The 208175-nt window shown below is 48.0% G+C and overlaps 15 protein-coding genes, 1 long non-coding RNA gene and 1 other non-coding gene across 39 annotated transcripts; 5 read left to right on the top strand and 12 right to left on the bottom strand.

The window, feature by feature from the left end:
* Positions 1 to 1659: 1659 nt before the first annotated feature.
* clcn2c (chloride channel 2c) lies at positions 1660 to 50983 on the top strand. Of its 5 annotated transcripts, none has more exons than XM_072701732.1 (25): positions 1660 to 2078; positions 19789 to 19942; positions 22566 to 22610; positions 26918 to 27049; positions 28618 to 28746; positions 29008 to 29141; positions 30021 to 30098; positions 31954 to 32032; positions 32129 to 32254; positions 33375 to 33459; positions 34626 to 34727; positions 35739 to 35823; positions 36686 to 36841; positions 37572 to 37641; positions 37723 to 37833; positions 37919 to 38132; positions 40386 to 40519; positions 40968 to 41140; positions 41472 to 41586; positions 41668 to 41738; positions 42038 to 42100; positions 43938 to 43976; positions 44480 to 44584; positions 44776 to 44862; positions 46105 to 50983. In XM_072701732.1, exons 2-25 carry the CDS (start codon positions 19789 to 19791, stop codon positions 46297 to 46299), a joined length of 2682 nt encoding a protein of 893 aa, XP_072557833.1. In that variant the 5' UTR covers positions 1660 to 2078; the 3' UTR covers positions 46300 to 50983. The 5 variants fall into 5 exon arrangements, with proteins under 5 accessions (XP_072557833.1, XP_023677948.1, XP_023677979.1 ...); XM_023822180.2 differs by lacking the exon at positions 1660 to 2078 and adding an exon at positions 9881 to 10188; XM_023822211.2 differs by lacking the exons at positions 1660 to 2078; positions 22566 to 22610 and adding an exon at positions 9882 to 10188.
* A 1451-nt stretch (positions 50984 to 52434) lies between these two features.
* On the bottom strand, positions 52435 to 54194 carry LOC111849077 (protein lethal(2)essential for life-like). The gene is made up of 3 exons (XM_023821630.2): positions 53898 to 54194; positions 52796 to 52893; positions 52435 to 52693 (listed from the first exon to the last, which is right to left on the bottom strand). Exons 1-3 carry the CDS (start codon positions 54172 to 54174, stop codon positions 52499 to 52501), a joined length of 570 nt encoding a protein of 189 aa, XP_023677398.1. The 5' UTR covers positions 54175 to 54194; the 3' UTR covers positions 52435 to 52498.
* Positions 54195 to 54749: 555 nt separating this feature from the next.
* On the bottom strand, positions 54750 to 70670 carry fam131ab (family with sequence similarity 131 member Ab). 5 transcript variants are annotated; one of them, XM_072701181.1, is made up of 7 exons: positions 70147 to 70670; positions 69959 to 70004; positions 68619 to 68859; positions 62348 to 62441; positions 62068 to 62250; positions 60634 to 60765; positions 54750 to 59097 (listed from the first exon to the last, which is right to left on the bottom strand). In XM_072701181.1, exons 3-7 carry the CDS (start codon positions 68622 to 68624, stop codon positions 58640 to 58642), a joined length of 873 nt encoding a protein of 290 aa, XP_072557282.1. In that variant the 5' UTR covers positions 68625 to 68859; positions 69959 to 70004; positions 70147 to 70670; the 3' UTR covers positions 54750 to 58639. The 5 variants fall into 5 exon arrangements, with proteins under 5 accessions (XP_072557282.1, XP_072557284.1, XP_072557281.1 ...); XM_072701183.1 differs by lacking the exon at positions 68619 to 68859; XM_072701180.1 differs by lacking the exon at positions 69959 to 70004.
* A 2637-nt stretch (positions 70671 to 73307) lies between these two features.
* On the bottom strand, positions 73308 to 78176 carry alp3 (alkaline phosphatase 3). Of its 2 annotated transcripts, none has more exons than XM_072701607.1 (11): positions 78047 to 78176; positions 77618 to 77734; positions 77398 to 77513; positions 76487 to 76661; positions 75721 to 75893; positions 75483 to 75623; positions 75225 to 75297; positions 74994 to 75128; positions 74376 to 74567; positions 73839 to 73955; positions 73308 to 73750 (listed from the first exon to the last, which is right to left on the bottom strand). In XM_072701607.1, exons 1-11 carry the CDS (start codon positions 78153 to 78155, stop codon positions 73476 to 73478), a joined length of 1623 nt encoding a protein of 540 aa, XP_072557708.1. In that variant the 5' UTR covers positions 78156 to 78176; the 3' UTR covers positions 73308 to 73475. The 2 variants fall into 2 exon arrangements, with proteins under 2 accessions (XP_072557708.1, XP_023677268.2); XM_023821500.2 differs by having other exon boundaries at positions 75225 to 75294.
* A 1253-nt stretch (positions 78177 to 79429) lies between these two features.
* eif4g1a (eukaryotic translation initiation factor 4 gamma, 1a) lies at positions 79430 to 98087 on the bottom strand. Of its 8 annotated transcripts, XM_072701178.1 has the most exons (32): positions 97799 to 98087; positions 97396 to 97592; positions 93166 to 93281; positions 93004 to 93084; positions 92292 to 92312; positions 91987 to 92172; positions 91576 to 91675; positions 90058 to 90200; positions 88945 to 89034; positions 88768 to 88849; positions 87923 to 88666; positions 87722 to 87807; positions 87387 to 87573; positions 87167 to 87300; positions 86967 to 87083; positions 86430 to 86819; positions 86097 to 86243; positions 85758 to 85994; positions 85572 to 85676; positions 84552 to 84860; positions 84326 to 84440; positions 84130 to 84238; positions 83776 to 84032; positions 83519 to 83640; positions 83244 to 83416; positions 81763 to 81892; positions 81594 to 81671; positions 81419 to 81517; positions 81172 to 81306; positions 81016 to 81097; positions 80790 to 80930; positions 79430 to 80711 (listed from the first exon to the last, which is right to left on the bottom strand). In XM_072701178.1, the coding sequence occupies exons 3-32, from the start codon at positions 93238 to 93240 to the stop codon at positions 80530 to 80532; spliced, it is 4857 nt and encodes a 1618-aa protein (XP_072557279.1). In that variant the 5' UTR covers positions 93241 to 93281; positions 97396 to 97592; positions 97799 to 98087; the 3' UTR covers positions 79430 to 80529. The 8 variants fall into 8 exon arrangements, with proteins under 8 accessions (XP_072557279.1, XP_072557280.1, XP_072557278.1 ...); XM_072701179.1 differs by lacking the exon at positions 97396 to 97592; XM_072701177.1 differs by lacking the exon at positions 97799 to 98087 and having other exon boundaries at positions 97396 to 97792.
* LOC111849954 (small nucleolar RNA SNORD66) lies at positions 86327 to 86403 on the bottom strand. Its single transcript, XR_002839671.1, has one exon. It is a non-coding gene; the product is annotated as a small nucleolar RNA SNORD66 (small nucleolar RNA).
* A 389-nt stretch (positions 98088 to 98476) lies between the features above and the next one.
* Positions 98477 to 109126, bottom strand: LOC111849487 (26S proteasome non-ATPase regulatory subunit 2). The gene is made up of 21 exons (XM_023822400.2): positions 108951 to 109126; positions 108453 to 108509; positions 108141 to 108305; positions 105816 to 105937; positions 105267 to 105491; positions 105007 to 105165; positions 104569 to 104713; positions 104411 to 104471; positions 104184 to 104330; positions 103988 to 104094; positions 103766 to 103893; positions 103521 to 103608; positions 103239 to 103401; positions 102682 to 102783; positions 102425 to 102576; positions 101934 to 102017; positions 101655 to 101823; positions 101355 to 101449; positions 99630 to 99756; positions 99422 to 99540; positions 98477 to 99196 (listed from the first exon to the last, which is right to left on the bottom strand). The coding sequence occupies exons 1-21, from the start codon at positions 109050 to 109052 to the stop codon at positions 99014 to 99016; spliced, it is 2700 nt and encodes an 899-aa protein (XP_023678168.1). The 5' UTR covers positions 109053 to 109126; the 3' UTR covers positions 98477 to 99013.
* A 631-nt stretch (positions 109127 to 109757) lies between these two features.
* On the top strand, positions 109758 to 112499 carry srprb (SRP receptor subunit beta). The gene is made up of 7 exons (XM_023822415.2): positions 109758 to 110000; positions 110195 to 110289; positions 110506 to 110583; positions 110777 to 110859; positions 110939 to 111075; positions 111170 to 111224; positions 111316 to 112499. Exons 1-7 carry the CDS (start codon positions 109871 to 109873, stop codon positions 111530 to 111532), a joined length of 795 nt encoding a protein of 264 aa, XP_023678183.1. The 5' UTR covers positions 109758 to 109870; the 3' UTR covers positions 111533 to 112499.
* A 43-nt stretch (positions 112500 to 112542) lies between these two features.
* On the bottom strand, positions 112543 to 120699 carry LOC111849492 (serotransferrin-1-like). Its single transcript, XM_023822406.2, has 17 exons — positions 120442 to 120699; positions 120019 to 120194; positions 119808 to 119910; positions 119523 to 119714; positions 119124 to 119253; positions 118416 to 118471; positions 118167 to 118330; positions 117924 to 118074; positions 116840 to 116997; positions 115592 to 115688; positions 115452 to 115472; positions 115197 to 115361; positions 114732 to 114867; positions 114062 to 114129; positions 113745 to 113932; positions 113463 to 113652; positions 112543 to 112671 (listed from the first exon to the last, which is right to left on the bottom strand). The coding sequence occupies exons 1-17, from the start codon at positions 120479 to 120481 to the stop codon at positions 112628 to 112630; spliced, it is 2079 nt and encodes a 692-aa protein (XP_023678174.1). The 5' UTR covers positions 120482 to 120699; the 3' UTR covers positions 112543 to 112627.
* Positions 120700 to 124746: 4047 nt separating this feature from the next.
* On the bottom strand, positions 124747 to 128029 carry wdr53 (WD repeat domain 53). Of its 3 annotated transcripts, none has more exons than XM_072701492.1 (4): positions 127944 to 128023; positions 127736 to 127836; positions 126592 to 127078; positions 124747 to 125691 (listed from the first exon to the last, which is right to left on the bottom strand). In XM_072701492.1, the coding sequence occupies exons 3-4, from the start codon at positions 127075 to 127077 to the stop codon at positions 125041 to 125043; spliced, it is 1137 nt and encodes a 378-aa protein (XP_072557593.1). In that variant the 5' UTR covers position 127078; positions 127736 to 127836; positions 127944 to 128023; the 3' UTR covers positions 124747 to 125040. The 3 variants fall into 3 exon arrangements, with proteins under 3 accessions (XP_072557593.1, XP_072557592.1, XP_023677121.2); XM_072701491.1 differs by having other exon boundaries at positions 127780 to 127836; XM_023821353.2 differs by lacking the exon at positions 127736 to 127836 and having other exon boundaries at positions 127944 to 128029.
* Positions 128025 to 131813, top strand: neu4 (sialidase 4). Of its 2 annotated transcripts, XM_023821344.2 has the most exons (5): positions 128025 to 128934; positions 129347 to 129567; positions 129957 to 130003; positions 130142 to 130212; positions 130933 to 131813. In XM_023821344.2, the coding sequence occupies exons 2-5, from the start codon at positions 129367 to 129369 to the stop codon at positions 131730 to 131732; spliced, it is 1119 nt and encodes a 372-aa protein (XP_023677112.2). In that variant the 5' UTR covers positions 128025 to 128934; positions 129347 to 129366; the 3' UTR covers positions 131733 to 131813. The 2 variants fall into 2 exon arrangements, with proteins under 2 accessions (XP_023677112.2, XP_072557591.1); XM_072701490.1 differs by having other exon boundaries at positions 129957 to 130212.
* Positions 131814 to 133561: 1748 nt separating this feature from the next.
* LOC111848990 (G-protein coupled receptor 87-like) lies at positions 133562 to 137380 on the bottom strand. Of its 2 annotated transcripts, XM_023821435.2 has the most exons (3): positions 137295 to 137359; positions 136862 to 136920; positions 133562 to 135329 (listed from the first exon to the last, which is right to left on the bottom strand). In XM_023821435.2, exon 3 carries the CDS (start codon positions 135325 to 135327, stop codon positions 134308 to 134310), a length of 1020 nt encoding a protein of 339 aa, XP_023677203.1. In that variant the 5' UTR covers positions 135328 to 135329; positions 136862 to 136920; positions 137295 to 137359; the 3' UTR covers positions 133562 to 134307. The 2 variants fall into 2 exon arrangements, with proteins under 2 accessions (XP_023677203.1, XP_023677194.1); XM_023821426.2 differs by lacking the exon at positions 136862 to 136920 and having other exon boundaries at positions 137295 to 137380.
* A 1902-nt stretch (positions 137381 to 139282) lies between these two features.
* LOC111849415 (P2Y purinoceptor 13-like) lies at positions 139283 to 144513 on the bottom strand. Its single transcript, XM_023822262.2, has 2 exons — positions 144412 to 144513; positions 139283 to 140753 (listed from the first exon to the last, which is right to left on the bottom strand). The coding sequence occupies exon 2, from the start codon at positions 140748 to 140750 to the stop codon at positions 139743 to 139745; it is 1008 nt and encodes a 335-aa protein (XP_023678030.1). The 5' UTR covers positions 140751 to 140753; positions 144412 to 144513; the 3' UTR covers positions 139283 to 139742.
* Positions 144514 to 144606: 93 nt separating this feature from the next.
* LOC140578925 (uncharacterized) lies at positions 144607 to 149007 on the top strand. Its single transcript, XR_011983196.1, has 2 exons — positions 144607 to 144679; positions 148740 to 149007. It is a non-coding gene; the product is annotated as an uncharacterized lncRNA (long non-coding RNA).
* On the bottom strand, positions 145822 to 147647 carry p2ry12 (purinergic receptor P2Y12). The gene is made up of 2 exons (XM_023822250.2): positions 147399 to 147647; positions 145822 to 147165 (listed from the first exon to the last, which is right to left on the bottom strand). The coding sequence occupies exons 1-2, from the start codon at positions 147412 to 147414 to the stop codon at positions 146150 to 146152; spliced, it is 1032 nt and encodes a 343-aa protein (XP_023678018.1). The 5' UTR covers positions 147415 to 147647; the 3' UTR covers positions 145822 to 146149.
* A 5476-nt stretch (positions 149008 to 154483) lies between the features above and the next one.
* On the bottom strand, positions 154484 to 170771 carry igsf10 (immunoglobulin superfamily, member 10). Of its 2 annotated transcripts, none has more exons than XM_023822224.2 (8): positions 170563 to 170771; positions 170021 to 170120; positions 165269 to 165505; positions 164793 to 164922; positions 164281 to 164671; positions 159776 to 164068; positions 158625 to 159525; positions 154484 to 157020 (listed from the first exon to the last, which is right to left on the bottom strand). In XM_023822224.2, exons 3-8 carry the CDS (start codon positions 165478 to 165480, stop codon positions 155112 to 155114), a joined length of 7836 nt encoding a protein of 2611 aa, XP_023677992.2. In that variant the 5' UTR covers positions 165481 to 165505; positions 170021 to 170120; positions 170563 to 170771; the 3' UTR covers positions 154484 to 155111. The 2 variants fall into 2 exon arrangements, with proteins under 2 accessions (XP_023677992.2, XP_023678009.2); XM_023822241.2 differs by having other exon boundaries at positions 170021 to 170057.
* Positions 170772 to 186790: 16019 nt separating this feature from the next.
* Positions 186791 to 192743, top strand: aadac (arylacetamide deacetylase). Of its 2 annotated transcripts, XM_023821404.2 has the most exons (6): positions 186791 to 187761; positions 188020 to 188072; positions 189080 to 189308; positions 189631 to 189700; positions 190861 to 191032; positions 191187 to 192743. In XM_023821404.2, exons 2-6 carry the CDS (start codon positions 188034 to 188036, stop codon positions 191793 to 191795), a joined length of 1119 nt encoding a protein of 372 aa, XP_023677172.2. In that variant the 5' UTR covers positions 186791 to 187761; positions 188020 to 188033; the 3' UTR covers positions 191796 to 192743. The 2 variants fall into 2 exon arrangements, with proteins under 2 accessions (XP_023677172.2, XP_023677163.2); XM_023821395.2 differs by having other exon boundaries at positions 186791 to 188072.
* Positions 192744 to 208175: the final 15432 nt, after the last annotated feature.

Below are 208175 nucleotides of genomic sequence, written 5' to 3'. Positions count from 1 at the left end.
AGGGTGGCGAGGATTGTGTGAAAACTGCACTCCATCACTGTTTGTCGGGTTTCTTCATTTCCACAACTCTGCAGTGAAGCCGAAGAATATTGGCAAAGTGGTGATTTGTCTCCGCCCGTTGGAATTTATCAGAACTACAAGCAGAGTCAATACGTCTCTCGCGGCAGGTAAAATGGGTTTCACGCTGGGTCGGGATATAAACATGTGAAAGTATAAAAATGCTCCCCAGAATTTGATTTGAAGATCAGGAGGAATTGGATTTATTTCGTTGCAAATTATACACTCATTTCTCTTCAGATGTGTGGAGGTTACATTTCGCTTTAATATTTTAAATGAAGTTCAACTGTTGCAAATATAAAGCATCCGTCCATCCGCTTATCCGCTTCAAGGTCACGCAATGCAACCATATACTCAAGCACATAAATTAATTCTAACTACAAGATAGACCTAAAGATAATGGTCAGTCGGCAAAGGTTTAAAAAGCCCGCAAACACTAAAAGATAATCACACGCGCTGTTTGTGTAATATGAGTGTTAGCTTCTACATTCACCTTTAGGGTTTCAGTCATTTCAAAACGTATCTTTGCCTGGTGCCGCTACATTCTACTGCATTTACTCATTCAAAATGAGTGAACTAAAACAGAAAATGACAAAACTAAACATCGAAGATAAATTTTGAGGAGAACTTAAAAATAGCACTGAGACAGAAAAAAATGCTTTGTGCGGGTTCTATCCAGTCAAAAAGCAATTGGGGTAATCCAATAGTTTTGCTTTGCCAGTAGATGGCGTAGTGAGTAAGGAACTGGATTTTAACTGAAACGTTTTTTTAGGAGAGACGTTATATATCGTTGTGTGTGACATGTAATGCTGGTTTTCGCTCATCCATAAATTTAGTCTAACAATCAGTCTAAAATTCAGTCTGGGTTTTCATTTAGTCCTGAATGACTTTGTTCTGTACAGGTGAATAAAGTTTAATAATCGCGCACAAAGCAGCACAATTGCAATGCAATTAATTAATAAGATAGGTTATAAAAAGCTACTCGTATGAGGAGGTAATAGCCCACGTGCCCTTCATTTGACCGCATGTCACCTTGTTTTCAGTAGTGAAACGACCATAGGAAGCCTACGGCTCGGTCCTGGCTCGTCAAGCCGGCATCCCGAACTTTATGCCAGATCTGCCCGGGATTCACACAACAGCCACATTCAAATTCCAGCTCTGCACGCATCCTGCTACTGCGCTACGGGCAATTCGGTGCTCAGGGACGCGGTTCCAGCCCACACTCAAGCATCACGGAGCGACCATATTCTGCTGGTCTCTTTCCTTAAGCTTTGTCATGACACATACATAGGAATTAAAGTTAACTATGCACATCGCATCTGTATGATCAGGAGGCGTAAGACAACGGAAAACGTCCGACACACAGCATCTCCTACTTTGATTTTTCTCCTGGGCGAGCAAGGTAGGAGGCAGCTGTTGACTATATTTAGCGCAAACTTAACAGGCGTGCAACATGCATTCCCAAATTGTGCTACGGACACATTATTTTATTTTCTAAAATCAGAGAGGTAATGGAACAGTGACAGACTGCGACAGAGCCCGCATTGCAACACTGAATCGATACTCCAATGTAGCTCCAGGCTGCCTCTGAGAGTCTCTCACTTTCCAAAGAGACGCCGGTCATTGCGCTTTTTCCACACGTTTCGCCCGCAAAGACGCGCCTGCGACTTCACCTCCAGGATGTCATGATCCGTCTGGGAAAACTCAGTCCGTTAGCCGGGGAAGCGGCATCAGCAGCAACAGGGAGCCACTGATTGAAATTTAGACCAACATCAAGATGGTTGCTGTCTCATACACTGCTATGTTTTACGGGGATCCCGGGGAGATCTGACCTAACTTTGCCTTACGGTGTCTACACGTCATTTGCGTCTTTTTTCCTGCGGCATCGACGTGATTTTCGTCTTCGTCCATCATATTCCACCCGTGCGGGACAGAGATGGACCGTCTAAGGTGACGGGAGTGACGCGTCCACCGGGCATCGCAATTCGGACTATTAGACGCCAATAGCCGGAGGAGAAAATGTAAGTAAGCGTGTGCATACTTATAGCCCCGTTTCGGCTCTCTCCATCTGTACCACCTGCCGCGTCTTCATCTCGGTGGCATAAATACAAGCACTGCATGCAGGGTTAGTGCCATTGAGATCTGGGCTGCAAATCGTCAGTAAGATACTTTTAAGTAGAGCAACAGTTTCAAAATAGGAACTGGGCTGCGTGATACGTGACAAGACTGGACTAAGCGGTGCGAAATGGTTATTTAGGACTGGAATGTGTTCAGAGAGGGAGTGGGAGAGCTGCTTGAGACAACTGAAGAGGTCAATGTTCAAACAGGCACTGTAGAGTGAAATGACATTGATACACCGGTCGCTGTCAACTGTAGTAGAGTAATATTTGCATGTCACCTGCATACATGTCTCAGAGGGTCCTGCTAGATACCAGTTCACAGTTGACTGTAGCCCCTGCAGAATGCAGCGATGCGTGTGTGGTGTGTATATTTGTGTGATGTATATATAGCTTAATGGCAGGTCGTAGCCCTGCGCTAATTCACATGGTATTTCCCCTCATGCGGCTAAGTGGACATGATTTGTTTGATCCACTCAGGGCATAGGAGGCGTTGCGATGGATGATAGCTCTGACTTGTTGGGGGGGGGGGGGAGAGCTCCCACACACCTCTGCTGCTTCTCCGCCGTGACACATCCACAGCCTGCCTAGCAGAACACCTGGAGGAGCAGAACTTCTTCCATAAAATAGGCAGGAGGTCGCGAGTGAAATCTGTCCAGATGGAGAGCGCGAGGAATGAAACGGCGATGAGTGTCGGTTTGCAGAGTCCCTGGGCTGCACGGCGGACTTCTGGAATGTTCTGGACCATGAGGAGTTAACTGGGTCAGTGTGTCAGTGCTATTGGCTGTGCGGGACGGTTCTGGAAAGATCTGGCTCCATAGAAACAAACTGGGCCAAGGAATGAATTGGCAAAAGAATGACAGAGATGTGGGCAGTAAGATGTGGTGCACGCAGCAGTGAAGGCAAGCGGACAGGTGCATTGTGTGTGTGTGTGTGTGTGTGTGTGTGTGAGAGAGAGAGAGAGAGAGAGAGAGAGAAGAGATAGACATAGACACCTCAGTGTGTCTTCTCGAAACTAAAGTGTGCTTTGCGGCTAAAGCTCTGTAACCTGAATTCTCTGTGAGGGTGTTTGTAGAAGGTTCCCATCCGTCCATCCATCCAACCATCCATCCATCCGAGGGTCATGGATCACATTAAAATACATCAGGATAACATGACCACAACAACAATATGTACAGGCTATAGATAAGTGGTCACCAACTCATCGATTGTGATCAACAGGTGAGTCTTATAGACATTTCTAGTCAATTGTGATGATCAGGCCATTCATTCACACACACACCCCCCACCCCCAGCAAAATATACCATCAGTAGCTCCCTAGGTATTTTATTTGAAAGTTGACATTGTGAAAAAGGTTGGAGACTGCTGCTATAGATCTAGTCCCAAGCAAGAAAACGTGATTATCATTCAGTCCTAGCGATGCTGTTGCCTCCTTCAGGATCTGTCACGCTGACTCTGTCGTGCCCCCCAAATCTGGACTTTGCGCCCTGACTGCTGTTTGCAAACACTCCATGTTCCAGAGAACGCCGCTGAGAAGCGGTGCAGCATTACATCACCCATCTGGGTTCCCATGCAGTTATTAAGCTAGAACGTCTCCACAGCAGAGAGACACGCGGTTGGGGAGAGGGCTGATTGGGACGGTCGTTGCCAGTACGTGTGAGCGTGGTGCCGTCGTTGCCCTGCATGTGATGCGGCTGCTTTGCATGTGGCCGGGTGACAGGGTCTGCGCACAACATGGGGACTGGCAGAGCCGGGAGACGGAGTCGGTGGGAGGGCACACCTAACAAGGAGATGGGGCTTCTCTTCCAAGCCAATTAAAATGCATCCAAGAGCTTCCTCCGGCTCGAAACAGCACGTTCTAGTGACTGTTCATGGTGACGCCTCTGAGGTTCAGGCGGCCTGGGCATTCCCGCGGTAAACACTCGCTTCCATTAGTACATCGTCCTCTGAAAAGATCCGTCTGCTCTCGTCTCGGGCCCCCGGAAATATCAGCTTGCACTGCGGCACATGGCCAGCGAACGCGCTTTAAATACCCGATTCTCTTGGCTTTGGCGGAATGACCACTCTGCCGGCAAGATATTCACAATCGGCTCACGGTTTCTGTGGTTAGCAGTGCCACTGGTTCGGCCCGTGCCGCCGTGCAGCGGTTAGCTTCCTTGAGGTACATAACTCATGGAATTTTGGCATTTACAACAGTGCAAAGCACTTCTAACTGGAAAAAAAACTGCAAATGACTTTTCAAGCTACCTGTTACATATCTGGAGAATTAAAGGTCCCAGAATTAAAGGCCGAGCCTTAAAATGGGGACTTTTTGTGAATTATTAGTCCTGGTTTTCTCCAAGACTGCATATGTAAACTTAGAGTAATGTTTAAAGTAACGCATTGCTTTGAATGCAGTGGTAATCAGCTGAGGCTGCAGTGAGGATTAACTTGATGGCTTCTGTGCGCGTCTTGGGGTTGGTGCCAGTAGCTGCTTGTGTGTAGGAATATGGAGCAGTTCGTCTCCGTGGAGCCCAGAGGTACAGTGCAAGCGGCTTTGTCATCGACTTCCCGCCCACGGCGCTCTTCCCTCCCACGAGAGCCATCAGCCCGGCAGGCCTCCTTCGAAAGGCAGCTTTGGTCAGAGATGTTATGTTTGGTGTCACGCTAGTCAGCTAAAAGCACGACGCTCCTGCTGCTCTCTCTCCTTCAGGCTCAGCTCTTTCTGAGATGTCTGATTTATGATTATTTGACATGACAAGGGGGAGGAACTAACGTTAGCGCCAATACGTTTGTGTCTCTGTGAGGTTACAGCACAGATTACGGAGCTTTGTGATGTCACAATGCTGCTCAGTCACATTGAGAGCCAATGTACAGTTTTGTCATATTTTAAACACCTCCAGTTGAATTCCAGTAGGGCATAAATGCATTAACATTTGGATTTTGGTACTCAGCCACCTACAGGTGTCCAGTATTGGTATACCTGCCTCCAATTGGACGTTGGCAGGGAATGGTTTGATCCAAATGACCTTAGAAAAGGTAGACAGGCCAGTCCAGCTGGAAATATCCTGCCTGTCCAATCAGCAATCAGATCATTACTGCCAATCAGCATCTCTGTATCCGGCCAAGGCACCAGCCCACCATGCCTTCAAGGTTAAATCATCGTAAAAAACTAGTTTCTATTTATAGGAATCTGTCATGTTTGCCAGTGTGATGTAACACGTTAATGCATGCGTGCTTTTGCTTTGTTTGTCTTCTGTCTCCTTTCCTCCAGAGCTGGGTAATCTAGAGTGACCAGATTCAAAAGTTACAGTCTAAGCAGAAATCATTTGTGCCCCGACTGTAGTGCATAAGCGCCAACAGGGGGCAGTGTTGCACTCAGCATCTTCCAGCATGTCAAGTGGTTAGTGCTTGTGTCACTTTTTGCCTAATACAGTATCTCATGATCTCTTCTCAGAAGTGTCTGTTTTCTGAAGCAGGTGATAGGTATTGTTAAATGTGCTGGGAAAATGTGCTCTTTTTCCCAGTCAATTTAGTTACATTGCCGCAGTTAATGTTGACATAACATCTTAAACAGTCAGAAATATAGACAAAGCAGCTCTGACGATGACACTGTTATTTCCCCCAAAATAAATCCAGCCCAGGAAAGTGAAGAGAGGCTTTATTAAGATGTTTCCTCAGTTACTGAATACTTATTCCCTGCACAAATTTGCCCAACATTGCCTTGCTGGACAAACACACCTTGACAAGCTGAGTCAGCACTGACCGTGGACTGACTGGTGGGTTATCTCTCAGTGGTCCTTTAAGACCCTGTTTGAGCAGGGAAGCAAGACACTTTTCACATGGAATCTCGTTCTGCAAATCATTTAAACTATGTAAACATTCTGGATCTAAAGACCACCTGAATGTGAGTGTGTGCTTGTTCTTTTAATGGTATGAGGATGTTTTCGTGGGAACAATTTAAAATTCCTGTTGTATTGCGGGGGGGGGGGGGATTATGAAACATACATACCATTCAAATGAGAGTTATTGTGAAATCACATAGCAACAGGTAGAGTAGTACGGTGTTTCCCAATCCGGTCCTTGGGGACCCACAGACAGTCCATGTTTTATCTCCCTCCCAGCTCCCGAATATGTGGACTGTCTGGTAGGGAGCTGGGAGGGAGCAAAAACATGGACCAGTGATCTTAACTGCGTGGCCCGTGACTGAGTAAAAAATAAGCAAATTATCCTGACCATCCTCATTTTTTTATTATTATTATTATTTTTATGTTTTTCAAATTATTTTTTTAATCTAGACACAGTACAACTTCCCCAGTAATGTCCAGCTATGTAGTTAACAAACAATCAAGTGGCTAGCCAGCTTTTAAAAAGTAAATGGTGGCCCCCAGCCCACCCGCCACACTGGTAAGCGTGGCCCTCGGCTGAATTTCAGTGAAGAACACTGGCATAGACGACTGTGGGCCCCCCCCTGGGAAACACTGGAGTAGTGTGTAACTCTACAAGGGTGCGTGTGAGTGTGCATGCATGCTTTATCCACCCTGTTAGTGATGGGCTGCTCGCTCCACGGGCCCCTCGTTCATCACCCTCCCCCGTCCCCGTGCACCGCCTCATCCACAAAATCTGGGCCCAAAGAGTGCCCCTCAGAGCTGAAGTGGCCCCCTCCCTTTCACGGAGCACGGAGCGAGTTGCCGATTTACTGAGAGCGAGGCTCCCGCTGCTGTTAGCCGGCGCTGATTAGCACACCAAGCACAACGCCACTGTGAAAAACAGGAAGTGCCGATGCAGAGCCTTGGGTTGGACAAGGCCTGGCATGAGCGCACTCAAACGCAGCCAAGGGACACATACTGACAGGCATTTTACTCACTGGCTCCCCCCGCCCAGCATGGAGTTCATTACAGGGCCACCTGTGCGCTCGTTCTGCACTACAGCCACAAAGAACTCCCTCTGAGGCATCACACTGCCTTTAGTTTACATGTGTTTACCTTCCCGAGGACCCTGGGGCTGCCCTTTTGAATGCCTGCCTTCCCAAAAGCTCTATTTGGTTATTGTGTAAATTCGGGCCAAAAGCACCAAGCAATAGACACTGTGCATGTTTTAAAACAAGCTGCCTTGTCCTTTTATGGGGGCAAAGGTTCGGTTTTTAAATTCTGCGCCCACTTCACACTAAAACACCTGCAGCAGCAGCAGCAGCAGAGAGTCTGTTAGGAAAACAGATTTTACACAACATTCGTAGGAAGATGGCGTAATGTGAACTTAATCTGCTACGCACGTTAGCATTTTAATTACCAAGCACTCGTCACTGGCATTTTGTTAATAGGCCGGTGGTTTGGTTAATCTTGACATTCCTCACAGCGTCGATTTCCACGGCCAAAATGGATCTGCTCATTCAAGCGTCACTGAACATTGAGGAGGATTCTTAAGGGTCGCAGGAATTCATGGACACGAACGATTTGACAGCCAGTGAACTGGAACAAGAACCCGAGAAAATGTCCGGTTCAAAGCTCAGGTAGGAGGTTCGTGACTTTTAGGCAGATAGACCAGTACAAATGCAGGCTGGCACAATGGGAACTTGAAAATTAACCAATTATATAGGAGAATGATAATGAGATGGCCTTGTGTGTGAGGTGTCTTTGAGGGTCTGTTTGTTGTCGAATTCTAGTACCTTCAGTAATGATTTGAACCACAATCTATTTGTACAACATCACGCCTCACTGACCATCGAAACAAAAATACTCAACAGTCAAACATGCAGGCAAGAGATCATCCACACCCAGCGGAGTTGGGCAGGGATATTGGAGTCCAAAATTCCTGGGTGGAAATGAGCTGCAGGAGACATGTTCACTAGCTGGATCATGGTGGCCAATGTCATCATTGTCCTTCAGGGACCCCGAGATGCCTGTCTCCCTTGTTCTTCAGGGATTCGGTGACAGACACTCTGCTTTGCTACAAGCAGTAAGATGTGGTCACCGGACACAGTAACCGGCTGCCTTTCTGGCTCAGAGCTGGCGGCTGTGATCTCCCAGCCTCGTGATTGACACAGTACTTACACCTTACCTAACAAGAAACTATGATCACAGGGGAAAAAAAACAAAACAATCATACTCAAATAAGATTCTGGGCCTCCTGGTGCTTCAGAAAGCAATGATCATTAAAAAAATAACCTTCTTTATGAATGTTTACATCAAAGATTATCAATTGTTCATGGCTGTCACTTTTTGTAAATTATTCTCATATGCTTTGTTGGCCTGAATTTCTTCTCTTTGTGTTTCCCCTGTATTTTATCCAAACATTCTCCATTACAAATCATCCAGTACAGAGTCATAATGAGAGGGGCACTGGCCCCAGCTGAAAGCTGATTGGCACCCGGAGTGTCCCCTCCGCTATCAATCACTGAGTCAAAGCATATCATTGGTTAAATACATGGTTGGCTCCTCAGTATGAATTATAGTCCCTCTTGTGACTCTTTCCCTATAAAGTCCGATAATTGGCCCAACACAATGGTCCTGGAGTCAGTGGTGTCATGGAGCATGAGGCAGTGGACAGTTTGGACATGAAAACACGCATAATCCACACAACCCAGGAGACAGAGGCCACAGCGGAACCTGTTCAGCCATTGTAGCAGCTCAAACTATATTATAACTGGGGCCAAAACCAATGGTCATTTGAACCCACTGAACGGTACTGTAACATGATTAAAACACGGCTAAGCAAATTATAAAGCAAAACTCAGGAGGGGAGTTTTCAGACAGCCCCTTAGCTTTATCCACGTCAAGATTAACCGGTTTTATCCAGAAACATAAAAGCCTGCAAAGCATGTCGTTCCCACTTAAGCTGTTCACAGCATCAAACTCCAGCCCGTGATGATCTGTTTCCTTCTGTTGATCTTTTAATAAGGGATCAGAAATCACCCCAAAGGAGCGGCACGAAATCTGCAGAGAAACGAAATTTCCGAACACAATCAAGAAATTCATTAACACCGCCTCAAGCATTCCGGAGGTTTTAAGCGCAATATGCAGATATTCGTTATTTCTGCTAGAATAAAAGAGAACTGACTCAAGTTACAAGTGTCAAGTTTCAACTTTTGTTTATCTTGTGTCACAGTTGCACGGGTCCTTGAGGGGATAAGTGAAACATCAGTGGAAGGCAGGACAAGACAACGCAATATAAGAATAAATACATTGTAATTAATAATACGTAAGTAGTGTCATATGAGGATGAGGTAGGTATGGCATATACCACCTGGCAAATTGACAACTATAAAGTGTTGAACAAGTACAGGAAGTACATTGAACAATAAAATATTGTGTAATGCAGGGTGGACAGGTACCTTGTGACTTGTAGCGCAAACAATAAAAGTGGGGAATGTGGAGCTTTGCAGGGGGAGGTGGCATCGGGTTTGATTCGCGTTGGATGTGCCACATTGTAAGCGGGACGTCAACAGCGCCGCGCACCGGCAGGCACGTTACCCTGCCGGTCCCAGCTGCCGCTCACCTGTTTCACTGCCTGTGACTGACTTTCACTGATGTCGGTAAAAACATTTAGAAAAAGTTGCGAATTACGAGGCACTGTTGCATAACCCTGCTAGCAGGCACGCCCACACGATATACAACCAGCTAAATATACACTTAACAAGTTATATTTTTTTTGTAGCAAACTTCCCCACCCCTCCGCCGAGCCGATTGAACTCTGCTCCTCAACAGGCGCTCAAGCGCGGACTGTACCATTTTCCCGGTGGGCGGGGGGGGGACGCCGCTCACACAAGTCACCAAGTCCCGCCTCAGCACGGAGCGATTAAAAAATGTGAGGATATAAAATGTAGGACCAGGACAGGTAACCGTATCGCACGGGAGCCTGGTCGCAAAGCATCGGCTGTTCTGGGCTGGCTTGTCAGGTGTGCGTCCTGCTGTCATTCGAAGCGCCGATCCGGACTGTCCAGGCGTTCAGAACCACGTCGGTGCCGGGCGGGAGCTCAGTGCAGCCATGGCTGGGGACGGGGCGGAGCAGCGCGCTCTACAGTACGAGCAGACTTTGGTAAGTGCGCCGAGGCTCCGACGCCCAGCGTGCCGAGACTGGGAGTCCTGGTGCCCGAAGTGTGTGGGACTGTATGTCGGCACCTAGATCCCTTCCGTTCGGAACCGAATCGGCGGCGTATGTCCGGACGATCGCTCTCTGCACTGCACTGCGTGCAACGGGGCGTGAGGTCCGACGTGCGGCACTTTCATTCTCCATTTAAAACTTTGGACGCAGGAGGAGGAAAGCGCAATGGCGCTGAGCAGACAGGACCACCCGAGGCGGCGTGGTTCATAGCGCCCGAACCGGACCGAGCCGAGCCGAGCCGGAGAATCTCGCTCCGGCCGCGCGGACGTGGGATCGGAGCGGCCGCCCCCATTCTCCCTTATGAAGGGCACTGTTGCTCTTTACCTGCGCCCTAATGAGCCGCTTTCTCCCGCTATTCTCCGGAATAGTAACTTCATTTTTGTACAGATATGAATGTGGAGATATTGACTCCAGAGGCGCAACAAGTTTCCCCCTCTTTATTCGGATCTTCTTAGAGACAAAAATGATGACTTTCTACGTGGGGTGACTTTTTTACGACTATATATGTAAAAAAAACAAACAAAACAAAACATTTTAACAGTGTTACAGTGTTAAAACCCTACATGCGGTTTCAATAATAATAAAAACTGAGCTCCCATTGTTACTTTTGCTCCTTGTTAATAATAGAAAAAAAACCTCTATTAGGAAATAATAGCTACCCAAAACCCAAAAAATTAAAAAGGCAGAAATACAGTGTTATGCATAAGCGATGGGATCCGTGAAGTGTAGGTCTACATCCTTTCCGGAAGCTGTCATATAAAATATAAAGATCCTGCTTAATAATAGCTATAGTTGTAAGAATAGCTTCTTGATGTTTGTGAGAGGGCTTTTTGAGTCCAAATCTAACTTTGATTGCTTTGTAGTCCCAGCTGTTGCACATCCTGGCTGTCTTTTGCAGCATCAGCTGCGCAATAGAGTAAGCTGAATTAAGCAAAAGTAACCAGTATCTCCAGGTTCTAGTCCGGTGGAGGGACCTTCCCTGTGTCTGTTTGGGTCAGGCTTTCGTGCTGCTCAGGGCTCTGTTTACATCTGCTTATTGGCTGTTGTGGTTAGACCTTGCCATCACCTTGTTGAATCATACACCTTGGGAGTCATATGATCCTCTCTGCCAGTCTTTCAGCCGTATCATTCATCTGTTACAGTTTGGTTGGAGGCGGTCTGCCTGCCTTTCACTCTCCCTTAACTTCATCCTTCTTCATCATCATGGATGCAGGTTCTGCTGCTGAGCAACAGCGAGCCCTTGATGGAAGCAGAATGTTCCGGAAGAGACTGTTTGGGATTTATATCATGTCTGAAGTAGCAAAATGCCTTGCTTCACTCTGTTTACCATACTGGGAGACGGAGCGCTGTTATCTAGGTACACTGAGCCCACACCTGTGTCACACCCATATCACACCCATGACCCGCCCACTTGGTCCTCATTGGACAGTGAAGGAGTCACCTCCAAGTTCAGCAGTAACATGTCAGGTTTCCTTCCTTCCTGGTCTTGTGAGTGTTTCCTGCTGCAGAGGTTGACACTCCTGCCCCATAACATTATGGGCTGCTAACTTAGCGACCCTTCAGGCCTGCAGTATGAGCACGTGCCTGACCATGTCCTCAGAGAGACCACAGACTTGCTCTTTAAGATCATCTCTGGGGACACTGGAAGCACCTGAAGAAATTAGAGACTGGATCTACACACCCTAAGTCAACTTTGCCGCAGGCTAAAGGTTTTAGGTTCCTAATCTTCTTGGTATAGAAGCTCTTTCAGGCCAGGACTGTGACACTGCCAGGACCAGTCTGCTTGTTAGGTGCCCGGAGGTCTGTGTTTAGTGCCCTGACCTGACACCCTCTGAGGTTCAGCTCTGACTCAACACGCTGTCCTCAGGCTGTCATGTTTCTACAGGCTTCCGGGTGCCGTCAAGCCCGCCGAAGGCTTTCCGCTTTGACGGTGATCTTGCTGCGAGTCTTGTTTTCGACTTTCCTAGGTGTTTAGGGTGTTTAACGTGTCGTCATTACTGTTCTTTGCTGTTTTGCAACTACGGATAAGTGCTTGTTTTGACATCTCTGTGAAGGGACAGTGGGAGGACCACATGATCTTGTGTCATTGTTCTGGAAAGTGGGTACAAGAAGACCTCGCGGTTTCACAAAAGCCCCTCCCACCAGGTTTTTGTAAGTGTCTGGACATGTGGGTGTGAGCAAGCCCTTGGGGGCGTCTCATGGTGACAATTTAAGAATTGAGACGACTAGAGTCAGCTCTGGTTTCCCTTTGATGGCCATCAAAGCAGAGATGGAATATCATATCTGGATGATTGACTCCTTTGAGATGTTAGGATGTGCTGCAGTACATCCAGATTCTTTGAACTTCTCAGATTATCATTAAGTGACTACAGTAGATAGTTCCTTCTGTCACATTTCACTCTTAAACAGGGTGGTGATTTCATGACTGTCTGTGATGAAACAAAGGCTGTTGGATACCAACGACATTCAGGTCGCCAAATGTGAAACTGAGAATCTCAAAGCGTTTGATTCACCTTGAATAGTATGCATGGATGTGCATGGATGTGTGTGTCTGTGTGTGTGTGTGTGTGTGTGTGTGTGTGCGTGCGCGTTCCTCTTGTGTAAGGAAATTCACGTGCTTAGTCAATTAAAACTTATCAGTAACACACAGTTGTCCCTGAGCATTGATATGGATACCGGTCATGTCCGAAAGCGGCTGTTTTGTGCGGGCAGCTGTCAGAGATCTGATAAGTGCTGCTGAACGCCTGAACTGGCTCGTGGCGGATAACGCAAGGCAGGAGCGTCCATTAGCCTGTTCTCAAGCATCTCAAGCATATCTCAGCTGCTTAAAAGCCTCGCCGAAGCTCTTGCACAATCAGTTTGACTTTCTGATTTAATAGGTGAGGTGCTGACTAATGAGTAACGGCACAGAGTGTCCAGAATAGCGGGGAGGGGGGGCTGGGCGACTGAGGACCTTTGCCCTGGGATAGGCTAGGCTAGGTCCATTGACCAGTAGTGCAGGTACTGTGGAGTGTAAGTTTGCCCCCTGCTGGTGAGCATCCCTTTATAGCTCCAGTGCTCTCTGGATCTCAGAGTTGGGGTATTCGGATAAGAGCTGTGACTTTTTAGTAAATAGTTTGGGGAGGTAATTATAATGATGCAGAGCTGTGCACTGACCGAGGACTGGGCCGAGGACTGGGCCGAGTAGCACACCGACCAAACCGCTGCGGTCCACAGAGGGATGTGCTGTGTCTCTCTGAGAATCGGTGTCAGATACAGAAGGCTGGTGGGGGTGGGTGGGGTGGAGGGGGTGCAGGGACACTGTACTCTCTGAGGGGTCACAATCCCCCCTCTGTGTCCATCGAAGCTACACTCAGACCAATATGAGCCAGCATGAGGACGTTCTGTGTGCAACTGGGAAGATCGTACAGTGGCCTGAAATTTTTCCTCTATGGGGAGTTTCTGCAGATAAACAGCAGGGGGCGTGTTTACATGGGGGGTGCGAACCATAGCATGTGATGGCTACTCCCCTCTTGCAGCTGGACTGATAACTCAGTCAGTACTCATTAATCGTAATTGAGTTGAACGGTTCAATCTTCCTGTTTCGTCCCACTCTGTACTTGGTACTGGACCTGATCATGTGACTGTTTCATACTCAAGCCCCCCCACTCTCATTTTCCCTCTTAAGAGATTTCCAGGCAGCAGTGGCGGTGGTGAAGGATAGATTCCTTTGATAGTATCCCACCTGGAGTGTCCGTAGTAGTTTCCCTGACAACGGGAGCTTTGAAAGCTAATCATAATTCTGGCTGAGTTTGTCTGTGGCTTTTGGAGGGAAGGAGTAGATGTCGATTTCTTTAGCCTCGCGTGAAACGTCAGTCACGTGCTCCTGCAGAAACCTTCAGGCAAGGGAGGCTGCTGATTTCAGCGTCTGGGTGATGCGACGTCCTCAGGATGTGTGGTGCCGGGGGGGCGCCTGCCAAACCACTGCGCTGGCCCCCCTCCAGAACTGGCCCATAAATCAGTGGGTTGCTCCAGAACCCCCTAAGAAGAACCGGGACCCCCCTGAATGGGACCCGTGTGGGGCTTCGAGCCCCCTTGGTTACCAGTGAATGTGTTGGGTTGCTCTGTGAGTCCATTGTGGCCCGTATCCCAGCGGCCCGTACTGTACTCCCGGCCCGGCACTGCAGCCAATAGCAGCTCGTGGGAAAACTCTGTCGGGCCGCCCCTGCTGTCTATGTTGATGATGATGATGATGATGATGATGATGATGACAGAGAATGGGCCGTTACACAGGAACGCTTCACATTGATGTGGGTCCCTGTAGACTGCTCCTAGACTCGTGTACAGCTGAAGGTGGGAGAGTAAACACCTTTATTGACGTTTGAAGCTGTAGGTTAAGCTGCCTCACTTGACGAAGCTGTTCTGTGCCCAGTCACCGGCTTCTAGTTGGACTCTTTCCTGTTGAGCATGGAAATGAAGACCCCTGCACCACACTTGCCCCCCCACCCCAGTGCCCTTTGCCCCCCCGCTCTGGCTAGGGTTAACCTTTTAATTGTATGAATTTGGACCTAACACTCAGGCAGGGGTGGTGACCGACTCTGTGCGGACGCAGGCATTAGACCATAAACTTACCGGAAGAATGGGGGCTCTGTGCTGCTCTTGGCTGCCTCAACACCACCCCCCTCCCCCCAACCTTCAAATTCAGTCCAGTTCAGAAGTCCATTGTTAATACATGTGGAGTTTGCTTTCAGTTTTCTCCGTAGAATTAGTACGCTGACTAAAAGTATGGATTTGAGGAAGATTGGGGTTGATTCGGTTGATTAGCCGCTTGCTGGAAGCTCAATAGCGTCGTGGCTACATCAGGATTTTAGCTTCCCCAGACTCGGGGTCCTTGAGTGACTGAGTTAGATCCGTCACCCAGTGGAGGCTGAAGTTAACAGTCATGAAATAGACGCGTAAAAATGAACCTTTGGTCTTTCTTGGGTTGGTTGAATTGTTGGTCATTAATGGCTCTATATACGGTTTTTCTAGGAATCTGTGTGTCTTATGAAGTGGCTTCCGGCACATTTGAAGGACAAAGTACTCCATACTTTCTAATATAAACAGCAGCCCCAGCCCTAACCTCAGCCGCAGCACCCAGAGGCCTACCAAAGTCCACCCTGATAAGCTGCCACTTGTTAGGTGGGCTTCCCGGACCACAGCTGAGACACATCCTGAAGGGGCAGTTGACCGCTACCCACAGAGAAGTGCTGTGGCTATAACTGACTTAGAGGAGGTGTAGAGGAAGCTTTCCTCAGCGGACAAGCTGAGTAAACCACAAGGCGTTGTCTTGACTTCCTGAGCACCGCAGCCTGGGGTATTGGTAAGAAGGGCTGTGAGATCTCATTACCTCTAGATGAGGGTTACTTTGTGCTGGCTCTTGGCTCCAGTCTCAAGGGCCCTGGTTCTGTTGTGGCTTAAAGCCATGTTTGGGTGTTGGACAGTGCATCTCCAAAGATGAACTCTGTGGCCTCTGAGTTGTGCAACCTGCCTGTTGCTGTTCCCACACTGAGGGGTGTAAGGTCACGGTCATGTGACCACCCGAGCATGCAGCTGGTCACCCTTGACCCTCTGGGTGGTTCTGTTGTCAGCTTGTTTGGTGACTGAGCCCGGTTTGGTCTACCCTGTGCTGGCTTATTGCCTTGGTGCTTGCACCTGTATTGCTCGCTATGGTTCCTCTGCTCTGCGACTGTTTCTGATTGGCTCATTTGTACCATGTGACGTTCCATGTGACATTAAGAGGGCCCTCAGTGGCTGTGCACCTGTGCCGTCAGCTTAGCCACTTGCGTAATCAGCTGAGTGCAAACTAAGGTGGCTTGATTCCATTGGCTGCGTGATGAAAGGCTCGGTCAGCTGCAGACCCCTGTGGTCGGAAAGGCATGACCCCCGGCCCCCGGCTCCCCGTTGGGGGCCGGCTGAAACGTTAACCTGTGCAAACAGCCCCAGCTCCAGGGGTCTTGTGAGCCGTGGTCTGACTGAGCTAGTGGAGGATTTGCTGCCGCTGCTAATTGTATGAATCGAACTCAAGACTAAGAGACTGTTATAAGGAGAAATGTTGCTTCTGTGGTCACATGGTACCTGCATGTCAGTCTGGGGTCAGCTGACCCGCTGATCACCAATCACATGATTAGCCCACTGCCCATGAAAAGGGTGACTGCAACGCTGCTCTCATCGCGGTGAGGAAGTATTTGTTCTGCTTTTGTGGTTACATACAGAGATGAGCTGTCACACACCAAGCCCCGCCCCCATGCAGCGGGTCACACACCAAGCCCCGCCCCCATCAGCGGGTCACACACCCAGCACGCCCCGGGATCTGTCCTCGTGTCTATGCCCCGCCCACTCACTTCCCATCCAGAGATCTTGCTCTGGACTGCCGCCGTACTACCTGGGACGCGATCCCGCGACCTCGTGGCTGCCGCCTTCGCCCTTGCTCTGCATTCCCAGGACACTGTGAATCATCCCCCCTCACAAGAGGCCTTTGTGTGCCCCACGTCCCCTTACAGTGTGACATAACGGCCCTTTCACAGGAGGAGGCTGTAGGTGACGGGGGGCAGGAATCGCTGTGTGGGGCTGCCTGAGCTCAGATTCACTTACTGGCACTGAACCGGCATTGTCTCCACGTGTGTGTGTGTGTGTGTGTGTGTCTCCCCCTTACTGTCCTGTTTATCATTCCCGTATAAGACATTGCTGGACTTTGGTCTCTCACATCAGCCTTGGGAGGGAGAATCATTAATTATGAGTGATTTTAATTCTGAGAAGCACACCAGCTTTCATCAATGTTTTTGTGTGTGTGTGATCCAGGTAACCTTACGTTATGAGGACCAGGATAAAAATCTATTATCTTGACGTTGTGGGGACCATTTTTCTGGTTCCCATAAGCATAACTTCAATTTTATAAAAATAATAATAATAAAAATGCCAAAAGACTTGTGTTTTGTTTGGTTACTTATGGTTAAGGTTAGGGCTGGGAAGGGTTTAAGGTTGTCATTGTTGGGATTAGGGTTTTGCCCATAGAAATGAATGGAGAGTCCCCACAAAGGTGTGTGTGTGTGTGTGTGTGTGTGTGTGCGCGCTGTAGCAGGGAGCACTAAGGTACCTTTGGGAATCCCCGTGGAGCAATGGTGTTGTCTGGGAAGCCCTCCGCATCTCTATGTCCTGGTGCCTTCACCCCTGACTAGCTCTCCCTGCCCCACTGCTCTCGTGTGGTGTTGGGGGGGGGGGGGCGGGGCTGTGGGGTCACTATCATTCTGTAAGCGGCTCCCTGCCGCCGGCTGATTTGGGATCAGCTGGTCTGCTCTGCTCTCGTGGGGTTTGTGAAGTGACACGGACTGTTTCTGTCCTCTGAAGCGAGCTTAAAGAACACACATCCTGCATGCCTCTTTCCCTCCACCACATCTGTGTTCCTTTCCTCTTCATTCCCTTCTGCATCCTCCTTTTCCTCTGTGTCCCCCCACCTTGGACAGGCTCAAGCCCTCTTGCCAGCCTGTACTCGCATGCCTGCAGTTCCGTGCCTTCTGGTCCATGACGGCAAACCACAGCAATGGTGATATAATCCTGGGGTAATGAGGTGTACCTGAGAGGGTGTGGGGGTGGGGGGGGCTCTTAATTATGCCTTACTTGCTGCCCCTGACCACAGGGCTGCTCTGCAAATGTGCACCTCTCTTCTCTGGGGGCTGTGTGGTTATGATGCCAGGCCTGCCTTGGGCAGTGGGCGGGGCCTATGCAGCAGAACGTGTGGGCGGGGCCTATGCAGCAGAACGTGTGGGCGGGGCCTGGGGTGTGGGATTAGGGTGGGGCGGGGTGAAGTGAAATGTAGACCAGTCAGGATTAGGGGAGAGGCCAGGTGAGAGGAGTAGTAGAAGGTGTGAACAAGGGGGGAGAGGAGTAAGGAGAGGGGGTAGAGTAGAGATAGAGAGGGGATACAAGGGGCCCTAGTTAGGTTGTCATAGTTAGTGTTAGCATTTTTCCCATTGAAATGAATGAGCGGTCCCCATAAGGATATGTTTACCCTACATGTGCGCGCGCGTGTGTGTGTGTGTGTGCGCGCATGCGCTGCACGTGTTTGTGTGTCTGTGTATTCGTGGTCCTGCCTCACACACAGTCCCGCTTTGTGTCTCTGAATTCTTGCCTGCATCCCACATCCTCCACTGGCTGCGCACACACACACACACACACACACACACACACACACACACACTCACACACACACACACACACACACACACTCACACGCACACACACAGACACACACACTCACACAGACTGACACGCAGACACATCCAGCTCTTACACAATACAAGCGCAAACACCTCCCACCGCCGCTGTTCCTCACCAAGGGGGCAGTGTGAACCGTCATGTGAACCGTCACATGTCAGGCCTGAAGGCCTGCCTCCCGGCGCTTCGTGCTTCTGTGGGGGAACGCCCCCCCGTCCGGGGTCCCCCTGGGCTGTCGGGTGGGGAGCCCCAGCTGTGCTTACGCTCATTCCACTGCAAACCGGATTGTCTGTATTAGGGAAGCAGGATCGAGCTGCTTTGTCACCTCAGCCTGTGATGTAATTTCAGCTCCATGGGGGAGTGCTATGTATCCAGTCCCCCCCCCCTCACTCAACATCAATCCCAGGTCTGTCCTACCTGTGTGTATGTGTGTGTGTGTATGGCTGTGATGAACTGGGTGTGTGTGTGTGTGTGTGTGTATGGCTGTGATGAACTGGGTGTGTGTGTGTGTGTGTGTGTGTGTGTGTGTGTATGGCTGTGATGAACTGGGTGTGTGTGTGTGGCTGTGTGTGTGTGGCTGTGTGTGTGTGTGTGTGTATGGCTGTGATGAACTGGGTGTGTGTGTGTGTGTGTGTGTGTGTATGTGTATATGTGTGTGTGTGTGTGTGTATGTGTATATGTGTGTGTGTGTGTGTATGTGTATATGTGTGTGTGTGTGTGTATGGCTGTGATGAACTGTGTGTGTGTGTGTGTGTGTGTGTATGGCTGTGATGAACTGTGTGTGTGTGTGTGTGTATGGCTGTGATGAACTGTGTGTGTGTGTGTGTGTGTATGGTGGGCCTCGGAGCAGTGTGTAAGTGCAGATTCCCCCCCTGAAATGCGACCTGCAGCACAAGTCTTAGGATTTCCCACGAATCACAGCCTGGTGACACTATCGTATGATTTGGGCAAAAGCGTTTGTGACGCAGTTCGATCCAGGTAGCGGCTGCTTTTCTGGGGACGACGTGTCTCCCAGCCCTGTGAAATGCTCGTGTTCTGTCTGAGAGCTTTCGTCTTCCACGCAGAACAGGTTCCCGACTCCCGGCATCCCCAGTCTCTCCCATGCTGGAAGGCTCTAATTGGACGAGCTGGTTAAAATAGCAGTGTCCCCGCACCCCTCCCCTCCCTTGAACTGTAAATATTTTCACTCTTTTCCCGATGCGGAACACCAAGTCAAATAGACGTGTGGAGGGCTGCCGTGGTGTCCGTGTGCTGTGCTGTCACCCCTCTGACCTTTGACCTCGTTCTCTCCCCCTCGGCCAGATGTATGGCAGGTACACGCAGGAGCTGGGCGTGTACGCCAAAGAGGAGGCAGCACGTCTGCGGGACGAGGGGGGCCTCCGGCGCTCCGTCAGCGAGAGGAGCCGTTCTATCGAGCTGCTGGAGTACGACAAGGGCCACTGTGCTAAGTGCAGAAGTGAGTGTGGGTGGGGCCTCGCTCTGGGGGTGGGGCCTCGCTCTGGGGGTGGGGCGAGTGGACCCTGGTAACCCGGCACGTCTGCTTGTCACTGTGGCCTCTTTCCCTACATCTTCATTCTTCCTCCCTCCTTGCCCCTATGGCCCCCATCTCTCTCTTATCCCCTATGGCCTCCCCCCCCCCTTGGGTATTAAGGCCTCTTCCTGGTCTGGCAGCTAAGTTAGGCTGCAACCTGCAGAGTTGACCACCAATGTTGTAGAGAACGAGCATGATATTCTACCTCCCATCCTGTAGGGGGCGCTGCTGCTCCTACCTTAGTGCCATTAGTTGTCAGTTTTCCTTTGATTTAACTGGTGATTGAGTGACTCAAAAAATGCAACTTGAGGATGTATCTGTGAATCTGAACATTTTTACCTAATAATAGTGTTAATTGATGCTTACCTGTTCAAGAGAATGAACAATAAAAAAGATTACTTTAACATTTGGTGGTCTGAAGGAACTTCAAAGTCATTCTGAATATTTTCAGAACATGAATCCAGGAACGAGAGAACATTTAACAGTGGGTGCAATAGTTTGTTTTCAAAGTCATGAATTTTTGCAGAAAGGTTAGTATCCGTGACATTAATACATGGGAACAGTAAACTGAAGTAAGGGGACAGTAAACGTGTGGCCTGTGTTTTCCGGCTGACTGCTCAGTGGTCCGTTTGATCCGTAAGGATCCCGCAAAGCCAGGGTCTGGTCTCTGCGCCCTCAGGCTTGCTGCTCACCTGCCCATTTCTTCCCTATTACGGTTCATCCCACATATGGCTCATTTCAAAGCTTTCTCTACATGTCCTTGGTTTTGATTGCCGTTTCAGTATGGATTGAGTGCCCTCTAGTGGCCGTCTCTTTTCTTGCGCCTCTTCCGCCCACACTCTGCGGACCTGTCTCTCCCTGCCGCTGCTCCATAAGCCCGCTGTCACGTCTGCTAAATCCGTGTCCTCCTCCTCACATGAGCTGGCCACAGCTAGCGGGGGGGCCATGTGACCGCGGAGATGCAGGGCCCCACTGTTGGCGCTCTGTGGGCTGACGGCAGGACTCACAGCATCAGGACGAGATGAAGGCGAAGCCGCTGGGGGGGGCTGCCCGTGAGTCTGATAGGAGGTGGCGGAGCTGGACGCGCTGCCTGCCCCTTATTGGGAGGGGGGGGGGAGTTGACTTGATGCTAAATTTGAAGCTTCTCTTGGCTGCTGCGGCTCTGAGTCATTCTGCTGTTTATGGCTTTGCCTCAAAAGAAGCGCCATTGTACATGGAAACCAGAGCTGCTCAAAGGGGATGATTTGATTGAGTCCGACATGCTGGGAACTCGTTGACGTCTGACCTGCAGCGGTTCTGGGGGATTCAGTCAACCTGGTTACTTGACCACTTTTCTCCTCTGCAGTATTGCGAGCTGACCAGCAGGGGGAGCAGTGTTCCTCGAGAAAAGAGGGGAGAACGGCTAAGGGGGCGGCCTGCACTGGCCTGGTGTGTGACTCTGCAGTCTTGGTTCTTCTCTCTGAGTGCAGTGGGTGGGGCGCAGGTGGGGATCCCCTTGCCTGTCTGCGGGGGCTGCATTCTGCCAGTGTGATCAGACGGATAACATGCCGCACTCAGATTGCATGGTACTGCCCGGAGTCTCATGACCCTTCCAGTCTCTGGCTCCTGTATGACGGACTACATCTCTGCTTTGCTGGGGCGGTGTTTGAATAACTCACGGTTTTGAGGGGGGTGGAGACCATGACATGCGTGATGTCAGAGGACGTGTCACGTGGGACCAGCCGTCGCCATGGAAACGTGCTCGCGTCCAGACATGGTGCTGCTCCGGCCCCTACGTTTGCCTCCGGCGCCTTGTGGATTGCTGGAGGAGTTGTCATGGCAACAGGTCTGTCCCGGCGAACGGGTGCCTTCGACACGGTCGCCCCGGGTGAGACGGCCGGCCTCGCTGGACAGCCATGCGGTGACGCTGACCGCTCCAGTAATACAATGTGTGTCCCTTCCTGGACAGAAGTGAGCTGGGTGTGTGGGTGGGTGGGTTTGGAAATCGCTGTACGAGCACATTGTCAGCTTACGGTCAAACATCACCGTGTGTAGGGATGCTCAGATACCTCATTCATTCTGCAAACGGGTGACCTGGCCCTCACCCCTCAAACCTGCAAGACGGCACATCCCTCCTCACACACTCCATCCGCCAACCTGAGCTCATTACCTAACCCTTCTCAGGGCTTTTCCTCCCTTCCCGGCAGGCGGCTACTGTCACCACTGTGTCCTCTGCATCGTGGTCTGTCACCTCAGCCACCCGAATCCATCTTCCTTTCAGTCTCTGTTTTGGCTTCTCTGCCCACAATCATACATATCCTCGCGCGCGCGCACACACACACACACACAGGATGCAGCCAATCACACTGCAGCAGGCAACCTTGTGTAAGTGCTGCTGCAGAACCAGCCCCTCCATGCCTGCATTAAGAACATGGTGAGAGGTGGGGGCGTGGCTTAATGATGTGGGTGGGCGTGGCCTGTGCAAACCAGCCTCGCCCCTCCATATGGGGGCATGGCCCCACTGAAAGGCATGTAAATTGCGCTAACTGTCCTTGTTTATTCTCCTCAGGGTTTCCCTACATCCTGGAGCCTCCGCCTCAGGACTTTATCTCTGGTAAAACCTTTGCTGAATAAATTAAACTCACTAAACGCTTTCCCCCTTCCTCCACCGTTAACATCTCCATCTACTGAGAAGGGTCACCCCGTCTATGGGAGCAGCTGTGGTTAAACCCCCGTTCCCCCCCCCCCACCAGCAAGACCAACCGCGTGCACCATGCTAGCATCACATTGGCTAGGCGAGCGGCTTTTCTGTCCGTGCTGCGCTCTGATTGGCTAATGGAACATCACATGGGCTGTCCTGGTTAGGCACGGCTCTTTAAGAATTAAAGGAAAGGCTGCTCACCTTGATGTAAAACTTTTAGCTTCATCTCCCTCTGCTTTTCCTTAGCTCTCACACCTTAACTTACAGTAAACATGCCCCACCATCTGTGCACGTAGGGTAGACACACCCCCACGTCCTTGTTCCTACAGTGGATGGCCCCCATCTATGTCCAAATGAAGGATCAGCAGGTTTATAAGACCTTTCACCCTCTAACATGCCTCATCATTAATCCTGTTTAATAAAAAATAAACCTGGTAAAGAGGTATTGAGGTAATGGATGAGTGTGCCTTTGAAGAAGTGGGTGGAACTTTACTGGAGTGGGTGGGGTTTTGGGAGGTAAATAGTTCATTTGTTAACGGTGGGAGGAAGATGAAGGTGTTTGATTAGGAAGTATGGATTGCAGACTGACGGGCCGATCAGCGTGTACGCCGCTGGGGTCATGCCTTGATGTCGCTTGTCACTGGCCTGAGGCTCATCCAGTGTAGCTGCAGCCTTACAGGACGTGTGTGAGCGCCTTGCCGGACACCCCACGATCCATCCAGCTGCCATGATGTTCAGGCATCTGACGTCTTACTCTGCAGGCTGTCATAGAACTGAACAAGTGCTTAGAATTAGTTTTCATAATGTCAGGCTGGACTGAGAACCAGTCGATGTGCCACTGTGTCAGGTGTGTGAAAGTGAAGTTACTTATACCACAGAGAGCGCCTGGTGTAGCTGGTTAGCCAGTGGAGAGCGCCTGGTGTGGCTGGTTAGCCAGTGGAGAGCGCCTGGTGTGGCTGGTTAGCCAGTGGAGAGCGCCTGGTTTAGCTGGTTAGCCAGGGGAGAGCGCCTGGTGTAGCTGGTTAGCCAGTGGAGAGCGCCTGGTGTGGCTGGTTAGCCAGTGGAGAGCGCCTGGTGTAGCTGGTTAGCCAGTGGAGAGCGCCTGGTGTAGCAGGTTAGCCAGTGGAGAGCGCCTGGTGTAGCTGGTTAGCCAGTGGAGAGCGCCTGGTGTAGCTGGTTAGCCAGTGGAGAGCGCCTGGTGTAGCTGGTTAGCCAGTGGAGAGCGCCTGGTGTAGCTGGTTAGCCAGTGGAGAGCGCCTGGTTAGCCCGTCTGTGGCAGTGCGGTGTTAATGATGGAGAATAATGTGAGCAGCCTGTTGGCTCAGCGGAGTCGGCACTGGGGGGTCTCTGAGTCACAGGTACCAGACAGTGCCTGGGGTGCTGCCGCTTTTGTTCACAAAGGTTGTTGCCATGGCAACAAAATGTTTCCATCTATGACTCGGTAGATGTAGAGATCCCATTTGTGTGGCTGTAGCCTCGTGCCGGGTGACACTCACTCTCCACTCAGTGACCACACACGGTTGCTGTTTGGCGGGGGGGGGGGGGGGCATGTAGCCGCTGCCCAGCTCTCAGTACAGACCTCCCGGGCAGAAATGAGGTCTGTGTTGTGTCTGTAACCTGCAGACAGTTGCCGATGAGTGATAAGCGTGAACGAGGTACCATCGCGGTTAAGTTTGATTTGTGTGCTGGGTGTTTGGGGAGTTTGTGGGCTATGTGGGAGATAGCTGAGTGAGGCAGGGAGGCAGGGAGCGAGCGAGAGAGAGAGGGAAGGAGAGCTCTTTGTGAGTCAGTGATTTCTGCAGTACAGGAAAGCACTTACTGGGGAAATGTCAGTTACAGTGACACTCAGTAGGCAGAATTTCCCCCTGTCAGATTTCTTTGTGTGGGGCCTCTGTCAGCCGCTTTAGTTTCCTGTCGTCCATGAGGCTGGGATGAGTGTCACCACGCGGCCCTCTCTGTACTTTCCGACCAGCAGACTGCAATGCGTGGTCGGTGACAGATTATGCTGCAGTGAGCTGCTTGGTGCAGCAGGGGGCAGAGCTCCCCTACATTCCAGCAGGGTGCCGTTGTGCACAAGCAACAGATGCCCCATTGCAGTGTTAACAGTGTGTTTGGTGGGTGATGTCAGTCCGTGGTCTTTGTGAAGTCGTGTGTGTGTGTGTGTGTGTGTGTGTGTGTCTGTGTCTGCCAAGTACTACTGTGACTTTATACTGCAATGAGGAGGGTTAGGTCTGTGGGGGGGGGGGGTTACGGTGAGATATTTAATGGAGCCATTACTGGATCAGCATCCAAGTCTTACACTCACATGTTAGAACCTGCAATGAGATGCATTTTGTATCCAAGGCAACCTCTATTAGGGATAGACAACATCAGCACGAGAGAGAGAGAGGGAGAGAGAGAGGGAGAGAGAGAGAGAGAGAGAGAGAGAGGGAGAGGGAGAGGGAGAGGGAGAGAGAGAGGGAGAGAGGGGGAGTTAGAGAGAGGGGGAGAGAGAGAGAGAGAGAGGGAGAGAGAGAGGGAGAGAACCAGGCACAATGTTATTTGGATCAAGATCATCTCAGTTGGATGGAATAGGGGCACTGCAGAGCCCATCCCAGGGATCGTCCTGTACCCCCACGGCCCAGGGATCGTCCTGTACCCCCACGGCCCAGGGATCGTCCTGTACCCCCACGGCCCAGGGATCGTCCTGTACCCCCACGGCCCAGGGATCGTCCTGTACCCCCACGGCCCAGGGATCGTCCTGTACCCCCACTCAGAGCTAATTTCAGGGGTCATCATACAGCCTGCAGATTTCAGGAATTGTTGATGCTATAGAAATAAGAACTGTGTAAGTGTGTGAGAGGACCTTGGGTTCACCCAACGCTTACTGCACGCTTACTGGGAATCTGTGTTGCAGAAGAGGGTCATGGTTCCCCCCCCCCCTTTTTTTTTTTCCTGTGGCTCTCCATATTCTTCTGCTTGTGTGTGACACATGGACCTGGGGGGTTGGAGGTCGTCCGGCCTGACACTGCTGCCGGCGTGCGAGTGGCTTGGAAGGTGCCGGACTGCGCAGTGTGGGGGAGCCTCTCTCTCTCTCTCTCTCTCTCTCTCTCTCATGCCCCCTCAAGTGTCTCTCTCTCTCCCACAACTTTCTGCATCTCTCGCTCCCTCCCGCACCTCCTCCTTCTCCTGCTCCTTGCCTAGGCTCCTGGACAGATGGCCGCCGCTCACACGTCAATTAAACAAACCCGTGAGATGGAGGTATAGCCCTGCGGGGCGGCGGGTGTAGACCGCATGGCGTGGCTGATGGGTGGTGCAGATGCCTGCCGTAAGGTACACGTCACACAGGTACACCACAGGCCGCCTGTCTGGCACCCCGGGTTCGAGTTGAGGGGGGTGGCGTGTGGCTCAGCCGGTGTGAAGCCCGTAATTGGAAGGTTGCTGTGCCACACCCCCCCCCCCCCCCCAGTTGCTCCTGGGGCCCTGCACACTGGCTCACCCTGTGCTGTGACCCCCCCAAGCTTGCTCTCATCTGTATATGTGTCTCATGGAGAGAAAGATGGGATTTCCCCACGGGGGTCAGTGGCATACCTCAGTGTGTATAGTGGTGGCATGTGACAGGGCGCACAGGGTTTTTTAGTTACCTGTCTACCATCTGGGGGGGGGGGGAGCTTGGTGTGGAGTTCCCGCAGGCGGCTGAGGGCCGCTCCTTACTGCCGGAAGCCCGGTGTGATGTCGTCTGCCCGCATGATACACTCAGCTCCTGACTTCAGCTACTTACGTTTTGGTGGAAATCCAAATCCTTTGATTACACGATTAGAGCTTTGTGGACGTACTGAGATAAAGCCCGACTAACAGCATTTTTACAGTTCCTGTTATTTATTTTGTTATTGCTAAATCCCCAAGTGGTGAGTGGCCAGTGGCAGCTCATGTCTGGAGGGGCTTTGGTGGACGTTGCCATGGGGATGGTGTTTGTGCCACATGCCCGCCGGTCCGTCTGACTCACCGCTGGCTATTTTACTACTTCACATCCCCTTGTTTTATCACACTAATGATTCCGAGTGCTGGGATCAGGTGATTGCTGGGTTATGTAAACCCTCAAGGAGCAGACAAGCCAGTGGATTTTAGGTAATGCACTCCCACACTGACTAAACGCTGGGGATTATGGGTAACGCGGTTCACTATCAGGGCAGTCTAACGATGTCATTGTCGTCTCCCTCTGTTGTCGTCTGCTCCCGCAGTCTGCACTGTCCGTTGTCAGAAGTTCCTCATCTCACGTGTGGGCGAAGACTGGATCTTCCTCATCCTGCTCGGCCTTCTCATGGCGTTGGTCAGCTGGGTCATGGACTTCGCCATCGCCATGTGCCTTCAAGGTGAGCCTGGGGTCAGGAGGCTTCAGACCGAGGCTGAAAGAGGACCGCGGTCACACCTCTGCTTCAGCCATGATGTGACACGCTGAAGGTTGCAGGCTTAATGAACCGTGGAACCATCATTTTTACTGGAAATGATTTCTTTTCTAGAGAAGAGGTCTGGGGGATCCCTGGGGGTGGGGGCGATTTTAGGATTTTTAAGCAGAGCACAAGTGGGGCCATAATTCATTCAGAGAGGCCAACCTTATCCATCCTTGTTAGCCTATGATGCAGTGCTCACAGAAATTCTGGGGACTCTTGCTAAATTCTGTAAAAATACTGCAAATTTATTGGTTTCATAACAAAAGTCCATTAACATGCGGCGTGTAAGACATCCGCACATATCTTCTGCACAGACAGTTTCTTTTTATTAAGCGTCATTGTTTTTTGACAGACTTACTCAGTTCTGTTTTGCCATTTTTCTATTAATTGGCAGTCCGTGACTCACAAAGGGATACTAAACACAAATGTTTGGTATTTTAGGTTAATGCGAAGGTGTTGCTAATTAAAAAGCACCCAATGAGACTGCATGTCAATGAACTTTTTTAACTCGGAACAGCTCGTTTAGATCTACAATTTAGTTTTCAATTTATTACTACTCGAAATTAATGTTTTACTTAAAACTACTGTTTTTTATTTCTAATGTGACATGTATTTTTTTAAACAAATGAATGAAGTAATGATTTTGTTATAAAACCAATAAATATGCAATACTTTTAAGTGAGTTTTTAATTGGTGAGTAATGGGGGAGATGGCACCGGGGACCAATCATCTTTCAGCTAGGTCCATGGCCCCGCCCCTGCAAATGCCCCTGCTCAGGGGTCATTGTAGGTCATGAGTGGGGATAGCAGGGATGTGGTGGAGACTGTGGGCTGCCTGGGGGTGGGGTGTCCTGTAAGGTTCCTTCTCTCAGGAGATCCGGCCTGAAGCACCGGTCTGCATCTCTGCATCGGCCTCTCTGTTATGATAACATGTTCCTGTGGAAGCAATTTCCCCCCCATAATTACTGCTGTGGCCTGTTTGCTGCTCGCTTCTGGAGTTTAGCCTCCCCATGGAGGGGGGGAGGGTAAGATGGAGAGGGTGTCAAGCCAGCAGTGCAGGCAGTACCGGGAATGGAGGGTCTAATTCCCCGCAGTGAGTCATGTGACTGGGGCATTAGCAGAGCGAATGGGCTTCTTACGCAGTGTTTAAGTAGAGTTGGGGGGGGGGGGCAGTTAGTGGGTTTTTACGGTTTTGGAACCAAATCTGAGGCTCTGAAGAACCTGAACATCCATGAGAAGCATCAGCTGCTGATTTAAAGCCTAAAAACTGGTCTCTGAGTGGCTGTTTCACACATCCAGCTGGGGAGTGACTGATGAGTCACTGTGCCAACGGTGGGAGGGGGCAGGAAGGGTTAGGGTTAAGATGGCAAGGGCCAGTGAGAGAGTTTCTGAGAGTGTCCCTAAAAACCACTGGGTGTCACGCCAGTTGGAGAGTCTGACTGGCTGGTGCAGAGCTAACTGGTAGACCTGAATGTCTCTGCGCCCATGCAGCACAAAAGTGGATGTATGGAGGGCTGGATAGCAACGTGCTCCTGCAGTACCTGGCATGGGTCACCTACCCTGTGGTCCTCATCACATTCTCCGCTGGGTTCACACAGATCCTCGCGCCACAGGCTGTGGGTGAGTCACGCGCGGGCTAATGGGCTAGCGGGCTAATGGGCTAGCGGGCTAATGGACTAGCGGGCTAATGGACTAGCTGGCTAACGGGCTAGCGGGCTAACAGGCTAGCTGGCTAATGGGCTAGCGGGCTAATGGACTAGCTGGCTAACGGGCTAGTGGGCTAATGGGCTAGCTGGCTAATGGGCTAACGGGCTAGCGGGCTAATGGGCTAGCGGGCTGGCCATGTGGCATAATGGCTGCTCTGCTTCTGGGCCTCATCAGGTTCAGGGATCCCGGAGATGAAGACCATCCTCCGGGGTGTGGTCCTCAAAGAATACCTCACCTTCAAGACCTTCGTGGCCAAAGTCATTGGTCTGACGTGCGCGCTGGGCAGCGGGATGCCCCTGGGAAAAGAGGTGAGGGGGTCCGAAGGCTCGGCCCACAGGAAGGGGAGTGTGTGTGTGTGTGTGTGTGTGAGAGAGAGAGGTCATATATATTACATTGTGGGGACCTTGTATTTTGTTTGGTTAGTTATGGTTAAGGTTAGGGCTGGGTGGGGTTTAAGGTTGTCATTGTTGGGAATAGGGTTTTGCCCATAGAAATGAATGGAGAGTCCCTACAAAGATATTAATACAAAGTGTGTGTGTGTCTGTGTGTGTGTGTGCGCGCGCACGTAATGTGTGTAGGCTATGCTGGTGGGAGGTGAGAGGTTCATAACATCTAAAAATACCTGTGGAACAAAAGGAACCTGGAGCAGAGAGGAGCAGACGCACACACACACACACCCACACACACGCACCTCCATTAGCCGTTCCTCCTGCCTCCAGATGGACGTGACTGGTCCCCTGCCGGATCGGCGCCAGTGCCAGAAAAAGCAGGTCACTCCCGGTACCTCTGTGGCTCTCACACCTGAGTAGGCCACAGAACCTTGACCCCAAAGCCATGGGCAGTGTGCCAACTGGCCGGGAGGTCATGACCTTTCGCGACTGCCATTTTCAGCGGTTCTGTTTGAGGAGGAGCGCTGTCAGCCTGCTGGGGTCTGGGCAGCGTGTTTGTGGGTGTGAGGAAGGTTCGGCTGCTTGGTCAGTGGTTGCGGTTCTGTGGACTGGTCATGTCTCAGTCCCGGGTGCCTCTAATGGGTTATGGGCTCTAACCCCGGGCCGGACCCCTTGCACCTGCTCTCACACATCACGGCCCACCTCCAGGCTTCCTGTGGCTCTCCAAGCTTTTGGGGGTGTGAAGCATCAGGAAACTCCTCGTTTAAACTCACCCCCTCCCCATCTGTCCCTCCCCAGGGTCCGTTCGTCCACATCGCCAGTCTGTGTGCAGCCCTGCTGAGCAAGTTCATGTCGCTGTTCGGTGGGATCTATGAGGTAATGGGCCGCCCGTCCAGCTGACCGACACATCTGTACACCTGGTTTACCTGTAGAGAGAGGCTGACACTCACCTGATTAACAATGCAGCCTCTGGGAGGCGCTATAGAGGAATGAAGAAGGTTTCAATGGGCCTGGGTTCCGCAGATGTTAAGTCCCCCAGCCTCTAAGCACCTTACACAGACATGATAGTGACCCTCCCTGGTGTACTGCCCCCCCCAACCCCCCCAGAACATACACTTCCTGTTATTTCAGCCCAAGATTAGTGCTGGTTGGGGCTTGGGGGCTGTGCATGAATCTTCGCCTTAAAGATTTGTTTTCTACTCATCTATCATTGTCGGAGCTCGAGGCTACAAGCACGGATCTGTAGGTTAGCCACAAAGCATGTACCGCCTGTTCGGGGGTGTCTCACGCGTGAGGGATATCCATGTGCCTCAGTCTTCCTGCGGTCCCCGTGCTTCCACAGAGCCCCCCCACGCCTGAGCCCCCCCAGATCCTGAGCCTGCGGCCCGCCTGGGCCATCTGCAAAGCTTCCTGTAAAACAGAAGTTGTGCTCCTCCACTATTCCCTGTATAGGGAAATCTGTGTCGTTCACCATATACTGAATTGGTCTGTGCGACACAACGATGGTTTGAAATGCTCCATTGAAATTGCTACATTTTGGCTGTATCCTAGCAACCTTTGACAGCTGACATTTGCGTAATGTACAGTGCTATAATTAATTGATGCTTTATTCGCCGTTTGCACAAGTACATCAGAATGCTTCTTTTTGCAGATCCCATCTTGCTTTCCTTTCTCTCTGTCTCTCTCTCTCTCTCTCTCTCACACACACCGTCCCCAAAGTACAGCAAAATATAGTGAATACATAAAGAAAATGAAATAAACTAAAGTGAAAATGGATTTGTGAGGCTGTAATATATTAAAATGATTTCAATCATAATAAAATTACTACAAAAAAATTGAAAGCATCAACTTCAGTCTTTGCATAAGTCAAAGGTATCATTAAGATTTGCATGTTGGGTGTTTTGTAGTTCACTGTACAGTGAGCCAGGGTTTCTTTGGGAATTAAGACAAAATAGAGGCTCTCAAATAGTGCACATTTTAGCAATGGGGGGGATTTCAGGCACAGATCCTCCTACCAGCCGGGTTGTTTTACTTCCTCTGTCTCTCTCTACCTCACTTGCCGCCCAAAGGAGCAGACCGTCATAGGAAATAAGGTAATGGTGTGGAGGGCTTTGCCGCTCGCAGGTGTGCGAGGCTGTGTCCGGAACATTCCACCCCGCGCGCGCGACTAGGCCCGGCATCCCCATCCCTGCCTCCGCACACCGTACCCCCTGTTTGGGGAATCCCGCTCACATTCCATTTATAGATCACATCCTAGTGTTCCGGAATCCTGATCGGGAATTCCGTGGCGGGGTTCCCTCCGTATGTGTATGTTTTCATTACCCCCGCCACAGCCGTCCGCGGGGCCAGACACGTCGATCACATTTATTTTTATTTTTATTTAGCTATCACTTTTGCCGTACAATGTACGGCATGAACGTTCAAGTGAGACAAAAAGCACATTGCAAATATATGACTATGGAGGAGTCGACTAGGCTGAGCTTCCAGTCAAAGCCCAGGTACACGTGTAGGTCCTGCTTCAATACTGCTTACGCAACAACTTCCAACAAAGTAGGACCTAGTAAGACTACTGAAGGAGCAGAATTACAGCATAAGAACATTCTGGGTCATCGGGAGGCATCAGGCCAGTAGAGGGATTCCTGCAGCGGTTCTTTAACGTATGGAAGTCTGATGACCAGATGCAGTCGGGCAGCTCATCCTGAGAGATCATGGCTCGTCTTGGTCGTTTCAGAACGAGTCTCGGAACATCGAGATGCTGGCCGCCGCCTGCGCTGTGGGCGTGGGGTGCTGCTTCGCCGCGCCCATCGGAGGTGAGCCCCCCGCCGGCCGGGCGGGTGGGATGACCTCCGCCTCGGCTGCCACCATGCCCCCCCCCCCCCTCCTGAACCGCGCCCCTCCTTCCCCAGGCGTCCTCTTCAGCATCGAGGTCACGTCCACTTTCTTCGCTGTGAGGAACTACTGGAGAGGCTTCTTCGCTGCCACCTTCAGTGCCTTCATCTTCAGGGTGCTCGCCGTGTGGAACAGAGATGAAGGTGAGGCCTTCATCTTCAGGGTGCTCGCCGTGTGGAACAGAGATGAAGGTGAGGCCTTCATCTTCAGGGTGCTCGCCGTGTGGAACAGAGATGAGGGTGAGGTCGTCATCGCGCTCGTTGTGGCCACACGGCGCTTGCGATCGGTCACTTTCTGGTGCCTGTGCATGACCTGAGGCCTCTTCTGTATGTGCCGTACCTTTGTGTTCTTATAGTACTGCTTTGCTGTGCTACCAGAGCTCCATGTTAGTCACATATAGAGGGTATGCACTGACTTCACCTCCCTGCCAGAACACAACCACTCAGATGGACTGGGTGGCAAATCATCACTGCAAAATGGTTTATTTTAGGCGAAACCAGTAATTATTTGCATAAATTAAAAGCAGTTGGACTCTGTACATTTTACCAAAGAACCAGTCAACCATGGAGACTGATATATGGCCAGGAATCGCGTTTCCTGCCATTTATATGTGTACTGTGTACGTCCTCCTCATTAGGCACGTCACTGCACGCAGACTACAGTCTCTTTCCTGCTGCTTTGTTTATACTTCAAATTTACTGCATTTTTTTAAGTCGTTATTATTCTTTCTTTATCTATTAAATTCCATTCCTTTAATATGCTTGTTATATCTCCTGTGTTGTGTCCTGCACACCGGGACCCAAGGAATCACATTTCGTTCCTTTTTGTTAATGTGTAGAAATAATAAAACATTTGAAACTTTAAATTGAATTGAATTATATGTTCCTGATTTCAATGCCCAAAGAAAAGCCGCTTATTGACAAAATGAAAGTGACGACACCAGTGGATATTTTGGTCGTATGTGGGCTGGTTTGTACAAATGTTTTTATTTTATTGCAACTTTTATTTGGTCAGAAATGACAACCACAAATCCATGGTGCAGAGTCAGGATTCCAGTTGTTTCTCTTGATTTCCTCTTACATCGATGTGTAAAATCAGTCACACTTCAACTCTTTCCCATTTTAGATGTTTTTGCAGCGCTGATGCTGCCACTCAGTCTTTTGCCACTCAGAGGCTGTAATCGCAATAACTTCCGCCTGCGGTGATGTCACGTGCATACCCTCAATAGTAAACAACCGCCCCCCCCGCCACCTCTCTCAACAGAGACCATAACTGCTCTCTTCAAAACCCGCTTTCGGCTGGACTTCCCGTTTGACCTCCAAGAGCTCCCTGCCTTTGCTGTAATCGGGTAGGTCAGAGTCATGGGTACCGGCCTCTGGGTTTCTTTGGTGGTACCGGTCACCGAGTCCTGTGTGATGGTACCGGCACTAGGCCCTGGGTCCTGATTCATGGTACCAGCACTGAGCCCTGGGTCCTGTGTGATGGTACTGGTACCAGGCTTTGGGTCTCTGGCGACTAAGACCTAGCTAAAGCTGGAGCTGAGGGTGGGTATAGAGTGACCACTTAATCCATTAATAATCAGGAGGGACCCTGTGAGCTACTTCTGGTTTTAAAAACTTCTTTCAAACTGAAAGGCTCCTGTGCTCGGCTAAATAGTTCAGCTCTTCTTGGGCTTTTACTGGTTTTTTCATTGATAGACTCATCCAGCTGTTTCACATTAACAGTAACACCTGCATGATTATAGGAGACTGACCAATCGGCGCACAGCAGGAAGTCAGTGCTAAAGTGAAATTCAAGTTATTTTAAATCGATAGTTTGCAAATCTTGTCCAGGCTTAGTGTCTCTCCAGCATGGCTTAGGTGGTCACCCTGGGTGGGTAGGTGGGCCGGACCCGGCAGCTCAGAGAAAACCCTCCGCATTTCATTTGACCTTTTAATCTTGCAGAGTTTGATGGATGTGGAGGGTGGGGGGGGTTTCCCGAGTTTGACGTTCATCAGCACATCGGGGTCACAGTCGCAGAGACGGTCTCTCGATGACATCATCCTGAAGATGGATGGAGATGTGGTGCCCTACTTGTAGGATAGTGGTGATGTGCTGATGTCCACGTGCTGGAGAACACGGGCCTCGCTTGGACCTGGGGGGGGGCCCTGTGCCTCTGAGACGCCTTAATTAATGAGTGTTTGCTTAGGGTGTTGTGAGAGACATCCATATTACGCTGGCTTAGTAACATTAACAAGGTAAAAATTCTTTAAGCTGTGTGAATAGGCACGTTGTGCTGATATTTAAAATGCTTTACATTGATTCTCTGTGAACAAAATAGCCTCTATTATTCCCCACCAGTGTGGGCTGCAGATTGAAAGGATTAATTAATTAGGAGGTTAGCTGCAAGGAAGCTTCAGCCAGTGATCGACGGTCTCCGCAAACCTGCTGCTGTCTGTCACGTGTTGATGTTATGTCACTCATCAGTGGCAATATATTCACGGGGTCACTTCCCCCCCCCCCCGCACCCCCCAGGATTGCCAGTGGCTTTGGAGGTGCCCTGTTTGTCTACTTCAACCGGCTCATAGTCCAGTTCATCCGCAAGCAGAAAGCCATCAACAAGTTCCTGATGAAGAAGTGAGTGTGGGCGTGGCCTCTGTGTGGGATGGGTGTGGTCAGGATGTGATATGGGTGTGGCCTCTGTGTGGGATGGGTGTGACCAGGATATTATGTGGGCGTGGCCTCTGTGTGGGATGGGTGTGGTCAGGATGTGATATGGGCGTGGCCTCTGTGTGGGATGGATGTGACCAGGATATGATGTGGGCGTGGCCTCTGTGTGGGATGGGTGTTGTCAGGATGTGATATGGGCGTGGCCTCTGTGTGGGATGGATGTGACCAGGATATGATGTGGGCGTGGCCTCTGTGTGGGATGGGTGTTGTCAGGATGTGATATGGATGTGGTCAGGATGTGATGTGGCTGTGGTCAGGATGTGATATGGGTGTGGTCAGGATGTGATGTGGGCATGGCCTCTGGGTGGGATGGGTGTGGTCAGGATGTGATATGGGTGTGGTCAGGATGTGATGTGGGCATGGCCTCTGGGTGGGATGGGTGTGGTCAGGATGTGATATGGGTGTGGTCAGGATGTGATGTGGGCATGGCCTCTGGGTGGGATGGGTGTGGTCAGGATGTGATGTGGGTGTGGTCAGGATGTGATGTGGCTGTGGTCAGGATGTGATGTGGGCATGGCTTCTGGGTGGGATGGGTGTGGTCAGGATGTGATATGGGTGTGGTCAGGATGTGATGTGGGCATGGCCTCTGGGTGGGATGGGTGTGGTCAGGATGTGATATGAGTGTGGTCAGGATGTGATATGGGCATGGCCTCTGGGTGGGATGGGTGTGGTCAGGATGTGATATGAGTGTGGTCAGGATGTGATATGAGTGTGGTCAGGATGTGATGTGGGTGTGGCTATGCTTATCTTAATGAAGGCTACACACTGTCATTGATATTAATGTCTCTCTGTCACTCCCCCACTGGCTGTAAAGGCGATGTCACTCTCTTTCTCACCATAGTGGCAATGGCTCCTTTCCCTTTCCCTCTTCTTTCACCAGCCTCAGCGGTAACGTGTCTCTCTCTGTCCCTGTCCCAGGCGACTGCTGTACCCTGCCCTGGTCACTCTCCTTGTCTCCACTCTGACCTTTCCTCCTGGGTTTGGACAGTTTATGGCTGGGAAGGTAGGTTGTGTCTGTGTGTGTGTGTGTCTGTGTGTGTGTGTATGTATGTGTCATGTACAAATGGTGGCTAACAGTGATTATTATAGTGATTACTATATTGAAATGGCACAGAATGAGATGTGGGCAGGGCCTAAGGCTGTGGGAGGGGCCTGAGAATGACAGGCGAGCGTGGACCGTCTGGCACAGATGGAGGCCGTCACCTGGCCGCTCTTGGGGTTGTCATGGACACGGTGTCTGTCACGCCGGCTCCTTCCTCCATCCGGCTCGCGATCCATATTTAGCACAGCTCTGCGGGGCCACCAGCGATGAGGCATAAAGCGCCTGCAGGAGGAGTTGAGGTGGGGGTCTGGGGGGGGGGGAGGGGGCTGGATCGCCTGAGCTGTTGGCTTTTTGTGAGGGACAGACGCCAGCTTGGCGGCACCTTGTTTCCGCTCCATGTGTGTGTGTGTGTGTGTGTGTGTGTGTGTGTCTGCGCCTTTGTGTGAGTGTCTGTGCCCCCCTCCTCTTTGTGCCTGCTGCAGGTGCAGCTTTTTGAGCCCCCACCCCATCCAGCTAGTACCTGTGCTGTGAATGCCAGTGATGACAGGCGTGGTGCTCGACAGCGCCCCCTGTCTTTAGACCTGTGAGGCGCGGTGGTGAGCGGAAGGTTTGCAGGGTGCAGAACAGGCATGAATCAGCAACTGTCTGAGGGTTACAGACGCACTGTTATCATCTCGGTATTGTGAAAGTTTGTACAGGACTGGTTGAGGTGCAGGTCCTCTTCTTCTGGCCTGGTTTTCCTGGAAGTGGTACGAGACCCGTCATCCTGTAGGTCGACGACTCTGATGCACAAATGATCACCTAGTTGACCTTTCACCCACAGCTGACCCAGAAGGAGTCCCTAGTGACACTGCTGGACAACCGCACGTGGGCAAAGCAGGGCATCGCGGAGGAGTTCGACTACATGGGCCACTCGCAGGAATGGAAGCACCCGCAGGTCAATGTCTTCGTCACCCTGGTCCTCTTCATCGTGATGAAGGTATGCCATCTCGTATGTGGGTCTGCCTGCTCTGATAGTTTCTGGATTGTGATGGTTGTCCTTGTGTTATCAATCTCACCATCGAGTCGGCTCCTTTGGTCTTGCTTGCTCTACCGCAAGCTCAATAACAGTCTCTCACATAGAACTTTTCTGAACATCTTGAAAGGACCTTCTCAGTTTTGTCACTCCCTCGGTCTCCTGTATGGTGACAGTCCTCCTGTCAGTTATCATCATGACTCAACTCCAGGTCCACAACCGCCAGCCTGTCCTCTAACTTCATCTCTCCTCCACCCAGAAGCAGCCCGTCCCGTCTTTAACCCCCCCCCCTCCGTAACCTCATCGCTCCACCCTGCTGCAGAGCCCCGTTAATGACGCTCCCTTCTCTCTCTATCTGAACATCGCTGGTCGTCGGCACGGCGGATGATGTTACTCATCTGCCTCTGACCCTGTGCTCCCTCCTTGTGTCGGTGCTGAGGAGCTCACTGGCCCCTGAAAGGTTAAAGGTCTAAGGCATGCCCCACCCGGAGGGAGCCTTGCCCCTTTCAGAATTAGCCGAGAGCCGCCGCTGTGGTTAATTACCGCTAACTAGGGAGAGGGGTGTAATTAAAAGGTCTTCCTGGCTTCACATCTCAATCCCCAGCTGAGGGGGGGGGGGGGTGTGTGCTTCCGCATCTGCTCTCCATTCGCCGGAGGTGTGCAGAGTGACCAATGCTGTTCTCTCTCTCTTCAGTTCTGGATGTCTGCTCTCGCTACCACTATTCCCGTACCCTGTGGAGCCTTCATGCCGGTCTTTGTCATTGGTAAGATCGTCTTCCCTGATTGGTCAGTTAGAGCCCTGAACACGTGACCCCCCCCCAATTCACCATCGTGTGTGTATGTAGGTGCAGCATTTGGCCGGCTGGTCGGCGAGAGCATGGCCGCCTGGTTCCCCGACGGGATCCACACCGACGGAACCATCTACCCCATCGTGCCTGGCGGTTACGCGGTAGTGGGTGAGTTTGGGGGCGTCACCCTTCTGCTGCCTGCCGGCCTCTGGGCGTCGTCCTTGTCCCTAACCGTGTCTCGTTGCCGACACAGGTGCAGCGGCGCTGTCCGGCGCTGTCACACACACGGTGTCCACGGCGGTCATCGTGTTCGAGCTCACGGGCCAGATCTCGCACATCCTGCCGGTGATGATCGCCGTGATCCTGGCCAACGCTGTGGCGCAGAGCCTGCAGCCGTCGCTCTATGACTCCATCATCCGCATCAAGAAGCTGCCATACCTGCCTGAGCTTGGCTGGGGACACCACGAGTCAGTCCCTCTGTCACCATCTCTCCCTCCCTCCCTCCTCTTCCCGTAGTCCGTACTTCCTACAGAGGGGCTGACCTTATTAGCCAATGATGTGTTTTTAATCAGTCATTGAAAGGGGCGGAGCACCGGGGTGGCCAATCAGCTTTCAGTTGGGGCAGTACATGATGCATATGGGGGGTGGTTGTCACTCTCTTTATTACACACTGGACTCGCATTGATCGCCGCCCCACCCTGGCACATGCCCAGGGCAGTGGGTCACACAGACAGGTGGGTCCATTGAGGATCTGTAGGACTGTGCCCTTTAGCTTAGGCTGAGGTTTCGTGGTCCCTGTCCTGCCGCAGACGGACGGTGTTTGCTCGGCTTTAACCTTCCTCCCCGTTTTGCTCATTATCCTTCTCACCTTCATCCTCCTCTCCCTTTCCGCTTTTCCCAAATAGTGTCCTCTGTTCCGAGTCCCCCACAACCCCCTTTTTCCAAGGACGGCGGCCTGGATTTTCACGTCAGCGGCCCTCTGTGCGTACAGCAGATGGGTGACGTGGTCAGATTTGCCCTCAAGCGCTTTTCAGCGAATCAGTCTCATTTCTCCTTCACTGTCGGTCACCTGTTGCAGGTCACCTACTTTCCTGCCGTCTTGTTTATCCTCCGCCAGCTTCCTGCATCTTAGCCCATCTTTTCTTAGGCTGTCTGAACTCTGAAGCTGGCCCTGGAATCCTGCTTCACTCCGCTTCCCTTCTTAATGGCTGTGTGAATCAGGCGAGAGTTTTTCAGCTTCCTCGTATGCCCAATGGCTTTTCGTAGGTGCCCAGTCTTTCCCAAGATGCCCTGCGGCACTCCATAGGCTCTCGGTTTCCCCCAGCATGCCCCGCAGCTCTGTCGGTGCCCCCCGTCTTTCCCAGAATGCCCTGCGGCTTTCTGTAAGCACCATGACTTTCCTGGCGCGCCCTGTGGCGATCTATAGGCCCTTGGTCTCGCCACGTCTTTCCCCGCATGTCCCGCGGCTTTCTGCGGGCACCCCTCCCCCAGGGGGCTGAGTGTAAACTGCTGATCTGCTGCACGCGGTTGCCAGGTTCTGCGGATCATCAGTAAACAGGAGGTGTGTGTAGTAACGGGTTCCGGCAACACGAGCCTGCAGCGTGTATTAATGACCCGCTTTAATGCTCTGCTTTGCAGTAATAAATCATTCCAAGGGGTGTAGGGCTGCCTTTTACTGCTCTGGCTGTTACAGTGTGATTCTTTAGACCTGTTCAGATTTTCTCATCTCCTCTAATTTATTTTTAATATCACATGAATCTTTTAGTGTCGCTTGTTCCTGGATATTTAAGAGCTGTTATCTTTTTTTTTCCTGTGGCATGACAGAGTAAAGCGATGCCCCCTGCCTCATTGTCTGACTTCAGTCCTGCTTATCACTTGCATGCCTGAGATGTCTGTCTTCTTTCCTGTCTATCTGCATCTTTGTCTTCTTGTCAGTCTCCATGTCTTCCTGTCTGCCTGCCTCTCTCTGCCTGTCTGTCTGTCCTTCCTTCCTCCCTGCTTGTCTGTCTTCCTCTCTGTCTACCTCCCTGTCTGTCTCCTGGCCTCCCTGTCTGCCTTCCTGTGTGCGATGGTGTCCTGCTTCTCTCTTGGAACTTCCCATGTTGTTGGCTGTTTTGCCCCGTCTCTCCTGGGCTCCCCCTGCACCCCCTGTCACACATGAGCGGCCTACTGTGCCGGTGGCCCCAGGGGGCCCCGGGGCCATGTATCAGGGGTACAAACGGCACTGTGGGCACCGTAGCTCCGCTCGTTCGCATGGAGCATTTGACTTACTCCTCTGGCTCCCTTTTCATCCGTCCTTTTTTTTCCCTTTTCACAAAGCCATCTGGTTTGGAGTGGTATTTTTAACGGAGCGCCACGCAGAGCAGGAACGCTTATGTAATGTCAGGTGGAGCATTTCGGTGCAGACGTGGTGAAGACGCGGCATGTGCTGGGGGCAACGGTTCTGCCGGGGGAGGGGGGGCGGTGTGTAGGCGGGGGTCGGGGGGGTCAGGCTTCAGCTGGAAGCTGCTGTCTCTGCTTAGATGGCCAGTCAGCATTCAGCTTCACCGTCCTTGTAAGACGCTGCCCTGGATCTGTTCCTCTGCAGCTAATTTTATGGCCACTCATCCTTCAGCCCCAAGTTTCTTGGATGATGGTGTGTGTGTGTGTGTGTGTGTGTGTGTGTGCGCGTGTGTCGTCATCATATGGGACACTAATCTTCTCCTGCCCCCCCCCTACAGGAAGTACAACATCCGCGTAGAGGACATCATGGTGCGTGACGTGCGCTATATCACGCTTAACTGCTGCTACAGGGACCTTCATGAGGTCCTGCTGACAGGACAGCTGAAGACCTTGGCGTTGGTGGAGTCCGCAGGTGAGTTTGAGGACGATGGGGGGGAGATGCTGCCCCCCCCCCCCACCCCCCTCAGTCAGGGTGGGATCTAGAAATTCCTCACTATAGCAACCTGGTTGCGGTCAACCAGGCTGGTGAAGAAACGTCCAGCTCAGCAACCAGCTGCCACTAATGGCTGTGACAGGATAAGCAGAGCAGCCCGTCATCTTCTTGTGGTTGTCTTAAGCCCAAAGAGCCGTCAAAATCCACGTCATCTGCCTCGCGTCTCCATCTGTGGAGAAAAGGGGGGGAGAATATACTTTTTAATAAAGAATTAATTTAGTAGGGGAAGTGTAGGGAGTTTTTAAACCATCCTGGAACCCCCCCTCTTGTGTGACACGCTTCGGCCCCATGTTTGCCTGACCCTGAGTCGCACTGCCCCTCCGCTCTCCGCTTTCCGTGGTCTTCATCCCTAACCCCCTTCCCCCAGATTCCATGATCCTGCTGGGCTCCATCGAGCGTTCCCAGCTGCAGGCCCTCCTCTCCCAGCAGCTGGGCCGTCCGCGCAGGCTGGAGTTCCTGCGCCAGCGTTCCCTGTCTGCCAAGAAGAGCCAGGCGGTGGAGGAGCCCGTGCAGAAGGTCAACCAAGAGGTCCGCTTCCAGGTGAGGTTCGACTTGGCCCAGCCTGAGGGGGGTGCTGTCGGATTTCTGTGTGTGTCTGTTTGGCCCATTTTAAGGTGAGCTCTGCACTAACTTGCCATAAATACGTCCATTTCCAGACATCTAAGTCTGCTCTTATTGATTTTGATAGTGGTCCAGCCCGGAGCAGTCTGCATGTCCTAATTCCCTCCCCCTCCCATTTCTCGTTAGTTAAATTTTATTTTAATTGTGCTTCTGATAGTCCCCCAGTAGATTAATATTTAAATAGTCTAAAATTGGGCTGCGTGTGGCCATGATGACATGTTTTCTTGTCCATGTGATGACGTGCGTTCAGATCTCCACGGAAGAGTCATCCTTCAGCCCCTCGCACACCGCATCCCAGAAGCCGCTGAAACCGGCTCTGAAGAGGTCATCCGTGGTGGAGAGGAACAACGTGGAGACACCAGCCAGTAGGTTTTACGAGTGCATGTCCACATGATGGCGCTCTCACTGTTTACTGTCCTCAAGCCAGACGTCCCTCTGTCCCCCAGGTCCCCAGGAAAACACCGGCATGGCCCTGAAAAGCCTGTTCTGTGCTCACCCTGACGCCAACACCGCCGAGGTGAGGCTTAAGTCCGCCCCCTACGCCTGTGCTGAGGAAATGCACCTGTAAACACGCATTGGTCCTGTTCCTGGTTCTCCCCACTGCTATGCAGGCTATTGCGACTGTCAGCAATAGCGACAGCAGGGTGGTTCCTCAGTGCCAAAGGTGTGACCTGTGTTATCTGGTCTCCAGCATGCTCTCCACGCACCGCATCTGATGCTGGGCGAAGATGGGTAACCCCAGCGCGGCGTGAGCGTTGTGTGAACGTGGTGTTAATGCCGAATCTCCTGCGCTTGTCTGTTTTTTTTGCTGCGAAGAGTAATGATGGGGCAGTGGCTTCTGAGAACAGGAAGCCCAAACAAGTCAGGATCTCCGTTGTGGTAAGAACATACAGAACCAGAGCATATACACCAATCAGACGTCCGACCTGGCCACTTCTATCTGTCCATTAATCCGATGATCCACCAATGAGATGATCATCAATATCCATCAATCAAACGATTCATCGGTCAGGTGATTGGCCCATCCACCTATACCTGTCCATAAATCAGATGATCCACCAATCAGATGATCAGCCTGCCCACCGATACCCATCCATCAAACAATCCATCAGTCATGGCGATTGACCTGCCCATCTATACCTGTCCATAAATCAGATGATCCACCAATCAGATGATCAGCCTGCCCACCGATACCCATCCATCAAACAATCCATCAGTCATGGCGATTGACCTGCCCATCTATACCTGTCCATAAATCAGATGATGCACCAGTATGATGATGAGTCCACCCACCAACACCCATCCATCAAACAATCCTCCAATCAGATGATCAGCCCACCCACCGATACCCATTCATCAGTCAAATGATCCATCAATCAGTTGTTTGGCCCGCCCACTGATACTGATGTCCACCAATCAGATTCTCATTGGAATGGGCTGTCCAGTCAGTTCAGCATTCAGCATTTGCTTCCAAAGTGTCGTGAAACATGTACGATCTCCTCGCCATCGCTTTCATTGTGCCACTGTTCATCTGTCGTTGGTTTTCAGAGTGGAAGGTCCTCCCTCCCTCTATCTCTTTCACAACGGTTCATTGGCGTATATACAAGTTATATTGGCAAAATATTATAATTAATGTTTTAATAAATACTTAAGGCTCCAGACCCCTAGGACCCTGCATAGGACAAGTGGGTGTATGAAATGGATGGATAAGTAAATATTTTATAAGAAATATCACACGCGTGAAGCCTGGGCTCATCCCTGTGTGGTGTGTTGGCGTATCACACTCTATCAGTCGTACCATTTTGGGGAATGAAGTTTTAAAACCATTACAGGAAACAGTGCGGATAATCAGCGTCTCTGCTGGGCTGAAACGGGAGGGTGCTTCCAGGTCTTCCTCCCCCTTGAATCAAGGACAACAAAAAATCTGCAGAAATGACTGAGACAAAAGGCAGACAAGACAGGAAGTTGAATAGAATTTATTGGACTCCAGACAGGAAGTGATGTACACAAGCATCTTGCTTCTCGGCGTGTTAAACGTCTGCCTCTGACTGGACTTGCCTTTTCCTATGCCCTTTGGCTCTCGTTGCCCCCCCCCCCTTCAGCCAGCAACGGGCAGCCACCATCCACAGGCTACACCTGCATCGCTCAGCCGAAAAGTGAATAAAGATCTTGAGCCCTTTCTTCCGAGGATTCATTATTATTCACCACCCGCTCATTTGCTCATTGTGGCTTCTAAATCCGTGTGTGTGTCTGCGCTGTGTGTACGGTTTGGACCGGTGTCCCGGTGTCCCAGTGACCCACAAAGCGTTGCAGGCCGGAGCTGGGGCCCTCGGCGGACGCTGCGAGAGGGGCGTAGCCTGTCCTACAGTGAGTTTCTCCGTCACGCTGCACATCTGTGGGAAAAGCCCCAGCTGCAGCCCAGACGAGTCAGAGCATCCCTGATGCATCCTGACAGTTAATAACGCAGAGTGTCACTCCGGCTCTCTTTGGATCAGTGTTCGATTGGTTCTGTCTGTCCACTTTGCTGGACTTCACCCCTTCTTGTAACCACTCACAGTGTCCCCTGGTTATTCTGCCCAGTCCTCCAGACAAACTGGGAGTGAGGCCAGTTTTTTTTTTGTGTGTGTGTGAAAATGGCCTCAGCATGGAGTCCAGTCAGCTGTGTGATATCTGCCAAAATAATGTGTGTGCGCTCATTTTGCCGGTCTTCTTTCAGGATGACCTGGATTTGGAGGACGATATGACCCTCCGAGAGGTGAGAAATCATCTTCTGCTTTCAGAGTAGCCTATCCCCGTCTTGGGGTTGCCTCTGTGAGGGCTGGGTCTGACTGCCTGCAGCCCATTTGGGTTTAAAGTCTTAACGTGCAGCTCTTAGCTGCAGTGAATTACAACAAAGGATTGGCATCTCTGGGCGTGTTTCCCCCAAGGTCAAAATATATGTGTAACAGCACTTTGACAGGGAGGCATATTGATTTTCCTGTCTACAGGACATTTCGTTACAGTCTATGACACATACTCAGCTGATGGAGGTTGACAGCTTTCGAGTATGTGTATCACCTCTGGCGTCCACTGGGGGCGCTGTGGGCAATGTGAAAGAGCAGGATTCAATCCTGTCAGTATTGATTGTTGGCACAGGATGCCCTAGAAGAGGCAGGGATGTAAACAGCTGTGATGTGCAAGCTGTCATTTAACATTTAGCTTGAAGAGGAGAGCTTGTTCCCGCCTCCCTCAAAGAGAACCTATTGCATCCTACTGCAGATCACTGAATGGGAGGAGCAGCAGCTGGATGAGCGGGTTAACTTCAACAACTGCAAGATTGACCCCGCCCCTTTTCAGCTGGTGGAACGCACATCACTGCATAAGGTACCTGTCTTAGTCCCAAGGTCCATGACGTAAATGGCATTATCTCTGCAGGCTTCTACCGGAGTGCTTACAAAGAATCCCCTCTAATGGTATAACAGCCTTTTCCCTCATCTCTTGAGGAACGTTTTGAACTTTTCTGTTGGTTAGGCTGGAACTCTTCCTAACTTCTGACTGTTCTGCTCTTACCCTAGACCCACACCATCTTCTCACTGCTGGGTCTGGACCACGCCTATGTCACCAGCATCGGCCGGCTCATCGGGGTGGTCTCGCTGAAGGAGGTGAATATGACATCACACACATTACATCATTACTATGACATCACATCCTTGACATCCTTACTATGACATTGCGCCATGACATTACACCCATGACATCACAACCAAAGGTGATATGCGATTTTGTCTACGGCCTTCTTTTAGAAACCAAAGGGGAAATTCATACACATGCACACACACAAAAACTATGCAACACACACACACATTGTCACAGAAGCACACAATTCTGTTCAGACACCGAGACAAAAGGCTTTTAAATGGCAGCCCTATACTCTCATTAAACACAAAAGGGCAGAAAAGAATGAGGCAATTTGCCTTTTAATCGGATGAAAAATGGCAGTTATTGCTAAATGTAACATAGTCGGTTTCCGTGACATTTATAACTGAAAGAGAAAAGTCTGTGGGGAGAGAAGGTGAAGCGGCTGGTGTTGGCTGGTGTTGGCCGGCGCTGGCTGGCGTTGGCTGGCGGTGGCTGGTGGTGGCTGGCGGTGGCTGGCGTTGGCTGGCGGTGGCTGGCGTTGGCTGGCGCTGGCTGGCGTTGGCCGGCATTGGCTGGCGCTGGCCGGCGGTGGCCGGCGCTGGCCGGCGCTGGCCGGCGGTGGCCGGCGTTGGCCGGCGCTGGCCGGCGTTGGCCGGTATTGGCTGGCGCTGGCCGGTATTGGCTGGCGCTGGCTGGCGCTGGCCGGCGTTGGCCGGCGCTGGCCGGCGTTGGCCGGCGCTGGCCGGCGTTGGCCGGCGCTGGCCGGCGTTGGCTGGTATTGGCTGGCGCTGGCTGGTGTTGGCTGGTGTTGGCCGGCGCTGGCTGGCGGTGGCTGGCGCTGGCTGGTGTTGGCTGGTGTTGGCCGGCGCTGGCTGGCGGTGGCTGGCGTACGTGCCAGCAGGCCAGGAGAGCACCATCTTCTCCACATTAATGGCCCACGGGTCCGTCTTGGGGAGATGTGGTGTTTTGGGTTGGAGTGGGACTGGGCATCATCCTGTTAGAGGAGAGCTTGACACAAGCTCACGGTTGAAGGGCGATGTGAGAGCCTTTATCTTTGAGGATTACGTGACTGGTCTTCTGCAGAACAGTGATTTGTAGCTTCCCTTAGAGTCCCACAGTGACTGTTCCTCAGATCTGAGTTTAATCTGTCGCCGTCAGCAACTGGATTAATAAACAGCATCAGACGGCCCCCGCTAGCCACTGCTCCACCGGCCTGCCAGGCCTCCTCGTCACCCCACTCACCCCTGCTTCACCTCTGTCCACAGCTACGGAAAGCCATCGAGGGCTCGGTGACCGTGAAGGGGGTGAAGGTGCGCCCCCCACTGGCCAGTTTCCGGGACAGCGGTACCAGCAGCAGCGAGACCGAGGCCACGGAACTGCACAAGCTATGGGACCGGCACCGGAGCCTGACGCTTCCACGGGAGCATCACCCGTCGGATTCGGAGGACAAGTCGCAGTGAGGGGGACTGCGGTGGTGGGAGGGCTGGGAGGAGAACGTCAGCGCCATGGTCTCTCTGAACTCCGTAAGCTCTCTGCCGGCTCCTCCACTCAGAGCTTCCCCAAATCAGAATCCGATTCTGCTTCCACACTGACTGGACTTTCCTGCCCTGGGTGGGAATGGAGGGACCAGGCGAAAGAATAAGCCCATGTCTCAGAGTCGCTGCTCTGGAGTGTGTGTGTGTGTGTGTGTGTGTGTGTGTGTGTGAGGGAGTGACAGAGAGAGAGTGTGTCTACCTCTGTGTAGGTGGTAGAGTGGGGGAAACGATTTGCATGATGTCTGGAGTTTTATTTGCGTCAACAGTAGAAATGATTTATTTTTTAAACTACACTCTTCATGTTGAGAAGAGTGCATGATGAACATCTGGTCTTCTCACAGGAGGCTCTTCTCTGAACCTTGTCTTCCACATCCTGGGGTTCAGTGGTACTTCCAGCCAACATTCCTCTTCCTCTTCTTCACATGTATCCCACCCAGAATCCGTCTTTGCTCATCTCACACCCAGTTTTCCGTTGCGGTTCCTGCATTCTGTGCTCGTGTTTGTCGCAGGAGGGAGTCTTGCATAGTGCCACCTTGTGGCGTGGTAGGAGGCACGCAGTGCAGCCCTTTCTGTCACACACACACACACACACATGCATGCAGCCTTTCCTGTTTCTACAGGAAGCACAAGAGGGTGTCTGTTCAGCACGTTGGTGCTAAGAAGTTTTTTTTACCACTGATCTCTAGTTGTTTTGTGAAATTGGTGTAAGAACACAAAATTGGCCTCTGGCACTTTTTAACTTATTGTCGAAGCTGCCGTAGTCCAGGCAGAGCCTCCTTACCACCTGAAAGGTGAATTCTCTTCCGGGCTTAAGCTGCTGACACTCATTTTAATAAGACACTTCTCTATATTTAGCTTTTAATAACCAGGAGACAGAGAGAGCAGGAACCAACCATGTTAGGGGTCCTTCTTAGGTTCACTCAGTGTCTCTGCTAAACACACACACACACACACACACACACACTCTCACTGGTCATTACACTGTCTGTCTGGAACAGGGCTGTAATTAACACCTCTCTGTGTTCTCGACACATTTCTCTTGTGCTGCACACTGAAGGGGAGTAACCTAGGAACTCTATGGCAACTAGCACCTGGCTAGTGTAGCCTTGGGTCTGTCTGGTCTGGATTCGAGCAAGCCTGTTGAAACACAGCCAGCCAATAGAGGCAGGGATTGAAACACAGCCAGCCAATAGAGGCAGGGATTTAAACACAGCCAGCCAATAGAGGCAGGGATTTAAACACAGCCAGCCAATAGAGGCAGGGATTTAAACACAGCCAGCCAATAGAGGCAGGGATTTAAACACAGCCAGCCTATACAGACCAAACAATAGCTAATACAGCCAATAGATAACAAAAAAAAACAGAACTGAAGCTCAGCCAGCTTAAATATTTATAGATACCAGGACTGAAACGCTGCCCATCTATAGAGAGGGAAACTGAAATGTAGCCAGCCTATGGAGAGGGAGGCTGAAACACAGCCAGCCTATAGAGAGGGAGACTGAAACACAGCCAGCCTATAGAGAGGGAGGCTGAAACACAGCCAGCCTATAGAGAGGGAGACTGAAACACAGCCAGCCTATGGAGAGGGAGGCTGAAACGCAGCCAGCCTATGGAGAGGGAGGCTGAAACGCAGCCAGCCTATGGAGAGGGAGGCTGAAACGCAGCCAACCTATGGAGAGGGAGGCTGAAACACAGCCAGCCTATAGAGAGGGAGACTGAAACACAGCCAGCCTATGGAGAGGGAGACTGAAACACAGCCAGCCTATGGAGAGGGAGACTGAAACACAGCCAGCCTATGGAGAGGGAGGCTGAAACACAGCCAGCCTATGGAGAGGGAGACTGAAACGCAGCCAGCCTATAGAGAGGGAGACTGAAACACAGCCAGCCTATGGAGAGGGAGGCTGAAACACAGCCAGCCTATAGAGAGGGAGGCTGAAACACAGCCAGCCTATAGAGAGGGAGACTGAAACACAGCCAGCCTATGGAGAGGGAGGCTGAAACACAGCCAGCCTATGGAGAGGGAGGCTGAAACACAGCCAGCCTATGGAGAGGGAGGCTGAAACGCAGCCAGCCTATGGAGAGGGAGGCTGAAACGCAGCCAGCCTATGGAGAGGGAGGCTGAAACGCAGCCAGCCTATAGAGAGGGAGGCTGAAACGCAGCCAGCCTATGGAGAGGGAGGCTGAAACGCAGCCAGCCTATGGAGAGGGAGGCTGAAACGCAGCCAGCCTATGGAGAGGGAGGCTGAAACGCAGCCAGCCTATGGAGAGGGAGGCTGAAACACAGCCAGCCTATGGAGAGAGAGGCTGAAACGCAGCCAGCCTATAGAGAGGGAGACTGAAACACAGCCAGCCTATGGAGAGGGAGGCTGAAACGCAGCCAGCCTATGGAGAGGGAGGCTGAAACGCAGCCAGCCTATGGAGAGGGAGGCTGAAACGCAGCCAGCCTATGGAGAGGGAGACTGAGACGCAGCCAGCCTATGGAGAGGGAGGCTGAAACGCAGCCAGCCTATAGAGAGGGAGACTGAAACGTCAATATATTTTAAAAATCAGGAAGAAACTCAGTCAGCTGCTTGATACCATGACTGAGACATAAGCAGCCAGTCAAACAAACGACCCCTGACCCTGGGTAACTGGGTCATGCACAGGACCTGAACTGGGACCATTTCTTGGTACAACTCATTTTTTTTTTATAGTTTTTAATGCAGCACTTGGAAAGATGCAAATTTTGTCTAATTTAATTAACCCAGGTGTTTGAACGCTTTAGCTACGAGGAACTTTGGTACTAACTGATAATTATTCAATTACAGATCAGTAGGTTATGAACCAATTAAATTTGTGTGTAGTGGGTATATCCCCAATCTGTAAAAGAAACATTTCAATATTGACAATTCTTGACTTTTCACTACAGTTGCTGTGTATTTTAGACCCATATGGTGAGTTAATCATTACTTTGTGTATGATTTTATGGGGAGGGGGTTACTTAAATTTTTCCACCATCATAATCATCTACTCCATTGACCTCTGCTTGTATTTGTACCTTGTACACACACTTGAAAGTTTACACAGGCTTACAAGCTTGTACACCTCGCCTGTGCTCTAGGAAGACATGGCCTTTGTCTTTGTAACTTCATCCTCTGTTTTTCCATGACACCTGTCCATACATTAGATGGCACGGTGCTGTGTTACCATGACGCCCAGCCATACTAAAGAGGACTCCATGTTGCCGTGACGCCCAGCCATGTGCAAGGTGCCACAGTGTCGCGTTGCCATAACATCCAGCCATACTAAGGAAGACAGCCTTCGTGTTACCATGACGCCCAGCCATACTAAGGAGGACAGTCTTTGTGTTGCCATGACGCCCAGCCATACTAAGGAGGACAGTCTTTGTGTTGCCATGACGCCCAGCCATACTAAGGAGGACAGTTTTTGTGTTGCCATGACACCCAGCAATTCTGATTGCAACACTGACCTTCCTTAAGTGTGCCTAACTATGCCCTTACCATCTGTCTGACTAACTCGGATGAACAAATCTGTGGACCTGCCAGCCTGTGATCTTGCTATGCATGGACATAACTCCATGCTCTGCCCCTGCACATCCCTGCTCTGTCACATTACCGGGATTCCCGGTAAAGAATGTGTTCGAAAGAAATTCTTTGGGTGTAATATTACACCCACACAGAAACCACCTTCCAAGCTACAAACACGACCAAGAACCATTTTCCCTAGAGCATGCGATATTCAAAGTTGCCAGTTCCTTCGTTTGCAACCAAAAATATGGAATGAAAATGTTTTATAGTCTGTATTATGTTACATGTTCTGTAATCACTGTAACTGAATTATATTGTGGCGTTTTGCTTCCTTTTTACTGCGCTTCCTGCTGTTGGGCTCCACGTCACTTTGCAATTAGCACTGACCTCACATTTCCACGACGCGTGGCTTTCGTCGTTAAACGTCCCGATCTGCTGAGGAGTCGCCGGATGCCTTGACTCCTGACGCCTCACAGCGCAGCATGAATCCACATCTCAAAGATCTGCAGTATTTGTGCAAGATCCATTTCACCAAGTGCCCCGGGGTATAGCCAGGGTCTACCTGGGCATGCTTGGAATAAATGCAAGCCTTTTAATCTCCTCGCTGATACCCATCTGCCTCTGAATCATAGTGTTCTAACCGTTTTCTCCCTCCCTGTTATTCATACCTTTGCCCATCATACATTTCCTCACAAACTTAAAAAGGCAGGTGCATATTTATTAAAATGTATTAATCAGCAAGGGTAACATGGAGTTCTTATTTGATTTCTTAGGTAATAAATTTGTGCAATAATGATCGTTCATCTCACTTTATAACCAGATTTTAATCGATTACTTGACATGAACACAAGATAACCTTATTTTTGTAAAGAAATGGAATATATAATGTATGTGTATATATAAAATAAATGACTGCGGATGTTTTTTTTCCAGCCGTTTGTGTTAGTATTGTCTGCCTGGTTGTCTGTCGGGCTCTAACCCTGAACCTGTAAATACTGTACATGCCAACGTCGAACAGACGAGAGGTTGACTAATTTTATTTTTGTATATCGGGGATAAATAAAGCTTTAACAAACGTTGAACCTTTGTGTTGTGATGTTGTGTCCACATTGCGGTCATGTGTTTGCACCTCATTGGGGAATGTTTCAGGGAAATCACAGAGGCAGGTGCCTCCAGAGGAAGCAGGTTAGGAACTGGTAGCTGGTTCCTGGTGTTGAGTAGAGGCAGGTGCCTCCAGGGGAAGCAGGTTAGGGGCTGGTAGCTGGTTCCTGGTGTTGAATAGAGGCGGGTGGGTTTCCCGGGTTTGTGCCAGATGTCCAATCATAATCTAGCAGCCTGCGTGTGCAAGTCTGTCTGTCTTGGCCTCACCTTGCTCAATTAGTCGCATCTGTCCGTCCTCATTACAAGGTTGAGGAGGTTTCATGTTTCGGTGATTACTCACTTGCCAGGACGTGACCTCAAACGTACACTTCAGTGCAATTTATTTATGTAACGCTTTCCACACAGCGTACTGTCACGGAACACTTTACAGAGTCCCGGCCTCAAGGTCCCCAGAGAGTCAGCCTGAGGTAACAGTGGTAAGGACTCCCCAAGAGAGGGAGGAAGAAGCCTTGGGAGAAACCAGGCTCAAGGGGAACAATCGTCCTCCACTGCCACCAGGTACTGCAAGTTTACATACCTTAGTGCCGGCCGAATGCATAGACACCTTGCGTATACAGTATGCTGGGCTGAATAATGTTTTTAGGACTTATATGGGTCTTCATTTATTCAAAGTTCACAGGGGCAAACTTGTAGCTGGAAAATGAACAGCGGTAACATAAATAGCTCTTAAATTACACGAACAGCAGGAGGTCTTTCTGTGGAAGTTCGTTTGCAGACGCAGCTGCTTCTGCAGGCCGTCGTCCGCTTTGCAGTGACGGGGCTCGTGCAGAGGAAATGGGATTTGACAAGCATGGGATTTCGTTAGCTTCCTTCAAACCGGGGTGTCGTTCTGTCTCACCAGATCGGTGCACGCATCGATCTTGACAAGCGTGTCCTCATTACGAGCGCATTTTTATTTCTGTCTTGACTGACCAGCTGACTCACGCAGCTCCCCATTCCACTCTCCGCCGTTCATTGTGTTGGTCTTCAACAGGGTTCTGGCCTCGGGGTGGAGATGCTGTCGTTAGCTACCTTGAAAGTCCAACCCAGCCCGGCTCATGAGATCCCACATAACCTCAGAGGGCTCTGCTCCTTCCACCCAGATCAGATGTTTCTGTGGGATCCGACTGGCCAACCACAGCTACACCTACCAGCCAGAAGTCAGAATATTACGCACATTGTTTAGTGAAAACAGAGCTTGATTATCTTTGGCATTGCAGGCATCTAAGGATGACTGAGAAACTCCACGTCTTGGAGAAAAGGGCAAAACTGCAGCTGTTAGCTCACAAAAGGCCTTTGTGTTCCAATAGTTTGCCCAGCACTGATAGCTGTTTGGGATTAATGTCCATTAAATGAGTTTGTGGGTGTGGAAGCAAGAAGACATTGAGCTGAGAACATTTATAAATACTTTTAATGAAGTTTTTCCAAACACAGCTGTAGGAATGAGTGCAGGGGTGTTATACATGGCTGTGAGCACAGTAGGCTGGAGGGGGGAGGTCACGGTCATGTTCCTGTTGGCTGCTCCTCTTCCTCACGCTCACCACCAGAATCCCCTCGGCCGTTAAGGCACTGCTGACCGTCAGAGGGTCCATGTCCTCAGGAAGCTGGCTCCTGTGAGTGAAGGTGTCGCTGACACTACCATCATCTGCCACCTGGGGGCAGAGCAGAGCCAGGAGCAGGACAAGGTTGGACAGGGACATAGGAGGGAGGAAACACACAAGGCTGGGGTAATGGGGGTTACAGGCTGCCCCCACCTTTTCAGCATGGATGACCACACAGCAATTGAAGGCCAACACCACCACATCCCCAGGCTCAAACTGGCTGACGTCAGCTGACACACTGTAGGACGAGCCTGCGGGAGGGGGGGCGGGGGGGGACAGCTCAGCAATGTCCCATGCATGGAGGACATGGTGCACTGTGAAGGTGCACCCTAAACATACATCTTGAAGGTACATCCCAGTAGGCAAGATGAAGAATTCCCTCATACTCAGAAGACACTCATTTGCCAACAAGGTACCTCAGTGGTACTTTGCTGGGCAGGGATTCAAACCAACAACCTTTCGATCACAAGCATGTGTCCATAACCATTAGGCCACCGCTGCCCTCCCTCTTATGCTGGGCCCTTAAACCCCTGAAAAATGTTCCAGTGCTACTCTGTACTCTGACTCCAAGATTCACTCTCACTTGTACTTGTGTGTATTGGGCAAATTAAAACAATTCAATGCAAATGGAAAAATTAAGGATAATTTAATTTCATCCGTACTTCTGACTGTTTTCACCGTCAAAGCAGAGTTCTGCCTTTGGGAGACACGGTGCGGCAGCCAAAGCCAGTGTGGTCACCATCCCGAGTAACACTTCACCTCTGTCATCTCAGACATATTTCCACGTTCCTTTTCATCTTTCAGAAAGGCCACAGATTTGTTTATAATCAAACTTCATTAAACCTTTATTGAAGACGAACACAAGCAATATTCGTCTATCTCTATATTTGTATCTTTGTATCATGTCTGATAAAGAACATGAAATATTATGTGGAAAGTAGATATCAGTTTAAAGATATTGCTGCCACAGTAACCTATGCAGTTAGCGAAGAGGTTATACTACGATGTTGCTCAACTCAGCCCCCTGACAGTCCATGATTTTGCTTCCTCCCAGCTCCCAGCCAATCAAGAACCCCGAATACCTGCTATAGGCCTGTTGGGATATGTGAGGGAGCAAAAATGCGGACTGCTGAGAGTCCTCAAGGACTGGGCTGAGAAACACTGCTGTTTGACAGCTTAAATGCTGAAACGCGAAATGCCAAAACTGCTCTTCTGGTGAGGACAGAAGCCAGACCGCCATCCCCCTAACACTCACCACAATGGTCGAAAGCTGACAGGTTCAGATGATCTTCAGTCCCCTCATTCCCAAACAGCCTACGGCACCCAGCATCTAGGTACGGCTGGAATGCCAATCCGGGCCTGGAGCCAGACTCCGCCCGAACAGAGCTGCTGCTGTAGCGGCTGGAGCGGGATATAGAGCCGCTGAAGGTCGCCATGCCGCTGCGGAGAGACGAGGCTTTGCCGTGGGGCCGTGGAGTCACAGACCCGGAGTATCCCGCTCGCGCACGGACACTGTGAGAGCCGCAAGACATTTCAGCGGCTGCTATCTCATCCACACCCACCCACACCCAGTGCATTCTGGGATATCACAGTCAGACATGGTGGGCCCGTCTCCATAATAGGCCATCCATTCTCACGAGGACCCCTTTAGTAACAGAAAAGCTGATAGCAAGTAGAGGCAGCAGATCTCCCACTCAGAGATTAGGAGGAATTTGGGGTCCAGAGATGTCTGAGGTAAGCTGTCAGCCTTGGGGGGTTGGGGCTTTATGGATGGGGGTAGTATTTTAGTGGGCTGCCTACACTTCCTTAATCGTGCACTGTCTTCATAATGACACTAAATGAGCAAGGTCCTTGAGGTGTAGACAGGTTCTGCTCAGATTTATCGTGACTCCTTGTCTCTCTCGGCTTGTGTTACGTTTCACTGCAGGTTCCATCATTAATTGCTACTTCCTGTCACACCCAACAACTGAACTGGAAACAGATATCTGGTATTAATTCTGTGGTAGGTCAACAATTTGGCTAAAGTACACTGTGTGACCATTAAACTCACAATTGGGCAACTGATGTTCTTCTGCACGATCAAACAGACGCTTCAAGGAGGTGAAAATAACATCAATGATTTTATTCATAACTTCAAATCAAGGCAGGTGATGCAACATAGAACCTTCATTTACAAATCAAGTACCAGTAATTCCAAATGTTAGAGACAGAAGCCAAAAACAAGGAGGCAATCAAAGGAGAACCAACCAGTCATTGACAATCAACCAATTAAATCACCAGGAAATGAATGGTAGGAATAGGCAGAGAAGAGGTCAAAGGTCAAAGGTCAGGAGCTCACAGTGACCAGGCTGGGAAGGGTTCCGTGTGGCGCTGTGAGTGTTAGGGTGCCTCCTGCTGCCAGTCTCAGAGCTCGGGCAGAAGGTCAAACTGGATAAAGGTCCTCAGCTTTGAGCTAAAGGACCTGCTCTTCTGGGTTAATTCAGACCTCACACAAGCAACCATGTGGACAGTCAGGAGATTAAGCCAGTCCTATACTTATGACCAGGACTGTAACAAGTCATAACCAGAGCAGGTGAGCACCCTGGTATATCAGCCAAACCCAAAGCTGAACTTCATTGTGACTGGATGGTCAGTGAACGTGATACTGAATGACCTTCCCTCTGTGTGTCACGGTGGGTCAGACACGTGGGGCTATGACAGAGAGCAGGAGCATGAAAGTAAGGGCAGCACTTCTGAGTGTGGCATGAGAGGAGGTGCCGTACTGCAAGCGCCTCAGACCATCGGCCAAAAGCAGAAATGGGCCGTAAGCTGTGTCGAGTCTGGATTGCGATGCTGATACTGAAGCATCGGAGAGAAAAGTCCCAGGCCTCAGAAAGTACAGACTGACACACAGAACAACAGATACATGGATGTGTACAATGTCAATAAATTTCTTCTGTTTGTCATGGAATTTCAGGCTCTGGTGGACATGCCTGTGAAATAGGTGGTGGTGTTTTGGGGGGGCGTGTGGCAAATGGTCAGGAAAGTATCAGCGGACTATCTACATTCTCTCAAATATCAGGGGCAATTATGCACAGTTTACACAGGCCTAAGCGAGGTTAGAGAGCTGACCGGTCCACCCCACCCTCAGGCTCACTGTGCGACAAATATGTGATGGCTTTTTATAGAAGCAGCTCCCCCCCCCCCCCGCCCCAGCACATACACACACATGCCATCTCTCAGAGAAGCGCCCAATGTCACAAGTTGCTGCGGAAACGCAGGACAGCGCACCTGCCTAGCCTGGCGGGGTCAGCCGTACCCCACTGTGCCAGTTAGCAGCCGGGAAGAAGAACGAAACAAACCAGAAAAAAAATGACTCTGTCAAGCAGATGATTTTCAAGGAGTCCTGGAGTGTTTGCCAGGTTCGCACTTGTCTTCCGGCTACAGGAGATGAGCAGAAGAAGTGAAAAACAAGGCAGAGCATGAGCTCTCTCTTTCTCGCTCTCTCTCTCTCTCCCTCCGTGACTGATTCGTACCCTTCTGTCTAACGGTCAGCCTCATAAGTCTCTCTGATTGCTAGCTCGCAGAGGTAGAACCCAGCCGCCCTCTCCGGCAGCTGTCCTCTGCTCCCAGAAGGTGCCCTTGGGCAGCCGGGACTCAGATCCCCTGGTGCGGACGAACGCGGGACACGGGAACACCTCGCACAATCGGAACCTTCCGGCACATCTGATCTCTCATCACTGACCTGGCATCGTTTGAGGGGGGGGCGGGGGAATCTGGAAAGGGGGGTGGGGAATTCAGGGATGAAGGCACCGAGATCAAGATGAACCTGAGTTAGACCGACTCTCTTCTCCAAAACATCTTACATCCTCATTTTCCTTCTTACAAAAATATGACTCTTTACAAAATCTGAAGAAAAGTCTTTCTTCGCCAAGATCCGCCTCATTATCTTCTCTGGCGTCCGGAGACGCTTGAACCCCAAGCTCGACGGGAGAATGAGAGTTGCAGGTTAAACTGCTCTGCTAATGCCCGGAAAATCACTCGACACGGCCCACGTGTGGGAACTGTAGAGCCCTAGCAAAGGAAATAAAGGAGCGAGTCCAACATGCACGTAGTCCTTCACAAACACAGCATGGACACAGGATTACAGCAAAACACTCAGAAGAAACAGCAGGTTTTTTTTTTTTCCTTTTTACTGCGAGCCACGCTGTGGTGGTGCTGCAGCTCAGCGTCCTCCCCAGGTGCAGGACATGCGATCGGGTGTGTATCTATAGCACTGTATGGTCCCTCTGATCTCTTTAATAATCACACCCGCAAAAAAAAAAAATTTAAAAACACTTTTGATGCATTCATGCACACACGTGTGCTGGTTCATGAGGAAACATTCATTGAGTCGTAGGACAGAAAGGTCAGTGTCTACTCCAGCAAGGGCAGTAGTCAATTTCCACTCCCCTCCCCTCCCCCCCACTCTTCTCTCACATATTTACCCTGTTTCCTGTAGCACCAGGAGGAGGACTGGTTCTACACCCATAATAGTCACGGAAACTACAGTTCTCTTCAGCTCCATTGAGGGTCAATCTGAATCCAAAGGAGACGACTCGGCTGTGGAGTCCAGAAAACAGGCTCCCTCCATTTTGTCACTGAAAACAAGCTCGAAAACGTGGATGGATGGAGGAAATGGCACTGGAACAGCCACTCTATGTGGGTGGGACTTCCTGAGTTTGTGATTGACAGTCTTTGTGAGAAGCTTGCTGGTCTTTCAAATCGCCATCATTGGGGTTTCAGAGACAGTTTAAAAGGACACACAATGGTTGAAATCTAGCCTTCAGTCTGTCTGCCTGTTTGATTTTGAAACTGATGGATGATCTGTACTGGGACTGACAGAACAGGCTGTTGTATGTCTGACATCTTAAAAATAGGGTAGAGTTTGAATGCCGCGGTCACATGACTGACGGAGGACAGAAACAGGTGTGCAGATCAACAGTAGAATGACTATAGAGAAGAAGCAGGCAGACATGACCAGTAAAGAAGCTTCTAGAGACAGAAGCCTCCTGAAAGAAAGTATACATGCTCTCAGCCCAAGATACAACGGAGACAGTGACAAACCGTGTCACTCGTCCCTTAAAAAAAATCACATTCCTCTTCATTGTTGCCTTTTCAGCAGAGCATGTCACGCATGGAAAAATTGGCAGACGTGTCGTGCAAAAAACATGATCACAGTCAAAGGAACGAAAGCCAGATGATGTGTACAAAAATAGAGAAACTCTGAGACAGAATTTACCTCTTTACTGCATCACGGAAAACTAGTGTTTGTCTTTTTTGTCTTTTTCTTGTTCTCTTTTTAAAAACCAAACTTTGCATTTCTAGCACTGAAGGGATACAGGCTTTCTGTTAGTGACGACCCGGGAGAAGATCCTCTATCAATCCGACGGCAGCGGCCTGCCGCAGCGACGAGGATCCCCGTCGAATGATAGAAACCAGACAGCAAATGCAGCAACGAAAAGACACCATCTTCCCAGCTTCAGAGTTTTCCAGCACTTTCTTTTTGATCTGCAGGTTAATAGGTAGCCATGCTTAGGAGGGTTTCGGGCTGGGCGGTCACGAAGTCTGGCTAACGATGAGTAACTTGGGTGGGGTTGGGGTACACAACAGGCATTATTATAAACAGGGCCAAAGACCCAGGCAGCCCACATGACCACACATGCAAAAGAGATTCCGTCCCCCCCCCCCATTTTTCCTGTTCTGTCGCTTGCTCCCCCGAAGCCCTTGCTTCAAAACCCGTTGGCTCAGGGTTCGAGCTGAAGGCAGCAGACGTCCCACAGCTGTAGGAAGATTGTTCACACGCCTCAAGACAAAATATATATCGATAAATATCAAACCAGGCAAGGGGATGAAGGCCTGTGGGGGCGTTTTTAAGAAGGGGGGGAGTCTAAGAAACATGCCAAGAAGATTTCGCAGAGCAGCACAGACCACGGGAGAGGGGACAAGACCGAACGCAACGACAGGAACGTGATGTCTCTAGTTTCCTGGATCACTCTTCCTCTCGACCTCATCTTCCTCCACCTCCAACTCATCTTCCTCGTCCAAGGACACCACCCCGGACGACGCGACGTCTGAGACCCTCCTGTGGCCTGCATAGCCCGGGCAGACGCTATCGTAGTCCTCACAGGCCAGCTCCTCTTCCTCAGGGGAGAGAAAGGATTCGGAGCAGGAGGCGCAGGAGGAGTCGTCGCGGGTGGTGCGGCCCAGGGAGCGGAAGGCGCAGTCTGCCCTTTGGAGGCCCTGCAGCACCCCCAGGATCTTAGCGGCCAGGTCGGCGGGTGTGGTCTGGGGCCCACCGGGGCCCCTCAGCAGTGGGAGGTCTTCCAGGCTGCACAGGCTGGAGTAAAGGGCATCTGGGGAGCCACTCTCACCCCCTGGCTGAAGTCCCTGGTTGTGCAGGAGGTCCCGCAGGTAGGGGGGGTACGACATGGTGTCTGTGGGGGAGCAGATTGTTAGGAGACAGAGTTACAGTAGGTATCACTGCGCTTTCCTGTATAAGTACACATATGCAGACAGACACAGGCAGACAGACAGAGACAGATAAAAACAGATAAAACAAACATGGACAGACACAGACAGGCAAACAGACAGAGACAGATAAAAATAGATAAAACAAACAAACACGGACAGACACAGACAGTCAGGCAGACACAGACAGATAAAAACAGATTAAACGGATAAAAACAAACAGAGACAAACGCTAACAGTCAGGCAAACAGACAGAAATATATAAAACAGATTAAACAGATAAACACAAACAGATAGATACACTCAGCCAGAAAGACAGACAGGGAAAAACAGGTAAAAATATATTATGCAATAGACAGACACAGACACTCAGGCAGACAGAAAAAAAAACAGAGGAATAAACACACAGAGTGACAGACGCAGATAAAACCAAATAAACAAAACAAATAAACACAAACACAGGCAGACACACTCAGCCAGCCAGACAGGCAGACACAGATCAAAACAGGGTAAACAGACAGACAGGAAAACAGACAGAGAGAGACAGATAAAAACAAGTGAAATATATAAAGCAAAAGACAGACACAGACACTCAGGCAGACAGAAAAAAACAGATGAACAATAACACAGATAGACGCATATAATCAGAGACAGACACAGATAGAACCAGATAAACAAAACAGATAAACACAAACATTGAACCTGTTTCTTGGTTAACTGAATAACTTGTCAGATTTAAGGTAGCCAAGTTTAAATAGAATTTATCTTCTTTCACTTCCATTTAGCCCAGACTACCTGTAATCCACGAAGTTACCCGGTTAAGCAAGAAATCCTACTTTGTGATATAGGCCCACTCAGACTGAGTGACTGACTGACAGACAGAGATATAAAAGATAACCACAAACACAGGTAAACACAGACAGACACAAAGACACGTGGAACGACTCATACACTCAGAAACACACGCAGTCCCACAGAAGCTCATACGGACGCACACACACACAGATATATATATACACACTATCTCACACACACCCAGGCAGATACATATACACACACTTACTGTCCCACTGCCCTACTTTCCGTCTGAAAAATGTTTTGCTTTCTCTATGTAACTAGATATTCACATTCACCTCTCATAAAAGTTTAACTGCCTTCCTGTTCTGGAAAATGCATTTACAAAACCAGCACAAAATACTGAATTGTGCTCTTAGATGCAGTTTATTTTCTCTCTCTATCTTTATATAGCTGCTTTGACGGCTATTTAAAAGTAGCAGCTTTCAGTTTTTTCCCTGTGAGGTTTCCACCCCCTGAATTAGCAGAGACACCCACAGAGGTACAATACAGCCTCCCTGTTCCTTACTGGTTGAATTGTCATTGGGTTTGCATCTCCCTCACTTCTAAAGGAGAGTGAATATGACACACGGGATGTGATTGGCTGTCAGCTCCCCTCCCCCTGCACTCCTCCCCCACCTTGTGTGCGAGCGAGAGAGAGAGAGCACCTGTTTGAGCTGCATGAGCTGTGTCATTGGGGGGGTAGTCTTCATCGTAAGACTCGTCATTGGAGTCCTCTCCATCCACAGACGACCATGCCCGTAACTTTGCTTCCGCAATGGCAAACTGCTCGGCTACGCCTGGAGAAAGGGAGGCAGGAGAGTAAGGCGGACTCCCCAGAGAGGAAAATTCACTCCAGGCTCTGACTGGCCCCCTCCTCCATTTCCTTGTTCCTCCCATTTCCCATAACGGCCTCTGATAGGACCTACAGATGCTGAAACTCGCCCTTCCTTCCTGTGCCTGCTGGCTCCACTCTGATAGGACCCGACAGGAGGGCCGTCCATCCAGATGCCTGACTCTAGAAAGCTGCAGTCCCCTCTGGAGAGGGTTCTGTGGTTACTGCACACGCTCTATAAGCACTGCAAAGCTCTTCAAAGGAGAAGGACCTTCACTCGAACAGGAGGGCTTATGCGGGTCTGTGTTACTGAGGTGGGAGGGAGAAGAGAAACTTCAGGACAGACAGGGAGACCGAACCTATCAGGATGGGCCCGCAGTGAGTTACAGTGAGAAGGGTGAGAATGTATGCCAGCAACAGCACCATGACAGTGTGACGAGGATGGTGCAGATTAACCTTGGGAGTTTGCTTGTGGGGGTGTGGGGGTGTGGGGGGGGGGGGGGGGGGGGGGGGGACAAAAAATGCACTGAATTAAAGCCTGTTCAGATCAGTCTGTAGCTGGTTTTAGCAAACGTGGTGAGCGAGGCAGAGGCTCGCTTGGTTAATATATGCAGAAGGACTGAAAAACAGGCAGGCGGCATGTGATGATGAGCACAGACATGGCGGTCAGGGGCATCGTTAGGCTTAGCCCCCCTAAAATGTTTTTTAGCCTCCCCCATATAAATGTGTTCTGAATAACTTTGTACATTATATGCTTGCCACTGCTTGCCCCCCCCAAGTAAAGCCCCACATCCATTCAGCTCTAGCTATGCCCCTGATGGCAGCCAAGGGGTTAAACAAAGCAACTCCAGACCGGAAATGCTGTTGGATCTTACTGCCCTAACTGGGTCCGGAACCAAATTCCAGCTGCACATGTGAAGACTTCCCTCTCAGGGCTGTGACCTTGGCATGGCGGAAAAGGGTTTGTGTCCTTCAACGAGCACAGAGCTATTTTTCATCTGGAGAGACAAACTATGATCCGACAATCATATGAAAAGGTACCAAGAAGAATCAGTGTACCCAGCGTGGAATAGGGTTACTGGGACCCTCCCCGGGTGCCAGGCATTGGGTAGTGTCAGGATACCCCGAAATGGCTTTGTTGTGGAAGGAGCCTGCGTCAGTGTTGCAGGTATAACGGTATTGCTAGATGCAGCCGGCGTGTGTGTGTGTGTGTGTGTGTGTCTGTGTGTCTGTGTGTGTGTGGATCTGTATCTATTCTGAAGCCAACCTGCAGCAAATCTCGCCTCCTGCTCTCCCTCTGTCAGGTCGGAGTAGGAGTTGAAGTCCGATTCGAGGGCCACGGGTGAGTCGGTAGGTTTGCACCAGCCCTTCCACTCGATCAGGTGAGCCACACGGCCCTGAGCCATGGCGGTCGGCTTGGTCACATGGTCCTTCACCACCTGTGAGATACCTGCCGAGAAGAAACTTGCAGCTCACAGAAACCATAAGGCACGTAGCGACAATGTGCATCTGTGTCTGTGCATAGAAGAATCTCTGCGTGGACTTACCGTGTAACGATGACCTGGCCAACGCCGCGATCTCCTGAATGGTTAACGCTCTCCTCGATTTTGGCAACATGTTGACCCAAGCATCAGCATCTACCTGCAAGAAATGGACGGTCAGCAGGAATCTGGACTGCACAAGAACGCTGTGAGCATCCAGATACTGAAATGAAATTGATCCAGGAGGTGACAAGAAGGTAAGTATGACTGTTCATTCTAAAACAAGACAAAGGTGCGACACAACTAACAAAAGACTGGCAATAGGCAGCATGGTCGTAAGGTCATGGAGCTGGAGAAGGACGACTGTCTCCTCGAGTCCCCAGTGGAAACATGCTGCTGGACCCTCTTCTTCTGTTCTCTGGTAAAAGCATCCCAGTCTGAAGAGGTCAAATTTAGGCAAGATCCTTCAGAAAGAAGCATCAACCAAACATCTTGGTGTAAATACAATATGATGGCTGTGGATAGAAGCTATAATGTGAATGATTGTGCCCAATTCTGAGATGTATGGTTTGTGTCTGTGTGTCTGCTGCCCTAATGCTGCCAGTCAGAATGATGTGCTCTCTCGCCCTCTGCTTGTGCTGCGGAATCCATACACATCAATGATTATCATGCCAGTTGGCATATGAGTACATAAACAGCTGACATGGACAGATAACTGATAGCAGTGCTCATTTGGTACATAAAGACCTTTCCAGTCAAAGTAAAACATGTATACACACACAATACTGATGCTCAAACGGCAAGGAGGAGAGGAGAGAGGATGAGAGGGGAAGAGAGGAGATAAGAGGCGATGAGGAAAGAGAGTGGAGAAGAGAAGAGAAAGGAGAGGAGAGAGTGCAAGATGGGGAGCAGGAAAGGAGAGTAGCATAGAGGAGAGGGGAAGAGCTCAGATAAGAGGTGAGGGGAGATAAGAGGGAAGAAGGGGGGATAGGAGAAGAGAGGAGAGCAGGAAAGAAGAGGAGAGTAATGAGTAGAGATAAGAGGAGAAGAGAAGGGACAAAAGAAGAGAGAAAGAGGGGAGGAGAGGGAAGGAGAGAGAGGAGAGGAGAGAGGCAAGGAGATGAGAGGAGAAGGAACAAGATGAAGGGGTGGAAGAAAGAAGAGGAAGGCGAAGAGAGGGGAAGAGAGGAAAGGAGATGAGTTCAGAAAGAAGAGGGGAGAAGAGCACAGAAAGGAGGAGAGAAGGGACAAGATGAGGGGGAAAGAGAGGACAGAATAGGAGAGGAGAGAGAAGGAGAGGGAAAAGAGGAAAGGAGAGTGAAGAAGGGAGGAGAGGAGAAAGGACAAGATGAGAGGAAAGAACAGGATAGGAGAGGGGGAAGCGGCCCCCTGCTCACAGTCAGACAGGCAGATGCTGGCAGCTGCACTTTCATTGCATTTCTCATCCTTTTCTTGTGATTTCCTTAAATAACCTGAGTGCATCTCCTTGATGAGGACGGCCACAGGTTTGCTCATTATCCCGAAGTACCAGATTGAATGTTTGCTTCACTGCCAAGTGCCATAAACACAGACAATCACAGGCCCGCCAGGAGTGACATTACTGTCCCTCCCACACTGGTGCACTGCGAGCCTTACGAGGCTCCCACAAATGGAGCCAACTGTCCTGGGGAGGAACAGCCAGTGTGTTCTGTCTGGACTCAAACACCCCCCATATATGCACCCTAGTATCCAAGAGTGCAGCTTTGGTTTCGACATTGGTAAGAATCAAATCAGCCCCGAACCCCCCACCCCCCTAAACATACATGGTACTCCCACAATGTTGGACGTGTCCCTACCATCCATCCCCAAATCTGTGTCCATGCTGTGGTCTCAGTACGTCCCTCAAATAGCCCAGTGATCAAAACATGTAAATCCTGAACTACAGTATTTTAAATGCACAATGGTATCAAAAAAGCACACAACTAATAAAGCCTAATAATTACAGCTGTTTTATATTCTCATTTTTATAATAAAACATACTAATCTGCTCATTCCCGTTAACTAAAAGACGTTTAAAAGCAGCGCTCTGCACACTCGTACGCTTCACGCATTTCTAAAGTGACGAAGCGATTCCGCCGTCGGAGCATCGCAGCAGCGGGGTGGCCGACGCGCCGGATCCCCTACCGCCTTCAGGTCACGGACAGCTCCCGGGCGACGAGAACGACGCTCCCCGATGGTCGATATGTGATCAGCGTCGGAATATCACTGTGCGAGCAGTAATACTAATGTAAAGAGAGATTTCAGTAAAAAACAGGGGGGAGTAGACAACAGAAACATAAATCCACAATGTCTTTCTCGGTGGTGACAACGCCCCTTTGCGAAGCTTTTGCCCAGAGCCCCGTTTTACCGACACGCATCCTCCTCCCCTGTACCCGTTTGCATCGTGAAGCGGATATTAGCTGCCCAACTTTCCACTAAAGGTACATTTCTATGGCAACCGGTCACCATGGGACGATTTCTCCCAGGATACGCGGCGTGATTTGTAAGTGACGTCACATGCAGAGCAGGATGCTCGCGGCTGCTGACTGTGAGTCCGTATTGCTCGTCCCCTCCTCAGCTCCTCCGGTTAGAGTGCTTTCTTTATACAAGCAAATACGGCTAGATTATGGTGGGAAAGTCGTGCACACGCATAGCCACCTGAAAAATCACAGTCAATTAATTCACAGATTCACCTGCTTTAATTGCAATGATTAAAAGAGGCCATCAGATGATAAACAAGTACACGGCTGCTCAATGTCTTCAAGTCGTGTGTGATACACCGCGAAGATCCCGGTGCACTCTCAATTCCAGCAGGTTGTTCCCCGTCATTGCGGTTAAATATCTACTCTTTTCAACAAAAAATAAGCAAACAAAATGTAGGCTATTCTGTTTTTGAAGATAAAAAAAATTAGGGTGCAGATGCACAAATGTAATTATATGAGCAAGTATACGAGTGCTTGAAGTGGGCCAATACTCATCGGTAGGAAGTACCGGTACCTCTTTGTCTTTCTCTTCAAAGTACCGGGAACGTTTCTTGCGTACCGGCACCTCTCATAACCTACCGATAGTGAATAACAAGGTGAGTAACGAAACCTGTTTTTTTTTTTCATACTTCAAGTAGAAATACCATAAATAATACTAATAAACATGCCTACCAAAGCAATTTGATCGAGCCTTGTAGATCTTGTTAGATTAGGTAAAAACGGGTTAAAGATGATACAAATATCATCTAGTTTTTAAGAATCAACATAAGAAGCTGTTATTTTCTTGAACTCGTCAGCTTCATAAACAAGATTTTTTTAATTCATTTGTGGTCGGTAGTAGGCTAGTGTAACTGGATTTTTACTTTTTTCGTTTAGGAAATTATTATATTCCAGAAATTAATTCAATGTAAACGAGACTGCGTTTAAAAACAGACTTGGCGCTGTGCTTTTATTAAGTCAGAGATGTAACGGAGAGCATGACTGCCGGCGTTAAGGTAGTTCGTAACGTATGCAGCATTGCGGCGTACAATAACACTGCATGCAAGCCAGGTAGCTTACGTGACAGTAGGCAACCGATATAAGTCACAGTAATAAAATCGATACCTGCATGAAAATCAACCATCCAAATCTCCGTCATAAGGTTATTAAATTGCATTTAGTTGAAGGAAAAAAATTATTGTTCCCTGTGCCATGATTATTTCGCTTGGAAACCATATTAAAAATTAATTGCTAATTACCTTGAATGACTTACGAATAATTAGAAAACTAACTGGTGAATATTTAATAAAATAGAATGGAGAACCCAAACCGAAATTAACGACGCAAATAGATTTGGTTAATTAAGTAATTATTAAACCAGGAAAGACTGAGAAAATCATTTTCTGCTTCGCTTCCTGAAATAGTGAGTTCGCTTCCGTCGGTGATTCTCCAGTTTCTGCCGCCATGCCCGTATCGTGTTTCTCAGAACACAAGGCCGTGCAGCCTCTGCTGTAAGCAGGACTGCGCACGAGCGCAGGCGGCACTCCGTGCTGCTGCATTAGCCTTACTTCCGTACGTTCGAAATAATTCACTTCATAAATAAATGTAAGACTTACAAAATGTATTCCCATCGATGCATCCTAAGCAGGGCCGTGTGGAGCCTATCCCAGGCAGTACAGGGCACAAGGGACAAAGCTGGGCAACACCCTGGATGGGATAATGATCCATCGCAGGCTGCACACACACACTCACCATGCACAGGCAATTTAGGTATGCAAGTTCACCTAAGCATATGACTGCAGGAGATACAGGGGAAACACTCAAACTCCCTAATTCAAACCCCAAACCATGTAGGAGAGAGCCACTATTCCACCCTGATGTTAAGCTAATAAAAATCATTTATGGTTATTTTAGATCTAGTTTAATGTGTCACACATGTATTGGTGTCTGACACAGTTTTCAGCAGCTCAGTTAATTTATTTTTTATTCTTCATCTGTTTACTTTCAGGATGGTGGTCAATTTATTTTTTATTGAATATTTTTTTAAGTATTCCACGGCATTCACTTTTTAAATGAATGAGAAATGCGGTGAGAAATTACAGTTAAGGGTACCTAGCTACGTTTTTATAAGATACAGCTTGGAAATTATAGAAAAATGACAAGATTGCAGTGTGTTTGGCTGACAGAATAGTTTAACTTTTTATAGTCCAGCGTTTGGCACGTTCACAAAACGAAATAGACTAAAGGAGCAAAGCAACATTATCACTGCAAGGATCTGTCTGGACACAGATAGATCGCTGGACAGGAATTTACAGTTAAAGTCCAGAAATCACAGGGCATGCTACCCCAGCGCTGGCCTCCCATTCTCCATTATATGCTGCCGCAGACCTTTGAAGGAATGGATTTCTTTGTAGCCAAATGACATGGAGGTACATTCTGTGTATTCATGTGAAATCTCTGGAAAGAGGTTGAGCCGGCTAGGGCAGAGTCACGGTCCGTGTCAGCGGCTCCTCTCAGTAGAAGGAGTCGTCACGCAGATGACCGATGCTGCCATAAAACACCATGCAAATAATAAAATCCTTAGACAGACCAAACGGCAGATCTGTGCCCAGCACAATTCAATTTCTGCTGCGCCTTCAGCAGAATCCCCCGTCTCATTTTAACTACACGAGGATCCAGCAAACACTGTAGAAGACATCTCCCTTAGGCTAAAAGTAGTGATGAACCACAACACAGAAAGATTTAAGAAGACATTAAAGGTACAGAATTACCAAGAGTTTATTCTGATAAACACTTCACCTGCCTAAAGACCTTGCTGTCAGTTTTTTCATATGTCAGCACACCTCCATCTCTCTGCTGTTCTTATATCTTTTGACAACACGTGCCATGCTGTACTGCAGTTATTCTGCTAAACGAAAACATTTCACATGTGTTCAGGTTGAACACATAACATTTACTTAGATGTTCAGGTGAAGATGATGGTTCCACGTTAAGCTACAGGTTAGCAGAAACTGTTACCATTCATCTCTGAACACATCCCAAAATATCCTGCCAGATTAAACGCATGTCCCTAGTCTGCTTCAGCTTGAAGCCTCAGTGAAGGTTTCCCACGCACAGAGAACTCAGAAATAGTTGTTCAGATTTGGTTACCTAATATCCAGTATGTGGGTTTGTAACGTTTTGTGTTTTCTGTCCATAACAGGAGGTATTGTGAAGGGTTTGTGGTAATTCTGTGTTGTGACCCAAAGAAGAACTCCGTGACGTGACCCAGTGACCCAGGTTTAATGTGTCATTGTCCATACACAGCACAGATTTATATTTTAGATATAAATCCTCAACTTACACAACCAGCTAAGCAACAGCCTACACACTTCAGTTCATGTTACCATGACGATGGAAATCCAACTGTTGCTGAAGCTACATCACTGAAAGTTAGCAAGTAATTACCAGTACAGACAGTATACTAAAGGTTGGTCAGTGTTTATGCTTATTTATTCCATGCATCTACGTAGCCCTGGAAATGCTACTGATGACTTTTCATGCACACATTTCACATGCTGAGATTAAATGGACAGAGAGGTCACAGTGCCATTTCCTATAACTGCATCTACAGAGCATAATAAAAATTCATAGACATCATGTAACAATAATGATAAAATCTAAAAAATGTAAAAGGTTATTCTCATTGTCTTCTATTGAATTCAACAAGTGCGTACAGGCATGAGATATACATATATAAGAGCAACAACCGTACACAATGCGGTCAATTACAGCAGCTGTTCCCGGCAGCAGCTTATCTGCCTGCCTCTCCAGGGGTATGCGCCGTTAGCGGTCCAGCATCGGTGCTGTGACCGTACCTCCATCTCCGTGCGTCACCCTTTTCAACGCGGCAGCTCCCGCTTACACGCCTCCACGCGGCAAAGGGCAGCGCTCGCGGGTGGCTCGCGGCCGCGTCCGGTCCCTGGAACGGCTCGCTCGGTCGTCATGGAAACGGCGACGGAGCCGTTCCTGCGCGCGACTTCCCGCACCGGTGCGCAAACTGGGAGAACGGGGTGTAGGCGTGCTCACCGGGAATGCGGCGACGGAGGGGCTTTAAGGCTGAAAAGATGAATATGCACATGATAAGCCTTTCCCCCCAGGAGGACAGAAAGGGCATTAAACATTAAATCATTAAGCGTCAAAATCCAGAACACCGGTCGCCACTCTGCTTGGAGCACTGCCGACTGCATGCCAGTGCCCTCGGGGTAATCTTAATCCCACACCGGTAAAAGAACCCTCTTATGGGAAAGCACTTCTCGAGCCTTTGGGGAGGATCCAATTACTAACGTTGCACATATAAGCTGAGAAGTGGGTAGCGAAAGGGGGGGATACCTGTAACGTTACCGCATCCAGGCTGCGTCCGCTCGAAAGTGAATGAGCACATCTCTGCCAGTTTAAAGCCTGTCGTCGCCCTTGTCCCTAACGCTTTGGACCGTGTTTGTGCGTGCAGAGAGTAGCGGAGTGACATATGGAATGATGCCCTTTATAATCAGTCTTTTGAAGTGCCGAAAAGGCCGTAATAAATAATTACGACCAGAGCAAATGACTGGCTGTTAAAGCAGTGGAAATAAATCCGGTTATTTGTCAGGGCTCTAAAACGGACCGGTCGTTTGACTGAGAGATGATGAAGTTGGCATCTGATCGGTCATCACACCGATGAATACGGAGTTGTGCAGCGCTGGCCCGGGAGATAAATCTGACGCTAGCTAATGCAAGATTAATGGAGAAAATGTGAGGAGCAATATTACAGGGCATCGGGGTGTCACTAGAGAAGCGCGCTTGGCAGCTGCCAGCCGCTGCGGGTCTCCGTTCGCGTTTCATCCCGCATTTCGGATCCGCTGAACCGCCGGCACAGCATAGCACGCATTTGACCACAGCTAGTGGTAAACAGGCGAATTAGTGTTTCTGCACTTTGCAGAAGAACCGCGTTACCTTTAACGGCAGGTCCCGTTATTGCAGCCAAAGCACTAGTTCACAACGTCGGCCGGCACCAAACGGCTCCCTCTGCTAACGTTAAACTCGCCTTTCGCCCCGGCCTTGCACCCATAAGGGGCAGCCTTGTCCCCGACGCGCCGATACACCAGCGCCGTATGCCTCCTTCGCAAAGGCTGCTTTGGCGCAGCGCAGCCGGGCGGAGCGCCGTTGCCATCTCACTTACCTACTCGGATGCGATCCGTAAATTGTGCTTGTGCGCTGCGCCTACGCTGGGTTAAATCACAGAAGGCGTCTTACCAAGAGCGCTTTTCTATCCGCAACAGCCCATTATCAATATTATGTAATCGCAAATCTGTTTATTTCGTAAATTCAACACGATCTCATCCTTTCTGCAAACCTATCTAAGCATACCTCATGGACTGAAGTCTTTTTCCTCTTCCTTTGTCGATGTCTCGACCACTTCAGTGAGGAAACTGACACAGTGCTGAGAAATCCAGTCACTTGGATCCCGTCTTGTTTTGTGATTTTGTTTTTTATATTATTTATTTAATAGCGCGCTCACTTATCTCTGCCTTTATTATACCCCTTGTTTTTAAAACCAATCCCCCACTAGCATTGACTTTTTCGACTACGTCACCCGGGGAAGGATGTATGCGTCTGTTTGAGCACCACGGCCGGTGGACAGCGACTGCCAGGGTGGGTTCAGTAGCAGCATTGGCCTCTCCAGCTAAGGGTTCCTGAAGGTGAAATCCTCACACACCGGCCCTCTTGCACTGCAATTTCTCTCCCTCGTCCCGGAGAAGAAGACGCGCAGTGAACACCGGTCCCAACCTGGCGTGAAAACAGGCCATATAAATCAGTCTGTTTTTTTTTTCTGACACAGAGCGGAATCGCCTGCGATTGGATGGAGGCGCTGAATCGCCCAGCCTGCAACAGGGAAGAAGCGGAGAGGGAGAGGAGCGTGAAGAGGGGGCGGGCAGGCGCGACGGGACATTAGCTGCGACTGATGTCACTCCACATAAGTGACATAAATCAACTGATTGGTGGTTTGTGCAATTGAAGCATTTATCGTGCTCTCACATTACACCATACACAGAAACCTGGACTTTTCCCCCAGTGTCATGTATCTACATTCTTAATTTCTTGGATGTATATATTTATATGTCCTTATAGGTCTAAATCGTTCATAAAAATGACCGCAAAATATTACTTGTGTCGGGATGAACTACATCGAAGTGCGCTGGACATCACACATTTATAGTATGTGCATTTTTTTTTAACTATGTAAATTTTTTTGCTATGGAGAGTTCTTGCGTCTGCCCGCAACAGCTGTTTTCTATAAACGCTGCGTTATTTCTGAATTATTTTGCCGAAATCCTTCATTCAGATCGCGCCAGGACACCAATGATTCTGAACGCGCTAAAGCACAAAACCCGGCTGTGTCTGACAGCGATGGCCGGTAAATGATCTTCCTAAACAGCAGAACAAAGCCTTTGCGATCCCTTCTCTAAACAAACCTGTGAGCGCTTCTCACAAAAATAACCACTCAGTCGCGAAAAGATAATGGTCGACATTGTATAAATTGTGTGATAGAAGATGAAAAATAGGAAATATAGCAGAAAGCTTTTGAAGAACACTTTAATGGAGAATGTATCGCCTTCAGAGCAGTTACTCCGTAATTGAACGTCTTGTTTCTAGCCATGATGGAGTAGTAGAGATTCAGAACCTACTGCAAAGGACGTGTGTATGAATCCTACATATGAACTAACTCCTGACTTATCTGGTCTTGAATTTCTTCCATCTTATTTTTGTTGACAAATTCTGGCATAAATTACAGCGTGCTGCATGAGTATAGAATTGTGTTGCAGTGCCATCTACTGTCATCCCTTCCATCAGCAGTTAATGTGCTTGGTTGCCACGATCGTTGGGTGAGGTTTGGAAGCTGTGCCGTGCGGATAATCATCCGAGGTGGACCAAAGCTCCAGAAATCGACTGATTTGCAAAAATGCAGAGAAGCCCTTGGCCTCTGCATGTCTGTAGCCGGGAGAGTCTCAAAACGAGATGGATGTAACATGGCCGAGTCTGCAAAGACGAATAGTAGCCTACCATTGACTAACGGCTACATACAGAGTTACAGGTTTCATCTGGATCCGAGCCTAAAAAGTTAATTCAACATTTAAAAGCTGTTTTTGATATACATGTATTTATGTTTCCTGAACTCATTGTGAGGTTTGCTTAAAAATAATATAACTTAATTCTGGAAGTCAAAAGCTATACATAAAATAATAAATAGACACAAAGGTTTATTTAGAATAAATAAATTCTAAACCTCGCCCTTCAGAGCTGCTGAGGTAGGCTAAAATTCAGTACGTGGCTGCATGTGGGAGACCAAGATGCATTCTGGGTAAGGGCCTGCTACAAAATTTCTTCTGAATAAGAAAAATAACTTCCCCTCACCCCAAGGCAGTCTGGAGACTGCAGAGGCAAAGGGTTTGTTCTGCTCTCACTGAACTGATTGCAAATGAAAGAGAAAGAATGTACTATACAGGAAAGCCATGTTATATCTGTCCTCAAACTGATATGACTCAAAGGTTGTGTTCTCAAGGGACAAAGGAGCTGCAAATTACCATAATCTTTTATAATGGTACAAAAATGATCATTAAATATTTTGCATTATTTATTAGCTGCAATACTCAACCTCTCCGATGCAAGATACCTCTGACTCTTAATTAGCCGAGCAGATCTCCCGAAGGAAAGATCAAACACAACAAGGGCCAAGGAAAATACGAGTCAATTTTCCTGTTTTACATATAAATGACAGTTCCGGGTTCCTGCATGAGAGGACCGTGCATGAGTCACCCGGGTCAGTGTTGCTGGAGACGCGCTTCAGGCCATCACCCGTGGAAAGTGTCTCTGAGGCATGGAGTTAGCACAAGACTCACAACTCACCGACCCCCATTGATGTTAGGGATGGGAAACTGAGACGTACTCTTTGTGATGGGAGGGGTTGTGATGTGATCCAGTGCATCTGTAGCTGATGTTTAATTTTTTTATTCCCATGGGGAAATTGGGTAGTTTTCACAAACCCCCTTACTCTCCATGGGAAACAGCATATACAAGTGAGAGGAAGTTTGGGATCGGGGCATAGGGACAGCCAGCACCTGTGCCCTGGGAATAGTTAGGGTTAAGGGGCTTCCTCAAGAACACAATGAGGACTACTCTGCCGGCCAGAGAGTTTGAACTCACAACCTTGCACTGAGCTGCACACTGCCAGCCGTGGGATTCAAACCCACAACCCCAAACTGCTGAGTTAGACACCACCTTCTACCAGCTGTGTGATTGAAACCCACAACCCAACCTGTTGAGGTACATACTGCCATTGGCCAGCAATGGGATTCAAACCCACAACCCAACCCACAGAGATACACACTGCCCTTGGCCAGCCATGGGATTTGAACCCACAACATAACCCACAGAGTTACACAATGCCCTCAGCAAGCAACGGGATTCGAACCCACAAACCAACCTGCTGAGCTAAACACTGCCCAAAAAAGCAGAGTGCTTCACCAAGCTTACATCTACTTCTCCAAAGTTTATTGAATCATCATTTTCCAACTATTCATAAAGCAGCATTACAATGGCTTCATACCAAGTTGGACTGAAACGGGAACAAAGGACAGAAAGAGATTTTGGTGCTTGGGTGAAGTTGGGGGGGAGGATGTTGAAAAGATACCCAGTTGTCAGTGAAGCAGAGCAGCTAGCAGGAGGCTGAGGAGGATGATGGGCCCACTGACCCTCAGGACGGGGGAGGAGCTTCGAGTGGGGGGTGGCGGGCAGTGGCTCTGGTCGGGGCCGATGCAGGCGGCGTAGGCGAGCGCGTGAGGGATGTAGCTCTGCTCCTGCACTCCGTGGAAGAGATGTCCCATGGGGCCTCGGGCCAGAACAGCCACATCCTCACCTCCGTGGGTCTCCGAATCCGTGGGTACGGCCGCCTGCTGCACGTAGTCCTTTGATGCTGAAGGAGAGGAGGACTTAAGTAGGTCTTGGAGGATAATTCGTCATAGGAGATGGGTCTTAGAAGCAGTGGGGGATGTTAAACTGACCTGTGTCCACCCCACGGATGTCCGGTCGCTTGTTATCGATGATTTTATGTCCTGGACCGTTTCCGTACATCAGTGTGGTGTAAGGCATCATGTCCAGTCCAAATAATGGAGATTTCCCTGTGGGAGAAGAAGAGACTCCCTGAATCAGGTACACATACACAAAAACACACACAGCACCTGATATGTGTGTGTGTGTGTGTGTATATATATATATATATATATATATATAAGTATTTCTTAACACCTAACCACAATGTGGTGTTATAGTTGAACAGGCATGCAGGCGCATACGCACCCACGCAACAGACTTTCACACTCGCAGACACAGCACAGTGTGAGGACGCACTGCATCAAATCGGGGAGTGCTAATCTGACAGGGTGTGTTTGGACCTCGCCATGTGCCGACGGACAGCGTTCTGACTGCGTTTTGCGTAGTTAGAGGAGAAAGGACATGGCACCCATTTTGCATATCGGTGCCACGTCGGTCCTGATCGGGGGTGTTCAGGTTACCAGGAAGCTGCAGCGGGGGGAATTTACCCAGAATGCTGTTCCCACGGAATGGGTAGCCGTTAAAGGAGACAGAGTGCGAGTGGTCAGCGGTGACCAAGGTCAGGGTGTCGTTTTCGCTGGTCAGCTGCAGCGCTCTCTCCACGGCGGTGTCCAGGGCTACCGTCTCATGCAGCGCCATGGACGCCCGGCTAGCGTGGTGGCCCTGGTCGATTCGTCCGCCTACGGCAGAAAAGGGGCACAAAGAGGGCAGATTTGCTCTTAGTGGCTGTTGACAGAACTTCCTGTTGCTGCTTGGCGTCTGAGGACATGGACACCTGACACAATGTACCAGAGATTATAAAAGAATCTGCTTTTCAGTTACAGGAAAGCGTTCCCACAGCACGACGTCTATTCTTTACATCTTTTTTTAGGGAAATTCGTTACTGCGATGCTGTTCCAGTGTAAACATCTGAAATCTAAGCTCCAGGTCGAGGCTCCCATCAGAGAAGACTGGCAGTGATTTAGCTCCCTGAATATGTCAGCAACACTGTATCTATTTATCGGTCTTCTTTTAACTGCTGTTGTTGCCCAACATCCATCATAGCGACACTGAATCATCATGTGACCACTTCAGTCTATCAGGAATGGGCATCTCCCAGGGCTCACCTTCCACAAAGAGGAAAAACCCTTTGGGGTTTCTTTGCAGGATGCGAATGGCCTTCTCTGTGGTCTCAGGCAGGGAGGGATCCATTGCAGGGTCCCTCTCCACGTCAAAACGCAGGTCCCCGGGTTCGAACAATGCTATGGGGTTTTAGTGAGAGATGGCTGACTCTTCAATGTCAATACGTGCATCTTACAGAGGTGACCCGAAGTGGGCAAAATGTCCACGACACTGACCCAGAAGGTAGTCTGTATTACTGGGGTCAACGGCGTCAAAATCGGTCCGGTTCCACACGTAGCGCGCCACCTGCTTCACACCAAAGAGAGGAAGAGCTTCAGCACTCGGGTGTTTTGTGTAGCGAACAAGCAACGCCAGCCTTTTGAATGTGATTGGAAGTCATGTGACCATGCATGTTGTCACATGACCATAGCTGACTCTGTCATTGGAATAGAAGGCTGTTCCCTGTGTGCCAGTGTTTCTCTCTCGCTCGTCACCTTTCCCACTTTCATTTGCTGCCACTCGGAAATGAGATTGCGGCCGTCTCCCCGCATGCCCGCTGCTTTGGCATCCGCCGGATACTCAGGGTCCAGGGTTCCTTTGGGGGTCATATACTTCCTGCCTCCTCCGATGATCACCTGACGGGCAGAAAAGAGCGGCATCGCGGTCTGGCACACCCTGACAGAGAGACGCCTGTCGCCCCCTACAGGGGAGGTGTGTGACTGCGACTTTTACATCGATGTCCGTGTTATTGAGCAGCTGGGAGGCGATATCAGTGCAGCCCTCTTTCTTCGCTGAGGCGGGCATGTCTGAATCGCAGTACCACTTCCGGCTGGCGCTGTGGGCATAGGCGGCTGCTGGCGACGCATGCTGCACTCTGGTCGTTGTAACTATGCCCACAGACTTCCCTAGTAAGCAGAGATGATGACGGCCAATCAGATCTCACTTTCTCAGCGCAAAAGGAAAAATGTCCATTCAATAAGTGTAGCAGTCAGGTATCATTCCTCAACTCAAGTGGCATTACCTAAACCTAGATGATGTCCAAGGGACAGGTCAGTGGTCCAGGCTTTTTAAGCTAATGTAACACTAATGTAATGTAACACACAATCTACTGCCTGTAATTAGTGCCTTAAATAAACTTTGAGCACGATTCCCAATAACAGGGACCAGATAAACAAGCGAGACGCCAGCTGTTTTAGACTACAGGAGATAACACAAAGCTGTAAAAGTGTGTGTCAAATCTCACGTTGATTCAGCCAGGAAGCTCCAAAAGATCTGGGCATCTGGGACAGTCAACAGCAACAAGGTTTAGGTTTGGTGAATGCAGGGCCGGCTCAACCATTTTCGGGGCCCTAAGCAAATTCTGATTAACCTAGCTGGCATTTCTCACCTTCTGCTGATGCAGGGAGCCCCCTGGTGGCCACTGGGCCCGACGTAACTGCGTAATTCGCTTATGCCTTGGGCAGACCCTGGGTGATTATCAGCTACCTCCAATACTTACCGGCATCCTTGGCCCATTTGAGGATGGAGGTGACCTCACGGCCCTTCTGAGAACGACACACCCCATTCCGGGCTGCCGCACTCAGCCCCACTGTGTTCAGGTTGGTCTTTACCCCACACAGGTAGGCCGTACCTGTAGCTGCACTGTCTGGGATTTGGAAGTCGACACTATACACCTGTGTAGGACGAGGTCAGAGATGCAGGTGCGCATCACAAACATACAAACCAAACTCACTAATATAAACACTAATATATACCTGAAAAGAGCACGACTTCTGTGGTCAGTGGTTTCACAGTGTTTTGTGTTTTTATTTGATAATGGCAGTAAGAAATAATGCTAATAGTGTATGAACATTTGGAGTAACAAATTGCTGTTGGGTAAAGGGTGTGTGAACGCAGTCTGAATCAAGGCGATGTCACCATAATGAATTCAGCTGTGACATTTCACTGGAACTCGCTGCCACCCAGAGATACAAATATAACCAGCCGCTAGGAGTGCGAATGGAAAGAGAGGGGAGAATGAGTGCGTAGGACAGGAGAAGAGAAAGCGAAGAGGAAGGACTGGCTTTGAGGTTTGGTGTACAAGTCATCGTTCCTGCACTTGTCTGTTTCCCTGTCCGTTTGCCCAATTCATGCATGGTGTGGAAACTCTTGGGATGTTGGATCCTTTTGGATGCTGTCAGGGGGACAACAAGCCAGCTACCTCACATTTGATAACTGATTCTACTTCTAGAAGCCATACCAGGGCTAAATATTCCATCTGTATGTCTGTGTGTGTCGGTGCTTTGCTGTTATGCAGGTTTCACTAATCAGCTAATCAGGCACTAACTTGATTATGCTCTGATCACACGTGCACTTTGACCAAACCCACTTGTGCGAACGTGGGTGTGCCTTCGTGGTGCCTTGTAGTACCTTGACCAGGCCCACGTGAGGGAAAGTGTCCATGGTGAGAACGGTCTCCTCTCCCGTGCGATTCTGCAGCTGGCCCTTCAGGATGCGCGCAGCCGTGATCGTGGTGACACCCATTCCTGCGGGCACGAGGAGACACTGGGCATCAGGAAGCGCTCCGGCGGCAGCATGCGGGCGGGCGGGAAGGGGGGGTACCGAATGCGACGAAGACGCGGAACCTCACCGTCGCCCAGGAAAAGAACGATGTTCTTGGCGACGTTTGTGTTCAGTTTTTGGTTGATTGCTGAGTGCAGGGCATCCTTAGCCAGCTTCCTCCAGAATTCTGGGTTCTCTTCTTCAGCTGACACAGATACATACAGTAAAAGCAGGTTCACAGCTGCAAACCTCACCGCTTCTATTGCATAGATAATAATTATTGTATAGATATTCTCAGGATTGGTCCTCGCACCCACTCATACACACAACAAAGTATCAATCAGTAGCGTCTATTCCAACAATAATTGTGGATCTCATTGAAGGACAGTGCCTGGATTAAAACATCAACATATACCTGCAGCGTCTGTTTACAGGAGTAGAAGTTACCAAGCAAGGATGGTGGGACAAGGCCATTACCCAGTCGGTGCTCTGTGACCGGGTCAGATACATCGCTTACCTGGAGCAGCGCAGTGGCCAGACGTAGCCAGCAGAAAGAGGTACAGGAGACAGAAATGTAAAGTCACCATGACAATACTTGTGAGGGGACAATGAAGCACTGTAATCATACTTCCAAGAAAGGCGTGAATATAATCTCTCACTGAACCACCTCTATTAGTCAGGGGCCAATCAGTAATAGCTGTGTTATCATAAAAAGTACCATAAGGAACTTAACTATCACCTACTGATATTTGTTTCCAATGCCAAGCTAATAATACTATATATTATTGCAAACTCCAAATATCAGAAGCTGGAGGCAAAAGGAAATATCATATAATTATGGCTCCCTCTACCGGAGACATTATTATGTTTAACAAACTATATGTTCAAACACCCAGAAAATCAGGCCAGTGGCCACAGTAATTATTTTTGAAGCGACTGATTCACACATTCCATCAGCTGAGAAAAATCAGCACCCCCTAGTGGCAGTTCATGGGCATATTCTGCGGCAGGTCCTTCAGGACCGCAGGGCTCACTGGATTTAGCAGTAACTTGGCTCGTAATCAAATCGCTTGGACTGCAAGTAAACCCATTTGGAGTGTCAGACTTTAGCCTGTAATTAGCAGTACCGGGCACAGTTGCTGTACAATAATGATCTGATTTTACAGGGGCCGTTAGAGTCATAGTCTACAAGACAGCATTCAATAGTTTCCATATAGGGTATGAATCATTAACCCCTTATTAAGGATACAGACTTCGATCAAGGACAGACGCTATGAGTTGTGATAGAGCCCTGGTCAGGCCTACTAAATGTCCATTGCAGATGATCTGGGGATAATCTTTATGGTTCCACCTACACAGGACGACTCACTTCAGAAGCAAGTTCAGCTTAAAAATAAATTACACAACAGTTAGACTCGCCTCACTTGCTGCCACCCACACGCAGCTGAAACTACAAGACTGGCTTGAATAAAATCAAACTGGCAAGAAAGGGGAGCACAAAAGCAGTATAGAAAATTATACAATAGTGCCCCCGCCTGGAGACAAGCTGAAATAGCACTCGAAGAACGGAATAAAGCAGGCTTTAACTTTTTAACCCCCTTTAAGCCCGAGATCTCAGGATAACGATGAAATACTTATCCATTGGTCGATCCGCATAACTTACGTACGCGTTCCTACACTCCATGATTCCGTGATGACCCGCTTCTACAACGGACAATCCCAGCTGAAACTCAGCCCCACTGAACACCGTTAATCAGCTGTGTGCCGCAGAGCAGTGCACACGGCCAGTTACGTCCCAGGCAAGCAGTGAATCCAATGGGGGCATCAAAAGGCTTCCACTCGCTCAAGCAGAGCAGACGCCCACCGACCGCAGCCCATGGCAAACTGGCACACACAGATGTTCATATTTGCAACGTTCTTTATTTTTCCAGTTTGATGTGAAAAGAGGCATTAATCTTTTAATTAAATACTTAAAGCAAAAAGTATTTACAAATTTCAACCGTAAATCAATGAATTCAGGTGATCACAAGCACCTTCCGCTAGCCAAGGGAAAATATACATACAGGAAAACTGCCACTTTCGTAAAGGAAAAAAAATTACATGGCATTACATTAGCATTTCATTAAAAAAAAAAAAAACAAGTATTTACAGAACTCTCCTGAAATATGTCCACTTATGGAAGCAGAAAAGGCTTTAGGATGTGTGTGTGTGTTTTTTTTTTTTTTGCCTTTCTCATAAGTTGATTTCTTTATATACGTTCAAGTTTTAATGATTTAATTTTAAAATCCACTACAGGCTTGGTGGGGCTGCACAGGCCCCAGGGGTAAGGAGCAACCTCCAACAGGGACACAGGCAGAGCGTGGCTTGTGGGGGGAGTATAGTGACCTACCCCGCCCCCCCCTTCCAGAAAAGGCCAAATGTCCATCCCACCCAGTCTGCCACACCCATGCCCCCCACAATTGACAGCAAACAAAATCATAAGCCTCCTTTATGAAATCTCCAGCATATCCACCTCAAAATTCCTTTACATAAAAAAAACTCCCAAAATCCTACAACTTAAAATGGGGACACTAACCTACAGGGCCGTGTACAATCATACACAGGAACCATGACGGAGCATCGAGTTCCATGAGGACAATGATATTCAGACAGAGCAGCCTTAGTCGACGTGGACTTTGTCATCGATAGTGTACAGCGACGCTTTAAAACAAGGTAAAACCTCAAACACTGAAGGAACTGCACTCCCACAGTTTATAAGTTTCATTTTTCATGAATTATTCTCATTTTATTTAATTTTGTTAAAGACATTCGGCAGAAAAGGGGAAGGGAAATGAACGGTGGCGTGTAGGATGCGCAGAATCTCCCAGTGGATTGCTTGGATTCGATCGCGAGCAGAGTTTCTGATCATGAGTCCACCTGCCATGGGCCGCGCACGCTGATCCGCCGCGCGCGCTGATTCGCCGCCGCTCACCCGCCCACGGTCTGGGGGTGCGGCGCTGCCTAGCTGTTGTCCGACTCGTCCTCCGCCTCCCGCAGCCAGGTGAAGAAGGCGGTGACGGATTTGAGGGCCACGCCCTTGCCTAACTGCTCCGCAGGGTCCTTACTGGACTCCCACCGGTAGAACGCATCCTCCTTGATGACGTCCTCGTCGTACAGCGTGTCGAAGAACATGCGCAGCAGATCTGTGAGCACAGGAGACAGGTGTCATCTTCCATGTCTCATTACGTTTTACCCTTCCAGTCCCACCCGACCCCACTTACTCGCTGGTTGCTCCATCTTCACCATGAGAGCCTGTAAGGCATATAATGCCTGCAGCTCCTTCTGCTCATCAGTCAGGTACTTCTGCAGTACCTTGGCCCTCTGGGTAATCTGTTCGCCATCTACCTTGTAGGGATTCTCAGCTGTGGAGTAAGTAAGTATGTGTGAAAACAGTGTTCCCCCACCCCTCACTTGAGTAGATGAACCCCAGGTGGCCTGTCCACTTACAGGTAATAGCAGATTGGCATACAGAGGTCATCAACACGCGGACAAACATGTTCGAGCTGATCTGCTGTTCATCCAGGTTAGCCTGCAGAAGACACTTTGGTTAAACGGCACTGTCCAGGGATAGGATAATGGATCCCACCGCCCCCAGATACACACCTCCACCCAGTCAAAGATCCTCTGGTTGCTGGTTTTCTCCTCAAACAGCTTGTCCAGCTGCTTGCTCAGCTCCTCAGAAGATGTCTCCTTCTTGCTGGTTTGCTCAGACTCTTCGCCCAGAGTGAATTCCACTTTCTACACATAGGGGGTGAGCCCAGAATCAGCCGCCACCGCTACTGAACACAGCTCCAGGACTAACTGCACACATTTTTTTTTTTAAAAAGAAAACTGCCCCACACAACCTTACCTTTTCAGTCACAAATTTGTTTACATCCTCATCTTCAGGCAGGAAGTCCTTCCAGCTAAGGCCTGCATCTCTCCACAAAGCCCCAGCTTTCTTATGGCTCTGAGGGACAGGGAGGGAGTCTCAGTGTCTGCGTGTGTCGCTCATGCAGCTTTACACCATGCTGGCCGTCACTCACCATTCCTTTACATAACAGGGTCAGTATCTCCACAAGCAGTATGCCCGCCTTGCTCAGGGGAATCAGCGGCCTAGACAGCTCCCTGTGGGGAAACACCGTGAGAAGTAGTGTCACGCACGCAGCGGGGAGGTGGGACTGATCCTCAGGAAAGGGCCGGCATCGCTGGGACTCGCCTGAAGAGCGGCGCCATGGGAATCCCGCCCTCACACAGCATGGGGCAGATGATCTCAGCCAGGTAGAGCCAGATGTGAGGGATGTCGATGGCCATGTCCTCCGCCACCTCCAGAATCTCCCGGAAGCTGCAAGGCAGCCAGGCTGTCAAACTAGGCCTGTCATAACTACTTTTACTATCCCAGAAATGATTGCGGCGAACTGCATTATTGCCATTTTAAGATCATTTTATGTCTGATATATAATGCAAGTACACCCTTTCAATATGAGCAATAGACTTAGAATTCTTAGGAATATTTAGACACAGGAATGTCAAAAGAAATGTGAATATCCTATATAAATAAAAACCACACAACCAAAAAAAAAAAAAATAAAAAAATGCAGTCATTCACTCAACAGGCAATACAGCTCAGTGACACAAATGAAAAGTAGCAGGAAGTAAAGTCGGACTATTTAATATCTTTACTACTCTGATTAGAATGATACAGGAAGTAAAGTCGGACTATTTCAAATATCTTTACTACTCTGATTAGAATGATAAAATGGGTAGCGGAACAATGGTCGAGTGAAAAGGTCTGGAAATACCGGCGTAATATGATTTGCTACAGCCAGGTAGTTCTCTGTCAGGGTTAGTGTTTATTTTCATCTGAAATCAAGGTTAGCGCTACGTTTGATTCATTAGTTTTTATTTTAAAGATGTAAATCTAGGTATATATCAGGTTTTAGTAATTTCTAAGATGGACAAAGTTGTACGAATTTGCTAGCAGCTACAAAACGTCACGCCGCAGTGCGAAGGCTCAGGTGCGCTGCACAAGAAACATCACTTTGGCTAAACTGGTATTTAAAAACTAATGGGAAGTATTTTATTTGTTGTTTTGGAAGCAATAGTTTATTTGTTGTGGTTTATTTTTATATTTCAGTTTATGAAAACGTTTCCATGTATTATAACCCTGCCTTACGTACACAGTGCACAGCTGATTTGGTTAAAATTCTCATTCATTTTTGTAACATCTGTACCACACTTCATAAACGCGACTTAAGAGCAGCTCTGCTCTACCAAGCTACCTCAAGCTTAAGCTGCACGGCTGAGAGCAGATGAGGGGGCAGAAGTACCACGACTGGCTAAATGTTAGTGCCTTTCACTCCACTGGAAGCAAAATTTGCAGATAGAGATCTGAAATTTTTTTTAGGTCATGTCCATGTATTGGGCGGTAAGTGAAACCAGCGAAAAGGCCAAGACAAAGCCAACAGAAGACTGTCGGACCCTACTGCGTCATGTGACCCCAGTCGGACCCTACTGCGTCATGTGACCCCAGTCGGACCCTACTGCGTCATGTGACCCCAGTCGGACCCTACTGCGTCATGTGACCCCAGTCGGACCCTACTGCGTCATGTGACCCCAGTCGGACCCTACTGCGTCATGTGACCCCAGTTGGACCCTACTGCGTCATGTGACCCCAGTGGGAGCTAGAGACTCACCCACGGTAGTACTGCTCTGGGGGCAGCGTTCCAGCCTTCACCAGCTGATGCAGCAGCAGGCCTATATGCTCGCGGGCGATGGTGCTGCGCTCCAGCGTCGACTCGACGCCGACCCGCACAAACACGAAGAGCAGTGCAGCAGAGTTCATTTCCTGTACGCACTGCAGCGCCTCCTGTGACCGGGAGGAGAAACTGCAGTTAGCCACTTGACGTCGACCGCTGTGCCAAGGTGTCCCCATTGCAGGGGTGCAGCCCTACTGTTTGCACAAGCTGACCTTCATGTCGTTGATGTGTAGATACTCCTCAATGATGGCCAAAGACTTCTTCTCCAGTTCCTCCTCAGTCATGGAAGGCTTGATGGGAGCAGGGGGGGGTGTGGGGGCTGTCTCTCGCTTCACTGAACAGAAATATAATGTAATTATAATATAATCTGATGTCACTCAGAGGCCGACATTCAGCAAGCACACAGAGAAAGACATGATTCAGGCTAATGAGTGACACACCGGCCATTCAGAACTGTGTGGCTCTATACCTGTCTCTTTGCTACGGGCGCGGTCGCGGTCCTCGGTCATGCTGGACACGCGCCGCACCGGGTCGGGGCCTCCGCGGTTTTCCCGCTCACGGCTACGTTCCTCAGCCTCCCTGCTGAAGCTCCTCTTGGTGACCGGTGGCCTGTTGCGGTCACCTCTGTCGGACCCGCGGTCGTCGCGGCGGTCGAAGCGGTCGGCGCCATGGTCCAGGCGGTCGGAGCGGTCAAACCGTTCACCGCGGTCCCGACTGGAGCTGGACCTGTGCAGGCGGTGGCGGTGAGGAGGGGGTTGTTACATTCAAGGGGTGTCTGAGGCCATTCTGCTTTCTGCAGGGGGCGGGGGGGAGGGGTACAGACCTGTGGGTGACTTTACGATCAGCCTCCGGTGCGGGAGCTGGGCCAGAGGCAGACTGGAGCGCCGAGAAGCGGTTAAGGGTGCTGGTGGCAGGACGTCCCGATTCTGAGGCTTGAGGGGGGTGGGTTACAGTGCCATATTAGAATAGAGTTATGAACTAATCTTGCCATGCAGTCATAAGGTATTTCAACAACCTACCAGATTCACTGCTGGGCTTTGACCCTGATCCCCCGCTGCTGCCCTTGCCCCAACTGCCCCAGGTGCCCTTGCCCCCAGGGGCAAGAAGCTGGTTGTTGAAGTCCATGGCTCCAGGCTGAAGAGAACCATGAAAAAGTTTTGAGAAGGGAAAAATGGCAGATTAGTGCAGACGTCTCAGCACCGATGCAGCGGACACAAACTGACGGGCTCTGCTAAGAGCACCAACCTTTGTGATTTTGCTGAGACGACTCGTGTCGATGGGGCGGTTTTTGGAGATGGGGACGGTGTTCCAGCCCTCGTCCTGAGGCTGGCTGTTGCGCCCCCCTGGAGGATGGAGGCCGCCCCGCCCGCTGCCACCACCACCACCGCCGCCGCCACCACCACCACCACCACCACCGCCGCCACGGCTATCCTTCTTCGACAGCAGCTGCTGCTGCACCTTTATCTGCTCCCGGTGCTCCTCCAGCTCGGCCTCCTTGTGGATCTGCTCGATGGTCTTGGGACCCTGGTCTCCTCTCCGTGGGACCCAGTTGTTCTGAAAGGTTTGTGGAGAGTTAAAAAGCTATGAGTAAAGCGCAATGCTCAGGACATGCAAGCACAACACTCAACTTCCTCACTTCTCTCAGAAGTGAAACCACAAGGTTCTGTTGGATGAGCCTCCCCAGACCACGTGCAGATTGAAGCAAACGAAAGTCTGGGGTGCAAGGACTGGCAGGACTCGGGTAGTGATGATGTCTCAGCTTGTGGCACAGAGGCACCACCTCTGGAACGCCCCTGCATTAACTGCTGAGGGTCTCTCAGCCTACATCAAACCCACACAAGCCAGGGCTGGAGACAAGTGTGGGCGTCTGTGTGGCTGTGACAGTCAACACACAGGGTCATGCTTCAGGGAGCCATGCTGGCCAAGGACCATGCAAAGAGAAAAGTTGGATTTTTCCAAAGAAACACCAAGACATTGTAGCAAGCAATTTCAAACAAGTCATCCACTTCAGCACTGGGCAGTAGGTGGAGCAGCAAGAGTGGCAGTGGAAGCCCATGCAGAACTCCTGGCAACCTTGGACAGATTGGCAAATCCCCCCCACCACCACAATAAAATGGCACCTAGGTGGTCACCTGTTCCACCAGATGGGTTGACTAGCACCAAGCAACAGGATAAGTTCAACTCAAAGATCACGAGGATGAGGATGAGGATAGGCATGTCATTACAGGTGATGGGAACTGAACAGCAGTGAGGGAGTGGCATTACCCGTCTGAGATCCAGCACGTCCTGCAGCATGAAACGGATTCGTGAAGAAGTCTTCCTCTCCTTGATGATCTTCTCCATCTGGTTGAAGTACTGGTCCATGCGGGGCTACAGACAACATGAACATGGGTTCAGCTCACGATGCCTTCAGCCTGTGTTGCTGTACATCCCCAGGACACCAACACCTACCTTCGCCTTCTCGAAGTCCAGGTCCTTGCCGATGGTGGACAGCAGCCGGCAGAGGCACTCCAGCGACTCCTCATCGTGGTTCTTCAGGAGCTTGACGATGCAGTCGTGCATGATGGGCTCCGTCAGCATCTTCAGCTTGAAGAGCTCTCCGATAAACTTAATGTTGCCAAGTGACCTCCTCCGTGCCTTGTCCTTGGCGTCCTCCAGCTCCTCCTTAAGACGCTGCTTCTCCTCCTCCTGGCAAGTGCAGCAATGTCAATGCGACAACATACACGCACAGAACCTCCAAGTTTTTATATCTGATAGGAAACAGAGCATTGGGTGATGCAATCAACCGACCACAGATGCAGCGTCCAGCTCCTTCTGCTTCTTATCAAAGATCTCGTCGTCATCCTTGTCCTTCTCAAACTCCTTCTGGCAGCGATTGAGCAGCAGCTTACGGAAGTTCACAGTGGTTCCCGGTTTGTCGGCAGTGGGGACTTTGAGCTGGCAGGTTGAGAGAGCATTAGATAAAATGGTCCGTCTACAACTGGAGCCCAGCACATTATCCAGAGACCCGAGACACTATGCTCCTCAGATCCTCATTACCATCACAGGTCTATCAGTGGCCCAGACACGTGGCACAAAATGGAGGTCATCACCGGAGCACGAGAACACAGGCAGAAAACTCACCCCTATTAGACAGCGGCACATGTTGGCATAGGCGACGGAGAAGTTAGGCTCGGAGATGGCCTTCTCGAAAATGAGGTCGATGACGCCCTTGAGCCGCTCCTCGGTGTCAATAGTGAGGTCCTGCACCTGCTTCATGAGCTGCTGGAACATCTGCGGCGTGAGCTTGTTGAGAATGCTGCGGACGCGACGGAAAAGCTCCAGCGTACGGGAAATCTCAGGGTCGTCCTCGTCCCGCACTACGCTGACGGACTGCTTGCGCGTGCTGGGCTTCCAGGCCTTCTCGGCCTTGTTGAGCTGCACGTCGTCGCTCAGTGACACGCTGGCGATGATCTTGCGCGGCTCCTTCCTCTGGCCCTGCTGGGAACGGCGGGGGCCGCCCATTCCGGATGGCTGTAGGGCAATGAGTGGGGAGGGAGGTTGGGTGTCAGGCAGCACCACCATGATTAAGATCTCCGAAGCTGTAGGGAGCATTCCAGGCCCTACACCAGAATCAGGGTTCACAGCATTGAAGCGTTACTGACGAGCGCGATAACTCACCGGCCCTCTGCTTCCCATTGGCCTCCCCAGGTTAGCAAAATGGGGGGTGAAATCCGGACCACAGTTCATGCCTGTCAGGCGACTGGGGTCCAGTGGCCGAAGGGGCGTCTTGTTGGCCTGAAGACAAAACACTTGCTGTCAGAACCAGGCTTACTGCCAGACGAGCAGGAAGCCGGGTCTGTAGGACATTCAGCACCTACCTTGTCTAGGACGACGTCACTGATGTGGGGCAGCCCCTCCGGCTTGTGCATGCTAGCGCTGATGAACTGAAAGCCCAATAGAAACTCACGGTCGTATTTCTTTTTCTCTTCTGGGTTCAGAGGTTTCCATTGTTCTGGAAGAGAAGAACAGAAGCACTTAAGAAGCAACAGACTGAGGCAGAGACCTCGAGTGACGGCAATGCAGGGGAAGAAAAATCACCTTGTTTGTAGTCATATTTCTGGGTCTCGGGTTCGATATTCTCAGCATCCAGCTTGTCCTCCTTCTCCTCCCAGGTCTCATCGACCTCCTCGGCAGTGGGCGGAGCAGGCTGTGGCTCCTCTGCATCGATGTGGGTGGGGGTGGTGAGAGACAGCTCCGATTCAGGGTGGCTGTCTACCACCTGCTCCTGATGGAGGGAGGACATGGAGGTAATGAGCATTACATGGGCCACAACGTCTATATTCCACTATCCCAATATAAGGCTTCATTTCCCAATATAAGGCTTCATTTCCCAATATAAGGCTTCATTTCACCAAGCCAGTATAAAGACATACTTCCTTAAAGGCATCTAGAAGGTCTCCTGTCTCCTTCTTGTTGAGGACCTTCATCTTCCTTTTTTTCTTTGGCATGGAGACAGCAGCTAGTGGAAGCATAAAGCACAAGGTCATCAAGGTGCTTCGCTGGCAAGCAGACAGACACCAGGTAGGTGGTGTTGGCTGAAGGTCAGGGTAACACATGGGCACGCTCACACGCACCTTGCATAGAGGTCTCCCCAGCAGGGGCACTCTGCGGGGGGGGTGCGTCCTCCCCCTCCTCGGCAGGTGTGGGCGGGGTCACGGCTACGGCGAAGTCCTCGTCCGGTGGGGCCACGTCAGGCTCCGCGATGGGGCTCTCATGGCTCTCGGGGCTCTCGGGGACCTCCTGGGGCGTGCTCTCCGCCTCGGCCGCCCCGGGGGTGGCCAACCCATTGGCCAGCTGCAGCTCCTCGGGCTGAGCGATGGGGGACTCGGGAGGGACCTCGGGGTCGGGAGCCGGGCTCGCCTCGGGCTCCGTAGGCTTTAAGCCATTAGTGGCAGACGGTATGGCACTAGGCAGGGTGAGTGGGACGGTGAGTGGCTCCACCTCCACTATGTCCGGCTCCTCTTCCTTCTCCACTTCCTCCTTGTCACATGCTTGCAGATTCAGCTCCGCAACAGTGGCTAGGACCTCCTCTTCCACCTCGGATGGTTCTGGCTGTAGGGGGGCGCCGGCAGAGGGGCTGGCGGGGGCATCGGGGCCGGCGGGGGCATCGGGGCCATCACCCATTGGGGGTGCAGAGGTCGTGTTAGTGTTGGCGGAGGGTTCCCCCGGGGGCAGCGGCACCTCTGGGGGGAGGAGGGCCTCCTTACTGTCCATGTCAGGTTTACCCTCGGCACAGGGGGGCACCACAGGGTCAGCCTTTCCTGGCTCGGGGGACTTTGATGGAGGGGCTGAAACCACAGTGGGTTTTCCACGATCATCTGAAAAAATAAAATGAGGAGGATTGAGCCCAGATACCACAGGAGGAAGGTGGCAGACCTGTTCCAGGGCTGAGTGGGACGGATGGGAGGTGTCGACTCACCTGGTTTGGTTGCCATGGCAGCCGGTGTCACATTCTCACCATTCGCCTGAACCACACCGCCTTCTGAGCCTAGAGTAGCAGACTAAGGCATAAACAAGCGATCAGTCCTCCAGGATCACAGTCCCACTATGCAACTGAGGGGGGGGGGGGAGAAAAAAAAAAAGTAAACTGCCTCACCTGAGGTGGGGTGGGGGTGGAGGTGGACCGGCCCCCAGACATAATCTCGTCTGTGATGTCACGGCCGTCCTTGGGGTCTCTTATTCTAATCTATTAATGCAAAACACACCCGAGTCAGAGCGATGCCAGCAACAGCGGCGTTACAGGACTCGCCTGCCCCTGCTGACTCTGCGGCCGACCCTGCAGGGGGCCCAGGCAAACGTCCCGGCAGCTCCCGCTCCAGCCAGCAGGCCACGCAGCACGTTATCAGAACCGAAGCAGCCCGGAAAGGCAGCAGGCAGAGGCCTGAGCAGAGCGAACTTCTGCTCATCACAGTGGCTCGACTTACGAAAATGCATACAGGCAACCCCCCACCCTCACCTACCGTAACTCCGTCAGCAAGGGACCCAGTGCGGCCATACACCCCAGGCCAACGCCCACGGCAAGGCCGCCCGCATCCCCGGGCTGGAGTGCCGAGCTCGAGCCGAGGGCCCTGGCAAACGGGCCTACTTCTTTCGCAACTCCGGCTGTGGTTACGCAGCCCGCCTGGGCCTCTCCCAGCACGTAGAGCGAGAGAGCAAGCGAGCGAGAGAATGGCCGGCCTGGCGAAGCGGCGCAGCTGGAATGCAGCCCCCCCTCCACCTCCCCCACCCACGGGACTCCGGGCCCAGCGAATGGGGCCAGGGGGGCGGAGAAGGGGGGGCGGCTCTCCAAACACAGGCAGCCTGACACTGAGCGAAACAGCCTGCCACCGCCCTCTCAGAGTCCTGCTGGCAGAGCAGCCGGAAAAGCTGGGGGGGGGGGGGGGCACGTGGAGTAGTGCAGCCCAAATCTTCAACTGCCCCCCACCCCAAACCCATCCCCCAGATCAGGACACAAAAGGGGAAGACTGAATGCTCAGAAGACCCCGCTTCAAAAGTTCAGCTAACCCCCCCAAGTCTCAGGAATCCCCCCCAGCAGACTCCTGTCCCAGAACATTCCGCGAGCCAGGCGGCGCACCGAGCGACTGCCGTTACTTGGGAGAGTAACTGGATCAGCAGAGACGGACGGGACGAGGCCAGCATTCTGGAGCTCAGCTGCAGCCGGTTAAAGCAGCCCAAACGCGAATCCCGGCGTCCGCTCGGCGCCCCCTACCTGCTTGCGTTCCCGCTTTGTGTGGACCGGGGCCTGCTGTTGCTGCTGCTGCTGTTGCTGCTGTGGCGGTGGCGCGTTCATGATGACCGGCGTGGGCTGGACAGGTGCCGGGTACTGCGGCTGGGTCGTGTAGAATGCTCCTGCTGGAGAAGGTGTGTGTCAGTAGGAGGCGCCGCTCCAGGGACGCAAACCTCCATTCTACCGGCACACGCTCACGAGCAGGCCGGGTCCTCAGCAGGGAAACCACCTAAACACCAACACTGTTCCTCTGGAGCCTACCTGGGATACCCCCAACCGCCCCCCCCCCCAGTCATACGGTCTCCTTGGCACACTCCATGCATTACTGACTGTGCTGTTGACCAGAAGAGCAGACTAAATATAGTCATGAGCCGAGCGAATGAAGGATCACACAGTCAGCCGAGTCTGAGACGAGGGTCCCCAAGACGCTGCCCGGAGCGACACGGGCTTCTGAGCACCTGCGGGAGAAGCTCCCCATTCGCTGACCCCGAGACACCCAGTACAGCAGTTTCAAACTGGGCCTGGGTGGGGAGGGGGGTGTGTTATAGATACTTCTTGAAGCCCGAGGTCCTAGCAATCCCAAACCTGACTGCAGAGAGGATTTGAGGTGGGGGTGGGGGGAGGGAAGGGGGGTGCGCGCAGCCAAAGTTAAAAATAAACCGCGATTGCATGTGCGCGCGTGCGTCGCAAGCCGTCAGTCGCCACCACCTACGCAGAAGACGGAAATAAAATAGGTTGACTCCTGTCTGCTGGAGCTTTCCGGAAACACCGCCCTCGCCACTTTTTACATTCCCACTGACCGCAGCCACACTAATCAGAACAGACACAATCTGCATGGCTCAGGCTCAGAGATACCGGTCGTGCCCCTGTCCTTGTGCCTGGTTTGCTGTGTCATGGTCACATGACTGGTCAGCTGACTGACTGGCCTTGCAAACCCCCGCCTTAGCGGCACACATTCCAGCTGAAAGAGGTGGGCGGCTTCATTTCTCAACACCACAAACACACGGCTAACTAGAGGCACATGACATCCATTAAATAGGTATTGGCCAATATCGGTCAAAAAACAAGATATCAGCCCCCGATGTGTCAGCCTTGGATATTGAGTCTATCAGTATTTAAAGTTAGCTGCCCCAGAGATAAAGACATAACTACTAAAATAATGCAGATGTCTGCACTGGACGATCATTTTTCAAAGTGGAGGACAGGGGATTTTGGGGGATCATTTACACTGAGAACAGGTCACACAGTACTGGCTGGTGGTTCTTAACTCGCTTGAGTTTGACACCATCTTCCATCGCCCAGAGCGTCTGACCAATAATATTTACGGCACAGATTCACACTCCTCTGGTTGAGGCCCTGAGAGTGACAGTCCACAACCAGGGAGCCAGAGAGGAGAACAGAGGTAGGTCCATCTTCTGACACGTGGCGGCGCTGCTGTCACTGCACCCCCAGCCCCCACGGTCCCGTTCGGCAGACGAGGCCCCAAACAGAGCCTCTTACCATATGTACCATATTCTGCCGGGCTGGATCCAGGGTAGAAGCCAGTTGTTCCCGTGGGGACCGGGTACTGCTGTGTGGTGGCCACATAGGTCGAGCGATACTGAAAGAGAGGGGGGTGGGGGAGTGATTTAGAGAGGTAGGCCCCATTGTTTTAACAGCTGGCTAGCTGTGGCAGTCACTCCCAGCTCCCCAGGGTGAGAATCCACAGGTCAGGAGGGCTGCGATGACACAGGACATGCTATTGGATGGTGCACAATGAAGAAAGTTCAGGAAGGGTCAAGAAGCCGGCACTGCCCAGAGGCAAGGCCAGACTCAGAAGATCGCTGCACCATAGGGAGGGCAACAGCATTTCAGAGGAGTGAACCAATGCCCAGCAAGAGGCTGAGCGAGACTGTCGTCATGGCGACTCACCTGGCCGGAGGGGATGAAATAAGTGGCCGGGCCCTGCGAGTTGGTAAATGGGAGCGGCTGTTGAGGGATCACCATCATCTGCGAGTTGGATGGGTAGACATGTGTGGGTCCCATGGCCCGGGCGCCACCACTGGACGTTACCCGCTGGGCACTGCTGGGAAGGTTGGCCCGGTTCTGATAGTACGGCTGTAGAGAGATGCTGGGGTCAGCACGCTTTTAGGAGGGGAAGGACAACGAGCAGCCACCAAGGAAGAGAGCATTAATTGGGGGGGCACAGCACTAGGAGGAGGAAGGGGGGGCATTACCTGCAGCGACCTGAATCCTCCCTTCAGCAGCAGACAGGACAGAGACAGGAGAAAAGGCAGGAAAACCCATTACCCAAAGCTGAAGCCAGCCAGGCAGCCAGAAGGAGCAGCACAAGCTCACATGCACACAAACACAAAGTGCCACCATCACCTCCTGCAACACACAGGGCTACGAACAGATCTGGAGATTCAGGGCTCGTTTAGAGATGCGACAGCTGGGCCTGGATCGAACGACCTTGAGCCGGCCACTCTAATCATCTAACCTGTGTCTCACCTTCCCACAGCTACAACCCGCCAGTAGCCGTCGATGTAAGGAGCACAGCACCGCACAGGCCAGAGGCCAAAGCCACACAGGGCAGAGAGGGAGCCAGAGCAGTGTTTAGGACCACAGGAACTGGGAGGATTCAGAAAACCACACAGCACAGCAGCTGGGTACCGTGGCAGCAGGCGCCATTAAAGCACTGCACCGTTTCACACGACTCTCCGAGCTTTTCAGCCAATCAAAGGCTCAGCTACATGCAAGAAGCAGTAAAGTGACTTCGGACATTTGCACTCACTGCGACATAAGGTCTATTCTTTCGTTTACAATGGACAGCAGAATCAGAAAGCCCTTCTGGGTTTTAGAAATCGTCCAAGCCTACGCTCTTCCTCCTAAGCGAAAAGCACACAAAGGGCTCTGGGTGACCCGCAGGGATGCGGCACTGGGACGTACCTGGCGGGATTGGGCTGTGGGGTTCATTGGTGGGGGTGGGGTAGTGAACACGACAGGGGGCTGTCCTGGAGGGTAGGTGGCCTGGAAACAGAATAAGGAACAAAAAGTGAGTGTCACTCCCCTAATGATAGTGTTTAAAGGGCGGAGCTAAGTGACACGTACCTGTGAGAGTCCAGGAGAGGGGGCGGGATGAGGGGTGGAGGAAGGTCCTGCTATAGGCTGCGGGGCTTTATTCATTTCATCTGGTTCCGCATGGAGACCTTGGCAGCTGTGTAAAGCTGAGAAGAGAAGGTAATTCAGACAGGCACGGAGGGGACGGCCAAGCACACGGCCGCGGGTACGGGGCGGCGTACGGCAGGCCAGCAGGGACAGAAAAGCCATGCAGAACTTCACAATATACCCTGAGCATTTCATCGAGGTCTTCAATCCCTCAAACCAGGAACCCGCCAAATGGAAATCAAACAGAGAAAAGGACTCTGCACCAATACGTGTCAGCCGTGGGCAGGGGGGGGGGGGCTATGTTTCGCCAACTTACACTACGCTTCTGTGAACTGGTTTGAAAAATCCCGATTTAGTTTTGCGAGAAATCAAATAGATATTCAAAAAATGAGGAAGCCTTGATTTGATATGACACGCATAAAGGATCCAGGCTGTAATCACATTAGGATTCCTAAGATAATAGATGTTTAATCAGCAAACACTTACTAGAAACATCCATTTATAAGAAAGGCATCCAGGAGTCAAACACTTCATGAATTACTACCCGTGTTCCAGAAGCAAAATGCTTGAATTTCCATCACATGAACATAGAATACAGCTGATGCAAATGCTGGTGTCAATACAGCTGCTGTACCTCATTAGTACAGGACAGGTACTGGCCATCTCACCCTTATAAACTATCACAGCATAAAGATCCGTTTAACAGCAGCACACACTGCTAAATGGAGCAGTACCAGTAGCCATTCAGCCAATGACGAGAGTCCACTAAACACCTCCATCAAGGTGCATGCTGGGAGGACTGCAGAGGCCATTACAGAGTAATAAATGCCTTTGCTAAAACACTCATCTCACAGTTATCCGAGTTTCAGTTCAAAAATCCCTTAGTTTTAAAGTTTCAGTTTGTATAGCTATTTCAAAACTCTATACACAAGGGCCACCAGTACAATGCTGGCTGCATTTAAATCATGAGCCAGCCATTCTATTGCTCACAGCATTCTGAAGTATTGGGTGAGGGCAGGGCAGCCGGACAGAGCATGCTCAGACCACAACAAACGACACCCATCCAGCGGGGGTGCAGACTGGTGCCGTTTTATCTAGTATTCTTAGTGTAAAGGTTAGTACTCTCCCTCCCTGCATTGTCTGCCACTCACACGGCTACATTGGGTGGCAGGAGCCCTAAACCCTAGATCTGGGGCACACTGCTTGTCTTGCTGCACCTCTGCACCATGTTTGAGCAGACTGCCCACTATCCCCCCAAAAAGGAAACATGAGAATAGAGCAGATTACTCCCAGCAACCACAACCCCAACACTCATGTAAGGACAGAGAAAATAAGTGTTTGTAGACTGCATAAAAGTATCGCCTACGAAATCATCACCTCTGCCAGCGGTCTACACATGTGACTGGGTTATAGTGTTCTCTCATAGCTGGCTCAGTGCTTGCTTGTGTTAATGCAAACAGAGCTGCACAAATGGCAGTGTGCCCAGGACGGGTCTGTCACACTGCCCCAAAACTGTGAGTCAGAGGAAAAACACTTTCCTGTAAACACACACAGTAATTCACATGGGCACACCACCTTACAAGGCTAATGCAGTGCACTCTTTCTCTGACACTCCCCCCACAACCAAAAACTACAATCACATCTGTAAAGGGTAATCCACAACTTAATGGTAATCGAATAACATCAACCCCTTTTAGAAATGGAGTCTCTAAAAGTTCCAGCAGAAACATTTTAAGCTGCCTCTTCAGGGTGAGATCATTGGCGAAGCATGCAGTAGAAGACATGGGACTTTTAACTGTAAGTTACCTATAGGAAGCGCATCGCTATAATAACCATTTAAGCTAGTGTCAGCTGCCTGGATATAAATGACAGTCACATAGGGATCACATTTTTTATTCAAATCGGGAACAAATATTAAAACTATAAAATTAGTTTTGCATAAATCTGTTGAGTTAAACTAAAAAAATATGGAAGTTTGTCGTATTTTGTGCGGCAAAGTGACTATGAAGAAAGTCCACAAAAACGCGAGGAATCCCCAGCAGTTAAGCGGGATCCATTTTGAGTCGGCCTCAACGTGTCTTTAAAGGTCCTGCAACCCATTTCCCAACAGTTGGCGATTTCTTCTACAACTTTGGCGAATCGTGCAAAAATATCCCATATCGTGACCAAACACAGAGAGATACGTAAAGCCTACGAAAACACGCGCTGATACAAGCGCGGCGAACCTTCTCTCCCGCAACGCCTCGGCGGCGCCATGTTGCCCTCCCCACTGGCTCAGGACGCACCACGTGCTTCCTGCTCTGCTCGCGCACACGCTAACCGGCTCCAGCCCCGGCTCGAGGGCCGCCGCGCGCCGCAGGCCAATCATAGTAAAACCCCTTAAAAGAACAGACTCACGCGCTCGCCACGCCACCACTCTCGCTTCGCGGCGACGCTAAATAGCATCGGTGCTAATTCACCGAGACGGTGCTAACTGTACTAACAACATGGCTAGAAAACGTAAAACCGCGAACGTGCGCAGGTTCCGGGCCGCGTACGCCATCTCCGTATGCTGCGGTTACTCACTAATTTTTCAGGCCAGACTTCGGTAAAGAGTTGTCGGAGTAAACCCATAGCCGTTTACATACGTTTGCTCACTGACAGGGGAGAATGAAGGAGTTTTATTTCAAACTGCTAGGGAAATCAGGCGAGGGCGGTGGGCCTCTCGCTCGACGTGTCATTCCGGCCACCCGAAACTGCAGTCTCCACAGAAATGGCCGTGTTCAAGGGATATATCCATAGTACATAGAGTAAATTACAGCCTTTTATACAGCAGACATGTACATCCGATATATACTGTCAATAAACAGTAGCGCTCAACCAGCAGAGAATATAAGTGCTTTGAACCCGTTTGTCTAAAACCAGTACTTTACTAAATAGACACGTAGCTAGAAAAAAAACAGCCGGATATGGGCTACAAAGCTAAGTTCCAGAAACAGGGTGGGCGGTGGGCCGGTGAACCACCCAGATACGCAGTAGCAGGGAAATATGATAAAGCAGTTATCGGTACCCACCATCATTCCAACGCCGGTGCAAACTCAGATGACTGGCAAACGGACTAGAATGTCGAACTTGGACATGTCGCCCAACTGTCATTCAAGCAGTGCCGAGTCGGACCCGGGCGGTACCAACTGCGTGAGAACACGCAGGCTGCGTGAAAATACACTCAGCTGGGCAGGACTACACCTGCACGCCACCGCGTACCGGAAGACAAAACCGCTCGAAATAACCCGCAGGAAGACCTGCACACCGGCCTGGACACGTGTCAGCTGCCGGTAAAACGGACCCCCTGTCCGGCTCGGCCCCGAACCCACTCATACTCAGAAAAAGGCAATAAAACGTGCCGATAAGAGTCCCATTCATCGAAATTGAAGAGATCCGTATTAAATTGTAGTTTTAACACGTAACCAGGACAGAATTCACTGGCCCATGGGCGCACAGATGTCTGCTTATCAATCACATTTTAAACAACTAAAAACACAGCGGACAAGTGCCGCAATAGAAAATAAAGTGTTTAAACCGATGAGTACAAAGTCTGCACCCTAAAGAAGGCCTCCGTGCCAGGCCCGGTGGACCCACCGCCTCCGACAGGATCAGGGCATTCGATCAAACCGAATGTCAGTATCGGGAGACCTGGCTAAAAGATGCCGTCCCCATGGACCGGTCTGTCCCAGAAAGCGCACATTTCACGGGTGTTTGTCTGGGCCGAATTTTAAAATAACGGTTTTTTCCCCACAAGCCATCGGTGGCAAAGGGGCCTACACCCAGTTGAGACGACCGGCGATAAGCAGCATCGTGGTTGTTCCTACCGGCATGACACTCGTACTGGACTGCCGTTTCAGTTACCCCACCATTTACAAGAGAAAGAAAACATGTCCGGAAATGTTTATACAAATCAAAGGTACGTCGGTATCGGGAGCGATTGGGAGTTTAAAGGAGGGTTCATCAAAACGGGACACACTAGCTCGCCCACGACAGTGATCAAATAAAAACTTCATCTGCCTTCAGAAAAATATGACGGGAGAACAGTAACAGCGGATTGATTCCGTGTATAATTTCTGAAAAATAAGGCCAGATTTTAAAGGTTTCCCACACGCAGCAGACCAGCTATTCGGACCGGCCCGCTTTGCTTACCAGAGACAGATTGGAGACAAGGGAGACAACCTGGCCGGACTGAGGGTCTGATTCTGTGCCTTTTCTAGTGAGATCTGTTTTTTCCGTCCGATTCTTTCATACAATTTTCTTTTGAAAACTATAAATGTCCTCAAGTTCCAAGGGGAAGATGTATCCTATTCCTTTTTGGGCAACTTCGCCAGAAGTGTTTTAAATCCCTAGAAATATATAAAAAATAAAAAAAGAGAAAAAAAATCACAAAGTAATACTACCTTGGGACAGACCTACTGACATAACGGATACCCGCGGATCGAACCGCTAGGTGCCAGGTCCATGTTTAAGGTGTGGATGGTAGCGGATTGACTGTTGGTTCCCCTGGCGGTTCTGAATTAACAAAAAGTACAGAGCGGAGCCACGACGTTACCTTTCTCTCCTTGAGTCCGCGGAGCCGGACGGAGTCCTCCCGGAAGCTGATTGGCACTTCCGGTTTAATCACAATGGGAGCTCCTCATACCCCAGTCATGTGACACTGGAGCAGCCTAAAATTTTTATAAGTTCTTGCTGCTGAATTTGTTTCAAATACAGGTCGATAAATTTGTGTCTTGGTAAGCGCAATGCAAACGCAGACAAATCTATCAAGTAAAAGAACATAATACGTAGGCAAACTGTAGCGTATATTTTGTCCTTTCCATGTAGGCAGTTAGCTGACTCAGACTTGCCTCGGATTGAGTGTCGTGGTACTTCGGAAGAGTTAGTGACGACAACGGTGACATATACGGGGTCAAAGTGACAGTGACAATATGGTCTGGTTTTGGTTGCATGCCAAATATATGAGTGTCAATACATTCATTAGCAAAGTAATTAAATTACCTTTTTTGGTAATTTCATACTGGTTTATTTTTTACTTTAACATATAGACTTACTGTTTAACCTAGTCACAATGTTTCTGTGGAGTCACTTTGCACTAACAAATCAGTGACAAAGGCAGAATTTCCATTGACTTTGTTAGTTTGACATTCCCAGCCTCCCAGTTAATCCCAACCAAAAGTTAAACGAATGAGATGAGAATCCTTCACATAGCAAATGAAACAAAAGCAACAGACACGAATAAGGTAACTTTATTTATGCTGTATTGTACCAAATCTTAAAAAAAATATTGTAGACAGTTTTTTAAACAGAAAAAAAGAATACTTTCCATTAACAAGGCAATGATTCTCTACATGTCTGTATGTTTATTTATTGCCAAACTTAATGTCTTCTGCTTAGGCATTTGGGGATATTTATGAAGTCGATGTAGATGTTGTGACACCTTCGTCTAGAGAATCTGGAGCAGCGTAGATTCACCATGTTTGACAGCGTGGTGTTTAATGCCTGGTAATTCAATGCAGGATTAGCACTCGACTCCAGCAGCCCTCCCTGTCACACCAGCCCCCCCCCCCCCCCATATTGGTGCAGCATGATGGCATCTCCTCCTGAATGGTGATTCGTGGTGTGGCTGAGATTGGGTTTGGCTTAGTTCTCCCTAAATGAATCTCCCAGCTGATGAGTAAAACTTTGACACAATCATTCCCATGGGACAAACTCCATGGGAATGACTTTAAAAAGCCTCAGTCATGGGGATCAGAAGTAGAGAGACACCCTACGCATCATAGTTGGGGTTTTTGCGTAAGATGACGAAGCCCTCCAGAATGGGTGTGACAGGCACATACTCCTCGGTGGCCAGCTCTGCTCTCTCACCGTGGGCCAGCAGGACTGGTGTGGTGTGGGTCTGGAAGCCTGTGATAGCTTTGGGCTTCCCAGCCTGGCCCACCACGTCCACCGCCTAGGGACACATACAGCTTATCAAAGCCAGGCACAAATTCACAGCTCAGCGTACAACAGTACAGCAGATGGCCGCCACACATATCCCAGCCTGGTGCCTAATCCCCCCCTCACACACTCTCTTGACCGAGATAAGTGTTTGGAAGATGGGTGGATGGGTAATTTCAGGTGGCCCCATGCTCAGCAGTATGGTTTAACCCTGATAGCCCATTCAGAGTGTCCTCACCTGTCCCACTCTGACCGACACCGGAAGCGGTCGCAGCTCCTCGTCGAAGGTGACCAGCATGCGGGGCTGCATAGCTGCCACCAGGCTATATAGCACGTAGTGGGATTTCCCCAGAATTACTGCAATGCAGACAGGTAGGGTGGGGATTACCTGAATGAACCCACAGAAATCATAGACAATTGCAGATGGCTTATGGAGAGACACCAACTGTTTTTGACGTCCAAGAAGGAGACGAGGACGGTGAGCAGGCCCGCCACTGCCACCTGGCTCATAAGCTGCCGGTCGCTGTGGTAGGGGCACAAGGTGAGGGTTCCCTTCCCCAGGTGAGTCAGACCCTGCAGGTAACGTACAAATAATGTCAGTCCAGACATCCAGAAGTGGCCTGCGATGCGTGTTAGCCCTAGTGATAGCCAAATTAAGCTTCATGAACCATTTGCTGTGTTTTTAGACCCCACTAGATGGTGCTCTTGGTTTACTTTGGGACATGCTTTGGTCATCACTAGTGAGTCCTGCCATTAACCCCCTGGGATCTGAGACCTCTTTTCCACTTTCGGGGTAGTCTGACATGCCTTGACATTTTAAAATATTTCACCTATCTAAAAAACATTTATCCCAAAGTGTTACATTTGCTTTTATTCAGCACAAACTCAGCACCAATAATCTGAGATCTTGATCTTGATTTTTGTTAAAATCAACTTTAAACATATACTTTTCAAAAACCTATTTTCAGACATGCTGAGAAATTGTAAAAAAAATCACATTATAGACATTTCTAGGTAAGACTTTTGAGCTCTGAAGCTTATAGACACAGGGGTTGGCTACACATAGGTGAAAGTGACATTCTGAAATGTTATGTGGTTTGATTACTAAAGTGTTAGAACTTTAGAGTGACACTCTTTTTCTCAAAGTCAGTGGCCTTCACAATGAATATTGATGAGATAGGTGTCCTCACACATGTAGTAGTTTGCATAGTCAATGGCCCATCAGTCTGGAATGTCACTGCACCCCACACCCATCACTTTGGAAAGGCAGTTTGAAACGCAAGAAAAGTAGCAACAATAAAATCCCTTTCACAGTTTATTGATAGATGGAATGAAAAATGAAAAACTGACTATATAAATATAGAAAGCGATAAATATGATGCAGTGATTATTATTAACGCTCTGGGGACGAGGGCATCGTCGACCACATAGCTTTCTTGTGTATTTCAGTTTATATTAGCTGAAATCATTATGTAGAATCATGAGAAAAAAAACAGACTAAATCCGTTATCTGTCTTCTTTTCAAAGCTTCCATTGTCGGAAGTATTAAAGTTTTTAAAATTAGGTTAAATAGGCAAAAAAAGCAACCGTGTCACCTTTCTTTGTTTTACTTGCATCAGGAGCGTGTAGGACCGCTCTCAGCTGAAGATCGCTATTCACGTTCTAAATACGCTGCGTTTGAATCGGCGACCACGTGATTGCAGGCACACAGGCTTAGCCCACTGAGCCATGAACGCAGGTATGAGCTTCGCTGCTGAAAGTGGCAACACTGGCGCAAAGCTTCAGCGGCAGAGACGTATCCGTGTGCTATATTGTAGCCGATCAGTGTAAACACTACCCAGACATGTGCTCTTGTTTATTTCGGTCACAATGGGCGTATTCACATATTTCTTTACCCAATACTAACTGTCGGCTTATCATGTTATTATCATGCGAATAGCGCGATTTGCAAGTGGGAAGGAGATCAGAGCCGCTTCGAGACGCAGACGCTTAAGTCAGTCACTCTTGTTCTTTCTATTCATATCACGAATAGGAAGAACCGTCCAAGGTTTCTGAGGGTGTTTTTTTAAATGTGTATATGACAAAAACTCGCAGAGTTATTTAAACGGTTTGGCGAAATTTCTGTCAGATCCCGCCGACCCCTGGGGGTTAAGGAGGCCGGAGACTCCTACCTGTGCCAGCCGGACCATGAAGAGGTTGTTAGGATCCTTAGCGTGGTACTGTGCCAACTGTCTGAGCATGGCCGCAAGGCGAGCATTGTTAGTGCCTGCCAGAGACCGTGTCAAATACAAACGGGAATATCAGGCATCGGACTCCAACAGGAGAATTCAGTTTGACATTGTGATGGACTGACCCATTTCATATAAAAAAAACAGGAGTATTTATACATGAATGACTAAAACTACATTAGTGAATGTGCAGCACATGGACCACGATCTAACATGATTTCACAGTTTGTCGGGGATACTGACCACTGCCCACCATTCCCATTGCAAAGATGGAGTTGTAGGAGACCTCGGGATCGGCGTCGTGAGAAAACTTGCTGAGCGTGTCCAGGATGTTGAGGCGCGGGTTGGAGACTGAGATGAGGGCGAGAGCCAATGGGACGGCCCGGCGGAGGGCCGGCTCTCCGTATCGCAGCTGGGGAAAAGCCAGGGGGCTCAGTGCATAAGCAGAATGAGCCACAAACACGTCACCCTTAGAAACAAGCCCCATATCACGGAATGCATGTTACAGAGAAGAGTGCTGACCAGGTGTCCAAATGTGCGTAGGGCCATTTCTGAGCCGATCTCCTCCCCCATGGCGATGAGAGCGATGCCCAGCACGGCGACACCCTGCCCGGAAGACCGCAGGGTTATGCCCGGAAGACCGCAGGGTTATGCCCGGAAGACCGCATCACCAGGGTTATTTATGGTGCCAATTAAGCCTGCAAAATTCTGGGAATTTTCAAAGTTGGAATCTTTCCATGGAGATTAATGGAAATAAACTGGAAATTTCAGGCTAGCCTATAACAGGGAACTTACATGTACGTGGGGAAAAAAAACAACATCTTAATGGTACTAATAGATATCATTGTGTGACCAAGTACTCGTGAGTAATTATGTGTGCCTAAACACACCCCAAAAATCTGCATCAAAACACCTATTCTACGTTGTATTATTCACATACTCTGCTTTCTTTCACAGCTTGCGGCTTCACCAAGTTCAATATATAAGGCTTAACTTCCTATGGAATGTCTCACCTGGTGGGAGCCCATGTCCGCCGTGCTCTCCTTCTCCTTCTTCTCCTTGTCCTTCTTGTCTTTCTTGTCCTTGTCCTCCTCTTTGTCCTTGGTGTCATAGTGCTCACTGCAGATATGGAGAAGCTGCTGTACCTTCAGCACGTTGCCCGAGCCTGGATGTGCAGCACGGACATAAATGGACGTCAGCGGAAATGAGAGCGGCATTCATCAACCAGCTACGGGGACTTGGCGACACACGTTACCACGGTAACACTCACCGGCATATGCGCAGATGTCCACCAGTGTGTTAGCGAAGCTGCGGAAGGGCTCTGGGACCACCTGCAGGGCAGCTAGGGTGGTTTCTATGGCCTCACCTTTACCTGGATGTGGAGCCGATTAGAAGTGTTACCACTGTCACACTGAGTTACAACTGCCACAGGAAGAAGGATTCTTTAACCTGACCTGATAAATGTTCACGCTGAAACAGGAAACAGCCAGTACAGCAATTCTCCAACCAATATAAGGAAGTTCATGACACATTTACATTTACATTTACAGCATTTGGCAGACGCCCTTAGCCAGAGCGACTTACATAAGTGCTTTAAGACTCCACAATGAATTTTTCCCGATACTAGCTCAGTAAAAACCAAGGCTATGAATACCATCGATCTAATACTCTGTTGGAAAAGTGCTTTTTTTTTTTTAGTAATGCAAGTATAATGCCAGAAGTGCTAATTCAGGTATTTCTGGAAAAGGTGTGTTTTAAGTCGTCTTAAAGTTCACCCTGACCCAGTTGGTACAGTCCACAGGGCTACACTTCACCACATGCCCTTACCCAGATGGTTGAGTCCGAGCCCTAGGGGCAGCCATCGGGCATAGGTGTCCTTCAACTCCTGCTCTGACTTCTCCATGATGGTCTGCACAATGGTAGACGTCACGTCTCCATTGCAAGACCCCACGGCGATCATGCCACACGCCAGAGCCGTCACACCCACCACCTGCACCGTCAAACAGAAGCGAACTGAACTACGATTCCATCATTCTACAAACATAACAGCGATTCCAGCCTATTTAAAGCAGCACCCCTTTCCTCTTATTGTCAGCTGACAGCACCCACCTCCATACTGGACTTTGAGTCCCCCATAACAGGCACCAGCAGGGACAGCACGTCCTCGCGGTTGGAGCCGGCATAGGCCAGGCCGAGCCTGCGGGGGAAGCACACATCTCACATGGAGCTCAAAGCCGTCGACGGCGTCCGGCTCCCGTCGCCCGGCACCCCCGTCGCCCGGCACCCCCGTCGCCCGGCACCCCCGTCGCCCGGCACCCCCGTTGCCCGGCACCCCCGTCGCCCGACCACCTTACCCAAAGATAGCCCCGATCCGCATGACATTGCTGTTGTGCAGGACGTAGTCGGACAGGAGGGCAAGGGCAGGGTCGCACTCATTCCTGACGCCCGAGTTCACGATGCCACAGGCCAACAGGGCGCCCGACTGCAGGAAACATAAGACAGACTTTAAGACGCAGACGGACGCAGATGCAGACTGCAGCACTTTCATGCTACGTGGCTGAGGCTGCGAGCCGTACCTTGATGTAGTCCTCCGACGAGTATAGGTACTTATCGATCTGCGTCAGACCACCGTCCACGTCCCACAGGAGAATCATGCCCAGGGATGCAGCGGCACTCAGCATACCTGAACACGACATGTACGGGCTTCAGAAGCCAGTACGGTCAGGTAGCCCTCAAGCAGAGATCCAACATACAAATACACACGCAACGCACCGTGGTCTTTGTTCTTGTAGAGCCACTTGTTCCCGTCATCCGTGAGCAGCTTGTCCTGTCCGAACGCCGCGTTCACGAAGCCGTTGACGAAGGAGGAGGCCAGATTCATCCGGGCAGAGTCCACCTGGGATCCGCTGCCCCCGAACCCTGACGAGAGAGCGGCTCAGGGCGGCGGCAAATGTGGAGCTTTACAACTCGGAGACGGCAGGCTCTTTAGGAACACTTACTGTTGTTCTCCAAATGGGTTTTGTAGATATCATCAGGGACTTTGGGTTCCATGATATCCAACTACAATGACAGGAAAGAAAATTATGAAAATGTTTGGAAAATGCGGAACAAGTCACTGAATCTGTGATGATATGGATTCTACTGAACCCCAGCTCACCTCTCTGGCTAAAGCAAGGAAATTGCTGTTCAGCTGGACGTTGGACATTATCTCAGTCAGATCCTCATAGTCCTCCACGTCTTCGTTCAGCTCCAGGAACATACCATGTCTGCCCAACATGAAGGCCATCTCCTTCTGGACGACACTACGGGAGCAGGCATAGAGTTACCCCCTGCTGACAGTGCAGCAATCAATGGCGTATGTGTGTAGAGCAATAGTGGGCGATCTTATCCGCAATGGGGCGGTGTGCATGCAGATTTTTGGGATAACCTTTACGTCAGCTGTGCTGTCCAAACCCAGGTGTGAGGACTCTTCAGCCAATCAGTCCTCTATTTAGTAATCTAATTAGGGAGTTACAGCGAAAACCCGCATGCACATCGGCCCTTTCTGGATAAGACTGCCCACCCCTGGTGAAGAGGGTGCAGCAGAGTCCCTCACATGTCCTTGCAGGAAACGAAGATGTCCTCCACCAGCTCGACGTCATTGAGCATCAGGGCCAAGCGCAGAGCCTCTGGGTAGCGGCCAAATTTGCGGAAGATGTTGAGGCCACACTTGAGCAGAGCCGAGTTCTCCGGCTCAGGGACGTAGCTCACGCAGCTGTGGAGATAGACCAATGATTGCGCTACAGAGGCACACATGGGGCAGAGACGTGCTCTCTGTCGGCTAAGCTATTCTAGACTGCAGCCGGAGACTCTCACCTGGTCAGGTAGAGGCAGACCTTGGCGTAAGCGTTTTCGTCGATGTACTGCTCCAGCATGTCTAGCCGCTCGATCTCCATCAGGAGGTCACAGGCTTCGTGCTCGGCATTGTGGCCCATGTTATAGGGCACAATCTCCTTAACCAGCTTCATTAGCACCTCCTGCTGGGCCGTGTCGCTCTCCTCCACCTCCTGCCACTCCTTGGCTACTTCTCCTGCTAAATGTCTGAAACACAACACAACCAGATGTTAAAGGACCAACAAAGGCCACCTGCAATGCTAATTAACTGAGCTATCAACTATACTGTGACCTTTAACTTTATTCCAGATTCATTTGTAAAAGCTGGTTACTGGAAAAAATATATGTATATTTTTTTTTTATTGAGGCACTTAGCCAGTTATTAGTAGGCCAGTTTTAATGTCATAATGAACAGATTTCATTTATTTGTTATCACAAATGCCCAATACTATATTCTAATGACTGATCAGTCTTAATATGGCTGAAAGCTCATGCAGGGACCGCTTAGGTATCTGGCCTCCACCTCCCTACCTCACATATTCATGTCCCCAGGAGTCCAGCTTTTCCTGCGAGCCCAGGAGGCGGTATTTCAGACACTCACGGTCCCCGCTCATCGTCATGGCGAGAACAGACACTACGTCTGCGCAGAACCGCTGGCACAAAACGGGGAAAGTGAGGACAGCAGTAAGGACTTGAGTTGACTCATGACCAGTGTTAATTTTGGCAGCAAATTTTCATTTAGTTTTAGTCATAGTCTTTTGACTAAAATGTAATTTAGTTTCAGTCATAATTTAGTCATCTAAATTATTTTAGTTGACTAAATATCATAAGATTACAGTAGACTAAAACTACAGTTGATTTTACGATTAAAAGTGCAAAGTGTAATGTTTAAAGTGTCCCTTCGATTTCTGAAAGTCATTATATTCACCAAGATGAAATGAAACCGATGTTAAGGAATGGTATTAAGGTCTGACTATGCAGTACACAGATTTCACTCTTATTTGAAACACAAACATATGTTTGTTTACAAGGAAACTGAGTACTGTAACATCAGTAGTGCCATTAGTGCTAGAGCTGGACGATTTATCGATTTCAATAATAACAGCAGCTAGCAACACAATAGCGCAAACAAAAGGGCTGCATACGCCGAAGTAGTTCTTGCTTGTTCATTGGCGTGGAAAAGGCGGTTCTAGTGTTATTAGGAGGGTAATAAGCGTTACCTGCAAGATCGCTATTTTTCTTTTTGCTGCAATTGCTTTCATTATTACTTTATTTAACTTGACACATCACATCTTTAAATTCTCATCCTTGCATTAGAATTAGAATATGATGTTTTAAAATTACTACACACTGAATATTGAACTGAAGCTTGACATAAAAAAAAAAATCGCAAATCAAATCTTTAATCACAATTTCTGTCAGAAAAATCGCGATTTGATATTTTCCCCAAATCATGCAGCCCTAATTAATGCAAAAATAAAATAATTTCAAAGAAAAACTGCATAGGCTATAATGCCACCAAGCCTGCTGTCTCTGAACATTATATAAAATATAACAAATATTAAAATAAATATTTCTAGACGTAGTTTATTGGTGATTTCATGTTCTTGTTTTCAAGTTCCTGCTTTTTAACAACTGTATAAAGAAATGTTATTTGTTATATAAATCAACTCAGATGAAACAAAAAATGTATATTTTCAGGGTTGCCAAATCTCAAGAATCTGGCATGAGATTCACGCTTTCAGACTCACGCAGGAAATCTTACAGCAAATCTATATTATACCATTATAAACCTAAAATTAGCTACATCAAAAGTGTATTTACACAGTTAAATACAAAAGCAGACTATTTACAAGGTAAGATCTGTAACACATGTGTGCAGACATCTCCAATTGAAAATCTCACTCCAGCCAGCTGGCCGAAGTTGGCAACCCCACGTTTTATTTGAAATGAAAAGTAAAACGCACTGTTTTCGCTTGAAATGACTTGTCATTCCGTTTGCATTGTTACTCTGACAAATATAAAACGAATATGAGAAAAACACGATGTTACGTTTTATATGTTTTCAAAATAATAAGACCTTATCCTACTCCAATAGTGATTATCGAAACCAATACTTAAATCCATGAACACTAAAATATACAACATAAACACAACTGTATTAGGGTTTTATGGCTTGAGTTAAGCACTTTTTTAAACATGCACATTTTCACATTTTATTTATTTTCTCTTATTTTGAAATGCAGCCCTACTTTTATTTAGTAAATGAGAAAATATTATATATATCAGCAGTTATACATATATGTTCAGTTATTGTTTAGTTATTGTGTCGTTTTAGTCTGAAAATAAAGGTTGTTGACGATAACTATGATGAAAATTTTTCGTCGTCAAAATTAACACTGCTCCTGACTAATCAGTGAAGACTTGTGGTGAATCCTGACTGCGACAGTGCGGACCCTGTCTAACTCCTGACCGAGACAGTAAGGACTCAGGGTGACTCCTGACCACGAAAGTAAGGACTCACGGTGACTCCTGACCACGAAAGTAAGGACTCACGGTGACTCCTGACCACGAAAGTAAGGACTCAGGGTGACTCCTGACCACGAAAGTAAGGACTCACGGTGACTCCTGACCATGAAAGTAAGGACTCAGGCTAACTCATAACCATGACAGTAAGGACTCGCGGGTACTCTTGATGGCGGCAGTAAGGACTTGCACTGACTCCTGATTGCGATGGTAAGGACTTGCGCTGACTCCTGACCTCGACAGCAAAAACTCATGCTGACTCCTGACTGTGAAAGTGAGAACTCATGCTGACTGGTACCATGACAGTAAGGACTCCCAGTGACTCCTGACCTTGTTGTCCCCATCTGGCATGCCCTGGTAGATCTCCTTCAACTTGCTGTAGTGTGGTCGCAGGAACTTCAGTGGCTTGGGGACCGATGTCATGGAGGTAGTGGAGGAGCGGATGTGTCTGCGCAGCTCCTCCAGGGCTGATTGGTGCAGGGAGGTGTCCTCCTCCTAAACCCAGGAACAGTAAAGGGTTACAGAAGGCAGGCTCATGAGTGATCAAACAGCACCATTCCCATTAGACAGATTTGTCAAAATGTCTCAAGCAGGACTTTCACTATTTTCCCCCAACCGCTTAATCTCCAAATAAGTACTTACACCAAGTCTCTCCACCATCAGCTCCAACTCCTCTTGAAGCTGTTTGTCTTCTTCAGACTGACAGGGGGAAAGCGTTAATGGTAGATGTTACTAAATGAATTTCTTTTCCGAATTCGTAGGAATTCCCGTTTTGGGAGTTATATTTACAGTACAAACGGCAGTTTTCCTCTAAGTTGCTACATACTAAAGACACTTGATTGATGTCACCCAGAGTCTACACGGTCTATCACCATCTTTCATTCTACTGTACTGAGCAGCAAGGTCTCGCTAACCTTATCAGCAGCTATAAAACCACGAATTCACATAACTTTTATCTAGGTTTATATTGTGGGCACAGCAGAATTTTTAGCAGATCAAGAATCACAAATAACAGTTTTAGTGATCATAAACGGACGGCTTGGCCTGTAAATCCGACTTCGCAGATGACAGTGACTCAGGGTAACGCGCAGGTCTTTCACTGATTTTCTGAACGTGTACGGACAAATCGCCTTTGCTTACCAACTCCTGCTCCTCTTTCTTTTCCTTATCTTTCCCGGCGAGCTGTCCAGTCTCCTCCATTTTTTCGGGTTGTTTATCTTTGTCTTTCTTTGCTTCTTCCATGTTTGCGGCTGTCCAGCAGGATCTCCGTGACGCAGAATTAGCGGCGCCGACTCTGTCTAAGGTGGCTCGCGGAGGCCAAAAGACTTCTAGGGGCTGCAAAAACGAAAACGCCCGATATCGTACACGTATTCAGAGTAATTTTTCAGTTTTTACCTCGTGTGATTGTTCTGACAGTAAGAAAAGGGTACTTCCAGAACAGATGTAAAGCTGTTTCAACATTGGCATTATAGAAAGAGCCTCTTGTATCAATCTTTCTTTAACTTCTGTAAAGAGAGTTTTGCTGTGTAACAGCTATGTAGAAATCTATAGCAGACATCTCTAGATTTATTAGAAATGAGATATTTCGATGTACTACAGCGGTCTAACTTCATGTGTTTATGCACTGAACTACATCATACATTTGATCCACAAATAAAGTGTCCATAAAAATGAGATGGCATTTGACTTTGTGTTCTTGAAACAAATACTACACTGACAAATTCCCAAATCTCGTAGATGTTCAATGATGTGGTATATACTCTAAAATAAGATCCAGTAAAATTCACTGAAAGGCATTTTCACACCAGCATCGAACATTGTGGGCCAAAGCATATATAACCGCACTGCCTTGACACTTGGGGTGCCAGATTCCACTCCCATCGCCCATCCCCACTACGACCACGTGCTAAAAATCACTTTGCGCATGTACAGTTGGAGCGGAAATGTGCGTGTCTGTTTTGAGGAGTAACTGCGCATGTCCACTGGGAGGCACACGTGTCCCTTTCATCCGTTTTTGGTGTGATTGCACTCTCTCGTTTTGAGCGGAAGCTGCTGTCAATATGGAGGAGAAAACTGCTGTTCAGTCAGAATTTTCTTATTTAGACTCCTTTTTGAAGGAGCTACATGCTCAGAACCCAGCGGTCCTTCTCGGATTAGTGGTCGCGGTGATCGTTGTTCTTTTTACGATAGGTGAGTTAAGGTAAAAGCCTAGGTGCATCTCTGCAGCTCAGTTACGTGAAAACTGTGTTGTGAGGAAACTTCTTAAGATATACCGCGCTATTCATCTTTCTGTCTCTGTCAGCTAAACTGACCTGAGGCGTAATGGCATGCAACGAACACGAGTCCTATATGGTTACCAGGGCTAACGCTGCTGCGGATGTCAGTGTTTTTTCAGGTGTTCTGGAGTAGAAAATCCACCAGAAATGCGATTCTGCTGATCGGACTATGCGACGCCGGGAAGACACTTCTGTTCAGCCGGGTACGTGTTTATTCCCAAGAAATTTACCATCTTATATTGAATTTACTGCAGTGGGCAAAACAGAATGGTCTTATTAAGGCGGACAATATGTTTAAAGAGCAGACGTGTAAGCTTCCAATTTTGTACAATCGGTTGCATTTTCAGAAGAATCTCTCCCTCATATTATACAGTAGAGCTCGTCATGGATTAATTGTTGCATGGTATTTTGTATTACAGCTACTGTCTGGAAAGTTTAAAAGGACTCAGACATCAATCACAGATAGCAGTGCTATTTACAAAGCAAAGAACGACAGGGTAAGGTGCCTAGACAGCCTGTAATATTATGTCAAATATTATAACGTTATGATATACTGTGTTCTCACAAAGGGCACCCTAATGGAATTAAAAAGATGGGTTGCCTGGTTGCATTAATCCTCAGTAGCTGGGAATATGTTTGGGTGGCCGGTCAGTCTGTTCGGTGTAGAGCCTGCTTTGCCTTTGACATCAGGCGAGAAGCTGGACTTTGATTGATCTACCTGGGCATGAGAGCCTGCGCCCGCAGTTCATAGAGAAGTTCAAGTCCATGGCCAGGTAAGGCTGTCAGCTTGTCTCTCTGGTCTCCAGACTTCTACAAGAAGTTAGTGTCTGAACAAGGTCGTCCTGTTCAAAGGGCCATCGTGTTCGTGGTGGACAGCGCCATCTTCCAGAAGGAGGTGCGTGATGTAGCAGAGCTCCTGTACTCCCTGCTGACAGATTCCGTGGTGGTGAAGAATGCCCCTACACTCCTGGTAGCTTGCAATAAGCAAGGTAGGTCCTCATGGATGTGCTTGGCCAAACTGGGTCAGACGAATGATGGTGATGATGAAGGTGACGATAACCACGATTCCTCCGCCCACTTTAGACATTACAATGGCCAAGTCATCAAAGCTGATTCGACAGCAGCTGGAGAAGGAGCTGTGAGTACCTCTGTAATCATGCCTGTCTCATGCATGTGATTGAAGTGTGTCTCCACTGTGTCACGACGTTTGCGCCCCCTGTCTGCCTCAGGAACACCCTGCGAGTGACGAGATCAGCGGCCCTGAGCTCCCAGGATGGTTCCTCTGGGGGCACCAGCGTGCCTCTGGGCAAGAAGGCCAAGGACTTTGAGTTCTCCCAGCTGCCCATGCATGTAGAGTTTGTGGAGTGCAGCGCCCTGGGCGGCGGGGCAGAGGAGGCTGAGTCTGATATGGAGGCCCTGGAGATGTGCCTGGCTAGGGTGGCATGATGCAGTTGGGGAGCGAGAGAGAGAGAGAGAGTGAGAGGGGGGGCTGTGACCGCATCATAATGACACGGTCTGTGTGCTAAGTGACAAAAGTCCTGTTTCTTCAGACTATTTTTTTATGACATTTCCCTCTCCCTTTAGACCGTGTAAGATCATTTTACACAAAGCAGCTCGAAAGTAGTATTTTTTTTTTTGGTCACTGTCTCATGCAGGAAGGGTTAGGGAGTCTAGGTAAAATAGGAACCTAGACTGAAAACATGAATATTGAATGTGTGAAGAAAATGTCACCTGCTACCTTTTAGCTTTTAAGTCATGGCCTGGCAGCTTTCCTGAGCTGTTATCAGTTTACACAGGTACCATGTTGAAGAAAATTAAAGGAGCTGTTCTCTGCCTGTCTCATCAGCCAGTATTAGCCCTACAGACAAATTCCAAGTGATTCCTCTTCAACACCTTTGAAGGATCTATACTTCTCCTTGCTTTCATCTGTGAGAAATAAACAGCACAATCTGGACATTTATGTTTATGCTCCTCACACTCTACAAGCATAGTTTCTCACCTCTTCTCCAACTTGTTTAAGAGGAGTATTTTCTGTTTGTTCTTAGCTACCTTACACACCTTAAATGTTGCGTTCTGTTTTGGGAATAAGTTTTTATCCCATGATGGAAACACTTATGGAAATGTAAAGCGTGGGAGAGTCCGGTTCAGTACCCTCTGTGCTATTTTGGCGGCACAGGGAGAGCGGAATGTTTTAGGTTCCGTGTTGTGGCTGAAATGGCCGGGTTCCTCTCTCTGCCTTCGCTTTACAGCACCACTGACTGTCTGTTCTGTGCCCACAGCAGGTAGTCAAGCAAGAGGCTGTGTTTCTAGAAGTTTGTGTGTCTGTGCCGCATGGTTACAAGTCACAGCCTATGTGTGTCAAATGTAGTCTGTATGTTAAGATTTAATAAAAACCAAAACGGAAAAAAACTGCTTTACTGGAAAGAATGCATTTATTTCTAAAGATAAATATAGTTGCTAGCAGAAAATAAAGGCAGATGTTACGGTCCAGCTGCTGTCCTCAAAGAGCCAGCCAATAAGCACAGGCTGACCAGCTGCACTCTATGCATTCTGACAGCTGTGGAAGCTACAGGCTCCTTCCAGGTCTGCGGAGGTAGAGAGGATCAGTAAAGACGCTTCACCATTGTCTTACCATCCGGGTCTTTCTCACAAACTTGGCATTTATAATAAATGAAAAAAAGTTGCAATGAAATACAGTGTTTTTTGTGTAGCGCATGGGCGTCGCCGCGATTTAATCTGAGGGGGACGTGCCCCCCTCACATTTCATAATCATTCGTTTGGACCCCCCCACATTTATCATAAAATATTAGTTCACCCAGCGCTGTTTCTATTGCTTTGCGAAAGAATCCATTCCACTTGATCAATATGAGAAAACACATACGGCATCTAATTCATTAAAAAAATTCGGGGGGGAGGGTCCCCAGACCCCCCCCGCCAGTGTGTCCCCCCCACATTCAAAATGCTTCTGACACCCCTGGTGAAGCGCAATTGGCATCATATTAAATTAATGTTGGCATATGTAGGTATATTAAAATTATATCATGGTTGCATTGATTTAGTGATTTTTTTTTTGTTTTTCCCCCAAATATCTAGCTGAAAGTCTTGTTACCGTGTATTTTTTTTGTCCTGGTTGCTTGTTGGTTTTACCCTGGATGTTGCCCGGGATTTGATTATATTCTTTGTTTATTTTGTTTGTGTAATATAATAAAACTGATGAACTACCCCAGAGGCAAAATCAACAGTGTAGACAATGAAAGTGTATAATTTGAATCTGTCTTTGAACTAATTTAAAAAATGAGAGAAAACTGATATGATAATAGTGAGAATGATCCGTTTTTGTAACCGTTCAGACTTTGGGTGTCAGGTGTCGACTCACCAGAGCGGCTCTCCTCGCACTTCCTGAGTGATGTCACCATGTCAACATATTTTGCCCCCAAGAACTCCCCAATACTTTGGTTGGGAGGCACCTCCACTAGGCACTCAGTGGAATCTTTGAAGAGGAGATCCACGTCCCCTGTGGATGAGAACATCTTGAAGGTGTCCCCACCTGCTGGCCCGAACCTGGCCTGTGATGTGAGGTGGAAGGAATACAGATGGTGGGTGACAAGGTCTCCACCGAAAGATCTCTACATGTGTCACGTTACAGATGTGGCCTCACCTGCAGCTTATTCAGGACTTTGGTCACATGAGCCCTGCTCTCAGGGCGAGTCACTACAGCATGGGCGGCCACTTTGGCCAGGTGGCAGGTGAGGTAATCAGTGACGGGGGCAGTGGGGCTGTAGCCATTTGGACAGAGCAGCTCAAAGTCTGCCGATTTCAGATTTGTTGCCCATTCTGGACCTTTCCCTGATTGACAACCAAAACACTAATGAATGAACTGCTTTCTCAGCGTTAGCGTAGCCTTAGTACAGTACCCCAAAAATCACTTTTGCACTAGTTCTCTCCTACCAGCAGAGACCGTGCAGACGGACTCACCGTCAGTATTCTCATTCACTGTTGTGTGTCTGACAAAGGCAACATCACCAGAACCGTTTGCAAGACATCTGTAGGCAGGTAAGATGGAGAGTTAACTCAGCAGTTATGGAGAGTGTATCACATCAGACTTTTAATTTGAGTGCTCAGGGAATGAGATCCGTCCCTTTCAGGGGCTGTAAAAGAGCAGCAATTTGTAGCTTGTTCCTGAGCCGCTGAAAATTGTACTTCCTGATTTTCATGTTCAGTAAACTCTGGCTCAGTGGGTTAGGATTACTGTACTCGTGACCGGAAGGTGGCAGGTTCAGTTCCTGTGGTATGTAGAGTGATGTCACCATTGGGCCTCTGAGTAAGACCTTCAACACCACGATTACCTCAGAGACTACCTGAGGTTGCTTTCACTCACTAATATCCTCAGCTTTGGATGAAAGCATTTGTTAAACAAATAAAAATGTAAATCTTAAAGGCAGTTTCGATATCTTTCATAGACAGCAAGAAGTTTCCTTTTGTAGCTCCAGCAAAGGGGTTTGGTGAAGCTTCCTCGTCCTCTGCCAGTCTATCTCTCCCACTCCAGAGCTTTCATGGAAAATGCTGGGCACTTTCACTGGAACTCCACCAAAATTCTTTAGCCCCAGTTCTTCCTTCACTTGACCCCGCCCTTGGTCACGCCCACCTGAAGGCCCCCGCATATCCGAAGTATGGCTCTTCTGAATTGGGCTTGCAGGCCTGGTTTGCCCCCCCCACACACAGGGCACAGAAGGAGGAGCCCGGGTTGGCTCCCGGCACGCAGCTTTTGTTGAAGAATTGTTCTGTCCCGTAAATGGCAGAGGAAGAGAGCAGATAGGCACAGTAAGGGGGGGGCGAGCCGAGCCCACAAATCTAGCTCATGGGAATTTTACTTACACAAAAATTGTTCAATCAGATGTCTTGGTCCCGCCTCCTGTAACTGCTTGGACCCACCTCCTCTACAATCTGATTGGTTATCTCTCTGAACCAGTCATTTTTCCTTCTGCCCTTGTAACATTTTTGTGTAACTAAAACTCTCACAATCACAAATCTACCTGCCGTCACTGATAAAACGTGTCATCAGAGCATGGCTCTGAAGAGGCGGTCCAGGGGGTCAGGGCTATGGACTCACTGAAGTTGCAGTCCCCCGTCTGCCTGTAAATCAGCCCCATGGGCACGTTCCAGCCAGCTGTGCGCCCCATGGCCGTGTGGCACGACTTCAGGCCCTTCAGTGTCTCCCAGGTGATGCCGGACCCCTTCCGGACCACGGCCACCACATAATAGGAGGAAGCTTCCGCTGTGTGTGTGTAGGGGGGGGGGGGACTCAGGACACACTGCTCACATGGCTCAAATCCACATGGATACACTACTACCCCCCTGCACTTACCTCCGGCTGAGGTGCAGCTATCTGTAAGAGAGAGGGAGGGGTGTGACTATGTGACAGCTGGAGAAATGGTCACACGATTAGCATCTGCAATACCACTAACACCAGTGTCATGCTGATGTGAGCGGTTGGGGGATGTGTACCTATATCATAGCCCTCCACCATGGCTGGCATGAGGCCACACTTCCCCGCCGTGTACACATCTCCTCCATCCAAGGTGATGGCGTCAGCCTCGTTTTGCTGGTTGGAGAGCAGGAAGTATCAATGTCAAGATGGCCTTATAATCCCAGACCATGAACTTTCACACATTCCAACCTTCACCTGTCCCCATTGTCTCCTGGATTGTGGATTAGGTGACGGGCAGAGCGCCGTTTGTGAGTCTCCATGGCCGCGTCTCTGACATGGCTGTGAGCAGCACAGGGGGGCCCCCGGGGGGGCGGTCTTCTCTCTCTTCCTGTTCATCCTCTTTTTGGCTGACTAAGTACAACACTGCGACCTGCCACATGCAGAAATTTCCTGATGACACGGCCATAGTTGGTTGTATTAGGGAAGGTCAGGAGGGGAAATACTGTACAGGAAGCTGGTGAAGGACTTTGCTGAGTGGCGCAATAAAAACCAGGTGCAGCTCAGCACTGGGAAGACCAAAGAGATGGTGGTTGATTTCAGGAGGTCAAAAAGACCCCTGTTCTCATTCACTATTGATGGAGGGGATTTGGAAGTGATGGGCATGCAGGTACCTAGGAGTGCACCTGGATAACAGGCTGGAGTGGACTGTGAATACAGAGGCCCTGTGCTAAAAGGAACTGGGTCGCCTGTACTTCCTGAGGAGACTCCGGTCCTCTGGAGTCTGCTGGTCTCCGATACGGCAGGTCTGTGGTTGCGAGTTCAGTCTTCTATGCTGTGGTGTGTTGGGGCAACGATGCTACAAGAAGGGACTCAAACAAACTCAATAGGTTCATTGAGAAGGGTGGCTCTGTTCTGGGAATCCACCTGGATTCCTATGACACAACCGTCCAAAAGAGAGCACTCAAGAAGATTTGCTCCATACTGGACAATGTCTCACACCCCCTGCATTACACCCTGGTCACACAGAGAAGCACATTCAGCAACAGACTGACACAGCTGTGCTGCTCCAGCGAGCGCCATCTATGGTCCTTTTTCCCAGCGGCCATCAAACCCTGCAGTAAGTGTCCCCCCGACCCCCTCTCCGCCACTCAGTCACAAGCCCTCTAGAATAGTATTGTTTTGCACACTTTATTTTGCACGTTGCAATCTACTATTATTGTAGTGTGTCTTTCGTTTATGTGCAGTGATGGCATTTTTTGTGCGTGCTGCTTTTGGTTCCTTGGGGATCAATAAAGTACTACTACTGGTTCCAGAGTCATACATACCAGTATCTTCCTGATGCAGTCATTTGTCGTGCTGGCACTGACGCATCTGATCCCTTCCACATCCAGTGTGTTCATACTGTGGTTCATCCACTGACTGCACTTCACTGCCTCAGCTTTCCCAACTGCACACCACCTTAATGCACCGTGCTGTTTTGTCTCTGTGGGCGGAGTAATGCAAATGAGAAGACGTGTGATTGGTTCCCCCCGACCCTGGAGGAGTGAGGTGGCAGGTGCTACATGCTGATTCGCCATGCTGCCCTGATAATGTTTGTTTATGTTTATTTATTTATAGAGCAGTTTTAAACAATAAGAGTTGAACCCAAAACACTGTCCAGACAATATACCATTAAAAATAATACAAAATGACAAAACAATGTAACAAGAGGAATTTAAAAGACAATAAAAGAAACAAGTGAATAAACAAAAACATTGAGAGGCTAAAAAACAGTGACAATTGATAAGCAAACAACTCTCAAACTGAATGAAAGGCTAAGGAATAAAAGTATGTTTTAGACGAGATTTAAAAACAAGCAGTGAAGGTCCCATTCCAATTTAGGGGCCAGGACAGGAAAAGCTGTGTCACCTCTCTGTTTTAGCCTAGACTTTCTGTCAGTCAACAAAAACAAATTAGAATCTGAGAGACCTAGCTGGGGTATAAGGAGTAATCAGGTCAGTAACGTTGGTAGGACCAAGTCCTCTTGTAGCTTTGCATGTAAACAGCACAAGCTTGTAGTTTATCCTAAACTGTATAGGAAGCCAATGGAAGGTTGTAGGTACTGGTGTGATGTGGTCACGCCTCTTAGTGCCTGTTAGGAAAGGTGCTGCAGCGTTCTGTACCAGCTGTAGGCGGGAGAGGGAAGCTTGGCTGACCCCCAAATACAGGGCGTTAGAGTAATCAAGCCGAGATTAAATAAATGCATGTGTAGCTTTTTCAAAATCGGCATATGATAAAATATGTGCTTGTGTGCTCAATAAATACAAAGGAAGTGTGTGTGTGTGTGTGTGTGTGTGTGTGTGTGTGTGTGTGTGTGTGTGTGTGTGTGTGTGTGTGTGTGTGTGTGTGTGTGCTCATTTGGTTACTTACCTCCATTGATGGTCCGGATGACGCCCATATAATTTGCCCCCAGATAGGTGAAGGCATCAGAGCTGGCAGGGGTCTGAACCAACTGAACAGTGTCATCCTTAAATATCAGGTCCGTCCCATTGTATTCGGCTGACGTGAAAAGGTAGAAGTTCTTCTTGAAAAAGCGTAGAACTTTAGTTAGCTAGAGACGAAGCCATGTAGTTCTTTGCTGTGGTGTAAAGTGTGGTATGAGGGACAGTGTACCATAGCCTCCTGAAGGGCACTCCAGATGAGTTCGGCAAGGTATGTGTCATCGCGGCTGACGACAGCGTGGGCCGGGATTCTGGCCAGGTGGCAGGTCTTGTAGAAGTTGATGGTCCGCCTACCGCCGTTCCTACAAAGAAGCTCATAGCCGGATTTCTCCGCCGCTGTCAGGAAAACAGAGGATGCAAAGTCACCCCAGGTCCAGCACCGGGTCTTCTGCCTGTTCTGGCCGCATCCTGAGAAACATACCTGGCACAGTGGTATGTTTCACAAAGGCCACCTGCCCTGCATTGTCTTTGAGGCACCTAGACACGGGAGGAACAGGAAAAAAGACTTTAATTAAGTGACTGGACATACTGATCCTGAAGATACTGACTTATCCTTAAGTCAAAGGCAGACCAAGAGGCTTAATCTTAGCGGGATCTCAGCTGGAGCAGCGGGATATCGGATGACTGCTGGGGGAGTATGCACTGCTGAGGGAGTATGCACTGCTGGGGGAGTATGCACTGCTGGGGGAGTATGCACTGCTAGGGGAGAATGCACTGCTGGGGGAGTATGCACTGCTGGGGGAGTATGCACTGCTGGGGGAGTATGCACTGCTGGGGGAATATGCTCTGCTGGGGGAGAATGCACTGCTGGGAGAGTATGCACTGTTGGGGGAGTATGCACTGCTGGGGGAGTATGCACTGCTGGGGGAGTATGCACTGCTAGGGGAGAATGCACTGCTGGGGGAGTATGCACTGCTGGGGGAATATGCACCGCTGGGGGAGTATGCACCGCTGGGGGAGTATGCACTGCTGGGGGAGTATGCACTGCTAGGGGAGAATGCACTGCTGGGGGAGTATGCACTGCTGGGGGAGTATGCACTGCTAGGGGAGAATGCACTGCTGGGGGAGTATGCACTGCTGGGGGAATATGCACCGCTGGGGGAGTATGCACTGCTGAGGGAGTATGCACCTGAAGGCACCGCCGTAGTCGTAGTAACCTTCAGTGTGGGAGTATGAGCAGTTACCGATGCACTGCTTGCACAGGCTGGGGTACCCCACAGCCCCAGGGACACAGCTGGCATTGAAGAACTCAGACACAGCTGTGGAGCACAAAGACGGACATGTGCACATTTTTGCCATAAAGGGTCTGAAGCAGGAGCCTGACCACAAACAAACACAAAAATGAAGTATTCGATTCTCACTATCTACTCAGCACTCCATTCAGCATGGTCCATTTATTATTTATTGTCTACATGCATTTTTTACTGTTATAAATGTGATGTGATACTGTAAACCTTCAATTTCCTTCTAGATTAGTAAGATTGCCTGTCTGTCTGTCTATCTGTCTATTCCCATTACAGTACATTACCTTGTTCAATTGTCCTGTTCTCTGAAGCATCCCACTTGATCTGTCCCATCTCCACCAAAGTCCCTATTGGGATATTCCACCCCGCAGAATTTCCGAGGCCCGTGTGGCAGGAATTCAAGCCCTTCAGCTCAGTGAATCCAAAACCGGTCCCATTCTTCGCTATGGCAACTGCGTAGTAGCAGGTGTCCGAGTCTACGGCAGGGGTGAGAATGACCACGTTAATGGCTGATATTACATCTCTCGCATGTGCTCTCTCCTGCAGTGTCTCATGATTCCTGTGCATACCTTTCCCATAATCCTCTGCAATGATAGGCTTCAGGCCCCTTGGAGGTTGGCCAGCTTTATATATATCTCCTCCATCCAGGGTGATGGCGTCTGCTTGACCAACCTGTGGAGGACAGCGGACATCGAAACAAGGTCTTCAAAGAAGGAAAAGTGCTGTGTACCTGTTCTTAGGAAACAGCAGAGAATATGTTGTGGGGGAAGTGACCTTCACCTTGATGGCATTGATGCAGGCCGCTGTGTCGTTTCTTAGCACGCAGAGGAACTTGGACACCATGGATTTCATGTTCTCGCACTTTTTATGCTCTTGTGAAGATGTCACACACCATCTGACTTTATCCATTTTGTACCTGTTAGAGATGCTGCTCTCATGAGGTACAATAGTCTGAACTAAGACAAGAAAAAGGTCTGTTAACCTACCTGCTTCCTGTTCTCTCCTTATGATCACATATCAAACTCCGAATGGTCTTTCCAAACACTTCAGTGTAGTGGCACAGCATACCTCCATAAGCTAAGATTAATAATAATCAATGAACCATACATACATGTACAAATGATAACTAACTTGCCAAACATGTCAAGTTCTTGAGTGCTCATGGTCAGATGTTCTGGTCTCGGTTCTGCTGGTCCTACTTACCGAGGATCCCAAGGAGCAAAGTGCAGTGGAGTGGGTTCATGGCCGATGTCCTCGATGAATCGCTAAGAGCCAGCAGACCATTGAGTTTATAGCAGGTTTTTTGACGTCATGGTGGGGGTTGAGATGGCCATAATTATAAAAAATCTTTTTTTTTTTGCCCGTGGACTTCAGCCCAGCCGAACCTTTAATGTGCCGCCGATGCTACAGGTTGGCCAATACTCCACACCCATCGCTGGACAGGATCTGTGAGAACTTCATCCTCAGAGGTACAATGTGGAGCTGGACTCTGGTTACAAAGACAGGTAGTATTTCTTGCACCCCGTGGTGGGGAGGTGGTGCTACAGTGCGTCACCGAGCTGAGACGACAATGCGGGACGGATGTGGTTTCACACGCAGTGCCAGGGCGGGTGGCTGGCAGGATGGCATGACACAAAACAAAGGTGCGCTTGTCCTACTAGCAAATTGTGATCTCCTCGTGATGGGAGTCACCTGAGACTATAGCCAGTTTTTTGAACCACTTTCTCACACTTTCTTGAGCGGGGTCAAAAAAAGGGTAACGGACCCATTCAGATGATGAGCAGAGGAGACCTAAGTACTACTGTTCAGGTTCCACTGACCTCTTCTCCAGCAGACATGAGGTTTGCTCTGTAAACACAAAGACCTTAAATATTAAGGCCAATAACAAAGGGGTTCAAATGAGCTAAACCAGAACCTGGAAACGCTATAATCTGTGGGCCCTCATCTCTCTACAGCAGTGTTTCTCAACCTCGGGGTCCTCAGGGACCCCCCCAAAACGGTCCACGTTTTTGCTCTCTCCTAGATTCCTACAATAAGGCCCTCCTTAATTGTGAAGGACAACCCGGATGCAGTGCGGCAAGACCACACCACCTAGACAGGGGCATAGGGAGAATTTCTGTCCCTGCACCAAGTTACCACGAAGGAGCAACTGAGCAGGACTGTCAACAAGCCACTGGGGCCAGTTGAGTCTACAAATCTACGTGATTCATAACACAGTGGGTGGGTCACATGTGCCCTTGAAGGTGCATCACAGAGAGAAAGAAGATGCACATCTCCACCCTCTTCCTACAAGGGAGTGTGTAGAGCACAGGCGGAGCTGGGGGCTTACAGGGCTCAAGTTCAGAATGTTTTAAGCGAAACCGTGTTTCTTCATAGTCAGAACAAACAACTTTCAACAGTCACCGTGTCACTTTAACAGACAATCTCTGGGTTATGCACCAGATACTGTTTGACTCAAGAACTGGAGGGAAAGTTTAGCATCTGCTAGGTTGTGCAGGATATACCCTGTTTATCCATCCAACCTCCAACCCTTTATTCTGGTCAGGGCCACTGGGGAGCCGGGAGCCTATCCCAGATAGTGTAGCGTGCAAGACTGGGGTAGATCCTGGGTGTGATGCCTGTCTATCGCAGGGCACATACACACACCAGGTATGGGCAGTTTAGAGAAGCTAATTAATGCAACTGCATGTCTTTGGACTGTGAAAGGAAACCCACACCCTATAAAAGGACATTTATAGGAATGTCATTTTCCAAGGACACCGTAACCCTATAAGCTCCAAAAACTGTCCCCAATAGGAGGAGATCAGGAAAAGGCTCTGAGCGAAGACCTTTGTTTCACTTCAAAGAACAAACCCCCGAGATTTTGGGGCCAACACCTTGCTGGTAGTCTGGTGAATCAGCTCCGCCCACACGTACACCTGAACAAAGAGGTGCCTGTTCTGCACACTGCTCACACGCACACCTGCACGTGCAAGGCAGAGCTAGAGGAAAAGTTATTCTGCCATGCAGAGATAGAGGAAGGGGTATTCGTGGATGGCTACGACAGGCCAGAGCACAGCGGACATCTCTGTGTGAGGGCTGTACTGTATTGGCCCTAAGGAGGAGAGGTGTGCCTTTGACTGGGAGGTTGCTGGTTCAAATACCGGATTTGTTAGAGTGATTTCCCCATTGGGCCCTTAATCCCCAATTGCTCCAGGGACTGTCTGACCCTGGCTTCTCAAAAAAAAATGTACATGGATCAAAGCAGCCGCAAAACAAATGCAACAGATCCTACAAAGCATCTAGCATGTTCCGTGCGAGTTACATAATCCCCAAAGACCACTTAGTGTCTGCAAAGTGCAGTCACGTCTTTTGGGGAAATGAGAGAGTTTATTAAACTAATGGGTAATTTTCCTTGTGAAAGAGGGCTTGTAGAGACTCGGGCAAAAACTGATATTCAATCTCCAGGCTCACATTTGTTTATTTAGCAAGCGAGGAAAGCCTGGGCACGGCAGCCCTGGAACAGCTGGGGTTAAGGGCCAAATAGTGACATGATTAATCTGCCAGTTGTGGGTCTTGACATCACAACCTTCCGGACACAGGTACAGACCCCTAAAATCCTGAGACGCACGCATTTCCCAGAAGCTGAAGTCAGCGATGGCCAATCTTATCCGCAAAGGGCCGGTGTGTGTGCAGGTTTTTGGGATAACCTGTAGGTCAGCTGTTCAAACCCAGGTGTGAGGACTCCTCAGCCAATCAGTCCTCTAATTAGTAATATAATTAGGGAGTTGCAGCGAAAACCCGCACACACAGCGCCCCTTTGCGGATAAGATTGGCCACCCCTGGTCTAAGCAGTAATACAGATTCTCACCTACAGTCTTAAGAAGGGAATTGGGTTGTATTACAGAAAGCAGGTTTAACAAACTCTAAGCTTATCGTTCAATTCTGAGCTGACTGGCCAAAATGATTCAAAAACAGCCAATTAGGATTTCGGTAATGGAGGTTAAGTGATTGGCCAGTCGCTGCTAATTTGAGCATGTTGTTGACAAGCTTAAAAATCCAACATCAATGGCTAGTGCTGCATTTGCTCTGTGACTGCAGTGCAGCCTTGGGGGGGGGGGAGTCCGCAGAGGGGGCCAGCAGAGGCACCTTCCATCTATAACAAGGAAACTATCACACTGCACTATAAATCGCATGAAGTTTAACTACAGCCGGAAAAAAAATCATTTCGAAGGTGACGCAACCAGTTCAAATGTGTTGCTCAATGTAGACGTCAAGTAAAGCCATGAATCATGTGGGCAGGCCCTTTGGATTCAGCATTTATAAGATGGATGACATCACATATGACCTGGATTACAGTATTATACTGCGAAATGTAGATTTTAACTGGAAGGCAATGTTCTGTCATTACCTGCACATTGGTTTCTTATTTCCGTAATATTCCTCGTTGTCAGAAAGAGCGGTGATAGGAATGTACAGCACACAGCCAGTGACATGTGGGAATCCTGAAGTATGACATAATTATGCTTAAACCGCTCATTGCAAAAAGCCTCACATTGTTTTCCTCTTTTTATGTCAGTATAGATTAATCTGTGATTCTTTAACCCACTCAGGATCACAGCCACTGAACGCTGCTATATTTTTTTAACAGATCAATAAAGTTTATTCACAAATGCATGCAATATCACATATATTATGCAATAAGCTCCAACTGGCAATGAAACACTTGTCAAAGCAATGCAAAGTCATCCTGATGGGGATTATTTGAAATCTGAAGCTTAAGAATGTTGTTCAGTTGAACGATTGACCGCACAGAGCAGGGGACAGACCTCAGGGAACGTCACGGGGTCTAATCTGTGATGTAAATCTCTGTGAATAATTTCAGCTCCCATGTCATGCGGATCCTACAGGAAAGGGCACTGCTTGTTAAACAGCTTATTAACTGCTCTGCCGATTATATTAAGCAGACCTACACCCACATGCGGATCGCCGTGCCCCCCCCATTGCCTGCCCACCCCCCAGTACCCATAGTACTGCAGGGTACTAAATATGTGCTTTCAGAACAGGAGTAATGCAAAAGTTCAGGAATCTTGTACTTAGTGTAAGCTTGTTACCTTAACTGCAAGAAATTGATATATTAAATGTGTATTTGATAATTCCACCACTGCCTGGATTATAAACAATGTAGAGTTATAGCTTTCAGGTACTTTAAACATTCTTATTTTCTAAATGCCTTATATTTCCATTTTGATTTATGTGCCGCTCCAAATTGACCTCTGGTCCCACCCTGGCTACCCGACTGAAGATGTTTGGGTTCCACCACGTCCTTCACCAGAGCAGGTGACCGTGCCGGAGTAAGTTTGCTTAGCTGACCTGTACTAGCTGTATTCCAGGCTTCTCGAAGGAAATCTCTCAGGTTAACCTACCTGGGTTAGTAGCTAAATAAACCTTCTGGAATGCCAGAAAATTAAACTGGTCATCTGATGAGAAGCCCCCCCCCCCACAATTAGCGGACCATCTGTGTGTGAGTTAAGGCAAACAGAACTCAATTTCATCTTTATTCCACTGCTTACAACAGAGACTGTATACAAAGGGTCTCTTTCTGGCTCTCCATAGGCAAAGAGCCACACACACACACACACACACACACACACACACACACACACACACACACACACACACACACACACACACACACACACACACACACACACACACACACACACACACACACACACACACACACACACACACACACACACACACACACACACGGCATGCAGAGCAAGGAGTCCAAGCCGTACAGAAATAAAGCTGATGGGGTCAGAGGGTAACCCCATTGGCCTGGTCAGCTCGTGGCCCAGACAGTGAGTACACAGTAATAGTGCTACTCTGATCGGCCACCAGGAGGCAGGGTTCCCCCTTAAGTGCAGCAGGGCACAGCCAGTTCACCTTATCCCCATGGTCAAAGCTGAGGCTGGGCCCTGGGCTCGATGCTGAGGCCCTCTCAGTGCTGCCACCTGCCTTCTCGTCAGGTGTGTCCGCCTGGGCCTTGGCTCCAGCTCCAGCTCCCCGTCGTCCCCTGCGCTTCCTGCGGGGGGCCTGTGTGCTAGCGGTGCCCCCCACAGCCTCACCAAGGTCCCAAAGTGACACCCGTGCATCATTGCCTCCTGTGGCCAGCCAATAGGGATGGGAAAGGAAGTTCAGGAAGTGAGCCTGAGATACGGCCAGGCTATGTGCGCGCAGGGCTCCCATCGACTCGGGTCGCGACCCAGCGCCCACCCGGAGAAGGTGCACACGCCCATCTTCCGCAGCGCAGGCCACCACGTTCCCACAGCTTGCCACGGAGATGCAGTGCGCCAGTGGCGGGTTCAGAAGCTGGCCGGACGTGTGTGACAGCGCCCTGTCCTCCTCTGTGTCCTGCAGGTTAACTGTCCAAAGGGGGCGGGCCTTGTTCACGTTCCACAGCATCACCTGCGATTGGACCAACAGCTCTGTCAATCACAGCTCCCACCAATACAATCGCAAAGACAAATTCACCTGGTGTCTTGTACCATCATAAGCTGAAATACACAGAATGATTCGGTTTTCAAAAGCAACATAAGAAGCCTAGACACCAGCATGAAACTGCAAAACGTCATGATTCTGTTCTGCATGGAGCAGATGCCTCACCCTACAGTCTCACAGATTACTGTTACCCAATCACATTCCACACAAAAGCTCAGGGCACCATGCACAGTATCTGCCAAGTGGAGCTCTATGTTCCGACTGCATGACCCAGATTGTGTTCCTGTGGCAAAACGTCCAGTTCCTCTTTCATGATTCTGCAGACACCGACCAAAAGCATTCAGCAAACCCTTCAAAAATCAAAACCATTAGAGATCATCTAAGGAGAAAGGCCTCCCCACTGAGCTGTTAGTCACGTTACTCTTCCGTCATGTTGTAAAATCTTGCCACTGGCACCAGCTTTGAGGGTCTACCTGTGACAAGCTTCCAGACACCTGAACGCCAGCTGGTGAAGAAGGCTCCTCTCTGAACAGAATCAAACCTGTTTACAGGGCCAGAGATTACTGCCAAAAGCTTGTCATTAACAGACTTCAAGTACCTTCATGTACCTTCTGCGCAAAGCACCACGCTGAAGGACATTTAATCACCAGCTCCTTCCAGCCCCAGTGCTCTAGGCAGCTCTACTGCTCGAGTGTAAATTTAGTCTTTATTTTTTGCGGCCAGCGCAAAAAATAGTGACATAATGTACCATGAGCATAGTGACATAATGTACCATGAGCATAGTGACATAATGTACCATAAGCATAGTGACATAATGTACCATGCACATTGATTCTGTATGGGATTAATTGGTAACCAATGTCTCACCTGCATGTCGAGGCCCGCAGACACCAGGCTGTCCGGCCGGTTGGGCCTGAAGGCCAGCGATGAGCAGATGTTGGTGTGCCGACGCAGTGTCCGACTGATCTGGTGCTCCGCCAGATCCACCACGCACACCGAGCCGGAGTCGTCGGCCGCCGCCAGCAGAGCGCCTGTGTCGTTCAGCGACAGGGCGTTGATCTCGTCCTCCCCCACGCGCAGCTCGCACACTGGAGCTTTAAGGTCCCGCGGGTCCAGCGTGCTGACGGTGCCGCCGTGGGACGCGTATAAGGCGCCCGGCGACGCGGACGAGAACACCAAGCAGGTCACGTCGTCCTGTCCCTGCAAGCGGACTGTGCTCAGCCGTCCTCCTTCCTGCGACCAGATCGTCACCTCGCCGCCTTCACCTCCGGAAGCCAGGAGTCCATCAGGTCCCCCCGCGGCACCCACACAGAGCACAGTTCCAGAGTGACCCCCAGTCCACTGTCTCGCCATGCTGATCATCACCAGCGCCACCCCGACCCAAAAGAAACGCAGGATTAGGGTTACGATATTGAAACTCGGATTACCAGGCGTTCGAACATTACAGTACAAGGTTGCCAACTCTTATGCATCTGGAGTGACACTCATGCTCATGCAAGAAATCTTTTGCCAAATCTATTATTCCATTACAAACCTAAAATTAGCTATAAAAGTTTCATTCCAGCCAGCTGACCAAAGGCAACCTGATACTAATAACTGCACTGTATTATCGTGTTTAGAGGTGTCACCCCCTGTATTCAGTAGTTGTATAATTTTTTAGGTCAGAAAATCTAATCTTCAAGTATTGGAAAATACGTGCAATTACCTGAGTTATTGTTATTGGCCAGTTAAGTTAGCACACAAACACAATACACAATGCATTTTGCCGAAACACAATAGGAATTAGTACAAGTTGTCAAAAACGATATTCATCCACCCATCCATCATTTAACTGCTTTTCCAGTACAAAATTATATATGGCAAACAGAATCATTAAGTAATACACAAGCTTACTCCACACATCATGCTTCAGGATAACAAGGTAGTTTTATGGCAGCCATCCAACAAAACATCAAGAATCAGTTTACGACAGTTATTAAAACGTAACCTACTTAGCTAAACGAATACCTACATACAGTTTTGATCCAGATAAGGAGTCTTGAATTATTTACTTACAGCATTTTAGTTACCATAGCTGCCTAAGTTTTTTAATGGAGTGGCGCGATAAACTCTCTGGTAAAACACACAGACATACATACAGGCACAACTTAGATTTATACAGCATGATATGCATAAAATAATATAGAATATAAAATATCAAACAGCAGACGTTAACTTACCGTATAACACGTGGGAACCGTAACCGAGACAAGCCAGCAGCGCGCTGTTGTGATGATGTCACATCATCGCGGCGATGTCGCGTTATTATGACGTTTAAATAACGCGACTACTTCGAGTCGAATTGTTCGTGTGGGTGGTCTCGCCGCCGGTTCGAAACGGTCGTTCTCAATATATTTAGCACTATTAAGCATGTTTCATGGACGGGATACTTAACTTACTTATAGAAAACTGCTTTAAAACCTTCCAAAGCACAGATCTCGACGGCTTGCACAGTCATAAAAGTGCAGGGATGATAATAGAGCAATAATAATAGAGTAATAATCAATAATCACATAGGTAAATTGACTTACTGACTTTATTAATTTGGTTTTGTAGAGCAGCAAAGGACAACACTCCAAACTGTAAAATGCAACACACAGTGCAAACCCACTTTTTGTAATATTTCCTACTGTGATGCGAAGCATTATATTGCTTATTTTAAACATTTCTACTTGAATTGTTAGTCAGCTTTGTGAGGACTAGATAGGCTTCCTCTGGTTCCTTTCCTGAATTTAAAGAAAAAGACTAACAGTGAACACATATTGGATCTTGTATCATGTATGATCTGGGACCAGCACATTGAACAAGATGACTTTAAATACAACAATGGTTCCTGTTGCAGAGCAGCTTTCCAGTATTTAGAGTGTGCTGATGTAGCTCAAGCTGAACACAGCTCCACCCCATTTTCTATACTCCCTCTGTCTCCCTCTCCACCCCCTAAGGCCCCCTAATTATTGGACACACAATGGCAGTTGATCCATTGGTCACTGTGCTTCTGATGAGTGTAGCTAATTCTGGGTCAATGCACATCCCAGCCCCTCCCACCAAGTGGGCTGGCGAAGCCAATCAAGTCTCTGCAAACTGTGGATCTGCCCACGCAGGCTGCACACACGTGCACGGATATGAACACACACACTGCAGCCTCTGGAAATCCCCGAACAATCAACATCTGTAAGTAACATCTGAGTCTGTTCTGTGAATGTAGTGCTCCAAAGCTTTCATGGATAGTGTCCATCAGCCTGTTTGTACTCAACACTGTTGTGAATAATCCACCTCTGCATATTATCAGTACTGATCTACCGCTGTAGCAGTTTGTACATCTTTACCCCCAACTCATCCGTTGTCTTGCACTGCCTTGTCACAAATTGTGCTGCTCTTTGTCCTGTTGTCCCCCGTGCTCCTGTCCCCTACTCTGCATCTATGGCATAAAATTTCTTCCAAACACGTGACAATAAAATTTGAAACTTATTTGTCTGATTGTGGATGATGTCTGAGAGTTTCATAATACAGCATTTTGCGGACATTGCATGAGCCATGAATGACTTGCTCTGTCTGCCCTCTCTCTCTCTCCCGTGTTCCATAGACTGACTGGTGAGGAGGGTGATGGGATCCCCGAATTTTCCAACACGCACTGTGCTGTTCCAGAAGGAGCCAAACGGGGTGACCTACAGGGTCCCGGCCCTGCTGTACCTGCCCAGCCCCCCCTGCCTCCTTGCCTTCTGTGAGCAGCGAGTGACCCCTGCGGACACCCAGGCAAAGCTTCTGGTCCTACGCAGGGGCACCTTCTATCCAAACGGCGTGGAGGTGCAGCAGACGAGGCTCGCTTTCCGACTGACAGTCACTCAGTATAACACCAGTGCAAGATAACTGAAGAGCAATTGTCCAAAATTCACTCGGTTCATTTTTTGTCATTTTTGAGATGAGACCATCAGTGCTCTGAAGTCAGGCTTCATTGTCAGATGTTACAGTACAGGGAACCAAAACTCAATACTCATGTAATCCAAAGGAGAACTTTCTTTAATTTCTGAAATTCACTTAAGCCCACAGAAAATTTCTTGAAAATGAGTTTTGGAAGCGAGTTTTGGAAATTCACTTTTGAATTGTTGTAATCAGTCATTGTCTTGATAAGTAGTGATGTCATTTTTATTTTCTTGCACGGTTAAATGCCCTTTTCTGTGCTTCCTTCATCCCAGTGGGAGGACATGACGGTCCTGGATTCAGCCCAGCTAGAAGGCTGCCGGTCAATGAACCCGTGTCCCGTCTACGATAGATTCACCGGCACTGTCTTCCTATTCTTCATTGCTGTGCTGGGCGATACGTCTGAGTCTTTGCAGTTGATCACGGGGAAAAACGTGACGCGCCTGTGTTGTGTATCCAGCCAGGACCGAGGGAAGACATGGAGCTCTGTTATGGATATGACCTTGGCTGTGATTGGAGACGCCATTAAGGGTACAGTGTACATGCACGTGTGTGCTATGCCTGCGCCATGTGTCATGCAGATTTGATATTACATGTTACTCATGCATTTTTCAGATCGCAAGGCCTGCAGTAGCTGGACCGAAACTGTTAATAAGTTACGCTAAGACATACCAATTTTAATCCTGGGTCCTTTTTAAGATTGTTAAAAAAAAACGTTCTAAAGTTTACCGCCGTTCCCTTTGCATGAGCTCTGCACGCACTTTCTGAGCCAATAATAATCATTCTCATCCCGTTGGACTCACTCATAGACAGTGTGGCGTGTTTGTGGGAAATTTAACAAAGATGAGGAGGACAAATCCAAACAGAAACTGGTCACTGAAAGACATTTGTCTTCTGCTGTATGGAAATGTTTTGGATTCCATAGAGATCATTTGTTGGTACAGCTTTATGTCTGTTGGCAGCGCAGTTCTGTTTAGCTGTAGTTCATTTTGGTTACATTTTCAACTCCTTTTTCGTTTTGTGATATTATAGTGTGATTTTTTTCCCACCTAGCCCTAGTGTGTTCGTCTGTTTGACAATGTGTGCGTCTGTATTTATTCGTATCAGCATCTCTGAGACCATACTATGACCATATTTGGTTTCTCTTGACTGTAACTTTGAGAAGTTGTGTTGTTTTCTGTTGTGTTGTGATGATTGTCCACCGCTGCAGGTGTCATTCATCTGGATTTTCTGCCTTCTCATTTTTGGCAGATTGGGCCACCTTTGCTCTTGGCCCAGGACATGGGATCCAGCTGAGGTCGGGCCGCCTGCTGGTGCCCGCATACGCCTACCACATCGGCCGTCGCAGGCGCTTCGGACAGCCGTGTGAGACCACACCCCGCTCCTTCTGTCTCCACAGCGACACGCACGGTCGCAGCTGGTGCCGCGGGGAGGCTGTGCCGTCCCTGGAGAGTGTGGAGTGCCAGGTGGTGTCCGTGGACCAGCAGGATGGAGGAGATGTGCTCTACTGCAATGCACGGAGTCCGCTGGGGTTCCGGGTTCAAGCCCTCAGCCTGGACGGTGGCATTGTCTTCCGGGACAGCCAGCTGGTGCCGAAGCTCATAGAGCCTCCACACGGTTGCCATGGCAGTGTGGTGGGCTTCCCAGCACCTATCAGCCAGCCTGGGAAGTCCAAGGAAGCCTCCAGCTATGGTCAGAACCTCTTGACCCCCACCTGGGTGGTTTATTCTCACCCCACCTGGCCCAGTGGGCGGCAGGACTTGGGTGTGCACCTGAGCCCCTTCCCTCGTGACCCTGACAGCTGGTCTCCGCCCTGGGTTATATACCAGGGCCCCAGTGCCTACTCGGACCTGGCCTATCTGGAACCAGCCGCACCAGCGTCTCCATTGGCTGGGGCGTTCGCCTGTGTCTTTGAGAGCGGCTCACTGACGCCTTACGACCAGATATCATTCTGCGTCTTTACCCTGCACGAGCTCTTCAACAACATCCCTGAGCACAAGCCGGCACAGAGCCGTAACAGCAGGCTTTGTGGACTCTGCAGCATCTCCTAGTGGTCATCTATGGAATGGCAGTGAGAAAAAACCCCGTCTCCGTTCCTCTAGCAACCTTTCTTTTAACCATTTTACAAACAAATAAAAGGCAGGTCCTTGAGCAAGACCCTTGACCCTTGACCCCCAGCTCCCTGGGCACCGCTACAGACTATTTCCCCACAGAGATCAATAAAGTACGAATTATTATTATATTTCTGCAGCTATGTATTTCTTTACACACTCATGGAAGATGGGTAGCAGTAGGGTTGGGGAACAGATTCCCACTCCTGTGTGGAGTTTGTTTTCCCCAAGCTCTCCTTGTGTCTGCTTTCTTCCTCTAAATCACGTGTTTACTGGACTGGCCGAAGACATAAGCGAATGAAGTGGCTGCCTAGGGTCCAGCGGCCACCAGGGGGCGCCCCCATTTGATCAGAATGGGAAGAAAGGTGATGGCCAGCAACCAGGTTAATCGAATATTGCTCAGGCCCCCAAATAAGGGTTGAGCTGGCCCTGCATGTTTTCTCAGAGTGTTTCTTGCCATGAGAATGCTTCTTCCTTATATTAAGGTGAGAATGAGGTCCATGCACACAATCCAGATCTTCTAAGCATGGGCAGTAGGTGACAAGGTGGTTAGGGAAGGCTGGACTTGGGAGGTATGATAAGCAGGAAATAACAGCAGTTCATTATATTGCAAAGAGCAGATGCACCTCACTGTGAACAATTACAGGTTCACGCCTTGTGTTGCAAAGAGCATCTGTCGGTGTGCACTCAATGTATAGGAGACCTGCAGTGTGCAGACATCTTCTAGGCTAATATTTATTTTGAATAAAATATTGTAATACCCACGAGCTACATGTACAGAGAAACATGTAGCCTTTTCCCACTGTGTAAGGTGGCTAATCAGCTTTAAATCTCTTTTTCAGTTTAGGGATTTTATTTTGTGCTGCTGACATGCACCATTGCAGCATTTGTTCTCTCCCATCTGTTTTCACCCGTAGTACAGCATTCGGTCCCAGCTTGGTCAGGTGATCCCAACACCAACGTGTACAGTTGGCCGTCCATATCTATGGGTTCTGCATCTGCAGATTCAACCAACCACGCACTGCAAATACTAAAAAAAAATAAAATACACACAGCTCCAAAAAGCAAAACTAAAATTTACCACAAGCTGAGTACAACGCTGAATCTACACAAAGTGTGGGCATGACTGCTGAAAGGGAATAAATTAATTTATATTTTCTCAAATTTATAATTACATTTTCTATTTGAACTTGTATTTTAAATATTCTGTTTTGTTTGATGTATTTCTCTTTCAGGTCATTCAATGAAAGCAATGTATCAGTGTTAGTGTTGACAGAAAGACAGTGTTACGTTGTTACAGACCTGTACTGTGTAGTTAGGTCTACGAAGTTTGCGTCTGTATTGAACATGTACAGCCTTTTTTTTTTCTTGTCATTCAACTATTTATATGGCATTTACATTGTATAGGGTATTATAAGTAATCTAGAGATGATTTCCAGTATGCAGGAGGATGGATGTGGGTTACATGCAAATATGACACAGTTTTATAAATGGAACGTCAGCAGCCGCGGAGCTGGATATCTGCGGGGGGTCCAGTAACCAAGCCCCAGAGGATGTGGAGAGCCGATTGCACTGCCTAGCAGATAAGAAGCCCATACCATTACTCTCAGCTCAGGAAAGGCATCCACAACAGCCGTGCTAATACGAGATTCACCGAGTGTTTCAATAACTTAATTCAGTACTGTTCATTTTCTAATCGTTTAGCGATGTCCGTAATTTAATTAATTCAACTTTGGCAACAGTTGTACAGTATTATCAACAGTGTTAACTTCAGCTGTAACAAGTTCTTTAATTTATTTCTCAGAGGATAACAAAAAGTAAAATGAAATATGTTCACATTTACACTGGTTAAATACGGCTGTGTTTGGCTACAGATGTGGTGCTTCGTTTGGTTTGTCTGCTGTTTAGCTCCATTCAGGATTTAATGTTATTATGTAAGTATGTTTATCCAGTGACCTGTTTATCCAGTGTAGGGTCACAGTGAACTTGCGGGATGTACGAATGCACACGTCACGAGGAAACTCCAGTGTAATCCTGTGTTAAAAGGTTTTAACAAGGTAAATACACAAGGTACAGTCACGCCGAATAAAGCACATATAAACAAAGTTGTCATTTTTGGTGATAATGTTGCTGTGTGGAGATATTAAGTCATTTTCTGTAGTTGTGCCATCACATTCAAACATATACTGTGCCTAATATTGAGTGCAAATTTATTATTTATAATTATTCCATTACTATATGTATCTATCTAGGTGCAGAAATGGAACAAACAGCAGTCTGAAGCAGACAGATGCATACCGGTGTGCTTTCTGAAAATGTATCTTCACGGCAAGTCAGAGGTCAGGCTGTCCCACGTACTACTGTAGTCCCAGTTTCCGACAGTCTCTAAGCGCACCCTGTCTGTCTGGAGTGTTGTCATTGGCTGACAGTGATGCATGTCCCACCCCTTCCTGCCTCCTTCCACAATTCAAGAAGTCTCTGAGTCACCGAGGTACTCTCCTCTCATCCTCCCTGCTCATTGGACCGCTGGGGCGTACTCCCGGAAGCGGCGCACCTGCGTCCTGCTGATGGAGCTGGATCTGTCGAAATTATCCTCGCGGTCGAAACACAACTTCCTGCGCAGCTTGCGTGTGAAGGACCTGCACATGAGGAAGTAGATGATAGGGTCCAGGCAGACGTTGCATGCGGACAGGAAGAGTGTGGTCTTCTTCCCATATTTCAGCACCAGCTCCACCTCTTGGCTGAAGGCCGGCTTCACCTGGCTCAGCGTGAAGGGGATACGCCACAAGTGATAGGGCACAAAACACACAAAGAACACCACCAAGACCATGGTGATGTTCTGGCCGGGCCGGAAGTCCCGGCTGCTGACCGAGCTGTCGAACTGAGCGTTAGAGCGGTGGATGTGCCTGTAGATGGACAAGTAGCTGGTCATCAGCATGACCAGCACGGCAGTGAAGATGGCGATGTTGATGTAGGACACAGCAGCGTGCCAGTGCAGGCCCAGCTCGCTCTTCAGTTCCATGCAGCAGAGGGCGGTGCTGGGGTTGGGTGACACATTGGTGAGGATAGAGTTGGGCAGCGAGACGGCGGCCAAGAAGAGCCACACGCCCGCCGACAGCAGCTGCGTGAAGCCGTAGCTGTAGAGACAGGAGCTGCCGAATGGCAGTACGATCTTCAGGTAGCGGTCCAAGCTGACCAGGCCCAGGAAGAGGATGCTGGCGTACATGCACGTGTAGAAGAGCACGGCCGAGTAGCGGCAGTTCAGCACCGGGAGCCACCAGGGACCGACACGCGCCTCGCTCAGGATGTGCAGCGGGAAGGTGAGCGTCATCAGCAGGTCAGCCACCACGATGTTCTTCAGGTACAGCGTGAAGCTGCTGCGGTTCGCTATCTGGCAGAAGATCCAGAGAGCCAGGCAGTTCAGCAGCAGACCGCCAATGAATATCAGCAGATAGAGGGCAGGGAAGAGGATGTCGGGGCTCCCGGAGGACGAGCCGTTCTTCGCACAGCCGGGCGCTGATGCGTTGGAGGACATGTCTACAGCATAAACAGCACAACGACCAGTCAGGCAACTCTCTGGGGCTAAACGCCTCTTTGAAATGCAGTCCAGGTCTAACAGCTGTTATAATACTGACGGGAAAAAAAGACCAAACACAAACAATGAAAGTCGCTGCTGTTGTGACCTGGAGCCTTCTGAAGCTGCACAGGTGTTTGTGGGTGGTACAGTACCCATCGCTCCCCATTCCGCAGGAAGGGCATCACCTGCCCGCTGCATTTTAATACACCCTAAAATACCGTCCCCTGTGTCTCCAAAAAAGGAACTGTTTGGACCTCGGCAGATGTGCAGATAATCTCTGTTTACAAAGATCACTTTCTGTTTTTGCAACAAATTCCAGTCCAGGGTGGACTTTGAAAAATTGGCTTACTGGCTTGTCTGAAATTTTTTTGGGAAAAACGGTGCCTCATCCACACACAGTGACTCACTGAACAGTCCCAGTGTGACAGTGGGTACTGGACTGCAGTGACAAAACCATTAATCTCAGATTATATTGCGGATCAACGGCAGGTTTTGTAAATGAAATGGCAACAGGCTGCAGCACCCTTGGTCAGCGTTTCGGCAACCCGGCCATTGGGGACCTGCAGACAGTCCATGTCTTTCGCTACCAGGAGCTGGGAAGGAGCAGAAATGTGAACTCTCTGGCAGGGAGCCGGGAGGGAGCGAAAACATGGACCGTCTGAGGGTCCCCAAGGACCGGATTGGGAAACAGTGCCTTAGAATATGAAAATCACTTGAAATGTTTGTCTGTCAAGGTGGCCATGTCTTCCATTTTGCCGACATGGATGGAGGTGACCTGGGCCCTCAGACTTGAGACCCCTTTACTATAAGCAGTCCCCCACAGGCAGCGCCGTGTCTCTGATGACACACCACTGTGCGTTGACGCTCATTTTATCCACAGTCTGAGGTTCCATTGTTCTTAATTGTTATTTGCTTTTGTCCTTCACTGGGGATTGTCAGCCTGCCTTTACACAGATAAACGTGTCCTTGCTGGGATTCATCAGTGTCCGTGGCAAAACTACGTTGGCTACATTTCTAATTCCTAGGTTTGTGGTAAAAACTGCATTTTGAGCAAAATGACCACAAGAATTCACTATGGTGTCGATGCCTGTCCTTCACTGTGCAAAATAAACCAGCAGAACCTAGTGGTTCCGACGTGCTGAGCCGGTACACTTTCTCTGCTCGGAACGTAAGCGTCTGATCTCGCTTCTTCCGGAGCACCTTGCAGGAATGGCTGCTTCCTGCTGCTCATGAACGTTCCGTGCGTTTGGCCTGTCAGCTCTTATCAGAGGCCAATGTTTAACTGAGGGAGTGGATGTGCAATAAAGGAATAAGCGAATATTAAACACCTCGCACTTTCCTGTCTGCAGAAAACAAGTCGACTTGAAGGTAAACTCAGGTTCTCGTCTCCATTATACTCTGAGAATGTCGAAACCCACTTAAATCTTGTAGCAATTCTCTTACGGGAGAAGAGAAGTTCCGTAACAGGCCTCGGGCGGCAGGTGTGACTCACGTTTAATTGGCTGGAATTTTTCGTATGTGCGATGAATGCCTTAGGTCCTGTCATGCTGCCTGTTCCAGTTCAGAAAAGAGGTTTTTACACATTTGCCAGCGGTATGATAGACATGAGGGTAATGAGGACACTCCAACCTGTTTCCGATGCCTACATGCCGCCCTGTTGACGGTGTTGGTCCTGGTAAAACCAATTCACCGCTTTCACAGACACGCTTCCCGAAGTACCAACCTCCTGATGCTGATTGTCAACAACTGATTTCCAACTTACACCTTTTGTGATAGACTCCAAATTATGACTCCTCACCACTGTAAACACAGCACAACACTCCCACTACGAATTCATAATGTATGGTCTTATCGCTGTTTTTGTTAGTGTAGCAAATTATATGGTCATCTTTTACGACGTGTGTATGAAGGTATGAGTCTCTCACCTAATCCCTGCCGCTATCCTCCAGCTGCACTCATCCCCTCAGCCGCGTTCCTCTGTGTCAGTCGTCAGGGCCCGTATCAGCTTCCAGACAACAGTGCCGTCCCTCTTGGGGCTGTCCTGTAGATTCCTGGACCCAAATAAGGCTTTGAGGGTGTTTTCTTCCACTGAGAATTCCAGCAGCACGCCCATTTTCCAAGTTAATTTCTTGGAATGAGGGTGGGAACTAATTAGCTGTAGTGACCTGTCAGACGTGTGTGGGCAGGTAAACACAGATTAGCGGTTAGGTGCTCTGGGCTAAAGCCAACCAAGTCTGTTTCTGATTGGTTGAAAGCTTGGGGAATCCCGCCTCTCCTGGCACGTTAGCCAAGAAAGTAGACAGTCAAAAAGCAACACTTAATGCCAAGCTTCCAATGAATTTACTCTGCTTATAAAAAAACAGAAGAGGCAGCAACTGGCAGTCTGAATTCACTTCCTTTGTTCTGTCCATGTTTTCTCTTATTACTTTAGGATCCTTTCACTTGATCAACATCTCTCCTCACGCATTCCTTCACTGGGGCCACACTTTTGTGCTTGTGGCTGTATCACTTCATCATACAACAGAGAAAGGTCTCTAGGTAATGTATTCTGTAGGATTGCCAAATCTCATGCATCTACCGTGACACGCTTTGTTACTGTCACGCTAACGCAAGAAACCTTACGGCAATTCTATATTATTATAAATCTAAAATGATCTACATCAAAAGCATTGGGGTAGTTTGCAAAGCATACAGACTATTTACAAGGTAATAAAACTGTTACGTCCATTTAAGGGCATGTACATGTGTGCAGACTTGAAATCTCATGCCAGCCAGCTGACCAAAGTTGGCAATCCTGATTTTGCTCTAGCTCTGTGCTAACATGCAATCCACAGTGGCTCTGTACTAACATGCAATCCACAGTGGCTCTGCGCTAATATGTAATCCAAAGTGGCTCTGCGCTAATATGCAGGCCACAGTGACTCTGTGCTGACATGCAGCTTATGGTAGCTCTGTGCTAACATGCGATCCACAGTGGCTCTGCGCTAATATGCAGCTTATGGTAGCTCTGTGCTAACATGCGATCCACAGTGGCTCTGTGCTAACATGCTGCTTATGGTAGCTCTGTGCTAACATGCTGCTTATGGTAGCTCTGTGCTAACATGCAATCCACAGTGGCTCTACGCTAACATGTAGCCCAGACTGGTTCAACTCTTACATGCAGTCTGCAGGGGTGCTTTGCAAATGTAGATATATGCTGATATGTACCCAGAGCTATCTGATGTTCTACCTTTTCTTTTTGCACCTTGAAACTAGCCCACTTGCTTTCTTTAAATGTCTAACTCAACCAGATAATCCATGTCAGGAGGGACACTCTGAGCTGGGGCAGGGATTGTAAGCTACCATTTCAATTAAAAGGACCTGAATTTCACTTTAGTACTGACTTCTTGCTGTGTGCTGATTGGTCAGTCTCCTATAATCATGTGTGTGTTGCTAATGTTAATGTGAAACAGCTGGATGAGTCTTTCAATCAAGGAATCAAACCAGGCAACGCACAATAAGAACCTTTGAGTTTTGTAAAACCTGAAGTAGCACAAACTGCCGTCCCTGACATGGATTATCCTGTCACATTATCTGCCAATGACTTAAACTCAGGCTTCCTCACCATATGTTTCAGTATCTGGGACCAAAAACATATCCTGTGAACTGAGTGGCTTTTGTAAATTTGCTTTTTAGTTCTCCAGCTACTGAGCTGGTGTTTACATGCCTGTTTGTCATGGCCATGGAAATCTGATCTAAATTCACTGCTTTAGGCTTCATATAACATTATGTGTCTTTTGTCTGTCAGATGGCTCACACAGACCCATAATCCTTTGAGTGTTTTATTCTGCTACCAAGATGGCACAATGCACAAATGACAGCATTAGCATTGAATGTCTCATTATTGCCATTGCGAAGAAGAAGACAACAGTCATCCTAAGGATATCTTTTAATAAAATTGTATTGCATAGTATGCCACATAAAAAGTACGCTACAAATATACAAAAAATGTAACCAAGTTTAGAAAATAACTCATCAAATGTGATAATGTCCAAATTAAACAGCTCGATATGTTTCTGTAAGAGCAGTATCTGAATATTTAATGAATCAGCTTGGACACCCGCAGGCTCACAATACTGACAGCTCAGCTTTCATCTGTTTGGGAAGGAGAGTCCTTCCCCTGCATCATGACGTCATTCATGACGGTGATGATGAATGATGGCGATGACAATGGAGAGGATGATGTGCTGTTTCTGCTGGTGATGGTGACGTTGGTGGCCGCAATGAAGGTGATAATCATATATTATACATCAGATCTTCTGATTAAAAATAAAAGATTTATTTCAAAGAAAGATTATGAAATATGTAGGTACCAGCTAAGCTTTATTTTTTGTCTACATGACTGACATCTCCAGACGTGGGACGCTCTCGGTCGCGGAGTCAGTCACACCCATAGGTGCGGACTTTCCTCTCATGGCACCAATCAGCTTCCTGCGGAACCTTCCACACAGGAAGATGTAGATGAGTGGGTCCAGGCAGATGTTGGTGGCGGAGAGCCAGAGAGTGGTCTCCTTGGTAACGTACAGGCGTTGCTGCACGGCGCAGGTGTGGGCGGCACGGGTCTGGCCGAGGGTGTAAGGCACACGGGTGAAGTGGAAGGGCGCAAAGCAGACGAAGAACACGCCTACTACCACGAAGACCCGGGCCTTGGTGCGCTTTGCGGCGGAGTCGGACCGGCTGCGGGAGCTCACGTATGATTCGTATACCCGCTGGCTGATGAACGTGTAGCATAGCACCATAAGTGCCAGCGTGCCCCAGAACAGTGCCTGACAAAAGTAATTGTAGCCTTCGTGCCAATAAAGTCCGGCCGGGCCTTTGAGAGAGCTGCATTTGAGGTTTGAGGAGGGTGTTGGCGGTCGGTCACTCAGCAAGGTGTTTGGCAGCGCCAGCGAAAGTATCAACACCCACACGGCCACGCTCAGAACTTTGCCGAAGATCGCCCTTTGCATGACGCACTTGCCGAAGGGTCGCACGATCTTCAGGTAGCGGTCCAGGCTGATGAGGCCCAGGAGCAGGATGCTGATGTACATGGAGGAGTAGAAGAGCACGGCCGAGTAGCGACAGTAGAAGAACTTCACCTGCCATGAACCCAAGCCTGTGTCAGCCAGAACCTTGATGGGCACAGTGAGAGTCATCAAGAGGTCGGCCACCACCACGTTCTTCAGGTACACCACAAAGGTGGTAGAGCTTGGAATCTGGAAGAAGATCCAGGCGGCCAAGCAGTTGAACACCAGAGCGGCCAGGAAGAGCATGCTGTAGAGGCACGGGAAGACCACGGACGTCACTGTCGTGTCCCGGATGCACTTAGCAGAATGGTTGCCCTGGCTCACATTTAAGTTCATGGTCTGTGGACAAAGATAAAGAGAAACTGTAAATAAACCTGTCTCATTGATGACTGAAAGCAGATCTGATTGACCAGTGTGCAAACTCTACTCAGACACAGAGCACATTTTTTGAGAAAGCGGGGTCAGACATTTCCATGCAGCAATTGTGGGATGAAGGTTTTGCCTAACTTATGAAACCATAGTGAAACCGCTCTGGATTTGAGCCAGCGACCTTCTAATCATAAGAACACCAGCCTAATCCACTGAGCTGCACACCATGCCCCTAATGGATGTTGGGTTTGAAAGTTGGTACATGAATGGGCTACATCCAGGGATAGCCCTCTTCAGTCATGGGCGCTGAAAACTAGATGTCGCATTATGCCTCCGGGGATGTTCCTGAATCCAAATACATTATTTAGAAGGGCACACATAATGGATTCCATCCCCATTATGTTTGTTTTCTGATTATTCCATTCCTCCTTTTCCCTTTTCACCGTTTGTCGTTCCCACAGCTAAAACTTGCTGCAATTTTTGCCAGGCGGTGATGGTTTCCAGCTGCCCTTACGAGCAAATATGAGATATTACGAGATATTATAGATTGCCAGCACAGTGTTGTGTTTCATGTGGTGCGTGTTAATATCAGTTCCGTATTATATTAACTTTAATCTGAATCACTGTCAATGTGGCTGTGGTTCACATCAGTCTTCAAATCTTTTTCAAAGTTGTTGCAGACATTAGCTTAAAATGTTACAAGAGTTGTAATTTCCTCACTCCACGATCCCTTGCAGTGAAATGATTCTGTATATTGACATCGTTGCACTTAGAGTGCGGCCCTGTGGTTTTTAACTGGTTTTTCTAAATGCGCCCTGTGTAGCGCATTTCTAAATGCGCTAATACTGACAAGTTCTATTGATACACAGGGCCTTGACCACCCCGAGCCGCCGAAGCCCTCAATGCTCGAAAAAAGCCAAAGAGAAAATGAAGGCGACGCTTCTTTGGTCTGCGGGTGCTGCAAAATATCCAATCGAGGCCGTGCGCTAACTATGCAAAGTGCAATCAGTGGAGTGACACATACTGTACAGTGTATCCCTCAGCTGCTCCCATCACCTGTGTTATGGGACCACCAACATTTTTGCTAAGCAAACCCCCAGAAATGCACATGAATGCCCAACTCCCACACCTTCAGTTCTGCCTTGCTTAGCTGCTTTGAATGCCAAGGATCTGCACACACCTGATTGCGATAGAAATCACCAGCCACAGGGGATACGGTCTGGTTATGCTGTACATGGGCTGCTTTATGTTGCTGTTGGCGCTACAGGGTACCGGCGAGTTAAAGCAACCTGTTTCACCAGCACCTACCTCCCGTCACCTGCCTCTCCTGCACAATTACACACGGCAAGATGTGTCATCTGCATTTGACCCATATGTGGCATCATGACATAGCAGGGAGCCATTAATTCAGCACCAGGGGAGCAGTGCCTTGCTGGTCAGGATTTGAACCAGCAGTCTTTCAATTACAAGTGTGTGTCCCTAACCGTTAGGCCACCACTGGACTGTGCAAGTTGGGTTTTTGCCATTTTCTTGATTTGACTTCCTCTGCCGGCCTCTAAACTCCCCCTTTGAGTCTGGTTCCTCCCAAGGTTTGCAGTGGAGTTTTCTTGTCACTGTCTCCACTGTCACTGTCTAAATGCAGTATACAAATAAAATTGAAAATTTTATGCATTGAACGTTAGATATTTGGACAAGTAATTTTTTCCCTCACTGGTCATCAGATAGAGCAGGAGAACAAAGTAAGATGAATACAGTGAGTTACAGTTGTGTGACAGCCGTTCTTAACATGGTAAGTGCTGATCACACTGCAGATAATATATTACAGCATTTTCAGAAACGTTTGAGAGACTGTAAGTGGAGGAGAAGCTTATTGCCATGTTCGAGGTGTGAGCAGGGTGTGGTGAAGGCTACAAGCATATCAGATGCACGACTGGCTCCTTGCATTTGACAATCACCAGCTCATTGAAGTGGGTGACGCCATTACAGTAGGTTGCAAAATTAAATCTTGGGAAAGCTTTGGTGCCTGATGTGTATACCTCATATGTGATTCACACACGCTAGAGCGTATCTAACAGTGACGTATCCACACAAACACTCTCCCACCCTCAGTGGCATTTGGTTGAGATATTTCAGCTATTTCAGGAGGCAGCTTCAGGATGTGACATCTCTACCCTTAGGGAGTCCTTGTGTCTGAGCTTTGGAGGTTAAAATGGGCAGTTTAAAAGGAGATGAGGAGTTCATAGTTCTGCCAGAGGGTCATAAACTTGTAACAACACTGAATGACAGATTTAAGATTTCGCCTCACTCAATTCTCTGTATATCTGACAATTTTATGATGCAGGTAGAGCACAAAAAGCAGTTTTAGTTATTTAATTAGTGAGGGACCCGCAAGTGCAGCTTATAATCCACACTGAGTTGAAAAGCAAAAACAAAGGCAATATGTCTCTTTCACGGTGTCGCACGTTGACTGTTCATTTTGGTTTTTGCACTCAACATTCCACCGGAAATCCATTGCCCACCCGCAGGGGGCGATTAGCACCGCGCATCGCTGGCATTGACTGTGGTTTCCTTTGCCACCACGACTGTCGACAGGATGCAGTTACCAACAGATGATTGCCTCGACTAGGGGGGCGGCCAGCCTTCCACAGCTGGTCTCAAAGCCCATGTTGGGATGACGGTCAAGAAGAAAGGGAAGGAAATGGAAAGTATATATGCCTTCCCTGACCTCTCGGAGGGACTGTGGCTCCCAGACTATCCCCACAAGCTAGTTATTCCAGAAACCCAAGAGCTTCAGACACAGAATAAGGATACTTTGCTCATGTCGCTGCTTTTGTATTATTATTAGTTAATTCATATTCTGGGAAATCCTGGGAAAACAACAGATGCAGGCCTCCGTGAGGCACGCACAGCACTCCCACACACATTCACACCTACGCAAAAACTCATGCCATTACGCAAAAACACATTCACACCTGCACAAAAACTCACCATTGCAAAAAATAAAACTGCCTCTAGCAGTTTCATCGCACCCAGTTGGTAGCTATACCCATTCCCTGTATACTGCACCCATTTCCACACCTGCTTTTACTGTATATAAAAATCAAATTTGTTTTGTTTGTTGAACACACAAAAAAACCATAGTGTCTCTGATGTGTTCCCACGTTCCCACGAACGACCCTGACCTCCTTCTCTGCCCCCAGGGTTTTTTTCTAAATATATAAAGATATGATTGGCATGTAAATATTTCTTTAAATATTTAAGTAGTGTGTTTTCTCACACATTTCTCCCAAATTTAGCAATACAACTCAGACTAATTTCAGTTTGCCACTTAAACTTGTAAGTGTTAAGGATCTTTCCATAAACATTTCGGTCCGCGAGCAGCACGGGGCATGAGCCAGGGGGTCCCCCCCGGAAAGGATGCTAATTCATCCCAAGGATCTCATTCCCATACTTGTGTTTTCGTTTTTCTATGACAGAAGAGTACTGGATGAAACCAGTACAGCATGAGGATAACATTTGGAAGATTTTTTAATTAAGCGACAATATATTTTTAAACTATACTGTTCAGTTGAATATTTAATTCAGATTATGTTTTTTTAATGGAAATGGTGGAATTAGAATGACTCACCCGCTGCTCTGTCAGTTCCTCATCATCCTGATAACACTGCGCTCTGCGACTGTGGCTGTGTTTCCGGATTCCTCAGAGAGAAGCTGGTTTCCCCTCTTAGCCTCCGGCCTTCACTACTTCTGCTTTCTTCTTTTTTATCTTCATGTTCTCCCAATTTTCTCAATATCGATTTTCTCAACAAATGCAGTTTCACTGTCCTTATGAAGCAATGGTGCATATGTGCATGGAAGGAACTTACAATATATGGGAGCGACAGAGTGAAGGACAGGTAAGATTTCCCATTAATGTCTGACGTTGGCAAGGATTAAAGATCACCAGCCCCCAAATTACATCAGGCGTCCTGATCAGACATCAAGGGGTCCTCCTCCTTGCAATACCTCACTGGACCCATACACATCTGGTCATCTGCTTGGTTTCCATGACAACAGTGATGCAGGCTCTGTATGTCACCCCAGTACTTACTGAAGACTTCAGAACTTTAACCGTTGTTCATTTTTGCAATACTTCAGAGGTTTTACACAGAGATGTTGTTGTGAACTACGGGGCTAATGACCGCATATTCTACAGAAGAATTCTTAATATGACTGTGTGTGTGTGTGTGTGTGTGTGTGCGTGTGTGTGTGTGTGTGTGTGTGTGTGTGTGTGGGTGTGTCTGTAAGGCTGCAGTTCCCCTCTTGGTTTCATATTAGCTGAGACCACAGGCAGCTGGGAAAGAACCCATTCTGATAAGGGTTTTAATGAGAGGGAAACTTTCTAGACCAAGGAGAGAGCAGGACATTACCCTAACCATCATGCTTATACTCGGAGGTGGGGGAGTCGATGTACATCAAGCAGGCATTAAAGCATTATAGCCAGGACTTAATAAGCCATATTGGCAGTTTGGGTATTTCATATCTAATTGTTAATTTGTTTTTTGTACTAGTGTCATAAATGAATGTGGACACCAAGCCTCACATATAGCACTGATGGGTCACTACTAACCCTTCTACTCTGTGTAGCAGTGTTTCGCGATCCAGCCCCCGGAGACCCGCAGTCAGTCCATGTTTTTGCTCCTACCAGACATTTTTGCTTTGGGAGGGACCAAAAACATGGACTGTCTGTGGCTCCCCGAGGACCGGATTGAGAAGCACTGCCATATGGAAATGGATCGTGTTATGTCGATGATGTCATGATGATGTGGCTGAGGATGAGTTACAGCCCCACCAGGAAGGACATAGATGTGTCCATGTGGGTGTTCAGGTCCAGATCACATCGCTTTCAGAATCAGCCTTATATGTGCAATTTTACAGACTTTAGTCCAATCAAATCCTGTTATGATGTGTCATGCCACCATCATTCTAATTGTTTCTGAACTAAAATGACTTGTGACCAAGAACAGACTGAAGCTGCACACAGTGTTTACAAACAAACTGAATTTGCTAGTTTAATATTATTTATTAAAATGCCTCCATTTTGAGAATGATTGTAGTAGCAGTTGAAGTCTTCAATATATCATGCAAAAATCATCATACAGAATGGCATTACAGTCCATGGATGGTATTTATTTTACTAAGTCACAACTTATAAATGAGTATTTAAGGGTACCGTTACACTTTTGAACACTAGGGGGAGCGCTGGAGCTGAATTTCAATGAGAGGGCAATTCGTCCAAAAAAGAGGTAAAGCTAGACTTGAGCAATACACTATAAGCATGTCTGCACCTGTGTTTCATCCCATTGGTCCCGAGCCAGCTGTTTCTGTTATCGATTGTCTGTGCTGGCTGTGTTGAGGTTGGGCTGATACAGTCCCGTGTTCAGGCAGAATGTTCTGCACAGCGACTTTCTGAAGGACCGGCAGAGGAAGAAGTAGATGAGTGGGTCCAAGATGGCGTTGAGAGAGCAGATCCAGAGTGTGCTCTCCTTCAGCTGGAACAGGAAGAGCTTCAGCCGACAGTTGAAATTGCTGCGTGTTTGACTCATGGTGTACGGGACTCGGGCGAAGTGGAAGGGCACAAAGCACACGAAGAAGACGCCCATCACCAGGAAGATGTTGACCTTCACTTTGCGCTTCTTCGGCTGCACGCTTCCAGTGCTGGAGCTGGCACGGGTGCGAGAATATGAGGTGTACAGCTCCCGCGAGATGAGGCTGTAGCAGACCACCACCGTGGCGAGGTTGGCCCAGAAGATGATCTGGCACACATGGTTGACTGCCTCATGCCACTGCAGGCCCCGCTTGCTCTTGAGGTCGCTGCATTTGAAGTCGGGAGAGGCAGGTCTGCGGGAGGTCAGTATGATATTGGGCAAGGAGAGGCTGAGTAGGACAGCCCAGATGAAAGCAGAGAGCACCTTACGCCGTGCCAGGCCGGCAGGGGTGCTCCTTACAAATGGCCACAGGGTCTTACGGCAGCGGTCGATGCTGATGAGGCCAAAGAAGAGGATGCTGATATACATGCTGAGGTAGAAGAGCACGGAGGAGACGCGGCACACGAACACGCGCAGCAGCACCAACGCCGCGTTGGAGTCAGCCATGGCCTTGAAGATGAAAGTGAACGTCATGAGCAGATCGGCCACCACCACGTTCTTCAGGTAGAGCACAAAGTGGGTGGTGCTGGGAATCTTCAGGAAGATCCAGGCTGCCGCAGTATTGAGAAACACCCCCAAAATGAAGAGGATGGAGTAGAGCACAGGGAACACCACCGTCTTCAGCACGTTGTCCCGGGAACAGTTCGTCGATTCGCTGCCATTGGTCATGTTGTGGATGTTGAGTGACATCATGTCTGTTGATAATGCAACCACAGAAACCAGTCATATGGTTTCGCCTTCTCCTTTTCCACACGTACCATTTAATTGAACAATCCACTACACTAACAAAACAGGCACATTGTGCTCTATCGTGCAACAAAATTAATTTGATAAGTGATGGCATCCAGATGACGCCACGAGCCCACAGAGGGGTGAAGGAGCAGATGAACGATATCTCAAGCTTCCATTATAAAATTCAGCTTCTTACCTTGGTGCTGCATCATGACACCTCAATGTCCCTGCTGGTGCTGATCAAGGCGAACCTCTGTGCACAGATTCAGGTTTTGTCAGGCTGCTTTTGGAGCCAGGAGGCCAGAGCAATGGGGATCCAAAACAAGGGTAATGCTTAAGATGCTGTCTGTGTCCCTGGTCTCCAAACCAAGTAAGTTGCTGGCCAGCGCAGGGCATCGGCTAGCCTGCAAATCTTTGCCTTCTTCTCCTTTCTGTTTCCTGCCATGTGGCTCAGAAACGCGAATAAAGAAGAATCCGGACATCCTCTGAAAACTGGCTGATACGGACATTTATATTGCATTTATTTGTCAGATGCTTTTGTCTGATGAAACATATTAAGGATGAAATCTTGGGTCAGCCAGCATCCAGCACCCCAGAAGCAGTCGGGGTTGAGATCTTTGCCCAACAGTGGCTTGAGTAATATGTGGGCCACAAGATTCAAATCCACTACATGGACAATGACCGCGAAGCTACTGAGCGGAACACGGCCTGGTGGACCTGCTGGATGTTTGTGGAAGTACATGTCATTGGTTCTGTCTGCTGATAGTCAGTGCAACAGCTTAGACGGGCGCAACAGTGAACAATCCCATTGACCCTAATGCTGCTGATTAGTGTTAGTGTTAGGCTGTACATCTGAATCTTGTAGTCTTACATACTGCACCGATGTGTGTAGAAGATGTTTGTAAGCCTCATATTTTGGACGTCAGGGAGGGAGCACATCTGTGCTGTCGCACAGGAGGCCCAGAAAAGCTTCTTTCTTCTGTGTCCTGTTGCCTGCTGTGGGCTTTAGAGCAGACGTCCCTGAAGTGGGTGTGATGTTTTTAACAGCACCGTGTTCCGGCTGCTGATCTACCGGATGGAAAAGAGAGACTGGGTGAAGTGTCCTTGCCGTCTGTGCTCTGGGACTGTGCTAATTTCAGACTATGTCGTAGTCGGACTTGGAACCTAATGCTGAATTGAATTTTGGTTTGGAAGTTGGTGCCACACCCAGGCTTTAGATCTGAGAGGAAGGGAAGCGTTAACATGCAATCTACTTTTCTGTCCTATCTTGCAGAGATAGGGGGATGTCACATCCTGAAGATGAGACATAGGGTCATTGATGGTGACGTTTCACTTCAGTTTTTCTCCATATACTTTGGGACAGCTGATTATTGTTAGGTGCCAACTCTGCGTTATGCTTATTTCCCGTAATCTCTTACCAAGTTAGAAATCTTGCATTCCTTAATGCACTTGCTTCCTCTGAATCACACATGAATCTCCAAATCAGCAACATTGGTCAAAACGTTGCAGAGTTTCTCATGATTTTTTCTCTTCTCAGGGCACCCAGGTCTGCTCTGTACTTCCCCTCCAGAATCCATGTACCACACACAGATGTAAAGTAAACATCTGGGAAATGCCAATCTGCCTATAATATCCCATTCAGGGTAAGTGGTGCAGAGCTGTGTTATGTCACAGGGCCATGCCTATTTGCTTGGATTTTATATTAGAAAATCATTTTGTCTTTCAGTCTGAACCCCAGTGCATGTAACGGAGGCAGGGAATTGAAAGTACCATCTCTTTTTTAAATAAAATCCACCGTCTTTGCACTTTCAGCTTTCATTTCTGCTTCTGCTTCTACATCCTACCCACCTGTCGGACAGTACAATTACAAAACAACCCTTAGAAACATCCAGAGGTGTTTGCCTGCCTGACTGCTTGATTTTGAGAGGATTTGTTGGATTGGCCTGTCCTCATGGAGTATGATTTAATTGGGGGAAATTTACACCTTTTTCTGTCTGTCTACCCAAACGATTAGATCTCAGCTATGTATTAGAGCAAATAGTCTCTGCCAGTCAGTTGTAACAGCGCCCTCTTCAGGTCATGAATGACTGGCTGGGCTTATCCTTACATCTGACCTGAGAGCTATTGCTTGGCGTTCTCACACCGGATTCCTTATCCTGACATCTGATCTGAGAGCTGATGCTTGGCGTTCTCACACCCGGATTCACATCATGCTCTGAGGAAATACCCTGGAGTAACAAACATCTTGACTTTAAAAGTAATAAAATGGTCACAAGAAGCTCAGATGTCGAGTGATGCACCTTCTCTTTTGCAGCCCGTGCAGGAACACGTTGTAGTATCATAATAATAATACACATTAACTAGAGCTCCTGATCGTGTCATCATCTGGAAAACTGACAAAGTATGAGCCAATGGAAATATCGCGTCTGGGCCCTTGCTAATACCTTAGACTTTTTGAGTTACAAACCCTGAAATCTTTTATCCTTCAGTCAAAACAGGCAGAAAATGTAATTCACACAGTTATTAATCTATTTTTCATAGATTCATCTGCAGACAATTTTCAGGGGATCTGAAGAAACAGACCAGAATGTTTAATAACATGGACACTTGCAGCAAGTAACAACAAGGTCTGCTAAGCAACATCACTATAAACTGTGTCTGTGTAATTCATATTAATATTTACTTATTTAACTGACACTTTTATCTAAAGTGACACAACTGAGAGAACAGGGCCCCTGGAAGAATTGTGCAAAGTCTTGCTCAAGGATCCAGGTGGTGAAACCCCTCTGACTATGGGATTTGAACTGGCTACCTTCCGATCATGGGCAGTGAGCCACACACCACCCCCATAATAAAGACCAAGTCTGTTCTTTTAAGTCTCACTCGCCCCCTACTTCTGCAGTGGGGAAAAACGTTTGCTTTGTCTATGAGTACATACCCGTCTGACTGGAGAATCACATGCACATAGCAGAAAATGGCCTTTGTTCTCAGATTTGTGAGCAGTAGAGCTGCGTTAGCCTGGACCTGCTCACGTCTGGAGTGGCAGTAAATCAAAGGGTCTGGCAGTCCGCTCTCCTGTCCAGCTCATTGGTCATGCACTGCACTGGGATAACATCAGCATAAAGTGTGTGTGTGGGTTTACTGGGAAGGGTGGGGGTGGGGGGGGGGGTCAGGTGGGGAAAATGAATCTCCCCTTTATGTCTGGATGGTAGAGGTGTGGATTCTTGAACACCGATGTGACATTCAGACCGTGTATAAGACACTGAGACACTAATCCTGAATGGGAGGGGAGTTTAACCATTTCTGCGCCGGCCTGATTCTGAGTGCAGTTTGTCCCAGTCATTCCGATGTTTTCACTTCCTCCATGTTTGTTAGTTGCAATTATGTTACAAGGCATTTCATACCTGTGCAACGAAAAGCGCTTTCCTTTGAAAACAAAGTCAAAATAGTGTCTTTTTCAACGCTGCCCGCATGGTAACACATTTGTATCCAACACAGTCTGTCTTTAGTCTGTCCTTTTTGTTTGTTTCGCAGAAACAGAATGTTAGTCTTCCCGTCAGTTTAGAACCCTAGTGTAAGATGCACAATGTCCTCCTTTCCTTATAGTTCTTCAAATAATGTGAGAGCACACACAAAATAAATATAAAGCAAGTGGGCTCATGCCAGTTTTACTTACACAAAAATGTTCTGAGGGCAGAAGGAAAAATCCCTGAATCAATCAGATTGTAGAGGAGGTGGGTCCAAGGAATTAGAGGGGACAGGACCAACCAATCAGATGCTTTGGTCCCGCCTCCTCTAGTTGCTTGGACCCACCTCCTCTATAATCTGATTGGTTATCTCTCTGAACCAATCATTTTTCCTTCTGCCATCAGAAGATTTTTTTTGTGCAAGTAAAACTCCCAAGAGTAACAAATGGGCTTCATGAATTACTATTGTTCTATGTATATTTTATGTAATCTATATGATTTAACATTAATTAATTAATTCATTAATTAATTAGTTTTCTCTTGATTTAAGATGTACATATCTATATGTTTAATGTGTTTAGATACAGCCAGTCCCCAGGTTATGAACGAGATCCATTCCCTAAGTCTGTCTTTAAGTAAGGTAAGTAGGTAAGTTGCAACAATAGTAATGCAGTATATAATAATACAGCAACATAATAATAATAATAATAAAAGCAACAATATGCAGTACTGTACTGTACCTCCATCTGACAAATTGCTGAAGCCACATGTGTGTTTGTTATTACGGACCATTGCATTTAACCTGAATTTTTAATATTATAGGCTTTATGGCAGTCTGTTTGAGTTTTAGTTATAATTTTATTAGTTTATTATTTGGTCACATCACTATCATTCTGGGCAATGTTCTTTGTTTAGATGTTTATTTCTCACCAATGTAGCTAGTAACTAACTACCCGAGTAGTACTTGATACTGTCTTACTCAATGGTTTTACTTATATTTGAGTAATGTTTTTTTTTTTTTTTTGCAGTAACAGTACTTTTACTTGACGTTACGTAACGTTTACGTTATTGGCTACTATGCACATTTCACAATGTAGGTCACTTTGTGCGTTTGGAGTTCAGTTTCAGAAGAATTTCCCCCCCACTAGAGTGGAGGAACGTGGATGAGGGATATCAGGGGTGGGCAGTCATTAATCACTCCGGCAAGTCGACCATCGAGTGCCATTAGAGGATAGAAAACAAACAGGGGGGGTTGATAGGAGCTCTGGGTAAAATGTGTTTGTTTTATTTTCACACCCATGGAGTCAGGTGACCCGCTGTGCAGTGCCCGCGGAGATTTCCCCAGTGGGGGGCACCGTGGGCCCGGGGGCAGAGGGGTGGAGGCCCAAGCACATGAAAGGCTCATTGACGTTTCCTACACAGGTCTGGTCTGCAGTGTGGCTTTCAGAGAGACTTATGACGACATTTACAGAAGGAAGTCTGTGTTTTCCCGGCAGCACGAAGGTCTGAGCACGCTAGCTGGGTCACGAGAGTGTGAGTCTCGTGAACACGGGACCTGCCGGCCGCTTCTGTGCTGTTTAACGCTGAGAACCTCTCACTCCAAACAGCTCTTGGCCAGATCATTACCCCATTGAGTCATTCATTGTCATTTCACTAGGATCTCTGTACTGATGTGTCACATCTGCTCATTTTAAGCACTGAAAGGAAGTTTGTTCAACCTGAAAATCAATTCCTTCAACTTTTGGAGACATCACATCTTTAGTTACAATGCTAAGGGTGCTGGGGAAGATCAGACAGTCTTGTTTGTGGTCTGTTGTACATATTTCTGGCAGGAGATGTAACTATCATCTCCCATCTCAGTTCATGCCGAAGATATTCGACTATGATGTGCTGTTAAATTAAAGCTTAACTGCGGCCCACCTGCTAGCCTGTTGGTTTGCACTCACAGTCTCCTGCAAACCTGCGCCCAGACCTCACACAGTGTGAGTGACATCGTCTCTTCACATGGCATCTTAACTGCCTCTGGGGTACATGCCATCGCTGTCCAGTGGTTCATCTAGAGGCGTTTCCACCTTGTTAAATGTTTGTTCCGGAATGCGGTGAAGGGGATGTGCGGATGGAGCAGAACCTGGGCAAGGAGGTGTCCCCGTTGGGGTCTCGCAAACAGAACGGCGTTATGGAGGACCACCGTGTCACTCCTGTTCCATGATAGTGACAGTAGCTATAAAGCCGCCCTCTGGCTCAGGCGTTAAGATTCTCTGTCTAACACACATGGGGGGCCTGTGTGCTGCTTCAGCTCCAAACCTCACAGGTTATGCACCTTTTAGTTCCTGAAATGTTTCCCTACATATGCAGCACAGAGAACATATTTCTTCAGCTCAGCCCAGATCTCTCCCAGCTGTGTTAACACTTCACCCAAATGTCAGTATCACCCTTTCTCCTTTCTGAGGTCCGTGTGTGTGTGTGTATGCGTGTGTGTGTGTGTTTACCACCACTCAAACCCTGCATCTGCAAGAGGCCAAAAACAGTAACTGCACTAAAATATGAAATATACTCCTTCCTGATAGATGCTGAAGTAGCATGTTCTGCTAACCAGCTAGAGAGCTATGATCTTCTGATTCTACTCATTAGCTATTTCATTTTTGAAACTTTTGTGACTTTTTGGACGGGGCCACAGAAACAACAAACCCGTCTCTGCGTGGACTTGCATTGGCACTGCCCACCCAATTCGGAGCAGCACTGAAACGGGAATCAGTGACACTGTTCTGTGGGCCTTGGGGGGCCCTCAGGCTCCCCAGCTGCTGCAGGTCTGGTGCCTTAAAGCGAGCTGCAGCCGTCTGCCAGGACCCTATCGAGGAAACCCTATCGTCGCCATTTAGCAAAGGAACTACCTCAGGAAATAATGCATCTTCACAAATAGCTACATGCCATATATCTTCATCTAGAGTAGTGTTTCTCAATCCAGTGCTGGGCGACCTGCAGACCGTTGCCATTTTTTTCCCCCTCCCAGCTATCGGTGGGATCTGAGAGGGAGCAAAAATGTGGGCTGTCTGGCAGGGAGCTGGGAGGGAGCAAAAATGTGGACCATCTGCGGGTCCCTGAAGACGGGGTTGGAAACACTGATCTAGAGGGTCTTTAAGGAACTTGTTAAATAGACCAAATAATATGTATGCCTGGCCCAAGACCATACTCCTTTGCTCCTGTACAACCAACCTGCAAACCTTGTGAGCAGAGCTCAATCCTTTTCGAACCCTTTACACAAGCAGTACACATGGATCCTTCCACAGTACTATTTGACCTAAAGTGTACGGTAACCTGTAATTTCAAGCACAGAACAAAGCCTTCTTTTATTAAATCTATGCATGTGGTACATTAAAATTAAGCTAAATATAACCAGCCACAATGGGGTGACTTTAAGTGACCTGTTAAATAGGGGAAGATGGGCAGAGACCAGTCTGCACCAGTAGCAGGCAGAAGGACTTCAAGCCCAGCCAAGGCAAACACTCCAAAGGAAGCTGTGAAAAAGCTCTCCGCTCATATTTCTTCTCCTGGGAGTGGAAATGCCTGCTCTCTCCTCACTTTCGCTCCCTCTTTCTGTTTTTCTGGGCATGGCATGTGCGTCAGGCAGGCCTGATTGTGCTGCTCCTGTTACTTCGATCACAGTTACACCATGTCTGCGAGCGCAAGCTCTCAACGCGAGCCTTTGTTTTACGGCAGCTCCTTGGGTACCACGAGGATGGATGAGCAGCACGAAAGGAGCAGAAACCTTCGGGAGGGAGAATCAGCACGAAAGAGGATATGAGTAGAACACAAGCAGAACTCTCCTTTGGTTTAATGGTACTTCTGGATAGTTCAAAATGTGTAAGAAATGATATATATTACATATATAAATCTCATTATAATATATAATGAGAAGGTGATGAAGTTGATTAACACTTATAACACAGGCTTTTCCAAATGATCTGGGTGAAGGACATTTTAATATGAAAATAGATCCAGTGTAATATACTTAAAATATACTCCAAAAAGTAGCCTTAAGAAAACGGTCAGAAAGCTGTAAAAATGATAAACATAATGACTTTATGAGTCTCTCTCTTACTTCTCCTCTATTTCCCTATTTCCCGGTCCTTCATGAATCAATATTATCAGTCTTTTTTTTTTGCCTGACCTTTGTGTAGCACTGTTCCTGGGGACTGCAGTGTATGGGGAGAGCAGAACATTCCAGAACCACTCCCCTGGGCCATAGAGGGGGGCCCGTCCGCATGTTCCGTGTGTAACATGCTACACTCCACAATCCACTCGCCCGTCAAAATGTTCAAATGAGAAACAGCTGGGTTTCCAGACAGAGCACAGTTACAGCAAAACTAACCCTTTCCTGGTCTGGCTGGGATTTCACCAAATTAGTCCTTCTTCTGGCTGTGAACAGGCTTCTTATTTCTCCTTCACAGCACGTGGATGTATGTGACTCTGGAGTCGACCCCCATGTGGTTTTTGGCAATGCACTTGTAGGTCCCCGAATGGGAGGTATTCGGCCTTTGGATGATGAGGGTGCCATGTTGGTGGAGTAGCTTGCTGCTGGTGGAGTGTCCCTTCCCTGCGGGGGACAGCATGGAGCGGTTGGGCAGCTCCCAGATGATGTCCGGTTTGGGCATCCCAGTAGCATCGCAGCTGATCTGTATGGCAGTTCCTGCAATTGCCTGAATGTTGCGTGGTGGCCCACTCGTGATGCGGGGAGGGTAAGCGATGATGAGAACCGGCACAGCCATCGTGGCTTCACCGATGTCATTTTTGGCCTTACAAAGGTAGTTCCCACGGTCGTGGAGGGATGTGTCCCGGACAATCAAAGTCCCATTGTTCACGAGCTGGTAGCGGCCATTCACCTGGGGGCGAGACAAAACGTGTCCCCCTGGAAGAGTCCAATGGATTTGAGGACGGGGACTGCCGTCGGCTAGACAGTGAAGGAAGAGCGGATCCCCAGACATGCTACGAATGATGCCCTTAGGCCGGGTCAGGATGTAGGGCTGCTGTCCCACATCCAGGATAATTATCTTCTCAATGTAGCCTACAGTGTTCTTAGCTGAGCAGCGATACTTTCCAGAGTCTTCTTTGGTAGGTTTATAGATGGTAAATATTCCATTATTTCCCAGCTGTTGGTGTGCCTCGTTGAGGCTGCCAGTGACTCGGCTCCCATTGGGTAACATCCAGGATATTTCTGGAACTGGCTGCCCATCTGCTGAGCAGTTGAGCACGGTGGTCTTTCCCATGCGGGTCACCACTCTCTCGTTAAAAGGGCTTTTGAAAATTGGCCTCCTCAGCATGTTGGTGACCTCCAGTTGGACTGCCATGACTGCCTCCCCACCATCATTCCTAGCCATGCAAATAAATTCAGCAGCATCGGTAGGACGTACATTCTTGATTTCCAGTGTTCCATTCTGGTGGACGTTAATTCTACTGCCAAAGTAAGGGGCCGTGATGAAGATGTTGTCTGGCATGATCCAGGTGATCTGGGGGGTTGGGTTCCCCTGGGCATTGCAGTCAATCAGTTTCCTGGAATACTTAGCGGCTGCCTCTTTGACGACGGTCCGGTTTTTGTGGTAGCCGTTGATTATGGGGGGGTTTCCGTCAATGTCTAAGTTGTACACCTTGCTTTCATCTCCGGCAGCATTTCTGGCCATGCAGACGTACTCCCCCACATCAAAAAGCTTGATGCTGTGTATCTCCAGGGATCCATTGACGTGCATAAGGTAGCGGTCGTTAGACGCCGCGATTATGTCATTAGACGGGAGCTTCCACAGTACCTTGGGCTTGGGCTCACCCAATGCATCACAATCAAAACGCACAGTACCCCCAGGCTTCACTTTGGCATAGGTGTGGCTGGGTTGCCTTATTCGTGGGGCAGCTGTTACTACGGTGATGTGAACATGCATCTCATCCTTGCCTAAAGTGTTCTCTGCAATGCAAGTGTAGTCTCCCTGCTCCGTCACATCCACCTTGTTGATGTAGAGCGTGCCATTATCGAAGAGGACGTAACGACGGACCCGACTCCCACTGTCATCTGCCTGGAGGGCACTGTTCACTACTGTCCCATCAGGGAGACCCCACGAAATCTCTGGCATGGGGACACCAGATGCCCGGCAGTCCACCTTCAGGTCATTGCCGTAAGGGACCTGCTTCTTGCTGAACAGCTTAGTCTCGATCTTAGCTGGCTTCATGAACACAGAAACTTTCATGAGTTGCAAGTCGTCTCCGATTTTGTTGCGGGCGACGCAGAGGTAGTCTCCAGTATCTTTCTCGCTGAGGGGGTGGACAATTAGAGTACCGTTGTCCAGAACTTGAATCCGGTTTCCCATCCTAACAAACAAATGCAGAATTAGTGAACGATATCTATGAGACCTCACAGCAGGATAAAAATACAGAAGTTTGTTACAGATATTTTTTAAGGTTTTGAGTATTGGTAGCACTGTTTCTCCACACTTCTAGGATTGTGCGTCCTGTGTGTGCGGAGTTTCCATGCTCCAGGCTAAGCTCCAAGCTCCAATTGAATAAAGCAGCTTGCCTCTTGGCTTTGCCCCAAAGCAGGAAATATCCCATCCTGCAGTAGCTGAGGTACTTTAAAATATTGCTTTTAACATTCAAAGCCCTTCAGAATTTTGGCTGCTCCTATTTCACTGATCAACTGCAGTTTTACACTCCCAATTCTGTTCCTCCATTCCTCATCAGCAGGTTTACTTGCTGTCCTGGTGTTATGTCCTGCCTACCACATCCACCTGACCCCCCTGTCACCCACCCGGCATGGCCCGAATGTACCACGCCCGGCACTCGTTTGTCTTACCTCTCATGCCTGCCCTTGTGCTAATCACTCCAGCTGCCTCTCATTTGCTCCCTCACCAGTCTTATATAAAAGTCCTTCCCAGTCCCGTTTTCCCCAGTCCTGTCATTGACGTTATACCATTTTGTTGCCTGTGCCCAAATCTCCCGTTTTTGATCCCCTGTGATGCCATTTATTTTTAGCCTTTGTTTATTATGTTCAATAAGGCTCCTTTTGTTTCCCCACCATGACTGTCCCCGAGTCCTTCGTCCCGGAAATCACGACACCTAGACATTAAACTCTCACACTGCACTCTAACACTGAAACTCTCTTTCCCCTACATCCATCAACTGGATTCTATAACTCAATTTAAATCTGCTGTTAAAACCCATATATTTAAGCTAACATATTTGCTTTGAGTCTATCTGCTTGAAAGCTCACGACTTGCTGCTTTGTCTGATCTTATTGGTGCATTGTATTTGTTGTTGTCGTTTTCATTCTTTCTGAGGTGACACTGAGAGGCGCCTTTAAGTAAAATGCATTTAAATAAAATCCCGAGAGGCACCATTTCATAAAATGTAATTTTGAGTCATGCTTGTATTTTAGAAATGTATCTCAATATGGCAAAATAATCATATGAAATCACCAGCTTACCTACATCTTAACTAATCATTTGTAGAACATCTTAAATGAGGATATATTAGTCATTAACTTTTTCTTATTTTGAAGCACAATATGTCACTATATGACCTCATCTCACAGACTGCCGTGGTCCCTGGCAGCATTCTCACCTTTATAAAATTCATGAGGCTCTTGTTTTACACGCTTTTCTGTTTTTCCTCCCATTTGTTGATGTGAACAATGGAACAGCTATTTCAGTGATTTGGGTCATAAATGCTAACAAAAAAAAAAGTAACTTTCATTAAATTGGATCGTGTTGTGGAAAGGCTTGAGGCTGATTAATTTCTAGTTTTAGAAATGATGTATATTGCTCAGGATTTTGTATGTTGTTTGAAGTGTCGTGCTCGCGTTTGCTATAGCAAGAATCAAAGCATTTCGCCATTTAAATGGTCCTCAAAACAAAAGAAATGCTCGGGCAGGCCAATTCCACTTGTGGACATGGCAGAACATGGTGGTTTATCTGTACCTGTGCCACTGGTCTACAAGGGCCTTGGATGGGAGCCTCCAGATGATGCTGGGTTTGGGCTCCCCCTCTGCAGAGCAGTTGAGGAGCAGCCGTTGGCCGTAGCTGAGCTCGGTCCAGCGCTGGGAGGCCTCCACGATGCGGGGTGGGGCCTCGGCCTGCTCCACGCTGACCGTTACCACCCGCCGCTCCGAGCCCGTGGAGCTGGTAGCGATGCACTCATACGTTCCGCCCTCTGAGGTCTGCGGACTCCTCATAAGCAACGTGCCATTCGCCAACACTGACACGTCACGCCTGAGGTCCTGCAGGGGCCGGATCAGCGTCCCATCGAAGAGCACCCAGTGCACTGTCGGCTGAGGACTGCCCTGTGCCGTGCATGGCAGCTTAAGACTTTGGCCCGCCTTGACCGTCACATGCTGCCGTTTGTCCTCCAGGATTCCAGGGGGCGCTGCCACCACCTGCAGTCTGACAGTGGCGGTGTCCACTCCAGCTGGGTTGCTTGCAATGCATTTATACTGACCCCGGTCATACACAGACACCTGCCGGATGACCAGAGTCCCATCGGGTGTCACAGTCACCCTCCCTTGGTTGGAGCTGTAGCCCCTTACCTGGGTACGATTGGCCAGGATCCAGGAGACCAGGGGTGTTGGACGGCCCTCAGCCTTGCACTTCATTTCTATTGTACTCCCAGTTTGAGAATTGATGTCCCGCACCTTGGGCTCCAGTATTCGGGATGGGTATGCCACCACAGACAGTGTGACCAGGAGCTTGTCAGAGCCCACACTATTCTCTGCTAAACAGAGGTACTGCCCACGATCTTTAATGTTGGCATTCTGGATCAATAGCGTGCCGTTCTTGAACACCTCAAATTTGCCCATTTTGCTGATTATTGTCAAGGTGCTCCCTATAAATCAGACAAGACAGAGGTTTATTAACGTGAAACGTTCAAAAATCGCTTCGCTTTTGACCTTATGTTCAATTCTGATAGGAGAACAGCTTTAGTTTAAAGGTAACATTTTCCATCAAGATATTATAACTGTCTTTAAAATTAAACATCCTAAAATATGATTCGGCTAAAGAAAGAGACCAAATATTCACCACCATTTTGGTGGAGCAAAATCCCCAGCCACGGCATAAAATGGTAATATTTGTACCTGTGTTTGAAGAGAAGCGTTTCCAGCTGATGGTGGGCTTTGGGTGACCTGATGACTCACAGGGCAAATAAGCATCAGAGTCGGACAGGACTGTGTAACTCGCAGCATTTCCTCCCACAATCCTCGGTTTTGATGCTTCATCCTTTGTGGATGACTCAGACATTAGCATGCTAAACGTTGTAGTGTGGTATCCATTGAGAGAGCCGTATCCAGTGGATACTGAACTGTCACTGGTTTCAGCTGGGGCAGGGGTGTTGGTGTAGTCCTGCTCAGCGCTGAGGATAGTCGACGTGTCTAAGGTTATGGTTTCCTGCATGTCGTTTTCATCATATATGTCCCCATGCTGATTGGACTCAAAAGACTTTCCATCGGCAGATTTATTGACTCTTTGGGGAAATGTGGTGGGCCTGGCCTTTGTTGTTGAGGGTTTCTGCGTTCGATATTGGGTTCCTTGTCCTTTGGAAAGTTTTGTGTCAGTGTGCATTCTGATTGTATTGGTATTAATCCTACTGCTGCTCCTTGAAGACGTGGTCTGTATTTGTGATTTGGAGTCAGGCATTGGTGTAGTTGTGATTTTAATAGTTGTTGTTGGATAAATTGTCGTCCTAATTTTGGGCTTCGTCGTGGGTGTGTAATGTTTGGAATGACTCGCTGGCCTTTCCAGTGTCGGTGTAATTTTCCAATCATCGTTATCGGAGGTGGTTTCATCTCCAGAATACAAAACTTTGCTGGCTGTTGTGTATTTTTCTGCCTCTTTTAAAACTGTTTTATATCTATTAGCTGAGGTGGTTGGGAACCGTGTTACTGATGTGGTAACGTTATTAGTTGGTGTAGTTCTGGCAGGGGTGCTAACTGTAGCGCGTGAGGTTGATGTAATATTACTTTTGCTTGGTCTTCTTCGTCTAAAACCATTCCGCCGGAGTCCGCCATTAGGTCTCCTTGACCACTTATGCCTGTAAACATAACCTTTACTAGACCCACCTGAGCCAGACACAGGAACAAATGAGCTGGATGAGGCTTCATACATCTTTTTCACAGTAGATGGTTGGACCGTTGGGGGAAAAGCTAATGTTTTTGTGTTTGGAGTGGCTTTTGTGGTACCGGTCTGGGACCTGGAAGCGATGTTTGGATTGATTGTGGTTGTCTGACTGAGTGCTGTCTTTTTAGTAAACCTCAGAGGAGGGTCTGTTGGAGGTAAAAGCATTAATTTGGACACTGACTCAGTTTCAGGAGCAGAAGAAGATCCAGAGCCCTCATATGAGACCTCGGGGGACTGCGTAAGAACTTTCTTTTTCGTTGGCTTAAGTGGTTTTGTCACGGGTGGGACAAAAGATTCAGTCGTGAATTGCAGCTCTGTGCTCCTGACAGTGGAAGAGGTGGTTGTGATTTGTGTAGTGATTGTGGATTTCACTGGTTTCCATAATCTGTTGAGGACATCCTTCTGACCCTTGTTGCCAAAGAGTTTTTGCCATGGGATTTTTCCGCGGATTACTTTCGAAGGTGTTGTGGTGCCCTTGGAAGTGACAGGTAATTCATTAGTTTGTGTCGTACTTTTACGCAGCTCCCCGGACTCATGCTCAGGAGTCTCTACTGAGGTAATAAAGCCACTGTATCCTGTCTTATCTGCCGACTCTGTGGTTGGAGGCTTCATGCTGTAAATCTTGAGAAGCGTTTGAGGTGTGCTTGCTTGTGTCATGGTGGGCCAAGTTGCGGTTGTAACTTTAGAGGTTTTGAGAGCAGTTGTGACGGATTCTTCTGTCCCGTGCAGAGAAGACCCGCTTGTTTTCATAATGTTTTGTGTATCACTTGTGGTGTGGGTCACATTTTTTATTGGATCATGACACTTGCAGTCTGTGGTAACCTCAATCAGATAAGGCATGGTAGCATTGACTTTGTGGCTAACTGGAGGCTTCTTGACTTTATTCAGATATGCATGGATATCTGTGATTCTGTTAGGCCTAATTATTCTCCTCCTGCCAGGAAAGTAGCGCTTCCTTCCAAGCTGATGGCGGTTGGCAGGTATGATGTGGATCTGTTGCTGGGAGATGATAGTAGACCCGGCAGGTATGTAAGGTGATGTGATCTTCTGGGTTGCGTGAAATGATATCTCGTCTGCACCTTGCTCAGTGGTGGTGACCGCTGTGAATGTGGTATGACTATTGGAATCGGAGGATGTGTGGACCACTGGCTCTATCCTTGGGCTTGTCACTTCCATTATTGAAGTCACATTTGGATACTGGGTCATTAGCAGAGTCATGACTCCTGTTGCTGTCTCCTCATCATCCCCAGAAAATGTCACCGGCATTTCATTGGCAGAGTCAGTCAGTTTCATTTTCAGCATGATTGGCAGGTTTGGTGGCCTGCTGGTGTGTCCCTCAGTTGTATAAAAGTCATTAGGGGGGAAAGTTTGGTGATGCTTTGGATTAAGTGATGTGATTGTATTGCTTTCTGTAAAACTGCTTCTGGTTGTAATATCGGTAGATGGAGAGGCTATGGGTACAGCCTCTGTTTGGGAATGGGTATTGCTCATCACATAAGCACTCTCTGTCGCTGGCCCTATAGTGCTGGGTATAATGACGTTGACTTCAGACAAGCTGTCGCCTGATCCTTCATACCCATCCCCTGAAAGTCCTGAAATGGATTTCCTCAAAGACTCTATTTTCGTTTCCTGTCCTTTTTTATCTTCGTCGTCTGTTTTTCTTCCTCTTTGTGCTTTTGTCATGATTTCTGCCCATTTTTCAGGGTCCACTTTCCTCAGAGTTTTGTCGAAGGTTCTCCTAACTCCCCCGGTTCGCTTGTTGCTCATGGGACCCCTCCTTCTCTGGACGGTGCTACTTGCAATCCGCTCTGGAGAAGGCCTCCGTCTAGGATATGGCCTGTCTGAAGTGATCGTCCTGGACTCCTGGCCGTAAGGAATTTTATTGGAGGCACTTTCATCGATTTCCTCATACTTGGAGTCGAACTCACCATCATGCCTCTTAGGTTCTGATAGTTTGTCTTGCTTTGATCCATCACTTATTATACTTATCTGGTATGCTAACAAATCCACTCCCATATAGTTAGTGGCAAGGCATCTATAAAATCCGCGGTCTCTTTGTGTTAGACCTTGTACTTTCAAAGTTCCATTTTGGTGCAGTTTTCTGTTGCCATGTGACTTTTCTAGCACTGTGTGATCTGGTAAGATCCACTGAACAGAAGCTTCTGGGTTTCCATGGGAACTACAATCAAGAACCAAATTGTCATCTAGCTTTTGTGAAAGTCGGCCTCCATTCACTTCCCCTTCCTCCACATCCGGAGACAGCACGGTTATCCGAAAGGTGAGGACATCTGCCTCCAGATAGTTGGTGGCTATGCAGTGGTACAATCCTGTATCTGAGCTGTCAGCTACCCTCACTGTGAGCCGTCCTGTGTCTGTGATTACAATCCTGTGATCTTCACTGTTGTATGGTGCTCGGACTTTGCTGCCATCTGGTAATATCCACTCAGTGGATGGTTTGGGATTACCGTGAATCTGGCAATTCAAGTCAGTTACCCCTCCAATTAAAACAGTATGTTCAGTCTTGGTTAGGTTGTCCTTTTTGATCATTACCCAGCCATACCTGTCTTTCCTTTGGACCTTGCTCTCCTCCCGCAGATGAACAGTTGACAGGTACTTTATGTGTAATGTAGTGAAAGTAGTAGTGGTACGGTCCAATTGCAGTGTGATCTCGTCTTGGAGAAGCCACCCTGGATTGGCCTTGATTTCAGCCTCGATGTTTGTGAAGACCTCATCGTCGCCCTCTTCTGGCCTCTTCTGCGTGTACTTAAACGTCATTTCTGGTGTTTTCGTGAGCATGAGTCCCCTCTCCAGCCGCATGGGGGAGTCACTGTATGTGGCTAAGATACGCCAGAGCTGCTGGATCTGCTCATAGTCGATGTTGCAAACCAGCGATGTGGCAACGGTGGCGCTTAGAATCGTGACTTCTTCCTCATTTATCACAGTCATGTTCTCCATTACAGATGGCCTCCGAACTGTGCAAGCCACACTTGCGTCATTTTGGAAATGGTCTGTAACCTTCATCTCCAGTGAGCCAAGGGGTGCAATGAAGTCACCGGGGGAGATGGCTGTGTAGTCCCCCTCATCCAGTGTAATGTTCTTCTGCTTCAAGTGGGGCAAAATCCACGGTTTGCTGCAGGACAGGGATGTATGAGGAAGCGGTGCAATACTTCTGCCCTTGGAGGCCACGGGAAATTCACACACTGGGCAGAGCAGGCCCCTGGCATATCTCCTCTCACGCTTACATTTTAGAACCCCTGGAAAAGTGCAAATGTTTAGTTTACTGAAGTAAACATTGCCCGTGACAAAAAGCTAAAGAAAACATTTAGTTTTAGCTTTGCTTGCCACTTAATTTTCAAACTCTTGCTTTCCGAAATTTACTCAGGATTGACATTTCTTTACACTGCTTTAAATCAGCTCCACATGATGTTCTATTGTCCAAGTAACTGTAAGCATCTCTATTGCTTACCTGTGTTTTTCGTTATCCATTCCACCAATCCTGCTATGCGGCAGTCACATGACCATGGGTTTCCATGGAGATAGACACTCTCCAGCTGAGTGCAGTGGGAGAAGATATTAGAGGGCAGTCTACTCAGTGCGTTGTCGGACAAATGAATGCTCGTCACAGAAGAAGTCTTGAAAATCTGGCTATAGCGTGTGGTGACAAAGGTGTCGGGATGTAGCTGCTGAAGAAGGTTGCCCTCCAGGTGGATCAGCTGCAGAGCGTTCAGTCCATGGAAGGCCTCAGGGTGGATGAACTCAATGCGGTTGTGGTCTATGTGTAACTTTGTTAGGTTTCTCAAACCGAAGAAGGTGTCCTTGTTGATCTCCTTTACCTTGTTGTAGCTCATCTTAAGGGACTGTGGGAAATAAAAAGTTATGTTATTATGGTGGATTATGAATTAGTTACATCATGCATCCATTATTGAAGTACCGTAGGCACACCAGAGCAAAGGATTCACGGTGAAGTCCACCATGTACCTGCAAGCACTGGAGATCACTAAAAGTCTTGTCCTCCATCTGATGTATTATATTGCTATGCAGCATCAAAACTTCCAGTCGACTCAGGCCGGAAAAGTCATTTTGTTTAAGCAACGTTAAACTGTTGTACCTGAAACACAGAATTACTTCTTACATGCTTAAATGTCCATGTCCCCCAGAGTACAATAAATCTGCAAGTTCCTACTGACTGATGGAGAACGGACCAAGAATTAAATGTAATAACCATGTTATGTAGCAGCATAATGCTAATTAGTTTAGATGTCTTGTCAACATTCACGAGTCTGGCATTGTGGAAACAGGAGTGAAACATCACAAAGACTGCAAATATAATATAAAGCAAGTAGCCTGAGAGTAAATAAGCTACTGATGTTGAAATCTTCCTGCGTCTTGGCATTCGACATATGCTCATGGCTATGGTGTGTGAGAGAGAAGCGCAGAGAGGGAGAGAGACTGACCCCAGATTCATTTTTTCCACGCCCAGCTGGATGTCGCCGGGAACTGCAGTCAGGTATCTGAAGGTGCAGTGGACTTCAGTAGGAATGTAACATGCACACGATTTGGGGCATGCTGTGCTTTCTGGAATGATCTCTGCCACGAAGCACAAAAATGCCAGCAACCTCCACCTCAGGTGTGTAGCGTGACAATTTAAGCTGCTCATTCTGCTCATGTTGACCCAGTCACGTTCACTGCACCTGTGGAAAGAAAAAATATGACAATAATTGAGATATAAATTTCAAAGAAAACTATATTTGTGCAGGCTTTGAAGGCTATCAAAAACATGACAAGAACTGCTGAACCCACAAGACGCTATTTTATATTTAATGAATACATTCAATAAGTGTTTTAGGTGCTGAAACAATGTAGAATGATAAATTGTTCACTGACAATGGTGATGTGGATTATTGTTTTGTATATATGTTTTACTTGCCAAAACCAGTCATTCATTCAGATAAGTAAGAATTTCAAGAAATTCCCTCTGGGATCAATAAAGTTAATCTTAGTCTTAATCTTAATAATCATCAGGCATTTGTGAATGACTGAAACATGCATCCACAACGGAAATCTTATGTTATTGTAAAGCATTCCCTTATTGTTAAATCACAGTGCCCTAAGGATTCTCACTGTTATTCAACTCTCCCAGCAGGCATCCAACATTGTCACAACAATGAATAACAGTTGAAATCCTGTCTTTATGTTGCCAACATTGTTTCAATGTAATTATGATGCTAAGATTTCAATAACTGCTGCGAGCAAGCAGGGACAGCATTACCACTATGTTGATCTCGTGTCAAAATATAACAATATAATATATTATTTTTAAAAGTTGAAAAAAACCATTCTGGTAGCACTATGCAAACATTAATTATGCCTTCACGCATGCACATTTCCTGCATTCTCCCACGGTCTCCCGCTCAAACTCTTTTTACTTGGAACCTGTCGAAGAGATGGATCCTAGGTGCAGGCAATCAAAAAGGTAAGCGTAGGCAATCATAAAGTTGACCGATGTCTAACATAAAAGTTAATGTTCATTTATTTATTTATTTGTGCGGCCGATCGTTCGCGTTCTCTTAGTCGAAATTCGTGAGTTTGGTGCCATCGTGTCATGTTAGCAGCTATTGATGCCATTTCACAAAATGTTTGTATCAGTTGGGCTGACGTAGTTTTAGAAAACATTTTTTAAGCGATATGGATATAATGTATGTTTTGGCATTGCCACAACCGCTAGTGTGGCCTCTCGGTGAAGGAATTTCATTTTTTACGACAGACGACATCTGTCAGAAACCAGCCACTACATTTGCTTAGATTTTATCTTTAACGGCTAATTCGGTACACACCTGATAGTATTTATTGCCAGTCTGGTAAAGTTGCTAACTTTGCTATTTTTGTTCACAGGTTGTGAAACACCGCACTTCATTTACACATTCCATTATTTAAATCTACAAAGACACAGTTTTGGACTATTTTGTGTAAGACTAAGCATTCAAAACCTTTTATTGTTGCATTGTATTGTGGTAATTCAAAAACAGGCTGTGGCAAAGCGAACGGACGACCAGTTTAATAGCTTTCAGTGCCCAGACCATCAAACAAGATCAGCAGCAGAAGCAGCTCATGGAATAGAGTCCATTTCACAGTTTAGCTTGGATTACATGCCTCTTGTTTGTTTGTGTGCTGTCAGAAGAACACTTTTGGACTCAAGGACTCCCCAGATGTAAGCTTTCAATTTGACAATGTGGACAAATACCTGAAAACCTTGCTGCTTTAAGTAGATCTCTACTTCACGTGTTTGCTCATCAGCCAAGGCCATTGACTGATTTTGAAAGGCGGAAAGCAACTGATTTCCACAGTTTCCTCTTGTATACAGGACCAGCTGTGTTGAAGGACATAGTGTCTGAGTCTTCCATCACTGCAATTAACCCCGACTGGGGTCACTAGAGCCTATTCCAGGAACAAGGGGCACAGGCAGGAACCAAACCCAGGCAGTCGGCAACACACCACAGGGCACATTTAGACTCACCAATCAACCTGCTCTGCACGCTTTCGGACCGTGGGAGGAAACTGGAGCCCCCCAGCTGAAACCCACATGAACAGCATGCAAACTCCACACAGGAAGGACCCGGGACCAAACCCAGGACCATCTTGCTGGAAGGCAGCAGTGCAAACCACTGCGCCACTGTGCCACTGCGCCACTGTGCCACTGCATCACTGTGCCACCCATGTCTGAGCCTTTGTATTTTCATTTCCTGGAACTGGCTGTGTCAGTGTCACTTTTGTTGGAAACAAAGAAAGACAGGAGATGCCTTTTCATTCAGTATGCAAAAGACCTACAGTACTGAAACATTTTGTTGGCAAGTGTGAAGACTTCTGTGGTGGAACCTTTACTGTTTTCAACATTCACAACCTTGTTCATTTACCTGAGGATGTATCTTTATTCAAGTGCTCTTTAAACGATGTTTCAGCATTTCCTGTAGTTCAGGTTGCCAAAAGACTGACTGAACTGGAGCAAGTTGGCAGAGCAACTGCTAACAAAATTGGCAACTCTTAATACTACATTTCAGACAAAATTAAGGATGGCTGTTTTCTGTTGGATGACACATCTTGTGCATTTGTGCACAGGAAGCAGGGAAATGGTATGTGATGAGATTAGGGAAGAGTACACCCATGGTTTGTTTGTTTGAAGTCCCTTGTAGCTCAAAACTCCTCAAAATTGTGTTTATAAGTAAACAAAATCTTCAATGTTTTTCGAAAAGAAGATGATGGATATGCCGTGTTTCCAATGCTACTTGGCTCTGAGGAAGTCTGATTCATGTATCACAAGCAAGTACATGAACGATTATGAACGACTATCCAATTCCGCCTGCAAGGCACAAGGCTGGTAGGAAAAAAAAATGACTCAAGGTTTGTATTACAGCTGAACATTCAGAGTATAAGTGAAAGAAAAGGAAGAAATAAAATGCAATCAACCAGGTAGCTGAAATAGCTTTGACTAAAAATACTGATTATTTATTCATTATATTTTGCAGAGGTGGATTCTTTAATCTGTTCAACTCAAAGATCAAGCACATCTCAAGCAAAGCAGGGGAACAGTGAGTTAATGTATATAAATATTTGTCGGCTTGTAGTTGATTGCATCCAGTGATGTAATATTTAATGCATTGTATTTAACATTAAAGGTTTGTATGTAAGAGATAATACTTCACCTGATTCCTTTCCAGGGAGGAATTACAAACCAGGGAACATTTCAAGTGTTTACACAATCATGTTGGAATCTATTTTTTACTGCTATGCATTTACAGTGTGTTTGACAGTATTGTAGAATATATATTGAAATTTTTGCATTTATAAATGTAATATTTATAAATATTCAGTATTTGAATGTGTCAATCTGAAAAGAAAAATGCTGTCATTCGCAGGAGAGTAACACTTAATTGTCAGTCACAGGAGTCACAGAATCAGTCAACCAGTCAGGTGTCTTTAAGTGGTTTTCAAATGCCATCAGCCAGTAAGTTGTGAAAGCATTAAGCCATTTGTTCAGAAAAAAAATCAGTAAGGGACTGATATTAACTGAAATATATGCTGTGTGCTTACAGAATAGTGAAGTCACTTTTTTATTTTAAAATTAGTGTCTTTCCATCAAAGAAGATTAGAGTGCCACAACTAGGGCTGGGCGATATGACCTAAAATAATATGGCAATACTTCTAAGCTATATCACAGTACACAATATATATATTTCTTTCTGTAAGAGAACTACATTTCCCAGAATCCCCACGTATGAATTGGTTTTTGCGCGTGATGGTTTTCCACATGACAGTCGAGAGTGCTTGCAAAAACGCTCCAGTTTTGTCATATCTTTCCCTTTATTACAGACAAAACTCGTGTTTTATCTGATAAATAACAACAACCAGTGTTCTACTCACAATATAGCTGTCTACTTGATATTTTCAGCGTTAATGCGATAGACACGCGTCTGGAATTATTTTATGTTATATTTGAGAGGCCTCTAGGTATCCAAAGCATCAGAGAAAGAAGTGGAAGATGCCATGTGAGATCACCTTCGTTACGCTCCAGACAGAGTAGGAGGTGGTGGCAGACACAAAATGCACTAAGTTAGGAAAAACACAAGTGTCTTTGTTACAACATATGTTGAATTAAATCTTCATTTTTGTTTATGTTGGCCGTTTAGAAGGACATTTAATTTCTTTTGGCAGTGTTAGTGGTACTGCACTGTTTACATCATTTACTGTTTAACTGTTGCACTGTTTACATTGTTGCACTGTTTACATTGCTTATATGAACTAATTATTATTTTTTGTATAAACAAAGTTGAGTCAGAATTAAATGCTTATTAAAAGAGCATTAATTAATTGTTACTAATGACTGATTTTCCCCTCCCTCACTTGATATGTTTATAGGGTTAGGACATTGTCAAATTTGTATGCTCATGCAGCAATGCTCTGATGTTAAATCATTTAAATACACAGAAAACAGAGTTTGAGCAAAATGAAAAACATTGTTGGAGCAACATAGAAAAATGACATTGACATTGGACAAATATAGAAAAATTATTTCATCTTTCAAAACCATCACTGATAACGTTTATTCAGTGTGATTATTCAGTGTTGAGAGACAACGTTGTAACAAGACGCCTGCTGGGCTGTTTGTACCAGAATCAGTCAATATAATTAAACTCCCATAAAAGATCTCATACCTTATCGGCTTTTAACCACTCAAATCTCTCAGCGTCTCTATGGAAGAAATGTTTGTATAGAGTTGGATAAACAAAGTGCACAGGAACAGACCATGGATGCCTATACAAGAAAACAGTGTATACATTAATAAATGATACAATGTGTTGAGATTAACGGAAGACAAAAACAACGGTAAAGCAAACCTCTTAATTGCAGTAATTTATCTCGTACTCTTCCCATGCACACAGCTGAAATGCATTCATATATTACAGCAGGAACTTAAACTTATATTGATCGCTTCTCGGAAAAATATTATTTTCGCTCGAGGTGATGCATATTGTAACACATGAGTAAGATTACATTTTCAGAGGCAGAAAGATAAAACTGCGATACTATTTAAAAATCATTAGCCGTGTTAATGATAAAATGAATGATAACCTTTAACAACCCGTTATAATGATCCAAATTTGAATAATTAAGGTAATACACGAGAATTTCCAAAAACACAGAAGCGTCAACTTTCTATAATGCAGTAATTCATAATAATGCTCTTCAGACTTACTCATCCTGCATGTAGACTGGCGCATCAGGTCCACAGTTTGCAAAAGAACATAAATAATGATTGCATACTCCACTTAATATGTAAATCGTATTTTTAAAAAGCCGTATTCAGGCAGTATCATGTGATAGCTCGGGTAACGAAGTGTGATCCGAATCGCTCCCCTGTATCACAAGTGCAGACAAGTGTGAACTCCGCGGGGTGAGTGGCGTGGGGCGCTGCGGGCTGGAAGCTCCAACAAACCCCCATCCACCCCCCGACGCTTCTTCTTTTTCCATCGAGTCCCACGAACGTTAATGGTATCAAAGCCTCCTCGGCTGTTCGCTAGAAGTTTAACCATATTTGCCTACTTTAATAACTATAAAGGAACGCGCTAAATCCTTAACTTTTGTCGAATCCATCACACTTTGTTTTCCCGAGCAATAGTTTTCTGAATAATACGAATTCAATTCGTTGTTAGCCAGTAATATAATTTCTGTATTTGTAAATGCGCTTTTGTTGTAGTAATCAATTGTACTGTTTTATGTATTTTTCATAGTGATGCAGCTTTAAATTAGCGGCTTTTAATTAGGCTACCAATGGTCCGTCTATATATAATGAATAAGAAAGCGTCTACTGAGGTTTGCGGCGGTTTTTGGCGCAGTATAATTCTGTCTATGGTGTTATAGCTTTCCACTTCAGGAAGTTGCTTTCATCTTTACTAGACATGTATGTGATTTGTGATAAAGCAGCGCTGACAGCAGACACACATGGCATTTGTTAGTAAAGTCTAATTAACTATGGTGCTTTACAGTGAGCTCTGCTCTCTGTATTCCACCCGAAGATCGGCAATTGACCGACTTTTGGGCTCATCTCTGTTGTTTAGGGCTTTAAAACGATGGAAATGGGCTTCACTCTGGGTTAATGAATCATGTAAGCAGGGAGATCGTTTTGTAAGACTGCAAGATATCGTCCTTTTTGGTTTTCTGCGAACCTGGGAGCTTTGAGGTGCTCAGTTACTGTGTAGCAGCTGCATCTAGGACCTGGGGGTTAACCTTGGCCCCGCTTTTACTGTGCGCGCCAGTAATTCATTCAGGCTGTGTAAGTCAAAAATATTTAGGCACACGCAATTTAACACGACTTCACAAACCATTGGCAACTGTTTATTTAGCTCGAAAAGATATTAGGCGTATTTGTGGGCTCACAAAATCATATCGACTTCGTTTATAAAAAATATTTTGGATAGCGACAGAGAATTTGTAAATAGGAAGTGCAGTATGGTCCAGTCTGGGGAACTGAAATAATGGAACAATTCAGTTTACGTGAAGCCAGATATGTGTTAGGGAATAGTTCACTTGGAAGTCAAAAAACACCTGAATGAAATGCATTTTGTCCCTCAGTGCTTCCTCATATTCAACTTAGACCAATGACTTGAGGAAGAAAGATAAATTATGATTTTCTTAAAAACACAGTGACCAGTATAATCTAGTAAGTACAAGAATAACTCAATACCTTAATTCAGGTTACAGGTGTGTGCCACAAAACTTAGGTGTGAGGCCTTAATTGGCTCATTTTCCACAGAGAATTGTAGCATCTCCTCCAATCTCTTTTAAGCTAATGATTTATTACTCAAAAAAGGCAGGAAAACAGATTTTTTTTCAGAACCAATTCATTTCTTCACAGCATTTTATTTCTGCGGAGAATTTCACTTGTGGCTGCAACTCTATCCATATCGTGGAAATACTTCACACATTCCTTCCACCCCAGAAGTCATAGACTGCTGCTGTTGGTTGCTGCTCACTGTTGTTGTGAAATGCAGTAAGGAGGAGCTTCTCTCTGTTCAGATGTATGTACCATGTGAAACAGCCGTACTGTAGTGTCGCAATCCGCCTTACCACCACCCTGCAGAGTCCAGGGATCCGAACGCTGAAAGTCACAGCTCTGTGGCAGTGTTTGAGGAATCTGTTAGCACACACAGGGTAGCAGGGGGGCTCCGAATCAGGGAAAGCATGGAAATATGCGAGGAAACGTCCGACGGTCAGAATGATCGCCTACTGTCTCTTTCCGGTTCACAGGACGTACTGTGGTTTTGTTCTGACAGCGTCTCACAAATGATGTTCAATTATTCATGTTTTTCTTGATTTGTGACACAGCAAAAGGTACTAAACTAGGCCGGTTATTATTGCTGTTAAACATACAGGTATAGGGATCATCAGGTCACAAGTCCATGTCCTTAATCACCAGGCTTCCTTTCTTCCAGAATCTCTGGCCTTCATCAAATTCCATGTGATGCCAGATGACCTCATCTTAGTGTTCCTACCTTGCAGCAGTTGCACCAGTGAGCTCTGTATTTAAATAGGACCCCTATAATTATGTAAAAAATGATCCCAGACAGCCACTTTCTGCAGTGCTCCTGGAATCGGATAATTGGTATCTGATAGAAAGGGCCTGGTCAGTATTTTGGTCCTGAGGTAACTAGTACAGGAAAATGAGCTTCTGCAATCTTACTCCTGGGTCCAAGGTCAGTCCTCTGTTTGGAGAAGTATATTTGTAACATAACACAGAACCTACACATCATTATTGAAACAAGAGTATCTTTACTATATACTCAACCAATGAATATGAACCCATTAACCAAATAAACTACACTTTGAAAACTTGTGAAACGATAAAGAACATGTTTCTTGGTTCTCTGCGCATGTGGAAGGGGCCTGAGATACTGAGTTACTGAGCACATTATGCTAACGGCATATCAATTAAGGTCTGAATAATACATATTTTAACGAATGAATGAATGAAAGCGATTTTCGATCATTAAGATATTACAATAGCAATTTAATTGCCATTTTACGTCAATAAGTGAGATTTATAATGTTATCGTTTCAGGCTAATATTAGTACGTTAGACCCCTCGAGAAATTGAGTGATTACCATTTAATTCCTTCTTCACACAGCTGATGAAGCTGAAGTTAGGCAAACGATGAAGCAAACCTTATGGTATGTCCGCTGTAGTCCAATGAATTTGATGACAAAGCCATCAAACAGGCGAAATCTCAGCAAAGCTTTGATGTGACACCCAAATTTGGCAGCTGGACTTGCGACCACATTTTGAGGAAGGTCAACAAAAAATGGCGTCACTCCATCACTAGGGGGCGCTGCAATAAGCAAAAATGCATTTTGTCTAATACCTGTGGAATGATTTGACCTTGCAAAACCATTGTTATATTGCGCAGCACCATGGGAGGGGCCCACTGTGACAAATTGGGATTTTCTTGCCCACCTAATTGCTGCAGCCGCCATATAAGATTTAATTCAAAATTTTAACTGTCTCTAAACAAATAAAGATTAAAATCAACATCGTTCTTTTGAGCATCTCGGCGAGTCGACGTAGTGCGTGAGTCATAGCGTTTTAAAAATGGAGAACCCCAAAATCAAACAAATCAAGATTAACATCAAAATTACAATTAAAGTAAAAATGGCATCCAACAATAATGAGGCACTAGAAGACGATGGCAAGTGGAAGGTGGTGGAAGCAAAAAAAGTGAAAAAGGAGTGATAGAGAGGATGGATTGAAAGGCCAAATCCGACTCTCCACTGAGAGGGTCTGCCATGCTCTGTACTAAATGGGGTCCTGAGGTTTTTTTTTATATGTATTTTTAAAGAACACCTTAGTGTTTTATGAATGTCACTCCCTCAGGGCTGTTAGAGTAGCAGTGCTTAGTAACCTGTAGTAACCTGGAGGTTGTAAGCATAAAGTATGTCACATTTTGACCTGACACCTGACCCCCCGGCCGCCCTGTCTCAGACATTCATAGGCAGCTGTCAGTAGAAGGGCACCCTGCCTCACTGTGTGGCGGGGGTCAAATTCCCTCCCTGCTACAGTTCAGCAGTTTCTGGAAGTTTCCAGGGTTCCTGTCTGTGGTATAAAAATGTGTACGCACAACGCCAGTCCACAGGTATTTGACGGGGTTAGACACTGATGTAAACAACTGGGCTGCTTTGTGTGCTACAAGAAAGTCAATTGGTGTAGTGGTGTTGGGGGGGGGGGGGGTTGGTGTACATTGACTGGGTGCTAAATGGTGTAGTGGGGCCAGGGTGGGGGGGCTGATGCGGTGACAATCTGATAAGGAGGTCCTGGAAAGTCCAGGCAACACAATCATAGCAAATTATGAGAAGCACGCTGGAACAATCACAACATGAGTGAAAGGAAAACTTCTGTAGAACAGGAGAGTTTCAGATGGAAAATGTAGCATGTGAAAGCAATTGCAAGGAAATTACTGCAGAAGTGAGAATCCTAGCAGTGGCTGAAGGTTTTATCATTTATTCCAGTGAGAGGAGAGAAGACAGAACAGACAGACTCTGTGGGCCTTTGAGACTCAAACATGTCAGCCAAGCCTCCGCTATGGACACACAGTACAAGTCTGCTTTATCGTTTGAGGGGCGGCAACAGCTGTCAAGTAGTTACTGTATCTAGGTGCCTTTTCTATTTGTGATGGGGTTGTCCTGTGGTCACACGTTTGAACCATTTTATAACCTCCGGTAGAATCTCTCCATAACTTGTAGCAATTTGGATAGAAACTTCAGCTACGTTAGTAGTAAAAATAGGACTGTTGAATTTGATGCCAGCCAAATAGGGCAGCCCGCTGCTTTTTGTCCCGAATAGGACACGTCCGTCACAGAAGGACAGCGTGTTGACTGATGGGCAGACATAGTGAGGTCTGATGTGATACCTGTTGGTCAGTCAGGTGTCCTTAGTTTATGACATCATCATTACCTGCCTCAGGAGTGAGAAGCTGTGTCCTCAATCCTGCCTATATCTAGATTAATTTGGATTTAGGGGATGTCTTGCGATGCCTCTGGATTGGTGGGATACCTTCCAGTGTGCCTTGCTGTATATCTCGCTCCTGTTGATTGGTGGGATACCTTCCAGTGTGCCTTGCTGTATATCTCGCTCCTGTTGATTGGTGGGATACACTCCAGTCTGCCTTGCTGTATATCTCTCTCCTGTTGATTGGTGGGATACACTCCAGTCAGCCCTGCTGTATATCTCGCTCCTGTTGATTGGTGGGATACATTCCAGTGTGCCTTGCTGTATATCTCGCTCCTGTTGATTGGTGGGATACATTCCAGTGTGCCTTGCTGTATATCTCGCTCCTGTTGATTGGTGGGATACATTCCAGTCTGCCTTGTGGTATAACTCGCTCCTGTTGATTGGTGGGATACTTTCCAGTCAGCTTTTGATGTGTATCTCGTTCCTCTGGATTGGTGGAATACCTTCATGTCAGCTTTGCTGTATATCAGGTTTCCTCATCGCATCAGGGCTGTCTGCTGCCTTGGCTGTTGACCTTGCTGCTGTCAGAACAGATCTGTATCGTTACTTGTGGCTTTTAGAATCCACAGGTAGCTGGATGCCCTACACTGTGGCTCACCTTCAGAGAATTGCCCCGTCAGCCCTGCATTAGGGTTGCTTTAGCGGACGGCTAAATGCTGAGCAGAGATGCAGCTTTTAGATGCGGCTGATGGGCAGATTTCACAGCCCTTTCCCAAGGTGAACATTCAGCCCGTTTTTGCTCCATTCATTTTAAAGTGGTTCTCCTGTGAGATACGGGAACATTTAGTTGACGATATGTACAGGAAACCTGACTGCTGCCTTCATGCGGGTAATATGGTCTGAAATGAGTGCTTAGCACACTGTTAACGCCTACTAACGCCGTGCTAACATCCAGCTGTTCTGCCAGTTGTAATTGGCATTTATAGGTCTTTCATTCACTGTGGATCATTTAGAACCTTAAAGTGCTCCACGCACCTCTCTAAAGGTGGCTGTGGGAATTGGAGAGCCCTTTCTCCATGAGCACCGCTCTTCTGACAGCACGCGCTCTCTTAATGGGGACATCACTGCAGAAGAAGGAACAATGGAGGATACTGTAAGGCACGATTTAAGAGGCCGGGAATCGCTCAAATTCTCTGGCAGATTCTGCTTTCCTGCGGTGGAAGAGTCATGTTTTACAAGCGAAGCGAAGTTCTTGCTGCGGAGTGGCTCCTGCAGGCCATGCGCCTTTCCAAATGCGACGGAAAAACCAAAAAAAAAAAAACTGGAACCAGGAAAATCCAGAGAAAGACATATGGGATATATTTGGATGGCCGTGCTGTTTTCACGGTCGTTTCAAGTTTTTTTCTGAAGCTTGAGGCTTATTCTCGGGCCCTGCATCCTGGACCAGGCCGAGCCCCAGATGGGTCCAATCATCACTGGGCTTTGCCTTCAGGATGTGGACAACAAGGGTTGCAGTGGCGCTTTGCACACCCAGCTTGGAGATGCTGGAGGCTGTAGCTTATTTTCAGGGGGGGGGCAGGCAGGCCTAGAGGCACCAGGCACTCTGATAAGACAGATGACACTCACCCGTCTCCAAAAACCGCCATAGTAATGCATTCTTGGTCCTGTTGTTGTTGGTGTTCCAGGTCTTGTTCAGTAGTGCAGGCTTATTTAAGCATGGGCTTGTGGTTTTGAACCACAGCATACCTTCCCTTACCCCAACGTGGGGGAGGTCCCCCAAGTCACAGAGAGCCCCCGTCGGGTGTGTTTGTGGGATTTATGACATGCCGTTCATGTTACATGGCACGCAAATTAGTGGCAGCCGATGCTAACCGCTGCATTGCTAAGAGAATGGGTCTCAGCCACCCGTCTGATGCAGCTTGGGGTAGCTGAGTTGGTATCTCACTATGTTATTCTGTATGGTACGATCCGCATTTGCAGCTCGTTGCGGAACCTTCCGGTCTGCTTTCTTAGATTGATCTGGCTTGTTTCAAAATTGTAGCTCTTGTGTCACTGTTGAGAGGCACTGGATAATATTGTTGCAATTGTACATTAATGGCACATGTGGTATTTTAATACTGACCATAAAATAACTTGTATGGGGCTCTTACAGGGAACCAGGATTTCCAGTGTTTACATTTTTACTACTGGCACAGATGGGAACAATTTAGGGATCCAGTCCAAGGGAATCTCTGCCTGGAACCCACAACCTCTTAAGGGGCAAAACCCCAAACATTGCCCTGCAGCAGGCAGATGTCAGGGTCAGAGTAGGACAACATCAAGGCCAGAGAACCCAGCAGAGGCTTGCAGTGACAATTGTAAACAGAAATGTGTGCAGTGACAGTGTAATCACATCCGTACGCAGTGATAAAGTGTAAATACTGACAGATAAATGCAGTGACAGTGTAAATACAGATAGATACTGTAAATGCAATGATGGACTGTAAGCACAGCTGTGTACAGTGATAGTGTAAACACAGCTGTGTGCAGTGACAGTGTAAATACAGTACATGCACAGCTAAGTGGAGCTACGGTTATAGTTCGACTGTGCCATTTAACCAGACCATTTAATCGGTCCTATAGTCCCATGCATGGAGGGGAATCGGTTTATTGTCAGAAGTATGTTTGAATCTGCTACAATATGTGGCGATATGACTCCTTTCAGCTTCAAATACGGGGCTTTTCTCCGGTTGACCTATCACGTCACAGACGAAAAAATTATATATTAATAATAATGGACGCGTGGACAAATGAAGTTACGGAAAGCTTTAATTGCGATCTGGTTGGAAGGACAGAAACAAGAAGATCAGGTTCGCGTAACAAGAAATAAATTATTCTGTATAATATACTATGGCAGCACGCTCTTGGAAATTTTTCATATGAACCCGTCTCACGAACCAGTCTAGGAGTGATTTAAACAGCATAAGATGATTATGACGGTCTCGGAGATCACATGCAGCGCTAATGCAAAAGCAGCGGAGGTAAACTTTAAACAGATTTTTAAACATATACTAGATAATCGTGAAAAGGAATAATCATTTAAATGCCAAAACTTGCTAGGTTTTTTTTTTCCTATGACAGAGTAAAAATGTTTCAGCGAAACTTAAACTCCCTGCGCTATAATATCCGTACCAAACTGAAGGAAAGAAAAAGCATGATCTTAATCTAGCTGACTAGCGATGAAAGGACTGGATGTGCGTAACATGCGATGTTGGTACAGTATTAATATCGCACGTTGTCCAGTCCTTCTACAGCCATTCTAAGAATTCAGTACAAAATACCCGCCTGGCGTTGTAACGTCATTCGGCGCCGGTACCATGCAGTTTCTACGCTAGTGTAAAACCAACATCTTGAAGTACCAAAAGTACGGTACCTGCTGAAGAGGAGAAGCGCCATGATCCAAGCTTCTGCTGTTACTTCCAGCTCACAGCCCAGTGGGATACTATAGGACATGCAATCTCCCAGGGCTAGTTTGAGTCCAATTGAACGTATACATGCAGGGGTAAATCGACTCCCGGTTGCATTGTCTGGGTGTCTTAGTCCGACTTCGAGAAATTCGTTTCAGTATGATTACAGTCAGACTAACATGTTTACATGTTCTTTAAAAGTACAGTTTTACAGTTTTTAACGCAATAATTCGATTTTCTTAGTGCGCATGTGAACATGGAGCAACAGAGTGTAATCACAGCTGTGTGCAGTGATAGTGTGTAAAAACTGTAAATACAGAGATAAATGCAGTGACATAGTGTAACTGTATGCGAGCCACCTGTCTTGGTTCTGATCCTAAATAATCTTAAAGTCGGTCTTCCAAGCTCTGTCTGTGGAGCTGAGCTGTTAGATTGTCCGAAACCTCAGATTACCTAACATTTTACCATTTCATGCTCATTCCTCACAGCAAAACTCGTTTTACAAGCCTAGCAAAACAGGATGTTGTCATGGTGTTAAACAGGTCTGTGTCATGCAGCAGTGTGCCAGTGTGGAACACCAGTGTACTGTATGTGTGCAGCCCCGCTGTCTGGGGGAAACATCTAGGGAACTTAAGGGAGTGAATTCTGGGCCCAGGAATTATGCGCAGTGGGCCTGCGTGAACATATGTGTGTCCCTCCGGCCTCCTTTATGTACATTTTCGTATTTCAGCATGTTTGCATGTTGAAGGGACTTGTGGGGATGACATGCTTCTTCAAACATGACCTCGTCTCCCAGCTCCTGCAAGCCGTAGTGTACATGGGTTTTATAAATACGGCAGAGCTTTGAGAAGCACACACTCACACACTGCTGGAATCTGTAGCATTTATATATAAAAAAAAACCTGCAAGTCTTGGACTGTTTTGTTCTGTTCCCCATTTTATTGCCTTGTGGAAGTTGTGAGTCATAATTAGATCAGGTTCTGCTCAGATGACCCACGGCAAGAATCTTCTCACTTTAATCTCCTCTCAGTCTCTCTGTTCAAACTGTGTGTGCAAAGAGAGTCTTTAATTTATATTAATGCTGCTATGCGCCGGATTTTCACCTGTAGGGAGCTGAGCTCTGAGGGGTTTTTGGAGGGGAACGGACTCAGCAGGATGGCCCTGGAAAATGATCAGTGGCATAAATGCTGAATGTCACTTTCTCTGCCTGTGGGGCATGTAAATTAGCGCGTCTGTGCATTAACACTGAGTCGAGACTTAGCCGCGAAGTCCAGAGCTTGTAAACCATGAGGACGGTTATTTCCGTTCTCACGACCCCCTAACAGCCCAGCGAATTAATATTGGATGTTAGAAGCTGCTATATTTCTAACTTCAATCGCAGAATAAGTGGGCAGTTAATGACACAAGACCTGTTAAAGACCTGGGCTCGACCAAAAGGTCAGTCCTAGCAGGAGCAGTAAACCGTAGGAGACTTAAATCAGGGGTCCAGATGTTTAAAAAGTAACCCGTTGAGCTGGGTCAGCATTTTTCGTGAGGCATGTTTATAATAATAATGAAACGTCCACTGGGGTTTTCCTCGGCCTGTTTAGGGGCTTCCAGTGTGTGTCATGTGGACCTGGCTGAAAGGGGTGATTCTTCCTGGCTGGTGACCTGTAGACTGGGTTGTGTGTGAACCCTGGAGCAAGGCCCTTAGCCAGGAGCTGATTAACCCTACTTTCTCAAACAGGTACGTAGCATTGGATAAAACCATTTGCTAAAAAAAATTTAAAATATCTTTTACCAACAATGTCTCTGGCGCTTGGTGTAATTGTGACTGATTGTAAGTGCAGAGTCACACCAGAATCCAATTTTCTCTCCCACATGGCTGCTGTATATTGATGGTGATGAATGGGAAGTTCGGTGCTGATTTTATTTGGGTTTCTGATCCGCCACTAGGTCTGGAGCATATTGGTCTACTGGCTGCTTGCTTTTTAAAGACATTTCTGCACGTCTCCTGGTTAATGCGTTCTGCAGAACTAAGAACTGGGCTTTCGTTCCATGGCTCTCCTTCATCTGGAAGTTGGGGGAAGTGCCCATGTTTCTTGATGGATTATAAATACGGTTATTGTCATACGGGGGAGTCCTGAGAATGCTTGCTTTAGAGACCACTATAATTATGCAAGAAACATGAAATCCTTTTCTCTGTAGTGCAATGACTCTGAGGTCTGTAGCTGAGGATGAATAATTACATAAAATATTCTAGTCTGCGGTGCACTAAGCGCCAGGCTGGATGCGGTTGAAGGTTTTAATTGCTCCAGCCTTGAGTCATTAAAATAATGGCTCTCTATACACACTCTTCAACAGCTCTGTACAACGCGACATCTGTAGTTTTGTAAGAACACCTGTTATAAATCACTCATTTCTTTAGAAGTCTTTGGTTGTTTAAAAGATTATTTGATTCATGCATGAAATCTCTTTCCAAATGTTGTCCAGAGGATGTGAAAACAAACCCAAAATGGTTTGTTGCTTTGGGGATCTTCAGACTAGAAGGCTGGCAGGCGTTATTGTCAAAGAAATACGTCGGTCTACGGTGGAAGGTCTGACCATTGTTATGGTTGAGAAAACACTAAACCGCGTCAGGTCAGACGGCTGAAATGAAGACACTGCTTTCCGTTTAGACTCTGTGTCAGAAGCATCACAGCTGAACCTCATGCTGTGCGACCAGAGCCACCTTAGCTCACATTGGATTTCAGGGAAGGAAACATCGGACCTGGTGAAGGAGAAAGCAGGGAAGGAAAAGGAACATATTCAATGCAAATTCAGCGTCATCCAGGTGTGTCTCCCCTACTGTGGCGGTGGCTCCGGTCATGACTGGAAACCAGTGGTGTCGTGTTTGGGGATGTGCAAGAAGGTACGTGGCTGTTTTAAGGAAGCCGAAATGAGATTCCACATCCCAAAGCTGTAGGACACGTCGTCTTAGCAGCATGGCCTCATGGGAGAATTCAGTCGTGCTGTCACTGGCAGAGACCTGATGGAAAAATCCAGCATGGAATTCCCTCTAACACTGGCTCTGGTTTCCAGGAAGCTTTTTTATTCTTTATATGGGAAGATGGATCTGAGATTGTTCACGGTATTCATGTCCTGGAGATGCTATTTCCCTTCAGTCCATCACCATTCTAAAGGCTTTTCTCCATCGTGGTCACAGCGGCGCCACCCAGGGGAAGATACAGCTGCTGCAGCTTTAATCTGGCTCTGACTTTGTCACCTTTTTGATGTTCGTTTTCTTTCATTAAGTCACACCGCGGGTGAGATATGCAGACCAGCATTGCTCCTGCCAGATAAAGGAGTCCTACTCACAGGCCCTTCGGTATTTGAGCTGTGTGAATGGGTCTGATATGCTGAGGGTACAGAGGCTGTTCCACGAGGGCTTAATTGCCCCCTGAATCGGTGGTTTAGGGTGGTTTGGACAGGTTATGTGACCCGTTCTCTGTCACTGTCCCCACACTTTGGAATAGTCTCCGGTCCACCATAAAGTCCTGCTCTGCTATTGGTGACTTTAAATCTAAATTAAAGACTCACCTTTTCTCTCTTGCTCTCTGCTCAGTTTGAGGTTCTCCTAGGGTTTTGTCAAGCCTGCTATTAAGTTACTTTAAGTTTCATTTCAATAACTCTTAATGCATTTTAATTACCCTCATCTTTTAAATCTGTTGCTTATATTATTACATTTCCTTTCATTTTAATTTTCTTATTGGTTGTATGCACTTTTTCATGTTATTTAATTTATATAATTTATATTTGACTATGTCACCATGTCACTTTGGGTCAACTCCTGTTAAATGACTTGACTTGATGTAAATATAAGCTGCATTTTTTTCTCGCCTTTCTACCCCCATATACGGGCCCCACGGGGGATATTACAGACTGTTTATTTGTAGAGACTAGTGATCTCCCGTATGCGCTCACAGCATGGCCCGGAATATGATGGAGGAAGGGAATTTTGGTGATCTGGCTATTTTATTGATCTTGACAACTACCTTAAAAAGTTCTCTGCATTCTCTGCCGTGGTGTGTAATGCGTTATGAAACTGAATGAAACTCAGCCTTTTGATTTTTAAGGTAAGGTGTAGAAACACAAGTCTAAAATGCTAATGAAAGGGTACCCACACTGACAACTAGAAAAAACTGTATTCACAGAAACAATTAAACACATGACTGATCTGTTTTTAATAGAAACCCTAATGTTTGTCAGATCATTCTCTGGGCATCGAATAACTTATTGCCAAGCATGGTTCCCAGAATCATATTTTTTTCACCATTTTCAATCCAGTATGTTGACCCTGCTGTGTCCATCCCCTGTAGGCCGAACTCTGCTCGTCAGACCAATCCCATGAGGCCCCATGGCAGAGAGTCCATGTTCATGGGGGGGGGGGGACCTGCAGAGCCACGAGATCCTCTGTACACGGTAAGCATTGTTTTGGTCTTTCCAGGTGACAATTTCATCTACATCGCATTTGAGTGGATCATATTAAAAAAGAGGTTCTGTAAAGCCTCTATATTAAGTACCAGTTGATGTGAGACGTCTCTTGAAAATCTTCTTGCGAATCTCCAGCTTGAGAATCTCCACTACAAGCAATGCATAGCTACAGTGCCCTCTGCCTGTCATGAGAGGAACAGCATTTGCATTGATTTTTCAATAAAATAACAAAGGGTAATTCATCAATTACATTGCGTATGAATGTAATTTTAGTCCCCAAGTAAATGAGTAATTAACATGATAGGTGTACAATAGTTTGTTTGGCTTGTTTCCCAAAATCCTTTTCTTTATAGCCTGATACCAATAATTTCAGTGAGAACCGATAAAGCAGTACGATCCTTCCGTGTGCCACGCCCCCTCTTTAACCTCGTGTGATATCCCGATGTCATCAGCTGTTTCTTGTTATTTCTAATTAGTCTTGTGTATTTAAGTCCACGTCAGAGTATGTTTCCCTAGTTCCGTCATTGTCTTCTTGTGGTGAATCTGTCCTGTATGCCTCTCCGTGTGCCCATTAAACCTTTTTTTGCCCGGTTCGTGCCTGACTAGACATAAGAGCAGTGATGTATAGGTTCCACAGCAGAGCTCCTCACAGAGACCTGATGCAGGGAACATGAGCTCCATGACAGAGCTTCTCAAGAGAGTTGATGTGGAGAACATGGGCTCCACAGCAGAGCTCCTCACAGAGAGCTGATTTGGGGAACACGGGCTCCACGGCAGAGCTCCTCACAGAGAGCTGATTTGGGGTACACGGGCACCACGGCAGAGCTCCTCACAGAGAGCTGATTTGGGGAACACGGGCTCCACGGCAGAGCTCCTCACAGAGAGCTGATTTGGGGAACACGGGCTCCACGGCAGAGCTCCTCACAGAGAGCTGATTTGGGGAACACGGGCTCCACGGCAGAGCTCCTCACAGAGAGCTGATTTGGGGAACACGGGCTCCACGGCAGAGCTCCTCACAGAGAGCTGATTTGGGGAACACGGGCTCCACGGCAGAGCTCCTCACAGAGAGCTCATTTGGGGAACACGGGCACCACGGCAGAGCTCCTCACAGAGAGCTGATTTGGGGAACACGGGCTCCACGGCAGAGCTCCTCACAGAGAGCTGATTTGGGGAACACGGGCTCCACGGCAGAGCTCCTCACAGAGAGCTGATTTGGGGAACACGGGCTCCACGGCAGAGCTCCTCACAGAGAGCTGATTTGGGGAACACGGGCTCCACGGCAGAGCTCCTCACAGAGAGCTGATTTGGGGAACACGGACTCCACGGCAGAGCTCCTCACAGAGAGCTGATTTGGGGAACACGGGCACCACGTCAGAGCTCCTCACAGAGAGCTGATTTGGGGAACACAGGCAGCAGAGTCCATGTACAGAACTCTTTAAGGAAGTTCTGGGAAGCCTGTGTTCTATTAATAACCTCTAATTTGTTTATTGGACAGAATTATGATGGCCCCACCTAATATACTGGAGAATTTGTACTTTGTCCAGTCCTGTTTTGCTGGCCCAGACTAATCAGGTTCCCATTTCTTGTTCAGTTCTCAACATAAGAAAACTGGCAAACAGATGCCAGACAGTTTTGGCAGATCAGACTGAAACAAACATGAATCAGCTTGTCAACTTTGCCCACTTGCATTACTACACGCATCAGGCAGGACTGATATTCTGTACAGTCTGTTCTGTCTCCATAAGTAAGACATACCAATGCAAATTAATCAACTAGTCAATCACGCAGTTCGAATATGCAATTAATCACTGAATGTATTAATCCCTTGACCCAACTGTACAAATACCTCAGTAAGCTGGTTAACTCCGTATGAATGTGTACGACATCTCCCCAGAAGCCGTAAACCATGGCGTGGTAATGTGGCACATTCCGCAAAAGAGGACAGCAAGGTAAACATCATTTTAAAAATGTCCTCTCTTCGGTTTCATACACATTTCGCCGACATTCGCCGATCAGATTCATAAACAAATTGGAGGAATTATATGATATATATGTGTGTGTATCTCTCTCTCTCTCTATATATATATATATATATATAAATAAAAATTCTATAACCCGCTTCTTGGGTTCTTCCTTACTTTGCGGTCGTAGCTTCTGGGATAGGCTGCTGCCCCACGTGACCCAGCATAGGACATACGGGCATAGAATATGGATGGATGGGTAATTTCGCATTTTTAAGTTAACTTTTTGTGGCCATTAATTTTCTACAAAGTATAGTGCAGCGGCAAAAACGGTTTTTGTGTTTATATAGAAAAACACATCTAACTATATATGTATAGACATCCTATTAATTATATATTCTAGCTAACAGGAAAAACATTCTTTAGCCCTACTGTTTAAGAGTTTTTTGTCACTAAATTAAGTTTACTTAGGTCTACTAATGGAAATCCTTAGAATTACCAACTTTTAAAACACGTAATTTGATATTTTTTCCAGAAAAATTAAGGATAAAGAACTGAATTGTTCGTATTAAAACATGCAAAAACGAAAAAGGCAATAAAAGTAGCGTGCGTACGATTTTTCAAATAGTATTACAGTGCCATCTTTTGGCAAATGTTGAAACTATAGGCTACATGTTGATTTCGGTTTTTGGGTTTTTGTCATTGGGCGCATTGTAAATCCAATAAAAATAAGCACAACTTGCCTGCTGTAAAATCCAAAATTCGACCTGTGTAAATGCAGATATAGAAATGCAGATCCAGACTGATCACGTGACCGGCAGGGTGGATTGTTAGGTTTGCACCAACCGTTCCATGCTCTATTTGGTTTGGTGCTGAACTCTCCTGCACACGTTCAGTTGTGTATTTGGTGTCCCACTGACAGTTGACCCACTCAAGCTGTCATTTGTGTCTGTTACCTAACTGTGTTATCACAGCATGAATTCATTTCAAGAGTCGTTACAGCGCTGGTCCATTAGGCTTAGCCTATCTGGATCAGAGTGCAGCGAGGGCAAATGCGGCCAGGCAGCACCACCTTAACTCTTCTGGTTTGGGAAACGGTGTGCAAATGATTGATGGCGGTATGTGTTAATGTTTTCTGTGCCCAGAGTAAATATGATAATTGGCCCTTATTCATCTCATAAACACTGTGCACTTCCTGGTGACCACAAACGCAGACCACAGCTGTGGTCGCATAGACTGCTCGTATCTTTCCAGTTATTTCCTGCGCAGCGTGTGAGTCACAGGGAGCCACAGTCTGAGGGAGTCAGAATCTGCATCTGTTTTTCATTTGAGAGGGAAAAAAAACCGTAAACAAAATGGCAAACCCTCCTGGTTTCACAAACCAAAAATAATACATGAATCAAGGAAGAAACCCACAGTATGAGAGACTAACAAAGAGCGAAATAACTTAAATAACTTCACTAATGCGGCTCCTTCAGCCCTGCCCTGCCCAGAGGTGATTTCAGTCAGCATAGTCCTCATGGTGTTTACCGGCTGTCCACATCTTACCGAATGATTCTTCTTGTCTTGATTCTTCACGACAAAAAAAGCCTTCTTCCTCATCTATTTATTTGAAAGTACATGCCCCTGTATGATGGAAGAAGAAGTGTGGTGACAATGTGCGTCCCGGAGATGCGGCTATAAAGCTCGTGACGCGATACCTGTACCTCTGATCCACTTTCTTACCTGTATGTGCTGCCTCAGCTGCTACTACAGAACAGAGCAACAGAACAAGCAAACTTCCTAATAAGGATTTACCACCCAATTCAGTTTAAATGATGGTGGATTGGCTTTATGCGAGTCTGCAGCTCATCACATTAGACTTTTGGGATTTGAACGCAATGGAGGGAGTCACTACACCAGACATCAAACGCAGGATAACAGTGTCTATGCGTGTTTATTTAATCATTCTTGTTAACACAGAATTAGGCTTTGATGGTTCGTTTTTTCTACCGGAATTGTACCCTTTGGCAGTAAGGGGGGAGTGACAGTAAGTTTGTATGTGTCTGTGACAGAGAAAGGAGAAGCTGAATATTTGTGTAATGGGAGACGTAAATGTAAAGAAATCAGCCGCATGCAGACCTGCTGAACGTGATTGTTTACGGTTGAACCAGCCTGGGGTGATATTTTTAAAATGTCCCTTTCGATGAAATTACACTCATAAATAACACTCAAAAACAGATATAGAGTTCACTGCAACGAAACAATGGAGCCCCCTTGACAGGCTGCTTTGAAAGTCAGTGTCTGTGTGGTATTTTTGGCAGGTGTGATCTCGAGGGGCCGGTATATTGTCGGTGCAGTGGTATCCTGTTTGTACCCAAACCTGCAGTTAACGCCAGTGTTACTAAATTTAAAAAAAATCCCGTACTACCTGTGAAAACGATGAGATATCAGAAGGCGGGCTTCACTCCATTTGAAGGCAGCGCGGAGAGGAGCAGAGTCGGACGGGAATGATCCGAAATTGCGGAAAAAGTCGCACTTTCGGACGCAGCGTCTTCCGCGGATCAGTCCGGATCGAGAGCTTCAGCGCAGATCACCGGCTTAGAAGAGCTCTGGTGATTCTCACTACGATCAGATGACACTAACACGTGCTGACATATCTCACTGGCTCCACTCCAAAATTAACACCAGATTACACTTTGCAGACTGAAGTGACTTAATGTTAATAAGTCGCGCTGACAGCGCTTCTTTGCCTTCGTATAGAGCTGCGGTGTTTTTATGCAAAATGAGATCAAAAGATATACTCTTACTCTTACTAGCTGGGGTGTTAACTGCCTACTATGTTTACATACCTATTCCGGATGAAATTGAAGAGAAATGGAAACTGATGATCACAGATTGTTTCTTCCGGAGCCTCATCCATCTGGTAGGTCTACATTAATACAGTAAAAGTGCAAGTTTGTGTGTGAGGTTGACAAGTCCCCCTGACTTTGAATGGATGTAATTTTAAAACGGAGATGTTTAATGCGGTTAGAGTTATAATGTTGTCTTCACATTTAATGTGAATGATAAGCAGTTGCAGAGGTGCAACGTACACCGGCGCCTTGTTCACGGGCGCGGACACACTTCTGTGACGGCAACATCAGATTATGTCAGATCTTAATCCGAACACTGTAACCTATTAATAGACGCTATTAGGGAAACCGACGCTTTATTTTTAGAACAGCAGACCTGGTTAAGACTTTGTATCCTTTTATTCGGCGAGTACAAGAAGCATACAGTGAAATTGCAATCAAGAAACGAACAATTATGAATTACAGATAGAAGTAGAAATAAAAATGTGCAATTAATAAATAAGCATGTAGCCGATTAAATAAAGAGAAAATCAGAATTAGGCTACAAAAAGCTTGTATGAACAAATAAATGTATAAAGTAATTAACTAGTTCAATAGCTTTTACTCGAATTAAGAAAAACATGCATCTATTCAATTGTCCATTTAAAAAGCAAATCTCCCACTGTGTTTTATGTGCATGAATACACTTCAGCTTCCTTATAAATAGAGAAATGTTAGTATTTAAAACCCGCATTAAGTATCAACACACCAACTCTGGAGGAATTATTTTTTTTCATAATGAATGTGATTACACACACACACACACATGTAGTACAAAAGGAGGCCACTTCTTGTCATAATTTTTATGTCACTCCGACGAGGTCTGGATGACATTTTTCATCTTATGCAATTTCATCTGTGCAAGCAGAGAAATTTGTGAAACATGTCCTGCATCTGTCGTAGTGCTATAGGTTTTACTTCGGTGTCAGATCAGAATTCATGATGCATCTTCTGTACCTCTGCCATGTAGATGCCACATAGCTGTATAGCTGAGATCATATACTCATTTTTTTCTCTTGTGCTGTTTTTCTCTGTCCAGGCAGAATTCAGTGATCTTCTAGGTTTGAAAGACTATATGTGGGTAATGATGCTCATTACTGTGCTGGAACGGACAGTACCTGTGTCCGACAAGCATGTACGTGTTACAGAGGAGGTATTTGACGGGGTGCAGGTGATTGTATATGAGCCGAGCCAGCAGGGCGGCGATGGAGAGCTGAGGAGAGCAGTAATCTACTTGCATGGGGGAGGCTGGTGTCTGGGTAGTGCCAGTAAGTACCCCATCTACCTTGCTACTGTGTGGAGGAGTGGAGGGGGACATTTTTCCTTTATGAGAGATTATTTGTGTACATGTGTGTGTCTGTCAATCTGTCCCTCTGTGGAGATATATTCTCATAAAACGTTCTCATTAGGGGACTTACTGTTTAATTAAAAACTGTTCTATTGAAAACATCCTTTTAAAAATGAAATGCTTCAAGCTCAGTTGGCAATTGTTTGAAAGTGAGAGTTAATGCAAAGCTTGTGTGTATGTGTGACACAGTGAGCAGGACACACTGAGTATGTGTTTGGTCACTGCTCTGTCCCCTTCTGCAGTGATGGGACCCTATGATCTTCTCTCGAGGCAGACGGTCCAGGAGCTCAACGCTGTTGTGGTATCCGTGGAGTAAGTTTTCTCGCAGTCTTTCACCTCGAAAATGCACTGATCCACTAAACGCTGTGAGGTGTAACTCATGTAGAGCCAATAGCATAAAGGTGTGTTTAGTTTGGTTCTAAAGCAGGGGGTCGACTAGCTGAAAGCAAGTGATCGCATCCTGACTCTGAGGAAGCCCCCCTGCCGCTGTCGCCACAGTGCCCCCTCCCACGCCGAATATCTCAGCACAGGGATGGTCTCAGCTGGCTTTCATTACAGAGCCTTTCTCTTTGTGCACGGCTTCCAGCTGGCTGCCCTGCTCATGCTAACGATGCTGGCTTTGAGCTGGACAGCCAGCCAAATGGGTCCTGTGTGTTTCCACTGCGGGGGACACCGGGGGGTGGGGGGGGGGGGAGCGACCCGTCCACACTCTTCTGCTTTGAATACTTGTGGTTCTTGCTTAATGTTTTCGGAACAGCTGCTGACGGAGGGTGGTGTTAGACTCAGTGAGTTAGGATGTCATGCCCATTATCAGAATGTTGCCTGTTCAAATCCCAGGGTTGGCATAGTGATTTCACTGTTGGGCCCCTGAGCGAGACCTTTAACCCCCAGTCGCTCAGCGTCTGGCTGATCCTGCTCGGTACGTTGCTTTGCATAGAACCGTCTGCTAAGTAAACAAATTGTAGTAAGTGAATTCTGTGTGGCAGAGATGTTCGGCATTAATGACGCACCGTTTGAGGGCAGATCTGACATACAGGAGTCTGTTGTGGTCCAGCTTAGTGTGTTTAGTCTGCAGCGTGCATGACAAAGGAACGGATTGTTTACATTGTTTGGAGAACACAGGGTCAGCCAGTCGCTCCCTCAAGGCCCAGTGCAGAACTCGCTCTGCTGACGTTGAGAGCCCAGCTAGTGACATTCTGATGACAGGCATAGTGTCCTAATCTCTGGCTTACAAATGCAAACCGCATCTTATTAAAACTGAGTTATGACTGAAATTGGGTCTCTTAGGCTCTGTTTTATCTCGTGACAAAATATCATAGTTCATCTGTGCTCAGTTTTGAAGAAAACACTAATGAACAGTCAAAAAGCTCGGAAGTCCTTTCAGTGTCAGTGCAGTTACTCTGTTTGATCTTTGGAGGGCACTCCCCTTCACTTACTGTCATGTCCCCCCCACCCCACCCCACCCCCTGCAGGTATCGACTGGCCCCCCCACACCATTTTCCCATCCCCTTCCTGGATGTGTACCGGGGGGTGAAGCACTTCTTCCAGGGAGCTGTCTTGGCCCGCTACAGGGTGGACGCGAGGCGCGTGGCTGTGTCAGGGGACAGCGCTGGTGGTAACTTGGCTGCGGCCATCGCGCAGCAGGTACCGCCGCTTCCGTCCACTTTCAAGTCGTTCTCTTTGCTCATATTCTGCCTCCTCTGCCCTCTTCATCATCCTCCTCAGCCACTTCCTGTTCTGGCAGGAAGTTCACACTGACGGCACTTGTGTACGTGTATGCATGTGTATGCGGTTGCAGCTGCAGCAGGATGCGGAGCAGTCGGTGCAGCTGAAGGCGCAGGCCCTGCTCTACCCTGTGATGCAGGCGCTGGACCTCAACACACCCTCCTACCAGCAGAACGAGCACATGCCCATTCTGCCCAAGAAGCTGATGGTGCGTTTCTGGAGCGAATACTTCACCAGTGACCGTACCCTGCTGCACGCCATGCTGGCAAACTCGCACAACAGCCTGCAGTCTGGCCGGATGCTCAAGTACGTTAACTGGACCGTCTTACTGCCGGAAAGCTTCCACGGGCCGTACAACTACAGTGCCCCGCCGCTGGCAAACAGGGGCCCATCCTACATGGGGACCGCCCTCACCGACCCGCGGGCGTCGCCCCTTCTGGTGCCCGACACGGCCCTACGGGCACTGCCCAAGGCCTACGTGCTGACCTCTGAGTATGATGTCCTGCGGGACGACGGCGTCATGTACGTCACGCGGTTGCGGCAGGCCGGGGTGGACGTCACGCACCAGCACTACACCTCGGGTTTCCACGGTGCCTTCATGTTCACCGTCTGGCCCACCGACTTCCAGATCGGACGCCGCATGGTGTGGAACTACATCCACTGGCTGAAAGAGAACTTGTAGGCCCGGAAGACACTCCTGCTCCTGTCCTCAAAGCTTTCTTACATTTGGGTTTCAGACTTTGGGAGAAGGAATGTCGCTGGATTTAGAGTTGAATTGATTGAGTTCTTCCTATTGTCAGACCATTGCCTGTTTCAGCATATGGGACCAAAATACTATGAAGGACTGAATAAATCATATGGAGGCACCATTTTAATTAACCAAAAATGGGGGTGATGGAATTTGGAAGGGATGAGTTTTGTTTATGGGGGGGGGGTGCTTTGTAACTTTGTATCATCAGGTTTAAGTCTGTTTCTGATCGAATGTCTTTTACCTCAAGGGAATATAGAAAGTTGTGGGACATCGATTCTTCATATTTTCACACTTTGGAAGATCATAACATACAATTGCTCCCCCCTACCCCAGGAATCCCAGCCATAGAGTGAGACAGGCAGTGTGATGGTATATCTGCAGTGAAGCTGTGGACTCATGATGGTATATCTGCAGTGAAGCTGTGGACTCATGATGGTATATCTGCAGTGAAGCTGTGGACTCGTGCAACATGAGACGATGGCAGATGGGGGTCCCTGCAGCCTGCAGAATGTGCATGTTTTGGGGGGGGGGGGTTGTTGGTTAACAAATCACATGTGTTTCACTTACACAGGACCAGCTGCAGTTATGCCTCCCTCACCACTGGATTTCTGGTTTGCCCGGCGCTACGGAAGAGGCTGCGAAAGACAGTGAGGCCGATCTGAGGAGGAGAGCCGCTGATACCTGCTGACACGAATGCACTAGTCATGAATCAGCCCCAAATCGAGCAAAAGTCGTTGGCCAGCAATAGGGGCCAAGTCACTCCGTTCACTCCTGAGTCACATTTAAAGCGCAGCTGTCCATCCTTCTGTTCCTTTTTTTTAAATGTATACTCTACATGTGACATTCTGCGGTAATAAATTCTGCCTGTTGGCATCACTTCGTGAGGTTTGGTGATGTTTGTCCTGGCAGCCCGAGAACAGCAGCAAAGATCCAGTCAGACCCAGGATCGCTGCTGATGTTTGTTGTGTAGTATTAACTTTTAATGAGAGCAATTACTATAATAGGCTGCTTCAAATCAAGACAAAAGCGATAGGAGATCAGATATGGCCCGATATGGTTTAATCATTTCCCGGTATGGCATGTTTGTGTCTCTGTTGAGGAGCACTGAGATAGAGATGGTCTCTGAGGAGTAGAGATGGTCTCTGAGGGGTACTGAGATTGAGATGGTCTCTGAGGAGCACTGGGATTGAGATGGTGGCTGAGGACCACTGAGATAGAGATGATCTCTCAGGAGCACTGAGATGGAGATGAGGGTTATTTTTCTTGTAAAGCATAAAGAAAATACCAAGGCCATGTCTCCTATCCCTGACAGGAAAGGCTAAAGTAAGTGTGTTACAGCCTCCTGACCAAGCAGGAAATAGCTGTGCATATTGAAAGATTACTGCTGTCGCACCAGATTTCCTGAAAGATGCCCTGCCCACGACCTTTAGGTAGTGGAATGTGTGGCTGTGTGGAATGTATTTGTGCATGTGAGTGAACACATTACATAAGTCTGTGTCTCTGTGAGCTCAAGCCAATAAGAAGCTCCTTAAATTAGAAATGTGTGACGATAATCTCTCTGTGTTTATCACTTTAAGTATTCACCACTCACCAAAGCATTTCAGAAACTGCGTTTATCAAATAATTAGATTTTAAGTGTCTGGGGATCCGTGGCTGTTCTGACAGGTGCAGATCATTCCTCTGCTGTTGCTGTTACAGACAGAGTCTCAATGGAGATGAGGTCTCAGATTCTGCAGTGCTGTCATGCATTGTAATTCCAGCTCAGATCCAGGAACTTTGTCCCCATTTTGTAAATAGCTGGAAACATCCGTAAGTAATGCAACTGCTTCATAAAATCCCTGCAATAGGGAACTGGTAATGAGCCTCCATCATGTAGGGGAACTGGGCACTGTGGTGAGCCCCAAAGGAGCTCAGATCTGGGCCGAATCATAGCATAACATACACACTTTCTTGTTCCACATATCTTAGTACCCACAATGCTTTAGGTTTCCTGGGAAACTGCAAAAGACAACATTAAGACACGCCCCATGCCAGGTGTGATTAATTCCCAAATCTCCCAGCATGCTCCGGGCCTTGAAAGGGCATGAAAGCGGGACCTTTGCCGAGTCACTCTGGATAGACAAAACCACTGGCTTTTTCATGCGTATTGCATCAGGTGGGATGTCCAGCAGTCAAAATTAAATTAAATTAATTGTAGAAGAATGAAACGAACAAAAGTGCAGCTGAGTTAAATTCAAAACCATTCCTTTAATCTGAAGACGTCGATAGAGAATAAATAAGAAGATTGCATTGAGTATTAACGACACCAAAGGACAGGTAATTGTTTGGTAATTGAACTGGAGGATGACCTGAGCGTTAATGCTGACAGCAAGGAGCTGCTGAAGAAGGCGCAGCAGAGACTGTATTTTCTGAGAATCTGCACTTCCTCAGATGTGAAAGCTCTCCACAGGGTCATCAGGGCAGAAGAGAAAACAATAGGCTGCCCTCTCCCCACCCTGGAACAGATCTACACCCCCGATGCCGGAAGAAAGCTATGGACATTTAACATGATTCATCACATCCTGGTCACTGTCTCTTTCAGCTTTTGCCATCAGACAAGAGATACAGAACAATGAAAATCAGGACAAACCACCTAAAAAACTGTTTTTATCCTAAAGCAATCATGACCTTAAACTCAAAACAGAACTGTTAATTTATATATTTCATAAGTGCAATTTCTATATCCAGTTCAATTTGTATAGTCAGTGCAATTTTGTATATTGTGTAATATATTCTTTTATCACTCTTACGCCTCACATTGAGTCGCCTACACTTTCTCAATTTCGTTGTCAAGTGACAATGACAATAAAGATTCTTATTGTTAATGGTTAGTTGTTGAGGAAAACCTTTACGTTTAGGTGGAATAGATACTCTGACTAAACTGAGAGCTTCATCTCTTCGTCTGTGGACAGCTTATAGTGGAGTGAGACCCATATGCAGTTTGGATATTTCCATAGTTACTGATCTGCTGTGTCTAATAGTCCAATAATTCTTTTCCCTTTCTCAGGCATCTTGTGATTGGCCTGAATCGGGTCAGCTGCCATATGACACCAGGTAAATGATTCTGAGTCAGCTGAAACCTCCGCAGATGTTATAACGGAGAAGCCGTCTGACCTTTTTTCAGGAATTAGTATTCCCAAGAGATGCAGCGAGCTGTCAAGACCTTCAGTACCACTTCTATAGAATTGGGATGTTTAGGGAGTAGCCATGTTAGAAGGCTGGTCGCTGTATATCAACAAGGCAATGCAGCTAATGAATAAATATATTCCAGAAAGTCAGATGTCGTATAGTCATGGTGGCTGATTCAGCTCACATATGCAAACATGACGATACAAAAGTGTGTAAAATACAGTGCTGGTAAGGCAGAGTGTGTGTCTAAGGTCTGATTAAGGCACACTGCTCAAAACTGAGAAGATGTCATGCTGAGACAGGCGTTTTTCATTTTATATTTTATATTTTTATATTTTAAAAAGTCACATTTGTAGCAGTGTTTCAGTGGGATACCTTGCATGTTTCTGATTGTTTCCATGCTTTTTACCACTCAGCAGCGTCACAATAAAATATGAATATGTACCCCTACAATAACGGAAATCCATTTCCTTTAAGGGAGAATGTTTATGAACAGCGTGTATCGACCAATCAGCTGACCTCACGAAAAGAGCGTGTTTATGTAGCGTAAGTGTGTCACACACAGCTTGGAGGACTTTTCAGTCCCATATTACTGCAACCAGCTGATTACACTGATTTTAGTTGCTTCATTTTGGTTTGATTCCCATCTGTAGAGTAACTGGCTCAGATACTAGATTAGCTAGTTTCCCAGGTTGGCTTGAGGTAGGTCAGCAGTCAAACCACCTGCAGTTCAGACTAGATCCATCTGACACTAAGCAGTTTTGGACCTGGCCAGTACTTGAACGGGAGACCAACTAGGAAAGCAGGGTTGCTGCTGGGAGAGGTGTTGGTGTGGCTGACAGGTTAGTCTATCCTGTGGTCTGTGTGGGTCTCAATGCCCCAATGCTGTAAAAATGGCACCATCCTTCGGAAGAGACGTAAAACGGAGGTCCTGACTCTCTGAGGTCGTGAAAGGCATCCTTTGGAAGCATAGGGCTGGTACCCTGATGCCCTGATAAAATTACCCACTGTGGCCTTTTCTAATCCGCCTTCCTAATCATGCCTGTATCTCACTGGTGATTCTCTCCTGCCCATTCACCACCTCAGCTACTGTGTGGTGAAGGTACTGGTGCAGAATGGCTGCCATCACATCATCCAGGTGGGGGCCACACAGTGCTGGTGGCTGAAGTGGTTCCCCATTGGTTCTGTGAAGGACTTTGGGTGTCTTGAAAAGTGTTATATAAATGTAACATTTGTTCATTCATACCCAGACTGGTACTCTTCAAGAGTACAGAGCATGATACCCTCAATTTTCCTTTATCAATATTAATTAAGCTCTCAGAATTCCTTAATTAATGAACTTCTCTGCATTGGCAGCACTAATAGGCGCTTATTATTTAAATGGCAGTGTGCTTTGTGCAGTGGGCTCTTCACTGTGTTGACTGTTGGCCATTTGTGATCCACTGCCTCTGAGAAATTTGCCCTTTAATACCCGAAAGTCACATGACGCTTCACAAATATATCTGCGTCAACATCTGTGCCTCGTCTGTCACTTCGACAATGGCAGGGTCTTTATTGGAACAGGGATGAGTTGTTTTTTTCATTCTCCAGTCGCCTCCTTTAGCTCCTAGTCTACTCGTCCTTCTGAGGAACATATGGGTTGAATCATGCTAATAATGGTTAAGCTGTCCTCTCATGCAGTTCTAAGCCCAGGTGCACATGCAGCCCGAATGCTGCAACTTTGCTGCCCTCTGCTGTTGCGATGCAGTTTTCCCGTATCAATCGGTCCCAGTTTGTAAATTAAACTTTGTCCGTCGGTTTGTGTTATTTATATGTGGTGAAATTCATAAATAACATTTGGTGTTCCAAAAGTCAAGCACAATCAGTCAGACGAACTGGCCTTTTAGCTAAATTGCAGTTGTTTCTTTTGTTGTCTTTGATGTGTAGGGCAACAGCTGTAAATCCTTCCAGTTTGATCTTTCCTTACTCCAGTAAGGATGTTTACTGGTGGAGCTGGACCCAGCATCCTCAGTGAGGTTCTGATTGTGCGTTACTGGCTTCTTCCTCCGCCTTGAGATCCTTAAAATAGCACCCCACCACCCCCCCACCCCCCCGGCACTGTGGGCTCAGCTCAGGTTTCAGTGAAAGTGACCCAGCCACCACCTTTGGCCGCGCACTTTTGACAGGGTCTGTAAACATCCGACAGGTGCAGCTGGCCACCTGATTCCCATGGGGCAGGGGCTGGGCTGAGGGGGGTCCCTGGGCCTGACAGGTGCAAACTCAGACAGGTGCGAACACACATGCGTATGCAGATGACGTGTCACTCCCCTGGCATGTGTACTACTGCTCTACTGAATTATTTTCTGCCGTTTTATTTTCAATGTTTGCCTCAACATGCGCAGCTTTCCACACCCAAGAAAGGGGATCTCTAGTTTCAACCATAAACTTAATTCTTAATTTAACTGAAACAACACTTTGGATGCTAATGTAATGTAGGCTCTGGCCAGTAGAGGGCAGTATGGCTCAGACAATCAGATGACTCTTGTTACTTGTTTACATTGTTCTCTTGTATTATTTCCAATATTATATATATTTTCAAACCTTTAGATGTATAGACTGCTTTTTTGGTCTACCTGCTGAAATGGATATATCGAATGCTGTTTGATTTCAGACGAAACACCAAAAGTAACCTCTTCGGGTCACGAGACCTGTTCTGTCTGCTCGAAGGGGCTGCTGGCAAAGGTGGTGTTTAGAAGCGAGACAGCAGGTTGGAGTTGTGCTGTGTCTGTGCTCCCTGTGGAATTCTCCAGCAGCAGTGCGAGCTCTGGTTCCTCGGAAACTGCGGCCGTATGTTCCTGTGGTGAGCGGCCATCGTTTGTCCTTCCGACCCTCTGTGTGCCCCGGCCTGCGGTGGAAACTCGGCCATCGTGATGGGCGCCCAAGGCGACGGCCGGAACCCCAGCAGCTGCCGTGGTACTGAAATCCGGCAGATGGAGAGGAAGGGCTTCTGGATGCCATGCGGGATGCCGACGGACAAGAAGCAAGATGGGAGATGCGACAATTCAGCTGAGGGCCAGTTGCGTTGTCACTGGAGGCCTGAACAAATCAGGTAATGGATCTGCAGGTCTGAGACGTGGAAAAGTGCTGACGAGGGCGTGGCCATCCGTGCTGATGTGGGCGTGACCATCCGTGCTGATGTGGGCATGGCCATCTCTGCTGACGAGGGCGTGGCCATCCGTGCTGATGTGGGCATGGCCATCTCTGCTGACGAGGGCGTGGCCATCTGTGTTGATGTGGGCGTGGCCATCTCTGCTGACGAGGGCGTGGCCATCTGTGCTGACGAGGGCATGGCCATCTGTGCTAATGTGGGCATGGCCATCTCTGCTGATGAGGGCGTGGCCATCTGTGCTGACGAGGGCGTGGCCATCCGTGCTGATGTGGGCATGGCCATCCGTGCTGATGTGGGCATGGCCATCTCTGCTGACGAGGGCGTGGCCATCCGTGCTGATGTGGGCGTGGCCATCTGTGCTGACGAGGGCGTGGCCATCTGTGCTGACGAGGGCATGGCCATCTGTGCTAATGTGGGCATGGCCATCTCTGCTGATGAGGGCGTGGCCATCTGTGTTGATGTGGGCGTGGCCATCTCTGCTGACGAGGGCGTGGCCATCTGTGCTGACGAGGGCATGGCCATCTGTGCTAATGTGGGCATGGCCATCTCTGCTGATGAGGGCGTGGCCATCTGTGCTGACGAGGGCGTGGCCATCTGTGCTAATGTGGGCGTGACCATCTCTGCTGACGAGGGCGTGGCCATCTCTGCTGACGAGGGCGTGGCCATCTCTGCTGATGAGGGCGTGGCCATCTCTGCTGACGAGGGCGTGGCCATCTGTGCTGACGAGGGCGTGGCCATCTGTGCTGATGTGGGCGTGGCCATCTCTGCTGACGAGGGCATGGCCATCTCTGCTGACGAGGGCGTGGCCATCTCTGCTGATGAGGGCGTGGCCATCTCTGCTGACGAGGGCGTGGCCATCTCTGCTGATGAGGGCGTGGCCATCTCTGCTGACGAGGGCGTGGCCATCCATGCTGATGGCTACAGGGGCGGCGTCTTTTCAGTGTGAGTTCCAACTGAGCGCCTACACCTGAGTTATGTTCCCTCAGATCTATGAAGACGACAGACATGCACACTCCTACGTTCCTAATTAGTAGCGTTTTGTGTATCTGTCAGCGTTGTACAGCACTTGTGCACTACAATGCCCGTTTGCTAGCTTGACCGAGGCCCAGAAAGGCTGGCGGTTGGGCCCAGTGAGTAGGAGGAACAGGCTGGACCTTCCTGTGAGGTCAGAACATCCCACTCTGCCTGTGCTGGCTGCTCGTTTAAGCTGCAGGTGTCATACTGCGCGATGCTGTTACTTGAGCCATTCTGGCTCAAAGGTACAACTGCAGTGCCCTGGTTGTGGACTGAATGATACACCACCTGCTGCCTAGTTCACCTGACACCACGGTGCCTCCGGTCCCCCCTTGTGGTGAGAGACATGGGCCACGCCCCCCTGGGCCAGCACCACATCAGCACTGGAATTTGGGTGCTTATTAAATCTATAAATAGAGTTGGTACTGTGGCTGCAGTTCAGCGGCAAGCTGGAAACGAGACACCCGATTCCGCGGAGCGCGTGAAGTGGTGGCGAGTGAAATCGGCCTTTTCACGGGGGAAACGTTTTAGCACGCGACATGCGTGTGCTATTCCAACAGGCAAAGCCCTGAGACGGCTTTCCTCGGGAAAGAGATCGCCGGCCTGTCTTCCCATCTTGTAAAAGGGGGTCTATTTTAGCCATTTCTTTTGCCCTACTTATGGGATGACACAGTCAGTCAGTTATGTCAGGCTGATTCTGCTGGAGTCACATGATGGATCCATCCATCCATCTTCCAAACTGCTTATCCTTCTGGGTTGTGGGGGGGTCTGGAGCCTATCCTAGAGGCTATGGGCATGAGGTGGGGAACAACCCAGGGTGGGGGGCCAGCCCATTGCAGGGCACAGTCACACACCATTCACTCACACATGCACACCTACAGGCAATTTAGTAACTCCAATTAGCCTCAGCATGTCTTTGGACTGTGGGGGGAAACTGAAGTACTTGGAGGAAACTCCACGAGAACATGCAAACTCCACACACATGTAACGCAGGTGGAGACTCGAACCCGGGTCCCAGAGGTGTGAGGCAATACTGCTAAGCACTGCACCACCATGCAGCCCCCACCTGATGAATCATTTACCAATAAGCAATCGGGGTTCAGTATGAATCCGTTTTTTCTTGATGTGGACTGACTGCTTGATGTGGACTGACTGACTGTTTTTTTGGCAAAGGGTGACAGGATGGAGGGGACACTACTCTCTCTCCGGGAGTGCGAGAGAGCGGCAGGGCGGCACTGTACATGCGGAGGACACTTCTCACCTTGTCCTGGCAGATCAGATCACTCCATTAGCCTGTGCCGTTCATCGTCACATCGAGGGCAGAGCACAGCAGTCGTTGTGGTTTTGAAGGGGCGGGTCTCAGTCCAAAGGGTAGCAGCTTGAAGCCCAAAAAACACCTTCAGTTTGAAGCAATTAAGAATCGACCAGGTGTTTGTGACAGAGACTTACCACAGGAACTAATAAGTCAGAATAGTACAGGAAGGATGTGCTGGAGAACGGACGTGTAGTAAGGCCACGTCTTTCACTGAGTGCTGTCCTTGTGGAGGGACCCGGTCTCTTCTTCATGGGGAAGGAAGGGGCCATAAGTCAGCCCCCCACCCCACCATGAGAATTTCACAGCTGTGTTGAAATGGCGGGAGGAAGCAGAAGAATACGCTGAACGCAGCAGCAAACGGCGCCTGTCTGCAGGTGACAGGTGTTCAGCAACAGTTAGAACTGCAGGAAGCAGGCGCTTGGTGGGGGGTGGGGGGTGGGGGGTGGGGGGGGGGCAACAGAGGCCTATGAGCTGTGGGATGGGGGTGGCTGGGGACACAGTTTTATCAGAGGAACGATTGCTGCAACATCACTGAGGCGTTGCTGAAACGTTGCATGGAAAACTGTACTAAAGTAAGTTTCCACCTACAGTGACAATGTGGACGATGCTCTGATGATTATGCTCAATCCTTTCCACAGTCTATGCAGCATAAAAGCCACAGAGATACCGGTCGACAAGCCGCACTAGAGTTCTGACTGTGCGTACCTGTGTTTTTTCTGCGTTTAAAGGTGTCAGGAGAGTTAGCCGCGCCGGCCTGCTTGGCTAGCCGCAGCAGAACGGGCCGTGCGGTTTTCGAGTGTGGAAAAGGCAGCCTTTGAAATGTCCATTGTTCCATTTTATCGTCTCTCTGAAGGAGGAAATGGTGAAACAAGGACCCAGCAAGGCAAATACTAGGGCGGGCTGTTCGTCTCAGTGCCTGAGGTTAACACCTTTTTTTTTTTAGTGCCGGCTGTTATTTTGAAACAGAAATACGCCACTCAGCGTCACGCATTGCGAGAGGAGCATTCAGACTGCCCCAGTCTGTTGGTGCAATATCAGTGTGTTAAGGCCGTCTCGGGATGTCAGGGTATCTTGACCTGCCGGTAGCATGTTGACACATTAGCTCACCTTGCTGCAGGGGACATTATTACAGCAGTCAACACACAGTCCGGTACAGCTCCTAACCCTCCCACCTGGGTTCACAGGTGAGTCACTACACACCTGAAGCACAAAACCACCCACATTTCCACTAAATCCCTCATTTTTAAGGTGTTAAATGCACATTCAGGTATCTAGATGTTTGTAATGTGCTATTGGCCTCACTTGTGGGTTATTTCAGTATGTATAGTAAGAATAAAACATGTACGGACAACAGTAAACAGTAGCAGAGCAAAGAATGTATTTCATGAATGTTCTGTGACGGTGCCTAAGTGGTTTGGTTATCCCCAGCTACAGGGTGACTTGTTGTGGCCAAAGATAGGAAGGACCTTAAATAGCTCCTTATATTGCGATATTTAACACTCGTTGCATGTCACCCATTAGCAGCCCTGCTCGTTAGTGAAACCACATGTTTGCGTATTGTCTTTGCGTGTCATCAGCAGAGAGGCGACCTCTACCACCAGCTCAGTCGTCCCTGACAAAACGCTGCTGCGTCAGGTTATGGTTCCTCGGAGAATCCGACGGAGGCCCCATCTTGGGTAATTCGGTTTCCTTCGCTACGGAATCGGTTGCTGTGCCCGTTGCTAGGAAAGCACTTTGCCAGTGAATGAAGAATGGCACGTGTCCCGTACTGAGTTTTCAGTGCTCTGACATACTCCCTCGGTGTGGACTGTGCAGGAGAATGGGGGGAGGTGCAGGGGTGCTGGAACAGCCAACCAAAGCCAATTGACCAACCACACACACACACACACACACACACACATCATCATTGTGCTTCGTCAAGGAGAACCACACGTGCGTGAGTCTTTCGATCATTCAGCATTGGCAGGTATCCTCATGAGAGCCTCTGAAAATGCTGCATCCCCACCTAAAGGCCCCCCCATCTCCTTTGGAAGCGCAGGGCTTGGGTGGCTGCAGTCGGGCATCGTTACTGCACGTTACTAAGCTGTTTCAGCACATAAGTGACACCAGGAATAACAAGCCAGAAGTCCCAGCACAAGAGGGACTGGGCTGATTGACAAGCGACAGTCTGACTGGGCCAGATTTCCTGACAGTGCAAGGAGCAGTTTGCTTAAAACACAGTTTAGCACATTTTAAAGCGCACATACCTCTGATGTCTAATGACGTTTTGTGTAAGATATGTCTGTAATTTAGACTAATGCTGTCAATCGATTATTTTTTTTAATCACGTGTTATTGCGCTTTTGGGTATAATGACAATAATCATATATGTATTCGATTTCAATTCAAATCAGTTTGTAAGGGGGAAAGTAATTTGTTTCGTTGTTGACACCCCACAGCACAGAGTGCACAACAACAAAATGTGCCCTCTGCTTTTAACCCATAAGCCTATGTGACATAGCAGGGGGCAGCTAATTTAGAGCCGGGGAGCAGTGTTTGGGGGCGGTATTTATTAAAATTATACATATACTTTCATGGAATATAAAATAAAATAAAATAATAAGCAGCAAGAGAAGTTTGCTGAATGCTATATTGACAAATTGGAAATGTGCGTTATGGCAGTTCATCGCTGTACACAGCTGCCTAAGTAATGGTAGCATTTAGCTTAGCCAAAGGTGCTACATCAGCAGATACTCTGTGGCTGCTTTGGCTCTGCACTCAAATGATAGCTCTAGGTCTTGGTGGCAATAAGTGTATGCATACAAATTCGGTTTCATCCAATATGACTTGTTGGTTTGTCTGAAACAATCAGTAATGTATGTGAAGCACATGCGTATGTCGGAATTATGCAATCATTAGGAGTACGATTAAAGACATTTTCGTGGGGCAGGTGGTCGACTGAGATTGGGTAAATTTTGCCGACCAGGGGGGTCCCCCCCTCCCCCCTGATAATAACACGCTACTTTAGACAGCTCTAATTTATACATGAAAATGTTTTTTTTTTCCTCGCAGTCATATTTCATTCTTGGGTCTGCGGTGGTCTACCTTTTTAAATTAAAGTATGGACCAGACCTGTAGCCAGAAATAAATTTCCCCGACCGGAAGGGGCAGGGGGAGCCCTAGGCAGATTAAAGCATCCGGGGTACCGGATCAAACTGTATTTTACTATGCGGCCATGTGCTCTGCTATGGTCCTACCAAACAGAATGAAACTTTCCACTTCTGTTTCAACAAAGGCTGTGCATCTGTGTGGGAGAAGAGGAAGTGTGCGTACACAGGAACAAGATGGAAAACCACAGAAATAAGTTTAGAGTCGTCCCCTTTTTGTCTATTCTATTGGTGTAGCAACATTTTGTTTGTTGGCAGTTTTTTCAGTTGTCAGTGTTGAGTTTTTCGAGGATTGAAGTTGTGGAACTTGTGTGACATCAACGGGAAGTTGTGAAAATGTGTGTGTGTGTGTGTGCGTTTATGTGTGTGGTCCAGCTGTACATTAAATTGTGGGGGCCCTCACAATGTGATAGAATCCTGTTATTTTGAAGTTGTGGGGGTCATTTTTATAGAAATGTTGGGATTAGGGTTTTACGCACAGAAATGAATGGACAATTCCCATAAAGATATGGGTACAGGTCTGTGTGTGTGTGTGTGTGTGTGTGTGTGTGTGTGTGTGTTAGACAGAGAGAGAGACGTTTTGACACATCCTGTGCCTTGTGCCACTGTAACAGCGCTTTATCTCCTGGTCTCCAACACCGCGAAGCGTGTTCCACATCCTGACAATCGGCATTAAGACCCGGGAGGTGGATCATTACCATTTGTCTGTGTCTAGGGAGTCCAACACGTTCTATCATTTATCTCCCACATTTCGGTGCGTTGCTGAAGGGAACGACGCCAGCTTCCTTTCCTGCAACTTCAATCTGAATAGATGACACTGGGGGCAGAAGGCGGAGATGCAGGACAGAGGGTAACTGCCTGGCTGCTGCAACTGGCCACATGCTGGTGTTATCACACAGGAACACAGTATCAGTATAAACAACATGTTGACATTTGTAATCACTGTAGAGGAAGCAACGTGTCTGTGTCAAGTCATCCCCTAATGGAGAAGAAGACTAGTACTGGTGCTTCCCCAAGAGCACAGAGACATAGGAGGGCTTTTACACCTGGGGGGAATTTTGTGTTTTCTCAATCTTCTCCCCTTTGTGATTCATCCCACGATGGGCCAGTAAGCAGTGATGCCCTTTGTGTGCTTGTACTTCTGCAACGGACAGCGGGGTGATGGCTTTAAATACTCTGGACACACTAGCAGTGTTACTGTCACCTTACAGTATGTTACAGTATGTTACAGTATGTTATGGATACCATACATCTAACCTCTTCCTAGTTCTCTGTTTTGTTTTTTTCTTATGAGACAGAGGTGTTATGGGAAATGTGGTTTGTTGTGTTGGAGTTACATGATTGGTGGAAAGGCTTTCCTTCTACTATTTCTTGCAGGTGATTGGTCGTGTTTCCTTGCCTTCTTTTCTCATTCCATGGTTGCATCCTGCTCTTCGCCCCAGCCCTGTTCCACGCTTCCCCTCTACTCAGGCCTACTCGCAGAACCTGCAGCTTGCAGGGCAGGCCGGCCCAGCATCAGCCATCGATTGTAACAGCTTGCTTTTGGGCAGGGCTGTTACTCCATCCTTTCTTCGGTGTGTGTCACAAGCTTAAACATCCCCCATAGGTTGGCGTCCACTGGTGTGGCTTGTGCTTTACATGGCAAACTCTCCTGCCTATCTCCTGCCTATCACGTATAAGGATGTGTAATGTCAGTGTAAGTTCCAGAGCAGTGTGTATGTGGGGGGGGGGGGGGTTGGAGCGCAAAGGGCAAAGAGTAGTGTATTTACCAGATGCTGAGAGGTCGCCCTAGATTGTGTTTCTGATGAGCTTCCCGTGTGAAGTATCAGTACGTGGGGTGTGTGTCTGGTGTCTCATGTTTTTTGTCAGGTGTTTTCTTCTGCGTGACGGAAATGCCCAGTTTAGCTGTGCCTTCCTGTGAGCGAGATCATTTCCTCCAAAGAGCCGGGATGTCATTGTGAGAGAGACGTCTTCGGAGAGAGGATGGGGCAGTGCCAACACTGGATTCTGCTCCTTCGGCCCCCCACCCTGACCTCTCCTGTCCTTGGAAGAATGTATAGACCCCCCCCCCCCTTGCATTCCTCTGCTCCCTGCTTTTTGGCTGGGACCGTGCGATGGGGAGTCTCAGCTCTTAAGGATTCTTGCGGCGTCCCGTTATATGCGACTACCATGGCTTTACTGTCTTCTATATTGTATGTGCATCAGTCCACCTGGAATCTTGGTGAGACCAATAGTTGCTACAAGACAAGTCAAGCAATCATCTGCATTCTATTAGCAACACACAGACACCTAATTAGCAAAGCTTGCCTCGTTAAAATTTACCATCTGAAGTCGGCACATTCCCAGCATTCTTCAATCCACATGTGAAGCGTGGGACTTTCTTAACTGAATTAAGGTGTTTTTAAAGTTCAGACTGAGGATCTTGGCTGTAAGCTGTGCCCCCCACCCCCCCCTCCCGCATTTCATGAAGGCCAAGATACTCCGGTGCTCAGGTCTCAGTCTTTGGCAGCAGTCTTCCAGGTCAGCTCCCATGATTCCCACCCAGGCCCACTGCCATTGGCCGCCAGTCTGCAACTAGGCAGAAGAGGCACTTAATGACCAGATGAGGGATAAGGGGCTATGACTCTGGGATAGAATGTCTGTAGAGGAGTCACCAGGGACCAGCATGATCTGGGATGTGCCCTGGTAAGCTAGACTAGGTCAGGGTTAGAATGATGGCTTGATGGTAACAAGATAAGGATTGTGTGTTTCTCTACAGACAAACAAGCCTTCTACTGCTAGTAAGCAGAGCTTGAATGCTGTCACACAACCCCTCTCCACAGGGGTCAGGAGCTCCCGCACCCCCCCAGCCTCCCCGCTGCCTGAAATGTTGATGACATCACTTTACTGCTTGGTGGACTTCATCATCCACGCCACGAGTTGCTGAATCTTAGCAGTGCATTGGTTTTATTTTTAGGTTTCCCAGTACTGCTGCTCGTTCCAGGGTCCGCCCCTGAATCTGAGACTTCCTGGTTACATTAGTTCTGTTGACACCTGCATCGTTGGAATGACCCAGATGATATCGTGTCAAGCCTGGGTGTGGCACCCTTTCCGCCTCAAATGTGGTGTTTTCCTTTTTTTTTATTTAGCTAATGATGTACTCGAAAATGAGAAGCAGGATAAGGAAGTCCAATCTGAGGAGGAACGTTGTGCTTCACCATTTTTGTCCTGAGATGTCATGCCTTGGAGATCCTCTCTGTTTAGCTGAAGACTGTTTAGCAGGTTTATTTATCGCTGTCGTAAAAATATGTGCGTGAGGTTTTCTGCAAATGTGGGAGACAGATGCTTTAAGAACTGGCGTTACTGGATCAGATTCGGTGAGACCTCCATTGTTGCAGTTCACCTGCAGATGTTGGGAATCTGCTTTAGTAATTAGGCCTGTTAAAATTTTGTCACTGCCATTTTAAACGTGCTGAGGTTCACCAAGTTCTCTAGTTCTTCAACTGAGGTTTATTATTCTCAATTATATCTAAGCATAATATTTGGGTGCAGCAGGGCTCTGCTCTGCTCGGCAGAACACACTGAAGTGGGGCCCTGTTCCACAGGACAAACTGCAGTGGGGTTCTACTCCGCAGGATACACTACAGTGGTGCTCTGCTCCACAGAACATACTGCAGTGGGGCTCTGCTCTGCAGGACACACTGCAGCTGGGCTCTACTTTGCAGGACACACTGCAGCTGGGCTTCACTCCGCAGCACACACTGCAGTGGGGCTCTGCTCTGCAGGACACACTGCAGCTGGGCTTCACTCTGCAGCACACACTGCAATGGGGCTCTGCTCTGCAGGACACACTGCAGTGGGGCTCTGCTCTGCAGGACACACTGCAGCTGGGCTTCACTCTGCAGCACACACTGCAGTGGGGCTCTGCTCTGCAGGACACACTGTAGGATTGCTGGTTCGGTGCTGCTTTGTCTGTGATAGCGATGGCAGTGTATCACAGAGGTGCTTGGTGCTGTTTTTTGACTCAAAGGTGTTTTGTTTTGAGCAGTTAGACGATGACTTTTAAGGTTTCTTTGGCCAAGCTGGCTGCGTAGGTGTAAGACTGACACGGTCAGACCCTTGGGCGATTCAGCCGACACAGGGCAAGATGATGAATGACTTTACTGGGTTTCTGGCGGCACTTTGTGTGGGCTGAACCAGGAGGCAGATCTGACATGTTTTTTAAAAAAAAGTATTGGGTTTGGGGAACAATACGACAGAGGAAAAAATAAATGCAGAAACAGCCAAGAGGTGGGGGGAGATAGCAGGTCTTTTGGGGTCCATAGCAGATCTGGGGATGTCAAAAGCAGGGCTAGTGGTACTGGATGCTGGGCTAGTCCACAGAGCTGGAGATATTCTGTGTTCTGCTTATAATATGAAATAAAATCATCTTTGTGGGCAAATCTGTATTTGGTGGGGCAGAGGAACCTGGTTGTCCTGACACTCCCAACACAGATTTTTTAACCAGCATCATCAGAAAACATCAAGCTGTAGGAATGTCTG

The sequence above is a fragment of the Paramormyrops kingsleyae genome, chromosome 17 (assembly GCF_048594095.1).
Source record: "Paramormyrops kingsleyae isolate MSU_618 chromosome 17, PKINGS_0.4, whole genome shotgun sequence".
Classification (NCBI taxonomy): domain Eukaryota; kingdom Metazoa; phylum Chordata; class Actinopteri; order Osteoglossiformes; family Mormyridae; genus Paramormyrops; species Paramormyrops kingsleyae.
The sequence above is the reverse complement of the archived record's forward strand: the minus strand, read 5'-3'. Positions and strand labels throughout refer to the sequence as shown.

What these genes read in the sequence shown, in the direction of transcription:
- clcn2c (XM_023822180.2), top strand. Translation starts at nt 10,138, where the DNA reads ATGGCTGGGGACGGGGCGGAGCAGCGCGCTCTACAGTACGAGCAGACT. An exon ending in CATCGCCATGTGCCTTCAAG is followed by an intron (nt 27,050 to 28,617) that starts GTGAGCCTGGGG and finishes GCGCCCATGCAG; the next exon opens with CACAAAAGTGGATGTATGGA. An exon ending in GGCGTTGGTGGAGTCCGCAG is followed by an intron (nt 40,520 to 40,967) that starts GTGAGTTTGAGG and finishes CCCTTCCCCCAG; the next exon opens with ATTCCATGATCCTGCTGGGC.
- LOC111849077 (XM_023821630.2), bottom strand. Translation starts at nt 54,174, where the DNA reads ATGTCTTGCGGCTCTCACAGTGTCCGTGCGCGAGCGGGATACTCCGGG. An exon ending in GTCAGCTTTCGACCATTGTG is followed by an intron (nt 52,894 to 53,897) that starts GTGAGTGTTAGG and finishes CCCCTCCCGCAG; the next exon opens with GCTCGTCCTACAGTGTGTCA. An exon ending in TGGTCATCCATGCTGAAAAG is followed by an intron (nt 52,694 to 52,795) that starts GTGGGGGCAGCC and finishes CTCTGCCCCCAG; the next exon opens with GTGGCAGATGATGGTAGTGT.
- fam131ab (XM_072701181.1), bottom strand. An exon ending in GGCCAGGTCATCGTTACACG is followed by an intron (nt 62,251 to 62,347) that starts GTAAGTCCACGC and finishes TCTTCTCGGCAG; the next exon opens with GTATCTCACAGGTGGTGAAG. An exon ending in GGAGGCGAGATTTGCTGCAG is followed by an intron (nt 60,766 to 62,067) that starts GTTGGCTTCAGA and finishes CCCTTTCTCCAG; the next exon opens with GCGTAGCCGAGCAGTTTGCC.
- alp3 (XM_072701607.1), bottom strand. Translation starts at nt 78,155, where the DNA reads ATGATTACAGTGCTTCATTGTCCCCTCACAAGTATTGTCATGGTGACT. An exon ending in CCGTGGGAACAGCATTCTGG is followed by an intron (nt 73,956 to 74,375) that starts GTAAATTCCCCC and finishes CTTCTCCCACAG; the next exon opens with GGAAATCTCCATTATTTGGA. An exon ending in CATCCGTGGGGTGGACACAG is followed by an intron (nt 73,751 to 73,838) that starts GTCAGTTTAACA and finishes CCTCTCCTTCAG; the next exon opens with CATCAAAGGACTACGTGCAG.
- eif4g1a (XM_072701172.1), bottom strand. Translation starts at nt 96,357, where the DNA reads ATGACAGTTGGGCGACATGTCCAAGTTCGACATTCTAGTCCGTTTGCC. An exon ending in GCACCGGCGTTGGAATGATG is followed by an intron (nt 93,282 to 96,275) that starts GTGGGTACCGAT and finishes TTCTCTTCTCAG; the next exon opens with CTTTACACAGCTGCCAAGGT. An exon ending in TGGACTTCGAGAAGGCGAAG is followed by an intron (nt 85,677 to 85,757) that starts GTAGGTGTTGGT and finishes TGTTGTCTGTAG; the next exon opens with CCCCGCATGGACCAGTACTT.
- LOC111849487 (XM_023822400.2), bottom strand. Translation starts at nt 109,052, where the DNA reads ATGGAAGAAGCAAAGAAAGACAAAGATAAACAACCCGAAAAAATGGAG. An exon ending in AACCCATTTGGAGAACAACA is followed by an intron (nt 104,331 to 104,410) that starts GTAAGTGTTCCT and finishes CTCTCTCGTCAG; the next exon opens with GGTTCGGGGGCAGCGGATCC. An exon ending in GCTCGGACTCAACCATCTGG is followed by an intron (nt 102,784 to 103,238) that starts GTAAGGGCATGT and finishes CTCCACATCCAG; the next exon opens with GTAAAGGTGAGGCCATAGAA.
- srprb (XM_023822415.2), top strand. Translation starts at nt 109,871, where the DNA reads ATGGAGGAGAAAACTGCTGTTCAGTCAGAATTTTCTTATTTAGACTCC. An exon ending in CGTTGTTCTTTTTACGATAG is followed by an intron (nt 110,001 to 110,194) that starts GTGAGTTAAGGT and finishes TGCGGATGTCAG; the next exon opens with TGTTTTTTCAGGTGTTCTGG. An exon ending in AGACACTTCTGTTCAGCCGG is followed by an intron (nt 110,290 to 110,505) that starts GTACGTGTTTAT and finishes TTTGTATTACAG; the next exon opens with CTACTGTCTGGAAAGTTTAA.
- LOC111849492 (XM_023822406.2), bottom strand. Translation starts at nt 120,481, where the DNA reads ATGAACCCACTCCACTGCACTTTGCTCCTTGGGATCCTCG. An exon ending in CATCCGGACCATCAATGGAG is followed by an intron (nt 116,998 to 117,923) that starts GTAAGTAACCAA and finishes CTCCGCCCACAG; the next exon opens with AGACAAAACAGCACGGTGCA. An exon ending in GGTGGAGGGCTATGATATAG is followed by an intron (nt 115,473 to 115,591) that starts GTACACATCCCC and finishes TCTCTCTTACAG; the next exon opens with ATAGCTGCACCTCAGCCGGA.
- wdr53 (XM_072701491.1), bottom strand. An exon ending in CTGCGGGCCTCGACATGCAG is followed by an intron (nt 125,692 to 126,591) that starts GTGAGACATTGG and finishes GTCCAATCGCAG; the next exon opens with GTGATGCTGTGGAACGTGAA.
- neu4 (XM_072701490.1), top strand. Translation starts at nt 129,367, where the DNA reads ATGGGATCCCCGAATTTTCCAACACGCACTGTGCTGTTCCAGAAGGAG. An exon ending in TCTATCCAAACGGCGTGGAG is followed by an intron (nt 129,568 to 129,956) that starts GTGCAGCAGACG and finishes CCTTCATCCCAG; the next exon opens with TGGGAGGACATGACGGTCCT. An exon ending in GATTGGAGACGCCATTAAGG is followed by an intron (nt 130,213 to 130,932) that starts GTACAGTGTACA and finishes CATTTTTGGCAG; the next exon opens with ATTGGGCCACCTTTGCTCTT.
- LOC111848990 (XM_023821426.2), bottom strand. Translation starts at nt 135,327, where the DNA reads ATGTCCTCCAACGCATCAGCGCCCGGCTGTGCGAAGAACGGCTCGTCC.
- LOC111849415 (XM_023822262.2), bottom strand. Translation starts at nt 140,750, where the DNA reads ATGAACTTAAATGTGAGCCAGGGCAACCATTCTGCTAAGTGCATCCGG.
- igsf10 (XM_023822224.2), bottom strand. Translation starts at nt 165,480, where the DNA reads ATGAGCAGAATGAGCAGCTTAAATTGTCACGCTACACACCTGAGGTGG. An exon ending in GTGGAAAAAATGAATCTGGG is followed by an intron (nt 164,923 to 165,268) that starts GTCAGTCTCTCT and finishes TCTGTGTTTCAG; the next exon opens with GTACAACAGTTTAACGTTGC. An exon ending in ATGGATAACGAAAAACACAG is followed by an intron (nt 164,069 to 164,280) that starts GTAAGCAATAGA and finishes GCACTTTTCCAG; the next exon opens with GGGTTCTAAAATGTAAGCGT.
- aadac (XM_023821395.2), top strand. Translation starts at nt 187,866, where the DNA reads ATGTTAATAAGTCGCGCTGACAGCGCTTCTTTGCCTTCGTATAGAGCT. An exon ending in GCTGTTGTGGTATCCGTGGA is followed by an intron (nt 189,701 to 190,860) that starts GTAAGTTTTCTC and finishes CACCCCCTGCAG; the next exon opens with GTATCGACTGGCCCCCCCAC. An exon ending in CTGCGGCCATCGCGCAGCAG is followed by an intron (nt 191,033 to 191,186) that starts GTACCGCCGCTT and finishes ATGCGGTTGCAG; the next exon opens with CTGCAGCAGGATGCGGAGCA.